Source organism: Nelusetta ayraudi, unplaced genomic scaffold (genome assembly GCF_046127955.1).
Source record: "Nelusetta ayraudi isolate G7.1 ecotype Tasmania unplaced genomic scaffold, CSIRO-AGI_Nayr_v1 ptg000135l, whole genome shotgun sequence".
NCBI lineage: Eukaryota > Metazoa > Chordata > Actinopteri > Tetraodontiformes > Monacanthidae > Nelusetta > Nelusetta ayraudi.
The window spans coordinates 20652052-20940409 of NW_027466185.1; the positions used below are offsets into that span (position 1 = coordinate 20652052).

A 288358-nucleotide genomic window follows, 5' to 3' on the forward strand; every position below is an offset into this window, starting at 1 on the left:
GGTTCGGGAGTTCATCTTGTAGCGACGAGGTGACAGGAAGGTCACACGATCGATCTCTATGGACGTCAATATCCATCAAACGCTAATCTGTTCGCTCACTGTAAGCAGGCCTGGATACTGTGCAGAGTCTGTTACAGTAAAAATGTCCTGTAAAGGTAAAGACGATAACAGCTCTGGAGCTTTACTTGTAATCTTATATGTGTATTGAGTTTTGGGGCTGGAGGGCGAAAAATCGTTACCCATAATTCATTATTTAGCAGTGGTGAAGTACAAGGAATTATATGTTTAAGTGTCTCAAATTACAGGGAATCTGCGATGAGAGCTCTGCATTTTCATTTCTTGGTTTATGTGTGTGGGTGAATGTGGAACATGTCAGTGTAATAAAACTAAACACAAGTCCAGTCTGTGTCTTTCCTTTAGAAATTGCGGGTTGTATAAGCCACAATTATGTTTTATATTGTAATATTAAAAAAGAAGAAACCAGAGAAAGAGGTAAAATGCGCTTGAAGGCCATCTAAAAAGATGTATAGTTTTAAAGTGTATTTTTGCATTTACCTTGTCTGACCTAAACGCGCCTTTGCCACAAAGATTTTTTTTTTTTAATCAGATTTAAATGGAGTAAAAAATGAAATAAACTACAGAAACCATTTACAGAACTCAGGGGAGAAGGTATTTCTTTGCACACAACAGACGTATTTGTTTTGTTTCCCATTACACTGCATCTTTTCAATTTGATTACTTGAAAGCTAATTCAAAAAAAAAAAGTATAGTTTTGAAATGGCAAACACTTCATCAGGTAGTCCTTTCTTTTCCTTTCCACGTCACTGGAAAAAAGAGGTTTTGAAGGTCAAAGCGCTTTCTATAGTTAATTACAGTGCTTTACGTGCAATCATAATCAGAAAAACATCCATCAGTTCCATGAAATAAGCAGTATTTAACCATTTTTAATCTTAAATAAAAGAAAGAGTGGCTGGCACTCTTTTCCTCAAGGGAATTGAAAAAGCGTGCGAGCGACGTGAATGGTTGACGACAGCATTCATTTGGTGTAAACAAGCAATTATATTCGCTCAAGGAGGCTTCCCCTTACATTTTTATTTTTTTGCATGCAGCAGTCTCGTCTGTCCTGTCCAAGCGATTATAATGAGATCTGATGCCTGAGTGTGGGATGTGGGATCAAACATTTTCACAGTCTACGTTAGTGGGGAGAAAGGAGGGACAGTTTATAGAACAACCGTTGGAAACGCAACAGCCCCGAGCACCGTTAACAGGAGGGAATATCACGCGGTGCGCAGAAGGGGTCTCCGCGCTGTCTGTTCCTCAGGAATGAATATGTCCCGTGTCCAGAGGCAATCGCAGATGCAGAGAGAGCGCTTTCATCTGGAAGCTCTGCCCACCACATGAGGTAAGAGGCAGGAGACACAGACTTGAAGAATGTGTGCAGAAATCTTTTCATTCACGTTTTCGGAAGAATCCAGGTCTGTAGCCTGTAAATGAAGATGATAGAAGGTAAAAGCCCATCCTTTGACTCTTTTCCCTCTGTCTTTTTTTTGGGGGAAAAAGCACATGCTAAACACTAAGCTGTGCTAAGCGACCCTCTGTGATGTCACAAAGGGCACATCACCAGCTAAGCGCTTGTCCCAGACCACTGTGGATGCCGCCATGTTTACAGCCGATTTTAAGCGTGTGAATTGCCTGAATGTTCTGAAAGGTTTGGATGGCTATAAACAGAGGGCTAAATATGCTGTTTTCTGGAGGTACGCTGAGTTTGTTTTTGGAGAAATGTTTGCGCAAAGCTGCTCTGCAATTAGAAAACAATACGAAAAAAAAAAAAACATGGGTCTAAAATGGGACCAATGTGGAATGTTGTTTGAATAAATTGAGTTAGCCCAACTAGAGGCCTTGCAATGTTCAGTTCAGTGACCGATTATCCACCTTCATTTCAATCAGGTTTCCCCTCAGCTATTACTATAATATGATAACAATAATGATGAATAACATAATGACTAGATAAATCAAGAGAACAAATCATGACCTGACAGAATGGACCTGAATGTGTATCTGGCGATCATCAGCCTTGGGACAGTTTTGTTCTTTTGTATTTTTTTTGGGGGGGGAAACAGAAGGTTCCAATTAACAGCTTCGTATGGGTTTACCACTGGAGAGCTCAGGAACATGTGCGACACGCCGCGCTCGTCTATCCATTTCCTATATACAGCCAAACCAATTTAACAAACGACGGACGTCCTGGTAAAATCAAATCAGGGAACATTTCCCTCCTGGCCCATACCAGTGTTCCAGCGCTCCTCCAGGCAGCTGCCGGGAGGCCCGTCGAGCTATTAGGACTGGACGAGCGCATTCTGCTCTCCATTACAACTGTCAGCTCCGCTGAATGACTCCCTTTAATCACTGCAAATATCATTTCACACGAGGAATCCCAACCCGCCCTCCGGAGCATCGGAGGAGACAAAGACGCTTCAAGTGAGGCCTTTCAAGAGCACTTGAAGGCAGGCAGCTGGTGGAGACACATGAGACGAACCGTGTGGCTTTTCGCTTTTTCACTTTTCAGAGGGGGGAGTAAGGGGGGCGCGTTTCGCCATCAAATGGCTTAATGGGGACGAGATGAAAGGGCCGGAATTTATTGCCGCGGTGACGGTGATGAATGTGATGCGTCGGTATCTCTCCTTTGATGCGTCTTACGAAAAACGTTTGCCGAACCATGATGGCGATCACCGAATGCTCCCTTGTGAGGCATCGGATCAAAGACTCAATTTTCTGCCTGTCCGACGTCTCAATGTCAAAAGTAATTTGGTGGGACACTTTGTCTGAAACCCCCACCCATCCCCACCCCACCCTGTTGGCCACTCCACCGGAATAGCTTGCGGGATGTGATCACACTTGTATTTATGGTTTGTGCAAATCCGCCTCTCTGACTCGGGTGTTTATCATCCTTCGTGCTGTGCTACTTCCAACCCCTGGCATTGATGAAAAATACTTCTGTACTGTAGCTCTACTGGTGATTGCTGGTTTATTGACCTGCAGCCCTCGCGAGGCCAACAGGATGTCGCTGATGCAGTGGATTTCCCACAATGGGGCCATAAGCTTTAGCATGCACTCCGTGGTTTTGATCTCGCTGAAGAGTCGGAAATCGTTTCTGGTCCATTTAATTTCTGCAAGTCAAAAGAAAGGTTTCAGAATTCAATGTATTTTACTGGCACGCTAAGCTGCAGGTGCCATAATATTTGAGTAGCTCTTAAACCTTTAGCTGCTCTTACATCAAACTAGCTCCCTTTACGTCTTCCATAGTGGTGAGTACATTATCTTTGGCTTTAAGTTGTCCTCACTATTTGCTGTTTCCTGCCTAAGTGTCAGTATGTAAATGAACTATGATAATTAAAAGTGACATGTCTGTAAAGGTTCTCAGTCATCCAGGTCATCTTAGTGTAGAAGGGTTACGTTAGTGCAACTGGCCACAAGAACAAGTCCAGTTGCCCTAACGTAACCCTTCCACCTTCATTAAAAGTGACATTGACCTCATCTTCAGAGCAGCCTAACCCCTGTTATGTATTGCTTCCACTTGTTTGCAGAAGCAGCAAAGTCTGTACACAGTCCAATTATTAGTTTTGATAGTTATCATAGTTAAATCAAAAGTTTGGGTAAAACTACAGGAGAAAGGACTTTCTGTATGGTGCAAACTAATATTGGTCAAAAAAGCCAATTCAGGACACTAAAACCCTATTCAGAGGTGCTAATTATCTCAGCTTGTGATCTCCAAAGCGGCCATAACAGCTAAACAAGCCCCTGCTGTTCCTTACTGTTGCATGATTATCCCCAATATTTGTAAAGCGGCAAAGAAGAATGTATTTTGTTGAAACATCTTTTCAGTTCCCAAGAGTCTCATTTATCATTTCCTGGGCATACGCAGTAAAATCTTTAAGTCTTTTAGAAAAGCCGAGTGAGAGCAGGGGAGGAAATAGAACATGCTGAGATCAATAGCTGAGACGTTATTGCTGGATTTCACATTTCTTTGTGTACAACGGAATAATTATATGTGGCACCAGTTTAGGACAAAAGGAAATTGATGCTTCTTAACTTGCAGTCTACATGATATTTTGCTTTAAAAAAAAAAAATACAAATAAATTAAAAACGTATTCTTCAAGCCATTTGCAAGGAGGAAAAGGGATACGATATGCCTGGTTTCTGTTCCGCTGTGCCAAAAAGTTTTTCATGGTTCAGAACTCACAATTCTCTCGGATACCCTCAACTCAACTAAACCTTAATTACGACTCGCCGCTGTCCATGATTTTATAATTCATGAAGATGGTCATGTTTTATGGATGATTAAATTACGGAGACCCGAGATTTTTCATTTTGAAGATGCCTTTTAGGACAGGCGACAGGTGAAACTTCCTTCGGGAATAACATTGAGTATTTGCGCAAGACCGAACCAACAAACTGGCAAAGAACCTTCAGCGTGACTGAGAAAGAGCGAGCGACCAAACTTCCTGCTGTGATGATGATGATGATGATGATGATGATGATGATGATGATGAGTGTCATTATCGTCTGACTGACAAACCGGCCAGCTGTCGATGGCAGTCCAGGTTTTTCCCGTCACGTGCCGGAGGTCACAATATCTATTACCTCTGTCCTATTCAACCTTTGAGGAATGATGGGTCCGTGTTTCTTGTCTGAGTGGACACGGCTCCGGCATCAGGCGGCGCATCCTTCTTTGTCTCTTGCGGAAGGGCCTGCTGGGACCTCTTAAGTGACAGCGTCACTCGAGCCGAGGGGCGAGGGCTTCCTTCAGCTCTCTGCTTGGCCGCCTGCCCGCCCGCCTGCCCGCCTGCCTGCCTGCCTGCCTGCCTGCACGCCCTGCTTTCCCTCCTCAGCCCCCCAGCTCAATGGCCATTGATCCCTGCCAGCAGCGACACTGTGTCCCAGGGAAGGGTAAGCAGATACACCTTGTTGCCTCCGACAATCATCCTGCCCCTGTAGGGACAGGTCGTGGTAAATTAATAGTGTGCTCGCAGCGACTAGATATTGTTAATGTATTTGCCATCGATGGGGCGAGATAACATGAGTAGCTTCAGCCTTACTTAACACAAAACATAAATCCTCCAAGGCCATCGAGGGAGAGCGTCGCTGGCAGGCGGGAGGTATCTCAGGCGACAGCATGGAGAAACAGTTTATTCAGTTTGTGGAATGAAATTATGGACACAGTGGAAATGACTTTTCCTTGAGCGCAATATGATTATGACCACTCTAAGTCTTTGCTCATTATATGTATTTTCCATCATTGTCCATCCTGCATGTCTGTCGGCTCTATGCATGTATTATAAGAACTGGATACTGGACTGTATGGTGGAAAAGTGATTTTCTTTTTTCCCCCAGTGGCCACTCCAAGCACTGCAGCCAAAAGCCCCATATCATAACCAAAAAAGCATTTTCCCCAAAGACCGCAGTATAAAAATAAACTCCTGTAAAGGACTCCAAAAAAGAGTTCATTCCTAGCATGACATGACCGCACCGTACATGCTGTCTCTTGGCTCGTTCTGATTGGTTGGCTTTCAGTCACCCAGGTCATTGGAGTTTTTTACTTGCTGAGCTGTCACCGACTGGACTTTGTTCTCAGTTTATTAACAGATGTTTTCCCTTCTCTCCCTTCAAGCAAACAAGAAGAAAGTCCAGTCACTTACGACTCAACACTTACAGACACAACCTGGATGCAGCTCTATTTGATTGCTGTGACCAATCCTAACTAACGCTGGATAAATCACCACTTTCATTGAATCCACGCACTTGCATTTTCATGCAGAGGTAAAATAGATGCTCCAAATTTCTTTGGACTACCTCAGGAAGTCAAATCATGTGGAGAAAACCTGACCAGGGACAGGGAACGCATGCTGCATGCAAGTGAACCACGAATGAAACATCAAAACTTCTATATTTTTTAGTTTTTATAACTAACCATGCACATACATATGTTCTATTTCATTTCATGTCTTTAAATAGTGGAGAAGGGCCCATTTTTTGGAATGAAGTTGTAATTTGCAGCTCTGCTAGAATACTGTAAGTGGTTGCCATGGTGTTGACACCGACTGGGTTTCAACACAAGACCAAAGCTGATCTAATCTCAACCTCATTCACCACAGAAAGCCAAGGGACAATCTTCAACCACCCACAAACAGCTGAACAGAACTGAGAGTAACGAGAGGGGCGGAAACAGTCTGCTAGACTTCCTGATCGTCCGCTGGAAACCGGGACACTCCTCCTCACTGCCGAGTGGATAAAGAGTATCTGACGATGGACGCTTCACTTTATGAAGAGGGCACAACCGCTCTTTGTCTGTGTGATGCCGTGAAGGGGTGAGCGCTTGCACGCCTCCCACTTTACGCCCCGATCCCCGTGAAAGGTGCACTTTGCCTAAAGCTCGACAAAGCTTTAAAGCTCGTGAGAGCTGCCACAGCGCTACGTGAACACCATCCATGGCTCACTTTGAACCTTGGAGATTTGACAAGCGTTGGTGAGCCGTAACATGACGTACAGGACTGATCGACTTTGAAGTGAGTTTTAGTCGAGGAAGCGGCCTCCTGCTTGGATGATCACCATTGAATCCATGTTTGGAGGAAGGAGAAACATTAAAAATGTACACGCAAGCCGTCTTGCTGCTGTTTGTGAGTCGAAATTTTTTGAAGATTCATGGTGTGAGGTGTCTGTATGGCTTAGTGAAAAAGTCAATCAGAGAGAGATTTGATTGGTTGATAGTTTATTTTGTAACGTGTAAACATAAATGAAAATAGCAACCAAATAAGATACAATTATACATGCTACTGTTGAAATATATAAAAATGTGTGTGAAGAAGTGAATTTATTGAATCACACCCAACAAAAATAAATCCCTTACTTTCAGTAATTCTGCATCACATGAACATGCAAGGCATAAATAAGAAACTTGGCAAAAAAAAAAGAAAGAAAGGAAAATAAACAAGAAATGAAAATATTTGCAAATTCACTAACAGCAAGATATCGGAAAGAGTCACCATTGTGCTTCAAAAATATAATTCCTTTATATATTTTTTTAACTATTTTATATTCAGACTTTTTTTCCCCCAACTCTTTGTTCAAATTATTCCAGGATTTCATGCCATTCAAAATGAATTGGACCTCGTAAATTATAAATTTCACTTTAAAGTGTGTTGTTAATGTTTGATTTTTAACCTTGAACAGTATCTGCATCATTTAATAATTAATTAATTAACTAATACAGCTTAATGGCCACAGCCAATGGTCTGCCTCCATCTCACCCTATCCTCTTCTGCACCCTCCTCATGTAGCCAATTTCATGTCCTCTTTGGCCACATCCATAAATCTCCCCTTTGCCGCTACACACCCTTCTACCCATATATTCCCCATCCCTCTTCTGTACGTGTTCAAAACACCTCAGTCTGGCCTCTCTGGCTTTATCTCCAAAACATCTGATATTGTTTTGCTGCCCCTCTGATTGACCACCCTGGTCGTCAAAGAGAAGCTCAACATTTTAATCGCTGCTACCTCAGGCTCTGCCTCCGGTCTTTTCCTCACTTCTCTAACCGAGACGACACCGATGGTCTTTATCGTGCTAGATATAATCCCTATAGATCCACTAAACAGCGAGTAGCTATCTAATGATGTGCGAGATGTGCTTCGCCCTTGAACTTTCTTTTTGTATTATTCCAGATCCAAAAGTAGAAAACAGCCACAAAAAGCAGACAGACTCTCACGTTTGCAAAAACATCTTTTTAAATTTAAACTGATGGCAGGCTTTTTTTGCCGGAAAGTAAGGGTTGAAGCAGTTGTTGCCATTTGACTGATTATGCAGCACCATTCTGTGACATTTCACGAATCTGAACTGTTATTGATGCAGTTTTACAAGGGCGTATCTGCTTTTATGTTCACTGATTCGCTGTTGTAAGCATTAACACAGACAGCTTTGTTACAGATTATTTTCATCTCCATCAGAAAAATCATTTATAATTGCAAAAATGCCTTATATTTATAAATTGTTGTCCTATTTCTCTTCTTGGTTTTCTTCAAGGTTTAACAGCAAGGCCCACAGTTGCTGTGTCTTCTTCTTCTGTGATGCAAAAGCTGCATCCTTTTGAAACACTGAAAAGGATCCTTGCGTGTTGCCAATAACAGCAGATAGGATTTTAGATCATAACTTGGCAAAATGGATGTGAGATGTTTTGCACTTGGAACCTCAGTGATCCAGCTTCATGGCAGGGTTACTTGAGAATATTCACTTTCCAGTGGGAGCCAATCAATTTCTGAAGTTCTGTATATGTTTTATCCAAAATTCTGCTTTATCCATAAGCAGAATGACAAGAGATATGAAAGGGTAGGTGGTAAGTGCATTTAAAAATGAAAAAAACAAAACAATCAAACATTAACTTCAAGGCAGTTCTGTTTCACCAAACTTAAAAAAAATGTGATTCTTTTTTCTCTCTGCCAACCCAAAGCGCTTCACTGAACACCCACACTGGGCTCCTCTCCATGCTCTGTTACATCCGCTGGTGTCATAAGGTCTGGAAGCGATTCTCTCCGCTTTCATTGGTGGTGAGCTCGCCGAAGCCGCGTGTCCGACCTGAGCGTCGCCCGAACCGTCCTCCGCCGGCGCGTCCTCTCCAAATAACCCACTTTTTTGAAGGACGGGCGAAGGGGACTCAAAGCTGAGGGAATGAACAATCGCGGCTTTGCCTTTGTATGCGAGCCAATCAAATTTAACGGCTAGAACAACCCGCAGTATAAAAAGCTACCCGCGGTCCTTTGGGTGTGATCACAGAAGTGTAAAGAGTCCCTGAGAACGGCGCATTCGTGTAGCGTGTGGCCTGAAAACTCCAGCGCAGACCCCACAACACGGCCACCACGGCAGGAGACCAAGAGACCGCAGTACCGCGGTGGTGCCCCACTTTCCTCGGAGCGTCCAAAGACGTGCACACATGGCTGAACTGGACATGTTCCAGTGTGCGCTAGTAGGGTCACATGTGTTTGTGTTAACTAGGAGACAGAAACCTGACTTTTACACTGCATGCACTAGAATAGGTGGAATAAAAGACTTGGCGCGCCAAATGGTTTTGCAGACGCAGTTCAAAATACACTGACAAGTACTGTAAAGTACATCAAGAAACACACCATGCATCTTCTATCACCACAAGCTGGAATCTATCCCAGATGTTGTTGTTATCATCATCATCATTAGTATTATTATTATTATTATTATTATTATTATTATTATTATTATCAGTAGTAGTAGTAGCAGTAGAAATAGAACTCTAAAATGGGGCGACATGGTGGCGTAGTGGTTAGCGCTGCCGCCTCACAGCAAGAAGGTCGTGGGTTCGATTCCGGGCCTGGGACCTTTCTGTGTGGAGTTTGCATGTTCTCCCTGTGTCTGCGTGGGTTCTCTCCGGCTTCCTCCCACAGTCCAAAAACATGCATGTGAGGTCAATTGAACACTCTAAATTGTCCGTAGGTGTGCATGTGAGTGTGAATGGTTGTCTGTTTCTATGTGGCCCTGCGATGAACTGGCGACTTGTCCAGGGTGTCCCCCTGCCTTTGCCCTATGACAGCTGGGATAGGCTCCAGCAGACCCCTGTGACCCTGATCTCAGGAAGAAGCGGGTATACAAAATGAATGAATGAATGAATGAACTCTAGAATGAAACTGATACTACTCTAATAATAATATTAATGATCAAATTAGTTAGCTAGTATCTTTTATAATCTTATAATTTGTACCATGTGTGATAAAATGCTGTTTGTACCTGTTACAATTCAGATCAATAAAACAATAAAACAGCAAAAAATGTTAACAGAAAAATACAATAATCCATCAGTATATATATATATATATATATAAATATATACGTAAAATGCATATCTTTTATCGATATGTATGACACACAATGATTGAACAAATGTCTCAGTTGTACTTCAGTGGTGACAAGGGAAAAGAAAAAGCCAAGTCACATGTCACATGACCTGGTGCCTCACAAACTGTCCCAGAGGCCTCTGGCCAGGCAACAGTGCGGTTCTTAACTACGGACACAGAAATCTTCATGAAAAGTGAGCCCCCAAATCAAAAGAGAAGGGACTGCGAGGCGGTCGAAGCAACGGGAGAAAGGTGGAGCTCGTGCATTCAAACCTCTTCCTCTCTCCTGCTTTTTCCTCCTGCTGCTTCACTTCCTCTGCCGTGATTACATCTTTCCAGTCTCCATCAACTTTAAATGCATCCTCCTTTCTGCTGCGTCAGCTGGTAGTTCACCCTGTGCAGCATGCGCGCGCGCACGCACACACAGACACACAGTCACACACTGTGCCACCCTTCTCTACATCATTTAACCAGTTTGCTGCTTGCTCCTCCTTCACAGGTTCACAGGTCTCCTCTATTTTATTTTATTTTTTGCAAACGACTGCTGTCACTCTGAACAACTATATACATGACAAGACTCTCACTGGCCAGGAGTATTTTTCTTAAAAAGGATCATTATCAATTTGATAAATAAAACTACAATGAAAAAAGCAATGGAAATGTATGTTGTAAGTTGCTCTACTTTATTTGACTTATAATTATTTATTTATTTAGGTATGTATTGATGTATGATTAAGAATGCTTTTTTTCCTTCCCCTCCTTCTTGCGCCCCACACCTGCTCTGCATCAGCAATCAAGCACACCTGCTCATTGTCAGCTCGTCACCACAACGCAGCGTCTCAGCTACACTCAGCGCTGCAGCCTATGTAGAACTGCCTCTCTGTATATGATGTTCTCAAAGAAGAAGAAGAAGAAATAGTAGTCCAGTCTTTTAGCCAATCAGCTTGTTTAAGTTTCCCGTTCGATTGAAACGGCCTGTTTTACCAAACCTGAGCGATCCACTGTACAGGAACCGCCCTCTGCGCTCCCCCTGGATTGATTCCATTATACTCATCTATGGTTTGAAATGAACCACCGTGTCCCTGTTAAAGTCGTGCATCTCTACTCCCCTGACATCGCTTCACTGCAGGTCAGTTTTTCCTTCAGAAAGAGAGGGATGAATGAAGGTAAGTCACATTAAGGCTTTTCCAATTCCGGTTGTCCATGTTGGTAAGATGGGGTTGTTCTAAGTGGGAATTTATATGAACCTTTTTTTAATCGCTCTTACAGTTTTGGTCTCTACTGAATGTTGGTTGAAATAAGGCCCACAGTATAAAGCATGACTTCAGGCTTCACAATTGGAATGCCTGTCAGTGGGTTATGCAAATCGAGAAAAATGGGAGCGCAAAAGGCATTCACAAAAGGTAATGGTTATAAATACTTAAACTCAAGTGCCTCTGCATAAGTATATAGCAATATATTTTCACTTAAAAAGGGAAAATGACCCAAAAGCTCCACTGAAAACCTATTATTTTCAAACTATAGGGATAACAAAGTATTGTAGCAGTAATCAAATACAAGAACACGTGTGTCAGGTTGTGAGTCTGATTCTCAAAAGCAACACAAGCTTGAGTAAAAATTCAATAGCCTTGATCTACAAAAACCTGCGCATAAGCGTCACAGTTGTCAGCTTTGTTCAGTCGGTAAATCTTTTGCTGTGATCATATCATCCTAGTGATCATATCATCCTAGGGAACAAAAATGTCACAATTGTGTTTTAATTCTTGTTATTTCAGGACAACACCAAGTCAAATTACATCAAAGGGGACATATCAGAGTTATCTGGCTTTGAGCACATGACAACATACCTCTTTAGTGAGCGCTGTTGGTTATGAATCTGTCTACAGCATGCAGGGAAGGGTGGGAAAAGAGAGGAGGGGAGGGGTTCAGGAGAAAGCGTTCCACTCGACTGCACAGAGAAAATCAGTCTGTCTGATAATAGCTCTGGGCAATTTCAGACCACACAGAATGACAAGGGAATCAATTTCTCCCGGTTAGGTTATAGATGGATTTTTCTTCGGCTGCTCTTTTCATAAGAAATAACTGAGATATGTTATATAAATTATTAAGAGATCCCTGGCAGCGGGACACTCCCAGGGCTACCATCGCATTCCTGGAACTTAATGAGAAAATTGTTAAATTATACATTCGGAGGGAATTTATTTTTTTCTTTCAGTTTTTTGCCCCCCCCCCCCCCCTTTCAAATTCGCTGATCTTGGTATCCATTTCCGACCGGGACAGGAGGCCCTTGAAGTAATCTGGCAACACATTCACTTGCGTCGAATATTAAAAGGGGGAAATGATATGCAATCCATCACCAGAAATTGGCTTGGTGTAGCGTTGAAGTGAAGCCGTCGCCGTAACAGGATCAAGCCTGACCTCTTGTGGAGGACGGTGCGCATAGCACTTTAAAAGGAACACAGGCTGCGTTTTGAGAGCCAAAAATAGCTCAAAACTTTCCCCCTTTCGCATAATGCCTTTTTTTTTTTTTCTTTTGTAATTTTTAAAGACACTTGTAAGGGTGAGGGAGAAACTGTCTGGTCTGATGAGCCAGAGTTGTCTGTTTTTTTTTCGTTTTTTTTTAATTCAGGCTAATGAACACACCATCCATCAAACGCCATAACAAGCAGGACACACCTCGGCTGCAGGACGCTTAAAGCTATAAAGTCTTTTAAAAGGTGGCATGACAGGGTGACACTGAGTGTCGATGATGGCCCGTCAGTCAGGGTCAGAGTGAGGGGTCTTCGTATTGGGCAGAACATGTCCCTCAGGCACCTATTAGTGGTGTGTTTAGTTGACTAAAGCTGACCAAAACACAGACGAGACTGGTGAGCGGTGCAGCGGCCCCAGGAAGGATTCATAAGATCCCCTTGATTCCTGGTGCTCCATAAACATGCATGTCAACATTAATAATAGCATGATAGTGTGCAAGCGCTACAAAAATTACAACAATAACTTGCCTGGCCAACACCTAATTAATCAGGGTAGCTAGAATTTAAATACATGTAGAGTATTCAATTCACAAAATGTATTGCAACATCATCCATATGTGAGATTACTTCCCAAACAGTGCTTTTCATCATCAAGATGTTTAATTAATGCAGATTAATCTGTGCTTTCATGGTCATTTTAAGTATGAAAGAAATTGGAGGTGTAGTGCCATGAAATATAATTGTGTAACAGTTGCACTTTATTCTGATGTTTCTATTTTCTCCCCTGCAAAAGATTGAATCGCTGTAAATTCAAACGTATTACATCTAAAATTGACAGTTTTTTTTTTCCTCCTCTCAGTCAGATGACTTGATCTTTTTTTTTTTTTTTTTAAACTTAAAGGGCCAGTTTTGCAGATGCAAAGCCCCTGCGGAAAACTAGGTGTTGTGTTGCCTCTTTTGCCACTTCCTTGTATATGCAAGATCACCACCACCACACTGGGTCCTGATGCTGCTCGGGCCAAGCACATGTCAGGTGTAAAAAAAATAAATAAAAGAAAATGCAGATGCAATTAATTCGCCGTGTCCGGGCTCTCGGTGGGCGGGCCTCTGTTGCCATGACGATGACGTCAATGTTGGTGTCGAGTAACCAAAGGTCAAAATAAAGACAAGTGAATGAAAACGGAAGGAAACTTAACAAGCTGCACCCAGAATAGGACGAGACGCGGCCGAATCGAGACAAACTTCGGACCGGCTCTGCTCCGCGCTGCTCGTCGACCTCGCAACCGTCCGGGAAATCATCGTTTCTAAGCCCCGCGCCGGTGAGGAAGACGTCAGACGGCATAAGGTTGGGGGTCACACCGACGAGCTAGCCGGAGCTAGCATGTAGCTAGGCTACCATCTAGGTCGTCGGCTAGCTACGGCTAATGCTAACAGTGGCCACTTTCGGGCTTGACACCGCTCGCTTCTTTTACAGGCTGCCCGACGAGATAAAGTTACTCCAAGCGGTTCGCCAGCACCGTCACGTCACTTGGGACCGTTGGCGCTTGATTGTTACGGTTATATCGTTGTTTAAGTTCGCTTTTTTTCTTTTATACATATCCCCCTCCTCCAATGTTGCCGCTTCACCCAGGGAGAGGACACAGCGGATGGCCTTGCAGCATTGACTTGTTCACCACCTGTGTGTAACTTTATTGACATTAACAGCACCGCTTAGTGCAACGCTTGCCCAGGAGCCTTACCGTTAGTTATTCGCTAATGTCATTGATACATAGATAACGTCACGCTGAGCTAGGATGTTAAAGCTTTGCTAAGCAAAACAAACAATAAAAAAAAAAAAAACTAAAGTGTTCCAAAAAGGGGAGAGTTTTAAACGTCTCGGAGAAAACACATAGTCGTTAATCGTTCTTTGTTGGTAGGATGCTTGACCGTTTCACCCCGCTGTCCTGCGTGTTTTTGCGTTGTCATTGAAAGCTGTCCTTGGCATCAGTGTACCCACTCTCAAATGGCACGATAGGAAAAGAGGTCATGCTAACTTCTCCTCTGTTGGTTTCTAGGAAAACACGAGCCGGGATCCAACAATGCCTCGCTCTGGAATCTGGCTTTTCTGCCGCACACATCATCCTTGGTGGCAGCCAGCGAGCTACGTTGGCCAGATGGACACTTTCCATATGGTTTCCTGCCCTCACCCAGATGTCTGTAGTGCACAGTTGTGAATGTGCTTGATTAGAATAGCGACACATAGAAAGAAAAGAAAAAAAAACTGATTAAAGGTAAGGGCCGATGTCCAGCTGTGCAGAAAGCGCTCCCACAGCGGAGGTCACAAAGTACACAAGGTAGTTTGAGGCTGTAAACATCCCCGACTGGAAGCTGCCTTTCCAACCGAGCTTTCAGTCAGATGTTTACTGCCGCCGACCGCCTCCTGTTCCACGGCGACACAAGGCCACCGTGCGCACGTGTCCTTGCATCCTCTTAAAATGTGGTTGCAAATGCATACAAGCGAGGGCTCACGCTTGAATCACAACTGTTGCAGCTTCGGGGAGGAGGATGGTGTGAGTGGGGCATTGGACCTTATCCTGGCCATCAGTTGTTCAGCCTCGGTTCATGTAAACATCCTACACTCAGCTGTGATCGCAGGCAGCAGAGGCTGAGAGAAGGTTGTTTACTTGGACCGGCTGGAAGTGACCCTCCGCCGGCGAGCTCAGCGCATCAAGGTTAAACGGTCCTGGTTCTATCAAGGCCGATCAGAAAAGGCAAACAACTCCCAAGTCGCTGTCAGACGTGTATTTTTTTTGTTTTGTTTTCTTAGTCACGGTTTTAACGGTTCTTTATTTTGTTTTAAATACTGTATTATTGACAGCAATACTGTCATTTGAAGTCATTATCCACAACTTTGAGGACTTAATCTAATTTGGAATTTTCTATCATAATTATATTTAAAGAGGGATGAAAACTTAATCACTGGCTGTAGCCCTAATAGGCACCATATTGATGGTGACAGACAGATGTAAACGTGACAAGAAAAGAACGCTTATTATCTGGTTTCCTTGGCAGCCGAGCATGACGCTGTTATTTTCCATCAAACAGCAGAAAAGGAAGTCCTGTCACACAGTAAATCCTATCAGAGTAAGAGCGTCTGTGTCATACTATGGAACAGTTGGGTCATGTTCATAGTTTGCTTACAAATTGCGTTGTTGCGGCCTGAGTTTCAGTTTACAGATTTGAGTTAAAATAAACGTGTGCTGCATAGGAAGGGGGGAAAAAGTGAGTTTGAAGGTTTTTTTTGTTTGTTTATTTAAGTGGCTGAAGTGCAAGTCATCTCTGCACATTTCCTCTTCCTGCTTCATGTTGACCTGTTAAATAGATGTCTATAAATACACCAGCTCAAGGGCCCAACTAATTTCTGGTTAGGGCCATTAATCAGCAAAAGTAGGTGGGTTGGCAAGGAGGAAAGGTTATTTTTATCATCACTTGTGTTTAATGTAAATTGACCATTCAGTCTGGTTTTACTGAAGCAAAGCCTAAATCTCTCTAATCATCAGTCTTTTTTCCGCTTGTGAAAGATGTGTGATTTGTTTGGGTTTGTTCTGGGGATGTTTTATGTTTGTTTGTTTTTTAAGGCATTTAACGTTTTATTAAGAAAATCTAAATAAAAATGTAATTAAAGTGTTTCAAATAAAAACAAGTATATCAATCAAAGTGAAATGTCTATTTTGCCTTTTATTTAAATCCCAGATTTAAAAGTCATGTCACATGATTAGACTTTTTTTTTCATAAATAGCTATCAATAACTGTTTATTAGCAATATTTTAAAGTTTTAGAAATAAATGTCAAATGCTCTTAATATTTTAATATGTATGTATATACTTGAGTATAAACATTTCAATGGAATATTTCCACCAAAGAAATAAATACGTCAAACCGATTAGACGAGATAAAAATTGAGTGTCCTCTGCTGATCACTGGCTTGTCCTTACGCACACACATGCTGTGTACAAAATCTGTCACTAGATGTCAGTGTTGTTTACAATTACTCTAAACTTACCAGCAAGGGAAGAGCTGCTACTGTAATTCAGAGAATGTCTTGGCAATAAAACCAAGAAAGTGTTGCAGACATGGGAACAGATTGCAATGACTATCTATTGAGTACAATTAATAATTCGGAACTTTGTCAAATGACTTTAAAAACTGCAAGAGTTTTCTATTCTAGACTCTTTTTTTTTTTTTTTTTTTTTTTTTTTTTTTTTTTTTTTTTCTGATATGCGTCACATGACGACTTTTAAATCTCAATTTGAAGGGAAAAATCAACAAATGAGTCAGAGTTCCTGTTTATTCCCAACGGTACTACCAGAAGCAAGCAGATTATTTTCTTTCTTTCAGATGGTCTGATTCCGTGTTCCCCCACAGTGTGCCATAAATCCCCGCAGGAATTTAGAAATCCTTTTTTACTCATCAACAAATCTGATTAGACACACACGAACGGAGATACTAATACAACCTCCTCTGACGCCTTCTTGTCACGCTTTTGCGTTTCAGATTTATTTATTTTTTTATTTTTTGGCATAACTGTTGCCTTTACTTACTTGCCAGTTTTTAATTGTTTCATATCTTGGGGTCTTAAGTGTAGCTTTTAATGAAAGTTGCTTGCTTGCGTGCCAAATTTCGACAACTTCACCCAACTGGCCTTCCATAATTGAAAGTCGACAAACTTATCTGGTTGAACTTCCTCAATTACCTGCCAAGTACCTCCCATTCACTGCTGCAACGGGCAACGGACGGGCTCGGCACCGGGTCACGGTCCACAAACCACCTGACCAAGCGCTAGTGTCCTTCCTCCCGTCTCAAAGTGCCAAAGCCACTGTCGTCCTTACCGTGCACGGGTGACATAGAGGTGCCGAGTGATGGAGATGTCAGCGGGGGCCGGTTGAACGCAGCCATCCGTCAGCCCGTCCGAGCGGAGCCAGGAGCTCACAGACAAACAATGGCGACGTTTGACGGAAGCGTTGGCTCGATGTTTCCCGCAGTGACACCACACAATGACCGAGCTCAGCCTGAAGGATGTAGGGTTGTCTGGATATCAAGCTACCACAAACTATACCGGTACCACCATGAGGGCTCTCTTAGATGGACGTTCTATTGAGATTATTTGGTCTAAGTTAGGGCACTGATATTAGGCCTTGTGGTATAGCTACATTGAATGGGAATAATAATAATCAAAAATATATGCATCAGTCACTTGATTGAATAAAACGTTTAATTGCTCATTAACACAAAGCGCTCATCCGCCAATCAAGTGGAAGCAACTCGATGCAATTTAGGCAGGTAGACGTGGTGAAGACCACCGGCTGAGGTTCAAAGTGAGCACCAGAATGATGAACAAAGGATTGGGTGACTTTGAAGTGCCATGTTTATTTTTTGCATAATTTTTCTCTATTTTCCCATTTTTCTCTCTCTGTAACTTAATTGACTTTCAGGGATATTTCATTTCATGAACTCCTGTTTACCAACAATAATTAGCTGCCACTGCGTAACTTGAAAGACGTGTCAATGTAGGGGAACGGAGAAGAAAGCTCAAGCGGAGCTGCCAGATAAATGCAGCGCAGTGACTCTAATGGTCTGCAAGGGCGCAATGAGGTTTTTCTAAAACATGAGAGTGAGATAAATACTCCAGTCAGCCACCGCCGAGTCTGAAACGTTTGAATTAACAGAGCCACAAGTTCCTAGCACAGTCTCCGCTCAGGGCGCTTTTTAGATCGTTGAGCCAGACCAGTGTAACCTCTGCGGGAGGAGAGAGAGGAGATCAGAGCCGTACGAGCGCAAACCAAAGGTTTTCGCTTCTGGCTGGGGTCCAGCTGCAGAATAGCAGAGTGAGTGAAATGGGGCTCCGGCTTTCAGCGTTGTGTACAGAGCTGATGAGTGGGCAGCGCCTTCTATCCTGATGCTGAAAAGTGTTGACTGGTCCAAACTCATTCCTCATGCCCTTCGCTGTCCTTATCCGTAGCTGCGCCCTTGTTTACAGAATCACCACTCAGTGATAGTGATTGAATACATAGATTACCTTTATTGCCATTATATGTACTATATACTGTATGTGTGTGTATACATACTTGAATATATACCTATGGATATGTGTAGTATGTGTGAATAGATATAACGTAATAGAAAAATTCAACGTGTTGCCATGGCGCTATTTCACATCACATTGTCCGCTGTCTGTTGAGTCCAAGCTCTTACTGTCCTTTTGTTTGCAAAGCCGGACCGGCTGCACGTGCGTGTTGGCGCATGTGAATCTCTGCTCCTCCCGTCGATCAGAACCGCTGCCCTAACTTCGCTGTAAATATTATGAACCAACTGTCCCTATGACGGTAAAGCGCGCCCCATCTTCAGGAAACGCATGCGAATAGCATGAAACATGCTCCATATGGATGATCATGTTGGAAAGAATTCCGCTGGATGTGACACTAAATCAGATTTGCCCTCTGTTGCCACATGTCGTGCTTCCAGTCCAACGGGACCGCTATCGGTGTTGGACCTGCATATTCAGCATAATTGTATAGCGACCTAACGTGAGCGCGTCCTGATCATTCACTTTTGCTTTATGTCCAGTCATAATCACCATTCACTAGTTTGTTTGCTCGCTCAGAAGGTGCCTGTACCCACGTTTGCTTTATCATGCGCTCCCAAAGAGGTGAAAAAAAAATTGCGTACTGCCACTTTACCTAAGACTGCCTCTTCAAACCCACACGAGCACGCAGAACGCTTTATTTAAAAAAAAAAAAAAAAAAAAAAAAGTGAGGAAAATAGCATGAGAAAGTATAAAGCGCAAGTGCATGAAACGGAGCAAAGTGCTTTGTGCTTGTTATTGCGAGGAGCCCGTCGTCTCCTCAGTCGTAGCGGAATTGTGTGCGCCCGCTAAACCGTGCTCTTTAGAAACTGAAGAAGAAGGCCAGGAAGGGGAGTGAGAAAGACAGATAGAAAGAGAGAGAGAAGCCAAGCGGGTGCTCATAAATAACTGGAGCTGCTGAAGAGATTAGCGCGGATGCTGCAGGAGTGGCAGTTTTATCAGAACTGGGTGGCATTTTCACATTAAAGAAAGAACAAATAACAGCCCAGGAGCCTTTTGTTGGTGAGGAAGATGAGATATTCCGCGCTGGCTCAGGTGGGAGTTTAGCTCAGCGAACGGCGCAAAAACAAAAAAAAAAGACCTGCTTGCACTGCAGTACGTCGGCCAGGCTTGTCCAATTATTCTACTCTCTTGTAATATGAAGTATATGGAGAAAACCAGTTAATGCACACATTGTCAGCCATCACTTCTATATGCAAGACCCTGTGCTCCTCCTACCACCATCCCAAGACACTTTATGAAGTGTCCCCCTAGACCCTCGGTCGTTTTCCATATACCTTCTGAGTCACCGTCGTTTTTGCTCTGGTTTGTGTTTGAATGTTCCCTGTTCAGAGCATTGCACAGAGAAAAGGCAGAAAAAACTATTCCTGCTTGTTCTCACGCACAAAGTTTGAACATTAAACTTCCCCCCTGTCATAGCCCTCTTACTTTATGAAAAAAAAAATAATAATAATAATTACCAGATGGGTAAGTCACACGATTTCAACAAAGTTGGTCAAGGTTCCATCTGGCGAGTCAGGTAGGTTATTGATGCACGTGCTTCTCAGCACGTCTCCGGCCTCGTACATGGCCGCTCCCTGCGTCGTTGAGGTCAAATGACCAGCTGCAGCTCTAAAACTAGCCTTCAAACCAAAGAAAATAAAAAATAAAATAGATAATAGATAAATACACACAGTTCTGGCAGAGGCCCCCATGGGCCAAATTACATGGAATAAAGTTGGCCTATTTTTTTTTTTCATTCCTTGCCTTTTGTTTTGTATTTTTCCTAACATTTGTACCTTAATACATCACCTTGAGACCCAGTGTCTCATTCTCCTGAAAGACATGTTTACAACAATTTTCACATGAAGTTTGTTTAAATCCCCTTTGGCTTCCACATCAGTGCCTCAAGCAGTGTTTAAGAGCTGTCTCATCGATATAATGAGACCATTACTGTTGACTGTCTATTGGGGTTCCACCTACAGACAAATTGAGAAGTGAGTCACTTGTTGTTTCCTCATGAAAATTCATTTAATCTTTGGATCTATTCAAAATTCCCCAAAGTATCCCTAAAGTTCGGGATATTGGTCTTGGGGTTGAAATTTCCAAACGCACTGCAACCTTCAAACTTTTGAACGCACATGTCCAGCCGTGTTCGGTGTTCAGTTCACATGCTCAGTTCTCAATACATTGATATCATGAAACCGAGACGACACCAAAGAAAAAGGTCACATGACAGGATGTTGAGACGTTGCCGCGAGCTTCATTTGTTCCAACAAACTCTTGGAGACGAAGAAATGACCATTGCTTGCTCCAACGCTGTGACATCACTGTGGCTTGAACTGTTGAACATTGTCCATAAATTTCACCACTAATTGGAACGCCCTTTGGTGTATTCTGGTGCAGCCCTTTGGTAATCTTGCCCTCCAGCACCACGTCGCATATAGACACGGTTGCACTCAGAATGTTTTACATTGTTAATTTCTTCAGTCCATCAGGCATTTTCAATTTCAGCAATAACCTTTACAACATTTACTTTGTGACTACATTCCTCCGCCAAAAAAAGTGCCAAGCCCTCATGCACGACGTGATCTCAGTACGCAGAGCAGCAAGGACACATCGCCACTGAAGGACGCGCACATTTCTCCTTAGCCGAGAATGTCATTGTGCAAACCTCCAAATGCCCGCGTCGCCTTTAAAAGCACCGATGTCACGTCTAATAAACGGAACATCCACCCAACGCTGCGAGTCAACATTGCCGCAGTACGTATTTTTTTTTTTTTACGACCGGCACAGCACATAACATACGCGGAACCCCTGATCCCGGGGCGGGAAAAAGAAAAGAGAAAGAAAAAAAGAAAACCTCTGGCCTGGAAGAGCTATAAAAAGAAAAGCTCTGCGCGGTGCAGAGCCACAGGCGGGCGGCCCTCTCGCAGGACAGGTGCGGTGGCACTTCAGGCGGCGGGCGTTAAGTACCTTTGCGTAACTGACGTCTTTATTGCATTTTCTGCCCCTCAACCTGCAGGCGGAGGCTTCAGCAGCTCCCCACGTTTAATAAAATCTCTCCACGAACAAACCCATCCATTCCAGCCTCATCCGCTCAGCATTTCCATTCAGAGAAAGCAGATACGGGGAGGAGGTTGACACCTTGACATCTTCGGCCTCAGGCCTGCCAGTTTAATTGTTCCCTGCAACTGCAGAGCCGTTTTGTTCTGTGTTATATTATTTTTTTATGAGATTTTATTTTTTTTTAAAGAAGGTGACCTGGGTCGAGCCTTGTTGCTGCTGGTAAAAAAAAATAATCTGTTTGCTTTGCTTGGGCAGTAGAACTCTTGAGGGTTTTTTTTGTATGTGTGTTTTTTTTAACCTGTCAGTTTGTGTGTTTTCTGGTTCCTCGACAAGCAGAAACACACTGTGGCTGTGAGCATGTGTTGCGCTCCAGGCTCAGCTCTACTCACGCAGTTGCATGTTTGTTTTATATCCACGTTTGCCTGAACAAGCCAAATGGTGGGCAGGAAGTTTGTTTTTCCTAAAACAATTTGTGTGTGTGTGATTGATACAATTTGAATCTCGTTGAACATTTGTGGAATAGTCAGACGCTCGTGCTGCCTTAAACCAACACTTTGTTGCTGACAAACTGTTTCAAAATCATTTTTGCAATTTAAGCAACGGAGGGGACGCAATGCCGGATTTTCTCACACTGCCCCCTGGTGGCCGCATTTTACACTGTGGTCGCTGGTCCAGAAAGTTCACGTCCTTCTCGTTGTGTGCTCAGTTTCTCCTCTTCTGTTTGATGTTGCTGGTCACTAACACTAACACAGTCATTGTGTGAAGTACAGCCGGTAGATTTGCAGTTCTAGACTGGCTGTCTGGCCAGTCTACTCGATAAGGTCGTTATAAATCCAGCTGAGCATGATTTGTCAACAGCGGGAGTTCCTTTCTCCTTCTTCCATCCATTTCCATCGGAACGTATCAGGCATCCGTGGTTCCAGGGGACCACCTGCTCGTCGCAATATCACGCCAACGCAGACAGACTAAGAACCATGCACACGCGTGGCCAATTAGAGACGTGCAATTTAGGGGTCGTAACCAACCCAACAGGCCTCCATGTCAATTGTGTTGTTCGTGAACCGTGTTAATGCACATCGAGAGGTAAATGTACACGAGGAATTTTATGGAAGCGGAATGATTCGAAACTTCCTCTAATTCCCGCTGGGTTGGTTTTATTTTTTAAGCCCAAGCTGGAGTAAAAAATGTTAAATGGATCAGATTTAATTAACTAAAATGTGTGCAAAAAATGTAAAATAGACAGTGTCCTATGAGTCCTAGGCAGGTCCGTCACTGAAATGGGTGTAGTAGTGACAGTGATAGGAAAAAATTGTCTTCTTATCCCCAATTGACACACTTTAAGTCCTAAAATATTAAATTGTTTCACTTAGGAGCCTGTAACGGGTTAATGGATTTACATCTCCTCCAGATCGATACAAGTCATTATAAGTAAAATAATTGTAAAATGACCTTGCAACTATGATTTTAAGGAATGAAATACTTTACCTAATTCTCCCATCGTATGCTTTGTGCGTGCGCGCGTGTCCTTTCGCTCGGATCCGTCCTCAGGAGTGCGATCCAACAGATGCGAGTCATCAGTGTGACGGGAGCAGAAGGGGCCGGGCTCTTCCTGTGAGACGCCTCCATCAGTCACGGAGAGGAAGGCGGAGAAATCGCCCAAGTCCAGCAGGACGGCAGCCTTGCGCAATTAGTCCGGGTTCCAGCTCTGTCCACCTGATCTATGGGATGCAATTAGAAGAGAGCTCAGCCAAAGTCCAGACGTTTTTTGGGGTTTCCTGCATGCTGCCTCGCCAAGTGCATCACTAGCTGCGTTTCCATTGCAGTTTTTCGCAAAATAAAAGCGATATTTCTAAAATTTCAACAAAGCACAATTGCGATTTACAGGTGTTTCCATTGAATGCCGTGAAGAGCATAAGCCGCAATTCTCGGAAAATCTCACGGGACAAGATTTTACGAGAATTGCGTTTATTTATGTTTGTTCATGTGTCCTTGTTTACATTTTGTTTGCTGTCAAGAATGGTTGTTATATTTTTCTGTTTGATCACTTGTAAAAAAAAATATTCCATCTCCTCCTCCGTCCAAACATAACGCGCCATTTTCACTTGGAGTGAACTGGCCACGTGACCCCCGTACATCACGCCCACTGACGTGTAAATGCGGAGTATTTCCAAACTTTTGCGATATACCTTTATATCGATACGTGTGAAAAACCACCTCATGAGAGCATAAAAACTTTTTAGCACTATGTGAGAGCATTTTTGAAGTTTAGGCATTTCAATGAGCAGTTTTTTTTCGATATTGAGGTTACGTGCAATTCTAGGGGTAATGGAAATGCAGCTAGTGAGACCGCTGTGTGATTTTTATGCTCATATAATGGAAAGCTGTTTTTATTTGTGTGTGTGTGTGTGTGTGTGTGTGTGTGTGTGTGTGTGTGTGTGTGTGTGTGTGCACACCCATCATCAATAACCAGTCTAGGATGAGAAGCAGCCAAACAAACAACGCACTTAGTTTAGACATGATGTGCTCAGCTCCTTTTTTCATATCAGGGCTCCTGTTGTGGTTTTGTTTTTTGTTTTTTTACATCCTGCTACCGGCTCCTTTCATGCGCGATTCCCTTTTTTCTAAAAAAAAAAAAAAAAAGAAAGAAAGAAAAAATGATGCTGATCGTCCATGCTGATCCTCAATGGTGTTTGCAGTTTTTTTTGGATTCTTTTTTCCTTCTTTTTTGAGCAGGCTTTTGCAATTATTTTTTACCTGTCTCGTCTTTGTGTCAAACAGAGAGCCGACCCGGTCTTTGAAATTACTTTTTCAAACTCGGGTGGTTTGTTAAATTTTTTTTTTTTTTTCCTCTCAAAACTTTGGATGAATTGCACAAATTGGACAAATGCAGCAAATAGAATCTCTTGTCTTTCTCCGCTCAAGCCATCAAATCAGATTATTTACTGCCAGTTTAGCCCAGTTTTCTGACTTATTTGTCAAATGGTGACAATAGCTGCGCATTACCACCCCGTGACGGGCCCGACCGGCTAAAATTTTGCAGACGCTAGTCAAGAACATGTAAACCCCCTCCCCTGCTTTTTTTTTTTTCTTCCATAGAATAGCACGATGGTGTCGTTCGACGTGCTTCTTTTATTCTGAAAATGCCAGCCGTCGCTGATAAAACTGTTGCCGTTGCAACATCCGTGCTAATCTCTTTAGCAGCAGCAGGGCTTTACGGACACTTCCTCTGTTTCGTCTTTCTTAAGAGGATTTTGAGGGGCGGCTAGCAAGCGGCTACTTTGCAATTTCCCCGACGACAAAAGGGAGCTTGTTCTGAAATCCTACGCAAACGCAGCCGGTTTGGCAAAAATGGATAATACGCGTTGCAGAATTTAAATCTTAGCAATCCACTTGTATGCAGGGATTCGGTTTTGTCAGTGCAACCATGTTCATTTTCACAGGCTACTTTAGTCTTGTCTAGCAACAGAACATTTTCCTTCTTTCTTTTTATTTTGTTCTTTCTTTCTTCGTTTTTCCAAGTCCAGTAAGGGCTAATTTAAAATGATCACGCTAAGATGAGACAGGAAAAAGTTTTACTCTGCCAAGCCTCAGTGGATGACCGAGCCCAAATTTTGGCGGTTGTGCGCTTTAAATATTGAGAAGAGGCACTTCCCTGCTCTTAAAGTCGACTGGGGCAAAACACTCACATCTCGCTCCTCCCAAATTAGCTCACACAAGACGCGATGCGCTAAATGGAGGCCACGAGCAGCGACTCGTCGTCTTGGCAGACATACAGCAACCTTAACGAATTAGTTGTTGCATCTCATATCAGGACACGAGGAAGGATTTTGCTCTCTAAACAGTTAGTTCCAAATCTCAGATGCCTTGTCGGTTTAACTAAACCAAATATGAACAGGAGGATTATGTGATGTGACGTGATGTTCGATGATAGCGTTTAGCCCAAAGAGCCTCTGAGGTCCAAACTCATTTAGACCAGGACTCACCCCCAATTTGCACCGAAAACGTTGACGGCGCAGTTGCGGCTCCACAGCAGCCGCGGTTGTTGGAGTCGGTGTGAAAGTTCACACCCGGCGCAGCGCTTTCAGAAGCATCCCAGAAGCATGAAACTGCGCCGCTCTGGTAAAAAAACGCGGCCAGTTAATTTTTCATGGTTCACAATCGTTCAGGCAGGAAGTCAGTGATTGGAAAACACGGTGGATCCGGTTGATTTTCATTGTAGTCTACAATGTGCTGGATTTTGTTTTTCTATGTGCTGGATTTTACTGTAAAACGTCAATGCGACGTATCATCAACGCTGTTCAGTTCGGCTGTCAAATAATTAAGCAGATTTCACTTTAAATCCGAAACTAGAATGAACAAAATGCATGTATACTTTAAATACCTGCATTTTGTGTGATACCAGCAGTTTGGTTTGTTATCATTTTTGTTTTTCTTGTCGGGCCGTCGTGCGTGAACTGATCAAGCTGCCACGCTGGACGCCGTTGCTCAGAAACGCGTTTGGTGTGAGAGGGTGCGGAGTGGTTTCCACACAGTTCCACGCATGCACCGCAGATGCTTTTGGTGTAAATCGGGGGTTATTTTGGTTAGCGATAACTCAGTGCACCACTGAGTGCTGGTAACTCATTGCTGTACACCTCGCAAAAGCAGCAGTAGTAGCTCCCAGGGAATTAAAATATGCGACAATTTTTCACCTCGGCTCAGCGTGACGCAGCCTCGATTATTATTCCGTAAATAGGTGCAAAAACGAGCCGCAATTAAGAGGTAATTTGTGCTGCTGTTGAGCGGTAACAGGATGCTGATGAAAATCCTACCCCTCCTCTCCCTCGTCGTGTGATTGCTTTTGAAATTGGGCTGCATCGCCGCTCACGCTGATGAAGGAGTCGGGGGTCTGGCGCGGGAAGTCCTCGCTAATTACTCTCAAATCCCAACGAAGTCCATTTGTGGCAATGATTGCCCCACGAGGCCTTTGTGCCCCCCGCCCGTGTTATCTCACCAAGCTGCCGGCTGTTTCTCCACTGAATTGAATATCTCACGGAGCACCAGGCTAATACAGCCTTAGATTAGCATCCTCACACAATTCATACATCCTAGCCATGAGTCAAAGTTCAAGAACCAACGTCAAGCAACGTTTTATAGTTCTATTATTTAGAAATACGGCTGATTTGAACTAATAATTACAAACCAAGTCGCCCGATGCTCTGCAATTCTCACACAACTCAGTGCCGCCTTTGGAAACTGTCATTTACCTGCTGACTCGGCCTTTATCAGCGTCTCTCGCAGGGAAGCCGGCTTCCGCGAAGATCGAGTGATTGATTCAGCTCCTCCGCCCCGGCTGTCATAAAACGATTAATTGTCCTGAGAGTTTTTCCACCGTCAGCTAACGGTCGTTGAACCAGGTGCAGCGAGCCGATACTGAACCGCTGTTCAACGGGCGACGCTCTGTAATAAGAGTCCCTACATTTGTTGAGCAAAGGCGGGTCAAGTTGTATAATAATTGTTACTCGTTACAACTCTAAAAAAAATTTTGACGGCCCATTGCTGTCCTCGTACATGAAAGTACATTATATCTATTTTAGCAACTTATGATTTTTAAGGCAAGGTATAGGGGAAGGAATGTATTTGTTCTTAAAGGTCACCTATTATACTGATTTTCGGGCTTTTGTATTTGATATCTGGCCCCTCCAGAGCAGCAACGCACGATTTTCCGCACTGAAAGCTATTTTGATTTGTGTATCTCGCGGCTCGTTTCCTCGTATTTACTGCGTCCCGCGAAAACGCTCTGTTTCACTTCACTCCACCCTCAGCCTTGCCGGTGTACGCACTCTTCGTCGCTGCTGAGCCTCACTTCCTCAGTTTGCCGGTGCGGGAGTGAAGAGTAAACGGCAGACTTTACGAAACGGGCACAATTTAAACACTTACCGTCGTGAAGGCTTCACCCTTTAGCAGCTGTTTAGCGGCTAATCCAGCTTCGTACGGACCCAGCGCGGGCTGAGTTACTACCGCAAGGCGGACCAAAGGTCCCTGGACGTTTTTTGTGGCTTCCGTGTCCCCGGAAATATATTTTACTTTGGGTACTGACCGTGTCTTTGTTTTGTATTTTTGCGAGACATTTTAATAGGGCTTAGAATAATTTGGTTTCATACTGTTGACTTGTATCAAAACACTGTCCTAGCAGAGAAAATATGTACGCTGAAACGGTCACTTCAGTCATAGAGTCGTTTATTATTAGACAAGAATATCTGCACAACTTAAGTCCACACCAAGCACAAAGCAGGAAGAGCTCTATACAACCCATGTTACTATGCTGGCAGCGTGAACATCGCTATAAGGAGTGAAACTTGCGAGTCAAAATCGCTGCCTCTTCAGTTTCGCTGCTAGCGAACACAACACACATAACAAGCAGAGCACGGAGTTAGCGGTGGCGGCTAACAGTTCATCAACACGATTCAGCGGTTGTACGTTGCAAGTAGTCTTAAAACTAATGTTGCTTGAGGTCACAATACACTAACAGTCCTCATACATGTTTTCAAATATGGCCGTGGCTGACTATTCTCTCGTCGTCCACCAGGGGGCCGAGTCGAGCCCGTCTCACTCCCGTTGCCGACCGGACGAGAGGGGTCTGGCTGCAGACCGGTGTTCCATCGCATCCGCATTAGGCTGAACAAACCTCCAACATTTTCTCTGTTCGTTCCACTCCGACGGTTGTGGTCCTTGGTGCTTCGGTAGTCGCTCGGTATTTTTTATTTTTTATATTTTTTTAGTTTCCCTGACACCGAAAAAATATTTTCTTGGAGCAGCGCATTGCGGAATCACTTCCGGCGCAGAGCGGGGGAGGGCGGAACCAGTCCGAGAGAGTGCCGGAGCTTGGCCATGAAAGGAGATCCGGCACACAATGGCGTCATTCCGTGCCCAGTGTTGAAAAAATCTCCGTGAACAGAGCGTTTAGAACCATGCCCAACAATTTGCAGGGCTCACGTCCAAACGCATGAACGTCATTATTTGACGATATCGAGATCGTTTGACGATAGAGTTCAACATTGTAACAGTTTTTAAAGCTCAGAAAAGTGGAAAAGCATCATAGGTCCCCTTTCAGAATACTTCTGGCGATGACAAATCAGTTGTGGTTTAAGAACAACTCTGCCATACACACACACATTATTTGCCCAAAGGTTCAGCGAATGAGAAAATTCTGCGGGTAACAACGGCACTTGGAGATTTGAATGATGATGGTCAAGAGAGCCCGGGCATTCGCAAGACTGCAAAGCCCACGACACAGACAGGTGGCGCAGAGGGAGTTAAATTTCTAATTAAATCCGCGCTGATAGTGTGAGAATTACAAAGCGCTGGAACTTCACTGTTGCCGCTCAAATTACAAGTCCTGGGTAAAAGCGTGGGTGCCTCTAATTAAATGGCAGTCAGGAGCTTGTCATGTTAATGTTATAGTGTTGCTGTTTTTTCTCCCTGTAGTCAAGGTGATGAAAACAAGATGAAAAATTATCAGACGGTCCAACTCCTTCCTGTTTTATTAAGAGACAATCAAGCGAACAATGAAGTCGTCGTTGACGTCTGTTTGAGCCCGGCCTCCCAGCGGAGAGCGACTCCATTGTTCCTTTGGAACACTTGCCTAATTTAATCTGATCTGAGGCATAATTATATTCAGCGTACGTGTGTGCGGCCTGCCTGAAATCACAATTGTCATTCACTGGGCAGTGTGAAGCGTACCCTCAATATACCAAAAAAAAAAAAAAAATGTATAGGAGGTCATTCTTGTGCTGTGAGAAAAAAGAATCCAAGGTATTTTGTTCCAGAAGCAGCCATGGGAATCATTCTGGCAAAGCAGGTGCTGCCCCCCGAAGGACCCTAAAGAGTCCGGGTCTCGGTAGGCAGCGAGAATGTGGTAATTCCAAAAGTCTTCGGGCTAAAGGTCCCAAACTGTGGATCGGATGCCGGCGTTGCTCCGGGGCTTTTGTTTTGAAATCTGAGGTGTCAAACACAGCTCTGTGGTCAACGGTGTCAATAATTCTGCTAACATGGCCCAAGGGTAGACAGGCACAGCTGGGCGTGTTAAATGAAATGGATTTAATCCGGGACAAGGCAATCACCGTGGAGTTATGTCAATCTGGGGGAAGAGCCCAAAGACACGCGCTTGGCCAGGGGAGAAAATTTCACTAGAAAGCGATGAGAGGAGGTTTCTTTTCAAAGGGTACCAACCAGATTATTTCAGTCATACCCCTTCTGTGCCCTTCTTTTTTTAACATCTTTGAAGTGGGGTGTTTATGATTGGTCTGGCCGCAATTCTTGATGCTTCTGCCAAAGACCGATAAAGCTTTTCAAGACAGGGAAAGCAAATGGTGGCGACCAAGGCTCAGTGATTGAGCTGTTCATAAGGAATAAGGACTACTGTTACTGCTACGCCTAACACCTTGGGTGATAGTTATCTCCCAAAAAAAGAGCAAAAACTGTCTTCGTTGGTGTTTGTGACGTCCCCAGAAAAAACGCAGATGCTTTGTCAAGCTGTGTACATTTTTGGATGTGGGCTCAAGCAAAGCTATCTCGGAAGGCGGAGCCAGTGTGTTGCAGTGGGGCCTGGGGTCACTAATCTCAGAGACGTTCTGTGTCCTTTTGTGACATCACAGAGGGCTGTCTTACAGAACTATATGTTTCCTAGAGACACAAATTATTCATTGGGACCCGAGTTACACAGCAACTCTGTATCCTAGCGGACCAGTCCTGGCACTGTATGTCCTCCCTGCCAACCACGTTAAAAACTGTAGTACAGCTAGTGCTTGCACGGAGAGTTCCAGAAAAACACTGTGCAGGCAAAGAGCAAAATTAATCATCTTGCTTTTCGCAAACAAGATGTTGGGGTGTTGACCTTTTCTGAACAAAAGAAAAACCTCCTTTCGTGTTTGTGTAAGGCAGTAATTTTTCAACAAATCATCCCACACTCCATTTCATTAGTGATGTGTGATATTACTGATTCCCATTGTGGTCCGACGGCAAGTGAAATCAAAGGCCTGTCTGCCTTTTTTTTTTTTTTTTTTTAACAAAGGTTTCACGAGTTAAGAGTCTAAAATTGAAATTGAACAAAATATTTCAAATTAAAGCTTCGCAATTACACAAATCACAGATTTATTTTTGTATTATTCATTACTACTAAGTGCCAACCAAAAATTAAAAAAATACAACCCATCTATTAAAAGATGGATACACATTCGATACTTTATATTATGGGAATTGAACCGATCGGGGACACTTCTGCGGTCGTAAATATCAATATTTGAGTTTCCGGCTGCAAAGCACTAGATTTGACTGAGACTAATTTACTGCCATTTCCTGCTGCCTAAACTCTTTTTCATCCAGTGAGATCCAGCACAACCTTTAGTCTACAAAAACACCCTTTATTTCTTCTTCTTTTTTCTTTTTTTTTTAATTAGTTACCTAAGCTATGTCAGAGTGGGTTGGCATTTATACAGGCCGCTTTGATTGGCCAAGTAGAGCTGAATGGAGCCTGAGCCCGAGGCTGTTCAGTTGAGCGTACCGGGCCTGATCCTTTGGACGAAACAAAAGCTTCTTTCAGTTACTGCGCTTCTCGCACCATAATGGGGAAGCATATCGCCGGTCTCACTGCTGTCACTGTAATGCGTGCTGCGGGTGAGGTGTCCCGGCCTGAGAATTCTGAGGTTGAAGGTGTAGTGCGAGTGTGTGTTTAGCAGCAGGTGCAGCGGTGCTCAATGAAGTCTGCACGACTCGGGCGGGAAGTCGGCCTAACCTTTCTGGATTCCCACGGGCCCGTCTTGAATTCCTGGTGTCACTTTCAGACGGTCAGGATGCGACCCAACAATCGGAGAAAGAGGCAAAAATCTTTAAACGTTGTTTTTCAAAATCGGCCGTGACATTGGCAAATGGACGTCACTTCCTCCATAAAGCACCTTTGAGGGTTTATTTTCGTATCCATCTATTAGGACTCTTTTCCATGTGTATATAAAATATTTCATTATATCTATGAAATATATCTCATTCCTACATGTCAACCATGTCCATACACAGGCTGAAAGAACTTTATACACAGACTCCAAGCATACTCCACCGCCAGATGGGTAATATTCTGCCTTGTTGGATCATATTGGATTCCAGTTCCATAAATGTGTCTCCTACTCTCAAGTCAGAAGAGCCGGTACAAAAGTAACATTTGATACGTAAGCGTAATTTGAAATTATAACCTTATGTAGCGGAACCGTGTTTTATTATGCTTAGCCACTTCCACGTGCGGTTCATGAATACAAGGTCTCACCATGTCACTCAAATGTGGGACGACTTTGGTGTAATTTGACATTGAATGGTAGTTCTGTATTGTTACTTTGAACACCATCCATTGGTAATGACAGGAACACACAGGAGGGACAAAGGTGACCAGACAATTTTAACTGAAATTGCTTGAGGCCATTTTACCGACAATTTTCTCGCCATTAAGCAACAACAAAAGTAAAGCATCAGACGTGTTAAGTCACATAAAGCTTCACGTTCTTTCCAAAAGCACAAGGCAGACGTCATCAAATGTTTTTTGTCCAATGCTTAAATTTAATATTTGCACTTTTAATTTAATATTTGTTTCAAACCTAACAATATACACAATGCACCACAACCGACAACATATGACCAACCAATCAATCAAAATAAAGACAAAGAAGAGAGATAGATAGAAGCAATACACTGTCCATGTTCCCAACCCCCAGATCAATCAATCAAACGTCCTTTTTTTTTTTTTTTTAGCACAGAACTCACATTTATTTTTATTATTTGCAATTCATGATCACAGTTATGGCCCATATAAACTTCTGAGTAGTTCTCACCTTGACTCTTGATGTGCCCTGTGGGTGAAATATAACGCACACAATGTTTTAAGAAGCAGCGACTGCAGTCACTGTGACCAGATTTGCCGTGTGGAATCCCTGTCGGGACACCTGCCTGTGCAAAACAAGCGCTCTTTGTTTCCGCTATCTGCAGATACGGGAAACTGACCTTCAACTCCTCGGAGGCTCCACTCGGAGCCCAGAAAGTCCCAAAAAGCTTTCCCATGGGAAACACACGTCATGTGACCTGTTTTGTTGTACACGCTCCTCTGATCAAACGGCTGCGGGATGCTTCCTGTCAGACTTGCTTCTCCTGCTGCAGAATAAAATAACAACGCAGACAACCCGGCGGTTTGGTCAGTTTATTTCTCTTCTCAGCTGGTTCAAAGGAAACTTCCACACACAGACACACAGCAAAACACCAGCTCTACCCTCGTTCATTATTATCTCCTTAGTGTTTATGAAATTAAAAAAAAGACGAAAAAAAACAACAACCCAGACTGTTTTTCTTCTCTTATTGTATTGACAAATAAAATTGGGAAACCAGTCCTAAACCATATGAACACAGTGTTACTTAAATGCTCTGTCCAGACGTATTACGTGAGATGAATGGGCGAATCAATACAAGCGCTAGCGCTCTCATACACAGAGGCACATCCACACTTAATTGCAGAGATGAGGCAATGGTTCAATAAGGAGCCACGGGATTGAGAAAAGAGCCCGTGATAAATAAAGGAAATTACTCATCGACCATTAAAAAAAAAACAAAAAAAAACAAAACTGCAGCCTGGAATTGAAGCAATGTTTCTCCGCGCCGAAACGCTAAGTGACAGGAAGACCTTTACACTCTCATTCAGCCGAGCAGCTTTGACACATTGTCCCACGGTCCGTCGCTTATGATCATTTTCATTTGCGACGAGGCCGCCGTGAGTCGTGGATCAGTATTTATACGCGAGGCCCCGCGGCTGCGAGGAGCCTGCAGTCGGGAAATGTCTGGTGAATGGCGTTCATCACGGGGTGGGGGACAGGTGGGAGGGGTTATTAAGAGAGCGGGTTTAATTCCGAGCTCGGAGGACGCGGCGTTCTGCCGCATCGTGGGTTATTAATGGCTCGAGTCAAAATTGCGATCTGCTTCTGTAACTGCCAAAAAAATAAAGATGTCCTCAAGCACCCTTGGTTGGACCCGTTGTCTTTCTGAAACATCCAGTTTGGATGTGCGCATGTAGAAGGGAGTATTTGGTTTGTGGGAGACTGAATTAAAAGCAATTGCAGTTGGAGACTTAAGAATGATCCTTGATGCAACACACCTACAGAGGGATTGTCGAATCAATATTTGGCCTGATTTATGATTTTTATATTGGTAATAGCTTGATATACTGCCCATAAATACATTAATAAAAGTATACTCGCAGTGCAGTAAAAGTAATTTGATTTTCCTACCCGTAGAATGGTTTATTTAGCAAAGGTCTTGTTCCCGGTTAGCTGCCATCTTGCACTGCCATATTTCTACAGACCCGGTTGTCTGACTGCGATGTTTGTATTTCGGGTGAACGGTCATATTTAGTGTCCTCGGATAAAACAAAGAGGAAGAAGGTGGGCAAGATATCCAGGTTTTTGTGAAAAAGGCCACCGTAGTTCACTGGCAAGCTTGGGAGAGGGACAGTGAGAGAATGAGCCCTGCAATCTAAAATGTAACCACTGTTAGGTTGTTTCTTCTCATAATCTCCAAATGTTACACACTTAACCTTGAAGTTGCTATCTTAAAGATGTTCCACTCTCATCTATCATCTCTAACCGCATGGGTGTATTTTCTTCTCTGGCCCTATCATCATATGAGGTGTTGAAATGTTATTTCTACGCCAAAAAATGACAAGTGTCTTTTTACGCCAATGAATACTGGAGAAGAATTTTATTTGAAATCTCAACAGAGACTGATTAATTGAACATTTGCCTCATTAGAAGTTAGCACAAAAAAAATCAAACACCCGTCAGGTACGAGTCAAACGAAATAACAGAAATTGAAAAAAAGCTCTAATTTCAAAGTGAAAATGGAAAAGCAATCAACAGAGGCAGCATTCGAGGCGAGATGGCGCAACACATAATTGCACCTTTAGTCCTGATGGGTGGTGTCGTCCGACGGCGGTAAATAAAAGCCATTATGCGACGGCGGCGTGGGGGTCTTAGCACACAAACGGGCCCGCGTTTCAGCTGGAGCACGTACAGGAAGATATGAAAAATAAAAATAAAAAGCTGGGTTGTTGTGTTGATCCTGCCGCCACGTTCGCCGATGCAGTGAGAATCCATTAAAGGAAAGAAAAAAAATGTTGGCTCATATGCCCTGTCTCTCCCTCTCTCTCTCTCTCTCCCTCTCTCTCTCTCACTATCTCCCTCGTTCCCAGCTCGCGGAGCGGACCGACCGGCCGCTAATTCAGAGTGCGCATTTTCCCAGAGAACGGGCGTGAAATGATATGAAATGACCCAGCGCCGTTGACTGACTCCAAAAATTGCTCAGGTAATTGGTTTTGTCCTCGGGTAGGAAAAAATAGAGAAAGAGAGAAAACGTCCACTCATCTCCATACGTGCATTCCCCCGCCGCCGGGCCCTCGACGCCTCGTGCCACTCGGCGGTATTCTCGGGTGACTGGATGAGTCACTTCTTCTAGTAAACATGTCCCATGCACCGCCACCCCTGATGTGGTGGGGGCGCTGTACGATGGCTAACAAGGGAGATTAAAAATAAACAAGCCTTGACAGGGAGAATATAAAATGGGAAGCCTGTGGAGGGTCCGTCTGAATAGCGAAGGATGTTTGTTTCATTTATGGAAATCGTTCAAGGACTTATCTCGGCTCCGTTGGACTGAAGAAATAAATAAAGAAATAAATAAATAACCCAAACTATTCATTTCCTGCCGAAACAAGCAGCGATTATGCAACGGCCCTCCTCGGATATCAGCGACTTTCCAGGCAGGCACAAGTTTTATTTATTTATTTATTTATTTATTTTTCACCGGCGGCCTCTTTGTCACTCAGGAGGATCGGCGGGTTACAGGTGAAGCGTTTGTCACCCGCCCGCCATCGGAGCGAAGGGTGGGGGAGTGGAGGGAGGCAGCCTGCCGTGCCCGACCGCTTTGATCGCAGAGGCCGATGAATTATGCACACCTCGCCGCATCAATTATTCCTCTTGTAGATTCAACCTGTTGTGGCCCCCCGTCCCCTCTCCGAGCTACGTCGGCTGAGAAAGACAAGAAGAAGAAGCAGAAGAAGAAGGGAGGGACGGTCCGGTCGGCGGCCGGGTGTTTGAGATGGAAGGCTTCACCCGCCTCAGCGGGAGGCGGGGTCAGGGAACCTTGCAAGTGTCGGCTGTGACAAGGATCGAAACCCGTCTGCCACCGAGCTGTCGCGGCTCCGGCGCCGCCAACTTCTTTTTCACTTGTCAATTGGAACAATTTTTCACCACTGACATCTGTGTCGGCTCTCCATCTTGTCCGCAAATTGAATCTCAGATCCCTCCCTCGCTTCCTCTCTCGCTCGCTTCCTTGCTCCCCTGCCACCCTGCGCACAGTGAATCCGCAAACAAACAAGGCCGAGGCTCGCGGCATCCCAAGGAAGGCATCCCGCCGTGCAGCAAATTATATTCCTGCCACCTCCCTGCTCCTCCCTCGCCTCCCCTCCGTCATCCATGCTTGGGGGATATGCTGCCGATAATTAATAAACATGAAGCGGAACGATCTCATTCTGAAATCTGGAGACATTTTGAAAATTCACTTATATTTTCATACAAAACAATAGAAATCTGCAGCACTGTGAAATAGAGATAAAAGATGTATTCAACAATTGTTGAAACGTACGTTTAATAAACATATGTTTAATGTGCCTCAAGCAGCCTGTATAGATCTGCTCGCTTGAGGCAGTGTTGCTCTTTCCCAGTTAAAGCTACAGCACAACATGTGCTTTCGAACTTTGACGAATCAACTCTGACGTGGAAAAAATTCGGCTCACGTTCTTCCTGGATGTGTCCAGAAAATGTTAGCAATGACACAGCTGGCCGGATGGATGATCAGACCAAAGTGTTTTGTTGGCTTTGTTCGCCAAAAGTAGCAGATCTTCTGGAGGGTGAAAATACAGGACTTCCTTTTCGGACCTTCAGTGTAAAAAACTTTGTCTCCATCAAACGTAATAGTTAAATAACTTTATTTTATTGTTTAATAGGTCACAAAGGCACAGCACAAGTCAGGCAACCACAACATGGCGAATGGCTAGCTGGTTAGTATTTATTCAAGGCAACGTTACTGGTCTTGGCTGACATGGGTTAGGTTGATCTCTCGCTTTATTAGCTTTATCTTTGTTCCTCATTTCAGCTGCACTTCATTGAGAGAGTTCACGTGAGGCTTGTGGGTTTGGCCGCTGTGTCTTCGCGCTCTGGAAGGATTGGTGTGCAAAGCGCTTTGAGAGGCCTCTGGTACTTTATAAATAAAGTTGTTTGTGTTTTTCGCTTTTGGCACCAGAGCGCGCGATGGAAGCTAAAAGCGTGAGACTCGCTGAGGCGCGAAAGTCGACAACCCCGCCCTCAAACACACACGTAGGCGCTTACTGTGACAACACGTCCCTAACTTGTTATGTACCCCTTTCACTATTGAGAAGTTGATGTTGCTTCCACACTCAGTGTGTACTGAGGAGTATTGCACTGTATTTTCACATATCCCCTGCTGCGAACGCACTTAAGCGCTAAAAATATAAAGTATTCAGCCGAGGCAGGTGATGTTGGGCACACAGCTGCACTGCGAGCCGTACCTCTGAAGAAACCGACTCTGGATTCAATTGGCTAAAGCCGGAACCCCCCCCCCTTCTGTCCGTCTTCATATACATTCAATTCCGGGACGCGAACATCTATCTGGGTATGCCAACAGTCGTCACCCAGCTCACCTGTGCCTCCATTCATGAATTTTTGCGAGTTGGAACTCGGAAAGACACCGGCTGATGCACCTTGGCGCTCTCCCCCAGCGAAACTCATTCCAGGAGCAAATAGAGGAAAAGGCAGCTGAAGCTACGCCACACAGGACCTTGCAGGATTAGTTCTCACATTGTTTCATGGAGCACTTTGATAGCCAAAGAGATTCCAGCAGGTCGGGTTTGGGGCGGTTGGCAGGCGTGTGTCAACTACGGGCGCTTGAATTAGCGCCTTGACAAAGTGGAAGTGGGTTTAGGGACAGCTGCTGCGCCCCGAGGAAGGAGCGGGGACTGATTAGAGGCACCGAGGCAGTTTGTTGCTCCGGCAGATGGGGGGCGGGGGTGATGGAAGAGGAGGAGGGGGACACGGATGCCTCTGCTCTCTTGTGTGCAAAGCAGGGAGATGCAAATGACTCTATTACTCGAGGGAGCGTAATTGGTCCAATCAGTTGACTGGCGAAGCGACGAGGACGCTATTTATAAGAAGCGGAGATGGCGTGACGGCACAGGGTTGCATATATTCCAACCCCTCCCCCGTTCTGTGCGGCACCTTCAGCTGCTTGAATAATCTCATGCCTCTTTTTTCAAAATAAATGCACTTATTTTCGCACTACTTTAAAAAACTTTGTGACCTCCACAACCGAAGAACCGCAAGGGGACGACGCTGTGGAATCAGTCGTCGACATAGAGTGAACCATCACGTGATTGAGATCCTGCTTTCTTGAGGAAGTGGAATGTTGGTCGGGGAGAACGTCCCCGTTGGCTTGTCATGTCAATTGACCGTCCGTATGTCGGTTGCCAAACACGCACTGAACAATGTAAATGACTTTTTGTGTAAACACTGGAAACATGGACAGACCAAAAGATTAAGGCCCTGTTTTCACTTGGTCACTTGTAACTGTTTTGGGGGATTGGATCACGAGAACGGATCTCGCAGCATCTGTTCGCACTTGGCCATTAACATGCGTCTCGAGCGTGCCACTTGTGATCGCATCACCCCCCCCCCCCCCTGCCAAACCTATGCAAATGCAACATGCGTCATTTCCGTTTTTAACGACTGGGGGCAGTAAAGCGCAAAACCACGGCGAGTTTTACATGACAGCGAATAAGAATCAACTTCCTGTTTGCGGACTATATCAAGTCACTCGTTTTAATTCTACTGCAGCTCGTATGGATCCGAACGAGGAGTAACGACTGGTGGGACAGAGTGGTGCCGACTTTATTTTCGGATCAACAGTGGCTGGCAAATTTTCAGATGCAACGTCGCACATTTAAGCACATATGTGGGAAACTGCGGCCGCTGCTCCGCTGACAAAATACGCTAATCCGGAATGAAATTTATTAGCATGCTAATAAACGAGTCTAACAAAAATGATTTGTTTTCGCTTCTTGTTTGTAACTTTATAATGACGACGCCTGGAGGTGGGGCGCCGACCAAGTACGTACACGGGAGAGGTGAGTGGAGTAGGCGGTCCTTAATGTGGACTGAGCTCGCATTCTGTTCGCACGTCCGTGTCGAATGCGTTTTTATGCGATGCGATCACCAAAACCATGATCGGATGTCAAAACGGATTTGGACTGTTTGCACTTGGTCATTTCATGCGTTTTTCGTAATCTGATCAGCAAAAAACGCATGAAATGACCAAGTGCAAACAGGGCCTAAGACGAGGGGACTTCAAGGACTAAAAAGATTTCATAGGATGGTGCTTGGTTGAACAATCCATGTCCTGCGTGTGTGTCTTTGGTTTGTTTGTAGTGAATCAAAAGACTGTTGGGGGAAGGGGGTGGGTACTTCCCGCAGATCTCTTTGAGCCTGGCACCCTGTGCTTGTCTCAGAGAGAAAAAGAGACAAGAAGAAACCCAGCGTTCTTCGCCAGACGACACCTCAAGGTCAGCCATGGTTCTCTGAGCTCAGTCTCGACTGTACGTCTCCCCTTCAATCTCTCTTTCTTCCTTTCATTTGCGCTTAAAAAACAGGACGCGTGGTGGAACAAAAAAAAGAATAATAAAATAAAATAAAAAACTGTTGAATATGTCGCACGTTGCGCACTTCGCTAAAAAGTTCGCCCATTTGCTTTGGGACGACTAGATTTGGATTTTTATTTTCAGAGACAATGGAGTCAAGTTGAGTATGAAGATAGATCCGATTTGCATTTTTTTCCCGTTCATTTTCTTTTTAGCATGCGTCACAGCTGTGTGAGAAAAAGGCCACCGGTTCGCCAGCAGGTTCCTTTTCTACCAGCCCTCAAGCGTTTTTTTCTTTCTTTTTTTTTGCCTCTGAGCGATGCTGCCGCCGCCACCGCTGTCTCCGCATCGCATGAAGTTGATCGATGTGAATGCGAGAACAGACTCCTGAGTCGTAATCACTCTCATGCCTCAAAACAGAAGGAATCACAGAAGGAAAACAGGGGAATGTAGGCCGCATGCCACCATCCCGCAAACGCGGATCATTAATTCAACGCTGGGACGTCGCGCCGCCTTCGCGCTCGTGCGCAAATGCATAATTGAGCAAGCGGGAAGAAGTTGCGACGCGCAAGAGGAAAGCGCTCAAAAGCGCGTCTGGAAGCCACGAAAGAGACGGCGGGACGTCTTCTCTGCCGAGCTCAGAGGAAAGTGTTTGTCAAGGTCTCGAGATGATTTATTTCTCAAACCAAGGTCTCCTTCCAGTTGAGGGGGCGAAAAAAGAAAGAAAAAAAAAAAAACAGCGTGACAGCATTACACGCTTCGAGGGGGTTGTTACTCCTGCCACTCTTGGAACCCGAAGCTGCAATATGCAGGTACACAAAAACCAGAAGCCAGTGAGGGAGGATGAGGAGGAAGAGTGAGTTTGTTTTACCACCGCGAGCGGCGCCCAAACAGGTCTACCGACAACGTTGGGTATTCTAATTGCGACGCGTTAACGCGGAAATCCATTCTGAAGCCTGTCAGATAAACGTAATCTAGAGGAATAAAAGGGAGAGGGGGGTAAAAAATCAATGGCTTTGGACTCGTTTCCCTTCGCGGTGTTCGCTCTATCGATCAGCCGCCTCGCAACGCGAGACGCAGGAATGCAGGAACTCTGGCAGCGCTTGTGTTGCGACGTCGCGGGGGATTTAACGGTCCCGTCAAGGCGTGGAATCTACCACGGATAAGCTCTTGTCTTTCCTCTTACTCCCCTGATTCTCCAGTGCTAGTTCCCAGGCGGAGGGGAGGATGGCGGTGGTGGTGGTGGGTGGGGTACTCCCCTAAAAAACTCCCACAAACCCCTCGACGGGGGAGATCCGGCGCTTCCTCCTCACAACTACAGATGTGGGGGAATTAAGAGATAAACAGAAATAATCCAATTAGCTCTAATGGGCATGCCCGAGATGGAAATATCTGAGGAGGAAGAGCCTTGAATCCTCTCAAAGCCCGCTCTAATTACCGTGGCGATGCGGTGGTGTTTACATAAAGAGGCGCTTGGCAAGGTGAGTCTCAAAAGTGCGACGCGCGATGTTTTTTTTTTTTCCGTAGGTTGAAAAGCCGCTGAGCCCGCAGGTGAGAAATCTGAGGTGGAACAGGAACGGAGCGTTTCCGTTTTGTCAGTCTTCTGTTGGACAGATTACTGGTGTCACCGAGAACACCATCATTATCGTCTGTTATTATTATTTATTATCATTATTATTATTATTATTATTATTGCTTGTGGTTGTGGCGGTTGCATTGTTATACTTTCCGAGCTGAGTTTCAGTTAAATTGCACGTTTCAACTTAATTTTCTTGGCAAAAGAACATTTGCATCTGCGCCACACAACTGCAGAGAGAGCCACGCTGGGTGGCCTGATTTTTCCCCCCTTGTCCTTGAGATGTTATTATACCACTATGGTGGAAAATATTGCAGTAAGGAATGGAGCTCCTGATGCAGAATGGCAGTTCGCTGCTCTTTCCCATCCAGTATGCCATTTGTCTCTGTTCTTTGTATTCATTTTAAAAACAATTGTGTTTTAGGTTTAGTTTTTTTTTTTTTTTTTTTTTTTTTATGTTGTTGCCTCTCGCCGGTGAAGCCGCCGGTAGAAGCTGTAGTTACATTTAGGTCGTGTGGCTTCATTTAAAGTTTTCACTGTTTACTTTGACTGCTTTTATTTTCATTCAACTTTCGTTGATATTCTGGCAACTCCTCAACCTTTTTGCCCGTTCCATCAAGAATTTTGGCCAAATCCCAAGTGGAGATGCACACACAAACACAGACACAAAAGCTTTAATGGAAATCCCGCAATTGGCCATTTGGGCGTGCAAATGGCCCGGTCCGCCGCCTTGTCTGAGCTTAAGGGACCAATGCAAGAGGACAAGAGAGAGGCATTTACCAACTCTGTCACGTTTGACTCTAATTTGTAATGAACTTAGTCTAAGGAGTTTAAATTGAGCCAGTGTATCACTACGTTAAGACCATTGTTAGGCTCACGCTCTGGCAGGGATTGAAGGTAGCGCCTGCAAACATCCCTTTCGAAATGGCTTCCATGTTAATCACAAATGTAACATTAATGTCAGCTACCTTAAACACGAGTTAAAAAGGTACCATTAGCTGAATAGCTTTTCCCATGGATTTTAATGCGAAAGGGACTGTAATCCAATGGAATAACGTTAAACTGAGACAACACAATAGTTTCTTTGGATGGATGCTTTGGTAATGACAAAATAATTGTATTTGGTCCCCATGCACAGGCACGGATTTGGAAGGTATTTTTGGTAAGTGAAAGGGAGGGTCTAAGTCACAGGGACATTGGTTAAAATGATGAACCCGTTGGTTGGTGAATATCCACTCTGAAGATTAGTTTCATGGTCAGCACAATCTCGAGTTTCTAGCCCCGACAACTTCATGGTCACTTCTCCTGAAATTAGAGCAAATTGGAGAAAATGGACAAAATTACAAATAAAATAGCCAGTTTTTAAAGGTATAAATTGTTTGTCCCTTTCCTTATTGACAGTCATTTTTAGTCGTTTTGCAACCATTTTCGGCGGTCCCACCTGGCCAATTGATATTAATCATTTTTTTTGCAAACCAAAATCTATTATCTTGCCATCACTTTCAAAGTTGCGCAGGGAATCAACTCACTGAAGTTTATGTAAAAAGGCAAGCCTAGCAACACTTCATGTTTGAATGTTTGGTTTGTCAACGCACATTAACTGAGTTATTTTTTATTTTATTTTTTTTCATTCTAAGAAATAAAAGTCCCAATAGAGCATGTCATGCAGTTAAGGAAATGAAACACTAGCAGAATATGAGGAGTTGATGGCAGTCTAGTGTTTACGCTCCACTGGGAGAAGTCCAGTCTCCATGCAGAAGCCACTTTGGGACTCGGTTTCATCCCTCCTCCACAGATGCAAATGTACCATTCATTGGGGAGTGAAACGTTTCCGCATAGGAAAAATAACTTTTTTCCCGCAAAATGGACATCAACTGAAGAAAATGACAAACAAACCATTTGCTGCACAGTGAGACGTTTTCAACAAGGTCTATCAACACACTAGTAATAGCCACCCATGGAGCCCACCCCTTAAATGTGTTTTAAAATATGAAAAGCATCGCTTGAGGCGCAAGGTCGCCTCGTCGAACACGTATTGCGCAAATCACAACAAAGTAAGTTCTTCTTGGCAGCCGAAATTGGATATTTTGAAAAGAGGTAGCGAGCAGGACTCAATATTTTTCTTGTTATCTCAGACTTTTTCCTCAAAAGGCCGGGGCAAAATTGATTTAAGCTCTCTTCATATTATTAAATATCTTCATATTTCTCATGGCACTGAAGGCCCTGTACTGCTTTCAAATCTTCCAATAAATTTAAAAATATGTTTCCATCTTTTAAAAACTTTAAACCTTGGATGTTTTTTTGTATCTTGGTTCCTTTGAATTATCTTACATGTTGTATAAAATAGTTTTGCTTCATAGTGGATAGTCCCCATCTGTCTTCCCATGTTATTATTTTTTTTTTCTCTCTTAGTCACCTACTTAGCTGTGACACGGTCATGTTGACCCACTGGTCCAAACACATTAGGACCAGCAGCCTTCAGGTAGCTCAATCCCCTCTGTAATGCTATTAGGAGAGCATGACACCCACGGCGGCGCACACATCATTAGCTTCCAATGCAAATCGGGTCCCGGCAGGAAGGTAAGCACGGATCAGACCAGCCCTCCTCCTCCTACATGACTGCACGCAGCCAACCTGAAAAGCAGTTTTCTGGTGAGGAAGTCGAGAAAACCCAGGAGTCAAAACAGGAAGTTGGCGCTTTTGTGCTTTGAGTTGATACCTGAGCTAATCCCAATATGAAATTGATTGTTCAAAGTCATTAAAACAAAAAATAAATAAATAAAACATTTGAGTTGGTGGGGATTTAAGTGATTTTCCCCGGCGGTGTTTATCCTTTGGTGCTCGACATGGGACATTAGCGGCCGGCGGATTCAGCAAAAAAAAGAAAAAAGAGTCTGTCTTCTGTGTCTTCTGTTCATTTATTTTAACTTCTTTAGCTTCATCTCCCCTGCCCGTATTAAAGGGATTTATTCAAGGGGTCCACACTCAACACAACATTAGTTACATACCTGGCAGACTCTGACCAATCAGGTTCTTTTTCTTTAACCAGCAGTTGAGCAAAATGCCGAGTACATGCTTGGCGTCTGTGCTTGTTTAAGGGGCAACGCCTGACCGACGTTGACCTTTATAGCGTCCTGGACAAACCAAATGTAACTGTTTGAGACTTTCACACTTTTTGTTTTATCATATAATATGTATACAAGGTGGATTTATGGCCAATTAAATAGTGTTTCTTTTGGATCTTCCAAGCAATGTGACCTGATGGCTCCAAACCAATGGGGTCTTGCGTTGCACGTTGTTTGGTGTGATGAGTGCTCCTGCCACTTGCATTTTATGCTGACATTTGCATGCAAAGTTAGTCATTGGCTGTCACAAGTTGGCTATTACGTCTGAAAAATACAGAAGAAGAATACAGGTCAAGGATTGAGAAATACCAGCAATCCAACTATCCTGTGCAATTACAAGCCAACAACAGTTAACAGTCGTATGGTTTCCACTTTCAACAATTCTAGGGTCAAAGCTAAAAATCTTCGTTAGTCGACATGGTTCAGTTTCCGCAGCTAGCGCTGAAGAGTCAAACCTTTACGAAAAACAAACCTTTACAAAAAAAAACGGACCCCTCAATCATGACTTAACGATTCAAACAAGAGCCCAGGTGGACAGGGACATAAAGCAACAACAATTCTCAATTCTCAAACAACAATTTCCTCCTTTTTTTCCTCGTCCCTCTTGTTTTAAACAATTTTTACTTTCCTTATTCAAAACCCCTCAAGAGAATTGGAAGAAATTGATTTCCACCACTGTTCAGTGTTGGATCTGCGAAAATGAACAAAAAAACCAATAAAAAAACGAATTAAGGACAGACAGGTTAGAAAAAGCTGTTGCGATGCTGAGAGGATAAAATGCTTTCTTTTTTTTTTGATGGCGGGGCACCTCCATTTAAAATGGTTGCCGTCTGGAAAATTAAAGCTGGCTCCGTCGGTGCCTTTTCTCGAAAGCGGACAGGCACTTCAAATTAAAAAGGACAGGCGCAAACACGGCTGGCGGGACAAAGGAAGGTGTCTCCGGTTTGTCAGACTCCGAGTGAAATGCCGGAACGAGAACCCTAATTGATATGTAGGCCGTCCAAACCCTTGTCCTCGCGGTCATCGCCGTCGTCATGGCGTGAAAAAGATCCTTCAAACCAAGATGACACTTTTTTTTTTTCCGCATTCAGAGGAGCCGTGCTACAGAGAGCTCCCTTTGAATGTTAATAGTGAAGATACACGTGGCACTTTTAAGGAGCTGTCCTCGGGTCTCTCCGCGCTGGTTCTCCCCAGCGTACGCGACAAAAGCAGGCTTTGAAGTTCCTCGCGGTGCAGCAAAAGAGGCTGTTAGCACCTCCTCAACGCCGCCGCCACCGCAGCGCTCTGGAGTCCAGGAGGGAAAACAGACCGGGACAGAAAGAAGGAAAGAAGGAGGGAAGCGGGGAATGTCGCAGAGGGGATTTGGAGGGGCGGGACGAGGGGGGCATCTGGTTCCTGTACGGCTGTTTTGTTTCTAAACAGGCGAATCCGCAGGTACGCTTGTGGTTTGCACATGTGTTTGCCTAAGTGTTACTTGCATTCTTTTGGGGGGTGAGGGGCAATAAGAAAAAAGAGAGGGATATCCGAAGTTCAAGTGGAAGCATTCAAAGGTCCTTTCCTTCATCCTCCCAGCAGCAGTGGGTAAAACCCAACAAAAACATGTGGCCGTCTCAGCAACTCGCCATGTGACTTTTACATCAGATGTGGTCTCGGCCACACGTTGGCTAAATGTGCACAGTGCGATGAGGAGGCCTGTTTAAATACCAACAGTCACTGGATCAGACACTGGCCTCGTTAGAGAACTGCATGTTATGCAAGAAGCACCAAAACGCTGCACAGTTCAAAGGTTCAGCAAAGGGCAAACTAAGTTCGTCCGCAAACGATGCACGCTGCATTTTTAAGGCGCTTTCTGAAATTTTATACCAAAGACAACCATCCCGAGTTTAATCCCTCTGCGAAAATCCTGCCGAGTCCAAAAATGACTGTAGAATGTCTTTATTTCTTTCAACAAGGTATGATATTTAGCCGCGATCGTACATGACAGTGTTCTTGAGAAATGAGTTCCAATTGCTGTTGTAATAATACGATTCATTCACTCAAAGAGAAACACAGCTTGAAAGACTTCAGAGCGAAGAGGAAGCGCCGGGGTTCAGAGTCAACAAGAAGAAAGAGAAAATGGGGATTTGAATAGTACACAACAGTACTGGTGATGGATAAAATATAATATATATATAAAATGATTGTGAGGGGAAATGCTGAACAAGTGAACTCATTCACATTCAACGACGCTCACTACATAGAATACACGCTAGTCAACACACAGAATTCAGTGAATGGCTGCAATCTTCGATTCAACTCAGACGTGTTACATTTAACAGCAACCGCAGTCGACCTAGGCTCTGTTTGCACTTGGTCACTTGTAACTGTTTTGGGGGATTGGATCACGAGAACGGATCTCGCAGCATCTGTTCGCACTTGGCCATTAACATGCGTCTCGAGCGTACCATTTGTGATCGCATCATCTCAAAATACGCTAATCCGGAATAAAATTTATTAGCATGCTAATAAACGAGTCTAACAAAAATGATTTGTTTTCGCTTCTTGTTTGTAACTTTATAATGACGACGCCGGGAGGTGGGGCGCCGACCAAGTACGTACACGGGAGAGGTGAGTGGAGTAGGCGGTCCTTAATGTGGACTGAAGTCGCATTCTGTTCGCACGTCCGTGACGAATGCGTTTTTATGCGATGCGATATGCGGTATTCGGATGTCAAAACGGATTTGGACTGTTTGCACTTGGCCATTTCATGCGTTTTTGGTATTCCGATCGGCAAAAAACGCATGAAATGACCAAGTGCAAACAGGGCCCTAGAGTGCTGAACTGGCGACACAATACGGTAGTGGAAAAAGGTTTTCTGACACACTTAAAATTTTACTCAAGCTCATTTATTTGTTATTGAATATTCAACAAATCTTTGTATGTTTCAAGAAAACAGATTGGCTTCATCATAGCCATACACAAATGGCAATTCTTTTGTTGTTTATTGTTAATGAAACAAAATTAAGAAACTACTGGACAGAACGAACTGAACTGAAATCAACTTGCTCTTTGAGACTCAACACTGATTCTTAGTGGAATACAGTACATCCCAATTGTATCAGGTGTGTCCATAAACCTTTTACCACCACCGTATAAACATGATCGGCAATTAACTTTTTTTTTCCGCTCTCGACTTTGTCGCCACTCTTTTCTGGAGTGCAGCCGACCCCTGGGGCTCCCCTCATCCCGTCTGTTTCCTTCCTCCATCCTGCTGCCCCTGGCCCACTTATCGATCTGTCTGTCATCTTGAAGGATGCCTCAATCCCACCCGCAGCACTGATACACAGGTGCACCCTGCGAGGAAATATCTTCTGGGCGTCCGTGAGGGAAACAAACAAACAAACCCGGAATATGTAGGAATGAACACATTCTGTTCTCACGCTTGATTTAGTGATTCAAAAGACTCGTGCTGTGGTACTTGAGATTGGTCTTTGCATCAAGACCACCTTGTAAGGGTCTCGGTCTCGTCTCGGACTCGGAGGCATTTTTACTGGGTCTCGGACTGGGCGGACTAGGGATTTTTGAAGACCGGTCAGGACTCAGCCAGCACTACAATGACAGATAATAACGGAAAAGAATCCAGCTGCTGCCGTTTTACGCTCTGTTTGTGACACCCAGAGTGACACACCCCCTTATTAGTTCATTTATGTTTTAATATCAAGTTGTTTTTTGAAAATGGTTCAAAATAGTTGTCAAAGTAGAGAAATGTTAAAGAAAATTATCAAAAGATGCCTTGCTGAAAAGAAATGTTGCTGTTCCATTTACAAGCAAACTTGAATTTAAAAAAAGATCCTGGTCACTTTTGTTTTCTGTTTTGTTGTTACTTTTCTTTGATATATATAAAGTCTTGGTCTTGGTCTCGAACTCCAAATGTCTTGGTCCTGTCGAGATCTTGATACTCTCTAGTCTTGATAATGTCTTGGTCTTGGTTTGTGCTGTCTTGACTACAACACTAGAGAAGACGCTGGGATGTGAGTCACTGCCTCCCCCTTCGCCTTGTAGCAAATTAGCCGAAGAGGGAAGACGCAACTGGACGCTGTCCGTTGCCAAGGTTGGTGATATAGTGTAAAGCAAGAGACAACAGGGAAACAATAGCCAGATGACGCAGCAGTGCTAAGAGGAGTGAGGGTGTCTCGCCTTTTATTTATTGCCTGTCGCACCCCCCGCCCCCTCCTTCACATCTCGTCCCGGTGTCCGCTGCCTAGATCTCAGAGAAGAGGTGAGGAAAGGATGTGAGTGTTTTGTTTTTTGTTTTTTTCAAGGGAACAGAATGACACGTTTAAGTGTCATAAAAGTCTGTCTGTACGTCTGTACGTCTGTACGTCTGTACGTCTGTACGTCGTGCCTTCTTCGGATCGAAACCCATCACTGCTCGCTTCCCGCTGCAACAGCGCGAGGTGCCGTCCGCTCTGCAGCGGCGCCTGAATGTGTAGGCAGAATTATGAGACCACTCGGTGAACTCAAAAATCATACGCAGTGCATTGTGGAGAGCGCAGGAACAGCCGCTGGATAAAATACACCGCTAGGAACAATGCCTGCGAGAGAAAAGGCTGGAGGTTGTTTTGTTTTGATTTGTGTTTTTGTCTTTCTCAGCCAAGAGTTAAGGTGCTGGAACGGCATGAAGCAAAACAAAGCAAAATGCAAAAAAAAAAAAAAAGAAGGTCCTGTATCTGGCCATTGATTGTGGCATATTTAGTTAGATAGTAAAGTCACTCAAATAAATGACTTTTGTTGTCTTTCACTGGTAAAGACTAATTACATTTGCATATAAAGCATGTTCGCCATCAGCATCTACTGTCGTCTGGAATCATGTGAATCTGCTCCATGTTTCTGGACTTGACACCGACATTGCAGCAGCTGCGAGGAAAGATGTGAGAACAGGTGCTCTAAAATAAAGATAAAGTAGTAAATCTTACACAACGGGCCTTTTAAGGGTGCACTTAACTGAAAATGTAAGTGCATGAGAAACACAGTAAGTACAGGGCATGAAATGATAGATGGTGGCGGGGGGGGGGCATACACACACCAAGTGAAATGTTATTCCACTTTTCAGTACCAATGTAAGTGCAAGCAGAAATGTGAATGAAGTGCGAATGAAGCAGAAGCTTGACAAGCATAGCAACAGTAACCATATATTTTAGTCAGATTGATGTTTATGTCCAATATTCACAATGTTTTCAAACTGGCACAATGATGTATCAACCGATTTCTTCTTTTTTCTTCTTTTTTTTAACTGTAAATGGTGAATTATTGGGCTTATATCATATGTTTGGAATTTCTGCGGGTGTAAAACAACGACCTTGTGGACAATCCAGCCCGCCCGACGGAGCGTTTAATATTTAGGGTGACTGCTCGGAGGTGGGAGGAAGGAGGCGGACGAGGTATCCAGGTTTGTGTGCACAGAGCGGCGTAGTTCACTGGCAAGCTCGGCACCGGGATAGGGAGTGAAATAGTGTTGCAATCTGAAATGTAACCACTTGTTGTCGCTGTTTCTTCTCAAAATGTCCAAATATTGCGCCCTTACCCTTTAAAAATGAAGCATTCAACATTAGACTGGCACAACACGGCGATGTTGGATGAAATGAGTGTCTTCCACCGGGCCTAATGGGGTCACCACATTACTATCACGGCTGGTGCTGAGTGATTTTTGAAAACAGAGTTTATTTTCGGTCTTGTCTGCCTTGAGGGCGCCGTCCCTTTTCATACTCGCCGCCGCTGATGGCCGTGCACACCTGTCTGCAATCAACTCCTCGCTCCTCCCGCCCTGCACAGCTCTCGCCAGTCACCCTGCGGCTTATCAAACCTCCGGCTCCTCCAGACACTCCCAAACCAGTAAATCAACCGTTTCTCTGCATGTCCCCCCCCCCTCCCCCTCACCCCCGTTTTATTTCCTTTTTTGCACTGAAAATATCACGGCTGAGGTTTGTTTGGTAGTCGTGTCGGCACAGCAGCCCAAAACTCGCTTGATGTCTGGGGGAAAAGAACAGCCATTAAAGAAACACCTGCAGCTCGCGTGACGCATCGGATATGCGTTGAACCAGCAGTCGGTCGGACTTTCCATTTGAGTCCCGCCACATGTAAAATTGGACAAACGAATTGATCTACAGATCACAGGCAGTCTTCAAACTGGGATCTGTGGTGACAGTGCCGCCCCTGTCGGGCAGAAGTGATGCATTTTGGCAGAGATTGTTTGTTACAGCAGCAACAGAGGACGCCACGGTGTGAACTACGGACTGCAGCGACCAGACGTATTTGGACGCCCGTGGCGTTGTTGCCGTGTTGCCAGTGTTTCTGTGATCATCCTTACTGTCAGATAAGAGAGACAGAAGGTCCACCCTGCAAGAACTACAAAAAAACAAAAACAGAACAATTAAGCCTCTGTTCCACTAAAATTAGCGGGTTGACACCATGTTTTTGGGACGCGGGACGTCACGGAAGCGATCGGCATTGAGTTCCGTGTCCACGCACCAAACCCAGCGGGCGGTCCCCCCCCCCGCCGGGAAGCTGCACCCCCTCCGCTTTCACCGCTGCGTGTCTGCTGACGTCATCGCGCTGAGATCGCATGGTGAAGTTCTACAGAATTCAAGAGTCCGGCGGTGGCCAGTGTTCTTAGTTGTTGGCCACTTTTGGACTGTAGTGGAACGATGACGTCGTTGCCGCCAGACTCGAAGCGACTCGCGCACCTCCGCGGCCGCTTCCCGCCGTGCAGCGATTGTTTCGGCGTCCGGTCCATTTTGTGCCCGAGCAGCGGGCGAAACAGCCAGAGGACAATGAACAATTATCGAGCGCTGACGGAACGTGATGGAAAACCTTTGCATCAGTGCTTGATATACGCCGCGACTGGCGCGATATTATGATTTAGCGCACGTTACGCTCAACGTCACCCCGTGCGGCAGGTAAAAAAAAGGAGGTGTTGACCCGGGTTTCCCGATTCCATCGCAAGCCGATTGGTGCGGAGCCGATCGGAGCCGATATTGACCCGGGTCGCTTGCCGGGTTGTTTGACCTGTTTTGTCGGCTCGGTGAGCAGATTCCACCGCCACCAAATGACGATTATTTTCAAAAAAACACCAATTGGGCAGTGGAATTGGGGCTTTAGAGGACAGTTTGTTGATACTGCCTCGTTTAAAAAAGACCTTTTTGTTTCGTGCTGTCTTCCACTATAAGCGTGTTTTCCCAGCTCAAAACTCGACAAGATGGAATTTTTATAAGAGCACTGTGCGAATTCTGACCTTTAAGCACTTTTGTCATTGGCCATCCAACTAAGCTTGGCAAGACTGGCAGTTCAATGCCTATGAATCAATGAAATGGTCGAGTAGCTATCAGCGCAGGTGGATTCGTGCTTTTGATTATCACAGGCAGCGTGTGTGTACGCAGCTGACTAATGTGCACTGGAGGAAAGTGCAGATAGCGGGGAGCATTGACCCTCGCCACCAAAAAAATAATTCATCCCTTTTTTCGAACAAAACATTAAGATTGATTACGATTCAGATTCTCCACCGTCTTACAGCTATCACACAAATGTTGGCTGTAACTTTAAACACAGCTGTTGCAGAGCTCCTTTCAGCACTTTGCATAGTTGTCACTCGTGTTTATCAGCATCACATAGCGAGGATTCATGGTTTTCTTGCTATCTGATACGGCCTGGGACCGCTGGCTGGGCAAATTGAAAAAATAAACCCACGTCGCTGCTATCCTCAGATTTCACTTTCCCTATAGACTGAGCGACTTTTCTCTTACCGTACCAATGCTAATATGCTTATACTCGTTTGTTTGTTTAGTGACCAAATTTTTTTATTATTATTATTATTTTGCAGCTGGGCATCCCTCCCCATGTCTATTGGATCCCTCAAACACAGAAAAAGCACGAAAGCAAAGGGGCTTTATTGTGGGGAAATCCGTTAGAACGAGGCCCATAGAGGCAACAAAGCCTCCTGGGAAGTCGGTGGTGGCATACAACCTCAAAAGCATCGGTTGCAATCTGCAGTGAAAAAAACACTGTGGGGGGGCATGAGATAATATAAAAGAAAATCAGGCTCAGGCTGGAGGTTTGATGTCGTGACACTTTCACTTCAGAAGGTGCCTCTCTTCTTTAAACAGCCGCCTCACCTTACCAGAGAACGCACGGAGGGAAGTGAGAAATTCAAATCGCGAGAAGGAAATAACTCGGTTCCACAAGCAAATCCGTGCTCTCGAGGGGATAAAACCGTTTGAGCTGAATAAAAGCTCTGGCAGATCTCGCGGCGCCGCCTCACCGAGCCGAGGTTCCTGACGGCCTCTCGGTCACGTCTTTCGCCCGGCGTTTCTGCTGTAAGAGAGAGAGAGAGAGAAAAAAAAAAAAGAAAGAGGTGTCCCAACTCCCCGCAGCGTCGACGCGAACTCTGCTCTCTCCGCCATATTAAACACCGTGTGGCAATCAATCGGCGGTGCTCTGCCGGGCGAGGGGGGGCGCTGCGAGGAAAGTGTCAATACTCCGCCTGATGCGCCGCCGAGGCACTCTCGCAAATCAGCGGCGGCCGACTTAAGGAACACAATCCGCTCCGGGATCAAAAAGCCAGAGCTCTGCTGAATCAATTTTTTATTTTTTTCCGGGGTGACACAAAGACACAGCCGCCGTCGCTGCTGCTGCTGCTGCTGCTGCTGCTGTTGTTGTTGTTGTTGTTGTTGTTGTTTTGGTTTTGGGCCCCTCCAAGCCGTGTTTTCTTTCTTTTTTTTGTCCTCACCCCAGCTGCACTTATTGCTTTTGATTATGATTTTCCATCAGCAAGAGAGATTTCGACAAGCCTCCGCGGAGACCCCCGCCTCTCATCTCTCCTCAGAAGATGCGGGGGCTCCCCGACTATTTTTCACTGACATGCGAGCACTCACTACTTTTGATTATATCCCCCAGAATTCGGTGTCCTCCTCGTCTCCCTCCACCCTTCCAATCAACCTGCTTGTATTTTGTATACACACACACATACACGCGCGTGTACACACACACACACACACACGTCGACAAACACCACGACACCCCTCCAAGCTTAACATAATTGGACAAAGATTTGAAATAACTGCGTCTCCCGGGGGAGATTTCTTTTATATTTTTTTTGTCTCCCCGGCAGCAGAAAATTGATAATTCACTCTGTAAAAATGTTCCCAGGGTCTTTTTGCCTCTCATGTGGATACGCTGCTTGAATTAGTAGAGCCGCGACACCCAATGCCCCATATCTGAAAAATCGTCTGATAGTCCTGATCTCCCACTTACTTCAGGGCTGCCAAAATGGTTGCACGCCAACACAGCAATTAATTATGGGGACAGAAGCTCCTTTATCGTCAAGAGCATCCACAAACCTTGATGGTATATTTTAATCCCGAAGTGACATTGCGCTGTCTCGCCGTTTTCGAATGCAACGAATGCTCTCGTCTCTTTGAGTGTCGCGCGTTGGTATGTGGAAAGTGCATCCAATCTTCTTTCAAAGGGTTTTTCGAAAGATACTCCACTGACCTGGACATTTTCAATTAATATATAAATGAAAGAAACCCATCCATCTGTTCTCTGCCACCACTTACCCTGCACTAGGGAGCCGCTCCCAGGCTCTTGGTGGGGGCGTGGACAAGTCACGAGTTCATTGCAGGGCCAACCAAATGTGACAAGCAACCACCCTCACTCTTAAAGCCACTAAACGCCATATGCGTTTTTTCATGCAATGAATTTATTTATTTGCATTTTGTTTAATTAGTGCTTAACAATCTGTGGAACTTTGCAAGAAAGTAACGCATTCTTTTATCGACTTTGAGTTGTTTATTTTCCCCCCATTTGCGGTGCAGTAAGAGCGTCAGCCAATTAACAAGAGGTCACTATGACAGTTCATAGTGACCTCCCATATGATGAGAGGTTAATATGATAGCTGCTATAGTTTGCACAAACCTTACTTCAAACAAAGTTCCGGGTGCTGTTGGTGGTCAAAAGGGTCGAAGTAAATTGCCCTCTTCCTTCCTCAGATGGGACAAAATCTCCTCAAATTGTACCACTGACATCCAAACCTAACATTCAGAACCTGTCATGTTATAATTTGAGCTCTTATGTATGAGGAGGCGAAACTCCGCAAAATGCAACTGTGCTTTGTTGAACTTTTTGAAATTTCGCTTTTATTTTGCGAAAAACTGCAATGGAAACGCAGCTAGTTATAACCACTGCGCAACTATGTCGCCCGTAACAATTTAAGAACATTTCTTCTGGCCGGTCCATACAGCGACCTTCTTCCATTGGAAATCATTTTGTCGTCCAAACCCCAGGCATTCACATCTGAGTCCAACTCGAGCGGAGGAGATCTTGGACGGCGCGAACTGGGAGCTCGTCCACATCTGCCGGAGACAAATGAGCGACGCCCGGAGAAGTGAAGGAGAAAGGGGCGGAGCCGCGACACCCGTCGCTGGACAAGAGCCAAAAAGCACGGCAGTGCGACTCGCCACAGGTGTAATTAGGCTGGCGTCTGGAATGAGAGTCATAATTCACACGGGGAGAAAAAAAAAAAGCTGAAGGCGTGCACGAGTGGCACGTTCATCACGGAGGGCCTGTTGGAGACAATCAACATTGAAGAAGCCCCCCCCCCCGCCCCCTGGTGCATTAGCTTGGTGAGGAGATGGAGCGGCCAGCCATGTGACCTTGGCTCTTTGTGAGAAGGAGAACGGCAGAGTGCTGTGCGCCTCACACTGGGAGACGGTGGTGTTTGCCGCACACGAACGCGCAGCCAGCTGAAGCCCTGCACGCCTTCCACTTTGTGCGTGTGCACGCACAGGGGTTGGCGTGTGCAGACGCGGCGGCGCTACCTTGTTAAAAGTCTGTCTCTCTCTTCCGCCGTTTTACGACATGTCCGATATAAAAAGAACATGTTTGTTATTTTTACGAGCTGCAGTGTTTTCAGCGGATGAGCTCATTAACCATCTGCCGCGTCGCTTTACTCACACCGGCAAAAATGTTTCATCGCCCTCGTTAATCTTCCAAATTAGCCCAAATTTTAGCCTTGATTACTGAAATAAACATACTCGAGCCGCTCAAAAGCTTGCTGTGAGGGTGTAACTTTGCAAAGCAGCTCTGGACTGTCTGAAGCACGGAAACCTTCCAGGCAAATTGGAACGTGACTGGACCAATCGGTGTCTTTCTGGGGTGACGGAGGTAGAAGAAGCGTCTGCGGACTTTCAGGCTTTTAGTTTTTGGTCCAGTTTTTAAATTTTGTTCATGTAAATTCTTCCATCTGCATTTCAGATTTGGAAATTAATATATGTACATAAATGTAGACCAATTTTTCCCAAACTTTTGGTGAAATACACAAATCCAGTTTTCCTCACGCCCTGGGACATTTTAGTCGCAAAAATGAGAAAACACACACAAAAAAACCCCAACTATTTCTGCCTTAACCCCTGAAGTCCAATGGCAAAAATAAAATGAAGAACCAGCCTAATGCGAGCTGCACTGTTTCTCCGCCTGAAACGCACCGCTCCCTCGTGGATCACAAAAGCAAAACGTAATAATGAAAAAATAAAAACCCTGACAGCGGTTCGAGGCAGCAAATCTCTGACAAAGTTAAAATCTATCCTCCATTCGCTGTTAATTGAAAATCTCCAGGCAGGCATTCGGAGAGCATTGTTAATGTTCGCAGTATTGATTCGGCTGTGCGCAGGCTTCAGAGTCACACTGGCACGGCTGCAGAAAGCGCACAAAACCAATCTCGGGCCCCCGCCCCCCAGCCCCCCTCTTTTTCCTCTTCTTTTTTTCGTAATTACGCGCTGACATTATCCCCTACATTAAAATTTCATGACCTGGGGACAGCCAGACCACTGCAAAATAAATCAGCCGGCGTTGTCAATCGAAGAATGAACCAATTAATCTCGAGTGTTAAAAAGAGGAAGCCCTCAGAGACACTTGGCCACACACAGCGAGTCTCCAGCCTTGACCACACATACGTGAGCTTGTTTTGTGCGTAACATATGCATTTTGGCTCTTTTTCTTTACTCAAACGGATTGAACAGGCAAAACTGACCTTTTTTGTTCCCCCGAAGGTACTGTTTCTCGTAAAGTTCCTCCTCATCACGGGATGACAGGCTCGGATCAATTTATGTCTCCTCTCCTTCTGCACCAAAGATGAGGGATGTCCGATGGCATTTTTATTTTCACCTTCTTCGCTTCAATCCAACTTTACAGTCATCCCACACCTATGACTTCCCCTTTTCGGGCATCACTGTTCTTCAGTCAGTCGAAGCCTTTTCCTGCACCGTGGCATTTCCACCTATCATTGGCCAACACGTCCGATGGCGCCACAAATCTGTTCTCATTCATTCATCTTCTGTGCCTTCTTTCTCTTGCACTCAGGGTCACAAAGGGTGCTGGAGCCTATCCCAGCTGTCTGCGGGCAGAGGCACAGTTACACCCTGGGTAAGTTGGCAGTTTATCGCAGGGCTGCCTAGAAAGACAAACAACCATTCGCACTCGCATTCTCGGAGCCAATTTAGAGTCTCCAATTCGGCTCACGTGCGTGGTTGGACTGCGGGAGGGAACCGGAGCACACTCACCAGGAGCCACACCCGTTATCTTTTTAAACAGGAAATGCATAATCTAAAAATACCCGTCTCGATGCCGCCAAGGCCCTAGCTAACAATTTGTTTCACCCCTCATAAAACATAGCTTACCGTAAAACTTGAGATCTGCTCATTAGTGCTGTGTACAGCTGTGGAAACAGCAGTTTCTTTTTTTTTTTTTTTTTTCAAAGTCGAGTCTTTGAAGGGTTTTCAAAGCGTACGTTGGAACAAATATTGTAACTTTACTTAAAATAGCATCCAAGTGCTTCCAACACAGTCTGGCAAATTGTTACCCACCATTAGCTTCCTGCTTAACTCTGACATGTGGCCTCCACAGCTGCGATGTAGTCATGTGAGTGGAAGGCAGAGCGCATGTAATTGATAACATTTAAGGATGATTGCTTTCCATTCAGACGCACCAGGTCCGTCTTGTGGATTCAGAAAAGGACCATTTGCCGAAATTGCTTGGCTGACATTTTTACCGTCGCAGCTCGAAATCGCCCTTCCTGGAAGTCGGCATCGGTTTGACTTCATTCAGGCACTTGAGCGTTCATCACTTCAAGGCGGCCTGTTTAAAGATGCAGGTTCAGCAGAGGACACATTAGCCTTTTGTTTCCTGGACAATAGAAGGCGCAAGGACAATCATTTTGAGAAGTGACTTCTAATAGAGAGAAAAAGCAACTTCATTGTCCATTAGTATGTGCCTCCCAGCTAACCCTATGTACTCAGTGCAACAAATATTAATGTTTTACAGTATATATCAAAGTCCACAGAATGCTGGCTCTCATTTTGAGAGCAGTTGAATCTAAAATATTTATAACACTTGAACCTGTTATGTATTTAAATAAAGAAAGTGCCAAATTTTCCACAAGGTCTTCAGAGATCCCGAGGCAGAGGTGGTTGCATGTTGGGTTGCGTGGCCAGCCTTTGTTCTTTGTTTCACCCCCCATGTTTATTTTGCCAGAGTCACCTGCGGTTCACCTGTTGGAGGAGAGCTGGAGGTATCTCAGAGCCTTCTCTTCTAAAATCTCAGTTATCTTTACTCAACCTGCCCTACCTTTGAATTTAAACTGAATCGTGACTGCAAACTTTTGCTACGTTTCGCTTTTTAACACACACAAATTTGCTCTTGATTGGAGGCTCTTGTTGTGAAGGGGCAAAACATAAACAACTGTGACAACCAAAAAAACAAAAACGAAACAGGGACAGTTGAAACGAGGGCACTGTCTGGCAAACAGAGAAGCCTGAGTAGCTTCTGAATTCAATTGAAGATTCGATGTGATGCTTTAAAAGCACTGAGAGCCGAACCAGACAGTTTCTGCAACGTCTGGCCCTCTCGTCTGCTGCCCAGATTTAATTCATCGTCAAAGTTCTTGGTGCACCTCTTGCATGCAGAGTATTTTGCTTTATGTCCTTGTTTATTTCAATTTGTAAATCTAGTTATACACTTTGAGATATTTTCAGACAACCCTTCATTCCTCTCGCATTGACGGGTGTCTTGTCAGTCTGGCTTTAGTCGTCGAGACATCATAATGACCAGAGCCAGGCTTGTTCATGCGTGACACTGAGCAATTGGAAAAGTAATTGATTGTCACATTTAGCTGATAAAGACCCAAAGCTTCTACTAGAGTTAGATTTCATTCTATGATGTGATGTTTTCAGGGTGTTATCTCATGGTTTTAGTGTTGGACATACCGCAGTCATCTGCATATTTGACGACTTTCTCATACATGATTTTATTTCATCATCTTCATGCCACTTTAGAATCAATGTGGAGTTCATTGAGCCATAAACCGATACCACTGAGGGCCAGTCTTTTACTCTCCTACCAGCCAAAACATACACTTACAAGACATTAGACTTTATATTTCGATGAATGATCCAAGTTGCAAAGTGAATTTTCTAAAAGTAAAATCGAATGTTTCATTACTTCTCATCTTATCTATTAAAAATTCAGAAAAACTCCACACTGCTATGTTGTGGCCAAACAACTACAAATAGTCAGTAGTTCCTCTTTTACAAAAAGAAAATACACAGACAGACTTTAATAAGAGAATTCAATATTTTCAACACAGTGGCCTCACATCTTGCATCTCTCCCCCACCATTCCAACACACGCACACACACACACACACACACACACACACACACACACACACCCACTGCCAGCAGCCATCTCTCCTCCCTGTATGTTCAGCTGGCCTGTCAAGTGCTCGCCCATCTGTTGAACCTAAGACAGCATGCAAATCTCAGCCAATGGAAGAAATGTTCCATCAAATTCTGAACTTATCTGCATGCATACACAGGTTTTTCGTGAGCCCTCTGGGCTCCTTGGGGCCTGAGGCCACGCTGCTTAAGTGCACGTGCACTGATGAAAGACGCCCTTTCACTTGGCTTTAACCTTGCCCTTGTCATCGCCACTTCTTGTCTGACTTCACATTTCGCTTTCTTATTTCTTACGTGGAAAATGAATCAAAGGTCCCGTATTTTTCAAAAAAAAAAGATGCAAAAGATGCGAGAACAGGAAACTGCACCTGGGTCGTGCAACAGTGCAGCGGAGATAATAGGAAGCAGCGCCTAGATGGGGAACAGAGCTGAGAACTGAGCTGTGAAAATGTACACAGCTGGAAAAAGTCAAGCAGCGGTAAGGTCTCAGAGGTGTGAAACCCAACACCCAAATAAGGATAATATCACCAGCAAAGAGCCAACCAAACATCCTGTTTACTACTATGTATAAAAATACTTACTACTCAGTGAGAGAACAGTAGTCAGACTTTGGCCCTGCTAGGGCTAAAACTTTACTCAGAGCTTTGTATGCTTGTACCCCGAAATTGCTTACTGAAGATATTTTGAAATTGGCATTCTTCTCTTAAGACTCTTCATTCAACGAACGCGCGGATCGTCAGCACGACACTAGAAAATATGAGACGGCGAGCGGCACTCATGTTGCTTGCTAGCTTGTGGGTTTAATCTCGCGGTAACGTATCAGGTGACCGAGACAAGCGCCTTGACATGCGTCAAGAGTTGAGCGTTAGATGGACGTAACGGAGAGAATCCGGTAATTTTTCAAAATAAAATTGTTCAGCCTCAGATAATGAATGAAACGGGATTAATTTAACAGAAGTTAATTATTCTTTCTGTCCGGCCCGGTACCAATTGACCCACGGTACCGGTATCGGTCCGCGGCTGGTGGTTGGGGACCTCTGCTTTACAACATAAGATCTGAAAATAAATATGATATGGGAGTTGACACGACCTGGCTCAACAGCCGTGCCAAAGAGGTGAAAGGACACGGTCTAAAAGTTTACAACAGAAATTTATTAAAGGGGACCTATGATGCTTTTCCACTTTTCTGAGCTTTAAAAACTGTTACAATGTTGAACTCTATCGTCAAACGATCTCAATATCGTCAAATAATGACGTTCATGCGTTTGGACGTGAGCCCTGCAAATTGTTGGGCATGGTTCTAAACGCTCTGTTCACGGAGATTTTTTCAACACTGGGCACGGAATGACGCCATTGTGTGCCGGATCTCCTTTCATGGCCAAGCTCCGGCACTCTCTCGGACTGGTTCCGCCCTCCCCCGCTCTGCCCCGGAAGTGATTCCGCAATGCGCTGCTCCAAGAAAATATTTTTTCGGTGTCAGGGAAACTAAAAAAATATAAAATAAAAAATACTGAGCGACTACCGAAGCACCAAGGACAACAACCGTCGGAGTGGAACAAACAGAGAAAATGTTGGAGGTTTGTTCAGCCTAAAGCGGATGCGATGGAACACCGGTCTGCAGCCAGACCCCTCTCGTCCGGTCGGCAACGGGAGTGAGACGGGCTCGACTCGGCCCCCTGGTGGACGACGAGAGAATAGTCAGCCACGGCAATATTTGAAAACATGTATGAGGACTGTTAGTGTATTGTGACCTCAAGCAACATTAGTTTTAAGACTACTTGCAATGTACAACCGCTGAATCGTGTTGATGAACTGTTAGCCGCCACCGCTAACTCCGTGCTCTGCTTGTTATGTGTGTTGTGTTCGCTAGCAGCGAAACTGAAGAGGCAGCGATTTTGACTCGCAAGTTTCACTCCTTATAGCGATGTTCACGCTGCCAGCATGGTAACATCGTTTGTATAGAGCTCTTCCTGCTTTGTGCTTGGTGTGGACTTAAGTTGTGCAGATATTCTTGTCTAATAATAAACGACTCTATGACTGAAGTGACCGTTTAGGCGTACATATTTTCTCTGCTAGGACAGTGTTTTGATACAAGTCAACAGTATGAAACCAAATCATTCTAAGCCCTATTAAAATGTCTCGCAAAAATACAAAACAAAGACACGGTCAGTACACAAAGTAAAATATATTTCCGGGGACACGGAAGCCACAAAAAACGTCCAGGGACCTTTGGTCCGCCTTGCGGCCGTAACTCAGCCCGCGCTGGGTCCCTATGAAGCTGGATTAGCCGCTAAACAGCTGCTAAAGGGTGAAGCCTTCACGACGGTAAGTGTTTAAATTGTGCCCGTTTCGTAAAGTCTGCCGTTTCCTCTTCACTCCTGCACCGGCAAACTGAGGAAGTGAGGCTCAGCAGCGACGAAGAGTGCGTACACCGGCAAGGCTGAGGGTGGAGTGAAGTGAAACAGAGCGTTTTCGCGGGACGCAGTAAATACGAGGAAACGAGCTGCGAGATACACAAATCTAAAAAGCTTTCAGTGCGGAAAATTGTGCGTTGCTGCTCTGGAGGGGCCAGATATCAAATACAAAAGCCCGAAAATTAGTATAATAGGTCCCCTTTAACAGAGTCCAAACTGAACTGAATGTGCAACAAAACAACAACTGTCCCATCTCCAAGATGCACTGCTGTCCCCAGGATGCAAGAGAGCGAAATGGCGAGAGGAGGCAGGGCTTTTTAACACCACACACAACACTGGCCAGGTGTTCTGCGTTGCGCCACTCAGAGCCCTATGCTCCAATCAGCTCAGGATCTGAGGGGAAAGAGAGGTAGAGAGACACACAGGCAGGCCCAGCACATGCCCTAACACTAAAGAGGCTGTGGCAGAGTTTTAATTTGTTTTTGTTTTGTCTCTGACTTCCTTCTGCTGCAAGCTGTAAGCTTGTTTGTTTTTCGAAGACCCAGTATGCCAAAACCTCCCGAAAAAGAAATGGCTTCCGTCTTTTACATTCGAGCTGTATAAGGACACAATTATTTCTCCAAAAACTGCATTTGCATCGCAACTGTATTTTTTTTTTAATTTTTTTTGAGTTTTAGCTGATTAATTCTGCAGGCATAAAAAAAAAAAAAAAATATATATATATATATATATATATATATATATATATATATATATATATATATATATATATATATATATCCTCCTCTCACTGTCCTCTAAATGCTGCCGGTTTTTCCTTCCAGCAACAGCCTCGGGGGCTTGAAGGTAAGCGGCCTGCACGCCGACAGCATAGATCCGACCAACAGGTCTGCGCATGGCCTCGGGCTAATAAGGGCTGTGTGAAGTTCAGCTTAGCCTTGGCGCATTTGAGCTCACCTCCATGATCCCATTAGCGCGGTGCACACATATGGAAACAAATGTGCGGTGATCCTGGATGTGAGTTTGGAAGACTTTAAACCCTTTAAGGGCAAAAAAGAAATAAAAAGGACTCAGGTCTATCTTACTCTGGTAAGATTGGTAATAATCTTGGGGGAGGAGAGTCGTGTCTGGTACAGTTGGATCTCGCAATTTGCACTTACGCGCAACTGACCGTCGCGCTCGCCGGATAACGATCGTTTGAGATAGTAACACGGCCCATCAATTGGAGATAATTGCGCGTAAAAAAAAATTAAAAAAAAAAATTAAAAAAAAATGCGTCCGATCTCTCAGCAGCGGCATCGAGGCTGAAGAGAGAAAACAAACGGCCAGGAGCTGGACACGAATGTCAGAGACAGTGGAGGGAGGAGGAGGAACCTGAGGTGGGAGTGTGTGCGTGTGTCTGTGTGTGTGAGTGAGGATGGTGAGAGACGTAGCGGCGCCGAGCTCCTCGTGCTTCACAGAGACGAGTCCTCCTGCGCCGGGACGAGACGCGCGGACGCGGCGCTTCCAGGACGAGGGCGTCGTTTCTTACGCGTGGAACCCAAACGGGATCTGGGTTTGAGAGAGAGAGAGAGAGAGAGAGAGAGAGAGGCAGAGGGAGAGAGAGCGGAGGCTCTCCAGTTCCGAAGCTTCTTTTTCTCCGCTTATCATCTCAACACTGGAAGCCTCCCAGTGAAGCTGAGAGGCTGCGGCTGCGACGCTGTTTTGTTTTTTTTTTTCCCTCCGCCGCGGAAATAACGGGACTCCTGGATCGACTTCAAAGTGAGTACCGCGCAGCGCAGCGCCGCGCCGCATCAGATTCGCCGTTAAAACCACATAACCACTAGAAACGCTCCCGCAATCTGTGCGTTTAAAACGGCCGGTCGCAACTTTGTTGTGGCGGAGGGGAGACTCGGAGCGCGTCGCCGCCTTCAACACCTGCACGGTTGCCGCCGGAATAGTTTTTTTTGTTTTGTTTTGTTTTGTTTTGTTTTCTCCACACTCTTTTTCAATAGGAGCGCTGCTATTTTTTTTTTTCTTTCTTCCATACCAGGTCTCGGTGCGCGTGCGTTTCTTTCTTTATTTTCCTCCACTCCTCGCGGCCGCACTGCGAGGGGGGGGGGACGCTGACAGCGAGAGAGAGAGAGAAAAAAAAAATATTCAACTTCTCCCTCAGACCTGCTTTTGATCTCCAGCTCTCGCTCTCTTTGGCTTCAGATGCTGAAGCTCGGGACCAGCGCCGCTCTCTGAAAACAGCAGACTTCCAGCTCAGGCAAACTGTTGAACATACTGCAAAGAGACTCGCAGGCGGAGGAGGAGATCTCATCACAGGAGCTGTCACCTCTTGTCGACTAAAAAAACAAAAAACAAACAAAACAAAAAGCAGAATCATCTGGAATCTGGCCGTACCGTATATATAGAGACGCTGCTCGGCCAGGAGTCGACTGTGGGTTCAAAAGGGCTTCCGGTTTGGAAAACTCGCGTCTGCCCGGGGAGACATCACCTCGCTTGCTCACGCAGGCGCCCGTGGGCTGATAAAATAATAAGCAAGTGGAATACATTAGCTCCACCAGCTACTCACCACAATCTCCAATCAGGCTACATGGCGTGACCTTGGTGGTGAAGGTGGGGGGGTGGGGGGCGGGGGGGGGGTAGTCTATGAGTACGCCAGGCGACATGGAGATCCCATCCATTATCCAGGAGCCCAATCACGTCTGGAAATTGTGGCTGCCACGAGCAGTCGCGGTGAGAGAGGGAAGGAAGGATGGGACGGCTGTGTCGAGTGGCGCCTCCGCGACAGCGCGCACCCGGCGCCCCTGCGCAGCTCAATTGCGTCAATTTGCGCTTCCTGTGCGGAGGTCCTGCCTCGCGCAAAGTTCAATTGAAAGTCACTCCCTGAAAGTTGAGGACGTCTTAATCATCGGCGAACTCCCCCCAGAATTGCGAAAAGTCTGGCCTTTACGTCTCCTGCCTGCACCCCTGTTCAGAAAACGTGAACTCTGCCACAGCTCTGCGTGTTATCAGTGTGTGTACGTATGTAGGGCAATGGCAATTTCGAAACCTTCGTTTTCATACCGGTTGCGGAAGGATACTTTTTTGATGCCAGAACGACAACAAAACTACTTTGCCATTACAGCACAAAACTTGTATTTTTCATATTAGTGGTGTTTTAAATTAGGATTTCCTCCAAATCAAGTTTGCTGTATTCCAGTCTTTGGCCGCTACATCCTTGGCACAAATTTTGCATTTTTCTTCATTTTCATCCACGTTAATGAGGCAGAGCTGCACTTTAGACTCCTTTGGCAGGACACTAATTTTAAATCTACCGTAAACAAATGTCTTTAGTTCACGCTTCTATAATGTGAAAGCCAATACCATGCAACTTTAGACTTTGAATGATAGGATTTACTTTCTTGGATATTGTAATTTAGTATCCAAATATGATACATTTTTCAAAATTCATCTGGGTGGGAAAGTTTCAGTCGGTGCTACAAACGTATCGAAGTTCGGCCCAACCCGGGCTTAGCCCTGCATGACACCACGACAGGTAATGGACCTGACAACAACCCCCTCTTGCCGAGTGTTTGGTTGACCCTCTAATCAATCAAATCATCTAGTGGGCTATTAAAGCGTCAGTCTTGGCAGCAAGCTAAAGGTGGCTTTGAACAGAGGGCTAAATCATTCAGTTTTCAAAGGATAATTCATCGTGTGAAGGGTGAAAGAAAAGCCGGCCGCAACAGTGGGACCTCGGCGCTCCTCTTCCTCTGAGAGGAGGTGATCTCTCGACAATAGGCCGGCGGCAGAAAGCACAGAGTCACCCAGTGAATCAGAGCGACTTTTCTTTATTTCATTCACGCTTCTATAATGTGAAAGCCAACCCCCCATAACTACAGATGTGGACATATGTATCGCCAAATGGCAGGATTTAAGTTCTTGGACATTGTAATTTGGCATCCAAAGATGATACATTTTTCAAAATTCCAGAAGGTTTATCTTCCAACAATGGGACTGGCGGCGGCAGAAAGCACTGAGTCACCCAGTGAATCGGGGCGACTTTCGCCAGCTGTCGGCTGCACGAAGGGGCGGTGGGGGATGGAGGAGTAGGGAGGGGGGGGCCGGGGGGGGTCTGACGAGAACGCAGTGGCAGCAGTCGCACCGCTGTTTTCGTTTCCACTTCAGAGCTGCGAACCTGCCCTGAGCCGAGCGTACAGCGCCCTCCGAAGGGCTGATCTGGTTCAGCGAAGGCACTGCTGTACTAGACCACCTTTACTGTGTCCCAATAATCAACAACCCCATGCATGTCAAAAATCCTTCTCAATGTACGCATGCTCATATTAATGTCATCGGAGGTACTCAATAAGTTCAGCATCTCGCTGTGTCTCAAACCAAGCTTGAAGCACAGTGCTTTCGGGCCTCGTTACGTGTAGTTTAATTTATCGTGAAATAACACGAGAAATATCCAGTAAAAACGTCATCATTTTCACGTGAAAATATAAAACGTTTACAAAATAATGTGGTAGTTTCATGTAATAACGTGAAACTTAATAATCATGGATTACATTTATATAGCTCTATTCGAGGTACTCAGAGCACTTTACATTGAACCCATTTTTCATTCACACCACATTCACGCTTCTGGTGGTGGTAAGCTACATGTGTAGCCACAGCTGCCACCACCACCCAACAGTCAATCACATTCATACGAGGCAATGCGCTTTAAGTGTCTTGCCCAAGGACACGACAGACTGGGATGGAGTGGGATTTGAACCGCCAACCTTTCGGTCATTGGACAACCAGCTCTACCTCCTGAGCAACAGTCGCCCATGTACACATGAAACTTTGTGAAAATAATGCGATAGTTTCATATAAAAACGGAAAAACGTGAAACTTTCTTCTGCCAGCTCCGACTGAGTGAAGCCGGCAAAGCCCCCCTCCCCCCTTGCCCCTCCCGCCCTTGCGCTTCGCTGCAATCAGTTACTGGAGCTGTGGCATGCCGGAATCCCCCCCGGCGGCTCGCCGCAGACCCAGTCCGACTCCTTTAAGTACACGTTTTTTCCCGACAAGGTCGGGCACCGAAGCAGCAGAGACGCCTCCACTTTCCCCGGGAGCCGTGGCCCCTGCGTGTTGCCTTCAGCGCTGACGAGCACATTTCACTTACACCCCCTTTTTTTCTATTTGTTCCGAAAACTCTCTTGGCTTGACCCTCACAGACGGTCTACCTTCCACCTCCCCTTGGATTCCTCCCTGGCTCTTTGATTTTTTTTTTTTTTTTTTGATTTGCCCTCTGTTTCTACTTAGCAGCCCTGGCTGTTTTCCAAGAAACTCCGACGCAACGTCTTTTTTTTTTTCTTTTTTTTTTTCCCCTCCCCAACCTCTTGCTTGTAACCTCACTGACGTCCGTGTGGCGAGTGCGGCTGTTCACGCGTGCACCGCGTCGATGCAAAATTGCGGGGGAAAAAAGGGGGTGGAGGGAGCAGAAGGCGGGTGAGTGCCGTCCCATCAACGGCGTCTTCATTTCTCCCCGGGAGCAATCAGCCGCCAGCGTACCTCCTGGAAATTAGCCCTGTCAATTTTTTTTTTGGGGGGGGGGTTTAATTATATTTTTTTTTTTGTATCTGTGAGTCGCCCCGCCTGATGATACTTATTGGCAGGTGCTTTGGTATGGGGGTGAAGGGGAAGGGAGAGGGAGGGTGAAGGGGTGGGACATTGCAGCTGGTGCATTCCAATAGGGAGGGATGCATAATGTAAAACCGTAACGCGCTCTGCAGCAGATGTTCGTACCCACCCGGACCCCCCACCCCCCACCCCCCAACCTCCCTTTCAGGCTAGGCTGCGTAACCGCGCAATCCAGTCCATCCACCCGCCGTCCCCACCATTTTTGGCACTCATTTCTTGTTGCCCTCCGCCGTTGTCCTCAAAGTGTCTTCGCCCCCTTTCTTAATCATTATCGATATCTGCTCCGTCGCTGTGGCATTTTAGTTTCAGCAGCGTTGAGTTCCGTGTCGGACGGATGTTGGCCTGTCGCCGGAAAGCCGTCCCCTTGGAAATAGGACATTGTGACAGATGCATATTTCGGAATGTATCCAGAGTGATTTTCTTAGCTAACGTTAGCATTCATTCGGAGCACGGTTGATGCTGTTTGCATACCTTTTAAAACTCCCACTGAGTGTAACTTCATGAAGGATGTGACATTCGTCCTCCACATTTAACCCTTTCTTCTGAGGGAGCGGTGAGGGAATCATTAGCGAGCCTGTGATATTTTACAAGAATTACAGCTTATGCCCTTCACACCATTCAATGGAAACCCCTGCAAATCACAATTGTGCTTTGTCGAAATTTTAGAAATATCGCTTTTATTTTGCGAAAAACTGGAATGGAAACACAGCTATTGAGTGATATAACTTAACCCAACCTAAGTGAAAGTGCCGAGCATTGAGGCAATTGGAACCATTTGTATACTGTAGTCTTTGGTCTGACCCGGCGGGGGATTGAACCCACAACCTCCCAGTCTGAGGGCACACAGTATAACACTAGAGCTGGTCGAAGCTGGTTTTCTGAAGTTTCGACACTTTATCCCACCCACCATAACAGGCAGTAGCAACCTAGTTCCAATGGGCAGGAGGAGGTGAAAATTTACATGCACTAATATGCACAGGTGGCTTTGTGAATAAAAGCATAGAAAGAGCTCGAAATCAAAAGATAGGGGCCGCTTGATATGTCGCGCCACGCTACATGAAATAACCCCACTAGAGCCTCACACAGCCATTTTATGACTTTACACCCGACATTGCTGAAAATCCCGTATTGCCCCTTCAAGCCACCAAGGCCTCTGTCCTCATCAGGACTGCCGCCATCCTTCCCCCAAGTGGGCACCCCCTTGTCCGGGATTAGCGCCTGTTAGTTTTTTCCCCTCGCACGCGCTCAGTCGGCCGTTTTTCAGCAGCGACTAAGATGAGAGAAGAGAGGTGGCGGGGCAAAGAGGGTTTTTTTTTTTTTAGCCTGTCTGTGTGTTTATCTGACAGAAAGGCTAATTGTCATGCCTCAAAGGTCCGACGTTAATTAGGAGTTATCTTGGGTTCGCTCTCATTCGGTCGCCGCTCTAATTGGCAGTCGGGGCTCGCGTGCCACCTGGCCCGAGCCTTTAGCTCGCCAGGTGCTCCCAGCTGAAAACCGTCGGCCTTGGCATTACGTGGGCACAGGGTTTTTAAGAAAAAAAAAAAAAAAAAAGAAGGCAGACAGCTGGAGAGGCAGAGGCAGAAAAAGAGGGGAGGGAAAGGCAAATTCGACCGGGTCTGCCAGCTTTTTTTCATGCAGTGAACAGCAAAAGGTTATTTCATGCTTTACGGCGTCACAAGACGACCTCGGCGGGATTTGTGCTTTAAGAAAAAAAAAAAAAAAAAAACACAGAAGGAAGGAACATTTCATAGAAACTGGAAGCGTCTTGTATTGCTCATCGCGCCTTTTTGTTCCCAATTTTCTCGTCACCACAGAGGGCGGAATGTGCCAGCTCCACACGCAGGTTTGTTTACCCGCGTTGCGGGGCGGGGACGTGGGGATACGTTTGGCATTGAAATATATGAACAAAGGCTGGCGGAGAGGATTTCTGCGCGGCGTCTATCCGTGTGAGGCAAATTTAGAATGATTGGACGGATCAGGCGAGCTGTCTTCGCGTTTTACCCTCAGAGGGTGAAAAGAATCAAGCTAAAGATTTTTCCCTCTGAATCAAATTCCTTTCCACTTTTCCACCGTTTGAGTACGGAAGCGTATTGCTGCCAGTATCATGTAATTATATGAAAGTATCGAGTTTTTACGTGATCATTTTGAGGTCGTGGTAACGATCTGAAAGTCAACAACACAAGGCAAGTGAAGGCAGAGTACTAGACTCGTCTTTTCATGTGTCTCAATAGGGTCGGATTCATTCTCCCTACGGTGCGACCTCATGCAATTCAAAATCATCTTCAAGGTACGCATGCTAATATTAACTTCATCGATAGTGCTCAGTAAGTTCGGGATCTTAACGTCTCAAACCTAGTTCAAAGTAAAGTTTAATGAAATCGTGCAAATGAGCCACGACTCCTTGCTTGTGTCTCAATTAGTTAATTTCTATCAACTAAATGAGGCACAATTCAAAACTACCTCGTAAAAGCGCAAAAATGATCACGTAAAAATGTGAAACTTTGACGAAAAAAACGTGACAGTTTTATGTAATAACGTTGAAACTTGTCACGTAAAAATGTGAACGTGTCTTGAAACAGTGTGATATCTTCATGTCATAACGTGAAACTTATCACATACAATGTGAAACTTTCAAAAAATAATGTGACAGTTTCTTATAAAAACGTGAAACTTTCACAAAATATTGTGACAGTTTTACGTGAAAATTCACGTTAAAAATTTGAAAATGATCTCGAAAAAAACATGACATTTTCACGAAATGATGTGATTTTGATCCCCCCTTTTTTTTAGTATGCCAGCAATACACTTCCATACTTAGGCTCAAGACGATGTCATCACCGTTCGCAATCGAGCGGAGAAAAATGCACAATGTAGCGTGGAAGAGGGAGTCACGTAGCTCCAGTGGGAGGAAAACTCACCCGTGGACACCCCTCCTCCCCCCAATCCTCGACCCGCAGTCAATCTCGGCCTAAGTGGCGGAAGAGCTCATCGGTCACGACGCTCCTGTGCCGTCCCGAGCAGTCGGCCAGGTGCGGCCGGCGCGTGACGGCCGCAGAGCGATAGCCGCGTGCCCTGCGCCGCTTCGCCCCGGAGGATAAAAGACCCCCATTGTCTCTTCAAGCCAACGGGGATGCATTGTCTCATCGCTCCCGCGCTCAAAGTTCAACTCCCGTTTCACAATGGGGGAATTGAAAGTGTTAAGCAGATTTCCTCAATCTACTGCAATCTCGACGGATAGCGAGAAGCGAGAAACGCTTCGGAAAAACGCTTTTGTGTCTGCGTCGTGTTGGCGGCCCCCGAGGCTGAATTTGTTTACGGTGGAGACTGATCTGTACGATTTACTGCTGCTCTTGTTGTTGTTGTTGTTGATGTTGCAGCAGCAGCAGCGTTTTTTTTTCCTCCCTTTTTTTTTTTCCAAGGAACTGTTTAGGCCTTAAGCTTCTTGAGCTTCGCCAGCATGCGTTGTCTTGTGTCTTAAGCTACATGTACACAGTGTACATACACAATGCATGACCCGGGAGGGAAGTGAGTCATTCCCTGGGTGAGCAGCTCACATTCAATCAGCACTCGGGCAACGAGAAGCGACGTGTAAAATAAGAGATGAAGAATAATAGACGCAGCAGCAGCAATGGGGGGGGGAGGTGGAAATCACCGCCGCTAAATGCTTTAAAACGTACTAATCATCATAAACAGGCCGATGGCTGCCTTAATTACTGCAAACTGCGAAACGCTGCTGCTGCCATCGTTAATAACGTTTCGATAATTAAACATACAATGGAAAATGGTGGCTCCATTCGGTTTCACCAACAAAAATATAAAAATGGAAAGGAACTTCTTCTTGACTGGGCTCGGAGCGGCGTAGCCTAATTTTGCATTCCAGGAATAATGAGCTGCAGAAATTTAAAATATTCCTCTTTGCTCAACTTGCCAGGGCTCTTAGAGTACCAGAGACAAGCCAAATGTGAGATGTGACCACATAATGAGCGGCTTATTTTAAATACACTCGGGTGCAGACGAGGAGGGTTTCGTTCTTTTGAGTTTGGAAGAAATGAAGGCTTTGCTTTTCTGCCTGTTGAGAAAGAAAAAAAAATATGCAAACAAAAGTATTTCCCCTGTGAAATGTGTGTGTGTATGTGGGTGGTGGTGGGGGGGTTTGTTTTCGTCTGTCTTGCGTATGATGGGGTATCATGGTGGAGTCAGGATGCCAAACTAGCTCAGGCTTACTGTCAGGTTTCAACCTTTCGGAATGAAAAATAAAAAAAATATTTAACTTTTTTTCTTTTTAAACCCCAAACACTTTTGCTGCTGTTGTTGTGATCCTGTAACTAGGCCAACTACCAGTAGTTGTTAACGCTGGCCAACAGATATGATTTAAAATGGTTAATAGGGAAAATACACTTTTCCCTCAATGCGACAAACTGTATTTTTCACTCTTGCAATCACAGTCTCTCGAGGCAAGATCCTATTTTAAACATAGCCGCATCTTATCCATGACAACAATATGGAAACACTCAGTGGACTTTAACTGATCTGTATCTGTTTTGTTTGTTTGTTAGATGGTAGGTAGGTGGAAAAAGTGGAGAAAAACAACCCCACACAAACACACAAACTTTGCTTGATGGTCGGTTCTGCTGCTTCAGGTGCAGAGATTAGAAGTTCCGCAGAGGATTTTTTTCAACTTTTGTAGACATATAAATGCTATATGAACATTTTTATCTTACACTCACGAGCTTGATTTCTTTATTTTTTTTGTTACAATCACCATTTAAATGCACCACAAATAGCAATGGAATTCACATTCGCGTAGACAAATGAAAAAAAAAATCATTGTTGTGCTAATGTGTGGCGTCATATAGAATTCAGTCATATAGCATATCGGAAATAGGTGTTGGAAACAATGACAGAAAAAAACCCAAAGTCATTCATTGGCTTTTTTTTGTTTCCACTCTTTTCCTTAGCTTTACCTCTGTTTTGCACATTTACCCTGTTCCCAGGGAGGGAAAATGTGGAGTACTTCAAATTTTTGATTAGCTTTTTGCCCTTGCTTTTTCATCAAGCATATTAATTGCCAAATTCCGAAAAAAGCACATCAATGCAAATGATGTGGTTATGAAAGCAGCCGTACTGTTGAATGTGCCATCGACTGAGCACTTTAATTTCGATCCGCTCTGCTTTTTTTTTTTTTTTTGAAAATCCCAGTACGAGTCACTACAGGTTGGGAGCGAGGTCGTCATCGGAACGCCACACATGGCCCGGTTTGTGAAATGGTTATGAATAATTACAGTCCTCAGTAATTCTCGCAGTCAGTACTGGAAGTACACATGCGGCCCGACTGTCTGTGCGGATACATCCTGGATATCGCCGGGCTGCAGGCTCCCTCTAATTTTCTAGTTTTTTATTGCCTTGAAGGCTCGAATGAAATCCTATTAAATAAAACTTGGATTTTGTGTGTGTGTGTGTGTGTGTGTGTGTGTGTGTGTGTGTGTGTGTATGTGTGTTGTTTTTTTTTTTAAGGTGAAATAAATGGAGTGCAGTTAATTTCTGACAATGTATTAAAACTGGAGCTTAGGAACGCTCTGCTTTGATAATAAACCGTGAACTTCTCAGACGAGTTTTAAACCGTCTGGATCTCGGATTCCTCTGTTTAAAAAAAAAAAAAAAAAAAAAGATCAGAAAAAAGACAAAGTTTGTACAGACCCAAACGTCGAGGATAAATCCCCCTGTTTTTGTCTCAGCCCAGCGTTTGATGTGGGCCCTGGCGCTTTTGTGCTCTGTCACGATGAGCGATCGGCCTCTTCGGTGACTCAGGCGTTATGTTTTGGTTTTTTTTTTAGGAGACCAGCGGGATTTTTTCCCTCACAAGATGTATTAGCCGAGGGACATTTATCTTCCCCCTCCGTAACTGACCACAGTCCAACTTTACAGCATGACGCAGCACTCGCGCACCCAGAGCGGAACGCCGAGCCTTGCAGTTGCAGACTCGTTGACGTTTGCTCATTAAACTTTCCGTTTCTTTTCTGCCGCGTTCCCTTTTAACACTTTGCAAAGTTTTCTGCAACCGCATCTCTGGAAACAATCAGAGACAGAGCGCTGGGTCTGGGTCTGGATTCATTTTGTGACGGGCCGATTATTGTGGGTTTTTTCCGATTGAAGTGGTTTTTACCCAAAGTTTTAGGATTTATGGATTTCAGCATGATGGTGTTTTCGCTTTAGCTCTTGGAGCTACAGAGCAGAGTGAAGAATCATGCACAGCACATTACGCTCAACCAGACGTGCGGTGCGATATTCCTGATACCAGATTTCTAAAATTGATTCTCAAATCAAAATATCTATACTTTTGATACTTCAGTCAGTTGTAATAACGTATAACATTAAAAGGAACAAGGTGAAAAAGTAACAAAACTATCGAGATCGTGCTGAAATGATGCACGGTTAATGGGAACTACTTTTTCTTCTGTGGATCTGTGTGGAGTTTTTGCATGTTCTCCTTGTGTCTGCGAGGGATCTCTCTGGGTTCTCCACCTTCCTTCCAACAGTGCGCGTGAAGAGGTTTGAAAACTCTAAATTTGGTCGTCGGAGTAAATCACTGTCATATGTCTTTTTACATGGCCCTGTGATCCAGGGTGTAACCCCGCCTTCGCCCCACAAGACAGCCGGGATTGGCTCCAGCAGACCCCTGCAGCCCCCCGTATTCAGGGGGAATCATCTGTAGAAAAGTGGAATGGTGTAGGATTTATAGCACCAGCAGAAAACATTTTGAAAAGAAGGAACCCTTCCGGGGGGGGGTGAAGGAAAAGCAGGCAAATGAGATATTTTTCGCTGAATGCCGAGCGAGTTGTCGCGTCGGCGTTAAAGGGCAAACACGGGGCAGAGCTGCTTGGTGTGTCACTTCCCTTCGGGTGAGCCGCCATGTGCCGCAGCGAGGAGTAAAACTCTCGTGAAAAGCCAGTGAGAAGTAAGATGACAACATTTTTCGCCCTCCCCCCCCCACTGAGAAAAGCCCGCGGTGTCATTGCTCATTCTTCTTTTGATGCAAAAAAAAGAAAAAGGCTAATCTCTCCCGCCGCTTGGATGCATCCTCAGTGCTATGACTGAGTAGAGGCTGGATGTTTTTTTCAACAAAAAGATCTACAGCCTTGAAATGTCAGCGATCCATCAGCATGCTAGACTTACTTTTGTGCTGCATCTTTGCGTTATGTGTGGCACTTTAACCACTTATTTTTCCCTCTTGTAGGCCTGGTTTGCTCTGCTAATGCTTTAAAGGTTGGGTGTGTAATATTTGGAGATTTTGAAGAACAAACGGCGTCATCAAGTGGTTACATACACGTTTTAGATTGCAGCGTCTGTCACTCTCCCTTCCCCTCTTTGGCTTGCCAGTGAGCTACGGTGGATACCTGGATACCTCGTCCACCTTCTTGTTCATTGGTTTATTTTAGGACGCGAGCAGTCATCCTAAATAAGAAAGGCAGGCTGAATACATATATATACAGACACATACACATATACATATATAAATACAAGAATCGTTCAAAGGGTAGGAAAACCAAATTATTTTTTATTGTACTGCAATCATACAGTTTTATTAATATGTTTATGGGCATTATATTAAGCTTTTACCAATATATGCATATACATATATGTATATATTATATACATATGTATATATATAAAAAACAACATATATATATATATATATATATATATATATATATATGTCATAAGGATCAAAAATCAAGCCACATAATTTACACTGGACCTTTCAGTTTGTTATCGCTCTGCGTATTGTAACTTCGTCCTCTAACTGTTGCCTATGTACTTCTGAGACAAGATCAAATGCCTCTCCTGCCAAGCTTTTGAATGGGGTTGCCTCACTTGGGCATCGCAGAACATTTGCGAAAACTTCCCTCAAACAAAATGAGGTGAGCCCTTTTCATTTTTAACCAAAGTTTTTCAAAACCTCTCTCCAGTTTTGTGCCTGACCCTTAAGCACCTCTCCGCAACCTCAGACTCCTTGCATAATTAACTCTGACTGGAGGTTATTTTTAGGGGGAAACTGCATAAACCGCTTTCTCACACACACACACACACACACACACACACACCCTCCACACTACCACTACTGCTGCTGGCATCTTTGTTTCCCTGATGAGTTTCTTTCTGCGCCGCCTCCCCTCCTTGCAGGACTCATCCGATTGGGGCGACATCCTGCTGATGACTTACCTCCAGTCTGTAATTAAGCTTTAGTTCCGTAGCGGCAGATAAGTCACTTTAAGGCCCCTTGTGTTACAGCAAATTTGAAAAGTGTAAAACTCTTACCCTTAATTTCAGGATGTGAATAATCTGCTGTGTTGGCATTTACTTAAAAAAAAAAAAAAAAAAAAATCTTCAAGTCCCTTTCTGCTGGCCCAAACATATTGTGATAAGTGTGATTCTGTATGTATTATCATGTCTTGCTGTCATATAGACGGTATTTTGAGACATATTAAATTAGCTAGGGCTATGAATTGATGTCACTGACGGCCTGGGCGGGAAATGCACGGCCCGCCACTGCCAACTAGTATTATGATGCTTCGCTGTTGCAGTTCATGCTTCGACTAAGGACAGCAGCCTCAAGCAAGGCCTAATATGTAAAGCTAAAGCGTTATAGTTCTCCAGCTTAGAATTCTTACTTTGGTTGCATCAAGGAGAAGGCCCATCCAGTCCGTTGCTTGGCTACTCTCCTGCCGTGTCTCTCGCACCTCCTGCAGCAATGTCTGTGCTGTCCATTGTCACACCTCGGCACACAAAGACGAAGCAGCTAGCAGGCAAGAGGTGTTGATATGTTACGTCTGTGAAGGTCCTCAGTCATCCAGGTCATCTTAAAGTAGAAGGGTTAAGTTAGGGAAACTGGACTTGTTCTTGTGATCTTGAAGAGGTTTCGCCTCTCTTCAGAACGGAAGAAGCCTTTCAGATGAGAGGCGAGATGTCTTCAAGAGCAATAGAACAAGTCAAGTTGCCCTAAGTTAATCTACTTGATATATTCGAGTTATAGTACCCGTGATGCTGTGACAATGTCAGAATAGTGGCCATTCTCCCTGTTACGTGTCATTTTATTTTTTATTGGGTCTCTTGATTTTAAAGGTTGTGTGTGTAATATTTGGAGATTTTGAAAAAGATACAGTAACATCAAGTTGTTACTACGTTGGTTATTTTAGATGGCAGCGTCTTTCATCCCCCCCCCCCCTCTCCTGAGCTTGCCAGTGAGCTATGGTGGCCTGCACACCCAATCCTGGATACCTTGTCCACCTTCCTCTTCGTAGGTTTATTTGAAAATGTAAGCGGTCACCCTGATTACAAAGCACGTTGTCAGGCAGCTGGATTGTCCACACCAGGCTACACATAGGGCAGTATATTAAGTTATTACCAAAAGGAAAATCATAAATCAAGCCAAATATTATACTTTTCTTTACCTTAAAGAAAAGAAAAAGAAAAATACTTACACAAAAGCATATACAGTGTAGCTTAAACTAGGCAAGGGGAAACGTTTACTTTACATGGCTCCTGTACTGAGGCTTCCATCAAGTGGTCGTGGCAGCGGCGGTGCAGCAGCACATGAAAGTGCCGTCTTACGAGATGGGGAAACTCTCCGCTCATCCTGTTTTACATGAAAACCCCGGCGCCTGCTCACATCCTGTCAGCAACAGCTTTTGCCCAGAGCGAACAGCGCGGCGGAGGGGCTGCCAGAGAGAGAGAGAGAGAGCGAGAGAGACACAACGTTTAAAAACCGACACGGCGAAGCACTTTTTCCCTTTCCTCCCTACTTCGTTATTCACATCGAGGAAAAGCTCCTGGATACTTTGAAAGTCATACATGCATTAATCGCGCTTCGGGCGTCACGTCCTGTTGCTGTTACTTTGCAGGGAGGTGGAGGAGTGCGCTGGTGGGGAAGATTCATCCAACATGGATATTAACACCATCATCATCATAAATGTCAATATCCAAAACATCGCTCAAGCTTTAATTTAAAATATTTAGCAAATGATCATGGCCCCCATTGAAAAGTAGCTACCATCTGGTTCAAGCAGCTGTTTCCCTGAAGTTTCTATTTCCATTGATTAGAACAAATCTGCACGTTCCTCAGTCAGCGTTTAATTCTTACTAGTACTTTCAATCAATCAAATAATTTGTTTGGGCGGAGGGATTATCGAAACTCCCCTTCATCAAAACACTGACGTTGTTTGTTGAGAAGAAGTCAACGTCTGATCATGGCGTTGACTATGTGGTGCATAGTGATGATGATTACATTGCTTACCAAGATCCAGAACCTTATTCATTTGAGCCAAACCCAAGTAACAACGGCGCTGTCCGAGGTGCTACCGTGTCACTCCGCCCAGCGATTTACCCAAGAAAGTATTACGCAGTATTTGTTTCATGTGTCATAATCTCACGTAATTCAGCATTATTGTTTGTCACAACTCCTTCACAAGGGTGTTTTAGAGTTGTTGGATTGTGTATTTGATTCATTACTAAAGGGGAATTTGCCAAAAATGTTGGTTGTTCGTCTCATGTTGTGTCTTGCCATTGCTGGATGTGTTGCATTGTGTCACAGAATTTTGTGATTTCATTAATTAACAAATGCCTCTGTCTTTTTGTTCCATTTAGTCCGAATTTGCTTTTGTCATTAACGCAGCGCCAAAACCTTCTGGTGTTTGCTTATTGTCTTTTTTTTGTGTTTTTTTTGTTCGAGGTTATTTGGGCAAATGTGAATTCCGTTATAAAAACTAATAATAATTAAAAAAAACAAAAAAAAAAAACAAGAAAGACTTTGCTTCAGGGCATTGCTGACCGACACCAAACTACTTGCAGTGTGTCTTCTTTTTTCCCCCATTAATTAATCCCCTACTCTGCCATAGGGCATGCGGTGTGTCGCATTGGTTTAATTACCCCGGAATACCTAATTAATTTGACCGTGGCTTTAAAATAAACTGAATTACAATAACAAACCCTGCAAACTTTTTGCTCGCTCAAATATGGAAGATATTGACTGTACTGACTCAAAAAAGGGTGTTTTATTATGAGTGAGAGTATGTATTCCAGATGAAAGGAAACAGGTCTTTCTGGAACGGAAATAACTAACAGGCCACGTCTGCACTTTAATAGCTATTCTAACAATGCTAATGTTGGCACTTTTTGTGCATGTCCTAATAAAGCCACAGAAGACTAAAGTTTTTCTTTTAAAGGTGGTCTGTCTGCGCGTCTGCAGTCTTTCTGTAGACTTGAAAACTGATTCCTCTTTGATTCGCAGTGATGTCATGGCTCAATATGCGTCACTAAAGTCACCAATTAGCTCAGTCCGAACGCTCATCTGAGGTATGTGCAGTTCTGTTTATTCGCCCCCTAGTGGTACAGTACAGTTGTGCCAGTTGTCTTAAAAATAACACATTTTCCAAGTTAGGCTTGAGTTAGACTGATCTAAGTGAAGACAGTAATCACGTAAATGAGTTCTCAATTATTATCAACAGTGACTTCACTAGCTTGAATAAAAATGAATTTTTGACGTTGTGATATTTCTAGAACAGCAAGAACAGGGCGACTCATGTGGTCCTTGGGGGGCTACCTGGCGCCTGTGGGCACCATATTGGTCAGCCCTACTCATCTAAGCAGTGGCATTATAATGGTGGACTCACAGAACCCATCATCCCAACATCCCCATAACTACAGACGCCAGGCCTTTGTGTGCTTCTCCTTATTTGTCAGTTCTTGTTGCTTTCAGTGCTTTTTAACACCTGACTGAAATTACTAACCTGCTCGCTGGCCATCATTAGAGCGCTGCTACACCAAACTGCAGCAGGGACGGAAGACCTCCAGCTGGCTGCGCCTCTCCACCTTTGATTTCCCCGACGCGCCGGACTCACCGTCTGAGCCTCGCAGCATGACAGACTCGATCTCATTTGCCGCAGAACGGGAGCGCAAACCAGAGGTGTGGGGGGGCAGGGGGGGTTTGCCGCTCGCCCTTTCAAGCTGTGTACCTTTCGCCCGCGCTGATCAAACGGCTAAATTTGCCCCGCGTCGCCGAATGCCTCCATCAAAAAGCTCAGCCGAGGGGAAAAAGGGAAGCTGGGAGCAAAAAAAAAAAGGATGTTCGGAAGGCACTGATCCACACCTCCAGACGATCGGCAGAGGAGCAAAAGTTTCCCTCGGCCGTGATGTGAATCGTTCCCCCGCGCCTTCCTCATTATCCGAGTAAACACACGCAAGCTCTTTGTCAGATTAGGCCCGCAAAAAAGATCTCACAGGGGCTAGTAATCAGCTTAAGGGATAATTCCGCTATTATTGAGTTTCTGCCCCCCCTATCTCCAGTGGCTAGTGATACCCCACCCTGACGTTTTTTTGTTTTTTTTCTCTTTGCACTCCGAAATTGGAATTAGCGCGTTTTTTGTTCCTCCCCGCTGTGTCGAATGCATCTTCGAGTGGAGTTTTAATAGGTTCTTGTTTTGTTTTTTTTCCAAAGCAGCTGTGATTTCATGCGGAATATCTTCTGAAAATCTGCCCTTTTTTTTCTCTCAAGTCCTCTCAAGCAAATGCGACTGCGACGTGATAAACATTTGATTGGATCAGTCCCGCGTCGATAGAAGGCTCCTTGTTTGTGATTTTTGAATGCATAAAAAGCCTCTTATACCCATATGCTTAACCACGGCGCTCCACTTGAGATCACCTAATCCCCCCATATTGATTAACGGCTTTTCTGCGATTTGCCGGTACAGTGCAAACACACAGGAGTCCAACAGTGAACGGAAAATCGACCAGATAAGGCACCTGTCACTTCCATTAGCATCAAATCACGATGATAATGGCCGCCACCTCCACGAGTAAGGATTATGTGAATATTAAAGCTCTCCGTCTGTAACCTTTAATTGGAAGTATGGCGGGAATGCAACGCAGTATACGACATATGTGTTTATGTGACAAAAATCCCCATTGGATGAATACGACAATAACAGTTTTTTTTTTTTTTTGTCATTCATTACAACCTTTTGATCTGCACATAACATGGCTCCAGTAGCTTTGATGATACAGTAGCCCTGATCCACCAGGCACAGTCTTCATAAAGGGTATTTTTGCACTTAACACAGCTTGTTTATGGAGGACGGAGATGAAGCGTAAGGAGCAAGAGCTCCCCGGAGGACTTCACTGTGTTGTCTTGAATTTTCAAAACCAACATTTTTGGCTAATTAGGGATCATATGTGTTTTGAAAAAAAAGAAGAAGGAGGAGAAGAAGCAGTGGAGTGTAAACTCACATCATCAAAGACAAAAACAAAGCTGTTGAAAACAAAACTTAAAGGCCCCGATGTGTGACTTTTTAAAAACGTGTCCACTGACACAACATTGATTTATTAGTTCATGTTAGGTAAAGTCACAAATTCTTTTTTTTTTGTCTTGCCTTTATTTGCTTATAATTAGTTACATAAAGAACCAGTTCACTAGTCAGGAAGTGGCCAACAACTGCAGAACAATAATAGAAGATGGATCTGCTCAGGGTTTTTCCTGCTGTAAGAACGGCGTGAGATTAAGTGGGATTGTTCCCCTCTGCATCGTCTTTCGAAAAGTGTGATGATATTCGCCCGAAAAAAGCGCCACGTGCATGGTATGTCAACGGAGCAATCCCAAGTTTACGCATCGCTGAAGTGGATGGAAGCACACATGGCTTTTATCCTGCCAAATTTCTGAAAACACATTAAGATCTACAATCTACAATAAACATCCTTTCCTCCGAACTCATTCACACTGAATACAGATCACCACGGTGCCGTCAAATCCTATTAAAGGAAGAGACTCGCGAGACAGGCACGCAATCAAACAAGATGAGAGCGCAAGATTGTCTGCAGCTGAGTTCTGATTCCTCAAGAACTTTGGGAGGGGGCAGCATGTGTATTTCATTAAACTGGACAACTTTTAAGCAAGTCCAAATGCCCATAAGGTCTCTCTTCTAATCCCAGGTGTCTGGCCTTGACCCAAACATGTCAGGACGTGATGGAAAGCAAATGCATAAATCTAAAGATCACATAAGGTTCAGCTGTGAAAGTTATGCACTCAACTTGTGCGTGGGAGACTCGAGAAGTTCATTCTGTACTTCTGCAAAACGTTAGAAAATGTGAGACAGCACAAGATCAGTTATGAACACAAACTGAAATGTGGTATTGCAACCTTCTGTCTTGCAACGTTATGGATGTACCGTACGTATGTTCTAATGAGCTACATTCTTGCATCCTGTTAATATTAACTGAATATTTTCTGGCTAAGTGACGTTTGTTGTCGCAATTAGCTGGGGAAACATAAAAAGGTTTATATGGGACCTTTAGATAATTCAAAAGGAAATCTATTGAAAGAGTCCTAAACATTTGACTGAAGAGCTGAAATTGGCCTGAACTACCTCTACTGTAGCATCCATGCTAATTTCATTAGCAGCTTCTAGGCTAACAGTCGCTTCCGCTGTTTCTCTTTCAGAGGCTTTTCAATGAGCACTAAGACTGACCGAAAGCGGGTGGAGAACTGGAGGGGCGCACGATGGAGGCGCAGGACTGAAAATCTCACTGATCGGTTTGCCAGGTCATTGGGAATTTTATTGCATTTTTAGATCTAACTTATTGTTCGCCGTGGCAGAGCAGAGTTTTCATTGTGCCAAGGTGCATTACATAGCGTGTAGCCTGTCTTTTACTTATGATGGAGAGGTTGACAGAGAGCCAACGGCACTCGTTTTCAACAACCCTATCGACACGGCGTTGTGAAAGAACTGCGTGTGCTTGCGTCTGTGTGTGGGAATGTGCAAGTCTGTACATGTGTATGGACGAATGCACTGTGGGTTCTGTCAACATTTCCTTGGATAGCAATTGAATGTTTGTCGTTTCTCGGCTTTGAATTGTGCATCTTGGCGGTGGAAGATCACTGGGTGGGCCTGCATATGAAGAGGTGGCCCCACCCAAGCGCATTCATTGAAATGATATTTAAGAATAAACAAATAAATGGGAAAATATTTATTTATTAAAAAGTTCCATTGTGTAATATTTGGCTTGATTTATGATTTTTGTTTTGGTAAAAGCTTAACATACTGCCCATGAATACATTAATAAAAGTGTATACTGACAGTACAATAAAAGTAATTTGGTTTTCCTACCCGTAGAATGTTTCTTATTTATGTATAAGAATATACAGTACATAGAGCAAGGGTCTTGCCCCGGGTTAGCTGCTATCTTGCATCGCTATATCAAGCCAGTGGACAATCCAACTCGCCTTACACTGTGTTTCGTATTTAAGGTGAACGATCACCTCCTCAAACAAACCCAACGAAGACAAAGGTGAACGAGGTATCCAAGTTTGGGTGCACAGGCCACCGTAGTTCACTGGCAAACTTGAGAGAGGGAAGGTGAGAGCTGCAATCTAAAATGTAACCACTTGATGTCGCTGTTTCATTTGAACATTTCCAAATATTACACACTTAACCTTTAAGGCATGCTCAGTTTAACTGCGCTAGAGTTATGATGGTCAGCATAATATGATGTGTCTGTGTATGCGTTAAAGATAAGGTGACCCATGAGAGATTTTCATAGTGGAGCACCGTGATTACTTTAAAGGGTCTTGTGCATCCTGTCCTTCCTTTTTTTCCTCACCTATTTTGTTTGACCTGATGAAAGTTAAAGAAAAGTGGGATTTAACCGCCCGGCGTCACTTCAAAGTATATTTCCCGAGCAACTTTCTCTTTTTTTTTTTTCAACCCTTAGCAATTAAAAAGCGCTGCAAAGCGAGTGCCGCTAATCAGTCCAATCAACAGGAAGAGGTCGCACTTGGGGGCTGACGGAGTGGAGGGTTGGGGGGGAAACATCCATCAAGACTTAAACCGCCTCGCCTTTGATTGAAGAGGAAACTCGTTGGAGAGGAACTAAATCACGCTGCTGCTAATTGATAAATTTACATGGCGACGGGGAGGTGGGGGGGAGGGGGGGGAATCGCTTCCACTATACTTCTTAAAAGAGACCGTATAACTAATGAGCTGCTCCTACCTCTGTCTGAATCTCAATAAAACACTCCCATCCCTGCAAGTGCAGCTGTTATTGTTGCGCAGAGATAAAAATCCTGTGTTGAAGCTCCCACCCCTTTTCCCCCTTCTCTTGCACACAAACTCACAAGGTGTGCTCGCAAATACTGCGGCCGCAATCAAAGCCAGTCAGAGGTCCCCCCACCGCCACCCCCCTGCCCGCACGCCCACCAGTATTTTATGTCAGGGGCGAGCCATAAAATACCCAAATTAACCCTGTGGTTTGTTTGTTTTTTATTGTGCAGAATCCAGTTTATTCAATCTTTTTGGCTGATTCACTGTCCGTGCACATACATCAAAGCGTTTAATATTTTACAAGGACGTGTTTTCCGACAAGGGCCTGACGCAGCATGCGACGCTGCTGCTGAGCAGCGAGATGCATCGCTGCAAGACGGCCCCGCTTTGGGACTGGAAAATAAATAAATGAATGACTTAAAGTATGAGAAAAAAGTGTTTTATCCGCCTCCCGGAGCCAAATTAAAAGTTAATGCGAGTGGAAAAGGTGAGCAGAGGGGCGAAAACCGTTCTCTGCAAACGCCAGAGCGTCAGCCTCAAAGGGTTCCCAGCGGGAATCTTCACAGCCACCACCAAGAGTAACTTTGAAAGCAGGGCGCTAACTGAGGCTGCACTGAGGGGAATACGTTCGTTCTGGATATATGAGCTACAAGAAGGGACGGCGCGCCAGACAGAGGGCGCCGACAGAAAATTGTGGGAGGTACATTTCCTGCTGGATATTAAAAAACTGTCTGCTCCAGAGGATCAGGGGCCGAACTTCGAGTGGGTTTGTTGTTGCTGAATTTTTGAGAAATCCCATGAAATTTCCCCCACTTCGTCTCTCTCTTAGCTGGGAGGTAGATTATGTAAGGCTTACGTAAAATAGCAGAGGGTGACGAATCTAAATCAAAACAACGATGGCCACCCAACCTGCAGCGGATGACATTACATCCAAATAGACCCCAGACGCGCAGCCAAGGCAGGAACTGTGTGTCTTTTAGGGTAAATAAAGGCAGTTCTACATCTGGTGCAAGGTTAAGTCTGATGGTTGATATCTTCTTTTGAATTACATTTTTGCTTGATTAGCACTTAATGCCTGCTTTTATGACAAAATACTACGACTAATAACAATAATAATTGTCCACAATTTACCGCAGACCAACCTGCAAGCTCTGTTCAGGGTCAGTGGGCTCCTGGTATTTTGTCTTCCTGTCCCTCAGTCGAGGCAAAGTCCCCTCCTATCGTCCCACTTACATCCGAAACAACATTCAAAACCAATCACGATGTAATTTGAGTTCCTGTGTAAGGAGGCAGCACTGCCTCTCTTTGATGATGAGATCTTCCCTGGTAGAGATCAACCACTCCGTCACTGTGTTTGCTGACAGCCTGCAGTTACTTTCACCGATTATTTTCTCAGCACCATAACCTCTCTGTAAAGTGTCAATGCGAAATACATATAACACCAATTACCAATTGCGTGTCTTCTGGAGTAAAATGTTAACTGATGAAGTGGACTGAAATGTCCTGATACGTCTGATGTCTGAGGACATTCGAACACGGTGCCGCTGTGTCGCACTTTGCTCTCCAGGGAGAAGTGGCGTGTTTATTTTTAGCTGCATCACCTCAGTCTGGCGAGGTCTTCGCTTGGGCGCTTCATCCTCCTCAGCCCAGACTAATAGCGCCCAATTATGAACCAGGAGTACATGACATCTGCTCCCGCAGGGACAACAACATGAAATGTGAGTCCATGACTTTTTGTGAAGTGCCACCAGAAGGTCAACATTTTTTTATTTATTTTTTTCCCCTGAGAATACCTCAAACCACACCAGATATGGAAGAGCCCAAAATATTCAGTATAGCCTCCAGAGATTTTGATAACCTTATGCCCTTTGCTTTTTTTTTTTTCAAGTTTTTGGTCAAGTGTCCCGGGCACCTGCTGGACACTTTCACTTTTCTTTGGGAACCACTTTTGGCAATACTTATTGCTTGACTTTCTGCAGAGTTTCTTTAGACTTTCCAGCAGACTGGACTTTCGCACTTCACTTTTTCAAACAAACCTTCTGATTAGCCTGCTCTCCTCCTCACCTGCAATGGTGCTGTATCAAGAATGAGTACATTTCTGAATTTATAAACGAACGCGGAACCTCAATTATCATTCATTGTGCTTACCCACAACGCCCTGCGTTATGGTCCACCTCCTGTGTTCGGTTCACTTGAGGCGGAAGAATTTCTACATTTTTAGGTGGACCAGAGTTCACACCTTCTCAAATAAACCAGGCACGTCCTGGTCAGCCAATAAATAATAACAACAGCAGGTGATATTAGGAGCAAATATCAATATAGAGCAGGAACTGAAAAGGCTTATTAAAAAAATCCAATAAACAAGTGAGAGGCATTGACTGATGGCTGGTAGATAGCTGGGTGATGTGGTGTTGGCGTTGTGACACAAGGCCAGCAGCAGAATGGGGTAGCATTAGACTGATGCCGAAGAATAAAAGAAAATGCACTAATATCAGCCGATACCAATGTGGTTGCAGGTATATTGTGTACCCCTACACACATCCACCTCTTTAGTAAATCAGCTTATTTACTTCTGTTTCCTATTTCAACCTAGTGGACACTTCTGGTATTGTAGGGTGCTGTTTGTAAACTTTATTTGAGATTTATGCGCTGTAAACAATTATTGGTATGTTAATTATTTTTTTCTCCATCAAATTACATTTGTTTTCCGTGCCACTACCTTGGAACAACTTTGCATTAGTTTATAAAACTCTAATACAACTCTGACTAATGCGGGACAACTGAGCACTTTGGGTTCTAAAACAAAACACAAGCAGAAGCAAATCCCATTTAATGCACCAGCCAGTGATTGAACAAATTCCCCTTCCCCTGCATACCGAGCCATTTTTTAAATCCAGAGAGTATTCCATAAATTTGGGCTTCAAATTGATTTAGTTGAGACCAAGTTCCAGCCAGGTAACGTTGGCAGATGCACAGTCGGATTTTTGGAGTAAGAGACAGGTCTGTGGGCCACATGCTAGTTTCTCACCACCACCGCCAACAACTGACCCGAGGTGCATGTGAAGAGGACAACGTGTCCACAGAGGTGCTCATCCAAATGGATTAGAGGGGGAAGGAGAGAGAATTAGAGTCATTATTAACAGCGCACTTGGCAAATTGTGCGTTTAATTCCAAGTCTGGTGGGTTTTTGGTTTGTTGGATTTCAGTTGCGGCATTTTGAAACATGGCTGCCTCCACACTCGTAAATGGGATGGATTATGATTGGCACACAAAGCTGCTGCTACGTTGAGAGATAATCACTGTCACTCCCCAACAATGTATTTTTCACTTCTCATTGAAAGAGCGCAACTATTCATGCAGTTCATTATTCCCCACAATACAATGCCGTGAGAGGACTAAAAAGGAGTTTGACGTTTTGAGGGAGGACTTGAGTGCAGAAAAATAAAGTTGGCAGGGTAATTAAATTATTGGGGAGTTGTGGGCAGTGTCTTCATTAAGCTTCCCCTGTGCATGCAGAGCACTTTGAAATTCTAAAGGACGAGATGAGGGAATCAAGGACATCTTTTTTTTCTTTTCTCTTTCTTTTTTTCAGAAAAAAATAGGACTTTTAAGTATCACCGAGTGGAGTCAGGCTCAAAGACTTTCTGTTTGCATTAATAATAAGAGTCAGAGGAGACACTCGCTTCATGAGAAAGGCGTGGCTGCCCACAGCTCCTCGGTAGACGACGGGTCAAATGCGGACAGCAAAATTTTTCTGTGCACTGTGGCCCAGTCCCGATTCTCATTTTTATCCCTACCCTCCAAAGCCCTCAGCCCTTGGAACCAAGTCACAAAGGGTTGGTGTGAGATTTCACCCTTTTGAATTGGGACATCCCTTTGACGACGACGATGTCATCAGAATTTGCCAGGAGCTTATTTAGCGTATATTTGCTGGTGATCAGTGTTGCAATACAACCTGGGGCCTATGAGCCCCAGGTTGTAGATATGAGGTAGATATGACGTACCTGACACATTGCAGTCATCTTGGGATTTTTTGTGCCGTTTACGAAAAGGGTAAAGACTATACATCCTTCCATCCGTCCATCCGTCCTCTGTACAACTTCTCCCTGTACTCTGGGTCGCGGGGTTCTGCTGGAGCCTATCACTAGCTGTAATTGGCCGAAGGCGGAAGTCAAAGATGCAGACCATCAATGGTTGAAATAGAATTGAATTAAGACAACACAATGTTTTTCATAATTTTCATGGATTCATTAACGGTCTAAATACCCAACATTTGTGAGTTTCTTTGGGCACTTGAGCGGAATCCTCTCCCGTGGGAAATCTCTGACACCTCTCTCTTTGAAGTGTGGTCCAGAAATATCTGAGTTTGGAGGGCGAGTTAGCTCTCACACTTCACCCTCCCCCTCTTCCACACCACTGAGGATTGGGGCACCACAGCCCTTCACGGGAGGGTTAGGGCCAAGGGATTAATATGATTGGGCCATCTATGAGTCGTAATAGTCAAAACAAGTCACACTTAAAAGCTTTGGCTTTTCGTGAAAATCAGCTGTGTCCAGACATCCCTGTTTATGACTGATGGGAATAGAGGGAGATGGCTGGGGAAAAAAACAAACAAAAAAAAAACATCCCTGGAGAAATGAAATGGCTGAAAAAGCACCTTGTCACCCTTGCTTTGCAGCCCCACAGCTCAGCAGTAGAAAAAAAAGACCTCTTCTGTTTGCAAATTCTTACATTCATTTGACTTTTTGCTCTGACATTTACAGAAGTGCCCTGTAAGCAGACAGGCAGGTTTCCAGAAATGTGGCGAGAGAAGAAGAACTTAGCCGGCGGCTTGGCTGTGCTATGAGGCGCTGGCGTTCTCTGGGAGATCACTTTGGATCAATGTTCATTCCAAAACTTGTCCCCGGCATTATAATGTGTGAGGGCCACGCACAGCGTACTCCAGGGCTATAAATTGGTCTGTCATTTGAAGTACTTTTTTGCTTCCCTGAAAGCCCTCGGTCCCTAAAGGTCCCATAGTTCTGTCAGACGTGGAAAATAAGACTGTAGCCAAAACCTTGGATATAAAGAGCTGAACTCTTGTGCTGTGCACATCATGATAATGATAATAGCACCTTGAGCTCTTGGATAAGTACCAGAAATAGTCAAGGTGGCATTGCAAAAATGTAAGAGGTATGCAAAGGGGGAAAGTTTTAGGTTCAAAACACATCATGCCGGCATGACCATTAATGCTCAACAAAGCCATTCTGAATTCAATTTGTTGGCTGCAGATCCAGGATGCCAACGTCCCATTTTCGCCAAATCCCAAAGGTGCTCTTGTGGAATGAGATCTGGCAATTACGGAGGCCAGCTCAGAACTTATTGACATGTCGAAAGAAAAAAAAAAACAGTTTGAGAGGATTTGAGCTTTGAGACAATTAGTGCATTTCCATAAATCCTTTAACTGCCATGATGAAAAAAATATCACATCAACGTAATTTGAAACAGCTTCCTCTGTTTCCCAGCAAAGTTGGTACATTCATTTGACATGGTTTTAGTCTCTCTTTTTTCAAATCAGAGCTAATGCGCAAAATGTTTTATGGAAACTGGTTTGATGTAGCAAATATGTCTTTAAAGTCTCTAAGAGCAGCAGTCCAATCTTGGCTGCAAAAATGATTACAAAATATCCCAATGCGTCTTTGTGAAACCTTAACAAAATGCAGCATCCATATGTTTATGCTGTTATTGACACATTTTGTCTGAATCTCACTGCAGAAATTGTGAGTCATCAGACAAGGCAACAACTTTTTCAAGTCTGTCGTCCGATTTTGTTGATTGTGTGTGAATTACAGCTTCAGTGATATATAGCTATAGTCTCCTGCTCTGAGCTGAGACCCCCTGTGTGGTCCCCTGCTGCCGTGGCCAGACAGTTTCGAGGTTTGCATGTGGTGCATTCAAATTCATAACGAGTGGTGATTTCAGTTATTGTTCCCTCTCTGCTCATTCTCCTGTGGCATCAACGTGGTGTTTTCGCTCAAAGAGATGCTGCTCACTGTATATTTTCCGTTTGGCAGATCATTCTCTGTAAACTCTGGGATGGTGGTATGCAGGGAAATCCCGGTAGATCAGCAGTTTGTGAAACACTCGGCATGGCCCCTGCCTGTACTAACAGCCGTGCTGCGTTCAGAGTCACTTAAATCACCTTTCTCCCCTATTCTCCTGCTGGCTTTGAACTTTAAGAGGTCGTCGTGACCTTCTCCACATGCTTAATGCACTGAGTTTCCGCATTACTCCTCCCACACTGAGTGACTGAGGTCTTTTACGTGGACCTGCACCGCGCCCTTTAACACACACTTGCCGGCCCATTAAGCGGCCCTACGGCGCACTGGCTTGTCAGATCTCAAGAACTGCATCAGCGTTTCTATGGTAGAAATGTTGTTAGTTAAGCAAGCTAATAGACTGTATAGCCCATGTAACAGTGGTTACCATGTGGTTTGTCCAGTTGGTGTAGTTGGAGCTTGATGCATATATCATACACATGCTTCAGCTTGGTCTAACCCTGCACTGGTCCTTTCTGCTCTGGTCCAGTCAGTTATTTTTAAGTGACATCAACCTAATTGCGGAGTCTATCACAGAACAAGTCTCTCTCTGGCCATAGTGAGACTCCTGGCTAAAAACATCACAGGTACATGGAACATAATCTGACTTCCTCATCTTATCATATCAATGGGCCTGTGCACTTGGACTTTGTTTACTTTATTTTATACTGTCTTTTATTCTTTTTCATTTGACTCGACTCTTGAACAGACCCAAAAGTAGTTCCTTTGCGTGCATTGAATCTTTTGCATCTCAGCGGGTCTTATTCTGACGACAAACTACCTCCAGGGGTCGATAAACCACCGCCATCTGAAAACTGATTTGCCAAGCGTGTGCTAAATCAGAAGCAAATGGTGCATGGCACCAGACAACCACCCACCTCCCACTAAATTTTGCTACGATGGCATCACCCAGCCGCCGCACCGTTCTTCCTCCCATTTAGATGGTGCGCGATAGTGCAGTGAGGATCTTTTCTCCGTCCCACTGCCCGAAGCAGCTCACTGGCGGCGCGTAGGCAGATAAGCCGTGGGTGGTGGAGGCGGATGCCCCCTCACTGTCCTGGATTACAGGCTGGCTCTCTCAGGCTGCGGTTGGTACCATTTTTAGAGGCCACCTGAAGGCACCGTCCTCTTATCTGGTATGTCTTTATAGCGGATGTCCTCCCACCTTAGACACACACACACACACATGCACACTGTCCCAAATCTCAGCCAGTGGATTTAACATAAATGAGACTAAGAATGTCCTCAGGAAAGGTCTGGGGAGATTCACATTAGTCATCCAGGTGGCAGGGCATCGAACGCACTTTAAAAAATAATCCGGTTGTCTGATAATTAAACGCTCAAAGAGCTTCTTAAAGTCCGCTGTCAGGCAGCTGGGGCGTTCATGCGTTTGTCTCTGCTGAGGCGCCACGCCGCCGGATGAACGAGGACACGTTTGAGGAAAGATTAGTTTTATAGCCATCAAGTGACTCCTGTGGCTGATATATGAGTTGTCGTCCCGGGAAAATTCAATGGGGATGATACAGTAGCATTGTAAGCGGCAGACAGCTTAAGTCACAGCACCACCTTATCTGGACCTTCACTTTGATTTATGGGCCCCTTTATTTCAGAGGCACATTGTGTTTTTTGGGGCTTTTGTTTTGACGGGCCACACGCATTTCAAACCGCACGGACGCATCACAACCAGTCTCGGTGCTGAACTGTCTATTGCTGCACCTGATCGGCTTAGGAGGATAAGCCTAAATGAAAAACTTTTTTGAAGTTAGAGAAGGCTAAAAAAAAATAATAATAATGATCAAAATTAGTTTAGCTCAATAAATTAACATAATTTAAAAACAATCTTAGATGGAGATTTGGAGGGGGTTTTTTTTCACCTTCAATTAGTTTTCTCATTTATCTGATTTCTCTTTTAATTGGCAATTTTATTCGTTAAATTATTTATAAATGCAGGGTCTTCATTTTTGGGTTACGATACAGTCACTCTCTTCATTTATTCAAATCACAATCTGTGTTTGAAAACAAAACCACTCACAATGTTTTCCAACATGTTTTATTATTTTGGGCCACACTTCACTGATTCATCCACTTTCTCTTCGTTAAAAGGTGGCATTCATTGTGTCTGCGTTAATCTTTGTGCATTCAAACTGAAAGCAGTTTCAGTCAGCCATGGAGAATAAACTCCAACTCTTGAAGTTAACAGTCCATGAAGTAAACATGCCTAGGAAGCAAGACAATAACACATTTATAAAATGAAGAGAGCGGTTTAAGCACAGCAGAGCTGCCGGATAAACAACACAGCGCCAATCGATAATGAAAAGGCAGGATAGCTTCAATCTATTTGTATCTTCATTTTATTTATCCTCAGGGAGTCTGGTAGAAATGGTAGTGGTGAGAAGGTATCCAGCCGGAGCACCTCGTGTGTATCACCGCAGGCAGAAAACCTTGCATCCGAAACGTTGCGAGCGAGAAAAGCGCAGCTGTCAGATATGTTACACTGTTTGACTGCACGGAGGAAAGTAATGGGCTGAAATAGCAGCGAAGGAAATAACAGCGGTATGAAAGGACATCGGGTACGGCGCTGTTTTCACTCTGACTTGTTTCTCATTTTATCGCTGTCTCTGCTCCCCAATTACCTTTTAATATTAGGTAATTTTCCACTTTATGATTTGCCGCGTGTTGATAATCCCAAGAGGGGCCGATCTTCCGGCTGACGAAATACTAACGACGAGCTCTCTCGCGAGTGACAGAACCTGCATCAGACAACATCCCCAAAACACCTGTCTGCATTTTAAGAGCGCTTGTTTTGCATAAATAACTGCAGACAACTCAGATGTGTGGATTTCTATTATACTAACATTTTAAATTAAGAGCCTCTCCTTTGTGGGGTTTTTTTTTTTTCACAATATGATCAAGAGCCCATAGAAAACATTTTTGAAAGGGGAGACCATTTTAAGCAATTTGATTGGACAATGCCCATCAGAGTCAAAACTTGTTAATCAAAACTTGTTACAGGTGCAACCAATCTGTAACCATGGAAGCATATTACTGCCATACAAAAAAAATAAGGAGTGGCTCAGTTTAATGTAATTACATGAAAGTTTCACGTTTTTACGTGATCATTTTCACGTTTTTCCAAGATCTTATTTATTATCAAATTTTTTTTCGTGATAGTGAAAAGCTCAGTGTCAGCCATCAGTATTGTCTTGGTAAAATGTGAAACTTTCACATAATTACATAATACTGAGCTTTCTTTTTTTTTCAGTATGACTGGTATGTAACAGCACAAGGTCTCCCATTGGTATAAAGGTCAACATCTGTTGTCGGCGACCTCCCCCTGCTGAATGGCAATGGGCCGCCATCAATGCAAGCTAAAAGCAGTTTCTTCTTGCCAAAGCTCCCGCCTCTTACTCCTCAAAGGATGACGATTGGTCTCCTCACACCTTGGTGGGCGAGCAACAGGTGTCCTGCATGACTTTGGTCCAATGGACCCCAGTGGTCCAGCTGGCTTCCAAGTATTGATTGAGGGATTCGTCAGCTTGAGAAGGACCTACAAAAAGATCAATTTCATGTGCTTGTTTTGGCTTGCGGATTAACTCTGTGGTTTTTCGCAGTGGGAGTATTTGGCATCTTTAATGATGCTTTGTGCAAGTTTCACTGGACCACCTTCTAGCAGAGAGTGAGATTTGCCTGGAACAAGGGCAGCAGACCGTGGCTGCGCTCCATGCAAATAGGATTAACTGCAACTGGGATAATTGACGTCTTTAGTCCGTAGCCTGCTGAATTGCATTGCTGAATGTTGCTGCCGAAGCTCAGACCCGACAAACCAAAACACAAACTGAGTCTACTTTGAGTTTCTGTCCTGTTTTCTCAGCATCCTGGAGTTCAATTTTGTTGTCTTAGCGCAAACATCCATTTTAATTTGTGCAAGTAATGCACTTTTATTTCTCCTCAAACTGCATCCTGCAATTGAAGGTTTGCTCTCTAGATGGAAAAATAACAACCTATTACAATCACATCCATTATTTACATGACCATGTTGTCCGTGCAGTGCAGCTGCATAATAATTAAAGGTCTTATCCCCTGTATTTTTTTTACTCCAACCACTCTTGCTCTGACAGTCACGGCCTTTAAATCAAATTAGATTATTTATGGGGTTTTAAGAGGGGCTGGAGCAGAATAGCTCTCCAGTTAAGGGCATCTTTTTCATGTGTCAGTAAATTGAATTTAATTCAATCCCACCTGGACCTGGAGAGGCTCTATAAATTTCACACGTGTAAGCACAAATTGGTTTGAGGTTCCTGTGATGGGGTGTTGGGCACGTGCAGGCAGGAGAGACGTCTTGTATTTTTTAACAGCAGAGGTTACTTCAGAACATCTTGCTGAAGCATTTAAACTACGCTGTTAGCCATTCTTGTTGAATAAAATTGCTAACCCTTAAGTGCGTTATATAGGAAACAGTGTAAGTCTGGTTGTTTTCTTTTGTTGTTGTTTTAATTCATATAACATAGGTTTTGTGTATTAGCTTAAGTAAAAATTCATTTCAAAATCGTTTAAATAATTTTGAGAAGAAACCAAGGTTTGATCTGATGGCTGGGGTATATATTGCTTCAAGGTGACACCACTGCTCAACACAGGTCAGTGACTTTTAGAATAATCCAACCCCCCCAAAAAAAAAACAAGAACAATAGCATTCGCTGTATTCCTCTTTCCTTGAAAAAGCCATATATTTTTGGCAGGCAGCAGATCAGCATGAGACTGGCAGGGAGCCACATAGCCTATTTGATGCATTAGAAAATACTGGTAGTTCTGTGGAGGAAGAGAAGAGCTTTGTTTTTCATATACGGCCAACTTTTGAAATGCCATTATTTTGTTTCCCTGCAATTCACTAAACAACTTAATGGAGCCCATCTACAACAAAGTGCCCTTACAGGCCAGTTTATTAGGTATCCCTTGCTCCAGTTGTGGGTACCTGATGTAGTGGAATGAATGTCGGCTGTTTCCAGGTGGGAGCTGTTGTGCGTTCAGAGACGTCATTCTGCAGACCCCGGTTGTTCGAGATCCTGTTGCCTTTATATGGTCTCCAACCAGTCTGCCCATTCTTGACCTCTGACCCCTGCCATCAACAAGACATACTCCTCTGCACAAGTGGCTCTCACTGGATAGTTTCCCTTTTTGGGTAGAAAAAGGGAAACCCTGGATTCACAGCACTCAGATCTGCAGCCCGTCTGGCACGGACGACAACTTTAGCAAGTCGTGTTGACGCCTAAATGCACTGAGATACTGCCATGCGACTAGTTAGCCATGTGTCGTGATGTATGTGATAAGCAATTGAATTTTGCAACTTGTAAAGTGGTAGGTGAGTGTGTGACCAGCTTCATGTCTGCACTCACTACTGTTTGTCCTTCAGGGGGCACATGAGACCAACAAGCCTGCGTGGCCAATTCAAAATATTAAAAAGAACCTCATAAAAAACACCAGAATTTTCTTTTAATAGAGCCGTTTTACGATGGACATCAATTTCATGTTCCGCCCTCCCGACAAAGTGGTTGTGATGACGACACGCAATGACTGATCAGGGCGATTGTGACATGATGAAAGAGTGTGTTGTGCGACCCCGACATTAGCTTTTTTGTTGAAGGGCATTATACAAAAAAAAAAAAAACATCCCAATTTCGACTTTATTCTGGAATTGCAATCTTTCTAATATTCTGGCGATGTCCATTCAAAATGAATCATATTACCAGAATCAGACACCAACTGGCCTGACTTCTGACACAAGACCGGCTGTCAGTAGGTTTTCGGACGTTGCCGCGAGGCGTGGAGTCCATCCCACAAAGGGGTTTCCACTATTAGCCACCTGCAATGGGCTGATAACACTGTGGCAACAGATTAGACAGGGCAGTGCTGGCTCTTCCTCCTGGGGAGCTTCAGGTTATTTAATGCAGTCCGTCTTAACCCCACACACTATAAGTGAGACGGCGCCAAGGAAAAGAGAAAAAAGTCCATCTGTTCCCTCTCACGTAAGCTTTTTCAGATGTGTAAAGTTTGCAAACTCTTGAAGGAATGAAATAAAAAGCAGGCGAAGACATTTGATGTCGTCGAGTGTTCGAACGTGAAGAGAAAGCCAAGAGCCCTTTGAGTCGTATTCTGTGTTTTCTAGAGACGCTGCTGCCATTCTTAGTGATATAAGTCCACCAGGCTGCTTCTCTCTTTTTTTTTCTTTTTTTTTTTTAAAGTATCCACTGCGCCAGTGCAATTTGGATCAACGCTGATAGAAAATATCTCCTCCCACACATCCTTCCACTCTGCCATGCTTGTGCCATCCCTAATCTGTTGCTGGCACACACTCGTTTATAGAGAGCACCAGAAAGAAAGTTAACAGCAGAGATCTGACCGAAGGTTCCGGTGAACAGCATGCAACTTTTTTTGGGGGGTGGGGAGGCATTTGTAGTGTTCCGCAGTTGGGGGTTTGCTGCAGAGCTTTCTTTGCACGTTCCTGTTTGAGTGACAGAAAGTCAGTGGCGGCCATAAATTCTTAAATGGAGAAACTGACCTTTTGCTTGAGGCGGAATGGACTCCACGTTGTTGAATTAAATTGTAGCTGCCACTGTTGTCATTCACACAAACTGAACTCCTGGTTCCTCTCATTGGTTTCATGTCAAAAGCTGCTCCGCTGGCTGAAAGGGGGGTGCGGGGGGGGGGGGGGGGTTGAGAACGAAAGACGGAAAAAGAAATCTTTTCACAATTCGTCTGCAGACAGGTTTGACGCTAACCTTTAAATGCCGTGTTGTGGAGCTTGACACCCCCAACGGGTTTTTCAATAGCAGCACAACAAAAGTGGTCTCCAGGCCCTGGATCATAGGGATGGTACAGCTGAACAAACCATATCATCGGCCTTATGTTCTCAGGGGGTGTTTGGTGCTGGAATTTCAGTTTCTGAAGAAGATTTTTTTTTTTTTTTTTCTTTTTGGTAATTCGGGATCGTACTGTTTGCAGAGTCACTTGACAATCGGCAGTGAAATCCTCGGAGGTCTTTTGGCTTATTAGCTGGATGCTGCTAAAAAGCGTGGTTTATTGGGACCATATTCCCAGCTGGTAAACTGCCCTCCATTCTTCTCCGCGTCAGACTTCGATCTCGGTTCTTCCGTGTTTCCCCGAGGAGCAGATGGCCCGTTCCTCACCCCAACTCCCAGCTCTGCTTCCAAAAGCCATTCCAGTTGCATAGATCATCTGCTCCAAAGAGGTTCAAGAGTGATTTAACATTGCTACCAGGGTTTTTTTGTTTTGTTTTGTTTTCAGAGCTAAAGAAGCCTTCACTCCCTTGGCCGACTAGCAACAGCAGCTCTGGCATCATTACTGAAGAATAACCTCTTTCTTGGAGAGTAAGTGGTGCAGATGGCAAATCAGAGCGTTCCAATGTAATTAATGTATGTGATGAATGGTTGATGGCATTAAACAAAAACAAAAGACAAACTAGCAAGGCACACTCCTAATAATAGTTGCAGTAAAATATTGTATATATGTATATATATATGTATATATATATGTATATATATATATATATATATATATATATATATATACATATATATATATACATACATATATGCATACATATATATATATATACATATATATAAATTGAATGTTACGTGACAATAACATACAGAGCATAATTTTTTTAAGAAATCTAAAATAAATATAACATGTTATAATAAATCTAATATAAACTATACATACATACATGCGTACATATATATACATATATATGTGTATATATATATATATATTAGATTTATTATAACATGTTATATTTATTTTAGATTTCTTAAAAAAATTATGTTCTGTATCTGTATGTTATTGTCACGTAACATTCAATTTGGGTGTTTGCTGTGTAAACATGCAATAATGAATATACACACACACACGTATGCCAGGTTTTTTCTGTTCGGAACGAAAGTGCATGATGTGAATGTGTGCAAGAACAAGCAGGTAAAGCAGACTTGCACTGAGACTGAATGCAACGCTGCAAACTAAACAGTCTCAGCTTTGACTTCAACCCGCCCTGTGCTGCGCCGTTGATGCTCCCTGTCGTTTCTGCAGCGGCCAACAGTGAACATGTTGGTTGACACTGCGCAGACAAATGTGTTGCGAGCATTGTTTTAAATTGGTGGAACCTCTGACGTGATCTGTTTTAAAAGGGAAGCATGTAGGGGTTTTATTGCTTTTTCTTGTACGGTCAAAGGGTTTGGGGGGCAGGGGGGGGTTAGTCGAAGGTCTGGGGTGCTTGAGAACAACAGGAGGGGTGACGGTTATCCTGCCTCTCAGTGGCGATGATTTGAGTCTCCGAAACAGTACCTGCACAATGTTCACTCTCTGCAGGGACCCCTCGGCACTGCCTTCCCCTTGCAGAGACTCTTAAGTCCTGGATTGAGGTCGCCGCAGGGCGCGGATTTCTCTCTTTCATAACCGAACGTGGAGATTGAAAAAAAAAAAAAAAAGGCAAAGTGACAGCCAAAAGTGTCAAGTCAAACACATGTGTATTGGTTTTGAGCGGCGATGATCGCCAACTCCCCCCGGAGACACGCATCCTTGCGGTCGGCGGGCTGCATGGCTGAATGCGCTGCTGTCAGATTTCTTGCATCATGAGGACAAATGAAGCTTGGTTCTTTATTCCTCGAGCTTCTTTCTTCAAGAGGCTTCTGCCGGAGTAAATTTTAAGACCTCTGTTTTCAGGCCAGTGGAGTGTGGCGCAAGGTCGCTGTCAAAATGTGTATTCACAACTTTAACCGTTTACATTTGTAGTTTGAAGCATTTGTGTGCAAATTAACTGGTACTGTCAACGATAAATTTGCTGAGTACGAATGTAAAGCTAAAGAAAATGATCAACGAGCCTGATTTTGACTGCGACAAGTTCTCAGCTTGAGACACAGGTTCACGTTTGTGGTACAGAGTCAAAATACATTAAATTACCTCACTGGGGTCACCAACAGGGAAAACCAGTCAAACCTCGATTCTTGAAAAAGTGTCCCAGGCAAAGTAAAAACTGACTATTCAACTTGTTTTATACTATTTTATAACATAACATTTCATAATATATATTTGGGCAACTCTGTCGGCCGCGTTTGTATATATAATATATAAGTAAATTTTAAGCATTTGTGGTCATCCAATTGGAAATTGCACACGTTAAAACGCATCAACAATTTGACTGATTTGACGAACGCCTCAGTAGTCGGCACAAACTTGGAAGAGGTATCAGCGCTCCTTGAGACATCACTCAGGGCTGATTTTCTTTTACGTTGCAAAGTCTCAAAAGTGGAGCAGGCAAAATGGAATCTTCAAAGCAGAGAGCAGAGAATTGATTTTCCCACAATAACAGGACATTTCAGGTTAAATACAAAATGGGGTTATTGTTGTGAAGAGCTATTTAAATGAATAACTGAATAAAAGTTGTCCTGAATGTGTCATTCCATTTTGTAACCCTCCACCCCTGTCCTCTACTGGCTTAATTAAATTTCACGACAACGTCGCGCTTCCCTCCGTGCCACGGGTTTCCGAACGTAAACATCGGCCTTTTATGTGGGAACAAACCAGCAGCGCCGTCGTCCGGAGGGGACAGCGCGCTTTTCATATTTGTTCCAACAGAAATGGATTTCCTTTTTTTTCTCCCCTTTTTTTGTTTGTTTTTTTCAAATGCACAAGTAGATCTGGAACAAGATCAGAAACAGACTGAGCTCAGACTGTGACGGCGTGTCGGACTGACACCGAGCCGAGGGGGAGGAAAAATCTTCCGCTGCAGGAAAAGAAAAAAATCATCTTGTCGGGCCAAAGTGTAAAGCTCCGATATTGTGAATGATGTACGGTTCTGGATTTGCCAGGAATTAAACGAAGTCAGGTCCCCGTGGGCTTTTGCAGATGTGGACGACGGCCTGGAAGCGGTTCAGAGCCGTGCGCCGTATCGCCGCGGTCCTCCAACGACTCTCCCCTTCGCTGTAAATCTGTTGCACAGCATGTGTAGGCAGCCCGCGCTGCTTCCCGGCCCCGCAATCTCCTTTGTGGCTCTTTTTTTTTTTTTTTTCACATCCATACGAGATGTGGGGAAAAAAGCAAGTATCTCAGTGCAAAAGCTGCAGTCTCTGCAATCGAATGCAGGACAAAAAAATCAGAACAATGGGGCGGACACGGTCGGAATACGTACCGCGTGTTTTCTCCAGGGGGGTTTCCCACGACCTACTTGTGCAGATAATTAACCCTTTATGGGGGAGAGGAGACACATCTGGTAAACAAAGAGACACACCAAAAAATCTGAAAGGAGTCCTTTTCAGCTCTTTATCGTGTTGTTTTTTGTTTACTGGCATGCCAACTAGTGCTTGTAAATCCAACTGTCCTTCAGATGTAAATATCTTGTTTTTTTCCTTTGTTTAATTGCCTTATTTATTTTAATTGAAATGATTTTCCTTTTCCTTTTTTTACACTATACAGTTACTGCAACTATGCAAATGTCCCCACTGTGGGATTAATAAAGGCGTTCTTTTCTATTCTACTGCACCTTTCAACGTAGGCTGACTTTTTCCGCGTTTGGATATTGCCCGACTTTCTGTCACAAGTCAAGCTGCATATCATAGTGATGCCTCTCCAAATTTCTCTTTTTTTATGTGGGCGAAGGTTCACTGCGTGAGAGCTCGTAGCCATCTTCCCCGCTAATTAGCGCTAGCAGAGAGCAGCTAGCCATTCACAAGAGAGTGGGCTGTACCAAGGCAGAGCCATGGAACCAATCAACGGAAGAATATATTTACGAACAAAAGATTGACATTTATTTTAGATATAAAGATTAAAAAAAAAAGGCAGAAAGGGATTAACAAAACATAGTGTGTCCTGTTTGAAAACTTAGTGGAAAGAAGTATATACTCTTTTATCCATACTCATTTTTTAACTATTCATCACAACTGATATCATTGAATTCTATCTGATTCAATGTGTGTATCTGGAAATTGCCATAATAGGGGCCCTTCAAATGGAGCGGAACTGAGTATGGAAACTTCTTTGACTTTTTGCCTGAAAACTGAACCATTTTTAAAAGTCACTCAGGATTTTTTTTTTATTTTATTTTTTTCAATATCTCCTACTGACCCTCAACAAGTTACATTTTCAACATCTAATCATCCCACTGGGTGCCCTACCGTGGGTTAACGAGAAAGAGGGCACATATTTTCCGCATGGAGCGCTACCTGGACAGAGCACGTGCATCAACGTTTGGCATTCGCGCTCTCGCTGTCAGCGGCAGCGCAGGACAGACGCCATTTGTCTGAGCGCGAAAAATGTCCTCGTCACGCGCTGACGGCCAAAGAAAAAACGACAGGAAAATCAACACGAAATAAAATGTGAGGCGGGCAAACGCGCACTCGCTCACTTTTGCGCACTTGCCCATCCCCTCCCCCTCGGAGGCGTCCTGCCGCCGGCCGCTCCGTTAATGATTAATGGGGACGGACGTCTCGTTTCGGGCCGAGAACGCGCTGGGAAGCCGCGCATCGATAATCCCACCTGCTTTACATTCCGTCCGCCTTGCTGAGTGCGCCGTGTCTGGTGAGGGGAGTGGGTAAAGCATTTGACTGAATGCAGAATGTGGGATTTTTCTGCCCCCCCCACCCCACCCCTATCACTCGACCCCTCCCATCGGAGAGTAAACACCAAAAGCAATTTACTGTGGTGGCGGCGGCCGGAGCAGCAGCAGCAGCAGCAGCAGCTACCTTTACCTGCTTTTATTGTGCTGGGGGAAGCTTCATCCTATCTGGGAAAAAAATCAGAGCTTGTGTTGGAACAATTGGTTCGCAATTGCAACTGCACCACTCGGCCTCTTATCGCGCACGGGGTTGTCGGACACGTCGCCCGCTTTCATTATTTTTATGTATATGCGCGTGTTTCCTCGGCCGCTGGGTTGTCGGCGGGAGGATGTCGAGCACAAAGGGCGGAGCTGAGGGCTGATGCAAAAAAAACGAGGAAGCGCAGATCCTCTGACAGATACTATAAATTGAATTTACCATCAAACCTCCTCAACGGGGTGTTTCGACATCTCCGACAAGTTCACGGATGTGCTGCTTCTGGACGCCGTGGGCTCCCCGGATTAAAATGTTCTCTCCCAAGCACCTTTCCGTCTCTAATTCAAGCGTTCGTCCGAACCCCCCCGCCCCCCCACCACCACCACCAAAAAAAAAAAAAAAAATCACTTCCTGAATGAGTCGGAGAGCCAGAGGCATTCACAGAATTAATTTGGAAGAACTCCGGGAGCTTAGTGCTTGAATTTTTTTCTGAATATAATATACGCTGAGCCTGTATCTTAGTGGACCGTATGCATTACTGGACTTTCCCTGCTTGACATCACTTCCCTGCAGGCGGGAAATGATTTTCTCCAGCAGGAAGCAGACTGACAGGCTCATCACGGCAATGTTGTGTGCAACTTATGGTTGTTTTTATTTGATCCAGCCAAGAAACCTAAGGGTGTTTTATCAAGTGCCCAGGACTGTTGTTCCTCTCCCTGCCCTTATCCTCCACAACACACACACACACACACACACTTTATTCCCCCGCTGGCCCGCACTCACACTATCAATCAGTCAATCAACTTTCATTTCCAGATCGCTGAATCACGTTGGCCCGTGGTCCAAAAGCGCTTTCACAATTAAAGTGAAGCAAACACGCTGCTGCACGAGTTTGTACACGGATGAAAGAGGAAAAGCAGAGAATGACACAGAAAACAAGCACTTTATATGATTTTGTTGGGTTTTTATTTTAGAATTACTTGCCATAATCAGTCAGCCCTGGCACATTTACACATTGATTGACTGCATTTTGGCTAGATGGCTAACGGAGCTAGCGCTCACGCTAGCCAAATGTGCTGCACTTTCAGGCTCAAACGTGCTTTATGTGAGTGCGCCCTCAGAGTGTTGCGTCAACAGAATGGGCTCCCACAGTTAAGACCGAAACATATGGTGTGATTTTATGTTAATGTCTTGCACCAGCAACTACTGTAAGTTAGCGCAGTGCAGACTTCTCTCTGCTACCTCAGCCACAGCTGTCCTCCACGTGAATTTCACGCCCCATCAGAATCACATGGCTGCAAACAGGCTATTAAAAGAAAACAGCAGTATTTATATGTAAATCATAGTTGCACTAGTATTATTGACTCCTATGAAATAGTATATAAAGCACTTAATTGTCATTTTTATTAGTAGTTTTAATAGTCGTAGTCCTAGTGATTGTGCTTAAAAAATAATATGCAGAGACATTGTTAAGCTTTACACGCTAAACCTGGTTTCTTCTGCCAGGGTACTTGCGTTTCTTGCAGAAGATTTACACTCTCTAGGCCTACGAATGAAAATTATTAAAGCCTCTTAATGCGAGGCTCAATCCCATTTCAGCCCTTGTCCCAGTCACTTAGCCCTTGTTACCCTAAGAGCTGTTGAGACAGAGGTGAGGGGTGAAGTGTAAAGGCTAACTGGCCCCTTCAAAAGAAGATTTTTCCTCCGGCACACTCTTAAATGAAGATTTATTTTCTGTTAATCAAGAATTAACGGCAATGGAAACCGTTGCATTTTCTCAGCCAATTAATGTTTCAGTGACGGAAGCTCCTTTTCTCCTATGACGGGGGGGGTCGCTGTTGTTTTGCCTTGCCAGCTATCTGGCTATCGTAATGCTAAAGTTAGTGTTCTTACAAATACAAATAAAACTAATTGCAACTCAGCAACACTAGCTACCCAGCTAAGGTGAACTCATTCTGTTATCCTCTGTATTATTAACAAGCTATACTTAGTTATTAGTAGAACAGTATACAATAGATAGTATTCTGTTATTGTCCATATAATGACAGTGATTGGGGGTGTTATCAGTCAGTAGTGAGAGAGTGGTGAGGTGACAGGCTGTGTCAGCTGCCTGTCGGACCCGTGGATGATGGTTGGCTGTTGTTTTTTTCTCCCAGCAGTTGTTTTTGCTCACCATCAACCCTTAAAGAGTTCACCCTTTAAGGGTGATTGAGCATTCAGTAGCGGTTAAATGTCACGCTCTGCATGCTACCATTGGCACGAGAGGCACGTTGAAACATGCATATATGTATATATATATATGTGTGTGTGTGTGTGTGTGTGTGTAGTGGATTTTTCCTGGGTTACACAGACTTTTCGTCCCTAAAAAACTGTTTTGTTGTATCTCTCTCTGTCTCACTCAGCTATCCTGTGACATCCACAGTTTTGTCAATTAACAGGCAAGATTTCTAATTCACTAGTTTTGTTTACTAATAAGGAATGATTAACCAAGCATTCCGTTTGCTTGCGGCATTTGTCATTATAGCTGGAGTGTGTTGACGGAGCTGCAAAATGCAATTTGCAAAATGTCAACTTCTGACTTGAATATGAGGTTGGTTAGTCACTTGGAGATGGCATAATATTTTTGACATTTAAAAGAACTAAATGATGGTTTTAAACACATCTGTTTGAGTTATCACATTGCTCGAGCTTAATTAAAGTCTGCAGATCAGCACATTTAATGTCCAGCATGGGTAAGCATTTTTTCCAAGTTCAAAATTCTCGGACTAGGCAGAATATATACACATTGTCAAAAAAGAATTTAATTTGAATTCCAGCAGAGATGCCAGAGTGGGCTCAGATATCAACATGCCAGGGTGAATTTAAATTTATTTCCAGAATATATTTACTTAAAAAGGGAGCCTTTGGTGCGAACTGGCTCTGTAGACAAAAAAAAAAAAAAAAAAAAGGTAGCACAAAGTAACATAGCGAGAGATCAAATAATTCATGAGCCCGCCTTCACCCCAAAATTAAAGCAGCTTTAAGGAAAACAGGGTGGAGGTAATTGGTTTAAAATGTCGGTTGGGGGAATAATCAAATCACGGCTCACCTGAGGCGGCGGCGCCACTGTAGTGGCGTCCGCTGACAACGGTCCAAAGTGAATGCGGCAGCCTCACGGGGAGTTAACACGGCGGGGAAAGTTTATCGCTCCTGGCAATGACAGGTACATGGCTGACCGTGAAGGATGTGACGAATGAGAGTCTGCAGTAATCAAATGAAATAAAGGTGGGTGGGAGTGGGGGGTGGGGTAGGGTAGGGTGGGATTGTCAATGTGGATGGATAATAAAATTCTGCGGTAATGAAATTAGATGTATAATAATAAGTTGCTGGGCAGAGCAAGGAGAATGGTCCTGCTGGGGGGATAATGTTGATCACAGAAAAGCCGACATCAAGGAGGACATAAAAGAAGCCGGGTATGATGTAAACGAAATGGGAAATGACGAGCACTTGCCATTACATGTTGCAATAGCCAACCCCTGGAACAGCCCATTAGGAAACATGTCCCCATCTATTACGGCCCCGCTATCTTCCTGTTATTATATTCCACCGCTGACCTGCAGGAGCAGAACTAGCATTGTGTGCACTGAGCAGGAAGCAGCTGCCAACCGTCAAATTCCACAGTTTTAAAAAATGTTGTTTTGTTTACAGAATGACACTATTCACCATGACATCTAGGGTTACGAGTGAGTTTTACTAATGCTGCAAACAGCAAAAGAAAGTGCACAAGAGGACTGCTGGCCACAGTTCTGCTTTTGTGGCAATGCGTCGATATAAGCCGCGGTTTCATCAGGTCGTTCAGATTCGTGACGGCCGTGCTTGATCGGCATCCCACTGGGTTTGCAAAGTGCCAGACTTATTAATAAAATCCAAACCCTCCCGTGGCTTCGCCGCCTCGCACCGCCGCGCCTCCACTTTGACTTTGTGTTTACTTCATGGACGGCGGCCACAGTGATGAGTCACTGTTACGACCAAAGGGAGCGCGGCGATAGTCGCGAGATTGCCACTGAAGAGTGCGTCCGAGGAGGAGACGACAACATGGCGGCCTCAGTGCACTGGCAGACTTATTAAGTGTGCTCATGTCTTTAACGTTATCACCACCTACCCAACATGTGACTTTATGTCAGTCCATACTTGCATGTCCTATTCCATAGGGCCTTTAGCCGTCTCCTTGGTTTTTGTCTTCACATGATTTATTTTTTAGATTCATATATATGTATTTGTATATATGTATATGTGTATATATATATATATATATATATATATATATATATATATATATATATATATATATATATATATATGTATATATATATATATATACATATATATATATATATGTATATATATAAATATGTATATATATATCATTCATTCATTCATTCATTTTCCATACCCGCTTAGTCCCGAGCTCAGGGTCACGGGGGTCTGCTGGAGCCTATCCCAGCTGTATATATATATATGTGTGTATATATATATATATATATATATATATATATATATATATATATATATGTATATATATATATATATATATATATATATATATACATATATATATAAAAACCCTACATATAGGGTTTATATATATATATATATATACATATATACTGTATATACATACATATATATAAAAACCTTAGAATATACGTATAAAGTGCTTCCAGTGATAAACACAAACAAAGACAAGCTTACAGAAAACTTCTATAGACGCAAAAAAAAATACTATTTCCATCCCCACTGGACAAGGTCATAAAGGAGGAGGGAGAGAGAGTGACTGGCCAGTTCCAGAAGTACTCTAGGACGTCAGTGGGACTCTCAGAGGTAATTTTACAAATGGCAGCGCTGCATCTGAGAAGTGTGTAAAGGCCTTTCATCTCCTTCCTGTCAACAAACCTCGATCTCCGCCGGCGACCGCAATTCCGCCTTCTCCACAACCTTCGGCACTCTTCTTGTTATTTTTTTTTTTCCCACCTTTCAGGGGATTTTCTACGGCGGTTGAAGGGGGGGTAGACATGCGTTCAATCACATGCATCACTTACCCTAAATATGGCAGCCAGCCATCGTGCCGCTGTGCGCGTAATGAGGAAGTGTAGTTTTATCCCTCGGTCGACCCTCGCGAGGGCGCCTATCACGCCCGCAGATCTGTGTAAACATCAGTGTTGGAATGGAAAAAAGAATGCGTAAATATCAACAAAAAAAAAATACATACTCTGTACATGTTTGTACACTGTTTAAAATGTCAGATGCATTTTAAATTCAACCACTCACAACCACTAGACTCGCGTTAAAATCCTTGGAAACAAGAGCGAAGAAGACTGAGTTACAATGTCACTGGAGGAGCGGAAACAGTAATCATGGCCCCGCTTTTTTTTTTTCTTTTCTTTTTAAATCTCTAAATGCACTCCAGTTTCACTTTAATTGACTACATTTGAAGCTTGAATCAGCCTGTCCGTTTCTGCGACGGGCCTCGCCGAGTCGTGTCTTTGAGTGATATCAGTCTTGAGGGCGGGCGGGCGAGCGGGCGGCGCACACCTCTCAATCTCCCGACGCCTGGAGAATCCTCTTTATTTCAGAGCCAGAATTTTAACCTTGCCTCCCCTTTTCCTTTTGTCAAAACAAAGCGCCCTCCCGACTTAATATCTGCGCTGATGAAATCCTTCTATCCGGAGCTGCAGAGTGGAGAGCCGCCGAGGCGCTGACATGGGGTATGAAAGTATAAAGGGTATCAAAAATTTGAAGCTTAGGCGAGTTAGTTTTTTTTAGTTTTTTTTTGAAGAGGATCTTTATGGGTTTTGTTGCCTTGAACTTTCGCGCTTCGAGTGCAAATATTGACTGTTGACGAGAACATTGGATTTTCGACTTACGCCCTGAATTGCAAAGTGATGTCCTCCTTGTTATGAAATACAACATCTCCCGGCCCCTTACGCAAAGAGCTTCGAAAACTCACACCGGGACGCCGAACGTGTAACATCGCTCTGGATTTTTGTCGTTCACACGCACAAATAAATGCCTGTTATGTAAAGTACTTCACGCAGCCTTCATTGGTATGCCGCTATTCAGACCGACATTAGCCCCCCTACGATGAAAGGCACAAAAGGCATTCATTTCAATGAAGCCACTTTGCTGGACAGCCGCATGCAAAAGCACAGGCCTGCAGCCAACAAATGCGGGGCCAAGGCGGAGTTACATCAACATCAGACCAACGAACAACAGCTGCAAAATCGTAATAGAGCAAAGCTGGTCCTCCCTATGAGTGAGTTAAGTGACTGGTTAGGTCACTGAATACATGTATGTGTAGGGGAAAGTCTGTGCAGACTTGGCAACCCCGTTAATTAAAATGAATTGCGGCCTAGCACTTGTTCATCAGGCAGCTTGTGAGGATCTTTACAATTGGTTCAGTGTCATTGGTCAAAACATGTAACGTGACCTGTACTATGGTGGGCCTCTACTTTTCCAGGTGGGGGGCCAGCAGGTGTCTTTCACTGACCATGGATGAATCTAGATCTGGCATGAAAAAAAAAAGGCAGTGTTACTTTTCACCTCAGTAACACTCACTATTGTCATTGTTTTTCTCTTCATTTTACATTTTACTAATTTTTTTTTTATCTTAATTATTCTCTTACTCTATTTGCACTGATTTGCTGATCAATGATTGTGCAACTGAAAGACTGAATTTCCTTTGGGATAAATAAATCACTTATTTATCTATCTATCTACCTATCTATCTATCTATCTATCCATCTATCCATCTATCTATCTCTCTATCTATGTTTCAGTGAGAAGTGTTGGAGGGCAAAAGAACCTCATTCCCTATTTTCTCATATATACAAAAGCCTACCTCTGGTTTCTTAGACAATTCCAGACTGGACAAAGCTCCCTCTGAGGTCTTTGCAGATCTTCCACGAGGGAGGCGCTGTAGAGTTCTGCAAGATCACGTTATAACGTGAAAATTATCACAAAGAAACGTGATAGTTTTAACGTTTGTATCGCTTAAATCCGGAGGAGTTTGAGCTGGAAAATTACAATGAAAACTAAACGGAAGCCATGGTCAATGTTACTGTGCTCAAATGCAGTGGCGTCCCCCAATGAACCTGTGTGTGAGCTGACGAAAGCATCCAATGTGGACTTTAAAGTTAAGAATGCAAACAAACACACACACACACACACACAAACTCTCCCTCCCCTCAGAGGTGCGAAGAGACGCTTTGCTGCCTCAGCTGAGCCGACTTTGATCGGCACCGGGGGTCATCAGCCTTCAGTCAGACAAGGTCGGGGGGGTTTTCATTGTCAAAAGTCGGGTAGCGGCCACTTGTTTGGGAATATATTCAGCTCTCTCCCTCCCTCCCACATCTGCCCGCACCCTCGGGGGAAACTGGAAGTGACTGGAGTCAACAGCGTGGTCAGCGTTTTGTCCAGTAGCGCCTAATAAAGTGGCCATTACAAGCGTCCCTGGTCAAACCTGGTCAAATGATTAACCACAGCCCGCGTACACAAATCCGCTACCGTGAGGAACGACTCGGCCTTCCCGCGGACGGCTTTGTATCAGCGGTGCAGATAAATGGCCGTACAGTTTGTCTCGGTCTTTTTTGTTTGTTTGTTTGTTTTTTTCTCTGGCCCTGACTAGTGAGAGGAAAATCAACAGGCAAGCTGTGCTGCCGCGTCGTCTCTTTTTCCCCAGGCAGCCTTGAACCCAATCCTCTATCCCTCCCTCCGGAGCAGAATTTGAATGACCTGATCGATGTCTAATCAGCGGAGCCTTTCTCTCGCCGCGATGGAGTTTCCCACAAATCTTCCCCCAACGTCGAGGGCTCCCAATACTGTTAAAAGGCAGGGAAGAAAAAAAGGCCAGGTCACGTATTTTCTCATGGTGATGGTTTTTTTTTTTCTTTTTTTCCACATGTAAATCTTGCCCTGCGCCCAAGTCGGTAGCTCTTAATCTCGTGGGCGGATCTCGGTGCTGGCTATATATAGTAGCATTTGTGAAAACCTTTTGTGGGTTGGGGGGGCGGTGGGGGTCACACGCAGGAAAGAAACCAGTGTTTGAAAGCAGAGGTGGCCTTTTCATGTTGAAAATGAAACCCAAGGATACCTGCCTGCCTGCCTGCCTGCCTGCCTTGCCTGCCTTGTCAGTCATAAAAAGCCAGGGTCTGGGGGAAAATAAAATCCCCCGCTGAACTTCTGTCTGGGAATGTTATAAATGGCAAGTATTTCTGGCAGTTTGAGCATTGTTTTTGCTTCCCACTGTGGAGTCTGAAGTCTTTCGTTTCAGGCAATGAAAGGCTCTGCAGTTCACTTACCAGCCGTATCCCAGCTGTGCTTTCTTTAATGACAGGCGGGAAATGGAAAGTAAATATTCTGCAGATTGGCCACGTCATCAAAAGTATGCACATGCATTGTGGCAAGTTATACTATATATACAGGGGTTGACAATAAGGGATCATTGCCATTGGCCCGACCATTGTAACCACTGGCGCGACTGAAGACGACGTAGTACCTATGCCCGGCCTGGTATGGCGCCGTAAGTTTACTCCCAGAAGGCAGAGGAAGAAGAACACCTGAAGCACGCCGTGTTTAAAGAAGCATCAGCTCGCCAACGACATGAGCACCACTGAGAATAGAAAGGAAGGTCGCTTGTGAAAAGACGGTGTTGAACTGCTGCTTCGAGTTACTTTAGAACACAAAGCCTTAAAAGGTCCACGTCAAGGTTGCCAGCAAAAGTTCGCTAACTTTTACTAACTAACAAGTTCTTAGATGGCCAGTTCCAGGCAAGGAGGGGAAGTGGAAACAACGTGGAACTTACTCATTAGTCACCTGCTGGGGAAGTGTGTGTAGGTGAACACAGGCAATTTATTACGTGCCTCTTTTTTTTTTCCTAAAGCGTGTAACAGGGACTTAAAAGACCAAATGCGTCACGTGTGAAATGCAGCAGCTGGCTCTTAAGTGCGCTCATTGTGAACCGGCAGATATTCTGGCCCTCTGGATCAATGAGTCATCTCGGTGTAATCCCGCTTTTCCGATGCCTCGCTCGGTTGCGCTTCAATCTGATCTCCATTAGCGGAACGCCGTGACCAGATATTGACGTGTTCTTTAAAATCAGAACGGGAGGCTGAAAGAGGCTGAAGCTTGTTTGCTCCCTGAGAACTGTAATCGTGTGTCACAATCTTGGTATTTGATTGGGTTTTTTTGTTTAAAGGGTCTGTCGTTTTAGTGGCGAGCGAAAAAAATAGAGCCATTAGGAAAACTGACTCCTAAAGGGCAATGTTACTCTTTGTGCTCACGCAATGTGTGTGACTGAGATTGTCCCTTTGTGTTTGCTCTCCAGGTGGATCGTTACAGAATGGATGACAGGCTGGTCGCTGACCTCCCAGAATCAACAGCTTCATCAGGCTGAATCTCATCGACCGGGACCCCTAACTATTGTTATTGTTTTCACTCTCTTTGGTTTTTAAGAAACCAAATCCATGGCTTTTGTCACAGAACTTCGAGATCCCCATTCCGTTCTAATAAATTTAGGCCACTCATACCACTTTTAATTTTATTCTTTTGGACTGCGGGCAACATGCCTCTACCCAAGCGCAGAAAGGTGCGGACTTTCGCCCTGCTCTTTTGCGTCCTCACCTTCAGCTACACATTCTGGGACCCCTCGCTCTACTTCATCAAGTACGCCCTCCATCAGTCGAACTACTTTTTCTCTAAGGGGCCGTGCGCCTGTCGGCGGTGCGTGGCCGAGCTGGAGGACGGCGAGCCCTGGTTCTCGGAGCGCTTCAATCAGACCGTCCACCCGCTGATGACCAGGGAGAACAGCGCCCTATCTGACGAGACCTTCAAATGGTGGCAGGTAAGGCAACGTAATCGCTCTGCTCCGGCGCTCCGTGTTTGTTTTTTCGCAAAGCTGTTTGAAATCCGAGGTATTGTCGGCGGGTTCAAGTCACGGAGGCGGACTCCCACGCGCAATCCGCTAGCTCGACAGGCGTAAAAGCATTTTTTTTTTTCACCTTTCCATTGTATTTAAATGTATAGGCGACGGCGCGAGAAGCCCTTTCTCCCGCTCAGCGCGACACCCATTACCAGTCCTTAACATTTCCCGCAATGCATGTAGCGCGCGTCTGCAGGTGTTGAGTGACAGGGGTTGCACTTTTGAATTAAACACGATCAACACTTTTCGCTTGTTTACACCAGATGCGTTGTCAGATCAGGCAGGAAATCAGCTTAGCTCTGCTTTGAACGTCTTACTCGCTTCGTTCTCAGGCGTGCGGTACAAAGCCCTTTAAACAAAGTCGGGCTTCCCATTTGCGCCGGCTGAGAAGCACAGATAAAGACAGTTGCAAATTAAAAGGCAAATAAATACAGCTAAAGACCGAGAACGCACACGGGCGCTCTCGTCCAATTTGGCTAATTGAAGTGTTAATTTAACAAAAGCAGAATTGGCAACTTTTTTGTTTCGTTATCTTAGGGTCTCAGCTTCAGACTTAGTTTTAGTTTCACATTAAAAGTTGTTTGAGTGAACCATTTGACTATTGTGCCTCATAAAATGAGCCCATCACACGGTTTCTGCTTCATTCTGGGGGATAATGCTGCGTGATACGCTGAAAAAGATTGGGGAAAAAATGCAACGATAAGGCTGAAATCATCACCCTTCAGCAAAAACATAAACCCCTCATCTACACTTTTATTCCTTATTTGAAACCTTTTATGCACATTGGAGGAATACATTCCTGCTCCATAACAGAAGGAGAATTAGAATGGCCGTACACAATGGCAGGAATTCTTTATGACGCAGCGAGAACGTCCCGCTTAATCCCTGGATCTTTGAATTGCAGAGTCAGACTCGTCGGTGAAGAAAAAGAAACAGAGTGTTGCTTGGTTATAAATATATTAACAGCCACATGTGTCTTGTGATGAGTTAACTTTTCATTAATTGAGAAAAAAATTACAAACCAAAAAGTGTATTTTCGTATCGAATTTGAAAAATATGTTATCGCAACTTGGAAGACAACTTGGGTATGATCAAGGTTTATGCCCCTTGAACTGGGACACTCAATAACATAATTTCAAAAAGTAAGGCCAAAAACACGGCCTTGCAGGCATTAGTGGCGGCAAGGCGGTGAAATGTGGCGTGAATCCTGATGCCGTGTGGACTCAGAGCCGTTTGGGAGGCAAAGGTACGCGCACGCGCTAAACACCAGCGTCGCGCGGTGACGGGTGACGTGGCAGGAGAACCACAGGTGTTTCTAATGATGGCAATTAGGGTTTGGTTTCAATCAGCACACATGGAGGAAACTTAATGAATGGCACCTGCGTTGGGCTGCTGCATCCAAACTCGGCGTACGTGCAGAGAGTTTTCTCTGTCGCGGAGTCCGTAATGAACTCGTTAATGGAATGAAAAACACTTCCAGACACTACGAGGCTCATTTACGCAGCGCCGTTAATTGAATTTATTGCCTTTTGTACGTGCCGTTTGATGTGGCTGCTGATGACAGTCTGGGTTTTTGTTGACATGTCATTTTATGATTTCCTCATCCTTGGCTTCGTTTAGAGACTCTTCACTCACATGAACCTAATTGGAAACATCTCAGTTGTTTTTCTTTTTTTGAAAACGCTAATTATTTTTCCTCTAATGTCCAGTACTTTTCAGCTCACGGTGAAAAAAAATGCATATTGCACCGGCATCACGGGTTCCTGGCTTGCGCCTATTACCGCAAAGGAATGTAAACTTCCAGCGTTACACCGGAATTGTTCTATTCAGCTGTATTTTTTCTTCAAAGGCTTTTATGTTATTTTAACGGTACACTTTGCAATTCTTTCAGCCCACGATTGTCTCCTAATTCTTTGCACTCACCGGGATGCTCTTGCAAAATAAAGGAATCTCTATAGGGAGTAGGCAGCGATCTCTAATAGCCAAAGCGAATAAATGCGCCAGCACATTCAAAACGAGCCGTAAATCTCTCTCATAGCATTTCTACCCAATTATTTTTGCACATTTCGCTTTGTGAAACGGTTCAAAACACAGAACAGAACGCCGCTGCTTCCTCGTGACCGTCTCGCCGCTCCGCTTGTGAGATTTCTCCACTGTTGCTGTGGCGCAGCTTTGATAAATCTGAGAAAAATAACCCCTCTGCCAGTGTCAGTAGCGCTCAGACTTGCGGCTCATGTTACGAAAAAGAGGGCCGCTTGGAAAGAAGATGATATCCTGACGCGCTTATCACTGACTCGGCGCGTTTGGAACTCGGGGGGAAGTAAAATTCATGAATTTCTTTCGCTCACATCCCTGTATTCGGTCCCCTGCAAGGAGATTGGGGTTTTGTCTTTAAATAAAAAATTAGACACATCCCGTACTCCGATTAAACTTTGTCTTCAGTTAGGGCAGACATTTCTCGGTTTTCAGACAGTTGCGGTTTGCAGGTGTTTCCATTGAATGGTGTGAAGCTCATAAGCTGTACTTCTCATCGAATCTCGTCCAGCGAGACCCCACTTTAAGGATGTAAATACAAAATGTCTCGTATAAATCTGGTTATAAATTGTTGTTCTATTTTTCTCTTTGATTACTTGGAAAAAAATAATAAATTAATAATATTCCGTCTCCTCCTCCGTCGAGACATAACGCACCATTTTCACTTGACGTGAACTGGTCACGTGACCCCGTACATCAATCCGGTGACATGTAAATGCAAAAGTGTTTCCATGACACATTGCAATATATACCTCTATATCGATCTGAAAAACCACCTCATGAGAGCGCAAAAAGGTTTTCGAAGTTTAGGCGTTTCCATTACTAGTTTTTTATTGCGATATTTAGGTTTTGTGCAATTCGAGGGGTAATGGAAACGCAGCCAGTGGGAGATGGATTTTGTCACCTGTGTGAGTCGTTTAGTGTCACAGTTAAAGTTATGCTACCCGTAGATTAAGAGTTGCTGGTGAGAAAACCTTGTATTTCATACTGTTACTGCTCCTGTAGCCGAACTGTGTGAGCTCCCCTCTAAAGCACCTTAATAAATGTAAAGCCTGAGGGCATCATCTAGCTGAGCAATACCATAACCTAATGAGATCCCTCTGATTTATCTCAAATCTGGCCTATAATTCCTCCCTTCATCTGAATATGAATTTTATATATGCACATATATATATCCTTTCTTTTTCTTCGCAAACCATTCTAAACCGTAAAAGCTACATTCACCGCGTTTATGGCACAAAATCATCCCGGGCCTTTGCCCGGAAGGCATCCTGTCCCTCAGGCACGCTCAAATTCACCTCACACCGCGGCCAATTAGAGGCGAGAATAGGGAAAAATTACTGCAAGGTTGCCTCCTGTCACCTCTTGTTTCTTGAGAAAGCTTCTCAAGGGAAAGCTTGATGAGGCAAGTGTCACACATCGCCCGTGGCCCCCGACAAACGTTTCTGGCTGCACCGCTGCAAGGCAACGGTTGGTTTGGCCTTTTTAGGTGGTCACACACAGATAAATGTGTCACACGTAGAGAGAGTCTCGTCTTCTGCAGCCAACTTTAAAGGCTCCTGCCCGGAGAAGGACGTAAGTAGTGGGCGCGAGTGATGGGCGATACCATATTTATCAAATTCAAGACGATAATCGGTATTTTTGTGGTCAATATTGCGATATCGACATCAATACACTTTTTGGTTTGTAATTCATTCATACATTATTTGTACTTCATCAGGTCCCACCTCTATGTGTTTATTTTCCGCAAGTGGATGGATTCGTTAAATAACGCAAGTCGTACAGCAAAATCACCATCATTTTGAGTACAGAACAGAAATTGATGGCATCACTTCCTACTTCACTTCTGTTTTCACATTTCAAGTGCCTGTAAATCATCTGGATTTAAGTGAAAACAATGTCATTTTAGCCGGTGCTCCAAATATCTGAAATGCAGGGTGCTAGCTTTTAGGCGTAGGAGCTGCATTTGGATGAATAATTTCCCGAATGCAGCATCCGCTTAAAGGTCAAGCTTCCATTAGAGCGCACAGATCACAATGGACTTACCACCCTGCATTTCAACACATTTCAGCACTCTGACTTTATTGTCTGCCCAGCTGCAGCAGCATAATAACTAGAATACACCGTGCACACATCCCTCCATTTATTTCCTCCATCCCGATGTTCAAAGCCACGGCCGAGGAAGATCGAGGCCAAAAGAGGCGCCGCGCTCGAAAGCTAAATCCGCCCCTCGGGTCGCGGCAGAAATGTGTTTTGTCTCAAGTAGCGTGGCCCCCGTTTGTCGCAGGCCCTTCCCGGCTGCTGCTGCTGCTGCTGCTTCTGCTGCTGCTGCTGCTGCTGCTGCTGCTGCTGCTGCTTTCTCTCTGATGCCTGTTTCCTCCGTGTCACCAGTGGCTGCAGTCGGAGCGGCAGCCGGCCAACTACACGGCAGTGGTGGAGGAGCTCTTCCAAATCATTCCCGATGAGGTGCTTTACATGGACGCCAGCCCGGATCGCTGCCGGACCTGCGCAGTGGTGGGGAATTCTGGGAACCTGAAAGGCTCCCGGTACGGCAGCCTCATCGACTCCAATGATTTCATATTCAGGTCAGTCGCTGCTTTAACATACAAGCACCTGTTTTGTGTGCATCTGTGTGTGTGTGTGAGTCTGTATTTCAATTTGGAAGATCATTAAAAAATTATTTGCCGCTGATTTTACTTTACTCATCTTGGTCTCAAGAATGCATTTTCAGATTTTCTTTCCTTTGGTTTGATGTTTAATTTAATAGATGACATAAAAGAAAATACAAATTCTAGTAAGCAATCAGTCAATCAATCAATCAATCAGTTTTTGTTCATAAAGCGCTAAATCACATCCAAAGACAATGAAGACAGTCAAACTTTTTAAACAATCTTAAAACTTTGTTTTGAATGTCATTTTTTCTTTGTTTTTTTTTATCAATTTAAGTATTTTCTTTTTAGTCTTTATTCAAGGCCACTTTATTCAATCATAAAACATATTCAATACTTAAATATGTTTGACACTTCAAATTATTGCTTTGTTTTCTGACAGTTTTTTAAATACTAATGTGCCATAAACCTAAAAAACCTTTGCCACTGCTTCAGTGGGATGCTAATCAAGATGCGCACATGCTAATCTTTAATTCACCAGAGCTGCAGGTGAAAATTGCTGAAAGGCTTTGGAACGCTTTGACTTTATCAGCGACTCTCTGGAAAAACACAGAACGTTTCTTTTGTTTTCAAACAATTGACTTCAAAAACTAAAGAACGCTTTCATTTCCACTAATTCATGCTGCCGTTTCAACCTGTTTCCGGCACTCAGATATGGTCAGTGGTTTTTACATCCTGGTTCTGTTTTCAATAGACATTTTGATGAAAATAATGCAACCAAGCCGCAGAGGAACTCAGTCGGGTTTGAGTATTTACGGCTTTGTGGGGGAGAAGAGTTAGTTGCCCTGGAGCTGCAGGAAACAAGAGAGGAGGCTTGTTGCTCCCTTTAATCTGTCACACCAATTGCAGCTCGGCGCAGAATGAATTGGGAAAGATAGAGAACGCGACAAGAGAGATTTTCTCAGAGGGGTTTTGGGTGGCTGCACCGCGGAACCGTCAGCTTTACGATGGAGGAAAGCTAATTTGGAATGTCAAAAAGGGGTAAACAAGTGATCCTCGCCCGTGCTAAGTCTCTGGGTTACTGCGGCAGTCATGGCCCGGAGAACCTGGCAGGTTGTGTTAATAGCTACCAGGGGGTGAGCAAATATGCAAATCCCCCCCCCCCCCCCCCCGACCCCCGGAAGGGGGCGCTGCCACTCCCCCTGAATTGTTCTTGAAAATTATATTACAATTTTGAGCAACGCAGGGATCTGCAATTTCATCATCTTAACACACCCGCATTAAAGATGCAGTGTGTAAAATTTGGCTTGATTTAGGATTTTTCTATTAGTAAATAATAAAATGTATACTCACTGACAATAAATGTAATCTTGGTTTTCCAAGATTCCAAATTGACATTTAGATGATAAGTAGAGCAAAAATTCATATAGTTTTCCTTTGAATTTGAATTGTAGTTCGCTGGTAAGCTTGGAAGAGGGAGGGTACTGAAGATGAAAGTGAAAAGAGCGCTGCAATCTAAAATGTAACCACTTGATGTCGCTGTTTCTTCCTAAAAATCTCCAAATATTACACACCTAACCTTTAAGGAATCTGCCCAGCGTCGATAGGCTACTTCTGCGAAAAGGTGGATGTCGTGTTGGCTACCAAACAGATGACAGCCATTTTTAAACTGAACGTCTCCAGCTGGTGACATTGACTGGATATCAGCTCGGAAAGGACGTGGACACACAGGCCCCCGAGAGCCAATATATTTCATACGTCCACAATTCAATCTGCTCGGCTCCACTAAAGCCTCCTTTATGGACTGTTATGAATACCGAACGAGCGTGGCCGACCGTCTACCGGAGCCTTCTGTTTGCTCAGCAGATTGAAGGAGAGAAGATTGGGAGACTCCGACTGAACACGCAAATCTTTTGACGTGCCGCAAGGGGCCGACGTTTAGAGAGCTCATGCGTTTTATTGTATTTAATGCGATTTGATTGTTTCCTTTGCCCATCCAAGATGTTGCTGTTGTCAGCGCTGGCTTAAATCACCTCTTTGGGACGCTTTATCAGGCTAAAACGGAAAAGTACACCTTTGCCTTGGTTCCCGTCTGCGTCGCTTATCTCGATTTAGTGCTTTGTTTGCAAATGAAAGGCCCTTTTGTAAAACAAAGTCGAACGTTTTATCAAGTAAATGTATTTATTTATTTATTTTTTTTAAATATGGCTACGCTGGGTTAGAGCAGGAATCTCTGGAGTGCAAACTGGTATTTTAAATTACCAAAGTAACCTCTACTTTAAAAGGAATTTCAGACAAATTTTAGTAACATCCAGTGTCTATTCCAATTCTAGAAAAAAAAAATGCCAGTTCACCATCGTCAGAAAAAGCTGCACACCCTGATTAATGACCTCTGCTGCAGCCCAGCACTGAAGCTCTCATGTCCATCCGTCTTTATAACCGTCTGTGTTTCAAACAAACAGCCCACCAAAAAACTGAGGAAACACACACGGCTCATTAGTCCAAGTACAAGAATATTCAGGAAAACATCTTCTTTGGTTCGAAAACAAATACAAACAAAGACGACACTCAAAAGTTTTTTTTTTTCATTCTAATTTTTTTTTAATGCCACTACATCAGTTGATGCGAGCAACAGACCTTGAGAATCACATGACATCAGACACCTTCGCTGCATTCAGACAATCCTCGTCCTGAGGTTTGAATAACCAGGGCGAACCTCTTTCACGCGTGGAGTCCTGGCGGCGCCGGGATAATCTGTTCAGGATCATGTTCAGAATGAGCTCGTTCTCGTTTTCACGAGAGGAGGGGATTACTTTCAGCAGCACTCCGGGCTGGACGACTTTACGCATGTCGGCTATTGTCAAGTTTTACATCCCAAAATCAATTATCTCCAGCAGTCTACCTCAGAAATGACTGCCAACCCTGAAAATATCCCAAATTATCCCCACCTCTTTCCTTATTTTCAGACATATTTGAGGTGTTTTGGTGTCCGGCCAGTTTCTTAGGGTTCTCCTCGCTAGTACCAGGTACTTGATCACGTTGCCAGCGCTGTATGTATAAATATAAATGGATACAAATTGCTTCAAGATTTGATGTATCTGTACTTTGCTTCTTTTTCTGACGACTTTTAATCTCTACATTTTTTACACAAATATCTGTACTTTGTATTTGGATTGGAAAACATGCTTGTTACTTTTGTGTTTAAAAGATCCAAATTCTGTTTGGTTTTTGCAAGTTTTTTTTGCAAAATTATTGACCAATGTATTGTTTATATTAGAGTCAAAGTCAGAACACTGCCCGCTTCCTTTGCTTCTCAACCATGAGCTCTCTGGCGCCCCCTCCCTCTTTGGAGGCTGACTGACTCCACCGCCTGGGGACTCTGTTTAGATTGATGTCGAATTGCCTTCACGGCGACGTCAGCGATGCAGAGAAATCAAGCCGGTCTCCTCTGAGGCCGCCTAAATATCCAGGAGTGAATTTCTCGCGCCGCAAATTTATCTCAGCGTGGCTTCTGTCGGCCCGCTGTGACGAGTTGAGTCCGCGTTAAGTCACATTACTGCACTTACCTTCTTTGTCAGACGTCCCCCACCCCCATGCTGTGACAGCAGCGTGGCATTGTCTACAGATTTAATTATCAGATGGCAGAGACATCATCGAGACAAGAGTCATTACCGAGGGTGAAATATCCTCCTGCAGGAGTCCGCTATGCTAATCCGTTGTATTCCACTCTGATTTATTCCAACCTGGGCAGCTTTGCTTTGTTGGAAGCCGCGGTGCGAGCCAAAGGTTTACTAATAAAAGCAGCTATAAGCAGCAGGCTGTGGAATACAAATTTTTAGGGTTTGGACTACGTGCCCAAGAGCAAATCTCGGCACAATATTTTTATGACTCCCTTTAATTCCAGACAAATAAGGTTTCTTTCTTCTTCTTTTTTTCAAGAATCAAGTACATCACATTCTTTTCTATTTGGAGCACGGGGTGTCTGATGATATGCGATCATATCCCCAGTGCACTCAGATATTTCATTTCAGAAGGAAAAAAGAAAAGACCTTGGCCTTGGCTGCCTCGGGTACGTGATTGTCTCATCCTTCATATTTACTCTGCTGAATTGAGGATCAGTCAAGCTTATATTCGACACGATGATGTAAGCCCTTGCAAATAACTTCATTAAGATGGATCTTTGGGGCCCCCGCGGATGTAATAGGTGACTCGGAAATCCCCGCTTGAAATTGCCTTCAAAAACCGGGATTTTCACGCGCCTAATGCTGCCGGCTTTTCCGGCTTTAGCCACGGTCCAACTTCTCGCCAAACGCAACTCGCGCCGATTTCCTTTAAACCTGCGGACCAGATTCTGAAAATGAGATATTTTTTGGCGGGGTTTAAAGATAGATATTGTCCCCCGAGAGAACTGGCAATGACCAGAATACCCCTGCAAGTGCCTGTTATCGTTGGCATCCTCAGACAGAGGACAGATGTCATCGGTCGTAATCCTCTGTTCCGCTGGGAACGACGCTGTCGTAGGTCCGCAGTCTGAAGTCTGTTACTGGGCACTGGTTTCGCCCAATCTGTGGCTTGGATTTGACCAAATCATGCGCATCATTTGTCCAAACCACTTCTCTTTGTGTGGTGCCAATACAATGGCACTGCTCTCGTCTCTCCCACACCCCAACAGTTGGCTGCTGCCAAAAGGAAGTCCTGTCACACTCGCCAATCAGGAGCCATCAGTAACTGGATGTTCTCCACTTCCTTGGCGCCAAAGGCAGCTTACCAAACCTCCAGCCAGGATTCCGCTCGTGTTCTTTATCTCCTCGGACGACCGACATGTGAGCGCGCTTGCGCTTAAAAATAAATAAATAAATAAATAAATCATTACGCAGCAATGTGATGATTGGACAGTGTTCCCACATCTTCTGACATTAATAAGTTTCACATTCTCCCCATATGGATCATTGTTTTTCCTGTCTTTGGATTCGAACCAGCGGTAACTTGGCAACGAACACCTGTGAGGAAACGATAAATCGATGCCTATCTCTTATATAATTTTGTATTGTACTGTATTGAATGATTATTGAAAATTGTTTCTCAATAATAATGATGATGACGATGATGATTAAAAACACTGTCACAATAATTACTAGATAAGGATATCAGCAAGTCAAGCCAATAATCAGAGATTAAAACTAATTGGAACTTTTTAGGTGACTCAAAGTTTGGTTTTCAAGGTCAAGATAAAAAAAAAAGAAATAGGTGGGAGCTGAGTTTTGTGTTTAAATTAATATTTTGGAACAACTATCTTTACATGTCGTCTAAAAAAAAAAAAAAGTATTTCAGTCTATTTGTCGAGTGTGCACATTCAAAGGACTTCCTGTCCAAAAAATCTTGAAATATTATGCTAAAGTCCTCAGTTTCGCCCACCGTTGGCAAGACCTGACGACCGTCTGGTGTGCGGCCAGCATTGATGATATAAAAAAAAAAAAAAGCTAATACAGCCTCGGAAGCGCTCCCTTCTGTTCAGCCGTGGAGCCGAGACCTCCAGCTGCCCACGCTAACTTAAGAGCTCCCATAAAACGTCTGTCCTGCCTGCTGAATTCAAATGACCAGCCCGCTTTAACTGCACATCGTTTTCAAGTGCGACGCCGCTCACCACTTTTTTATTTGTTTCTCATAAAGCCCATGTCACCGTGGCTGATACGGGAAGAAAATAATAATAATACTGACTGCATTTATGTGGGCCTGCATGGGGCACTGGGTGCAGAGTGAAGAGCAGTTTGTGCATTAAATGTGTTGTTTTGTTTGTTCGTTTGTTTGTTTGTTTTTTACGTCCCACACAAAGCAGAAAAAAAAGCAGAAATCTTGCATGTTAATCGTAATAAATGAACCATCGTCATCGTTGTAGTATTTAGATTGGACACATCCTCAAAACTGATTTGTTTTCTCCAACCTATGTTTTTTTACGTGTGGTTGACTATCTGGTTCAGTCTGTCGTTCAATCTCCGGGGTGTTTTATTGTTTCATGTTGGTCGACCCCCGTTGTGGGTTTTTCATTTCTGACATCACACAGCATGTCCTTGTGCCCCCACCACTCAACCCCCCCACTCTCCCTTTTTTTTTATTAGTTTAACAAGTGACATCTGGTATTCATTTGCCTCCCTGCCTGTCACTCTTTGTCCTTGTCACATTGTCCTTCATGCAACTAAACCACTCTGTGTTTTTGTCTCGTGCTTTTTCTGTTTTTTGGGGGTTTTTTTTAAAGATCATTTTTCTTTTGTTTGTGTCAAGGTCGTGACGCCTTTAGAGGGTAAATTGTGTTTCCCGCTTTGCAAATTATTTCTCAGAACCTCATCTGCCTCAAATCATCAAATGGAAAACAAGGTGAATTTTCCATTATTCATTTTCTTTTTTATAAATAGTAAAGTGACTCAGCGGAAATGCTGGTCATTTGAAGAGATTGTGAAGTACCGCCAGAGACATTCTATAAAAAAAAATCTGAAAAACATCAACTACATCTGGACGGATGAGGATAAAATTTGAAAAAATACTACTTCCTTTTGCTTTTTTTTTTTTTTTTTGCTTTTTTTTTTTAATCATGTGAATATTTACAATCCCTTTTTTGGGTAAAACTCTCACCAAAAACTCCCATCATTGTCCTCATCTAGTTAGTATGAAGGCAGCTGGAAACAGGGCTTTCAGAGGGGGAGCAGAAAAGCCGCACTCGCTCCAGCAAACCTGACTTTGAGTAAATTTAGCCAATCCTGAAGGGAACGCGGTATAAAGCGCGAGAGCTCATCATGCGCTCCGGAACGCCTCGTGCTGAGGGGAGCGCTCCGTTAACGAGCTGCGCGGCGGAACAGTGGCGAAAAAGTGTGTTTAATTAAGTGGAATCAATCAGTGCAGGCGTCTCGTCTTCAGCTGTCTGGGACATTAAACTTTTACTACATGCGGCGGGGTTTATTCTTTCCCAGGCCTTCGCCGGGAAACTTTTAAAAAGAAGTATCGATAGGAACGCGTAGCTATGTACCTGATGTATTCGAGACAGGTCCTTACCTGGGCCCAGTCTAAATAATTGAGGAGCAAGGTGGCTGGTTGTCAACTGTGGTTCTTTGCAACTAAAAATCTCAGACAATACACCTAGTGTGAAATTGAAGATTAAAATAAATAAATAAATAAAGTGCACGCGCGACACGTCTCGTCTGTGTCGGTCGGAAACAACAACATTTTTGTTTGTGTTCTTGCCAGCATGCGCTCTAAAGTGCACAAATTAGATAAAAATAAATAAATAGATAAATAAATAAGGTGAAGGCAGCAGACTGGTGGGACCTTGAGTTAAAAAAAAAGAGAAAAACGAGGCAACCGTGAAATGCGACTGACCTTCAAAATGTTTGCTGGCGACGTCAGGCTGGATGCGTGTTGGGATATACATTGGTGCTTCACGGCTTTTTAATAATCACACCAAAAGGTGTCCGGGCTGCTAATGGCCACTTTGACATGAAGGGCAGAATGCCAGAGACGTTCAGGGTGGCTTGGGGTCAGGGGTTGGTAGGTTCCGCTTGGCCAGAAACTCACTGTATCAATATGAATGATTACTCTCTCGTTATTTCTACATATAGATTTAAAAGAAGGGCAAGGAAGTGTCCATTTTTTTAGCCTGAAATTGAAACATTTTCAAATGTCACCTTTAAGTTTTAAGTATTTAACGAGTCGTCCCCATTAAGGGTTAAAGATATACATTTTCTACTTGCCCAGTTTGTCCGGTCAAAGGGTGGCGTACAGAGCTGCGGCCTTGGGAAATAATTGGTTTTAAAAAAGGACAGGTTCTGACTCATGACTCATGAAGCCATAAACACTAATAAAAGAGTGCTCATTAATTCTACTTTTCAGCACACGTACGCACAAAATCCAGACTCAGTTATCCAATAATCAGACTTTGTTGCCGGCGTTGGTTGACATTAATTAGCGTGACATTTTGTGCTCTCGATACAGCTCATTCTTTCTCCTGCACTGCACACAGTCTCGTAGCTTGGAGACAAACGGTCGTGAAATGTGACTTTTGTGTTGACGGGAGAGCTCTGGGGCAGAGAGAGGCTAAAAAAACAAAAAGAAAACAATGGTTGGATAAAACAAAAACACCTGAAATTCATGCTAAGAAAATAACACTTTTTTTTTCTATTTTGTATGTAATTGATTATATTATATTATATTGAATTATATATATATTTTTAATCTTTATTTAACCATGTGAGTGCCAATGAGGCTGGATCTTGTTCAAGGGGAGTCAAGGTGACATGAGAAGATGAACATACTTGATAAAACTTTAAAAAAAAAAAAAATCCCATAAAACAAGTTACAATTAACACATACATACAGTTTTCATGCTTTGCCTGTTTTTTTTAGGCTATTTCAACAGATGAAATACAACAAACTCAACAAAGTGTGGTCCTCTGCAAGTCAACTGTTGATGTATCGAATCTACATCAAGAGACATAATTGTGATTTTCTTTTTTATTTATTTCAACTTGCGCCGATCAGCTCTTTTACACAAATGTCGAAACAGGAAAACAGTCTGTGAAATCCAGTATTGTCAGATCGCATTCATGCCTCCTTCATATGTGCAAACCGAGCGGATTTAAATTGTGTATCTGCCAATGCATCTGTCGTCTGAGGGGCCCGATTGGCTATATTTGTTGGCAACGAGAGCTGTATGTCATCCAAAATGCAAAGATGGATCATTTTATCAATACACCCCGGGGCACTAGAGACGCACTGTTTCTCCTCGCCTTGAAATGTAAACAACATCTTGGCTGCACTGTTGCTCGCTTCCAGTGTGTGGTGCCGTTCCCACGCTTGTAGACGAATTGCATTTTAATGTAGATTGATTCGAGTTTAAAAGTGCATGGATGTAGATAGCGTTGACATCGAGCACCTTTGAGAATAAATGTCAGCCTTGTGAAGTCACTTAATTCACTTTTGTTTTATTTACAAAGTGCACCAGCCCACTCATGGCTCCTTCCGCCACTGGCTTGATCTCATCCTTTCATCCCTTCAAAACATTTTAGAACAATCATTTTCCAGCGAATAGGTTTCTTTTTCTGTGCGTGGGTTTGCATGTTCTCCACGTGTCTTTGGGCGTTCCCCGGTTACCTGGGCTTCCTCCTACAGTTTGAAGACATTCACGCTAAACTAATTGGCAAATTGGTCGTAGGAGTCAGTGTCAGTGCGACAGGCTGTTTGTCTCTCGAAGTGGCCCTGCGATAAACCAGAAACTCATCCAGGGTGTAACTCCACCTTCACACTGCGACAGCTGGAATCAGCTCCAGCGCCCCCTGCAGCCTCTAATAGGTGGACGGCGTCAACATGTTGTGGGATCCTCGGTGACACCGATTTGCTGTCCGTGTTTGAAAATGCAACAGCTAGCAGACAGAACAGTATTTCTGATGGCCCATAAAAGTCAGAGCAACTGGCTGCAATAACTTACTTCTTACACCTGAGGCTGTTTAAATCCCGCTATAAATTTTTAAGTCAGGAGACATGCCATTGGTAAATCATGACGGTGCTCTCTGTGACGGTGGAGATCCCTTAAGGGCTGCTATTCTTCAAGCCATCCAAAAAGCTGTTAAGCAACATTTTAAAGTAGTATTTCTTTTCTTTTTCTTTTTCTTTTTCTTTTTCTTTTTCTTTTTCTTTTTCTTTTCTTGCAATGCAACATTGATTTCATTCCCAACACTGGTGCCTGTTTTTAATGTTTTTGGAAAATTGTTTCCCCACGCAAACCATTTCTTCAGTGAGGTGAGACCGTCACAGGCTCCAGCTTGTTTCACGCCTATGTGGTCATTCCCAGTTGCCGGGCGAGGGCTGGGGCGGAGCTGGAGCACTGGTTGAATATTGATTCGTCCAATCTAAAATATTTGCCTCCTTAAGGCAGTTGACGCTTCGCAAGATTAAGTCAGGGAGCTGCCCACTGAATCCATTTAACTTGTTGACTTCTTGAGTGCCCTTACAGATGAGGGCTCACCGAGGCGCTGGCCTCGGCCATCCCCGGCCGGTCTTCTACAGAGCAGGATGTCTCAGCTTTGGCACCTGCTGCAAAACGTGAAGAAAGCTCATGTGAATCTTCCACAATTAACTTTCACAATTAATTATAATTTACATTGCGATATGCATTGTACAATAAAATCCTAAAAAAAAATCATTTTTGGTTAATAAAGAGCGACTCTATGTAGCCATCTTGCTTTCAGGCCAGTCTTTTAGCCATCCACCGCCCTGTGACTGTGTGTGACAAAGAAAGCAACCGCGACCTCAGAGGCTCTTCCAGCGCAGCGCGGCCGAGTGACGCATCACAAACGCGGCTGTGATGGTAATTGTGAAGCGCCTCTCAAAGGCTGTCTTGGGTTCAGTGCATTCACAAGCTTTGCAGTTGGATGAATGAAAGAAGTTTTCCTTGAGGCAGCGCCAGTACACAAAGTCTGAAAACATAATTTTATTGTATAGCACAAAGCAAAGGTCCGCCTTGTGGCGGCAGATGGGAAATAGCAACCCTGGGCGGCAGGGAGAAAGGTGTTTACAAATAGAACAGCTTGCACTCCATATCCCATGCTTGAGAACTGTGCAGTGGGGTGTTCATGTCTCGGGTTTTCAAGTTTTTTTGTGTCATCTTCGTCTATGGAGTTGTTTTTCTGACAGTGACATCACTGCTGGAGCCTCCCCAGGTCCCAGCTCCATTGAAATGCCAGTAGACTGGCACAAATACGGGGTGGTGGTATGTTTCACCCTAACTGTTGTGTTTTCCAAAGTATTTTTGCCCAGTACATTGTCAGTTTGTGTTGTTGTGAATGTCATTGATTTCGTATTGAGATCCAACTTAACTTAAAGATCTTCTTTGTTCCCTTTGGCTTTTTCCTTCTCTCTTGAGAAAACACAAATAGTTGCATCTGTCGATGCACTGCAGATGTGACGCCTTCATTATGTATGAACTGCAAAAATTGAAACAAGTCCTGCTGCCAGACCTCTCTCGTCGCCCAGGAAAACCAGTCAATCACCGATTCGTCACGTGTTGCTGCTCTCTTGCCCACGGGGCCAGAAAGGAAGAACAAAATGTCAATTTCCTCCGCTGTCATTATGTGAGGGATGGGTACACCTCGGACAAGTCGGCTGTTTATCACGGTGCTGATGCACGGAGACAAACAAGGACAGTCACGTTGACACGTACAGACAATTCAGAATCAATTAACCTAACCTGGCTGTCCTGGGAGTGTTGGAGTCAGCCGACCAGACACAGTGAGACAAGCAGAAAGTCTTGGAAGTGAACACTGGAGCTTCTGAACATTTACGTGGCCATAAATTTTTATTTTTTTGAGCAGAACCTAGTTTTTAAAAGAAAAATAAGAGTTTCTGCAATGCGCAACCAGGGTTTCGATGAAACCAGGAAACAACTATAAGTTTGTAAATGGTGGCTACACCAACACAGGCAGGTTTATCAGAGCTCTTTCACATTGAGCGAAGGACATTACATTTGGCTTTCCACCACCTCTGACTGTCTTTGGCAAGAGATTAGTTGAACCGCACCATGAGGAAGCAACTCTGCCTCCAAAAGGAAGCCTTATCCTATAGTTAATCCAGCCGTGTCTTGGTGTCCTTCATTTCCTGTTTTATCACCCAAACTCCCCTTGCATCAGATCACTTCCTGTCGCTTTTCCCTCCTGTGCGTTTACCTGCCCCGTCACCAACGCAGACCAGCTCAGTGGGCTGGTGGCAGAGTGCCCACCCTGCGGATGGGAGGTTGTGGGTTTAAACTTGTCTTGGTCATACCAAAGGCTGTAAAAAAGACTGGTGCCCATAGCTGCCTTGCATGGCGCTCAGTATTTGGGGTTGGATTTTTTTGGGGTGAGGTCACCCAATAATTCCCAAGCACGGCACCGCTGCTGCCTACCATTCCCTCAGGGGTCAAATGCAGACAATCAGTGGGACTTTCACCTTAAATGGGTTGCAAATGTGACTTGTTGTCTTCCCTCTATTCAGTCTGTTGCTCCCTGCTCTCTGAGCCAGTGCGTCTTCGTCCCTGTACAACGGCATGAAGAGAAGTTTGTACCGTGTTTTATGTAACATGTTTTTGTTTTGTTTTTTTTCTTTCAGAAAAAAAACCCCCAGATGCTTTTTATTGGTTTGAAGAAGGGGTATGATAATAACGGTGCTTCAGACCAGTTTGTCTGATTCTCGCACTGAACACAATACCGTTATGTCCGAAACCAAGACCAAAGAGTGTCAAGACAAGACCAAAATAGCAGTATGGTGAACAGAACTAAGTTTTTAAACTTTACAGACTTTTCAACTGGAACATCCAATCCCTTTGCCCCTTCTTTTTCAGCGCTCCCACCTTTTTCTGCATATTTCCATCTTGTCAACAAATCTGAGAGTTGCACAGTCTCATCTCCTCCGTTGCATCGAATTCGATCGCATCGATCACGACTGCCGGCCGCCGCGTGATAATAGTCACATCTGTTGCGGCATCTTTATCACTGGCCGGGCGGCACACCTCCTCGCGGGGACCCAGCGGCTCTCCTTCCACTTCACAGCTGCCACGTCGCCAGCAAGCGTTTCATTAGAGGCTGCCGTACCTCTCTCCCGCCGCCTCCCATCGATCCCATAAGACGATAATCTCAATAAACATTGCAGGTTGGACTTGTTGTGTGCTAGGGTTTGGTGTGGAGAGGTGAGGTTCGTGCGTGTTTATTCTCACGCACAGCTCTCATCCGCACGCTGACGTTTACATTGATTTACGATGATGAATTTGTGAACGGCTGCCTGGCCAGCATCCGTCTTGAGTAGCTGCTGGACACACCGGAGCATTAAGCAGCTAAAGAGCTGAAAAAACCACCTCCCTCAGCAGTTTCTGGCACTGGGAGGGGAAAAAACAACAAAAAAGACGGGCCTGAAGCAGAGGGAACAATGGATTTGTATTTGCCAGATGGTGGAAAACAAAACTCTAAATGCCGAATGGCTTTATTGCCGTTGTTGCTTCATATCTGGCAGATGTGTCAGCGATAAACTTAAAGGGCTGCGCCGTTAAAAAAGGAGTGTTCTGTTTACTCATTTATTTCTCCATTTGCCCCAAAGACTAACAACCAAAAGAAGTGCTTGTTTGTGGTTTAAAAAATGTTTTAAGGATTCATTATTATTATTGTCATCATCACTTACACGGCCCATAAAAAAAAGTTGTCTAGTTCTTGCTTGCTTGCCACCGTTATTTAAAGCTGGATAAATAATAATAAAAAAAAACAAAAACGAGAGAGACTCAACTGTCGGATGGCGTAGATGCCAAAAAAAAAAAAAGCCAATTGTTAGAAGCTGTTTTGACTCCTGACAGGTTCAGGCTGCAAATGTCAAATTCTAACACAGCTGTCATCTCAGACTCAGTAATGAGGAGCACGCTTCAGCTTGGGCCGTAGCGCCCAACCAGGTGATGCCGGTCGCACGTGGGTCAGCTGCGTGATTACTCCTCTCCTCCCGCTGACCCGGACCAACTGCCACTGTCAAACTATTTTCCTGCCAATTACAGCTCCAGTCTGAGTGAGTATTGTCGGGCATAATAAAAAGCCCTCTCCTCGCTTGGCAGCCAGTGATTGCCGAGCTGTAATTGGACGCTAGATTGTCTTCTGTTTTTTCTTTTTGGATGCCTAAAATATGCACAAAGTATGTACAACAGCTTTTGTTTTTTTGGGGTCTCCATCCCCCCCGAGCCTCCCCTTCGTCTTTCCTTGAGATACGCGTGTGATCATGACTTGCTTTCCAACATTGCTTGGCATTGTGTTCCTTGGCAGGCTATTTTTCTAGCAGGCACAAAGTGGCTGCCATAAAAGTCTATAAAAAGGGCCCGTCGCATTGGAAAATGGAAGGGGAAGATGCATGAAAATTGCACTGTAATAACATAATTCTCTTTTATCACGTCTGCCTCTGTGTGTGTGTGTGTGTGTGTGCAGAATGAACCAGGCACTGACCGACGGTTTCGAGGAGGACGTGGGAACCAGGACGACGCACCACGTGCTGTATCCAGAAAGCGCCAAGAACCTGGACAACGGCACCAGCCTGGTGCTGATCCCCTTCAAGACTCTGGACCTGCAGTGGGTAATTAGCGCCCTGACCACGGGCACCATTAAACAGTAAGTGCTATCAAATATTAAAGCCGAGCTCATCAATATGTATGCGGGCCTATCCCGGGCGGATCGAATCATTATGTTTAATGTTTAAGCTGTGGTGCGGCGGAACAACGGAGAGATGCTTCATTTCGACGGAGGAGGAGTCGGGGCGGCGTCTGCGGCAGCCGTCGTTTTTGTCATTCAGCGTGTGCCCGTGTGCGACTCTCAGCGAGGCGCATCATCATCACTCGCGGCTCCTTTTGTTCGAGAGTTCAAAGACAGGGGAAGGGGAGGGTTTCCAGAGTTCACCGAGTGTCTAAAGAGAGAAATTTTCCTCTTTGCAATACAAACGTTTCTTTTCAGGGACAATGCATTCGTGCGTGCTTTCATACGGGGAGTTATTTATGCGCGATATCATCGGAATTTGTTTTTTTCCCTAATGCAGTAAGTTGATTTACCGTCCCATGTATTCAAAATATGTTTATGGGTGTTCACCACTGAGACACTGTGCATTTGGTATCAATGCCTTTACAATTAAGGCGAATGCTGATACTCAGTAAATACCAACAAATAAAGATATGATGGCCATAAAGTATTTTAAAAGTGACTGTTAATCGAACAACTACAGAGGAAAGCCTTTATGATAAGAAATATCATAGACCTTTGCTCGTACATTTTCATGCAACTCTTTTCTTGCTTTACAGTCTCGCTTGTTCTGATTATATCCAAGATTCTTGGCTAAAAAAAAAGACAACTAAAAAAAAAACCATCCCATCCTACGGCCCAGCGAGACACTGTAAACTCAGTTATTGATCCAATACCGAGTCAGTAAAGGGCCGCCGCTGTCCGTGGTGCTGGTACTTTGTTCTCGTTAAGGGAAAGAAGTTTTTCCTGTGTTTGTGTGCAAGCCATATTGCAGCGTCGACACCCCTCTGCCTCCCCTCTGCTGCGCTCCCGCTCGTCCTCGCCAAGACTGTATGTGTCAGCTCGGTGTCACTGAGTCGCCTGATAACGCGGCAACCTCGGCAAACGGCAGCAGAGGATTAGCCGCAGCAGCTTGTGTGTGCAAGGTGCAGAGGGTGAAAGGCAACGGATGTGAAAGGGAGGGACCGAACGACGAACAGACGCCAATGTTGGTATCAGAATTATCGGACCCCTCCTGCCAATTGCGGATGCAGTTTATGTCTTTGTGGTACCAGTGTGGTGTTTTTTTTTCCCCCCTCTTTCCTCTCTCTGTTCACAACGAGACAGTTTGTCTACAGAAACTGGGTCACGTTATCAAGTAAGACCCCTTGCGCTTTGAGTGCCACAAGACGTAGTGGCGCGTCTCATTTTCAGAGACAAGGCATTAAGATACCGACGAACCCACACCATTGATAACTCCTTCTGCAGTACATAGTAAGGCTGCCTCTCTGGGGGCAAGTTGTCCTTTTAAAGGCTGAGCATTTAAAGATTTACGAGTATATAGTGACAAGTGCAACACATTTAAGCAAGCCATTTTAATAGCAGTTCTCTAATATCTCACTCAGTTTCACATCTTTTATTTATTTATTTATTTTTTTGTTTTTTTTGTTTTGTTTTTTTTGCACCAGCTATGATGTTGGACTAAAACTCATGAAGGTTGTGCCCACGTTCCTGGAGATAGGTGCGCGCACAGAACTAAGTTTTTGCGAATTTAGCGAAATACAAATTATTGAATTTAGCAAATTTTGTAAAACTATTTTTTTTTTACAATATGTATTTTTTATTCCATTTAATATCAGTGGATCCCTTCATGTGTTACATATTGTGTTTTATGTCTAATTGTAACCCAAGTTATTAATAGAAATATGGGGGCAAGTTAAAAAAAAAAAAAAAAGTAAGAAGGGCAGTCTTGCTTGAACTGACCACTGTACTTCAGTTTATACAGAAGGTTGTTTTTTTATGACATAGATTGTTACTGGAAATAGTGATTGATGATGTCACTAATAACTAAGATGTATTCAGCTCAGCAACAATAGCAGAAAGTGCCAGCCTACCATATGTGAGCGATGTTTACCTTTTCTCGTTTCTGTTCTTTAGTTTGTTTGCTTTGTATTTTCTCTGTTTACTCCTGCTTGTTTTCAACCATCCTGAAACAAAAGTGTGCGCCGTTCCCTTTTAGTCGCCATGCCACCATTAAACCCGCTGTCACATTGCCAGAGCGGAGACAGTTATTCACCTAATTTTCACCTTGAGCCGCATCGCTCCGAGTGACCCATGATCATTAACATAATGACGCTGCGTCAAAGAAAATTAGGAATCCGCTTGCCAGCGCTGAAAACACGCCAGCCGGTTTTGCGGCGGTAGGTGGACCAAGCAAAAAACAAATATAAACCAACTGTTGTCCTACAGCTCTGCCAAACCAATCATTTTGCACCATTAGATATCTATTTCGCTGGCAGCAATGTCATCATTAGCCCAGCCATCGCATCTCTGGTGAGTGTCGTGAAATGGGGCTTAAGTGGGCGATTGGTGGGATTTATGTTGAACCAAGCTTTCGTTCCCGCCATTCGGCCACAATAAAACGAGGCATTGGTTTTAAAACATACAACTACTGCAGCCTGAAGAATCTTTCCCTCGTCATTTGCGTCTCATCCCTTCCTGTTGTCACTTGCTTCAAACACATGCACAGGCCAGGTGGCAAATTTACAAGTTGGATCTGTGTTGTTTTCATTCTCCCGAGCATTTTTCACGACTCGGGTCCCGAAAATGATTTGCATGTCTGCGCGGGAAAAAAACACATGAAAATCACAACATTTTACTACACAAAGAAAATGCGAAAAGCCCACAGTGCAAATGTTCATTCAAAGTCGGTCTCCAAAGAGAAGAAGGAGTAGGAACACTACTTCAAGTAATTTCCAGCCATATTTAACTTGTCTGTTATTTTCTTATTCTCGTTTAGGACGTATATGCCTGTTGTGTCTCGAATCAAGGCGAACAAAGACAAGGTAATTTCACTTGACAATGTTTCGAAAGTCTGTCATCCAACAGATGTGCACTTGAACGGCCATGGAACAAACTTTAGGAATTGACGTTGTGTTTTTCATGTCTAACAAAAACGTCCTGCGACCCTTTTCAGGTGATGATTTACAATCCCGCTTTTTTCAAGTATGTCCACGAGGCTTGGCTCGACGGACACGGACGTTATCCCTCCACCGGCTTCCTCAGCTTGCTACTGGCCGTCCACATTTGTGATGAGGTGAGGCCAACAAAACCGTGGGGAAGGTGGCGAGCCGACGCCAGGCAGAAACTCTCAAATCAAGAGTATTTTTTTGAAGTGGGTACCTGTGACATGGTCGTCTCCATGTTCTCCATCTGCTCCAGGTCAGCGTGTTTGGCTTCGGCGCAGACCAGTACGGGAACTGGCACCACTACTGGGAGGAGAACCATTTGGCCGGAGCGTTCCGACACACGGGGATCCACAATGGGGATTACGAATACAATGTCACTCTGCTGCTGGCGGACAAGCAAAAGATCAGAATGTTTAAAGGGAGATGATACGTGGACGATCCGCCCGTGAACGCTGCGTTTGGTTTTTTCCGCCGAGGCCTCATGTTTCTGCTGATAAACCGGCGGAGCTTTTGTCCGAGAGCGATCGATGAGGCAAAGGCAACACTGCCAGTCATTTCTTTATCCAAAACCCCAATTTTGCGTCTGTAGGGAATGAACGCAGGGAACACGAGAGACTTGTGTCACCTTGCCAAAAAAAAGCTTTATTACGACTATTTTAGAGGTGGTACTTTGTGTTCTCTCAGTACTGCCAATGGGCATTAACACAAATCAAACCCTGTCAAAACGCTTCTGAAAAAAATCACAAAAACACTGAAACAAAGGTGCCATAATATACCCGTTAAAATGGGCAAGGGAATTTGAACTGTGGAACTTTTTGGAAGCGACCACATTCACACGCAGCTAGGGAAATAGTCCTGTTTACATGTTCATCAGCATATTCCCACAAAAGCCAGACGACGGGTAGGAGAAGTGTCTTATGTGACCAGCCGTGTTGTTTTGCTTCCTCCACCGGACAAAGAACAACTTCCTATCCCCATCTATGGACAAAGCCAACGTTCTTTCTGTAGCATTTGCATTTGCTTTCAATGCTTGCTGTCACTGAAATGTCAAGCTGAAAATGCCCTAAAGCTACCACTTGATTAACCTCATTAATCTAACCTTAATCATTTGTTGATGGCAAACTTGGTTGTTTTGATGTTCAGCCGGTATTTGGACTAAATTATTTTTGTGGACAAACTGCATCCAAGAACTACTTGGTCTTTGACTTGAGCAGTAAAAGAAAATGATATTTCACCAGTCCGAGGACATGTCCAATGTCAGGCCAGACCTTTTTTTCATTCATAATTGTATTTCTCTACAAGGTCATAATCAGCAGTAGATTTTCAGAAATCCTTGGGTCACAAAAGGTTTCTCAACTGGATACCGTTTTTTCAAATATAGTGAATTGTATTTCTTTTCCTCTTTTTCTTCATTAATGCCATGTTTTAAACTTTTAACACGTAAACCTCTAAAATGGACTTTAGTTAACGTACAAATCTGGGTGGAGAGCTCGGTTAAGCGATATTTCAGATATTAATAATTCTAAACAGAGCAAATATTGGAGAGGATTCTGATTCTTTTGGGGTCTGCTGGAGCCTGTCCCAGCTGTCATAGGGTGACACCCTGGATAAGTTGCCAGTTCATTGCAGGGCCACATAGAAAGACAAACAACCATTCGCACTCACACACGGACAATTTAGAGTGCACAGTTCTTTCCATACTTGGAAATTTGTGATTCTCTCATTTTTTAAAATCTTTTTTACATTATTTCTTCACAAATGGGTTACAGGTGTACTGATGAAAAAACAGCTTTGTCCCTTTATCCCTGCATGTGCTCAAAATGGACATTATTTGAGAGCCTTTAATTAAAGCCTGGAGCATTTTATACTAGGGACTATTTCTTCACTCTCTCCGAGATTACCTTAAAATGCAAGTACCATGTCACTTTCTTATGTGCTGCCTGTTTCTGAGAATAGCTCGATGGGTTGAGAATCGGGGATGGCAGCAGCACATCCTGTGCCTCACATCTACCTTTGGTACGACGGGTGTTAATAGAACTCTACTTCAAGAGACCTGTGTGACACACGGGGGTTCATGGTGTCGATTGTTTCACAGCGCCATCCAAAGAGTACAAATTGCTAAATGTGAATATCCAGGCTTCCAAAGCTCTGTGGAACCCACGGGAACGTTTGAAATGTTCATTAACAGGACCAAAAAAGGGCCTGCGAGCAGACAAAATTCACACTTGTGACATTACCAACGTGTTATTGCAATAGACAGCTGAACAACAACGACGAAAAACACATGAATGTAGACGAAATAAGGTGGAAAAAAAAAATTGGCTTTTCTTGTGCAGGCCTTGAAAACAGGTAGAAGAGCAGACAACACAAAGGATGACGACGAGAGAGTTTGTGCCGCACCGGCTGACCGTGGATACTTGAACCCCATTTCACTACGCAAAAAGGGTCGTTTGCAGGCATTTAAAATTTCCCTCTTGTGTTAAAATTGTCACAAATGTCAAAAGGTGAGAAAATGCCTAAAAAAAAAAAAAAGTCTTTTTGTCAGGTAGCATTTTCTCTCCCACACGTGAAAACGCTGAAGGGGTGTTGATATACGCTGGAGATGTATATCTAATCTGCAACATTAACAGAATTACCATGTCACTCAATGAACTAAACCATATCAACGAAATCGCATATCATTTCAACAAATATCATTTTCTGTTTCCTGTCAAGTTTTAGGGCAGTACAGTAGCACTTTAGTACTGCCCTAAAAAAATTAACCCTAAGTGAAAACGCTGCATTACAGTTTTCCTGCAGGGAAGGAGAGCGTGCGTAAATGGCTGCCCCTCTGAAAAATCCAGCATTTATTATTTGGCAGTTCGTAGTGACAGTTAGCTCAATTCAAAAGTTTGCTCACCCCCTGGGAAGTCCAATTCGATTGTTATCTCCCCAGTGCAATGCTTAGTGCGCCACCCTGCTGGACAAAGGCTGAAATGAACGCTTACACAAATAACAAGGTCCTCTGGGTGCCTTTGGCATGCAGGTCCATTCTACTTCTGTAAAATATGGGTGCCACCATTCCATTAGTCTAAAAAAAATGTTTTTATTTACAGGTGTGTGTGTGTGTGTGTGTGGTAGCTAACTTACTATATTAATAGATACTAAGATTTGTCTGCTATACATTTCTGTTTTTAAATTTACTGGAGGTTAGTTTGCATATTCACACAAAAAGGTGCCATAGTGTTTTAAACTCATTTGTACTTCTTTGGACTTGGTTTGTGATGTCACAAAGGGCCGTCATACCTCACACAGCTAAGCGACAACACTTGCAGCCAGCCAGGCCTCCTGCCTAAGATCACCTCCCGGTTATTTTTCTCAAAGCGTCAGTCCCAAGACAGTTTTTTTTCCACAGTATGATGGCTCACTATGCTGTAATTAATTATGAGGGATGCAGAGTTGAAAATTGGCAAGAATATAGAACCGCGTCAAAACATGAGAGGACTTTAAACTGCTCAAGGTGTTTCTGAAACATGTAATTCTTTGACAAGCTGAGGACTCACCTTTCATCTTGGCTAACTGATATACAGGGGTGCCTTACCATTAAAATCAGTGCTGTGTGCATTCATGATGGACGCTATGACATTCATTAAAAAAAAAAGTTGACGTTAAGTGCCTTTAGTGAGAGGTTTTAAGATGACGTTGCCATCGAAATGCGCTTTATCATAATTGATATCATTAACATTGATAAATTAGTCTTAGCCTTTACGTGTTTGTGCAGCGATATGCCCATGTTAAACGTCGGATTCTGTTAGATTCTGTATTTATTATACTTACGCTGTTGGTATGTATGTACACCTGTAATGAAGGGAGACCGTCATGTGCACTTTGGATGAAATGAGTGGCTGCCTCTTGCTGAGCATGTCGCCGCCGTGTGACTCCTAAATGGCATCTTTACTCTGCACCCGTGTTCTCACTGCCCACCAATGAATGACATCTCAGATTGGTGAGGGGCGGAGCCCGGCAACAACAGGCAGTGATTTGCTCCACGTGCCTTCACACAGTTCCACGCACAATTGTGCTCATTTTTGTGTGTTTGTTTTGTTGTGTTTTTTTGAATTTCATCTCCACATAAAATCACATTTGTGAGAAAATAGGGTGCAATAATTGATGAAATTGATGATCACACCAGGGTTAAAGATTCCAGAAGGGGCACTGTCAACTAATGAACAAGAATGTGGACCGTCAACATCAACTTCATTGAATTTCACCTGTTTTTGTGTTGTTGTTTTTTGTTTTTTTGTTTTGTTTTTTTGTTTTTTTGTACAACTCAAATGTTCTCAATTCAAAGTCAGACCTTTTTTTTCATTATCTATTTCTCTTTAATTAGACATCCTCATTGTGTGTGAGTTCTGCATAAATCAAATAAAGCAGCCTGTTTGAAGGATTAGAGTATGACCCTTTGTGTGTCTGCATGTATTTTCATGGTTTTAAATTCTCAGGTCACTGACTTGTGTGGGAAGAATATTACAATAAACAATAAAAAAAAACTTTCATTTGACTTTTTGCTAATACAGAGAAATGTCAGTTTTTTCAAAGCAAACAGGTAGATAAGAATAAAAATGACAACTGATTTAATTTGTCATATCACAAATTTGATTTTGTGTCTATGTAGATTATGAGTGGGCAGCGTTTTAATTTAGATGCCTGTGTTTCATATTCAAATAGGCCACATTATAATACAGCAGCCCAGAGTTGTTACATATGCGCTCTATTTTTTTTTTTTTTTTTTCAAACCCAGGTCAAGAGTACTGTATAGAAAAAAATATGAAATGAATCCTACTTCATTCCTCATACTTCTGTGTTCTGGTAGACAGATTTGTTTTTATTTAATTTGTTCTGAGTGATGGAAATGTCATATAAATGTGGCGATGTGCAAGTTAATCTTCAAAAAAAACAAATAATCCAAAAGAATGACTTTAAAGTGATTCTTAGCACCTTCATTTGAGAAAATGTTTCCATTCGAAACACTGCACGTCATCATTCTTTTTGTATGGACTTTTCAAAATATTCTGAAATAATGCATGACTATTAGCCTACACATTATTGTATAGGACTGCAAATTTTTCATCTTCATCCACAAGACAAGTAGGTCAGACATTATGTACAGTACATGTTTATTTAATAATTTAATATAAATAAATTTAATACAACTTACCATGGAATCAGGACCATAAAGATTCATAATAGTGATGTGAAAAAAAAAAAAAACTATATGAAGCACCGAACTGCAAGGACTCAGCCATTATTCATGTCTTTCACTTCACATGAGTCAGATGCATTATGACTCGCATTATTTCTATTCATTAGTTTATTTTGAGACTGGGAGCAGATGACGCAAGTAGTCTCAGGCACAGGCTTGGACAAATATATATATTTGATGAGATGTAAAATAGATCACAGGCTAAAATGCAATTTCACCACTTGTGTTGCGTATCGTTATTTTGCCTTTGAAGAGAAGAAAACCTGGAAGTTAAATAAATTCTAAGCCCTGCGATGTGTAACTCATACATAACAAATTAGACGGTTATGCAAAATTTACTTTGCTTTCTCAGAATAAAATGTCTTTATCCCTTCAGCCAACTGGAATTGTGCAAGGTCCACCCTTCACTTAGGCAGCACAGTAGTACAATGGTAGCGCTCCGGCCTCACAGCAAGACGGTCCCGAGTTTGAATCCCCACCAGGCTGCCCACGATCTTTCTGTGGAGTTTACATGTTCGTTCCCATTTCCTACGACCATCAATAAAACATTAAGACAGTTGGGTCAAGTTGGCCCTAAGTGGTGATGCACTCAGTCGCAGCGACCAGGACTAGCAATCACTTCCGATCTTGTAATGTATTATGACAATAAAGCTGCTCTACCATTTTACCTCGACCACACTCCTATTGCTTGCCTTACTTTTGATCAATTGTGCGCTAAAAACACAGGTTGGAGGTGTGAATACGCTTGGGTGCAGCAAAAATTGAGTCCACGAAGGCTTCTATTCATTGCATTGCGTATGTGCAACTTAAAGCGTAGAAAGGGAAAGATCTGTGCGCTCACACGCAAGGACCTATTTCAAACTTTAAACAGAATACTGATATTTTAATCAGCATTGTACAGGGGACTTTATTCTTACGTTACTCACTATTAACCTGCTAATATGATCTTACCTTATTATTACCTCGCACATGCAGAATATCTATTTCAGTTATTTCGCAAGCATTTTTTACTCCGGTCTACCAGTTACCTGCCACCGCTGATTATATTGTAAACGTGTTGCTGGTACAGTGCCCCAGTAAAGCTGGACTATACCCCCCCAGAAGAGCTGTAATACTAGGAACGCCCCTGCTCCTCGGCATTTTTGTACATTGTGATCTTTCGGAGCACATTTGCACTGCCACCTTGTTTCTGTCCCAACCCATGAGACATGAGGAAGTTACGACAAGGCTTCCATTTCAGGGGGGGGGGGGGGTTATGTCAGACTGTAAAGAAATGCCTGGTATGTCGTTATCCTGATAATAATACAGCACAGTCTGGAGGTTTGTCAGTTGTGTGACACTGCTCCCGCGGGAGTCGGGTTTCAAAAATATAAATGTCAGTAGACGTCAAAGTTCTTTTCACTGCGTTCCTTCCCGTGCATTCCATGCCTTCTTTTTTATTTTATTTTTTTATTATGGCGGTCTGTTCCGCTTTAACGTCGACGCGACTGACGACGACGACGACACCCGCTGGTTGACGAGCGTCACAACAAGGAAGTCTCCGAAGAGTTCAGAGTTCAGCTGTGTTGCTTGAAGAACCCGGAACGTGTTTTCGGACCAATGTGTTCCTTGTAGTACAGGTACGTTTGTGCTCGAAAATCCATCCAAATCTTCGATCAAGACTTTTGTCTTTTTTCCACGTCGAACCATGTTAACAGAAGCGAGCTACTCCTGCTGGCGGAGTTTTGCTTGACGCGACTTAGTTTCGTTTTGTATTGGCGTGAAATGGGACGTGCGTAACATTAGCTAAATATGCCGTCTCTAATATGAAACGTCGTTTTAGCTCTCGCATGCTTTGCTAATGCCTCACTTCTGCTAAACACAGGACAGAGTCATGAACAAACTCTGTGTAGACGAAACGTTTCCAACCCCGTGTGTTGGACAAATAAAAAAAAGGGGAGAGGCGGGCGAGTTATATATATCGTCCAAACAAATGTGTTTGGAACACACACACACACACACACACACACACACACACATACACATGCAAACATCAAAATGTCGTAAAAATGTGATTCTGTCTACTTTGAACGCGCATATGTTGTGCCATGCTAGACACCAACAAACTGAAATAGAATTGCATTTTTTTTTTCAAGACTGCAGCCTATCAAAGTAGTCATGACCACGTCCAGCCATTTATTTTTTTATTTATTTTTTTATACAGTGTGACGCTTTGTGATGGATACTTGCAGATGAAAAACATGAAATAAATTAAGGCTGGTCTTGATCTTGATTCTCCCCCCCCCCCCCCCCCCCCCCCCCCCCACACACACACACACACACACACACACACACTCACCTGATCGTTGTCCAATCAATTGAGTACATTTGGGATGCGGTGGTCCAGGAGCCGCAGATCATTGACAGCAGTTGCATGCAGCTGTTGCATCAATATGGGCTAATATCTCTGTGGGAGTTTTCCAGCACTTTAATCAATGCCACGGACCAGTTAAGGCAGTTCAAAATGCTAATCAGCATCCCACCATGCACAAACAAAGTCCATCTAATAAAGTGATTGATGAAGTATCGGCTGAGCCAATAGAAAATTAGCATTAACCTTCCGCTATTCTGAAAGCAGAATTTAATCTAAACTCACACGAACCGAAGGATTGCTTGATCTATAACACTGTTATCCAGTAAATTAAGCCAAGTCTCGCAGTAAAACAGCTCCCATTATTGATTATTTGGTTTTCTGTCAAGGCGGAGGAGCAAACAGCGACAGGATTGGCTTCAGGCAACATCATTCATCAGTGTTAATCCTACGAGTGTAATGAAGCAGGTGGAAATAATAAAAAATAGAAAGTAGATATCCTCAGCAACCTGGACTAGACCCGACTGTCCCGTTTGTGCTCCTCTTCACCAGAATGTCTGTGGACGATCCGGAGGAGAGGACGGTGGAGGTGCTGGCACTGCCTCCAGGCGTGGACGAGGAGCTGCTCTCGCTCTACTTTGAGAACAAGCGGCGTTCTGGGGGAGGTCTTCTCGCCTCCTTGGAGAGGCGGGACGACTGTGTGGTACTCGTGTTTGAAGAGGCATCAGGCAAGTGGCGCCGTGGAACGTTCTTGTTTTGGATCTTTCGCCAAAACACTTGCACGCTTTCTGTCTTTCTTTTTTCAGATTAGCTGTTCCGATGAGTTATGTTTTTGATCCGTTTTAGATTTCAAATATCCATAAGACGTAGCTCATCTTAGAACACAAAGTACATCTGGAAATTAGAGGGACTCTCGCAGAAAGTTCTGTAAAGTAAAATGACAACCGTCTAGTTAGTGGAATTTAAAATGGGCCTGCCAGGGGTTTTTTTTTCGCCTGCAAGTGGAGCCAGTTGGTAACAGCGTGTTGGTATGCCGGGGGAAAGGTTGATGCGGAACTCCTTCCCACCAAGAGCCAAGAAACTGGGCTGTTTCCATCAATGATTTTTTTCTTTTGTTTCGCCAAAGTCTTTCAGGAGAAGACGAAAGCCTTCAGCGCTGTAAGAAATAATGTCAGTGTCTAATTAAACTGCTGCTAATGAAGCATCCACACTGTGACTGCCATGGGTAACAAGAAGGCTGCTGCCTCCTGTTTTTAATCACAACTAAACTTTCTTCTATTTCCAACCAACTAAAATCAAACGAGTCGAGAGGTCTTTAGATGCACATGCAGGTTTTCAGGCATGAAAACTCTGCTCTGTGCTTCAGAATATTCAACTGCAGCAGAGGCAACGTGTCGTTGGCGTACTTCTTCTCATTTTCTGCTTGGTTGTTGTGACAGCTGCGGCGCGGGTTCTTTCAAAGGACCGCCACGTCCTCTCAAATGGCGAGCTCGTGGTGAGAAAACCTGCGCCGAGAGAGCAGCGCAGCCCGCCGCTGCTGCTGCTGCTGCGCGGGATCAGCCCCAACACCTGCCTTGAGATGATAGAGCTCTACGTGGAGAACATGATAGGGCTGGATGCAACAGACTACGCTCTGAGCCCTGCGCCGGGGAGGGATTTCATCTTCGTTCGCCTCACCCAACCCCTTTCCAAAGGTGAGCACCGAGCTGCGTTTTGCCTTTAAAGCTTCCCGTATTATACCCGAGACTTTTATTCCTCCTCCAGCGAAGCGGATTTATACGTTTAATTACTGAAAGTTCCATTAGAACTCCAGAAAACATATTATTCGAGCCTCTTTCTTTTTACAATCTGCAGTAATGTCGTTATAACCTCCTGGTTTGTCGTACCGTGCACATTTTTGTAAGAGATACGAGAAAAGTAGCCGAAAGGCATTTTCAGCGTAGGGTGACAGGGTTATCACTAGCCAGGGAGAAGAATCAATGGTATCAGTGAGTAATATTCCAGCTCGTCAGACACTTCGTAAAGAAGCAGAGAAAGCAAGTAGTGGACTTTTTCTCATTTCGAGGGAGCGCAAGGGCCGCTTAGAAAAAGATGTGAATGTCAGAAAACATAAAAAATGTGAATTTCACGCGATATTATTGACGAGTTTTTGCAATAACAGATTTCCGTGACTGTTTCTGTCTCCGTTTCGTTTTGTAGATTTCAAAGACCTCAGTGCTCGGATCTCCAAGAGGTGCCTGGATGGGGCCAAGGTGTCACTGGAGCAGATGGACCAAACCGACTCCATCTACGCGGAGAACCTGCCTCCCGGCGTCACCGCCGACTTCCTGAACCTCTACTTTGAAAAACAAGCGGGAGGCAACACAGTGAAGGACGTGACCATGCTCTTAGAGGGCGCCGCCAAGGTTTCCTTCGCCAGCTGCGATTGTAAGTGTCGCGACGTACATCCTACGTAAATCACATTTTCCGCTTTCTTCAAAGTGCCTCTCTCTCTGTCTTCGGTCAGCCGTGGGCCTCGTCCTGAGCCAGCCGCACAGGATGCAGCAGTGTGACCTCGTGGTGATGCCGTACTTTGACTTTCTGCAACCCGCCCCAAGTTCAGCGCCTCGGGACTCTGGAGTCGGAAGCCAGGTTGCGACCGAGAGGAACTTAAAAGATCCAGGTGGCGCACGAGCCGTCCCAGCAACCGCGTCCGCGGAGCTCATGGTGGATGATGAGGAGGAGGAGGAGGACCTCTATAAAGCCGAGGGCGTGGACAAAGATGAGGTCATGGATGTGAACGAGCACGAGGACGCACTTCCGGGACACCTTTCTATCGACGACCCGGTAAAACGCACGCTGTTGAAGCTGAGCAGCTTTCAGGAGGACACGGAAAAGAACAACCCGAATGTCAAAGTCCAAATTGGACAGAGCGGCGTGCACATCGTGGGCGCGGACAGACAAACGCTGGAACGGATCAAGCGTTCCGTCTTGGATTGTTTAAGCGAAATGGCCGAGGCCCGTTTCACCCTCGCGCCGGAGGAGGCCGAGTTTCTCTCGCGAGACGACGTGAAGGAGCGACTGCAGCGAGCCGTGACAGAGAGCGGGTGGCCCGCCACGTACGCCGTCTCGGACGGCCAGGTCGCCGTAAGGTCCCTCTCCCAGGACTCGGCCAAGCGGGCGTGCGGCTTCCTCAAAACCCAGCCTCGCCACTTCAGCATGCAGGTGGACCCGCAGCACGCGGGCCTGTCGTGCTGCAGGGAGTGGACAGACTTCCTGCAGGCGCTGGGCCTGGCCGCCGTCACGTCCTGGCGGCCCGACGGCACCCTGGAGGTGCTCACCCTGAAAGGGCTGGAGGGCGAAAAGAAGAGCGCCATCCAGGGGTTCCTGGCCGCGCCCATCGAACGGGAGACCTTCCTCCCCATGGAGCTGGGCAAACTCAAGTACCTGCAGATACACCGTCACCAGCTGCTGGCCGATATGGACCAGGTGTCCATATATCCGCTGGAGTCGGACAAAGTCTGCGGGTTGAAGGTTGGTGGCCTCGTCATTTTTCGCGGTCGGGACGGATCGCAGCTCAGTTTTTGTTTGTTCTCAGCCAGGACACCAGAGAATACCTGATTCACCTGAGGGCTACTTCCTGGGTACTGAGTCATATGAAGGGCTACCACTTTGCTACGCTTTCCTGAAATAACCAATTTTCACAGTTAGCCTTGAGTTATATGTGATGATTAATGAGACTGATCTATGTGAAGACGATAATCACGTTAGTGAGTTCTCAATAATTATCAACAATTAGAACATATATTCACATCAACAATGTTGAATTAGATTTCCCTGCGAAGGTCCTCAGTCGTCCAGGTCGTCTTAGTGTCAACTGAACTGAAGATGCCTTTCGGATGAGAGGCGAACGTCTTCGAGATTCCAAGAACAAGTCCAGTTGCAGCTCAGCGAGTTGTGCTATTTTTAGAACAGGCCTGCTGCCTACTGGCGTGGTCCATCGGGGGGGTACCTGGTGCCCTCCCACTGCACCATGTTGGTGGGGACCTTATGACATCACGCTTGTGGAAACTGGAGTCTTCATGGTTTTTTTTTAATGCACTGGTTCTCAACTGGTGGAGTCTCAGGACACACACTTTTTTTTTCCCTTAATATGTTAATAAGTTGCGACCCAATTTTTTCTGCAGCACTCAAATGTGTTCTGCATGGATACAGAATGCCTTCATCCAGTCGTAATCACCACATGAATGAATTGAATTGCGTGTCCTGCAAAATAAATGCCCAAAGTTTTCTCTATAAACATATGTGTATTTAAAAAAAAAAAAAAAAAAAAGAATACTGCCCATGAAGTCGCCACCCAGTCAAAACAGCTTCGCCACCCACTGTTGGGTCGCAACCCACCAGTTGAGAAGCGTCTCTTTAATGCATGCGTTTGAGTGAAATGTATAAAGTACAGAGACAAAGAAAGCTGTAGCTGTCTTTTCCGCTCTCTCTATAAATACGGGACTGCCCTGCGTTGCGGCGCTGAACTCACTCTGATAATTGCCTTACGGACTCAAAAGGACGACTTTTACGCGTAAAATAATGACTACCCTGCAGAAGACAGTCTCATCATTCGCCTGTGCACACGCCATTACACACGCAGCGGAGTGAGAAGACGTTAGCAAAAATAATTAGCCTGCGACTAGATTAAGAGTAAATTGCGCCGTGGAACTTTGTGTGTGTGTGTGTGTGTGTGTGTTCAAGCCATTGATTTTGATATGAGGGCAGAACACGACATTATGAGTCTTCTGCGCAACTGTACTTGATCTGATTGAGAGGAGCGAAGTAAATGTCGGCGTCAAGTTTGGTCACTTGCAATGAGGAAAACACTTTGTCGTTTCTTCATATTCTCTCTAAACACTCGGGTCTTTCGGGTACAATCTTTTTGTTTTAATATGTGTGTTTTTATAAGATAATAGATGCAATATTTATTATGGATTAAATATCAAAGTGGGAGATTTTCACCGTGTTCCACTCCTAACGCGGGACGCTTCCGTTTCCACAGATCCACGGCCTGGCTGTCGCTTGTCAAGCGGCCGAGGAGGTGCTGCGCGACCTGGTCTCCACCATCTGCACCAAGACCATCACCATCCAGGCGCCGGGCGTGACCCGCTTCTTGCTCGAGGAGGAGAGCAAAAGCATGATGAAAAAGATGGAGACGAGGTTCGAGGTGTACATCATCGTGAAGCAGCAGCCGTGGGAGCCCCTCCCTCAACAGGTAGCCGTACTGATATGACTTGATACATCGGTTCATAATCCATCCGGCTGAGCTGACTACAAGCCTGTGCACCGTACGGCCCCAAAGCTCAGTTTACCACATGCTCGCCAAGAAAGGAAGGAGACCAATGACGGTGTTTCAGAGCGTGTTTGCCCGCCGGAGGTTTTCACTCTACTGTACGTGCTTCTCCGAGTGCTGATTCTGTTGCCAGTTTAAGCGTTACTGACGGCCGCCTTTACAAACCATTAAAGCAATCGATGTCCCTTTGCCCTGCTCATCAGCTCAGACTGCTACAGTGCCTCTTTATTGACCAATGCAAGGCTTCTTTTTCTTTGCCTGCTCCCTTGAGGGGTGGCCACAGTGAGTCACCAGCCTGCACCAATCACCATCCTCCTCCAGTCCTCTGCATCCTCTTCTCTCTTGTCACACTCAAATACACAGTGGGGGCAACATGTAAAAGGTTCGCAGAGTTGCGGGAATTTGTCTCAGTCTTCTTGGAGAAGACACTCTGCTGTCTGTCGTAGTGTGTGTGCAGTGTAGTGTGTGGTGGAGAGGGCGGTCCTGGTTGTCCATGATGGGTAACTGTCTGTTCAAAGTCCTCCTCTCCATCCTCTCCACCTCCTTCTCAAGGCTCTCCTGTCTGCAGCCAGTGACAGTGGCAGCCGTCTTTATCAGTTTAAACCCCCAGCCTTCATTTAAACCCCAAAAACTTTAGGCTTATATCGTGAAGCTGTCTAGAAGAGCCCACAGAACGTTCCTCCAATCAAAGCTTGGAAGGTGGACGATCAGATTTTTCTCCACTGCCAGTTTGTCCTGGACACTGTGTCACGATGCCTCGTCATGCATTCGCGATGTTCTTTATTGCGCGTGTGGACCATTTCCACCGAAATTAAAACACAAGTAAACTGGTCTTTTTACCGTTTCTCACGTCACAACTCGACTACAATCAAACGCTGCACACACTGAATATACGTACACGGTGAATGATTGAAAATGTTTACAATAAATGAAGGTATTCTAACTCCGAATCTAATAATTTGATGTTTTGGGTTTCTTTTTTTAGGACATTTTTCAAACTGCATGGACAATGATGTCCCACATAAACTTCCCAAAGGTGTCTCCTGGCAGTTCTGTTGGTCAGTTGAATTCAATGGACCTTGATAATGGACCAAGAGGTACACTGTTGATTTCAGTTTGCAATTTTAGCAATGAGTCCAGACACGCACCCGTGCGTTCTCAAGCAATCTGGTCCGACCTGTCTTGCAGAACTTCTGAACGAGGCCATCGCAGTCGTCGCTGCCTGCAATGGAGGACTTGGCGAGGGTGCGTCGGGTTCAGAGCAGCTCTACGACATGGAAGACTTGGACCTGTACACGGATGAAGTACCGGGCCCGAGTTCTGAACTGCTTAACGCAAACGCTCCCGATGTCAGTGGCGGCGGGGGGTCGCTCTTCCTGAACGGAGGAGCTCACGGCGGCGTTCCAAGCAACCTGGACGAAGAGGCCCAGCTGTCCCTGGCCATCCAGTACTCGATGGAGGTGCATCATCTGAAGGAGAACGAGGAGAAGCAGCTGCAGGAAGTCTTGGAGCTGTCCAAAACGGCGCTCCAACACGAATCCTTCGGTGCTCCCGATCGTCCCGTCAATAAGACTGGCGACGCTTTGGCGGACGCGATCGAGGCGGCCAACTCCATCCAGTTCGTCGTGTTTGCCGTCTACCTCAGCGACCTGACCCGGGTGGACATAGCGTTCAGCAAAAGGGTCGACCAGAAACAGGCCGAGGAGAAGCTGGAGCACAGGACTTTGGCAAAGATGTCCGTGTACCACCGCAGGTGTCTGGAGATCATCAAGAGGAAGCACGGAGTCAAGATTCAAGTTCAGGGCAGCGGGCTCACCGTGTCCGGCTTCCGCGAGTACGTGAGCGAAGCGCTCGACGACGTGAAGGTGCTGCTGGATAGGATGTCGGTGTCCCCGTCGGACAATGAGATCCTGAAGGTCGCCCGGTGGGTTTTCCACGATCCGGCCTCCTCGAGCGCGACCCCCTATTCGCCCGAAGTCACGGTGTTCATGGAGAACGTTTGGAGGGCAAAGCTGAAAAAAGTCGACGTCCTGCTGGACAAGCAGCTCTGCCAGCTGAACTTTGAGACGATGCAGGAGCACAACACGGCGTCGCGGAAATCTGTGAAAGTCTCCAGGAAGCTGGTCGATTTAGGGGAGATCAACGAGGACGTGCCAGGTAACCGAGGTTTTGTGAACTTCTGCTTTGTGGTTTGCCTGAAACAAGCGGTTTCTCAACTGGTAGGTCGCGACCCAAAAGTGGGTCCAGAGCTGTTTTGATTGGGTCGCGGCTTCATGGGCCCCCTTTTTTTTTCTTTTTTTTTTTTTAAAGAGGGGAAATGTTGGACATTTATTATGCAGGAGACACAATTCAATTGAATAGTTTCAATCATTTATTTCTAGACGTGATAGAAAGTGGGCTAGCGCTTTTTTATTTTTGCAGATATAGCAATAAATGTGGGTCTCGACTTCATAAGGAAAAAAATGCGAGTCCTGAGACTTCACCAGTTGAGAACCGCTGGTCGAAATCCATACTTATTCATGTGTATGAAGCCAAAGAATAACGAAACATAACGAAAAATAAATTGAATTGGCCTTCATCGGTGCATTCGATCTGTGATCAAAAAAAACCCAAATCCTTTGTTCACAGAGGAGGAGTACTCTCTGCTGTCCAACCTGCCTGAAGCGGCCAAAGTTGACGAGGACTCGGACGAGTTCCAGAACGTGGTGAAAAGCTTCTACGAGACCATACAGGATTACCACAACAAAGTCAGGATCATAAAGGTGATCAAAGAGAGAAAGAAAGGCTCCTTGCTCTGCGTATTGATTTCTAAGGGCGAAAATCTTCCAGGTGGAGAAGCTCATGAACCGACTGCTGTACAACCAGTACAAGCTGAAGAAAGCCAGCATACTGCAGAACGCCACTTACCCACAAGTGGAACGGACCCTCTATCACGGCACGAGCGAGGGCAGCGTGAAAGAGATCTGCGTCCACGGTTTTAACCGAAGCTTCTGTGGAAAAAACGGTATGTTTTTTTTGTTGTTTTTTTTTTTCGTTTTGCTTTATTTCTCGCCAACGCCGAGTACGTTTCTGACGGCCGAGCTTCTCTTCACAGCCACCGTCTACGGTCAAGGCGTGTACTTTGCCGTCGACTCGGTCCTGTCGATCAAGGACCAGTATTCCCCGCCAAACCCGGCCGGGTACAAGTACATTTTCGTGTCCAAGGTCCTGACGGGAGACTTCACCAAAGGGTGCCACTCCATGAAGACGGCCCCGCTCAAGGAGACCGGCGACATCCCGCTCCGATTCGACAGCGTCACGGACAGCATCACCCAACCAACAATGTTTGTCATTTTCAACGACACTCAGGCGTTTCCAGAGTATCTCATCACCTGTCAGAAAATCGGCCAAAACACTTTGTTTTAATTATTATCTGTTTGGTGGGAAGGGGGGAGGGGGGTGGGGGGGCAGTGAAGGGAAGACCCTAATGCATGTAGTGTCCAGCTCTGCCTTGTTTTTTTTTTGTTTTTTTTGAAAAATCTACTCTCGATTTAACACTTTATAATAGAATTTTGAGCTAGTTGCTTCACCCCAAGAAAGATATAAAGTTGAGGGTTGCTTCGAAACGAACGGATATTTCCAAGTTGTTGTGACATGCACTCTGTAATCTGCTTCTGGTTTTACCAATATGAAATTGGTAATTGCATTAAAAATGCAGCCAAAGTGTTTTTGGACTTTCTTCTAGCTATGTTTTAATAGTTGACAGTAAAAAAGAAAGAAAGAAAAAAAGTTGGCTTTAAATCGTATTGTAAAAGTGCCTCATAAGTCCAATACAAATCACATACTTCTTCACTAGTTGATTGTTATTGTTTGCAAAATAACAAAATAATTCAGCCCAGAACAACAATGGCAAATGTATGCGTTGTTGTTTTAAATAAAGATGAAACTGGTTTACATTTTAAATTGATTTATTAGTAAGTTGAAAGAAAGAAGAACCAGAGGAAGAAATGAGGTCTGACTGTGTTGATTGTTTTTGTTTTGAGGAATAAAGGTTAGCCAGTGGTGTGTTGAAGATGACGACATTTGTGTTCAGGTTGTCCAGTCATTTACCTGGAAAAGGGTCAAATGCATTATTGTGTCATATCTTGTAGAGTTTCATCTAAATATGAATTACAATTCAAAATGGGGTTTAGATAAGTGGATTAGGGCATTGTAAGCATCTCTTCTGTTAGAATAAAGAGCTTCTTCAGCCAGGTTGGGTTATATTTTAGAAAAATGTCTTAGATATTTAAAATATTTTCTCCAGGAATTTTTGAGAGATATATGGGACAATAATAACTCCCAGAAAAATAGAAGACAACGTTTTTTCAAACCATAGTTGTTGTTGTTTTCAAGGTACAAGAATATTTGAGGAAATTTGGTTTAATTATTACACACAGTTATTGCGACAAAAACTTGTAACTTTTTCAGACTGGTGTGGTTCCCTTATTTAATGTAGGTTTTGTATATTTTATTTTTTATTTGAACTGTGGGGGGCAGCATCACACTCCGGAACAGCAAGCCTGCACAATAAAGACAAGGCGAAGAAGAGAGCTGCGGCGCTACGTCAAAGCTGCTAGCGCAACGGTGTTTTGGATGTGAACATGACCTCATTTACGCGGAAAATATGACATTTCTGTGCACACGGAAGAAACAAAAATAAATCTGCAAATTCTGATAGCGTGTTTGATATAGGTACGTGGACAACTTTTATTCACGGAAGGCAAATAAACTAGACTTGGACCTGTCGTCTTGCCATGCCAGCTTAGCATGTTAGCTACAAACACTATTGCTAACGCCGCTGCTCATGCTCTTGCCATTCATTTGTTTGGAGACGATACATTATTAGGAAGGACACTGGTTATAACCCTAGGACGTAGAAGTTAGGGACACTTTACTTTATAAATGGGAATTGGTCGTGTATTCTAACTCGCCTCGAAACAACATCACGCGTTTTCCGTAAAAGCATCATTTAACCTGGGCTCCCGAGAAACATTTCTATAAACTAACTTAGGGTGTGTATTTGTGAATCCGAATCCAAGGAAGCCATATGGATAGTCATAATTTAGGCACATGCTTGAATGATAGAGTTCACCTAAACCCAACTAAAAAAATAATAACGTATACTTGAGAAATATGATTGAATGACGTTTGGGTTCGTCTGAAAATCGCTTCTCGGTGTATTAGACGTAGAAGTTCACGAATCCTCTTGTTTTAAATCATTTATTCAACCAGAAGCCAAATTAACTGTCATGTTACCTGTCTTTGTCAGAGGCTGAGGTGTCCCCTCCACGATGTACGCGGTGTACAGACAAGCTCACACTCCCACCGCGGTGGAGTTTTCCGTCTACTGCAACTTCATCTCCAGCAAGGAGAAGAACCTGGTGGTGGCCGGGACGTCTCAGCTCTTCGTGTACAGGATCATCCACGATGTCGAGGTAACCTCGCCTGCACTCGGGATCGTTTCATCATCGCCTCTCACTGTTAAAAACTATCTTTTGTGACGAGCCCTATTTTGTGTTTCCCTTTCAGAGTACCACAAAATCCGACAAGCCCACAGGTATGGCTGTGCCTCATACACCTGGTTTACATGCAAACTTACACAATGCACTCATGTCTGTCTAGCTCCTGGTTTTCTTTCTTCTGCAGATTCCAAAGCACGGAAGGAGAAGCTGGAGCAGGTGGCGTCCTTCTCCCTCTTTGGCAATGTCATGTCCATGGCCAGCGTGCAGCTGGTCGGAGCCAATCGAGACGCCCTGCTGCTCAGTTTCAAAGATGCCAAGGTACGATCGATTATCCTGCGGGATTAAAGCCCCAACCACCCAAAATAGTTTTCAACCGAGCTCTGATTGCATTTATCCTCCCACCAGCTTTCTGTCGTGGAGTACGATCCAGGGACGCACGACCTGAAGACGCTGTCTCTTCATTATTTCGAGGAGCCCGAGCTCAGAGTATGCAGTATAAGAAAAATAAATATGTATTTTAACTCCTGTGAATGTGTTTGTGCTTTCTGTCCCTGTCCAAAAGCACAAATGTAACATAATTGTTTCATTCTCTGTTTTTGCAGGACGGTTTCGTGCAGAACGTGCATATCCCCATTGTCCGCGTGGACCCAGAGAATCGCTGTGCCGTGATGCTCGTTTACGGCACCAAGCTCGTGGTGCTGCCGTTCAGGAAGGACACGCTCACTGATGAGCAGGAGGCGGGAGTTGGAGAAGGGTATGCTCACACGTTTTCTCTTTCCTTCACTATGTTCTGTACAGTAAAATATTTTTCTTCCCTTCACTGGTGGAGTGTTTGGGGAGGATGGTACTATTTAATTCTTACCTAAAAGGATTTAGTAGAAAGTTGACAAGTAAAAACAGCGTTACATTTCTGAAGGTTTGCTCAGTACGGCTGCGTTAACACAATCAACATCCACATTTATTTTTTGTTGTTTTTCTTTTGTCTCACGCAGACCAAAGTCCAGCTTCCTACCCAGCTACCTCATCGACGTCCGCGAGCTGGACGAGAAGCTGCTGAACATCATCGACATGAAGTTCCTCCACGGCTACTACGAGCCGACGCTGCTCATCCTGTTTGAGCCCAACCAGACGTGGCCAGGGTCAGTCAACAACCCCTTTTTTGTGAATAAATGCCCCAAGCTTTGCAGCTTCTCCGCTGCGGTGAAGACCACATTTTGATGTGAACGTCTCTTGACTGTGCGGGCAGGCGTGTGGCCGTGCGACAGGACACGTGCAGCATCGTGGCCATCTCCCTCAACATCATGCAGAAGGTTCATCCGGTCATCTGGTCGCTCAGCAACCTGCCCTTTGACTGCACGCAGGTCATGGCCGTCCCCAAGCCCATTGGTGAGTTTGGAGGGTTCTCGCTGCAAAGCTGTGAAACCAAAAAGCCCATGTGAGTCCTTCTCGTGATCCCGGTCTTGCGCATTGATTTCTTTCAGGTGGTGTCGTGGTGTTTGCCGTGAATTCGTTGTTGTATCTAAACCAAAGCGTCCCTCCGTACGGAGTCTCCCTCAATTCCCAGACAAACGGAACCACCGCGTTTCCTCTGCGTAAGCACTCTCACCCACAAACCTTCACCAATATCTGTGAACCTGACGCGCAGTGGAAACGTGACTCTCGTCATCCGTGGATTTGTTCTTTCGTTCCTCAGGGATGCAGGACGAAGTGAGGATCACCCTCGACTGCTCCCAGTCCGACTTCATCGCTTACGACAAAATGGTCATCTCGCTGAAAGGAGGGGAAATGTAAGTCGCTCAGACGATGGTCGTGCGGGTGAGAGTGAACGGTTTGGGACTCACGCTCACTCGCTGTCTTGCAGTTACGTGCTGACCCTCATCACCGACGGCATGAGAAGCGTGCGAGCGTTCCACTTTGACAAAGCCGCCGCCAGCGTCCTCACCACCTGCGTAAGTTCCGCTCGTCGCAAACATCGGGAAGGGAAATGCTTTATTTTGTTGAAAACAGCTATTTTTAGCAAACTTCACAAGTGACAAGTAGTGAAAAGCTTTAGAAAACGGTAAATATGGTTCAAATTCAGAATGTTTTCTTTCACTTTTTGTTTTTGCTGCATTGTGCGTCTGATAATGAATGCAATGCTCTTGCTTTTTTGGGCTCGTATTTTAAAATGGGATGCAATTAAACCATTTTTGTTACACTTTAAACAAAAGCAAATAAGTACAGGGAATCAGACAGGGAATCAGATGCCCTCCTCACCCAATCTGATGCCTCTGGTCTTCACCCCCCCATCCCCCCTCCAGATGGTCACCATGGAGCCAGGCTACGTTTTCCTCGGCTCCCGCCTGGGAAACTCTCTGCTCCTCAAGTACACCGAGAAGGTCCAGGAGGCGCCAGTGGAGGAGGGCCGAGATAAGCATGACAAAGAAAAAGAGGACAGACAAGTATGGCTTTTTCAATTCAGTCTTTTTCATTGTTGAGCAGTGGGAGACACATTTTTGATGACGCTTCTGTAGTCTCTGCAGTAAGTTTAAATTTAGGCAGTTTTTTTTTGCGATACACTCAGTAACTCAGGAATCTTCTTTTCCAGGAGGAGCCACCAAGCAAAAAGAAGCGGGTAGATTCCTCCACTAACTGGACAGGTGCTCTTGGATTTTCTTTTTCTTTGTGGCACAATATGACAAATGACAATGTGATTTAAGTAGGGATAGTAGGAAATCGGGTATCTGTACCATTACTAAGGCTGAGTACTCTACGCATACTCGTAAAATACATGCTAATACTTGTATATGTACACTACCAGTCAAAGTTTGGACGCACCCTAAGAATTGAATGTCTTTTCTTTCATTCGCATGACTATTGACATTACAGTTTCTCACTGAAGGCATCAAAACTACGCATGAACACAAATGGAATTATGTAGGAAACAATAAAAGTGTAAAATAACTCAAAAATGTTTTATATTTTAATTCTGTAAAATAGCCACCTTTCATACAAAGCATAATTAGAGTTCTTTAAGTTGTTTTAACTTGTTTTTCTTTGCTGCATAATTACATATATCTTGCTCATATATTTGATGTCTTCAGTATTTACTGTATCTACAGTGTAGAAAGTTACTAAAGATAAAGAAAAAACATTGCATTAGATAGTGTGTCCAAACTTTTGACTGGTAGTGTATGTGTGTGACAATTTTGTTAAATATGTGTTTGTACTGCAGTGAAACTTGTGACAGTCGCATCATGTTCTCGGAAAACATGCTGAGGAATGTTGTTCAAATAACAGAACATCTATGGGAAAAAAAATCAAAGTAATTATATAATGTGTAATGGCCTTCTTCAGTACTTAGTATCTTTAGTATCGGTGAGTACTGAAATGCAAGTACTTGTACTCGTTTGGGGAAAAAAAAAAAAATGGCATCAGTGCATCCAAACTATGGGTGTCTTTGTCTCGTCAGATGAGGTGGACGAGATCGAAGTGTACGGAAGCGAAGCCCAGTCAGGCACCCTGCTGACCACCTACTCCTTCGAGGTGAAGAAGAACGGTGCACGCCATTGTCTTTGTGTCACATGGTTTTCGCAGAAGGTGACGAGTAAGAAATTCTCTTCTGTCGCAGGTCTGCGACAGCATACTCAACATCGGACCCTGTGCAAACGCCTCAATGGGGGAGCCTGCCTTCTTGTCTGAAGAGGTAAACTGTTTGATTTTTACTCTTTTGACTTTTATACGGTGACCTTGAGTGTTAAGCAGGGCTCCCACCAATAAAATGAATTATTCATTTTAGGGCTGCAACGGATTAGTCGTCGTGATCGATTACGTGTTCAATCGTTTGTTGCAGCCCTAATTCATTTTAACCTTTGCGACCCGCTTCTCGCGCGCAGTTCCAGAACAATCCCGAGCCGGACTTGGAAGTGGTGGTGTGCTCCGGTTACGGCAAGAACGGCGCGCTGTCCGTCCTCCAGGTAAACCCTCCCACCCCGTCAGGGGCGGAGGGATTCCAGTTTTTTTTCTCGTGTGCGACTTAACATTTGAACGCACCATCCATAACACCTGTGGTCGCAAGGGCCGTCTGCCACAGGTTCAGGCTTGGTGCTACAATAAAGATCTGGGTCTACCAGGGCTGCCTCAGAGGTCGACGGAGTGGCCTGTAAACACCCCAGAGACACACTTCATTTTGTTTCCTTGTTGCAAACTTTTCAAAGTTCCTCTGGCTCCGCTTTTGACCCGTGCTGATTCTGTCCTCAGCGAAGCATTCGGCCGCAAGTGGTGACCACGTTTGAGTTGCCTGGCTGCCACGACATGTGGACGGTCATTTCCAGCGAGGTCAAGGAGGAAAAGAAGGTACCGAACTTGCGCTGCATCTCCTCCCCCCTTTTTTTAGCAGCACCTTTTCCAAACCTGAGACGTTGTCGCTTCCATCACCAGGCGGAAAAGAGCAGCGAGTCGGAGGAAGGGGCAGATACGGGCGAGGAAGGAGAGGAGGGAGAGAAGGAGAAGGAGGAGAAGCAAAAAGACGTAGAGGAGAAGGCAGAGTCGTCCCCTGAGGAGGATCCAAAGAGGCACGGCTTCCTCATTCTGAGCCGGGAGGAATCAACCATGGTAAAAAAAAAAAAAATAGACAGACATCCAGTGTTTAATGTTTAGTCTTTTAAAAAGATCGAGAATTTAAAAAATGCACTGATAGCAATACCAGTATCGGTACCGATACCAGAGTTGAGTATTCTACTTACAAGACACTTGCCGATACCACAACACTGATACCAGTTGTGCATGCATGCAGTGAAACTTGTGATAGTCGCCTCATGTTCTAGAAAAACATGCTGAGGAATGTCAAAGTAATCCTATTCTGTGTAATGGCCGGCAGGACTGACCTGTGGTAGTACGAGTACAGTACTCTTACTCGTACAGTACTCGTTCAGTAAAAAATGGTATCGGTGCAGCCCCGGAAAAACGTCCTACTGTTTATGTGTTTGCAATGTGAATAAAAAGAGTGTGTGCTCCGGGTGCAGATTCTTCAGACTGGCCAGGAGATCATGGAGTTGGACACGAGTGGTTTCGCCACGCAGGGACCCACAGTGTTCGCCGGCAACATCGGCGAGAACAAATACATCATCCAGGTCTCCCCCATGGGGATTCGGCTGCTGGAAGGAGGTAGAAGCTGATTAGAAATTATGAACAAAGTAGCTGCTTTCATTCTATGTCACTACACATGATTTATGCTTTGTTGGTCTTTTCTCCAAACAATTTCCTTCCTCAGTCACACAGCTTCACTTCATCCCCGTCGACCTGGGCTCACCCATAGTGCACTGCTCCGTGGCCGACCCCTACGTGGTCATCATGACGGCGGAGGGCGTGGTCACCATGTTTGTGCTGAAAACCGACTCCTACATGGGGAAGACGCACCGGCTGGCCCTGCAGAAACCGACCATCCCCGCTGTGAGTACACTGGTGATCGTTTCGTCTCGTGATCGTTTCTGACATTAGCTGCATTTCCACGACCCCTAGAATTGCACAAAACCTAAATATCGCAATAACAAACTGGTAGTGGAAATACCTAAACTTCGAAAAAACCTCTCAAATATCGCTCAGCAGCGATTGTCTTACGCTAGTGTGCTGCGGCGCAGTGGTTTGAGAAACACTAAGTCGAGTAACTTGTCTCCCATCCGGCAGCAATCGCGCATCATCGCGCTGTGCGCGTACAGGGACATGAGCGGGATGTTCACCATCGAGAACAAAGCGAGCTGCTCGGCCAAGGAGGACGCGATCGTCAGTCACTCCGAGGCCGAGACCATCATCCAGGACCTCAGGTGGGACGTCGAAAAACGGGTTCCCCTCGGATGCCGTGTCTCTTACTATAACTGACCATCTTGCTCTCTTAGTGTGTAAAAACTGCCATTGCACAACTGTATGTCACAGAATGTCATTATGCATAACTTCAGTGTATATTATTTATATACAGATATCTTCAGGAAGCATCAGATTCTATATTTTGTTTTATTTTTATGTTATTTGTATTTTTATTTTTTTTATACCGTACTTTTTTATCTCTTTATACAATAGTTTGGGTCTTTGCATGCCTTTGATTACACTAGTTCCCCTGTCAAGCTACTAGAAATGTGAATTTCAATCTATCTATCTATTTAAGTAATAGAATATTCATTAAAAATGTTTTTTTTCTGTCTTAGTCTACAAATGTTTAATTTTTTTTTATTTCTTTATTTTCTTTTCAGTTAATCATTTCCCCAATGTAGGATTAATAAAGACATTCTTTTCTATCTGCTTATCTATCTATGCAGCAACGTGGTCGACGACGAGGAGGAGATGCTGTACGGGGACTCCAACGCCGGCGCCACGCCCTCCAAGGACGACTTGAGCCGCAGCTTTGGGCACCCGATGTTCAGCGACGGGAGCTCCGGCAAGGCGGAGCCCAGCCACTGGTGCATGATCATCAGGGAAAACGGCGTCATGGAGGTGCGAGACGGGAGAGAACGGCGCCTCAACAATCATCCAGCTGCACCTTCTGGACGTCCTTTTATTTTCCTTCTTTTCTGAGCAGATCTACCAGCTGCCGGAGTGGCGCCTGGTGTTCCTGGTGAAGAACTTCCCGGTCGGGCAGAGAGTGCTGGTCGACAGCTCGTCCGGCCAGTCTGCGACCCAGGGGGACGGGAAGAAGGAGGAGGTGACTCGGCAGGGAGAGATCCCCCTGGTCAAGGAGGTGGCGCTGGTGTCGCTCGGCTACAACCGCAGCAGGCCGTACCTGCTGGTGAGTTCTTCCACTGACACGTTTCCCACATGGATGAGTTGTAAGGACTGAATGCCGGGCTTCCAATATGGTGGCGCTTCCCGTGCTTTTTCTCGATTTAGATTTTCCAGTGGCCACTCGAGGTACTGCAGCCACAAAATCTAATGCTACCAAAATGCATTTTTTTCCTATAAGACCGCAGTACAGAACAGTATCACGTAAAAACGCGAATCTTTTCACGTAAAAATAAAAATAAAATTAAGTAGTTTCACGTTTTAACGTAAAAAGTATCATAAAAAAGCATGAAACTTTGACGAAATAACGTGATAGTTCCTCGTTGTAACATGGAAAATCGTCACGTAAAAACATGAAACTACCACGTTATTTCGTGAAAAGTATCACGTAAAAATATGAAACTTTGACGAAATAACGTGAAAATTGTCATGGATAAACGTCATAGTGTTTTACGTTGTAACGTGATACTGAGCACTGTTTTTTTTTCTAGTGTGGCAGCAATATGCTTCAGTAATGTAGATTTAAATATGCATATGAATAAATAATCAAAATATAGACTTTATCGGCGTGTACGCCAGCGAACAACTCTTATCAAAATGCACGGGCCGCCATGTTGGATCCTGTGGGGGCCTGGTTTCATATTCGTGTTTCACTTCGAGAGAGAGAAGCATGACCTACATTTCTTTTTCCCCCCCATCTTTTCCTCCCCAGGTCCACGTGGAGCAGGAGCTCCTGATCTACGAAGCCTTTCCCTACGATCAGCAGCAGCCTCAGAACAACCTGAAAGTGCGCTTTAAGAAAGTGAGTCTCTCTCTGAAACTGAAAAAAAAATGAAGTCGAGTGCGTTGCGTTCAGGTGAAGCGAATATTAACTCGCTCCGCTCCGTTCCGCCCAGGTACCCCACAACATCAACTTCAGAGAGAAGAAATCAAAGCTTAAAAAGGATAAGAAGGCGGAGAGCGGAGCCTCAGAGGACAGCTCGGGCGCCAAAAGTCGGATCGCCAGATTCAGATACTTTGAGGATATCTCGGGATACTCCGGGGTGAGGAGAGAAGGCATGGCCTTCTGACTCTTTCTTTTATTTATTTTTTTGTGCTTTATTATTACAAGACCAGAATTTTAACTTTTTTCTCACGCTTCATTTGTTTTTTGGTTTTTTTGCGCTCTGGCCTCCCGTCACTGCAGGTGTTCATCTGCGGCCCGTCGCCGCACTGGATGCTGGTCACGTCCAGAGGAGCCATGAGGCTTCACCCCATGAGCATCGACGGCGCCATCGAGTCTTTCTCGCCCTTCCATAACATCAACTGCCCCAAAGGGTTCCTCTACTTCAACAAGCAGGTAACCTAACCGCCTGATACTCGGTCCTTTTTTTATTTGAAAGTTGTAAACTGGGTTTATTATTGCAAAAGATTAAATAAATTGGTAAATAATTAATAAATAAATATAAATTTGGGTGGTGACTTCAGGGAAAAAAGTAGAAAAAAATTCCACTTGATTGAGTTTGAAAATAGTTTTCATTGGGTAGTACTTATCCTACTATGGTGACTCCAAAATTCTTCTTTGCTTTTTTTCGACCAGCCTCCCTCAGTCCCTGATTGACAAACTGCGCACTGCAATAACCTGCACTCTAACTTTAACCCAAACGAGCCAGCGGGAGGCGGAGTGTTTAATCATTCAGGGTCAATGAGTTTTGACATCACAATATTTGTAGTCAGTAGGATTTGTTGTCAAGTTGTGTAATTGGATACAAAGCAAACCTGTGTGTACTGTGTCATGGTGGTCTGTGGCTCAGAAAAAAAAAACTATGTATGTGTGTGTATATATATATATATATATATACATATATATATATATATATATATATATATATATATATATATATACATATATATATATATATATACATGTATACATAATGTGTATTTATATTTATATATTTCACTATCAATCATCATTATGTTGCTTTAACAGAGTTAAGCAACAGGAGGTATTTGGTAAAATTGGATGACTTGCTATTTTGCGTCCCGTTAACTACATTTGGGTACATTGTGTCTCTATTAAATCATTTATCTCAATAGTTGGTGTTGTTACTATGTCAAGTTTGTAAGACGTGCAAAATATGTGCTTAGGTGAATAAAAAAAACAACAACTTCAAATTCTTGCGAAGTTTAGATGAACATGACCCCCATTTGTATTTAGCGGCGTGTAAATATGTTCTGCATGTTCCCACCAGGGGGAGCTGAGGATCAGTGTCCTGCCCACCTACCTCTCCTACGACGCCCCCTGGCCCGTCCGTAAAATCCCCCTCCGATGCACCGTGCACTACGTCTCGTACCACGTGGAATCCAAGGTGAGGCCCCCTCTCAACCTCCTTTCACAGCCGCGGCACATTTCGCAAACCCCCCGAAACGCGTACGGCCTCGCGTAACACCATGCAAAATAGGAGCGTATCGATCGCGGCGCTTTGAAAAAAGTTTTCCGCTGGAAAAAAAAGCCTCCCGGCCTTAAAAGTTTTCTTCCCCGGCTGAAGAAAGAGAGGAAAAAAAAAGTTGACGGAGCGACTTTGAAGCCATTAGCCTTTGATGTGCTCCGTGTGATTGTGGGGTTTTTCGGGGGTTTGGGCTCTTAGGTGTACGCCGTGTGCACTAGCGTGAAGGAGCCCTGCACGCGCATCCCCAGGATGACTGGCGAGGAGAAGGAGTACGAGATCATCGACCGAGGTCAGCCCACCGACGCGCGCTTTATATTCATATGTAATATACACTACCAGTCAAAAGTTTGGACACACTATCTAATGCAATGTTTTTCTTTATCTTTATTAACTTTCTGCATTGCAGATAGACACTGAAGACATCAAATATATGAGCAAGATATGTGTAATTCTGAAGCAAAGAGAAACACCTTAATAAATAACTCTAAATATGCTTTTTATGAAAGGTGGCTATTTTGAAGAATTGAAATATAAAACTTGTTTGAGTTATTTGACGCTTTTAATTGTTTCCTACATAATTCCATGTGTGTTCATATGTAGTTTTGATGCCTTCAGTGAGAAACTTCAATGTCAATAGTCATTAGAATGAAAGAAAATACATTCATTTCATAGGGTGTGTCCAAACTTTTGACTGCTAGTGTATTTACTATATATACCGTGTGGTACTTATTTATAATGTAAAAAAAAAAAAAATGTGCCGCTGCAGACGAGCGTTACATCAATCCCCAACAAGAGAAGTTCTCCATCCAGCTCATCTCCCCGGTCAGCTGGGAGGCCATTCCCAACACACGGTAAGGAGATCCGTTTCCTCAGCGTCAAATTCTTTATTTTGTTTGTTTTTTTGTTTTCTGAAATATGTTGTTCAGGTTGTTGATGTCCTGTCGTGGCTGGATACTGAACTTCAATATTGTTCTCGCACCAAACCCGAAATGCTCCATTCTTTATTCTTTATTCTGTATAGACATCATGTTGCAGCACTAAAAACAAAACAAAACAAAAAGAAAACATCCAGTAATTACAAGAAACGTTCAAGTCAATCCATATAAAACAAACAAACAAGAGCAGATGTGCAAAAGACCGATTAACCCCTTAACTTCCCCAGCTGTGGTCGCTAATCTTCCTAGGGTCCACAGCAAAATAAGAACACAAACGTATAAAATGCATACATAGTAAACGGTACAAAAAGTTCACAGAACCGAGAGTCACCGTATTTACTGCACTACAGTACAAGCATCATTGACCTCACAGCGACGAATAAAAGACCAAGTAAAATGCAGGAGAAAATTTAGTTAAAAACTGACAATATGTAATCCATAATAATTCTACAGTCCTCCAATCCTGTCAAATATTGGAAAAATGAATAATCTTTCAGTGCCAAAATTTCAATATCCAAGAAAGTAAATCGTCCCCGAGCTGGTAATCATTTGGCATGAAGATCTAATCTCGCTGGCGATTGACTTTCACGCCATAAAGGCACCCGAAAACCTTTGATTGCGTTGCAGTGAATTAGCGTCATGCCAAAGAAGTCAAACGTGTGGCTCCTCTTCAGTAAGGGGGATCAACATTGAGCACAATGCAACATTTGTGCCTAATGTGTGCAAAGGACGGGATTACAGCAAACTTGATTTGGAGGAAATCCTGTTCTGAATCAGCAGTGAATGCAAAATAAAGGTTTTGTGCTGTGATTTTTTTGTTTCAATTGGTTTTTAAAACATCTGGCGTATAAAAAAAAAAAAAAAATGTCCTGGAGCCGGTATTGAAATTGACATCATAAAAAAATAACAATACCCAGCCATAGAGTTAAAACTGTCAAGCACTTTGCACCCCTTCTGAAAGGTAGTGAAGCTCTTAAGTTGGTTATCTGAGCAGCTTCGTGCAGAGATCGATGGATTATGACGCATGCATAAATCAAAGGGCCAAATTTTCATAGGGTTGCACAGATTAGATTACTGCGCTGGGAGTAGCAGCTCACACTGAAGTAGCCATTATATTTGGGATGTTTCTGACACTGACAAGCAACTTTTCCACAGTTAATCGTGCATTGTAATTCACATGCATATGAGTTGTAGTTTTTTTTTTTTTAAGTCAGTTTTGATGACTTTCCTGCCCGCTTCCTCGCCGTAGGATCGACCTGGAGGAGTGGGAGCACGTGACCTGCATGAAGACGGTGGCGCTGAGGAGTCAGGAGACTGTCTCGGGCCTGAAGGGTTACATCGCGGCGGGGACGTGCCTGATGCAGGGAGAGGAGGTCACCTGCAGGGGCAGAGTGAGCAGCACTGATTGGAATCTATACGTAATCTACACTACCAGTCAATAGTTTGGACTATGACTTTAATGTCTTTTCTTTCAGTATCGTGACTGTTGACATTGCAGTTTCTCACTGGAGGCACCAAAACTGCGTATGAACACGCATGGAATTATGTAGGAAACAATAAAAGTGTAAAATAACGAACACATTTTATATTTCAATTCTTCAAAAGAGCCACCTTTCATAAAAAACATTATTATATTACTTATTTTCTTGCTGCGTAATTACACATATCTTGCTCATATATTTGATGTCTTCAGTGTCTATCTGCAGTGCAGAAAGTTGTAAAGATAAAAAAAAAAAAAAAAAAAATGCATGAGAAGGTTTGTCCAAACTTTTGACTGGTAGTGTATAAATAAAAAAAATCAAACGACAGCAATGCACGTAAGAGGGTTTCCCTTTCTCTTGGCCAGATCCTGATCCTGGACGTGATCGAGGTGGTGCCCGAGCCGGGCCAGCCGCTCACCAAGAACAAGTTCAAAGTGCTGTACGAGAAGGAGCAGAAGGGGCCGGTGACGGCGCTGTGCCACTGCAACGGGTACCTGGTGTCAGCCATCGGGCAGAAGGTTTGCAACTCTTTCATATCACGGCCGCGCAAACCTTTAAACCTTCGTCTGAAGTGAAAATAGATGGAGTTCCTCCTCTTGTGCAGGGGCTGCCTTTGCCTTTGCCTTAGAGATATGTTTGACCACTAGGGGGAGTATAATCTGTTTTGCGTTGAAATTTCACTAGAGCGGTGTTTCTCTACCGGGGGTCTGAGGGCCCCTAATGGTCAGCTGTAGTAATTGCAAGGGGCCCGTGGAAATAAAATATCTTCAAAAAAAAAGATCCAATGACGTTTATAGAAATAAGATTATTTTATTCAAATGACTGAGATCTTTATCCATCTAAATCACAGAGGGTATGTGACGACTTATCTTTCTCTAATTCCATTTGTTTTACAATGTAATTCATTGTATCTTAAAAAAAGGTTTTACGTTTTTGACCGTGATTTCTCACCGTGGAAGGAAGGCACACACTGAGACATCTCAGTCTTGGAACTATCCAAAACTGCTCTTGTACCAGATTAAAAGTCAGAAATAAAACAGAAATACTGTTTGCCGACAAAATGGAAGTGCGCACAAGTGAAACCTGATGACTCCCATGGCGCTGCCGCAGATTTTCCTCTGGGTGCTGAAGGACAACGACCTGACGGGCATGGCCTTCATCGACACCCAGCTCCACATCCACCAGATGTTCAGCATCAAGAATTTCATCCTGGCCGCCGACCTGATGAAGAGCATCTCGCTGCTCCGCTACCAGGAGTCGAGCAAGACCCTGTCGCTCGTCAGCAGGGTGAGGGAGTCACGACAACCGCCGCAAATGCCCACTTTTTTGGGTTTTTTTTCAGGAGATCTGTCGATAGTCAACTTTTATTTTTGACGTCCCCACAGGATGCAAAGCCCCTGGAGGTCTACAGCATCGAATTCATGGTGGACAACAACCAGCTAGGATTCTTGGGTAAGTTGTGCGGCGTCCTCAGAACCCCCGTTTGGAATCATTTGAAAGAAAACGTTCCTGCCAACCTTCTTTTTCTCTTCCATTCAGTGTCTGATCGAGACAAGAACCTCTACGTTTACATGTATTTGCCCGAAGGTACGTGGACGTCGCTGCAGCAACGACACGACGCGGCACACTTGCTCGACTTGCTCGACTTGCTCAGCGTGTGGTCGCTGGAACCGTTCTAACTTGTATCTTTCTTCTTTTTTTTTTAGCCAAGGAGAGCTTCGGGGGGATGCGGCTGCTGAGGCGGGCGGACTTCAACGCCGGGGCGAACATCAACACCTTCTGGAGGATGCCGTGCAGAGGAGCCCTGGACGGCAGCAGCAAAAAAGCTCTGACGTGGGACAACAAGCACATCACCTGGTTTGGTAAGTCGAGGCTGCAGCGCCTTAACTTAACCGGTCGTGACATTTAGCAACGGACAACTATTGCAATTTAAGAAATATCTATTATTTTGCTAAGGCTTTCTAACTGCTTTTCAACATTTCCTTAACAGAAAATTTAAGGAAGTAAAATTGATACCTTTATTTATATATATATATATATATATATATATATATATATGTATATATTATATGTACATATACATATATTGGATTGCAGTGCTTTTTCGCTGACCTTCCCTCCCCTGATCCTGCCAGTGAAATACAGTCGCCTGCACACACAAAATTACGAAACGCACTGTCAGGCGAGCTGGATTCTCCACACCAGAAAGAACCTCAGAAATATGGTGGTGCAAGATGGCAGCTAACTGGGAGCCAGGCCCTTGCTTTATGTTTATTCTTACATATAAATAAAAAACATTCTGTGGGTAGGAAAACTATTGTACTGCAAGTGTACATTTTAATTAAAGTGTTTATGGGCAGTGTATCATAAATCGAGCCAAATTTCACGCACTTGACCTTTATGGCGAATCAAAATAAAGCGAAAATGCAACATTCGTGCCGAGGATGCGGCGGCGTTAAGGACGGTTCAGGTTCCCGTTTAATCTCGACGGCTTGGTTTCCGCAGCGACCCTTGACGGAGGGATCGGCCTGCTGCTCCCCATGCAGGAGAAGACCTACCGTCGTCTGCTCATGTTGCAAAACGCCCTGAACACCATGCTGCCTCACCACGCTGGCCTCAACCCCAAGGCCTTCAGGTTTGTGCGGAGGATAGCCTCTTTTTTTTTTTTCTACGCATGTGAAGACAGAAAACTTCATTTCCTTTGCGTTTCTCGTCTTTGTCAAGTTGGTCCGAGTCTTTTTCCAATTAGAACTTGTGTGCAAAACTCAAGTTCTGCTTGACGCTTTCCAGGATGATGCACGCCGACAGGCGGAGTTTGCAGAACGTCGTGAGGAACATCCTGGATGGGGAGCTGCTCAGCAAGTACCTGCACCTCAGCACCATGGAGCGCAGCGACCTGGCCAAGAAGATCGGCACCACTCAGGACATAGTAAGCGCGCCACCCACAGATGTGTTTTTAGAGCCGTCAGCATTCTATTATTTAAACATATCATAGGGACTTTATTAGATCTCCTGCAAAAATCGTTTCTTTTCCTTGCTCCCGTCACCAGATCCTGGAAGATCTTCTCGAGATCGACAGAGTCACAGCTCATTTCTGAGAGCCACATTCCCGCAAAACCCCGGCACTGAATGCTGTTTTTACGTTGAGCCCAGAAAGTGTTTTGATTTGTGCAAACCTCATTTTGTTCATTTGGCAGACATGAACGACTGCAATCATGTTTTCTAGGAATATTTTGTACAAAAAAAAGAAATCAGTAAAAAATAATTTACACCAGATTTGTGTGCAGCTGCTTGTTTTGATGGTTTTTTTTAGATACAAAAAATAAAAACATGCAACAATTTGAGGTTTAAACAAAAAGCAATTTATACATAGTTTATTTTATTAGTAAAAAATACACAATATCCTTATTTTGATTTTAAAAAGAAAGCTTGTATATGAACTTAACCGAAGAAAACGGTTTCCTTTAAAAAACAAAACAAAAAAAACAAAACAAGAGGTAGAGCCTTTCATTAATGATAAATATTATTTTTAAAAACACATTTGTTGAAATGGAGGACTGACTTTTTATGTTTCTCACAAGTATAATCATCACAGTAATTGCTGAAATAAAAAGGATGACCCCCCCCTCCCCTCCCTCCCCCAACACAGTACACCAAACCAAGAATACTGAACAATTTTAGGCTACTTAGCGGACGAGTCAAGACCAACATCAAAAACTTCCTTGGCAATAAAAATCAAGATTGAATTCTAAAACATTCTGTCATCGCGTGGATTAAAAAGAATAAAAGGCAGGAAGACGTGGGTGAAATGTTTTGCAGTGGAATCCTTTGATAGGTCCTCTAGAGTCCTTCGAGGACCTGCTGTGAACTCCGCTGCCCTATGTGTGCTACCCGTCTTCTAAACAAACTGCAGTTTAAATCACTTTTGAACGTCAAATCAATCCGATATGAGGATTTCAGTTAAATAGTCATTATTTTAAGTTTAAAACCGCTTGATTTCCATGCGGTTGAGATCGTTCTTCCTGCTGGGGAAAGAAACTATCACCACCCCCTCCTGGTGTCCAGCGGAACTGAGCGTCTTCGTAGAAACAGTCCGCTATCTGAGGTACTCGTACACCTCGGCGTCCAGGGCGACGAGCCCCAGGTAGGACAGCAGCCTCAGGACAGAGCGCGTCAGGCTCATCGTGGTCATCTCCCACCTGCCGAAGAGGCGTCGTTAAAACCCCGCTTCCGTATTTTGTTTTGCCACCGAGCGGTTAACGGTCGTTACCTCAGGGCCACCTCGAACTTGACGCCCTCCCACGTGCTCCTCGCCCAGCGGAAGAGCCAGAGCCGCGGCAGCATCCCCGTCCTCTCGGCCTGGATCTTGCCCCATCCTCGCACCGCGCTACACGAAAAAGTGAGATAGAAGTTTTTGGAAAACCTTCAACCCTGCCAAGAAGATCAAGAAAGAAGTTCACCTTCCAATTGTAGTACTCGCGCTCACTCACCTCTTGGCCATGACAAAGTAGCGGTCAACCGGCGCCCCCAGCGTGATGTTGATGCTGCGCACCGTGTTGATGTTGCGGAAGACGAGCAGCATGGGCCGCGGCATGGACTTGAGCACCTGCATGATGCTGGCGAAGCGCTCGGTGGCCATCTCGCGCATGTAGGCCGTCTCCTCGCCGCTCAGGACGTTGGACAGGCCCAGCTGGCCCATGTTGATGGGCCGCTGCAGCAGCATCTCGCAGAACAGGAAGTACTCTGCCGATGTGGAGAGCACGGGTAGGTGGATTTCTATTGTATTATTTTTTTCTGTTTTATATTCTACATGTACAGTATGTACGTAGGGGTGGGGATCGCAAGGTACCCGACGATTCAATTCGATTCTGAGTCAGAGGGCTACGATTCAATTCATCGCGATTATCACAATATTTAGATTTAAATTTTTCCCCCCCTTACTGTGTGATTAATAAACCAAGTGCTTTCTAATGATCCATATTGAATAGACCAATTTACTTTCTATTATCTTTTATTGATTCAGCTCACACTCATTGTTGATGAAGCGAGCAGTTAGGGTGACATAGGAATCTGTGGAAATCGATGTCCACGGTAGAGCCGCCCTACCTGCCTTTTTCAGTGACTCAACAACTTCCGTTTTGGCCTCGTTGTAAAGTGCAGGAATGACTTTATCTCTAAAAGTACCTTGAGTTGGGACGACGTATCGTGGCTCCAAAGCATGCAACATACCGCGGATGAGTTCTGGCCTTATTGAAAAAAACATTTTTTTTTAAATTTGTAAATCATTTCATAACTGGCAATGTCATAATCGCGATTAATCTAAGAAATTATTTTTTTCCCCTCCCCTATATGTGTTTTGTGTAACAAGTTGCGCTGAAATTGTAGAGTCACCTTTGACCCCGAGCGTGTTGGAATACTTTTCCATGGCCGCCTCGTCCCTCAGAACGATGGACCTCCACAGCTTGCAAAGGGCCGCTCGATCGCTACGGTGAAAGAGTTGGCAGTCAGAGAAGCTAGCTTAGCATTCCCACAAGGTCATATTTCCCTATTAATAATCTTACCGCTGACTGAGGTATTCATACAGGCCGTGATCTAGGAGCACCAACTCGGCCTTGTTGTCGCGACCCCGTCTCACCAACACTGCAAAAAAAAAAAAAAAAACATCCATAATAGTCTGATCTGCTTTAAAGACTGGACCGTTAATTCATGGTTGGCTAAGCACACCAAAGCACACTATTGAATGGTGCACTTCACACCATTGTTTGCTGTCAAGAATGCAGGTTCTATTTTTCTCTTTGATTACTTGTTTAAAAAAAAAAAATCTGTTTCCTCCTCCGTCCAAACACAACGCGCCATTTTCACTTGAAGTGAACTGGTCATGTGACGTGTAAATGCGGAAAAAAAAAAGTGTTTCACTGACACTTCACCTCATGAGAGCGTGAAAACCTTTCAGTGACATTTGAGATGTTTTTCGTTTCAGTGTTTCGATGACCAGTTTTTTTTTTATTGCGATATTTAGGTCTTTGCGCAACTGTAGGGGCAATGGAAACGCAGCTAGTGTTGTCCGATACACTGGCGTACCGTGAGCTAAAGCCAGGCGTGCCATGAAAAATTCTCCGATTTCACTCAATTGAAACCCACCGTTTCCAGGATGAGGGTCGGCGTGGATGAAGCCGGTGTAGAATATCTGCTCAGCAAACGTCCGGATTAGCTTGTCTGCAGTCTGGAAGACGGTGGAGGAGGCGGTGAGCAACATATCGAACAGTGAGCGACTCCGTTGCCGTATTGCCGTTTTGTCGTTGTTGTTGTTTTTCGACTCACGTCTTTCAAGCTCAGCCCCTGCCTCTTGATTTCCTCCACGTTGTTGATTTTGCAGCCGTCGCAGAACTCGGCGGTCAAAACCCTCTGCGTTTTTCCGAGAGGGAGGCAGACAGAACAGGGGCTTCAGCGCCGCTGAAACAGCTGCGTGCTCGGGATTTTTTTATTTATTTATTTATTTATTTATTTATTTTGTTTTATTATTTTTCGGAGGCTCACCTTGCTCGTGTGCTCCCAGAAGACTTTGGGGACGGAGACGAAGGCAAAGTGCTTCAGCTCCTCGGCGCAGCGCTCGGAATTCCTGCCCTCGTTCTCGAAGTCCAGCTCTTGCGCCAACGTTTCCTTCAGGTCCTGACGGGGGCGGGGCACTTTATTACGATTACGATACCGCAACTGCTCGCTGTCTTTGCCGAAGTTCAAATCGAGCATCGGAATGAGGATTAAAAACGGGAATTCGAAGTTCTGGTGTGTGAAATCTTTCAGCAGAACCCGTTATTGAAGGAAGCCAATCTGACAGCGCGTTTCGTGTTTTGGGCTTTCTTGAAATTATAGTGGCACAAGATGGCAGCTAACTAGGAGCAAGAGCCTTATTGCTCTATGTGTATCGTTAAATATACGAGAAGCGTTCTAAGGGTAGGACAACTAAATGACGTTTATTGTACTGTGAGTATATACTTTCATTAATGTATTTATGGAGATTTTACCAATGTAAAAATCTTAAATCAGGCCAAATATTACACTGGACCTTTAAACGAGACGTCCCGATCTGAGTCTTTCTCAGACTGGACTTCTGCTGATCGACTGGGATTTTCACCACATCAAAACCATCGCTAGGCTTTACAGAGAAGGGTCCCAACAAAAAGAGAAATCATTGAGTCAGGAAGCACAACCCTTGTATGTAAAACAATACACCGACCACTTTGGGAAGCCTAACAAAGTGGCCGCCAGCGGTCCGCATTCGGCCGCGTGCAGCCGGCAGGGAAAGGAAGAAGTGAAATAAGAACGTCTCGGCACCTTGAGCACCCATCGGAACCCGAAGCTGGGGTGCATGAACTTAACGATGTCCAGCAGGATCTCGATGGTTCGGATGTCTCCGTCGAAGCGGTCCCTGAGATCAATGTACTGCACCTGTGGGATCAGAATCACAGACAATAACGAGTCTGAACCTAATCCGGCGAAAAAGAGATTACCACACCACGGCGGTGGTGGCCTGTTTGTTTGTTTGTTTGTTTGTTTGTTTGTTTGTTTGTTCGGATCAATGAACCCAAGAGGGAATTGAAGTCGGAGCCCTTGATTGCGTTAGCCGTCAGCGGCGCTGTGCTATTTACTTAACGTGGCCTTTTATCCCCTTTGGAGTTTGGGACTGATCAACGGTTACCACCAACCTGAAGAATTCTCACCCCTGGATTTTCTAGTGCAGGGCTGCTTATGACTTCTACTTGAAGAAATGACTCGAATAGTGAGTAAGCCATAAAATAGCTGTATTTCATCCATTCTTTCAGTGATTTAAGAGTCGTTTCAATAAAGAGCAAAATACCATGGGGCATCCAAGACACTGATTTGGTTCATTTTCTGTTGAAAATGAACAAAATCAGTGGGTCGGGACGACTGCGGCTCAGGAGGTAGAGCGGGTTGTCCAATGACCGAAAGGTTGGCGGTTGAAATCCTGTCGTTGTGTCTTTGGGCAAGACACTTCACCCTAAATTGCTCCCAATGGGGTTTGGCAGCGCATTGCATGGCTGCAGCCACCCATTGGAGTGTGAATGGGTGAATGAGAGGCCATTGTAAGTGCAGTCTATTTTACCATTAAAAAAAGCACACGGTTTCTACACATCCCATGACATATTTTTCCATCCTATGAGGTGGGTGACTGAATCCCTCCATCCATCTGCTGCTGCTCCGGCCCCCTCTGTCAAATCTTAAGAGCCCATTTTGGCCCCACCAGTCAAAAGGTTTCCCCACCCCTGATCTACACCAACCCAAATCCATCACTTATAAGATAGGAATGCAAAATAAAGGCAGTAGCTACTTCACTTGCTTGTGTGTATTAATGCAGAAAACTGCTTTATAATTCGGTAAGATAATAAAACAGTCACACTTTGCCGACTACTACAAGTGTCTAGTTTCACCCCGTCTCCTGAAACTGACCTGACTTTGCTCATCTCAGTCTTCTCTAACCATAAACTAACAGGCGGTCTCGGGGTCTCGGCGGCCCACCTTCACCGCCACGGGGGTCCCGTCGTGCAGCTCCGCCCTGTGGACCTGCGCCAGGCTGGCGGCGGCGATGGGCTCGTAGTCGAACGTTTTGAAGAGCTCCGGCGGGCTCTTGTCGAAGTCTTCCTGGAAGAGCGCGTCCACCTGGCGGGAGAGATCCCAGAATAAGCCGTGAGAAAGTTTCACGCCGTGCTGAGAGTCCGACCGTCCGTCCCCCGGCTCTGCGTGGTCTCACCTCCCTGTACCTCCTGTTCAAGGCCTTGTCCTCCAGGATCTGCAGGGTGCGGATGTACTCCAGGGGCAGCAGGTGGTTGAAGGAGCACAGGCCCTGGCCCAGCTTAATGTATATGCCGCCGTTCCGCAGCGCGCCCTCCACAATGTGGTCCGCCGCCCTCTGGTGGCAGGCCGACATCTTGCTGGCGTAGGATGGGCTGCTCTGGCACCGGGGAGGGCAGCAGTGAGCGCAGGGGTCAAAAGTATTCACATTCTGGACTTAAGTAACTATGTAACGAAGGATACTTGCGTGAAAAAGTGTTAAAAGTGCAGATTCAACTCCTTGACTTAAGTAAAAGTAAGAAAGTACAGTTTCTGAAATGTACTTCAGTAAAAAGTAAAAATTACTTCTTTTTTTTTTTACATTAATGAAACAATACATTTGTAGATAATTTCCCAAAAATTAAAAACGTTGTGAGAAAATAATAAGGCCTTGGTGAGCATCTGGATTTTTTTTTTTTTATTGAACAGCTTTGCTACTCAATACTACAGTTTCTCTTCATTTTCCAACTGCAGCACAAAAAAATTTGTAATCAGCAGTAGTAATGACCAGTGAGTTATTATTGGATGTTTATACTTTTAATGACAATAACCAGTGTTGTTGCTAGGCAATGACCCGTGAGACGTGACTGTCGTCAGTATGGTACAAATAAAACAACAAAAAAAACTTGTGTGGTGCCAACTGAGTGACGCGATGCTCATTTTATCCCACAATTTTAAAGCTTTCTGTTTCGAACCTGTGTAAAAATTTCAGAATTGAAATCCCAGTGATGCGGCTCGTTTTCAGGGTTTTCGGGTTATCAGCGGTGTTCCCTGATAACGAAAGGACGTCCTTTCAAATGGTACTTAACCGTCAAGGTCAAACACCAACACACATGGTAATCATTAAAGGTCCATCTTATCTAATGCCAATTCATCACTTCTGTCGCCCTGAGCTTTATTTTTATTTTATTTTATTTTTATAGAAATGCTGGATGACAAAAGGAGGTCTGGAGTTCCAGCTTCCTGGCCTCCTCTCGTCTCTCTTTGCAGGACGAGCTTTCTTTAAAAAAAAAAAAAAAGCCCAAAACTTGCCATCGGCCCTGAAAGTCTGTGGAGCAGTGGTTCAGCCTTACCTCATGGAGTCCACGCACAGCCACATTGGTGGTCCACCAGTAATCCACAGAGATGAAGATGCCCACAGAAAGCGACCTGGGGAGAAGAGGAAATCACGTTTTTGTAATTTATTGTTTATTTGGAGAAGCAAGTGTACAGACATTTTCTCTTGAGTACAATACAAAGTCCACAGCAAGTGAGGATATGAAAATATAATTGCTAATCCAAGTTTTTTCATGACAACAATCACAATAACAGAACAAATGTAACAAGTGGGCGAGTGAGATCCATACATTTTTTTAAATAATTTAGACAATCAGGCAGAAGACAAAGAGAACCCGAGGCGCGGCTTGAAATGTGAGTTCCAGTGTTGCAACGTGATGGACAGTCAACAGTGTGTGGGTTACAGAGTAGCTCCAAAGACAAAAATTCAATTGCCTGCCTGTTGAGCCACTTCAATCATCATCTTCAGTGGGCGGGGCATGTGGAGGTCTACTGGATCTGCTGAATTGAAACTGACTTGGCAAAATACAAATATGTGTCTTTAATTACACAAATTCACTAGGAAAAAAAAAAACCCCAACATTTTTGGTAATCCAAATTAAACACAGAGAGGCTCCACCAGCAAGGAGGAGGCCAGATGGCACCACCACCACCAGTGGTTCTCAACTGGTGGAGTCTCAGGACCCACATTTACCCACCACAACTTAACTAACTAGTCAACTACCGGTATTCAGTTATTGAACAATCGAACGTGTTGGCGCCACGTTCTTTACGTTATATATTGCAGATGACAACAACAAACCAATGAAGTCATAATAATATCTTGTTAGTGCTACATGTGCTGTATAATAGCAACAGGCCAGCCCTAGCAGTGATTCTGTATCGCTCGGCTCTGCCAAAATTTGGTCCATCGTGTGATTATATTTGGCCCCGCGGGCCAGAGATTGACGCCTAAGGGCTAAATGAATCAATCCGGACGTCCGAACCAACCTGAACAAGCGGCCGAAGCCTTCCACCACGATCCTCATCTTCCTCCTCTCCCTCGGCGGAGACACGGCGTACTTCACCCCCACCGCCACTGGGACGGCGACACAGATGCCGGCGAGAGCTTTCCGCAGCAGCCCTCTGCGCTGCCCCCTACTGGAGGCACAAGCGGGGGGAGTCCATTCAGGAAGGGATGGGAGAATTGATTTGAAAGTTGCAAATGGGTACAATAAGAGCGGTTTTATTTAGTGTTGGCATGTTCTTGTTTTTCATTGTTTAGACTTTGCGTTGATTATGATTTTTGACACAAGGTGGCAGCAGTTGATAAAAGCACATATACCGGGGGCAGAGGTGAGAGGAAGAGGAGGAGCACATGAAGTGGGAGAGCACAAAGTTTTCCACCAGACATGAGATGGCAGACGCAGAATTTTTGGACAGAGTTGGCTTTATTTTGAAAAAGAAAGACAAGCAAATGTCCAGAATGGACCGGACCTTCCGTCTCTGGCTGCAAACAGAAAACTTGGATCGGTTCAAGCTGCAATCGTTGAGGTAATATAGACAATTGCCATGACATTTGAGTGAAACACTTTGTGCTCTCCCACGTCCCCTCCTCTTCCTCGTACCTACAGTGGACCCCAATAAATGTGCTTTTACCAACTGCTGCCACCTTGTGTCAAAGATATTCATCAACGATAAACCAAAACAAAACAAACCAATAGCATGCCAATGCTAAAAAGAAGGTTCTCTCTCGCTGTAAGCATACCTGGACGAGCTGAAGGACCTGGTCGTCTGCAGCGAGGAGAAGGGGTGAGAGTGGTTCCTCCTCTGGAGCAGCCAGGTGTGGTGCAAACACAGCCGCAGCTGGAGAGGCAGAAACGGGTGAGATCTGTCAGTCCGCCAGCGTTTCCCTGGAAGTCAACCGGGTTCGGGCCGTTCCCATTTTTTTTTATAAAGTAGACGAAGCTGAAACCGGCTTTTCTTATCCATCGGCTCACCGTCGCTACTCACTGATACCGGTACCAAGTACTCACTGAGGCCATTACACATTATAGCATTACTTTTATTTCTATTGAGTTTTCCCAAAGAGGTTCTGTTCCTCGAACATTATTCCTCAGCATGTTTTTCTAGAACAGGGTTGGGCAAACTTTTTGACTCGTAGGCCACAGTGGGTTCTAAAATTTGACAGAGGCGCCGGAGCAGCAAGCAGATGGATGGAGTGTTTTGGTGGCCCAACTCAAAGGAGGCCGGGAGGAGGCCTCGGGGAAGACCCAGGACACGCTGGAGGGACTATGTCTCCCGGCTGGCCTGGGAACGCCTTGGGGTCCCACCGGATGAGCTGGAGGAGGTGACTGGGGCCACGGAGGCCTGGGCATCTCTGCTGAGGCTGCTGCCCCCGCGACCCGACCCCGGATAATGCGGCAGAAGAAGTAAAAGTAATATGCCATGGGAAATGTAGAAAACGTGCTTCAATGTCTACTGAAAATGAACAAAAGCTTTACAACAAAATGTGTGTCTTTGAAGCCCCACAGTGTTGAGCTCTTTATTGAAATGACTCTTAAAACACTGAACAAAAATGGATGAAATGCAGCTATTTTATGACTTACTATCAATGTAACTTCTTCAAGTTTGGCGGGCCGGCTTGAAAAGCTTAACAGGCCACATATGGGCCCCGGGCCGTAGTTTGCCCATGCCTGTTCTAGAACACGGGGTGACTTTCACAAGTTTCACTGTAGCACAAACACACAAATTTAACAAAAATTGTCACATGTGTACACGTACAACTGGTATCGGTGTCATGGTATCGGCATGTACTTTACAAGCACAAGTGGAGTACTCATCCCCGGTATCGGCACCAATATCCGATATCGGTGCATAGAGATGACTATAACTGTCAGTTGTGGGCTTTTCTGACAGACAAGATAACGCACTTTGGGGTTGGTTGTCACATTTGAATGTGTCGCAATATACCAGTTTGATGTATTATAGCATTGCTGATCTGAGGAAAGTTGCTGTTCAAAACCGGCAGATACGACCAGGCCACACCCTTTGAGCTTAATCAATTTAATGACAGGTTGCAGTGCGATAGAATGTCTGAGATGTTTTTGTTTAAACCACGAAGACGACTACGACGACGACAACAACTGACTGATTCACTCCCTTCCTGTCTGGTTAAAAAAAACAACACAACTCTAAGTTACTTTTAAACAGCAGTAACTGTTAGTACTCGAAAAAAAAAAAAAAAGAAGAAGGTGTTTTTCATTTCTTTCATTTTCAGTGTATCAAGAGTCACTTCAACAAAGAGGACGTCAGACATATTTGGTTGTGACACTTTTCTTCGTTTTCAACTGACGTTAAAAGAACATGTTTATCCCATCCCATCATCTCTGGTGCGTGCGTGTGTGCGTGCGTGTGTGTGTGTGTGTGTGTGTGTGTGTGTGTGTGTGTGTGTGTGTGTGCGCGCCCCCCCGCGCGCGCACCAAGGCCAGCAGCGGTGCACTCACGGCACACTCGTGTTTTTGTTGGCCGTCTGCATGTGAGGGACACAGCGTCTCCCATGTTGACACAGGACCTGAGCACCGAGGTGTCAAAACAAAACTGTGTGTCACAAACTAAAATTAGCCCGAAACGTGTTTCCCGTCACCGCCACCGAGAGATTCAGTTGAGCATCTAACCGCCGCAGTGCTTTAACACTCGCACACGTTACACGGAGCAAGTAGTAAATTCGGGTCGTTTGTGCTTGAGGCGCACTCCCGGCTGTCAACAACTGCAGCCGATTTGTATGCGCGTACGGCAAATATCTCCGTGATGAACCGCATACGACAGTTACATTTGATGACATGTTTTTTAAAAAAAATGCAGTTTTATTATCAGCGCATCGCATTGTCAGTTGACCTTTTCTGCTGCTAATTTGTCCAGCTAACCAATGACCAGCAAGCTAACGCTAAGGCATTTACTAAGGATAGAGGTCGGTTTTTATTTACCACTCTGCTCGTCTCCCCCGTCATGATTTTTTTGTTTGTTTGTTTGTTTCGTTTTCTCCTGGACGATAAAATGATAACTCCACACAAGGGTGACAAGAACGATCCAAAGTGTCCTGTTGAGGTGTTGCCGAACAGCCCCTGGTCTGGAGCCTCCGCAGCCTCACCACACGGCGTACTCACTCACTCACTTTGCTCCCGGCTCACCAAAGAGTACCAGAAGCAAGAACAGGGAACGCTGACTGACACTTACTTCCGCTTTCGCTTAATCTACTTCCGCTTTTGTTTCTGCTAAAGCTAGCGTTAACAGATTTAAATCGAAAATAGTATTTAACGACGTTTGTTATTCATAAAACTTTATACATTTATGTTTTTTTAATGACATTGTTTTAGTTGCTGAATAGTTTTCTTCAAAGCCTTTCAATTAAACAAAACTAAAAGCCCAACATATATTAATGTAAAATATACACTATATTGTGGTTTCATGAAAGGGCAACACACATTAAATGAAAAACAGCTGCACCATGTTTTTGATCCAGCCACACACACACACACACACACACACACACACACACACACACACACACACACACTTCTTCTGGATGATAGTGTGTGTGTGTGTGTGTGTGTGTGTGTGTGTGTGTGTGTGTGTGTGTGTGTTATCAATATGGTATTGATAATAACCACATTATCAAATGGTTATAAAATATTCAATTTCTGACAAGTTGGTATTTACTAGAAACATTTCAATTCTATTCTCATTGTAAATCTTTTTTCTTTGTCCCATGTTCCACTTTATTCTTGACATTTGGACTTTTGTCTTTTGGGCGCAAGATGATGTTCTTTATTTAATTGTATTTCCATCTATGGTGTTCATCCTACTTTGAAGTTTTTACTGGCATTGAGAGAAGAGAAGCTTTCAGGGGACAAATAGTGGGTAGGCTACATACTGCAGTTTCTTGAGCGGTTAGACTACTTTATGAGGGTTGCTATGAGGGTTGACTAAAATAAATCAGCAGAGCAACAATCATTTGTGATTAAACAACATAATAATCCTTATAAATGAAAATGAAAACATAAAGTGAATATCCTTACAATAACACCGTTTAAGGACAATGTGCACTTCTGATATTAGATTGATTTTAGATTCCAGTAACGACATAGGCAATTGAAACATATTGTTTCATAATTGGGAAAATATACATCACAAGACCCAGAATTTGCTAGTAACTATGCAATCTCGAAATGTGACGCCAAATGAGAGTATCTAGAGGGCAAATGCTCCGCCCCCCGAGGTACAGCAGGTTAGGGACAGACTAACTCCGCCCTCAAATATAAGAACGGTCTTAATCAAAATAAATGCATTATCATCTTGTTGCAATCTCTGGGAGGAGGAACACAAACGGTCGTTTTTTCTTCATTACCATACACCTTACACCGCTTAATACACGCGTTATTCGCTTATGTTGGTTGACTTTTAAAGCTATTCCTCAGCCTTCATTAATTATCCAGAGCCTCTCGTCACTGGCTGCAGTGCAACAGGCTGTGGAGTTGCGCCACAGTAAATAATGTTCGTCGTGGAAAACAGCTGTCACTGGTGGCACATGAAACATCACCGTAGTATCATTTATATCTTACATCATCTTGCATCAGCATTGTCGTCTCATTGTCGTTGAGCACGTAGCACTGCTTTGTGTATGCATTACTTATACTTTTAGATATGATTGTTGTTGTTGTTATCAGTATTTAATAACGATTGTTTTGAACAATGATTGACAAGTTTGTGTTTAGAAACATTGAAAATTTAGTATAATACAATTTTAAAAAGTGATCTGTTTTTCAAGTTCATTGACGTCACTGCGCACAATATCAAACAAGTTGGATTTTGCTAATGCCGGAAGCACAGGTTGACTTTCACAGTAAAGCTTTTGTTGTTTTCACGGAAACGGGCGCAAAAACATGGGTTGGTGTCTCACACAAGCAGCCCAACACATCACTGAGCGAACGGGTGACTTTTACCTTATTTTTCCCCTTCAGGACTGGATTTGTGGATCGAATAACACGCCTCGTCAAGGCTTTTATTTTGAAGCCTCGGCCGTGAACGTTTCCCCACCTTACACGCAAAGCGTGCCGTACCACCGGAAGTTGTACGACCTGCGTCGCTGCAGTGTTGCGCTTTCCTGTTTACGGGCGGGAAGAGCGAACGTAGAGGACTGTGGAGGTTTCGTGGGTTTAAATCGGCAGGACGCTTTCTTTAATGCTCTCGGCTATCCATGTTCTCAACACTTTGAATGCTTTGAACGGAGCATTGCGAGATCTTGCGCTTGCTTTTTTGTTGTTAAAGGTGTGCCGTCGCAAAACGGATTTCTGAGCGCCAGAGACAGATGGAGGATCCTCCTGCTGCAGCAGATTCTGGCGGCGGAGCGGCGGTGGTGGCGGGGGAGGGCCCCGCGGTGCAGGTGGCGGATATCTGCAGGCCGTCCGGAGCTCTCCCCATTCGGCTACTGGAGTGGAAAGTCAAGCCGGGCTCGCTCATCAACGTGGACTCTGTGCTGGCCATGTGCGCCCCGATATCTCAGGAGGAGAAGGGGGGCGATGTTGCCCGTCTACCAGAGAAGAAGTTGAAATCGGACCGTGCTGGAGTCGTGAAGGAGCTGTGCTGTCAACTTGGACAAGTAATACCCCCGGGGTAAGTCACTCTGCTTTCCTACGACTAATATGTAACAGCCGGTTGCGAACAAACTCTGCTCCCAGAGAGACTGCGGGCACAATGTCAACTGTTGTTTTCGTTCCGCTTTGCTTAAGCCAGCGCTGAGTGCCCTGGCAGAGTAGCGTTAGCCTTAGCTGAGCTAGCGAGCTAACGTGGCTACGGTGACATGCTACCGCGAGATTTATTTCCCTAGGAGCAAATAGGGATAACCACGCCACGAACTATTTTGATTGGTCCCTGCAACGTCTCTTCTTCTTCTGTTATGGTATCGTGCGGATTTCCCATCGAGTATGCTACGTGCACCACCATCGGGCACCGAGGGAAAATGAATCACCTAGTAGGTCATTTAAGGTACATCATTTAGAATGACGATTGAATATCACCTGCTGACACAAGCAACCAACTTGTGTTGTCAATACTGAAAGCGGTCAGGAAGCGGAGACTTTGAAAGTCCACTTTTGTATGTTTGGATTACGCATATAATAGATGTGGTATGTGATATATAGCCTAAGAAATCTAGGGATATATAATTCAACTATTTGCATATCACCTTTCACTGCATGGAATGCAGCTCCAAGTGCTTTACAGACTGTAACAGGAAAAAGTACAAATTATTTACAAAGCAGAACAGCACATTAAGAGCGGCGCTGAAATTTAAGAACCAGAGTGAAGAAATGGCTCTGGAGCTGTGTTTCATGTTATCCACAGACATGACATATTCAAAGTAAACTGTTGCCTATAGCGCGTATAGCGCGGATAATCAATATAATAATATATCCTTCAGTCACCAACGCTGGCGCGCTCGAGATAGAGGCGAGAGACTGGGCAACGACCAATCAAATGAGTACGGGGCGTGGTTATCCCTGTTTTCTCCTAGGGAAAGAAATCTCGCTGACATGCTACCTCTCGTTAGCTCGTCTGCTAACGGGCAACGAGCACCAAGAAATAACGCGTCTCACGTCAAGTCACCCCAAATAAACAAGTTTGCCTTTGAGGCGCACGCTTTCAAAATAAAAGATCACACCTCCTTCGCGTGGTCCCTGGAGTTAAAAGAGCGTTCATTTCAAACGGAACCCTGTCGTCAATTAGCGTTTAAAGCTCCATAAACTAGAAATCGTTTGCCGCCACCTCTCGAACTGTTGCCTTCAGGTGCTCCTTGTAAATATTGTGAGATTTACACTACCAGTCAAAAGAAAACACGTTAAATAACTCAAAATATGCTTGTTATGAAAGTTGGCTATTTTGAATAATTTAAATATAAAACGCGTTTGAGTTATTTTACACTTGTTTAAATGATACCGTAACTTGTCATTTCCATGCACAATCACGATATTTGTCAGTTGTCGTCTGCACCTAAATGGTTCGCAGAATGAGACTCAGACAGAGCTATTAAGTCCACTGGCAGTCAAGGGTCTCTATCGTGATATTTAGATTTGGTTTATCAGCAATATTTAAACGTTGCTTTGTCACTCACTTACTTACTTACTTACTGACTTACTTCATTTATTTATTCAAATTCTGCTACAATGATGGTTTCCTTTTGCCTTTCTCCAGGGGTGTCATCATCAGAATTGAAGAATGCAGCCATCCAATAGTAATGAAGGGTCTGTGCGCAGAATGTGGCCAGGACCTGACCCAGTAAGGAAACGCTACCTCAATCACCTTCCATCCATTCTCCCTTCATAGTTGATATGTTTACGTATCTCCACTCATTACGGAGCATTTGAGACAGTTTTGCGCATTGGCACGGACCAGTGGGCAAAGGAATGAAATAAAACTTTCATTAAACACAAGACAGCAGCTTATTATCTGGTGGTTATAAAGAAATGATGCTCTCTCTTGTACTTTAATTTGTTTATTTGTTGCTAGTATCCACCAGAGGGCACCAACCATCAAATAAAGAGAGTTGGCTCCAGCTCAAGTCATATGTTGGGTCTTATGTTTTAAAAATATTCCTGAGAACATCTTTTAAACAATTTGGGCCTGCATATTATCATTATTACTGCATTGTTATAGCATAGTACACTGAAATCATTTTTGCATTCCGTTTGATACATGGTGCCAATGCTGACTGTCAGTTCGTAAATAATTTCCCCCGTCAGCCACAAGTGCTCCTGAAATCAGACCGGTAAAGGTTGCGCCGCCTGTTGCCTGTTTGTGTTTTGCGAAAGCTGCCGCTCTCTCGCCTCTCACAACAAGTTCAAGGACCGGAGAGATGATGCACACATGGCACCCAAAACTCCCACTCTTCCTCTTTCTCCTCCTCCCCTTCTCCACCCCTCACCTCTCAGGCTGCAGAGCGCCAACGGGAACCAGCAGACTCCCATCTCCACAGCAACAGTCTCTATGGTGCACAGCGTTCCAGAGCTGATGGTCAGCTCCGAGGTGAGTCTCGAAAAATGAGAGACCAGGAAGACGTGGCTAAGAGAGTATTACACACTTGAAGGTCATCTTGCACGTTGCACGTTTTTGTGCTTTTATAAATTATTGCATTTGCAGAAAAACACACAGAGATTTATCAAGATGCCTGTTTTTCTTTTACTCTCTCAGTGAAGCACTTCATATTCTGCTGTTGTTCAATGCCATATGTGAACTCTTGCATTTTGGATTGACATAACACATGGGTTGATCTTTTTCTTTTTCTTTTTTAAATTCAATTCCCCCATGTGTTCACTTGGACAGCAAGCGGAGCAGCTGGGCAGAGAAGACCAGCAGAGGCTCCACCGCAACAAAAAGCTTGTCCTCATGGTGGACCTGGATCAGACGCTGATCCACACCACTGAGCAGCACTGCCAGCGCATGTCCAATAAGGTAGTCCTTTTCTACCAGACTGGCAGCGACCTCCCAATCTATTATTTATTACCTGCATTTCAAGTCCTTTAACAAAAAAAAAAAACACATCCGTGTGTGTCCTTTGAAGTACCTCTCATGTTTTACTGCCTCTCTTGATAGTGACTTTTATAGCTGACTTTTTATTGTTTAACCACAGACAACATAGATGTCCTGATGTGGCTTCTTCCTGCACAGTCATTGGCTATGCACTGTGACTTTAATTTACCCTGTAGGCTGCCTTTCCAAGCAAGGAATACTAGTACATTTGTGTTGGCTATAGCTGCATTTCCATGATAGTTTTTTGCAAAAATAAAAACGTGTAAATGTGAAATGTTTTTCCATGGCAAGGCTAAAGGCAGAACTTGTGTAATATTCTTGGTAGGACTGATTCTGATCCTGAGATGGGAAAACTAGAATCATGAAGTTCAGAGTTTCTGGACTCTTTATTCTGGAGTCAGGGTGGCGTTCGGATAACGAAGCTTACTAAAAACTTGGGAAAAAAAGTTGACCTCCAAGCTCTACCAACACCATAGGTAGGTACTGTATTTGGAACAACGTCGTCTTTGACCAGTAACAAAAACAAAAGAAGACCAAGAATTTGGTTTAGTTTTTATGAGTTTGACGGCACTGCTGGGTAGGTTTGAGACTTCCACCAACGGTTGACACTCTCCTCCCACGCCTTCCCCCGCAGGGCATTTTCCACTTCCAGCTGGGCCGAGGGGAGCCCATGCTGCACACGCGACTGCGCCCGCACTGCAAGGAGTTCCTGGAGAAGATCGCCAAACTCTACGAACTGCACGTCTTCACCTTCGGGAGCCGCCTTTATGCACACACCATCGCCGGTAAGCCAATCATTATTCTAATAGATTAAAGAAATGAATTCAAAACTTTCTCTGTATGATTGCTATTTTTTTTTTTTTAGATGTCTAGATCGTTTTTTGGGGGGATAAATTAGATCTGATTGTTTGCTCAATGTTCCGACAATGAGTGCACTGCCCCACTGTGTCCACAAGGGGGAAGTGTTTGCTCACGTTGTGGGTTTGCCAGCGTCATCAGCGGCACTAAATTATAATTATGCCTTTCTTTTTTCCTTTTTTTTTTTACACCAGCGAACGTTTCGCAGACATCCAAGACAATAACTCTCCCTCCATTCTAATCGCTGGCAGCATTCAGATGCCGTTCGATCCCCCTCATATGAACGATATCTCAGCTGATGACTGGAGGCTGACTTATGGTATAGTTTATACGGCGCAGGTCGTGTTTTTATTGGCCGCGTTTCAGTATGCGAGCTGCGGGGTCTTTCGTCATACAGTATATAATGTCAGCAGCCCCGGTCCTGGACTGTCAGACCTCCGTATGATGAATGTTTAATGCCTTCTCAATTGGATTTTACTCCCTTGCCCCCCTGATGCAAGAGGGGTTGGCACAGGCTGCGCAGCCGTTCTCGGCCTGTTGGCGCCTCCTCCTTTGTTGTTGCGGGAGACTCTGGCACTGCTGTCGACTCTGCCCCCGGTCCAAGATTTCAGCAAACTGTTCTCATCACTTCGGGCGGAACAAAATGTCACCATTTCCAGGATTTGACAGGAGAGCGCTGATTAAGTTTGCAAGCGCGTTTACATCCGGAGGCGTTTACACACGCGTTGGTCGGTTGGGTGGTCGGGAGACGGCATGTTCTGATTAAGTCCATGACCGAACCTTCCATCCCATCTTAAGAAAGGAACTCATTTTCACTGATGCATTGTCTTTCCACTTGGGCATTGAAATGACACGACTTTCATCCTCAGCACTGACCAGTAGACAACGCTGCTACACTGCAATACCACGCTAATATAACCGGAAACTAGGACGTGTGTTGCAAAGTGTGGAAAAAATACGGTTAAAGTAAAATAAGCAGCAAAAAGTTGGATGGGAATATTGCACGTCTGCACTGCAAGATGACACCATATCACTGTGAAATGGACTCTTCCGTAAATGTCATCCCAAAGCGGAGCGTCACAAATTTGTTGTGAGCAGTTTTATGTGCGTTTTCTTGACATTTTCTCATCTTTTCCGGAAGGCTTCCTGGATCCTGAAAAGAAGCTCTTCTCTCATCGGATCCTCTCCCGAGACGAGTGCATCGACCCCTTCTCGAAAACAGGAAACCTTAGGTGAGAAACGTGTTATACTGCCGTCATCGCACCTTCGATTAGAATAGAATAGAATAGAATGCCTTTGTATTTCCCACGTTGGGGAAGTTGGCATAATTACAGCAACAGTATAGTGCAAAGAGAAGGAAAAAAATGACATTAATTAAAAAAAATGAATGAAATAAAATATTTATCGAGTAAGAAAGGAAAACATGATATTTGCATTCTATGGACATTTGGATTATTTACATTTGGAAATAAATATTATTGGAAAACATGCGCTTTTACAGTCTCCAGGAGCCACGATACAGATGAGAAACCGAACTGACGTGATTGTAACAGCCGGGAACTCCCGCCCGCCACAGCAGCTCAGCAGCTCAGCAGCTCAGCTCGTGTTTTGTGACCCCCACACCCTCCACCCCTCCACCCCGCAGGAACCTTTTCCCCTGCGGCGACTCGATGGTCTGCATCATAGACGACCGCGAGGACGTGTGGAAGTTTGCGCCCAACCTCATCACTGTGAAGAAATACATCTACTTCCAGGGCACCGGGGACATCAACGCCCCCCCTGGGTCGCGCGAAGCTCAGACGGAAAGGAAAGGTACGGAAAGGAAAGAACGCTCGACCGTCGGCCAGTTTATGCAACGCTGAGGGGTGGACTGAAGAACACACTGGGGGGGGTTGTGTATCTCTCTCCTCCGCCCTGTTTTATTTCCCTGACAGGACTTTTAGGGTAAATTTAACACTTCGGCTCAGCGGAGTTCAGTCTGTCGTCGGCACTCGCAGCGTCGCTGGATGTTGCTGTGCTTGCTGGAATCTTATCAGTAACACACGGTGCATTAAGAGTGAGGAAATGTGCGCGTTTATATATATATATATATATATATATATAAAACCCGTCACGTGAAGCCGTTTAATAGAATGTAAGGTAATTGCTCTTCTGCATCGCGGCTGCGAACGCCCACTCCGTGTCTCCACAGCGGTGGAATAAAGTTTTTGGACACCTCGCGCGCCTGTGACGTGCCGCATTGCGCTAAGAATCAAGCCTTAAGTCTCCCAAGTGCAGTTTATTTTAGCGCAGTCACCAACAATTACCCACACGCTGTGCATTGCGCTGTTCCGCGCAGCACACAACGGGATGTTTCAGCAAGATGACACATTGCAACACATCCAGAGCACAGGAACAACAAGAGTTTTCTTATTTTGTCTCATTAGCGAGAAGCAATAAAGTTATCTCCTTGCAGCCAAATGTTCTAAAATACACAAAAATATCTGAAAAATATTCAATGACAATAATTGGGACCAAGTAAAACTTTAAGGGAGACTTTCTTTCTCCACTACTCTATATCTCATGTCTGTGCCATTTAAAAGTGTGGCGTCCAATTTTGACTTCTGCTGAACCAAGCGTTTCTGACTTTCATATATCATCACTATAGATTATCCTTAAATTAAAATGCTGTCAGGTATCTGCAGAGTCCCATTTTCTAATAAATCTATTTTACATGTAAACTGCCCACAAGGAATTTTGGCTGGAGTTTTATGCTACTTTGCCCAATGAATTTTGCCAATCTTTGTATCCTAAGGAGCCATCGGATACTAATGAAATGACAGAAACCTCAATCGGACCCCCCATAATAATCCAGCTTTAGCCAGTGACCCTCTAAATCAGTGGTTCTCAACTGGTGGAGTCTCTGGACTTACATTTTTTTCCTTATAATGAAGTCACAACCCAAATTTATTCCACTCTCTATCATGTCTAGTTAATAAATTATTGAAATAATTGAATTGGATTGAATTGAATTGAATTGAATTGTGCGTCCTGCAAACTAAATGCTCGACATTTTCTCTATCGATATATGTATTTTTTTTAAAAACAAAAAACAAAAGACCCAATCAAAACAGCTCCGTGACTCACTTTTGGGTCGCGACCCACCAGTTGAGTAACGATGCCCCGAGTGTGTTCGTTGAAATAAAAATAGAGGGTCATTCTTTGATTGAACTTCATTTGAATCAACGGCATCTGTCAGCATGGCGGCTTGATCATCAACAGGGTCCCGGCGCTCCGACCTCACCGTGCCCCCCCCCCCAGAGGAGTCCTCGCGACGCCTTCCTTACAATCACATCCGTCTCATTATCAGAGCAGGAAATAAGCTGCTCGCAGGCTGCTGGCATGCGTCCTGGGGGACCGCCACGGGGCCCCTCACCCCATTTACACCTACTCACAGCCTGTCACATCAATTAATGATGGCTCTCGGGTGTACGCGTCCCATGTCACAACAGCTGCCGGGCCCCAACAGCAGCCCCTCCTGTTGGCTTTGCTCTAATTGCCAACATAAAAACAAGTGTTATTTATTTTGAATGTTCTCTTCAATTTGGCCATTGCGCAGTGGAGCCTGTGATGTGAATGAGTTTTCAAAAGCGACTTAAGATTAGAAACTTTTTTTTTTGTAGAATTGCAAAAACTAAATGAAATTCTATTTTAAATCTGATGCACATTCAGATTCACTCTCCTTTGTTTCTGAACGAATTCCAGTGAGTTATTTATTTTGAATGTTCTCTTCAATTTGGCCATTGCGCAGTGGAGCCTGTGATGTGAATGAGTTTTCAAAAGCGACTTAAGATTAGAAACTTTTTTTTTTGTAGAATTGCAAAAACTAAATGAAATTCTATTTTAAATCTGATGCACATTCAGATTCACTCTCCTTTGTTTCTGAACGAATTCCAGTGAGTTATTTTAAAGGGGGTCCTTGCAATAGTAATATTTTTAAAAGTCCAGAAAGACTAATTTCGCTGCGTCTGAAACTTCATGATGGCATCTAAATTAGAGAGTGACACCACACCTTCTTTGTGTGTATGTGTGTTCCTGGTTTTATTGGAGGTGGAGGGCAGGCAGTCACACAGTCATACTAATGAATATATACTACTACTAGTACTACTACTACTGTTCCTACCTGGCTTTGAGTAGCGTAATAATCTGTGTATCATTTGTTTTTCCCGATAAAACCAAAGCCTATAAAATGAAATGAAATGGTTTTTCTCATTGTTAATTTCGCGCTCAATTGGAAATGGACAGAACAGGTAATGAGCAGCAGGTGTTTACGTCTTCAGCATCACCTTGTCTGATGAGCACAAACGTGTTCATTTTTGCGATCCCGGATGCTGTCTCGCGCATGCGTAACGGAACAAACAAACACTCGCCTCAAATCGAAGGACCCAAATGGGATAATCGCCCGTTATCCAATCCAAGCAAAATTAGGAATCCGACAAATTAGTTATCCATTTTTTTCATTTTAGTTGTTGGTTGAGACATTGAAAACAAAAAAAAAAGAGTAGATTTTTTTATTTATTTTTTTGGTTTGGTTTTACTTTCCAACATGAATGAACGAATGATTCACGGATTCGTAACCCCCAATTACGTAGCATCTAGCTGCGAATCAGCGTCACAAACATCGGAAACAACATTTTGATCATTCTAATCAGCATTCGATCAGCTGTGTAATTTTGCCGTACAAACTCTTGAATTCGCATCTGACGGCTTTGTCTCGCCCCGGCAGGAGGCCCGTCGAGTGGGTCGGCGGAGAGCACAGACGCGGCCGCGGCGCCTTGCGGCAGCGGCGGCAGTGACGAGCAGAACAACGGGCCCAGGAAAAAGCCAAAAGACTCCAACGGTTCCAAAAACGAGGAGTGCGCAACTCCCCAGTCTTCTCAGGGAGCGACGACCAACGAAGTGACGCCAGCCGCCGCGCTGGCGGCAGTCGAGGGCGATTCGGGGCAAAAGGAAGAGTCGAGTCGGGCGGAATCGGGCGCGGAGTCGAGGGAAACCCGGGCGGACGACGTCGAGGGAGAGGACAGCTGCAGGACGCGGGAGGGCGAGAATTCGTCGGCGCCGGGCCGCGAGTCCAACAACTTTGACTTTGACCTGTCCAGCGACAGCGACAACGACTCGGCCGCAGACAAGCCCCCCTCGTCGGAGAGCGAAAGCGAAGGCAGGCGGGACGAAGCCGCGACGGCGGCAAATCAGAACGACGCGAAAGACCCTCTGGGGGTCCTGCTGCCGGACCCCGAGCTGGGAAACGGCTGCCCGGACAGGAGGGAGCCGGAGACAGAGTCCCAGAACAGCGAGCAGTCGGGGGTGACGACGGGCGAGGAGCTGCTGGACCAGAGCATGGAGGACGACGAGGAGGAGGAAGAGGAGGACGTGGACCACGACGACCACCTCATCTACCTGGAGGAGGTGCTGGAGAGGATCCACGGCGAGTACTACAGCCGCTACCAGGCCTACCTGAGCGATGAGGCGCGAGGCTCGCCCGACATCCGCAGGATCGTCCCCGAGCTGAAGGGCAAGACGCTGGAGGGCACCCGCGTCGTGTTCAGCGGCCTCTACCCCACCAACTACCCCATGGAGAGGACGCGCGAGTTCTACCACGCCAAGGCGCTCGGCGCCAAGGTCGGGAGGGGCCTCCTCCTCAGCCCCAAGGACCCCGGCAGGACCACACACCTCATCGCCGCCAGAGCCGGTAGGTTTAAAACAACAACAACAAAAAAAAACACACCCAAAGTGTGTTTCGGCCGTGCATGCTGGTTTAGAACGGCGGTTCTCAAGTGGTGGAGTCTCAGGACCCCCCCCCCCCTGTGATGAAGTCGCGAGCCAAATTTATTCCACAGAAATCCAAACGCTGGCCCACTTTCTTTTTGAATTTAATTGTGTGTCTTGCAAAATAAATGCCAAATATTTTCTCTCTTTCTCCGTATGTACACTACCAGTCAAAAGTTTGCACACACTATCTAATGCAATGTTTCTTTAGTACTTTCCACATTTTACAGTATATACATACTGAAGACATCAAAAATATGAGAAAGATATCTGTAAGTATGCAGCAAAGACAGACACGTTATTTAACTCTAAATATGCTTTTTATTAAAGGTGGCTATTTTGAAGAATTTAAATATAAAGCGTGATCTCTCTGATATCCACACACATTTATACGCTGTATTACGTAAGGGTATTGCTGCCATACTACAAAAAAAAGGGGCTCAGTATGAAAGAAAAGTTTCACGTTTTTACGTGACATTTCACATTCAGAGTACAAGGTCTAGAAGAATTTACAACTTTCAAGTTATGAACAGTGAACGAGCAAATCATTTGCATTTGTTTGTGTGTGCCTTTGATAAACACACAAAAAAATCACTGGCAAATATTTAAGGCATTAATTCGGATAGAATCTGGCCAAAAAACTTATTTTTTTTTTACACACATTGTGTGTGTGTGTGTGTGTGTGTGTGTGTGTGTGTGTGACCAGATGTACGTCAGCATATCGATGTTCAGAAAACGTATATATTCAACGCTTGGTTTGAGTTCCTCATGCACGCCCCCCCCCCCCCCCCCCCCCCCCACCCCCGACCACACACCCTGTGTATTCTCTGCGGGATTCAGGTCAGGCGGGTTTTCCGGCCAATCGAGCTCTGTAATACCGGGCTCAGGTTCAGCAATCGTCCCCCTGCAGCTTTGGACCTCGCTGCTGCAGAAAGGAACCCTCAGCGTACAGCGCTCTGAAAAATCACCCTGTGGTGACCCCGAGTCCGAGAGAGAAACTCATAGAGAAGCAACGGATGACACGCTGCCCCAAATCACTGCTGATTGCGGAAAAGTCACATTGGACTTGGATCAACTTTTTGTTCACTCTTCCTCAAGGTTCAGGGATCTTCATTGAACTTCTGTAGCTTGACGTCCTTGTGGACAAAACCGGTGGGTGTCTTCTGGACCACTGTCAAGTCAGCGATCATTCCCATCGTGGTGTTTTCAACTGTCCTCAGGGCTGCTTGAATCAAATATCTAGAGTCAGTGTCAACCTTTCCTACCTTTCTAATGTTTCGGGTTTTTGGATTTCCATCAGCCGTAACTATAGAGACATGTAATGTCATGTATAGATATATTTTTTAAAAAGATCAAGCTAGACCTTTTCAGTGTAATCAGTGAAAATCATTGACGAGCAATGCATTTTCTTTAGTTGCAGCAGTTTGTTCAAAGTTTCAGACCCTCGTTGAAACTCGAAAACTAAAGAACTGCTGTAAAGTCCTGTTGCTTTTTCTCTCGCTGCTCCCTCATCCCATAGACGAGTGCATTTAGATTAGTGCAGCACAGCTGATTGAACAGCCGTGATGCGGTCTTGTGCAAGTGCAACACACGCAAAGATGTGATTTGCGATTGAATGCGTGCACAGCTCGTCTTTATAAAAGTTGCAACGCAGCATTGGGTTTGCTACTGTGCACAGGCGTTGCCCACTATTACAGATCAAGAACATCGTGTTGAAACTACATGATTCAGTTTTCAATTTTAATTTGTTTTGACCTCGCCAAAGAATATAATTTTCACTAAACTTCTGATTCATGCCATACCGCACGTAAATCCAACTGTCGCAGTAAAACTGCAAGGTAGTAATTCTATTTTTTTTCCCCCCCGATCAGCACTTTTGTTTCCCCTTACCGCTGCAATTTTTATTCCCACGTTAGTGCAACTGCTCCATCAATCCCGCCGTTGTGCTTTGGTCGAACGTTTTGATTCACGTAAAGATATCAACAATGAAGTGATATGGATCACCATTATATTTTTCTTTGCTCTTGTTCACTGGCTCTCTGCCCTTTGGGCCGGCTGTATCACCGTGAGCACGCACCAACGGTGATTTTCTTTCAAGCATTAAAGTTGATCGGTTTTTGCCCATTAACTTTGTGGTTGGAATTCAATTAAGAAAATTAAAAACGCTGTAGTCGGCTTGCAGGTCAGTGAACGAAAGTACGGCGGGAGGCTCAAAGCTGGTCAATACATGAACACAGTGCGATTGTTAGCCGTGCATGACCAAAATAACCCCGGGGTTAATGAGTTTCTGCGCTTGCATTTTTTTGAACATCGATGCGTTTTATTCACGCGGAACCCAGACTCTGCAGATTTCCTCAAACAACCCCGTCCCCGTCGTCTTCTGCAGCAGGAAATTGGATGAACGTTGCAGGACTGTTGTGGTTTTTGTTCTTTTCTTTAAAGGTTAAGTGTGTAATATTTGGAGATTATTGAAGAAGAAACGGCGACATCAAGTGGTTACATTTTAGATTGCAGCGTCTTTCACTCTCCCTCCCTCTTCTGAGCTTGCCAGTGGGCTACGGTGGCCTGCGCACACAAACCTGGATACCTCGTGCACGTTCTTCTTTGTTGGTTTATTTGAGGGCGCAAGCGTCCACCCTAATCAGGAAACGGCGGGCTGGATTGTCCACACCAGGCTTCCTTAGAAATATGGCAGAGAAAGATGGCAGCACACTGGGAGCAAGACTCTTGCAATGTGTATATTCTGATATACACTACCAGTCAAAAATTTGCTTCTTATGCAATTTCTTTTTTTGTCCTTAGAACTTTCTACACTGCAGATACAGTAGATACTGAAGAGATCAAATATATGAGCAAGATATGTGTAATTATGCAGCAAAGTAAACACGTTAAATAACTCAAAATATGCTTTTTATGAAAGGTGACTATTTTGAAGAATTTAAATATAAAACGTGTTTGAGTTATTTTACACTTTTGTTTCCTACATAATTCCATGTGTGTTCATACATAGTTGTAATACCTTCAGTGAGAAACTGCAATGTCAATAGTCATGAGAATGAAAGAAAAGACTTTTAGCTGGCAGTGCATACATCAGAACTTATCTAAGGGTAGGAAAACCAAATTGCTTTTATTATACTGCGAGTATAAACTTTTATATATATATATATATTGATGGTCAGTATATCAAGTTTTTACCAATGTAAGAATCGTAAATCAAGCCAAATATTACACACTGGACCTTTAATCTTCAACATAATATTGACCTAGCAGTTATTTCCTAGTGTTTTATCTTTCCTTCTTTGATGCAGTAGCTTTTGTCAGCAGCTTTGTACAACAAGCCTTTTGACCTTTTCTCCTCCGACTGCCCCGTCAAAACCAGGCACCGAGAAGGTTCGCCAGGCGCAGGACTGCAAGCACCTTCACGTGGTCAACCCTGATTGGCTGTGGAGCTGCTTGGAGCGCTGGGAGAGGGTGGAGGAGCAGCTCTACCCGCTGAAGGAGGACTACTCCAAGACGCCAAGGTTGGAGAAACCAAAAAATCGCTCTCGCCTGACAAGTCAACGCGGTTGACTTTGCCAGTTTCCGAGAACTGATTCCAACCTTTTTATCGTGTGTCCAAGGAGCAACAGTCCGGCGGCACTACTTGAAAACATCACCTCGCAGCACAAACGCATCTTCCAGCCGATCGTCGTCCAGCCCAAACCCCTCCCCCGAGCGCCGGAGAGCCGAACCTACGACCCGGTGACGGGGAAGCTCATCCGGAGGGGTCCTCAGGTGTCACGTCCGTTCGCCCAGGTGTCGGGCTCTTTATTACTCCCGGATCAAGGGGAGCAATCTTGTCTCAGGTAATGCTGCAAAGTCATCAAGAAGGTTTTTGCTGTACAACTGCACCTGCAAAACTATTTCCAGAAATATTTCAAATTTCCCAAGAAACTGTTACCGTCATCAGCTAGGCTACATTTATGAGTGTTGAAAATATCCACGGACAAATAGAGTCTACCATGTTGTTAAAATAATGAAAGAATGAATTAAAATGTTTATTGGGTCATTCCATATGAATTAAAGACTAACGCTTCCACAAACACTCATTCCTAATAAACCAATTCTCAAAATGCGTTTTGCTTAAAGGTTAAGTGTTTAATAGTTCAAGATGATGTAAGAAGAAACAGTGACATCAAGTGGTTACATTTCTAATTGCAGCGTGTTTCACTTAAGTCCCCTAAGGGACTGTGTACCCTCCCTCTCCCGAGCTTGCCAGTGAACTGCAGTGGCCTGCGAGCACAGACCTGGATATGTCATCCACCTTCTTCTTCGTTGTTTTATTTGAGGAACTGTTTAACAAACCAAAATTCTTTAGCGAGATTCCTTTTGTGTGAAGTGGGACTTCAGTTGCTACTATAAACACAATGTTAACACCAGATTAATAACTTTATGATGATTAACTAAAAATCATTATGTCCTCTTTTGGGCTGATATGTAGAGCTATTGAGGTGACAGACCAGGGCCGGAGCATCAGCCGACCCAGCCCCCCCTTTAGCTCAGATGATTTGGAAATGAGCAGATAAATGCAAGACAATAAGTACTGCTTGTCCCCCATAGAGCCACCAGAAGGCAAGACACTAAATAAGCTTTCTTGTGACGTTCAGACAAATCATTTAAAAAAAATTTTTAACAGCGCATTCTCTTTTTAAAAAAACAAACAAACAAAAAAAAGGCATCTGTCCTTTCCTCACTTTTCCCCCGTCGGTTCGATACTTCACCGCACATTTCTGCTTTGTTGACAGAAACGGCGTTCATCACCGCTCGCCGCCTCCAGCGAAAGCCCCCCGGGGGAGCGCGCAGAAGCCTATGACATGTAAAGCAGTCAAAGAGTTGCGCTATTGACATTTCTCTATTGACTTGCCACGGTCGCACATAAGAGATCTTAAATGTATGGATTTTTTTCCCCCCGCTCGGGGCCTCACATCCATCCCTCCGCACTCTGCAACTAAAGCAGCTGTTGCTGTGGCGCAGCTCTGCTTTGAATTGACAGGAATTAGCCTCCTTGGAGACGGGCAGCATGTTCTGCCGTGCGCTGAGGGACAATAACCCACCATCACCCTCCACCGTTTCACTTTTATTGTGAGAGTGTTGCTCTCGGGATTGCGAGTAATGTGAGTTTTTTTGAAAACCCAGCGCACTTCACACACACCTGGAAGAAAAGGCCCAAAACACAAACAATATTTTTCTACCCACCAATATTTTATTTTTTTCTCTCTCCCTCTTCCCCAAACAGTTTTAATCGGATGACGCGGCAAGTCACACTTTATAACTCGATGGTTATAAAAGCTTCACCCGACAGTCACGCCGACTTAATGTGTTTTCAAAGTGACGCTGACGAAACCCACCAGTCGCTCATCAGACGCATAAAATCAGGCCACGTATTTGGTGCTTTACATCCAAAGCGCTGAGTTTTCCCGTTGTTGCGTGAACTTGGAATTGTATTTATTTGTTTTTTTGTTCCTCTAATCATCAAAAGAGAACCTATTTAATTAAGCGCCGCCGAGCCAAAGTGGGGAGGCTTCCCTGTGTACTTGCATAATATTTACATCTGAAGAGCGCTCGCTATGGGGGTGGGTGGTGGTGGTGGTGGTGGGGGAAACCTTGGCGCCTCTCCTCCCTTAACCCCTTCACCTCCGCGCACCCACATCCACAAATAGGCTGCGCTGTGCAGAAAGGAGCTGATTACATTATTTATTGTTTTTTTTTTGCCATTATTGCAATTGCTTTGAATATTGCCGTAACGAGCGGACATGAAAGAGTTTCATTAGAACAAGCAAATGAGCTGGGGGATAAAAAACAAAACAAAAGCAGAACGCCAAGTGGCACGCAAAGGACCATGCAAGTAAATGAAATCTGAAATCTGAAAATGTCTTGGGATGTCAACTTAGAATGCACAATATACGTTTCTTATCTCTTCACGCATCATTTCTTAAGAGTTCACCAAGCAAGCATTTGAAAAGCGGAAGCTTAACTAGAAAGCTGATTGAACTTTCTATCAGATTCAGGAGGTCCTATCAGATTTCTTATATTGCCATATGAATCAATCATATCATGTAGGCAGAGGGGAAAAAGCCCTCTTTGTCATTTTTTTTGTTGTGAAAATCACATCCGATTCTGATAAAACTGCACCATTGAAAGTATCCACATTGATCTTTTCAGCAGCAATACTTGACATTTTGCTTTTGTTATGCAACCTTTCATATTCCACCCACATCTCTAAGCAGTAAGGAACCGTATTGGTTGTCGAGCCGTTGGAATTTAAATGGAAAAAATGCTTTATTGTTGGAGCTTACACTGTCATATTTTTAAGGAAGCCGAGTTTGGACAATCCAGTGTGTTTCGTAATTAGGGTGACCGCTTGCATCTTCAAATAAACCAACGAAGAAGAAGGTGGACGAGGTATCCATGTTTGGGTGCACGGGCCACCGTAGTTCACTGGCAAGCTCGGTAGCGGGAGGGAGAGTGAAACAATCTGAAATGTAACCGCTTGATGTCGCTGTTTCTTTGTCAAAATCTCCAAATATGACGCGCGTAACCTTTAAAATGCGTGCCGCTAAGTTACGCTAACGGCGTAATGGAGGCACCCGTAAAGAAAATGGCACTCGCACAGCCTGATGGCTTTCTTTCTCACCACAGGGGAAATTCAAATAGCCAGCAGGAAGACTCGGCCGGTTTGAGCCAAGACGACGAGCAGCCGGGGCCCTCTCGCCGAGAGCGACAGCCGAGCATGTCGGAGACTATGCCGCTCTACACACTTTGCAAGGAGGACCTAGAGAGCATGGACAAAGAGGTGAGCTGTGAGTGCGGGAGTTGGTTTGTCCTTGTAAAGAGACAAGGATGAAATAAAATAAGGAAAAGTTCAAAATATTGATTGTAAGTCTGAAAAATGGAGTGAAAATGAGCTCTAAAATAGGTCCCCCACTGCCCTTTGATTGTTTGGGGTGACGAGTCCAGCCATATGAGTTTCCTCTTGCAACACTTTTGCTCGTTAGACGCTACAAACACACAACTTTCTCCGCGGTGGCTTGGTTCACACTTCACAAAAGTCTATTAAGGTTGTCGAAAAAGATCAATTGAAATGGAGAGTTAAATACATTCCGCCCTGTAGCCGTTTTCTCTGGATTTAGGCACACGCCACCAACGGCGATGAGGCACTTTGAGGCCAATTTAACAGCAGCGGCTCCATTGTCGACGTTTTCCGTTAATGCTCAGTCTTCAGTCCGTGTCCTCTGCCTCCCGCCACCTTTATGTCCTTTTTATATTTCTTGCAAGACAGCCGACTTGATTGCTGATGTCTGGGAGGGATGCCCCTCCCGCTCAGTTAATAGCCTTAAACGGAGTCGGAATCCAACTAATGTCTCTCCTGGGAGAAAGTGTGCAAATTGTGTCCTTGGAATCTGTCAAGAGTTTTTTATTTATTTTTTTTGTCCTGGTTGTCCCAGAGGGGCTGTGGCTTGTTTACGCGACGCATTCAAAGGCCACATTGACTTCATGGTTGAAGCGTTTTACTTTTTTCAATGTGCTATACATACTGTACGAGCCGTGACTGCCTAATGGCTACATTTCTTTGACACCTGGGCATGGGCGTATGTGAGTGTGTGCGCGTCACTGCGGGGTGTAGCCAGGACTCTATTTAATGTAATTCACCTGTGCGTCTCGAGGGTTGATGTGGTGGGGTGAGCGTCGGAGGCGACATTTTCTGTTGACCGCTTTTTCTTGGATTATGATCACTTTGTTTTTCCGGTGTTTGTTTGTTTATTGGAGCTCGTATTAATAGCAATACATTAGATACAAATAACATCGAAGCAAGACTGGATTCATTTTCTGCACGCGCGTCAGCTATCTACTCCTTTCGGTTAGCCCACTGCGGCTATTTTGTTTTTGATCGCCAGTTAGCCGCAATACATACGTTATCCTTGAAGAAATGATCACGGCATCACAGCTCCATTATTGTAACTGCTCTCAAGCGGAATACCTATTACTCAAGGTTATTTGAAATGCAATTATACACGTCAACCCCAAGAGGAAACATGTCAAACATGGAGTGGCTGAAAAAAAAAAAAAAAAATTCAAATTTCTTAATTACCAAATAGCCACTTTATTTCTGTGATTGGTTTAGATGGAACACCGGTGGCAGGTTCTCCAACAGAATTTGACGTGATTAATATAAATCTAATCGAATGAGGTGCACGTCAGTGCAATTGGTCAGGCTCTGAGTGACGCGCCGACTCTCGTTACCAGGATCCAAAACTGACTCACCCGGATATTAAGTTCTTTTAATTCAGAGGTTAATTAGCTCTGCTGCGGCTGCGGGCCAAAGCTCTGGCGTTGCGTTGCCTCGGCCTTTTGAGGTTAACCTCCCTTTTACCTCTTGTGCATTTTCAGTATTTGCTGTGTAGAGAAATGCAGGGATGCATCTCATTTCTTTAGAGATACTCAAATCTGTTCAAGTTAGTACATAAGGTTGTGGCGAAAAGATGACATATATGAAGATTTATCATGTGCACACAAAGATGGCATTTTTGAAACTGACTATTTACTAAAGCCCTTTAAAAAAAAAACAACAACTTTGTGTAGACGGAGTCGCATCCAGAACGGAACCGGAAAATGACTGGCACCGGCCCGCAGTACTTATGCCAGGCCTGATTTGGTGCTGTAACAGTTCTCCGTTAAAACCGGAGAACCTCGCTTTTTATCTCCAACGGTTTAAAAGTTTGTGCAGGCATAATTTCATCTTAACCGAATCAAATCAAATAGAGATAAATAGACGCTCGAGTTAGATTCCTTTCCAATTACACAAAACCAAAATGAAAACATAAATCCTCCTCTGGGCTGAGTAGCGAATCAAATACAATTAAGATGCGATACCTCTACCTTGCCATGTTTCATAAGAGACAGAGATACAGTGTACGCAGATGAAGACTATGCACATAAACTTGCATGGCAGGTCTATGAAATGATGCTTTCCAAAAACTAGTGAAAAACGACCGTGACATCATTGAGCTGACGATTTCTCAATTCTCAATTATTTTGCGCCTTTCTCTTGTGTGAGTCACTGGGAAAGCTTTCTCGTGCTGTTCTGAACACACACACACACACACACACACACACACACACACACTGAGTGAAATACGCCTTGTAAAATGACTTACAGATTTATAGAAGACCTAAAACAGAAGTAGCCCGGCCAATCTCAAGGGAAGATTTGAACGTTCGCTCTGCAGGCTCCGCAGGCTGCGAGCACAAAGCAGCGCATATTTCTAAAGATCACGTCTGTGTTTGTGACTAATGGACATCGTGATGACATCTGCAGGAAGCGACCTGGAACTTTTGTTCTTGTTGTATTATTAATCTGCGAGCGTGACATCATGTCGGCGGTCGGGTCAGCCCGGACGCTGGTTCGTCTGAACGGATTCCGTTCCTTTTTGTCGATATAGCAAAACATCGCAAGGTAGAAGCCTTGCATCTTAATTGTGTTTTATTATCTGCTGAGCCTTGAGGTGAATTTATTCTTTGATTTTGTTTTTTTATGTAATTGGAAAGGATTCTAACTAGAGCGTCTATTTATCTCAATTTGACTTGATTCACTTAGGATGAAATTGTGCCCCCGTCCAAACTTTTTTCACCACTGGGGAAGCAAAAGGCAGAGCCGTTCGTCTTCCGCGAGCTGTACAAACTTTTCAGGAATTGCTGCGTTTTTTTTATTTTCGACTCGATGGTGCCGGAGCGCTCTTCCGTTGTGGCTGCGTTAATCAGCGCCGCCTCGCAATAAGATCCCGTCATCGTAGCGTGGCTCTCGCATCAATTTTCAATTTCATTAAAGGCCAGGCTGCAACACCGCCTGTCCCGGAAGAAGTTGTAGTTGGTTAATGAGGTGTTCAGCGCTCACCACAGGCGTCCCCCTCACAAACATCGGCGCTTAATGTGTCAAAGCGTTTGTTTGGAATGTCTCCTTTTTTGTAAATCTGATGGATTTTTGTTTTGAGGCACAAACATAAACTAACAATTTTTTTTTTTTCTTTTATCGTTTGCTGCGTAGGAAGATAAACGACATGACAAATGAACTTGAAGCCAAGACGTCGTCCCTTGATTGCGGGGATTGCTGATTAATTGTACACTTTAATGTTGCGCGACAGGACTAAAGATTCAAGATACCCACAAATTATTTCTTTCGATGACTGATTATCCCAATAGATGTAAAAGTTTTGTTATATTAAATCTCGGATTAGTCAGATAGTTAGATTTGTTCTGGTAAAAATGGCGTTCCAAACGCCGTCTTCCTCGGCTGCTGTGGTTAAAGGGCAGAGTGTGACTTTCTGAAACGCTCCAGCCCTTCAGGGCCAAAGGGAAGGAACGGGTCTTAATTGGCGGTAGCAGGGTTGCGTACCCGAGCCGCTCCGACAGCCTTGCATTTAAATGTCAACATCGACTACACAGCCGTGCACTCTGCTTACCTGGAGCGACATGCATGCACGCGCGCGCCCGCCCGCCCGCCCGCCCGGCAGTTTACCAGCTGGGTGACCTTTCTTTCGGGTTGCCTTTTCCTCGTCGGCTGCGAGGTGATCGGATCGGGCCGGACTCTCTTCTGTCTGCTCATGCAACTCGAGCGCCGCATGGGGCGTCGGTGCCGCGGCAGATAGTTGAATTCTGGAAAATTAGCAGTGACTGGCGGTTGTCCAATGACCTCGGCCTAAAGATTCTTCCTCTTGGTCACTGTTGGTGTGTCGTGAAGTAGGATTGTAGCCGCTGACAGCTTTGGTGGATGTTTAACTCCCTGTTTTATCGAATTCCCACACAGGCGTTTTACATGTAAAAAAAAAATTAAAAGAAAACATCATGGAAAATTCTTCATCATATTATTTAGGGATGCACAGATACCGAGGTTCAGTACTGAACGCTTACTCGTAAAAATATCTGCCGATGCATGACACCGGTACCAGTTGTGCATGTAGTTATACGAGAATTCTGTGACATTTTTTGTTTGTACTGCAGTGAAACTTCACCCATGTTCTAGATAGACATGCTGAGTAATGTTCAACATCTGTGGAAAAGAAAATCTACGTAATTAAATGATGTGTAATGTCCTTCAGTACTGAAATGCAAATATTCGTACTCAACTTGTTCTGTAAATTAAGCGGTATCAGTGCATCCTTAGTATTATTTGTCCCATTGCTACCACTACTGATCTACTACTGATCTCAAGCTCATAATTAGTCATTATCTCCAACTGACTTCAGCTCCTGTGTTCCCTGCAGTTGATTGAAGCTTAAGCCTGGTAAACAATGAATAACAGTATTTTAGTATCTGGTCAGTACCTTTGTAATGCATAAAAAGGATAAAAGTAATAGAAATAAGTTTAGGCAGGGTGATCTCTCAAGAATGATCTTTTTACGGAGTATTTGTTTGCCACGCATGTCTCAGAAAAGGTTGTATGGAAATATTTATTTTAGTTTAAATTGTTTTTTGCTCCTGTAATCATATCCTGCCTTTACAATACTAAGTGCGCATATTTATTTTAATCTAAACTCATTTCAAATGTGCACAAAACATAATGTATAAAGTATAAAGCATGGCAGGGCAGTTTTGAGAGTTGGTCGACGCGGGTCTGTGCTGCTGGACACTGCGACGCCATTGGAGGTCTTCAGAGACACAGTTCATTAAGCTCGGGATCACAGGTGACCTCACAGGATCATCAGTCATGGTGGTTTCCACTCTCCCTCCAACTGCTCCTATCGATCCTCTTTCATGTTGAGATGCGGGAGGGGGGCTTCGATTGTGAGCGTGCACAATTTCAGAGACGTACTAGAGAATGGCTGTTATGATATTAACGCTTCAGTATTGATGTTTACTGCTCTGCGACAGTGTTTTGGACTATGTCCAGCTCCGTATGATGCCAAGCACTTTTCAGACAGGTTTATTTCATGCCTGGCTGCTCCTTTTTGCTTAAGTGGAACCTACAATTACCTGATTCCAATCATAAAATTGCATGTTGAGGTTGTTCCTAGCAGCCACTCTTCTTAATCCTTCAAGTCTTCCTTGAAAACATTGGTTGCTTTCTCGCCTGGACGAGGTTTACTTTAGCCCAAAAATGACATTTGCACATCTCCATTGTGTAATTTGGCTCAACGGTTGAATCGCACATTAAAGGTTAAGTGTGTAATATTTGAATATTTTTAAGAAGTGAGAGCGACATCAAGTGGTTACAATTTAGATTGCAGGGACTCTGTACCTTCCCTCCCCCAAATTTGCCAGTGGACTACAGTGGTGAATACTTTGTACACTTTATTTGTTGGTTTATGTGAAGACGCAAGCTTTCACCCGAAATACGAAACGCGCTGTCAGTCGGGCTGTATTGTCCACACCAGGCTTCCTTAGAAATATGGCAGTGCAAGATGGCAGCTAACTGGGATCAAGACCCTTGTATGTATATTCTTATATACTTATATGAACCTGAAGGGTATATAAGAACTGTTCTCAGGGTAGGAAAACCAAATTAATTTTATGATACTGTGAGTATAAATTCTTATTTATGTATTTATGGGCTGTATGTTACAATTTTACCCATATAAAACTCATAATTTAAGCTACATTTTATACATTCGCACTAAACACACACCAAAAGACCAAAGTTCAGAATATCTTGAGAAAGCCAATGAAAGAGAGCCCACAGTGCCCTGGTTAATGGCCCTGTGCCGAGACAGCAGTACAGACCTGAGACCATACGATCCATATTGACAAGGGATCATTTTGGAACCGTTGCCAGGCAGCACAAATAAAAGCTGTTTGTTGCGGCTGCTGCTTCGGTTGCGTTCTCGCTGCAAACAAACATCTGCAAGGTTTGTATAGAGTTGAGCCACGTGTTGTCACGGTGGAATTTGTTGTGTTCATACATGATTAAAAAAATAAGAAGCCAAAATCTCCATCTGATAAAAATAAATGTAAAGGCAGCCTTGGATTCTCTGACAGATTCAAGTGGAATGCCCAATAATGTGCCACATTCTCCCAGACTACTTGGAGCCTAGCGTGCCACTTCATCTGAATAACGTCAACTTACTATTTCTCCTGCCGTGCTTTTCATTTCAAACAGAGTGACAGCCGGATCTGAGGCAAATCTGTCACCGCACTGTTGCAAGTTGTCTGGTTTCTTCGGCCTTTTGTCATCCTGCCTACTCGGTCGGTATTTTGACATAATAACTCTTCAAAAGTCATTCACATAAAAAAAAAAAAGAATGTCTGGAGCCTTTGAATGAACTCTGAAATATTTCGCGCCTGAGCCCGTTCCATTTAAGCAATGTTTTCACATTGGCGTTACGCAACTACCCCTGAATAACCTCGGCGAAGCCAGTAACGTCTTGTTTGGGGGGGATAAAAAAAAACAAAACGGATGCTTTCAAAGTCCCTTTCAGCAAGAAAGAGCGGCTCTGTTCTCTGCGTTTGAGCGCTTCCTTCGCCTCAGCGTGGGCAGAGGTGAGGAAATGTGTGAATTCTTGTTGTGGGTTGTTCCCATGAGAGTCAGACTTGCCCTTGTTCCAAGAGCTTTATTGTGAACAGCCCGAGTGGTGACCCAAAGCTAATGAACCGCTCGGGTATAAGCAGAGGGTTGGGGAGGTCTTTCTTTCTCCTGTTTCCGCAGTCTTAGCAGTTATTGTTTTGTTTTTTTCTAGCCTGAACACAACGTTTAGAAACTTGGCCCGATCACAGCTTTCTTTACATCCAGTCAAGCAATTCGGCAACGGCTAAAACCAGCAGTTGTAGCGAAGGTGTTTTCGTCTCCAACAAAACAGATGAACCAACCAAATCCAAGGTTTTCTGGGTTCGTTCTGCAAGTCTCGACACTCGGAAATGTAAGCGGTCCGGCTATTTTGCAAGGTCATCATTCCCCGGCGGCGCTCAACACATTGGCATCCGCTTCTTCCTCATGGTCTCACCTCGAGAGACCTCCACTGCGTGATGCTCTCTATGTTTTTAGAAGGGTTGGGTTGAGGCATCAGGACTTGTTTTACTATTTTGAAGACGTTTTGCCTCTAAAGCGAAAGCTTCTCCAGTTTTTGAGTCGCAGGTATTTAACCAACAGCAGAAGTTTAGAGGTGGGCTGGTAAAGGCTGTTGGTCCCTCCTATTGGCAAGGTTGTTGATTATGCTAATGGCGTGAAGCTCTCTGTGTTGTCAAATTGACATTTAAGTTAAATGGAGAGCAAAAATTTAGCACAGTTTTGCTTTGAATTATCAGGATGTGGTGCGTGAGAAAAGAAATTCATCCGGTAATGACCGGTAAGTCCTAGTTGGTTGTGAATAACTGTGTGACTGAAGTTATGCCTTAAAGGTCCAGTGTGTAAAATTTGGCTTGATTTAGAATTTTTACGTTGGTAAAAATCCCTACACATGAATAAAAATGTATTGCTCGCAGTACAAAAAATTAATTCTCTTTTAAAATTAATTTTTTTTACAAAAGCCGTTCCTACTAATTACACTCTCCTCTAACCTTAAGCGTGCCTCTTTGGGGAGGCGCATCCAGGGCGAGTCAATTTAGAAGCCTAAAAAATGCCACATTCTGACCATGAAGAATTCAAATTAGTTGAAGCCTGACAACAACGAAGGTGTGAAGGGAAAGCGGACCTCATTAGGAGCCACATCACCGTCTCGGGGCAATTAGCAGGCTTGGAAGGAAATGCTTTGAGCTGTGATTGGTCAATTCTCTGCCCATTGGATGACCTGATGAGGACCTGTGTGTGTAGGTCATCGTAGTTCACTGGCAAACCCGCGAGCAGGATGGTGAATGAAAGAGCGCTGCAGTCTAAAATATGGCCACTTGATGTCGCTGTTTCCTTTCGAAATCTCTTAATATTACACACTTGACCTTTAAGTCTTGCTGTGTTTGCTTGACAGAAAACTCATAATATTTCTTTTCATCTGTTTTCATCTGAACCGGTCCCGGACCCATTTCCTTCCTCCATAATAGTCAATTGGTTTGAAAAGACGAAGAAAAAGTACTACATTTACTTAGACACGTACTGAAGCAGGTAATTCATCCACTTGAGTACAGCTTTGACTGTCAGCTGTTACCTCATAACAGCGTCCATGCCCTGTTTTGGAGTCTGGCTTTTACGGAACTCCATTTTCAGCTCGGTGGGCCGCGGCGGCAAAGTGGCCCCGAGGGGAGCCGCCACACCGCGCTTTAAAAAGTTTCACGCTTTGCACTTTGACTTGCCTTCTGATTACAGTGAGAGGGGAAAAAACGGATGCATTGGCAAGTTTTTAAAGCGGTGTTTGCGAAGGCTCGCTAATGCTTCCACCTCCGCTAAGGTTACGAGTCCCGCTCCTGACTAAGTGAACTGTCGGTCGTTTCTTCTAAAGGCCATCGTCAGAAGTGGGACTCGGCTGCACTTTCAGCATAACATACAGAAGCTTTGGAAGCAAAATGGTCTGTCGACTATATACGGCATACACGAAATTCACTCACTTTTTCTACCTTTTTGTACTTTTTAAAGCAAGGTACTTTATTTTCTTACTTGAAAAATACTTGGATTCACAGTATGATGATTGCTCACCCATCTATGAATAGATTTTTTTTGGTGAAGGAAGATTGGGTAGCATGGATTTTTACTAAAACTGAGCTTAAATATTGTGGCATTCTTGGATCACATTTACTGTCATGTGAATCATGTTTGCAAATTGCCGCTTGAATGTTTTGCCTAGCTTTACTAGCAACAGCTCCAAATATTTAAAATAACTTGCGTGCCAACATTCCCCACACTGTCCCCAGTCCATATTAAAATACTCAAGAATAGTCACAGTTTGTATAAATAAACCTGGTCTGATACCAATTTATGATTGGCAATTTGTCCATTGGTCATTCTCATCAGTTTTATTTAGTAACAGTTTATATTTCATTTTACCTTTATGTGTTTGGGGAAACAACAAATTGACCGTGTTAGTCACTTTATTGCAAGCCAATGGTTTCTTGCACGTTTATGACAACCCATATGTCTGCATACACACTTATACAGACATAAACAGACAATGTGCACCATAATTTGACCCATTTCAAAATGAAATGCTATTTTAAGATGTAAATAACGCGATTTAAATTACTTTACAAATGCGAGTTGCTTCAAAAAAAAATCCTATATTAAGGAAACAAAAAAATTAGAAGCTAAAATTAGTTGTCTACCCTGAGGGTCATTCTCATTTAAACTGGCGGAGCAAATAGAGCTGAAGGAAAACCAACACCACATGTTGTTTCTTGTGTTTTCCTTTCTTTCTTTCTTACTTTTTGAGAAAAAACAAACCCAAATCAAGTCTCGGCCCAGGCAGCCGTTCTACCTTTGGCGAGCCTCTTTGGCTGAAACAACCCACCACCTGTAATGAGTCTGGCTTTGAGCCTGTAATGGTCGCAGCACCAGCAACTCCCCCTACTATTTACGAATAAAAGAGTCGGCGCACTAAATGCTGCAAATTTGCAGCATCAATATCCCCGCCTAAATTGCATTGACACAATACCTGCCAATAGGTTAACGCTCTCAACGATCAGGAGCCCTTCGGCGTTGTGAACGTAAGATTGATGAGCCGCCAGGAGCCGCGCGTTCCGTCTTCTCCTACCTGCAGCTCATCTCGCTAAACGGATTTGCACTTTGCACGTGGCCCGCCAACTGGCTGCCAGATGCTACGAGGTGATTGCTCCACGTGCACGACGGGCTCCCTGAATCGACCGACGTCCGTTCGAGCCGTCGTGTTATTTGCTAACGCGGCCCTGGCCCGTGCGGCGGAATTTCTTGAGGTCCAACGATTCCCACTCAGAGGACGTCGAGCATTCTTAGAGATCTGGGTCATTTAGCGTATGGAAAATGAATGTAGTGAAACTCAATATTTTTTTTTTTTTTTAACTGTAGTATTTATTTTGACTAGATTACAGACCGCACGCATTTATTTTGAAGCCTTGGAGCCAATGCTGGGATATCCGAGCTGCAACTAACCGTCTCATCTGGCGGTAGCGAGATTTGAGCCTGCTGAGGAAACATTTTTAACAGTAATGATGGTTTTTGACAAGGAGGTCATTCTTTTTATTTTTTGCTTTTGTAGCATACAGCTTCACTTTAAAGGCGTAGTCTTGATGTGCGCAATTTCCTTGAAGTTTTTTTTTTTTTTTACCCCTCATTTGTAATGGAGCACTAGAAATGAAATGTCACATATGGCTGTGGTGTTTTTTGTAAAAAAAAAAAAACACAAAAAGACACAAAGACAAAGCAGAATGACTGAGTGTGTGTGTGTTTTTTTTTTCTCTCATACTCGGTGAACTACTTTTGACCGTGGCCTCCTTAGTGATATAACTCATAAACTAGGCTGGTTTGTCATCGAAGTAGAAGTGGATCACAAGAGTGTGGCGCTCATTGCGACTTCACAAGTTGATCTCCCTTCAACTCTCGGCTCCCGCTCACACACACACACACACACACACACACACACACACACACACACACACACAGGGCTTTGTCTGTCTGTGACTTGCAACCTATTAATTAAAGTAAACATGAACTAAAAGAACAGATTGGCCGGGTTTGAAAGGAATAAATGTGGATAAAATTATAACAGCGCCACGCACCACTGATGCAGTATCATTAAATACCATAGTGTGCAATGAAAAAGCCAAAGGTCTTCCAGACTGATTGAATATCTGACAATAATGTAAGCTTATTTCCCAGAGTGGTTAGAAATAAAACATGGAATTGAAAATAAAAATCTTAGCTTTCAAGACACCTCTCGCAATAGCTCCTTTGTTCTAAAAAATGAAACAGGTGGATGACATCTTGGGCGAGGAGAGCGACAACGAGAGCGATGGCCGGGGGAAGGATAAGGTCATAGCCGAGGAGGAGGAGCCGCAGGAGCAGAACCAGCACCAGCACCAGCACCAGCACCAGCACCAGCAACAGCAACAGCAACAGCAACAGCAGCAGCAGCAGCAGCAGGAGCAGGAACAGGAGCAGCATCCAGGAGCTGGACACATATCAAGAGTGGGGCTCAGTCCTCAGGCACCGGTCCCAGAGGAGAAGATCCAGACTCCATCCACTGAGGACGCTTCCTCAAGTTGTCTGCCAAGGTAAGGAGAAACGAAAAAAGTTCATTGCAAAATACAGAAGCACATTGCTGCCACCCTAGAAAAACACAAGGCTCTGTATCACGGTATATGTGAAACTGTCACATTTTTACATGATAGTTATCGCGAAATGACAAATACAAAAAAACGCTTACCCCGTGACACGATAGTGTCAAGTTTTTACGTGAAAATTATCACGAAATAATGTGATGGTTTCACCTTTTTATGTGATAATGTTCACATTGTAACGTGAAACTTTCACAAACTGACTTGAAAATTATCATAAAATAATGTGATCATTTTCACATTATAACGTGAAATTTATCACGTAAAATATAATATAGATATTTTCAACGTAATACTGACCCTGTTTTTTTTGTTGTTTTTTTCTATGGCACATTGCTGCCACAGCAATGCGCTATCATAGCAAAACAAACAACATCCTATTTTCTCTCCCCGCGTATCCCTTTTGGCTCTTAATCGCATCGTCAGTGTCAACTTTTTGACAACTGATCCATTTAAATCTTTCAAAAGAAAGTAATCATTTAAACCCCCCCTCCCCTCCTCCACTCCCACCTCTTCTCGCCACAGGCTGTAATCACAGCGCACCTCTTAATCAGCGGCGTCACGCTGAAAGCCAGACAGTCTGCCCTTCGTTGCCATGGGGAGGGAAGTCAAACACGCGGGCACACAGCTCGAGGAGAATCGGCTCCTATAGAGCCTCGCCTCGCCTCGCCGCGCCGCTCAAGCGCATTTCTCCAGGCCGATTTTGTCGCCTTTTGCCGACGTTTGTAGAAGTGCAAATTTGCCGGGGTTTTAATTCGCGTCGAAAACTTTGAATTTCTCCCACGGTCCCTCGTGCCGATCCGCACAAAAGAAACCGTTTACTCTGTACATGTTGGGTCTTGCCAAGCATGACTTGTTCAAGTCGGGGGGTTGGGAGGGCGGGGGGGGGCCTGCACTACACTGCATTCCATTCTCGCCGACCTTGTGCTTTTGAACTGTGCGAGTGCTCGCGCGAGGCTGCAAGGAACACTCAGGCTGAGTACACGGCGGTAATTTCATGAGAGGTGTGCAGGCGTTTTCCATTTATTTTATTTTTTTAAGCTGTCGAATACAGTTTTGTGTATTACAACAAATAGTGGTGAAAATGGTCGAAAGGTTGTTTTTTTTTAGGTGACAAATTAAGCAACAACAAAAAAAAAATTGAAATTGAAAACAATACAAACAGCAAAACTTGCTTGTTTTGGTGCCCCTGTTTTGAGCACTGTACATATGGATTTCCAAACGCACTGATTCTGGACTGACTCGGTGACTCAGGTGGCTCGTAACTCGGTTTATTTCGGGGCATGACACATATTGACACGTGTTGTGATTATTTAAAGAAGTTGGTTCTCTTTTTCTTTTCGTCCCGATCGCCATTCTTACTAGTTCTTCAAGTCTGGCACATAACAGACGTACACCTGTTGCTAAGATACCGCAGTGATGTGGAAAATCAAGCTCCAAGCGTCCTTTTGTTGTTCCATCGACATCGAAGAACAATTTTGCCTTCGCCTCCGTTCACTGCTCTGTAATTTTGAATTGTAACGGCAGCGTATGAAATACACAAACACCGTTCACATGACCATAGATTTGATCCGATGGCCGTAAACGTGCCTTTAAGTACATTCAGAAAACCCAGATTGCGGTTGCTTATTTGTCATTATTTTTGTTTTTCTGCTAGTTAAGTTCTGGCCCACTGAGCGTGTAGGAGTTCCACCCACGCTGCCAAACTCATGTTTTTTGTAAAAATCAAGCAGTTTTAAGAATTAGTGCTTGTAGTCTCCGTTAATGACAAAAAACTTCTTCTTTTTTTTTTGAAACTCCTATAATGTGCATTTATTTATCTTACTCCTAGTCATTGATCATCATTCAATGGCACAGTTCTTATTGATAGATTTCCTTCATAAATGAGCTTTCTTGTGTATCTTCCTCAATCGACTAAAGCACTTGATTTTTGAGACAGAAATTAGTTTGAACCAACTTTCTGTTTCTTAAATTCAATACGTGCAAGATTGTTTGTTTGTCCGCATGGCAGTTTGCCTACTGATGTTTTTTTTTTTTTTTTTTTAAGCATCTACTCTGGATGTGACGGTTGAGATTTGGAAACTTGCTGTTAAAGTTGTAGAAAGAACCCCCTTGCCGTGACAATAGAGGGAATATTTTGTCATGATGTATTTTTACTCTCCGAATGTTGCTGTGAATATGGCAATCTTGGCTGCGCAAGTGAAGAAAATTGATCGTAATTGCGGTGTGTGTGTGTGTGTGTGTGTGTGTGTGTGTGTGTGTGTGTGTGTGTGTGTGTGTGTGTGTGTGTGTGTGTGTGTGTGTGTGTGTGTGTGTGCTCTCCACTGAGAGAGTCCTCCAGTTGCGCTTCCCCTCCTGCTAAGTCGTTATTCTGAAATGCACCTGTGTCCGTCCTGCCGGGACAAACTGAGATGTTTGCCAGAAGCGCCGTTGTTATTATTTCCCCCTCACAGTTTTTGTCAGTTTAGATATATATATATATTTTTTTTTTTGTTTTGTTTGATTGTTTTTTTGTTTTTTTGAAATTGCTCAAAGGCTTCTGGACGCCATCTGATTTTGCAAGCGTTGGAAGCAAGCACCAAGCAAGCCTCGGTGCTGCTTTCGTGTTTCGTGAAGTCGGTCATCGAAATTCAACCCAGACGTCGAGTGCTTCTACTGCCAGTACTGCGCTACAACATTGATGAAACCTTCCATAGGGGGTTTCCAAAAGAAAAGCTCCCAGTTTTTACACGTTCTTCCATTAAAGTAAATTGTTGTTTTTCCTTCCTTCCTTACTCTATAATAGTTTGTTTTATTTCTTTATCATTTAGAATTTTTTTCAACTCGATTGCACTACATGTCCCTTTAATTATGTCAATTTTCCCAATGTGGGATAAATAAAGAATTGCCATTGTGTTCTATTCTCTTAATCAGCACAGATGTTTTTACCGTAAAGCAACTTCATGAACTGTCGGAAAGTTCCCCTCCATCCATCTTCAGGGAGCGGGTGGCTTACTTCCTGTGAGCTAATTTTCACCCTTCTGGTTATCCAACGTGTGAACAGCCAGCCAGGTTGTGAAAGGTGTGACGAGCAAATTAGCGACTGGACGAAAAAAAATTAACATATATACAATAACGGTCCTCGAGATGTCATGTTGAGTTTCAGAGTTTTAGCAGAGCCGACCGCTCCCTCTTATCGAACTGCGACTCCTCTGCCAGCGGCCGCTCTTCAGCTCAGTCGGCTCCGCTCTGTCACTGAGGATATATGGGCGACGATAACACTTGTGGCTCTGTGTCGGTTTGCAAGCGTCTGCATTATTTGACTTGGGGAGAGAGCGCGGGCAAAAAGGCAGGCTGACATCGAGGATAAGATCCCACTTTAGATTTTCAAATGTCAGCCTGACACGGCGGATTATTGAAAAATTTCCCAACGAGTTCTCAATGGACTGTTGCAAGGCCGCCGCTCCGCAAGCTTCAAACTATGTCCTCAAAGGTCCAGTGTGTAATATTTGGCTTGATTTATGATTTTTCTATTGGTAAAATCTCATAAATAGATTAATAAAACTTAGAACTGTTCATATACTGTATTTTCCGGACTATAGAGTGCACCTCAATATCAGCCAATATAAGATTCTTTTTTTTTTCTTCTTTAAATTGGAACTGTACATATTTAAGCCGCACCGGGCTCTAAGCCGCCCATATCTAGGTTGTGAAATGACATATATATTGGATAGATAGATGGATAAAGATTAGATAGATTTATCGGTACACAGAAAGATTTCTTACTTGTCTATTTACATAACTGAAGTGATCAGTTTCCGAACGGTGCCGGTAACACAGCAGCTAATCAACCAAAACGGAAAAGTTGCACACTGAACCCCCTGAACACACGTGGAACCGCTGTCCCTTTTTCTTCATGCGCACTGGAAGCATTAAAGTCGCTTCATGAACACTGAACCCAGAAACCACCTGTCACTGTTCCTCTTCCTCCTGCGCACTGAAACCGCTGAAGTCACTTTCTTCAGTGTCGGAGTTGAACAGCCTCAGATCAGCTCCGTCACATACAGCACCTTTTCTGTGTCTATGTCTCGTCTTTGCACTTCCTGCCTAAGCGCCCCCTGGCGGGTGTAGTAAAATCCACAGAAAAGCCGCACCTTTGCACGAGCCGCATGGTTCAAAGCGTGGGAAAAAAGTAGCGGCTTATAGTCCGGAAAATACGGTATATATTTCTATGGAAACCCACTGTGGACAATCCAGCCCACTTGACAGCGCGTTTAGTAATTAGGGATACTGCGTGCGTCTTCAAATAAGCCAATGGAGAAGAAGGTGGACAAGGTATCCAGGTTTGTGTGCACAGGCCACCGTAGCTCACCGGCAAGCTCCGGAGGGGGAGTAAAAGACGCTGCAGTCTCAAATGTAACCACTTGATGTCGCCGTTTCTTCTTCAAAATCTCCAAATATTACACACTTTACCTTTTACCAGTTTTATGTAAAACCCACTCTTCGCCGCCTCGTCGCCGACTTTCAAACAGCACGGTAATTGTTTTTCATGAAAGGTTTTGTTTTTCAACAACAGTCGACGTTTCTCGTGTGAACGTGTCAACTTTGCTCTCCCTCAAAAGCATTTTTCTCCCTGCATAATTTATCGGAAACGCAGAGCTCGATGCATCGGCTAATGCGTTTGGAACGCTTCCGCTACTGTCTCCCGGAGGGAGAAAAAAAAAAAGTGAAACAAAACAAAAGAGTTTGCTGAAGTTATGTGAATCTCGCCTCGGACGAGCTTACCTGAACCGTTGCAATTGTCTTATGAAAGTTTCAGGCGCTGCCAGACGGGTTAATCGCCGCAGCCCGTTAATCGCGTCGTTAGCCTTTAGCCTGAATTGATGTGGATGCAGCCGTGGCAACGTGAGGCTCAATTACGCCTATTTTAACAAGCAGGAACCGGTTCAAAGTAAAACCTAGAAAAAATAAGATGGAACTTGAAGCTTTGGGGACGCCAGGGGTTTAATAGGGGACTCAACCCTGCTGGAGTGAAAGAAATTTTCGCCACGTCTCAACTCGGGCAGCTGTGAGACTCTTTCGGACCGTGATTACTGTAAGTTGAAGTGCTATGATTTTCAGAAATTGCCTTTTTTACGTCCAATTGTGGGTTGTGTACAGAAGGCATTAGTCACCAGAGCATTACCGGGGCTGTAAAATTTCAGCCTTGCAACAACAATGTGCTAAAAGTTTTTTTTCTTTCTTTTTTTAAAGCAATGCGAACAGTATGAATAATTGATGTTCCTTCGCGCTGCCAACCCTGAATGGCACTTCTAACGGGCCACATGTTGGCTTTTATTAAAACCTGCAACACCTTCAGCTGAAGCATTTTCATTCTGAGACTTATTTTTCTATTCTGGGTGGGAATTATTTAAACATGAATTTGACACACTACATTTGACTCTTTGACTATTGTGTTGGGAAACTCAAAATCTGTTTTTGGATAAACAGATTCTTGTACGTCCTCCTCTGTGGGGAAATATCCTGCCTTTATCTCTATGAAGCAAAATGATTTGCCCTGATTTCATTATTTTATCTTAATTAGATTTGGAGTAAATCAAAACGCCAGTTACCGGCGATTAGTTCATTAGTTCTTGTCAAACACTAATGAGGACCGCGGATGCCCGGGATAAATACAGTTTAAACAAATTCACTTTTAAACAAAAAATTTACAACAAAATAATTGTAATAAACAGCCATGAAACCAAAGTATGAATCAATGCTGTAAGTTTGTATTGTTTTCAAAAAAAAGATAATTTCTATGCAGTTAATGATTAAGTTGTGATGTTAAATGTTATTCTCACAGTACAACTTTGCAATTACTGTTTGAGTAAGTTCTCCCTGTCTTTCTCGGCATCCTATTTGTACTTTCTAAATATACAACATCAGCCTCTCACCACCAGGACCTTTATAGCAGTGACGTCCATTCTCTGCTACCACACGTCAGCAGTTATCAGTGTGCTGCCTTTTTTAATTTCCTGTTGTTTGTTTAGCTCTTTTTTTTTTTTTTACCCAGCAAGATCAATTCACTCACCTCTTCCATTCCTCTCCTCCCCCTCCTCCCTCCTTCTTCCCCTCCGCCGCGGTGCGAGAAGGAGGACGCGAAGCCGGTGGGCTTGAGCGAGCGTGTTATTACAAGGCTGGCAGCGATGGAGAAGGCTGCGAAGTCTTTCATTTTGGTTGTCAGACGGCGAGGTGTAAGAAGAAAAATGTAAGAAAAATCAAAAAGTGTTTCATCGACTCTGACCCTCTTCTCTTGGAGGCCGTCGAAACTGAAGCTGCTGTCTCCCCACCACCCGAGCGTTCTAATCAGAATGCTTGTGGCGCCGGACTCCGCCGGTGCGCAGAGTGGCACTCTTCTGGAGTTGGTGCTCACTGGTTCGCCATCAAAAATCAAGAGACTTGGCCGTTTAAAGTTTCCCGTGATTAAATAGTTCCCCATCAGCAGTCAAAGGATCCTCAAGTCCCGTCTTGTGCACGCTTGGTTGCCTGTGTGGTTACAAAAAGCTGCTTCAATCTAAAAAGACATGCAAGGTGCTGAAAAAAACCCAACTGTTTGAGCATTGAGTTACAGCTTTAGCCATGATACTACTTTTTTTTGTGCCTAAAAATGGTTAATTAATGCTTAAAAAAAACATTCCTATTTTCCCTACATCTCTTATCTGCCTTCTCCCATTCAGAACGCTAATAATTTCATTCTTATATGAAAAGAAATCTTAAAGTTATTATGGAATAAATGAACTACCAATAAACTATTCAAAGCCTCAGTCAGCTCCAACCCTCTTGGTTTTAAACAAATATAAAGTTAGGGGGGCTGTGTGGTGGTAACCTATCCATGGACCAAAGCTCTTATGGCTTTTAGAGCTGACTGATTTATCTTTGGCCATTAGTTTCACGGCAGCGCCACTTTGTGAGGCCAGTGAGGAACAGTTGGTCTCTCTTAGCATAGTGAACCCACAAACACCTACATTATGATATTTCTTATTCTCGTCGTCCGCTGCATTTATTCCCTGTTGATCCTCTAATAGCTTCCAAGTGTATATTCCTAATTGAAGGTATTTTGTCTCCTTTATTCCAATAACATGAAGTTATTTTTCCAAACGGCCATTTGGGAACCATAACAATTTAAGTCTTTTGTGGTTTGCGTTCATTTATATTCCGATAATGCGCCACTATCGACGGTCTTGTGAAAAGACATTACTCTCCACTGTAGCGTTGCAAGCGAGGCCTTGCCTCCCCAACATGTTTAACAGTCATTCACGCTCTGTTTTTCTTATCATTTTACTGCCTGAGTTCTCACCTCAGCAAGTTGCAGTTGAACGGTAATGGTGCAACACTCATCAATATTTAATTCCCATGAATCAGTCCAAGGTTTTTGCTTTTATTAAAACAAAGGAAAGGAAAAGAAAAGCGCAGTTCAACGTGACATTATACAATGCATCAGCCACTTTTTAAATCTCCGTTTACTGCGGGTGCTTTGTCAGCTCCTGCTTCTGCGGGGTTTTTTTTTTTTTTTTTAGCAGTACGTTGTTTGAAAGGGACAGAGAACCCTGGGAAATGTTTCATGTAATGAAACGCGTGTCCACTTTTTTTCTCCTTTGTGTGTGTTATGAGTGCCTCTGCCATGAACCTGAGGCACAATTGGGGAAAAAAAATGGGTTCAAACAAATGAGCCACAGCGTTTTTTAACTAAGGAGAACACAGAGCCTCATGGGATTTTATTTCTGCCTGAGGCACTCTGAAGGATCACGTGTTGCGCAAGTATGTGTTCTGTTTCTGCTGACTCTGCAGCTTTCAGTAAAGTCTGTTCACCTTGACGTCCTCGTGGGGTTCGTCGTATACGTTTCTTTCTTTCTTTATTTTTTTCTGTGGCCCTGATTTTTCTTACAGCCTGTCATGCTCTTTGGGGGGGGGGTGCCATGTTTCCTTGCCCTTTGTGATACTAAAGCCATTCTTGCGTGGCTGAAAATCAGAGCAAAGCCCCCCCTGTGTTTGCTTCATAGCAAAATTTTTGTTTTTAAAACTCTGGCTGTCTTACGCTTTTTTTTGTGGATTTACTCCAGCTGCTTTTTGACTTGTGGGCCGCGGTGGGCTCTAAAATTTGACAGAGGAGCCTGGAGCAGGAGCAGATGGAGTGTTTTGGTGACCCACCTCATAGGAGGAAAAAAGAATATATCATGGGATGTGTAGAAATCATGTGCTTTCACAAAAGCGTTACAACAAAATATTTAACTTTGAAGCACCACTCGGCTCTTTCCTGAAATGACTCTTTAAACGCTGAAAAAAATGGATGAAATAAAGCTATTTTATTACTTATTAAATATTCATATAATTTCTTCAAATTTGGCGGGCCGGATTAAAAAGCTTAACATGTGTCCCCTGGCCGTAGTTTGCCCACCCCTGTTCTAGAGGTTTTCTACGACTTCTTTGGGGGAAAAAAATGAATTGCCTGTTATGTAGTTCATGGGCAGCTTCTCAGTGCACTTCAGCACATGGACGTTGTGAAGACGACTTGCTAAAGTACGAAAGGAGCGTCAGGATGGAGAAGGAAGTGGATTAAAGTGACTTTGAACAGGTTGTACATTGTTGTTGACTGGGCAGGTCAAACTGTTGCTGACCTACTGGGACGTTCGCCAAATCACAACCTCTGCTAGGGTTTACAGAGAATATAGTCCCAAAAAAGAGATGCCTTATTGGTGTCAGATGAGTCAAAGGTCAGACTAAACAGGCTGGTTGGAGGCTGTCCAAAGGCGACAGTGAGTCAAATAACCAACTTGGTTACGACCAAGGTCTTCTGAACAGTGTCTGTGACCGCATGACGCCGGCAACCTCGATTAATAGCCTGGTATCCTTGCACGAACAAGGTGTACCTAATAAAGTGGCCAGCTAAGAGTATCTATAATGTGCTGCCGCTGCTGTGTCAGTTGATTTTGACAAAGATAAAGGCGGCACGTTCACGTGCAGACTGAGAACTTCCATCTTCCAGTTCCCTGAATGCTGACTTGGCTTCAGCTGCCATTCTCCCTTTTTTTCCAAAGCATTTTATTTTCTTTTTTAATTATTGAAAACATACATTTTCCCAACCCAGCACAACACAACACTAAACTAAAATCAAACACAGACCCACAATATTTATGGCAAACAACAAAATGAAACCCAACAACGCACGTCAGACAAACGAGCTCAACCTTTATATCTTTTCACATTTGGTCATATAATGTAAAATACAATCACTATAAGTGCATAAACGCCTGGATCATTATAAAAATGAATAGCTAAATGAACAAAGGAAACAAAGGCCAAGGAGAAGCTCTTCATGTTTGTATTATTTTTCCCCATATAATTTCAAATTGAGTTAACTTGTTCTTTTTGGTGGCTATCGTCTTTTCCACGTTCAAATGCTTTTGCTGCATCTCATCTGCCGTTCTACTATTGGGTTCCTTGAAGAGTCCAAACCAAGTCATGCGCCCAAACTTGAAATACCAGAAACACTTAAATGCACCTGATTGAGATTTTCTATTTCTATATTTATTTATTCATTTTTAAAATTAGACCCTGTACATGAAAGTTATTTGTAAACTCCCATGCCTCTCGCCCTCCCGCTAGTCTCATTTGCTGTCTGGCGTTATTATTGATTTTCTCTGAGGAAGGTCTATTTGTAGTAGCGAGCGCAGCCGGGCGCTCGCTACTACAAATTGGCGTGCGCGAGTCATTAGAGCAAATTATCTTGTTGCGCTCGGCGGTTCGTGGCGCGGCGATGACGAAGGCCAATAACTGCAGAAATCGTACTTCCTCTCCGTTTTGCGGACGCCGAGAGAGAAGAACGTGCCATTGGATGGAAGGAATCTGTTCAATTTTGTAGTCCTCCCAGGAGGGACGAACACCTGATGTCAGGGGCTCTGCTCCAAGACTCAAAGACAGAGTCGACTCATTCTCTCCAAATCGGCACAATTAAAGTCATTTCCTCCCCAGCCACCTGCCAGTGTAATATTAGTGTATTTTCCTCAGACAGCTGCGCTCATTTCACAATGTTTTATGCTTTAGTACAGAACTCCCCCCCCCCCCCCCCCCCCCCCCCCAAAAAAAAAAATAGTTTGCAGAGAGTTTTAAACAGTAACTTGAAGCGGAACTAAAAGTACTCGTCCAAAAACCAAACACTTTTAACTAATGTGACGTCAGTAAGCCGATTACTGCATGCATGCGTGTGTGTAGTTGCCAGCCAGCCAGACTTTGATGCTTCATGCAAAGAGGAACCTGAGGGGGAGGCAGGAACACGATCTGAGAGTCTCGTTGGACAGAGTTCTCGTCTGCTGTTTTTTGGGGACACTTTTTGTTTCCCTCTAGGTATCATTATTCAGTGCGTACGTGGGTGATTGTGCAGGATTTCAAATGAATTACAGCGTTCCAATATAGACAATTATTGTCAGTAGATCTTAACCAAATCTTGTCTTAAAGCAGCTCTGTACAGAAATAGTTTTCAGACACCTCCTTTTGGCCACTGCTTTAGACGCCCTTTTTTGACTTTTGCCACAATGGGTTCTAAAAGTTGACAGAGGGGCTGGACCAGGAGCAGATGGATGGAGTGTTTTGGTGACCCACCTCAATGAAGGAAAAAATATATCATGGGATGAATAGAAAACATGTGCTTTAATTTCAATTGAAAATGAACAAAAGCGTTACACAAAACAAACAGAGAACAAAAATATTTGTCTTTGTAGACCCATTGTATTTAGCTCTTTATTGAAATGACTCATAGCTCTTTATTGAAATGACTCATAAAACACTGAAACAAATTATAAAATACAGCTATTTCATTACTTACTTGTAGAGTTTCTTCAAGTTTTGCGTAACAATTTGACACACAGATGGTAATGCACACTGAGCGCTGCTTTCATGACATACTTAACAGAATAAAAAAAAAAAAATCAAAGTCTGATTGATAGCCCTCTCATGCGAGAATACTTAAAAGAAAAGAAAAACCGCAGATCCAGTCAGAACCTGTGCGTCGAAAACATCCTTCCTTTAGAAAGGAAAAGGGCGGGGGGGGGGGGAACCATCACAGTCGAATCTCCCATCGGCAACTGCTGCTTTTTGTTCGCCGTCTTTGACTGAGATGAAAGGGGGAAATGAAAGTGTAGCCCATCTAGGACTGGGCCGGCTGGCTTTCTTCCTGTCTTGCCTTCATTTTCCCCCAAGTACTTTTTGTGTTTGCGCCGACGGTTTCGCTTTTTTCTGCCGCCGCCGTTTCAGCCTTGAACTTGCCCAGCTAGCAATTGAGAAAAAAATAACACCACACCGTCTGCTAGCTGGCTGCTACTTCATTGCGTTGTCACTTTCGACCATTTCACTTCCTGCTGTTTCAGTAAACACATCTTGAATCATTTGTTCAACACAATGCTGATGAAGGGCCTTCATTAATTTATTTCTTACATGCATTCATCCATCCTTTATTTCCTCTTATTTCCTCAGATAAGAGGAAACGTGCTTCCGATATGCTTCTTGTGTGTGTCTGTAGTACTGCAAGTGCATTGAGTCACACTATAGTTGGCTTTTACCAGTTAGCTTTAGAAATACTCTCCCTTCACCTTCTGAAGAACAAGCAGAGATGGAAAAAGTAGTTGACTCTATGCAGATATGTGTGTAAAAAACACTCTGGTAAAAGTATTGATTCAACTCCTTTACTCCTTTAATCAAGTAAAGGGCAGAAAGTACAGGTTCTGAAATGTACTCAAATAAAAAGTAAAAATATTTTTTTTTGCCACTAATGAAACAATACATTAATTGATAATTTAGCAAAAATGAAAAAAAGTTGTAGTGGAATAATCTGGACTGAAGTGGCCAAAGTGACCCCAAAGCTGAGTTACTCAAAAATAATCTCCCTCTAAAATATGCTCCACTTGTATATTGTAATACAGCAACAGCAGAGTTCACATTGTCCATGTTTCGTTGGTAATGTTTTCCAAGGAACAACTCCTGAGTCTGCAGCGACGGCAAAGTGGGGCCGTCGCTGCATCACTCCATTTACATTAATGGAAATGGGTGTTTCAACTGTTCGACAAGCATCCGCGTGTTTGTTGTTCGCGGAGCTGCTTTGGGTCTCAGAGGAAGCCGCATCCATTCTTTCATATCTGCCTCCCTCCGCTGCTCTGGGCAGCTCGGCGTTCGCCGACACATTAATTCAATCTCACGCTTTGAATTTATGCACGCGTCTGACGCTTTGACACGTGAAGCTACCAGCCTAATTAAATTTAGGTCATCACCTGGACCAGTTTTTCCTCCCCTCAGTACCTAATAACATCTAAAGGCAGCTGCGAAAAAAAATTACCCCCCCCCCCCCCCCCCATATGCTTCCCTTTTGTGCTTTTCCAGCCGGCGCAGCTTCCCTTTGCACTCGCGTGTGTTTGTTCTGTTCCTATCACCGGTCTGGCAGCTGCAAGCCCGCGCGGTTCTTTCACTGAGCAGAGCCTCTGTTTCCCTGCGCCTGTTGTCCTCACTTTCTGTTCCTGGCAAACCGCCGTTTGAAAGGTGAGTCGGAGTTTGCTGGAGTCGCCGTAAGGTCAGCTGTCAGATTTAGTTGAGCTGACTCTTGCCGTGTATGGTTGCGCGCACACATGCGTGCACTCGCATGTTCCACGGTTGTCCCGCACAGATTTGTCACTAAACGTTCACTGAATAATATCATTAAATGGTTATTGCCTTTATCTGAGCGCTGCAGCTACGTTTGCATGCATTTTTTTTTTTTTGTTGCTAAAAATGTAAATCTCAGCTGAACCGGGCGCTGCCCACATAAGCTCATCCAGCCTTATAACTTGTCACATTTGCATTTCTAAATACATCAGGAACTAAATTCTAACGGCACAGTCCAAAGTATCGGCCAATCCAACACACGGATCGTCTTTAATATACTTTAAAAACACCATGTACGTGTACAATCCAACCCATGAACCGTATTTACTTAACTTTCTGTTAAGGGTGGGATTTTTAGAAATGTAAGACTTTTTATTTTAAAGGCTGTCATTCTGACGCAGCCTTTTCTTTCTTTATATTCATACAGCCGTATTTTTCAATTCCCGCTGCAGTAGGAAGTGCTGAATTGTCTGAATCGCCTGCACACTGCGTCATTGTCAGGTGTTTCAACTCTCTCGAGTTTGAATGCGTAACCCACACCAGAAAACGGCTAGAATTGGGTTGGAAGTCATATTTTGAAATCAAATTTGGGTTCCTGTTAAGTTTGGACAGTTTCGGACCATAGGCTGACCTATTCTCTACCTGCTTTTTGGTGAAGCCTTCATGAAGAAATACATTTTGATGAGTATTAAATGTTTGAAATAACAAAGGTGGATAGTAATCTGACATTATATGGATTTTTTTCTGTCTCTGTCCTTTAGACCGGTCCACAAAATAAATGGCATAACCATGTAATGATTTTGGCTTTGATGAAATGATAATTATTGTAGCATTATCATCAACAGTACAAAACCATTCTTGGCAGCATTTTTTTTTTTCTAAACAGCAAGCGGACACATTGCATAACAGATGGCAGCTGGGCATTCGCTGGCATTTCCAGTTTTTGGACTGCCTTATGCATTGCATCAATTGTACAAAAACAGAAACATAAATACCATATACAAAGTTATCTGGGTGGACTTCCCTAATAGCAGCATCTGGCCTGCATCTTCATTCATGTGTGATCGGCAGCGTATTTTAGCCCAACCACTCTAGAGCCATTGAGCCCATTTGAGTTGAAAAGTACAGATTATGAAAATAATGAAAGGCTGCTAGGGTCCAACAATAGGACTTTTCCATTAGGAAACAGAACTCTTTGGTTGTAACTTCATTATTTAACCCAAGCTGTTCAAATTACAGCATAACACTGTCATTTGCATACATTTTACTTTAAGAGACTGTCGACCAGCAATCTCTGAAGGAGACAGTTATTCTGTTAGTTTTAATATATGCAATTAAAACGTAGCATCTTAACAGCCATAGTTTGACCTTAAGTACCACAGGCTTGTACTTTTCCGTCACCCAGTTTTAGCACTACCCGACTCGACTCACTTCAGCTTGGGTCAGTTTCCATTACAATTGAGTTGGCAAACTTCTGCCGGCCTGAACATTTTTGGCTTACTTGAAACCCAGGCACTAGGTACTATAACAGGTACTATCATAGTACCAGGTACTACTACCTAATGGACAAGCTTAAAAACCCATAGACCAGTCTCACATTCAGATCATGTGATCTGGAAACACTTCAGAAGGGGGTAAAGACATTTGGAAGGCTTAGTACATTTGAGACAATGACGTCTCAGTGACACGATTACGCTACAAGCAGCCAACTCTATAGCCAACACATTGGGACAGATGAAAAGTACTCTTTTGCATTGTGAAGTTGGCTCAGGGGTCATCCCTGTTCTGGTGGCAGCCAGCGTCTTTTCTTTGTTAGTCTGCCGGTAAGACCTGATGCATGACTTCTGAATTTGCCTGTCATCTGAAGAAGGATTATAAATCTAACAGTTTTAGGACCCTGACAAGAGTCGTCACCCCCCCGGTGAACATGCCCAATCCAGCAATGCATCTTATCCGGCGAAGCAGAGCGGACTAACTGCAAAATCCATCCTGTTCCCCATAAACAAAGCCTGCATAGCGACGGAGAGGCCACAGAATGAGGAATGCTAGTGCTTACTCAGGCTTTTCATATATGCAAGGAGGAAGGCGGAGGAATGCATAATTCGGTAAACTAAAACTGCAAGTAATCTGACCCAGTTTCCCCCACCCCACCAACCCCCCCCCTTGCCTCGCGGCTCCCAGCTCACGATTCAAGCGCTTCTTCTGTTTATGCTCGGTGGTTTTCAGATTGATCTTGCGATGACGCAAAGCGAAGCTTCTCGGGGGAGACCCATTGTTTATCCCGCTCATGAATTAGATGAGCGTGCGCAGCATATTTTCAAGGCAGAAATTAATGATTGCGGTGCTTTTGGTAGTGTTTCCCTAAAATAGGCTTTTGATCGCAATGTTTTTTTTTCCTGTTCTCCCTGATAGTAACAAACTGTGCATATGGGAGCTTGTTTTGTATGTTGTCAGCCACAGTGAGCGTACAGTGCAGGTTCTCTTGTGAACGGTGAAGAGCAAGGTGGACGAGGTATTCAGGTTTCTGCTCACAGGCCACTGTAGTTCACTGGCAAGCTCGACAGAGGGAAGGTACCGAGTCACTTAGAGGACTGCGATCTAAAATGGAACCACTCGATGATGCCGTTTCTTCTTAAAAATGTCCAAATATTACGCACAATTTTATACAGTACTTTACAAGTACATTTAAGCGTAGCTAAGCCTCTAAGTCAACACTATTCATAGTTGTAAGTACATTAAGTATAATTGCTTTTGATCTTAAACGCACGCAGGCAAACGCTTTGCGTGCGTTGAATGATGATGCTCGCATGGCAATCTCTCGTAATGACATTTTTTCAAAAGCCGTTCCTACTAATTACACTCTCCTCTAACCTTAAGCGTGCCTCTTTGGGGAGGCGCAGCCAGTGCAAGCCAATTTAGCCTACAAAAAATGCCACATTCTGAACATGAAGAATTCAAATTAGTTGAAGCTTGGCAACAACGAAGGTGTGAAGGGAAAGCGGACCTCATTAGGAGCCATCTCACCGTCTCGGGGCAATTAGCAGGCTTGGAAGGAAATGCTTTGAGCTGTGATTGGTCAATTCTCTGCCCATTGGATGACCTGATGAGGACATGAGTTGACGTTTTTCAGCTATTTTAAAGCCAAAAATTAAATTAAATGACTTTTGACTTCTTCATGCCAAGTGTCTCTTGCATTTACCTCTGAAATAATAATTTAAAATTGTTAATTCTGTTTCATATTCATTCATCTGAAATGTTTATCTGAAGGTGTCCGGCCTCGGACGTGGTTGAATAATTCGTAGGATGAAAGCTTTAACCATCGCCGTAACTGGCCAAAACTGTTATTGCAGTAGCTCCAGAAGAATTCAATGGAATGAAAACATAATTAGACCATGACTTGTTGAAGTTTGATTAAAATTTAATGAACTTAAAAAAGATTATCTGTAACTAGGGACAACTGGAGATGTATGAAGCTCTCTCTTTGCTAGACTTAAGTTTTTCAAGTATGAGTCGAGTTTTGGTGGTTCTTTCTTTTACAGCACAGCAGAGATGGAGGTGGGAACTCTCCACTGTCCTGTGAAAGTACCAACCAAGAATTCTAGCTTGCCATGCTCCTACTGCTGACTGTTTTGAGACATGATTTCATCAGCAGAGTGGAGGCTTTCTTTTTTTTTCTTTCTTCCTATTTTTTAAGCCATCAAGAGCGCACATGCAAAAAGAAATTAAATAAATAAAAAATATCACAGCCGTCTCAACTTTGGAGTGTGTCACATCTAATTTGAATTTTACTCCTCTACCTAACTGCAGCTATGACCTGTCAATGTTAACTTCCCTGATTGGGCTTCAGCAGACGGTAGATAAAAGGGGAAAAGTCGGGGAGTAGGCGGCCACTGGGTTGTATCCGTAGCAGTGCTGGAGCGCGGAGGCAGAAAAGCCCAAGGCAAAAAAAAGAAAAAAAATCTGTCACAAATATTTCATGAGCTGGGACACTCCGAGCTTATGAATGAATTAAGCGTCTTTGGAAGGGATCCAAAAAGATAGCTTCAAAAACAACGTATACTTAAGGTCCAGCCAGTTTACTCATTTATATCTACTGTCAACAAAACACTCGCCTCTGTCTTTTTGCAGGCACACAGTTTATGGAGGCTCTCTTTCGGGATGGAGTATTTTGCAGGCTGCTAACCTTTAAAAAGAACGAAGGCATATCCTTCTTTTTTTGCCCCCCTCCGTGGTCTTTGAACCAGAGTCCAGAGCTACGAGTCCAAATCTGTCTCAAGTGCCTCAGAACAGATCTGTCTTGTCAAAAGTGGCGCAGCCAGTGAGCAGACAGGAGAGGGGAAAAAAGACGGGATGCCTGGGGGGGTTATCTGATTCTGCCGCCTGTGGCTGAGTCAGAGATGGGGTTGGAAGCTGACAGTGAATCACACTGTACAGTTGTATGACAGTCATAGATTTTTGTTTTTTCTTTTTTAAATTTCAAACACATTTGTCAAACCCCTCCCCAGAAAAATCATCCAAGGTTGCCTCGGATAGTCTCGCCTAATACACCGCTCACATAAAGTTAAGAATATTACACTTTTGGATGAAATTTCAGAATGCTCTAAAATAACGGTAGCATTTGAATGCACATGTCTAGTTGTTGAGCCTGTAGTACTTTTTATTGACTTTTTACACTTTAAATACATTTCAAATAAAAGTCCAAAATCTCTAACTTAGAGTAGTCTATTAAAATGATGTCATGGACAGCTTAACTTTAAACTAAGGTGTTAACTTTGGCTTTGTCACCATCTGGCATCTCTGTGTTGATTAAGATATTCCGCAAATTAACCCAGACAAAACTGAACTACACGTCTCTTCTGGGTTTTTTCCAAGTACTGTTTTTTCTTTACGCCCGATCTACTAATATCTACAGAGGCGTTAGTGCTAAAATCGCTATCGTCACGGTTCGTCACGGCATATTTTCTCATTAAGACCTGCTTCAATAACACATTTGTTTCTAATCGTCATGTTTTCGTGGTAAGATAATGAAATGAGAAGCGGGCAGAGATAACGCCTGCTTTAAAAAAGAAAAAAAATGCAAACTAAGTGAATGCGCTGCTTATCACCTCCCTTCATATTGAGCAGCAGAATGCACCAGTGATAAAAGGTGAATTGATGATGCTGACTAAAAAATAACAAGTGATATCATCCATTCATTCAGCTGGGGTGACCAAAGCTGTGTCCTTCCAGCGCTTGCTAGTTTGCTTTTTCATTGTAATGATGCTGAGGCAGCCGAGGCAGTAGCTGTAGCTGTGAGTCGAGGGCTGAGAGCAGCGGGAGGATAGATTCAACTTAGTCACGGTCAGTCGGTCCTGGCGTGAGACCTGTTAACGTTGACCCTCTCGAACCAAGTCTGGAAACTCAAAAGTTTTGTTCATTATTCAGCTCATTACCTCCCTCTCCTCCCTTTCACACTCAATTGCCCCCATTTTTTGTTCTCTTTTCACTCTCTGCCCCTCAACCCTTCCTTCCCTTTTTTGCTGAAGTCAACTTGTCAGAGGCACTCAAACGCTGTCCTTCTCCATTTTACCCTGCCTTCCCTCTTGACAGTCCTACTTACCGCTGTGTTAGCTTGAGTTGTCGGTCTTTGCCTTTTTGTAGAGGTTTATTCTCTATAAGTTGTGGAATATACAACCTGTTTTTATTTTCATGTATTCTGACCTAACCTTTCTGTCCTGGCTGCATTTTTTCTGCATGCGGGACTAATGAAGGTTTCTTCTTCTTCTTCTTCTTCTTAAACGCACCATTTCATTGTGCTGTATCTGCGCTATTGGCCGTTTAATGCTGTTGTTGAAGCAGTTTTGTTTAGCCAGTGATTGGGATGTGTTTGTCAAAGCGAGAGTAGCCGCAGGCTATCTACCTGCTTTTAATAAGTAACTTCAATTTCGGGGCAGCCACTCTGTGTCTTGTTTGCAGGGAGCAAAACATGGAATAAATACATGAAATGGCACCAAAATTACCATTTTAACCCCATTGGAGGAAATGACCTGCAGGTAAGAATGATTGAAAAGTGTGAACTTACCATGTTTCCTCATGCCCACCAATAAGGGGCGGAGAGGGTGGGGCTTCATGTCTCGACAGCAGTGGTGGATTTTTAGGAGACATGAAGTGGTGGACAACAGAAAGCTTCCCATGAGGGTCGGAGCACAGTGGGGAGGACCTGAGGAGGAAGAGGCAGCGGAGAGAGCAGAAATGGGCTGCTCGTGTGAATTGCTTGAATTCTTTGACTTTACAAAACTGAAATTGAGTCTCTCTGCTGAATTTCAACATTGCCACATTCTTTGGAAAGACATGGCTGAATGTGTTGAGGAAAGGGGGCAATATGTGTTGCATAACATCCAAGCTTTGGTCGCCATGTGGACGGTCAGGTGCTGGAGACGGGACTTTGAAAGTCAACTGGTCGTTTATACCTAAAACTTTTCAATTTGTTATGTTCCAGTTTGTTTAAAAAATCGTGAGTGCTGTTAAACAGTGGAATGTATTAAATGAGCTTCTGCTCTGTTGGGAAGGTTTTGGTGTGTCCTTGACATCCTGACGCTGTAATATTATACTACATATACAAGTGCACTCAAACAAAGGGACTGCTTTGTCCTGTTTAATATGGAACTCGTACTATGTTAAATCTATCAAATAAATCAACACTCAGACATAAAAACAAACACATTTATCTGTCACCTTGAAAACCTGCTGTTTATTTATTCTGCACTCAGAACTTCAGTCCCACAAATCTCGCCGCCCTTTGATAAGGTGACCTAGCTATGACAGTGTTGGGAAGTAATATGTGAGTCGTGCTGACAGGACTCAGCATTTATTCAGATATTAATCTAACGTGTAAGTTGTTTCAGCAGTGTGCCTCCAAGTACGGTGACGTTTTTTTTGTTTTGGTTTTTTTTTAGCTCCTCAGTGTGCTACTTTGTATTTCCATTAAGTGACCCAATCACTTTCCTAACCTTTTCTTCAAGGGACAAGTCAAAAGAAAGTGCACTGTGCTGCCGTGTATGGACACTATTTCAGCAGAATATTTATGATTGTCGAGGCAGGCAGCCCCTGTGCCTGGAACATGAACACCACCAACCCCAATTCCTTGGAATGGCCCAACGTTGCTGACACTACCCAAAGATATCCCAGTTGGAACCGGCTTATCTAAAATAAAGCTTCCATGGTCTTTGGTCTTGGTCCCTTTTGCGTTCCTCTATTTGCTTCGGCTCCAACCTCCAGCCATACCCTGTAACATGCACAGCCAATAGGCACAGGTCCCTTGTGTCTTTCCAAGTAACTATTGATTTTAATTACGGTGGAGGATGGAAGGTTGGGTTTCAGCAGCAGAAATGCCGCCTGTGTGCACACAAAACTGTGTAAACTTCATATGACTTCATATGCCTTTTGTTGATTGATTGACCTCTTCGGTTGAAGCAAAGGTGAAGAAATCCCTCGAGCAGAAGTGTGCATCGAATAAGACTCGTAGGAATTCAATAAACGTGGATTAAGACTTGAGCCTGATTTGGAGCAGACACTGATAAATGTGACGTGGGGTGTTTGCAGTGCCGGCGCTCGGATTAACGGCCGACTGGAAGCCTCCCTATCACCACCACCACCACCCGCTGTCTCAACCGTTAATATCCGTAGATGGTGGAGAGGAGTTGCCCCAGTGTCTCGTCGCACTCGACCAAGTTCGAACTCATCCTCCCTCGACTGGGCTGTGGTGACTCATCACGTGGCCCAGGTAGCTGGGATTGTTATCACTAATGGTGCTATACTGACTCATTTTCTTGCATCTTTGCCAAATAAATAATCGTTTGCCGCCCTCGTCTAGCCTCTACGACTCAGCCGCACATTATCCTCTGATCCCCCCCCCCCCCCGGGAAAACATTAAGCTTGTCAATTTGGATGATCGGAGCCGTGCTGCTGCAACACGTGCCACCAGTCGGCCGGCGTTCGATGTAACCCGCCAATGTTACCGGGGCCCCTCCGCTGATATTAGCCGACATCTGACCTTTAATGAATGCGCAACGGGGGCCGCGCTGTTATGGGAGGTCGGGCCGGCGCTGTCTTGACAGCAGCGTGGCTCTAATGAGAGGGGTCTCTCCTGTCACTCGTCTACGATAGCTGTGCAAAAAATAAAAAATAAAAAAAAAAACTCTGAACAGCTCATTAGCATCCTGCCTAATAAGCCACTCTGTAACCGGTGTCACCCAAAAGACACAGTGGGAGGGGACGGAGGCATGGCGAGCGCACCTAGCAGAGTGGTTCTACGTCCCTGCGAGCTGCCATCACCGTTGCTCTTGTTTGCAGTTCTTTTTGGCTTCATCCTATGTCCAGTTGTCAGTGTTGTTTGCTGCAAAGTTTATCGGACTGTCTCCGTGCAATTGAATAAAAGGTGTTTCTTAATGCACCTAGGTGCTGCATTCTTGGCAAAACTGTACACCGCAGCTAAAGTAAATCCTGTCGGCTGCAGTTGTGTATTCTTAACACTGTTTCATTCAAAACATTCAAGTAAAATTCAGTAGGTGGTTTTCACGTGACGTCACATGGCCGTAGATGGAGGGAAGGAAGTGAAAAGTAGGTTCGTTGCTCTCTCGAAAAATGCCTATGTTTTGCACAGGTCGCTCCAATCGCTCTAACTGATCCAAGTCCATTCCCACTTCCTTCCTCCATCTGCATTCTTGCCAACTTTGCACGTCATCATCACCACGTAACTGAAGCACAACTATTGTTCAATCACTATGAAATTCATCCAAATATGCTGGTCTGACTAATGCTAATTATTGCTATATAATTCGTCATTATTTTCTAATTTTACGGCTTTCTGTTTTGAATTGCACCTCTGGACAGTATGGTGGCGCAATGCCTTTCATGTCACAGAAGAAGGAATGGGCTCTATTCTTTTTTCCTATTCTTTTTTTATAGGAGATATATATTTATTTTTGCTTACTGGGTAATCTTCCTCTCCCTTTGTTTTCCTTCCCTAGTAGCAAGAAAACACCCACTGAAGATTTAATTAGCTATCTACGCAGCCTAACGAATCGGCCCAGTCTTTGCAGCATTCTGAAACGCCTTTGATTCCCCTCGGATGGGACATGGTTAAAAAAAAAAAACAGTGGCTTGCAAAATAGCATTATGGGTGTTATATTTGTCATGGCAACGTTTTTTATACAACCTATCTGTTTCTCGGGGACAAAAAAAACCATTTTATCCTCTTATTTTAAACTGAACCAGATGCTGTAAACATAAACCGGGCTATTTAGTTTGCCAGCCACTTAAATGTTAAGAAAATTAGAAAACACGTCCGCGGTGCCTGCACGGAACCGCGTGGAAACCGTTCCGTACCTTCTCGCCCAGAGGGTCCGAGCGGCGGCGTCGTGCCACGGCTCGAACGGTTCACGCGAGGATCGCAAGATCGAGCGACAATCCAGGTAGTTTCTCCCAACTGTGTCTTAAGTATGTGTAAAAAGGAAAAATAATAATACTAAAGTGAACTGCTGGTATCATACAAAATGCAGGTATTTAAAGTATAACCTGCAGTTTGTTCATCATAGTTTCACATTTTATGTGAAATCTGCTTTATTATTTGACAGCCGAACTGAACAGCTCAAGTTGTTGGAGCTGATGCGTCACGTTGACGTTTCACAGTGAAATACCACACATAAAAACAAAATCCAGCACAGTGTATATTATAATGAAAATCAACCGGATCCACCGTGTTTTCCAATCATTAACTTCCTGGCTGAACAATTCTACCTGCTGCAGTTGACGCAGGCGCTACGTGTGAAGCCTGCGGCTGACTATTTTTCCCCAAGCCCCCAGAGTCCAAGATGGCGTCCCATTCATTTCAATGAAGTTGCTCACCCAGCGCATGGCTCCAAAAAAGTTTTTTACGTCTCGCTCACGAACCGTACAAACGTGGAAATGAATGTATTTTTTACGGAACATCTGACGATGTTGTTTCGAAATTTTCGCACACGCTTTGAACGTGCGCGTACAAAGCCGTGACGTCATTCTCAGAAAGAGAGACAAAAAGTCTATGAATAGAAATATACAATAAAAAAGGTTATATTATAAAGCATGAGTTTGGTAGGAGGTGTCCAGCCAGCCATTTTACAAACGTTTATTTTTGTATTGCGGTCAATGGGGAAAATGCGATGCCATGGAATTCTTTTGTTGCAGTACCTTGAGTGGCCACTGGGAGAAATCGGGCACGAACTTGCACACTGACTTTAATGGCCGCCACAGACACTTTTGGTGCAAATTGTGTGTAATAATGCCTGTGAGCTTTAATGGCACCACACAAAGTGGACGGTTAGCCTAGCTTCGGCTAACCGTTCCTCCCATTAAAAAGCTTGGGCGGCTATCGCAAAGATAACTGCGTTCCTTTCACAACTCAGTCTTCTTTTGCTGTCTTCGCAGGGGTCATAAACGCAAACACGATGAAGCCAAGGAGGGGGAGGACGACGCCGAGGAGGAGGAGGAGGGTGACAGCAAGGGGAAGAAGGAGGAGAGCGACGAATCTGCCGACGAGTCTTCGAAAGACTCCAACGAGGAGGAAGGCGGCAGCAGCTCGGAAGCGGACGAGATGGCTGCCGCCTTGGAGGCGGAGCTCAATGACTTTATTTGACGTGCAAAATGAAAGGACAGGAAACAAGAGACGATGATGAAAAAAAGAACTGTTAGTAAAATACCAGTCCTCCAGCAAGTAGTGAAGACAAACAACAAAAATCTATTTTTCTGCTTTGAGAATCAGTGTGTACTTGAGATGGTGTATGAGACGAGTGTGTGCGCGCGCGTGTGTGTGTGTGTGTGCTGTAAGAGTAGAATGAATGTCTTGTACATAAAATAATTGTTGCTGTGTACATAAAGGCTTAGATTTTTCCCCTAGCGTTGATATACAGCCTTTTTTGGCTTTAAGAAAAAAACTTTGATGTTAACATTTTATTGTAAGATAACAAACCATATGACACAAGAGATTTGATACGATTCTCTTTTCTTTTTCTTTTTTTTTTTGGCTTGCTTGTTTTTTCAATTGCGATTTTTTATATTCATGAGGAAGAAAGATCAATAAAGTTGTCAACTGTAACATTTTGCTGGTCGTTCAAAGCCAAAGAGTTTGGGACTATAATTTTTTTTTGTTTGTTTTGTTTGTTTTTTTTGTTTGTTTGTTTTTTCAGAGGTGAGCAGCTAAATATTTTATCCTGGACTTCCAGTTTGACTTTTCTGTTGGGGCCCAACCCCCCACAACCCCTACCAGGTGCACACACAAACCCCTGAACCACAGCACCACAACTGCAACCAGCGACGTTTGAATGTGTTTCCAGTCATTTCTCCTCGTGGTGTTTGTACTTTTGATAAAAATAATAACAATAATAATAATAACAATGTGGAAAGCCGGCTCTTTAGGTCTTTGTGACAACCCCGCAGCCTCTGTTGTGCACTGTGAGCTGGTTATTTCCCTGTGTTTTCATACAAGTGTCCTCATATTTTTCTTCGGCGTTCCCTGTTCTTACATTTCAGAAGGTGTTGTTTGTTTTTTTCCTTTTAAGCTGTACACTGGAGCGTCAACGTTGAGAAACCTGTCCCTCATAATGTAGACATGAAAAAAAAAAAAATCATCAATGTGTCAACTCTTAATTTGAATCAGTCCCTGCAGTTTGTTTCTATACTTCCTCTCCTAGTTGTGTGGTATACAGGACATCCTTCCCTTTGCACATATGCTAAGTTGTAGATTTTTATTTTATTTTTATTTTTTTTAATTTTGTACTTTTGCAGCATGGGCAGCTAAAGTTTTCCAACCTTGACCTCACAGACTCGCTTCCTGCCGCTGGTGACCGAGATTACACGGGCAGCATTTAGAATTTGTGCAACTGATGGAACTAAAAAGTTCTCTGCATTTCCTGACTTTGAGTTAAGTAGTAACTAAATCGAATCAGTCCTCATCTTTATGTGCGTCTCAATGCGTGTTGCTGTTTCATGCCAAATTATAACTTGTGATTATTGACTGGCCGAAGAGTTGATGAGTCCATGCAAGTGTTGGGAAACTCTGGACTGGTGACATGATGTTTGTTCTATCTATCTAATACAGGTGCTCACATTTCCAGCGATTGCTACTGGATTTATCTTTGTGACATAACTTGTGCTCATCTAATCTCGTAGCGGCAGCTGGATTTATAGCATATCTGGCAGATCCATGTTCCATCTTTGAAAGCTCCAATCCAGAAAATTCCAGTCGACGGTCTCGCTGTGGCTGTTTACTTCTGGGGGACACGTTGGCGAGACAAAGTGTTGCACCGTTGCCATAGAAGATTAGTATTGGCAGAACTGTCATCTCCCAAGTGTCGGTTGGATGTTCCCCAGATGGATGTGGGAAATGTATCTTGAGAATATGTGAAGCATTCTATCCAGCATGTCGAGCCACTCTGTCGGTTACCAAACGTTTCCTTTTCAAAAATGAACAGCTTGTGTAGCTAAAACATGAAAATTAAAATAGAAAGTAGTTGCAAATGGAGATTGTCCATCATAACAAGGAAATAGTTGGTAATTCTTAAAACAATACATTCACTTCAGTTGTATTAGTCTTGTACAAAGATCTTACACGGCCCAACTGTTGAGGCCTAACATGTGATACTGTTGACATTCAGAATTTATCGTGTTTTTGGATGTTTCACCCATCCTGGTTCGCATGATCTCAAACATCACACAGCATAGAACTTCGGCCTATTTGAAAATAGTACAATACCACCTTAGAATCATTATTAGATTAAAGGAAAAACTTGGTCTTACTGATTATTTTAATGCACAGTTAGTCAGTTACCTTAGGAGCAATTTCCTCTTCCTCCCAATGCTGTCAGGACAGAACAAACAGCATTGCTCTATAAATAAAAATAAATAGCCTCAATTATTAATTGACAGGTAAACGATATGGAAGAAAGGAATTCTCGCTGGCAACATGATGTATTTACGAGGAATGCACCAACACCGGAGTTGAGGACTCTACTCGTACTCGTAAAACGTGCCGGTACCAAGACACTGATTCATATTCATGTATTATGACAATTTTGTTAAATTTGTGTTTGAACTGCATTGAAACTTTTGTTCTAGAAAAACATGTTGTACTCGTAAAAAAGTGGTATTGGTGCATCCCTAGTATTTACTATACTAATATGTCACATGGCATCATGAAACCATGGTCAGTTCAAATCTGATTACATCATTGCTTTCTACAAACTGGTTTACAGCTGGTAAAGTGGTTTTGCATACAGCCACTTTAAGTATTTGTGATCTAAAAAAAAAAAATAATAATAATAATAATGAATAATACATCATTACTTGATGTTTGGAAATGTTTCAGCGTGAAGGCAGGCAGTATAGTAGATTCAGTGACTTAATATTCAGATTCAGCGAGTTAATTTTAACCGTCTGTCTTATTCATATCCCGAGTCTGCTCACGTCTCGCTCAAGAGGTCTGAAAAGTGCAGAGTGAAGCAAGTGTCGAAGTTTAATTGCGGTTGTCCGAATTACTGCCCAGTCGATGATTCGCCCTCACTGCTCCAGCCGTCAAACGCATCAGCGTCATCCTAGCAGACGCTCAGCACATTCTCTTTTTTTTTTCTTCGGTGGACATTTTTAACCTGCGTTTCACTCAAACAAAAGACTTGTTTTGTGTTTGTACAGTCTTGTTTCCTACTGGACTTTAAAAAAAAAAAAAAAAAAGACAATAAGAAGGAAGGATTCATTAAAAAAAAAAATATGATTCTTCTAAGTAATGCGACTGCGTTTGGTGTTTTTCTTGTCTTTCTTCGAGGCGGGAGCTCCCAAAGAGAATCGCGTGCATCCAATTTCAGAACCGACGTTCTTGGCTAAATCATATTTCCAGATGAAGCTATTAGCGCCTTCTGTTGCATCTCTGGTTTTACACATCAGAGCTATAGCGTGTATGACACTATAAGGCTCCCGCTAGGAAGCAACAGCCACTTAATGGGCTTTGTGTCACGAGAAGCGAACCAGCACCATTAGGCCTCATCCTATCTTCCCGCTCGGGTTGATGCATCTTAAAGCAAATGTCTTGCATATGAGGAGGAAGCTCTTTATTTTTTGTCATCCCCCCCCGTCGTTGATTCACATAGACAAAGGGGCGTCATTACCGGTGAGAACAGGAAGCGCCACTCGTCAGTTTGCGATCTCAAAATGCAGGAAGAAAGGGATGCAGCGTAGTGTATTTTTGTGCCAAAAAATAGAATACATGCAAATGGATTTAGCATTTTGTTTTCCCACATTGGACTCCACTGTTGCCACACTACCATATTCAGCCCTCTGTTGACAGCCATCTGAAAAATATCTGTTTTTAGCTCACAGCTGAAATGCATGGCCTGTCCTTCCTGTTTTGTTTTGTTTTTATCACATTTCTGTGGAAATAAAGGTGTAAAAGTGGAAATTACACAAAAAAAAAAGTTGCTAAAACATTCTAAAAATGTGAGAAAAAAAATGTATACCACTGGAACCTCAAAATCAGTTGCAACTTCAACAAAATCAAAAGATACATTTCGCATTGTTCTTATTCCATGTAAATAATTCACCATCAAGTGCAGAACAGAGAAGGGGATGGATAAAAGGGATGGAAGGGGCCATAAATGTCAGACAAGCTCAAGTACAGCGGCGCTGATGCGGTTGTTCCCTCCCGAAACCTGCCGTCTTAAAAGCAAAGCAAACAGCCATAAATGCGAGGCCGTCTGTGCCGTGATGGAGACGGAGGCGGATTTTCCCTCTGTGGGGGATTTTCTATTCCCTTCCCCCGCTGCCTTGCCTGGCCCATTGTGATTTGGAACCACATGTCTAAATGTAAATAAGTGTCGATTTCCCAGCTGCTTTAGATCAGAACCAGCTGGTTTGATCTAATCCGAGAGTGACATTTGTCCAGTCCCAGAAAGTCAACAGGGTTTTGGTCCGCCTGCTGATGAGGCCGAGGAGACGAGTCTTTTGCAGAGCGGGCTGAGAGCGAATGCTTTGACATCAGGGTCGACAAGAAACAGTAATTAGCACTTAGTCGAGGAAATTAAAAAAATAAAAAAAAAAGCAGAGAAGCACTTCCGTAAAGTGTCTTTAGCACAATAATGCATAAAGTTTAACCCTGATTTGTATTGTGGTGGCCGGAAAACTGGACTCAAAATGAGATTGAGTTAATAAACAGAAACTAAGCAAATTGTACGTGAGAGGAATCTGCCATTTATTACCGATGACACGACGCAATTATATTTTCATCTTTTCATGTGATTATGGAGAGTTAAATGGCGCTGAGTTTGATTGGTTTGGGGTGTTTTAGTGAGGACATGTCACTCAGGTCAAACTCACCAAGTGAGCTGACTTGACCTGTCAAAAATTATTTTTTGAAATCATTCAACTTCTTCGAGTATTCTGTCCAAAGTGCTGGTCCAACCCTGATCACTGTTGTTGACCAAAATCAAAGTGTACTTCTATAGTCGAGGTTCGCAAATACAATGTGCCTCAATAGAACACCCTTCTACCCTCGGACCCTTGTTATATTTCTACTTGTTTTGGCCTTTATTGTATAGTATTTTCTCACATTTTTCACACATTCTGTTTTTGCATTTTGTCACCTGGCATTCGCTGTGGATATAGCAAAGTGAGAATTTCATTGCGCGGAAATGCGTTTTTGATGTGGTTGAGGAAAAGCTTAACAGGGTCTGCGGTTATTGACAGGAATAACCATGGATCCATCGTCCACACCCACTGCATTCCAATCAGTTGCCGTCGCTGTCACAAAGACGGCCGGGTTGTTGCTTTCCTCAGAAACGTCGCCGTTGAGCCATCTTCCCGAGACATTTTGCGCTTTTTGGAGACAACAACGCGTGGTCTAAGCAAGGCATTCGCTCCAGGGCCAGATGGTGCCATATTCTACCATCATTACATTATGGAGGCTACATTTACTACATAATGATGTGTTGTGCAAACAAAACGTTTGGTTGCCACGGTCACGCCCATTTATTGGATTCCGCTCCAAGAGAGGAACTCTTTTCATGTTTTCTCCCGGCGTCCTCGTCCACGGTTAAAATCTACCACCTGTTCTAGTGACCGCAGCGAGTGGACCACCGGGTGACCCTCCAGGTGAAATGTGTTACACAGAAGTATCTATCACTTATGAACTGATATAACTACATTTGGATGAAGTCAATGCAGTCTCTCGCAGATCCATCTTAACAAACTCCAGTCTGAAGGGTTTTGGCCTTTTTAGTCTCAACAGAAGTTCCACTTCTTTGTGTTTTGTTTGTCTTCATTGTCTTCCAATTTTTCAAGGACTCGCCTTGGACTCTTGACCAGATCCAAAAGATTTGTTTTTAATAAAAACAAATACAACCGCTCTACAGATAGTGAATGAAATAACCTGAGGTTTGAGGTTTCAGAACGCTACAACATACGACTTCATGATAATAATAATAATAATGACAAAACATCATTTACCCAGTGAGGCGCAGAAAACGCAGGTGTTGCTCATCTTCTTGGCTGGTTTCATCACTCGGTCCTCTAGGAATGACACATATAAAGTCCTCATCAGTGAGTGACAGCGGCTCCCCCTGGTCCCGGCCCGCATGCTCATATCTCCCCCCCATACCTCTTCTTATTTCACCTCCCAGGTGTTGATGGTGGTGCGTCATGGGTGCGATTGATAAGCCACAAAGCCACATCTCAATAACTGATGCTGATCTCAACTCGGAGGCGAGATCAGCATTCCGCCTGCATTTCTCTGTGAACGTCTCATTAAGCTGATAGCTGATGAGATAGAACCATGGGCTGCATGAAAAGATACCAAAAAAGAGGGCAATGCGGTAGTGCCAAAAAGATTGCATTCTGTTGTTTGGCCAGCAGGGACCGCCAAAGTTGGTTGCAAAAAAAACAAAAAATGACTGGCTGTTAATAGGGGATGGAGCGCTACATTCATACCGTTATAAACTGGTTAAAAAAACAAAACAAAAAAAAAACGTAAATTTTAAGAATAACAAAGCAACACACCGTCGTAGCATTTAGTGCACCTGCAGACAGCTGGGATTGGCTCCAGCACCCTGCAGCAGTTAGCTTGAGTTCTCTTTCCACTTTGCTGGATTGGGTATGAATAACATTTTTAAGAAAAGCACCAAATTGCATTGGTAACCATGAGGCAGTGGTGTACAGCTCACCAATGTTGTCTTCAAAAGTGCTCAGCTCTGAAGTGGCAAAGGTTTGTCCAAGCAACCCCCTCAAATGCTCCAAGGCTGATGAGTTGTGCTACTTGTTATTCACTGATGAATGGACAGCTCTCTAAGGGCTTCTCACTATTGCTGGAAACATCTTCTGAAGGCTTCTTTTCCCATTACTGACTACTCTGGTATTTCGTATTAGTTGGTATTCTTCTCTATTCTGAGAATCCTTGAGGCTGAGTTCCGTGAATCTTTGCATTTCTTTTCAAACCTGAGTACCCTCACTTACCATGTCAGTTATTGGAAAAGCATTAGTGCGTTGGTTCAGCTTTCCCCCTGCTGCTTTCTCTGCCTCTGCTCTGTGAACTGGCCGTGTTCTCCTCACATATATAAGGCCATATAAAAGGTTTTCTTACATTGTGGTGTTGCGAAATGCAACTTGAAGGTGAAAAAACAAATAATAAAATAAAACAGTAACAATGATTCATAGCACACATCAATCACAGACAGAAATCTTAGAAAGCAATACATTATTCGATTAGAAGCCAGTGGTTGTCTGGATTGGTTCATTGTGTTTTCTGTATTCTTTCCCTCCGACAGGAATGTTTTTATTTTAAATTTTTTCATTGAATTTATCTTTGCTTTTTTTCACTGGTTGGATGGCTATTTGGACTGATGTTTTAGCGTTTATCTATCTCAAAACATGCAAGTATGAGGGCAGTGTATAGCTGGACTAATTTAGCGTCTAAAATGCAGCAACACACTTTATCCATAATAAAAGGCTCTCATCTGGTGCTTTTCTAGCCAGTGTAGGTACTGGGTAACCAATAGTGCACACTGAGAAACAGCAAGAGGAGAGAAGTGTTGCAGCAAATAACAAAAATAAAAATAAAATAAAAAAAACCACACCGAAGAAGACAAAGAGGAACAAGAAGTTAGTGGGAGCATTCAAATAGTGCTAAAAGATTACTGTGGATGTTGCAACAGCAGCTGTTTAATCTCTGCATGAAGAGATCAAAAAGTGGTGCTGACGGCTTTTCTCAGTGGAAAAGTTGCCGTTGGCTTTGTCTCACCCCACCAGAGTGCATCGCAGCTCGCTGTGGGGCTCTGACATGTGTCAAGTGTTGCCCCTCGCACCAACAGAGCCGTAACTAACTGTCTGAACTGGCTGTCAAGATCCGATTCAACAACTTAAGTGTCACTGTGTGACTCCACCCACTGGCTCACTCGAGAAACTATTTGGCAACATAATTAGAGGTTATTATTTCATAGCCTGGTGACCTGCACCGTTCACATCCACTGTGTTCACTGAGCAGCTCTCACAATTTCACCCCTTGGATCTTAAAACAACACAAGGCACTGATAATTAAAGGGAATGTGCCCACTCATACAGACTACAGGGGTTCTGGCAATTTGTGAACAATTGACAACATAGTTCAACAAAAAATGTTGAACTATGATGATGATGATAGGATCACATTTCTGTCAAGCAAACAACAGCAAGCATGCACATTTGTGAGAAAATCAAACTATCAGGAAAGAAAAAAATAAAGCTCTAAATTTATTATCACACAATCCAATTCTCACACGAAATGTACAATACTACTGTACTATGACTGATAAAAGGCTGAGGCCATGGCTTACTTTTGTATGCCCTCTACAAAATAGCTTCTGAATTATATGTAACGATTGTATAAATTCACACTCTTTAATTATTTTACATTTAAAGGCTTTCCATAAAGTCACCACACAATTTCAGCGGGTTGTCAAACACAACAATAAACTTGCAATACAAAAACCAGGTGAGGAACTAAACACGCTGTTTGGTACTACAACACACAATCCGGTACTACAAGAAACACTTCAGTTCCATCCGCACTGAGTGCTGCTTCACACATCTGCTGTGACCTCCTTTTACCACCTGTCCCATCTAATTCTGAAGATTGGATGCAGGTGGAGTAGGAGGGCACAGCAAAGGGGGGAGGAGTGACAGGCAAAAACACAAACCCACGGCAGCTGAGGCTGCAACACAACTCTTTCCTGCATTTTGATTATTTGGATTTGTTTCAAACACATTTCCCCAGACCACAGCACAGTGTGACATGTGTGGCATTATGACGATCCATTTCGAAAAAGAGTTGAATTGAATCTGCGGTTAGTATGCCTGGCTATCCATTTTCTATGGCTTTTTGTTCGTCAAGGTCTTCGATGCAAGAGAGGTTTTTTTTTTTCACTTAGTGCATTCATTTGTGAAATGCTGGCGCCGCCTTTGCTTTCCATGGAGATTAAATTGGACGTTCTGCTTCCCGTCCAGTCGCAAGTAAGTGAAACTTTAAAGTGAGTCACACATTGAGACATGGATTCCTGTAAAAGAATAATTGAGGACCGATAACAAAGTGCAGTCCAGACCTACTGTGCTCTGTTTGCTGGGTGTCACGATACAACTTCATTGTAAAAAATGAATGATGACTATTTGAACAACTTTTGCAAGCACTGCACTATTTTTTTGTCCTCTGCCAAACTTTTCCACGTTTCTGATAAATAACGCACGTAAAACAAAACGGGTGGAAATGGCTGGACTGTTGCTCAGTTTTAACAATGTGTTGTCAACGCTGTGGTCGAGTGTTGTGCTTTTTAATGGTGCATTTCTGTGTCTTGAATCATGCTGCTGTGTCTCGGGGGGAGACGTAAGGTGAAGAATAAAAACAAGGCTCAGATCAAAAGGCTGTCCAGACCCTTCACGCGTTTCATCAGCTCAGCTCAGACACCTAGCAGCTGTTCAGAGGACGGCACGTAGGGCAGCGGAAGGCACAGGGAACGGAGATTGAGGAGGAAGGAAACATTTGTGAGGATATAAAATCACAGATTGATTGCCTGATTTGATTGAATGACTTTGAGTCTCAATTTTCTCACTTGAAATGTGAACCGATATGTGTTTGGATGGGGCGAACAAGACGGGACCAATCGGGGTTCCTCAGGAGACAGTAGCTTTGATCAATGTGTAATTGTGGCAAAACCAGGAGGCTACTGCAAGCTGGAAAACAATGGCACGTGCTGCAGTAATGCTTCAAATACATCTATTCAATGGCACAACTTCCTCAGTGAAAGAGCAAACAACAATTTTAAATGTTTTTTTTTCCTCCCTCTCTTGACTGGCTCGGGCAAGAGTTCAGTTTGAGTTATGCACAGCTGAGCTTGCCACAGGGGCTTGACGTGCAGCAGATGTCAACCGTTGCAGATTTGCAGCTTTGCACTTCTATCAAAGTCCTTCGAGGCAAGTCTTGCCACTTGGGAACCAAGCCGTCTAGGGGACTTGAAGTGCCCAAGGAGGCCCTGAGCCCTATCTGAACGAACGGGGGCACGACTGTACTGACAATAGTATATATGAAACTAGGACTAACTACTGTAGCTTGTTGCTAGATGTTTTTGGCAAATTTGCATCAAAGATGGCCAGTGTTGTAAAGGACGTCAGCTACTTGTACATAGTTTGAGTAAGTTCAACCTCTTTCATGAGTATCATAGGACAGTCAACTCGCTAAGTTTTCTTGAGCAAATTTAAGGAATGAAGAACTCCATCTCTTTTAGAGATGGTCTTTTCTCTGTGTGGCAAGGCGCTGAGGGCCCGGGCGGGCTTCGAACCCCAGACTCCCGGGTAATAGCCATGCGCGCTTAACCATTCGGCCAAAGGTATATCCCTTTGGCCAAGTAGCCAGGGTGCATGATCTATTGGAGGCATAGTGACAGGACCGCCATGTCACATCTGCATCTACCTTGTTTCCCATCTGGTATTGGTATCTGGCATCGTCCAGTCATCATCATTATCCTCCTCATCATCATCATCATCATCATCATCATCATTATCATCATTCAAGATTCAATTGGCCATTTTTTTTCACCCATTACCCATGGGCTCTTGGGCCTGATGAACAGAAACCTCAAGAATCCTGAAAACTTTCCATCTTGCTTATCTTGTTTGCAAAAAACACATGTGACTTATTTCCAGTAGCGGGTCGTCAGGGGCAGCTGGGCCTTCTCTGCTGACCGAAACGTTCTTAGAAAAGTTTGTTTTCCCGTAAATATGATAATAAAGTTATTCTCCATAGTCTGTTCTTTTCACATCATATGATAGCCACTTGGTTGCGTTGCTTCCATTGTTGTATATTACGGTAGAGTTTTTATCCAATCATATTTCAGCTCGCTTGGAGCTGAAATATGATTCAGGTTCTATGAAATCTGCCTAACTCACATGTGACGTCATGTGATGACTTGAAATGCACGGCCCGCCACTGCTTATTTCTTATATTCTTGAATCAATGCATATGCCAAGGCCAATTTGTGCTTGACGTATACATTAAAATCACTTAATGTTATTCCTAGTTACAGGGAGCAGACGGGGAGTCTTGTTGGATTGAACAGCACGAGGTGATTTGCTGTGGCATCAGGACCGACTCGTTCCATTACTGCGCATATCCACGGTGATACATATGTTTCCAGCCCGTGTAATCCTTCAAACCCTTTAAAATGGCTTTCCTGCAACGTTCATACGCAAGGTTCGGGGGCGTGATAATCAATCATCACTGGTGTTAAGGCACCAAGATAGATAGCAGCGTTAGCTCAGCGCTGCATAACGACACGTGATAAATCAAGTCGGACTTGTGATCTCGCCGCCTCAGGACATGTTGGGAATTACGGTTTCTCGCTCTCTCCCCCCCCCCATGCTGAGCTTAAGCGAGGAAAGACAAACTGGAGCCCAATTAAAAAGGGTCAGTAAGATCACAAATGAAACTAGTTTTTTTATTAGGTTCCAGATAATTAATGACACACTTTTAATAAAACATGCATTTAGAAATGTAGAGCTGATATCTGGGCCAGGAAAGTCCTTTCTGAAAACTGTATGCTGCTGTCCTCTTTGATTTTTGTTGGACTGGTGGAGGAATATCGGTCCATCAACTTCAAATGAACGCCATAGCACGGAGGCTGTCAGCAATTCACAGAGGGTCATTTCACAGTGTGGGGTGGGTTCAAAGACTACCTAGTCTACCTACTACAAACTGGTGGGGGGTGGAGGGTAATTAATCAAGTTGATTGTTTTCTATTTGTAAAAAGTTACCAGTTAAGTCTGAACAGAACAGAATAGAATAGAGCAAATCTTTTTTGTCTACCAGGGTGGATTTTTTTTTTTTTTTTTTTTGGCTCACATCACAGGAGACGACAAGAAAGAAAAGGACTGCACTAAAAATACAAACACATTCAGAGACTTAAAAAAAACCCAGAAGAAGTTAAGTTTACACTTAAAAACAGAAGGTTCAGCCGTTCATGCCCGCAGGTCGGTCACTTTGTTGAAAGATGAAGGTTTCACATCCTGAATCGATGAAACTCCCTTGAACATTTGATCCTCAAACCGAGTGAAGAAAAACTAAAACCTTAAGCAGAGAGAACAACAGAAGAGACCAAAGATTCTCTCTAGGACGATTAGACCTGCAATAGGTAACGCATAAACTCACGGCAAATAAACTACCATCAGCATAGCATAAATAAATTGAATGCAATTGCTGTCATCCACACAGTTCAAGTTCACAGTTAGTCCATGAGTTTGGAAGCATGAGCTCAATGAATCCTGGATGGGGACGAAGAATTGGAGTCTCACTTGTCAAGGACAGCAGTGGAGAACCAGATGATGGTGACTCGGCTTCATCTCCGCATCTTGATTCGGTGGAGAGGGGGTGGAGGAGTCTTGAGCAGTAGTGCAGATGAGACGCTTTCTTCTGGTTGACGCTAGATGACAGAAAGAGAGAGAGACAGCACTTTTAAATTTGACAGCTAGTAGATGGTTGGATCACATGAAAGTGTCAGAAGAAATTGATGATATTTATGAAGGCATTCTGAAGGAAATTAAATAAATAACGTTGTAATATAATGATGACCTGTAAAATAAATAAAAACAACACACCATTAAGCCACACATGACTGTGACTTCAATGGGTTTTTGTGTCACCAAAAAAGAAAAACGTCATAAATGAAAGAACTGTGACAGCCACAGTTTTCGTTCCACGTATACAATATCTCAGTTTTTATAAAGTAGAGTTTTGCCATGATTTGTAGCATTTGAATCACACAGACATATTGTATGCTGTGGTTGATTTGAGCTGAGAAATTACTCGTAGGCGAAGAAACTACAGTCGAGTAAACTAGAGTCTAGGTGGAATCCATGTAGTAATTACACTTGTGTTAATTAAAATGGATGAACAAATCACATATTCTGATTTTGATTATAGCAACACACCTTATAATGTCAGTTGTCATGTGTGATGGTGAGTGATGGTTGTGAGGTATAAGGTAAACTTTGGCAAGGCAAGTTCCATTTTTCAAGTTATTACACTTTTTTTTTTTAAGCGATTCCATTTACAATGGACACGCTAAACTAAAAAAGTGAAGGGCTGAATGGTCCCTCATACAGCCACATCGTGTGCATCTTGCAGAGGCGATCTGACTTCAATCCGCCAATAGCTCTCTGCTCGTGAGTCATTAGTGACTGTGAATATTAATCAAAATCCAACACCTCGGCTAATTTCCGTTGGTCCAGAAATACAGCGCTCACTAATACCCGGGGTATTTTTGTCCATTTCTATGTCCTGTTGATTTTTCTGGGAATCTTCCCCTTAAAAAGGGAAGTGTAGCCTTTTACAGATGACATGCACACTGCACAGGGAGAATTCAGCGTGGCTCTGCGCCCTTTATGTAACATCACTGGAGCTGCGAGGCGAAACAAAGCTCGGCTGAGCCTCCCATGGAGCCTCCTCCCCCTGCCAAATGTAACGAAGGATGAGAGGTTGTAATTCTACAACTTTTTCACGTGCAGATAATCTGCGCAAGCGATACATGACATGGCTGGTTAGCCGTGTTTTTCTGTCGGGGGGCCATGCACTGCCTATAATCAGGGACAGACATTTGTCACACTTTAACATGAAACAAAGACCACCACTACCGGTACTTATGAATTAATCAATCAATCAGCTTTTATTTATAAAGTGGTCAATTGTCATCCAGAGGCATGTTGATGTGATTTAAACTGGAACTTTAAGGTGGAACTGGACTGAAAAACAGTCCAGCAACACAAGCTACTCTATTAAAGGAAAAACTGTCACAACTCTGCAGCTTACAGGAAGTCAACATCATATATTTGTTATACAGGGTGACTGAAAGCCAGTATAGAATAGAAGTTTACAAAAACAATTTTAAAAAGTATCAAATCTAAAAGAAAACCAGTCACAAGTTTCCACTATATAATTTGGTGTTAAGTGCCAATTTTATTATTATTATTATTATTATTATTATTATTATTATTAGTAGTAGTAGTAGTAGTAGTGATAGTAGTAGTAGTATTATTTCATTGTTTAGCAAGTAGGTGATTATCTGAAGAAGATGGGTTTAATGGACAGAATTTTATAATTAATATTTTACTCTACATCTGGTGATCCACACTCCAGTCCAGAAGGGGGCAGTAAATGAGTCGCAGCATGGACTTATTTTAACTATCATTATTGATAATGTTTTATAGTATTTCTATACTTTGTAATATAACAATTTTCTTCTCATCAACATACTTTTATGAGTGACCATTTATCCTGTGCAAGTGTGTCCAACGCATGCACGAAATGTAGCAACATTTTGCTCCATAATTGTGTCCTCACAACCTTCCAGAGGTTAACTTTCCAGGTTGCACATATAAACACCTGAGATGATTTGATCAGCTGGCTGAATCCTAACCAAGCAATACATATCATTTCACATAGCATCAGGTGACGTCGACCTTGAGCAGAACTCTGCACGCCAGGTGGAAAAGTTCATGCTGAATTTACTGCTACTACACAGAACACTGTGTAACCGGGGTTAATCATCCAGGCCATTCCCCAATAAGAACAAAACTTTCTGACTTGGTTAGAAAAGAAAAAAATCTAGCCGATCTGTGCCACTTTGATTTACGGTCTTCATAAAGCCAGCAGCTCCAGGCTTCAGTGGAACCCTCGTTGGCTGGCTCATATCTCGGACGGAGATGCGCGCAGGCCGAGGCTAATTAATCTGGGGGTGGCTCTACGGTGCCGTGAAAACGGACTTTACCGGGCTATTATTACCCTGGCAATGCGAGTCGTGCTTACATTGCCAAGTCCTGATGGCCCTGATGTCTGCAGGGATTATTGGTTTTCTCCAAACGGCCCTTTGTGACTCCTGAACGCACCGGCAGCAAGTTGTTTTTGGTGAAATGAAGGTTGATTTAGTCATCCTTGGTCTATTAGCCTGGTGAGAACGAAGCTGCTTTAATGCCCCTTTTCTATTAGCAGACAGCGCAGATTGTTCTGCTGATGTAGGAAGAGCAGTAACATCAAATGTAATGGCAGGACAGGGGTGGAAATCCTTTCTTATGGCAGGCTTTTTTTTGACAATGGACAACTTCTGAGTTTTAACAACTAATTGAAGGTCCAATATTGCCCCAATTTTCAGAATTTCTTTTGTCACCCAGACTCTAGTGGAGCCCCAAGATGCACTTTATTTTCATAAGACAGCGACTGACCATGCAGTACCATGGCTGCCTGACTTTGTAATAGAGCTGATTATTGTAATCTGTATAGTAATTGTAAAAAAAAAAAAAGAAGAAAATCTCCAGATATGCTGATGACGTAAAGTACATGCTGATCTGAAAGAAATAAAATCGTAAAATTAATATTAATAAATAAATAAATAAATAAATAAAGGACCACTATTTTTCTTTCCTGTGATGTTTACTGCTAGATGAGAGGTGTTACAGAAAAAGCAATTTGCATGTTGCCATTAAAAATCTACTGATGATGATGTAGCGAACACTCTGCTGTTCTGCTCATGATAGACCAACATGTGACGAAGAAGAAAAAGAGGAGGGTTTTAAAACCTTCCCACGTTAAATAAAACACACACGCACACAAAAACTAAAACACTGTTGCTCATCAACACTGACTGAAGAAGAGGCATGTCTGGGATTCCAGACGCTTAGATTATGATGGATGGATGGATGTTTTATTTTATTTACAGACTGATCTTCACTGTGTTACTTCTGCCTCTTTGCTGTCTTACGGGTAGGTGGTGACGGCAGCGGTGGTCGTAGGCTGAGGGAGGGTGACAGCATTTAGCTGAGCCCGACCTCGCCATAGGACAAGACTGACCTCCTCCGACATCGCCAGCCCACGTTGCATTTACTAGACGTGGCCTGCGGCTGGAGGAAGGAGCCGCAGCTGCAGCAGCCGGCGAACTCTTCGACTCCAGATCTAGACTCTAAACTGTCTGACAGAGAAATATTTGAGATATTTAGAACTTTGACTTACTCCATAAATCTGCAGATCAGTGGCAAGACTGCACATACAAAAACATAACTGAATGGCTGGACTGCGTGCTGGAAAATAAGATACTTCAGAAAAAAGGGGTTAGGAGTTCCTCTGGAAGTGATTAGAGCGTGTCTGTCTCTTTCTGCATGGCGTGCATCTTTTGAGCATGCATGTGCATATGTGCATCTTTACGGGCTGCTTCACATTACTGATGGCTATTAATATTTCAGACTGCTATTACATGTGTGACAGGTCATGTGTCAGCCTTTGAGCAACTACTGAGATAAAAACACAAGTGTGTGTCAGTGGTTATTTAACACGATAGAAGCCGATGTTCATGTCCACTAGGGCTCAAAGCGACTGGAGTGTTAAAATGACTCAAATAAGAAGGGGATTGAGGTGCCACTAGCGACCGGAACAAGTCGGTGTACTCAGTCTGAACCGAATCTTAATTAGTGCTACAAATCGGTTACAAATATTTTCCCCCGACAGACCTGCAGTTTGGCATTATTTTTCAACGATTCGATATCCTCCAGTTTGTTCAATGATGGCGGTGAACTATTCGCAGAAACGCGGTTGGTTCACCGAAAGCAGTACGTCCAGTGAACGATTCACTCAGCGGTTCCTTGCGCTGGCGGTACCTGTTCAGCCTTCACCACATTTTGCAAAAGACAAAAATCGCAGAGATTTGAAGCAACGTTGGGGAATTTCAGGGCTTGGCTGCCCTGAGAAATTAATCAATCGGCGACTCGGTTAAGATGCGTTCCGCACCATTCTTTCAAGACCAGCGGCCGCCTTGTTCAGTGGCCTTCAACGTTGTTTGCACACAAACATGCCAAAGGTTCTACAAAAAGTGGCCGTCTACTGCGGCAGAAGAAGAAAGTACACCTACCGGGTTATGAATGTTGCACACCGACCCATGATCCGAGGTAACTTGCCCGTGGGCGGCCAGGTACAGCAGCTGGCGAATCGGCCTCCAACTGTGAAATATAAATGAGCAACCGGTAGTGCTTATTGCTTTCTGCAGGCATTCAGCATGTCAAATCTAAGCTCTTGCAAAATGTTGATTTTTAGATATTGGTCCTTTTTCTTATTTGATTGCTGCGGTTGCGCTGGTGGCAAATGACAATCAATCAAAATTATTAGCTGTAAAAGCTGATAGAATTGTTTTTGTGTCAATCCCCCCTGTAGTTCCTGCCTTGTTGTCTCTGTTTACCGAGCTGATGTAACCTGCTGTTGTTTTTTTTTTGTTTTTTTTTGGTTGATCCAGAGGCCGGCATCTTCCGGCTGGAAGCTGACCCCCCAGCCACCGACTCCCCCCCCCCCTCCCCAAATCAAATCAAAATGACCTCAAATCTAATTTGTAATTCATCCTCCTTTCTCTTCCCCTGCAAAATCAGATTGCTCACATGTTAATTCGCGTGCGGACAAAACGTAAACAACCATGGCAGCGTTGTCACAGCCGACCCGGTTGGTGATGATGGTGATGGTGATGGTGGGGGATGGGTGGGAAGGGGGTACGGATTCGTTATCAGCAGCGGCTGGAGATGGTTTATTTCATCCTCCAGGCTTGGCAAAGATTAGAATCTTTTATTTTATTTTATTTTTTTACGTCCGAGTGAGAAGTGATAGTGACACGCAGGGAATAAAATGTCACCGTACTCCAGCTCGGTGGTTGGCGCAGATGTTGCTCCCCCTCTGTTCTTCCTTCTCCCTCCTCAATATCATGCAGCAGCGGCGGTAACAGCGAGGGGCGTGTCAACCTGATGGCGGCCAATAAAGAGGGTGGGGAAGGGGCCGCCTGTCTGATGGGATGCACGAAGAGAACTCTCCGGGAGGGCCCTACGCATTATTTATTTTTATTTAACACCCCCACCTCACCCCGACTCTCTATGCACGCATTGAGATTTCGAGCTCCTCGAAAAATCTCATCAAATAAACAGCTCGCTGCTCAAGTCCGCATCCCCGTCACCGGCCCACCGTCGTCGTCTTTGCGAGGCGCCAGCTCAGGGGTGGGCAAACGTTTCGGTTCGTGGGCTCGAATGGACTCTAAAATTTGACAGAGGGGGCCGGAGCAGGAGCAGATGGATGGAGTGGTTTGGTGACCCACCTCATCGGAGAAAACAATATATCATGGGATATGTAGAAAACACGTGCTTCAATGTCAATTGAAAATGGACAAGTATTACGACAAAATATGTCTTTGATTTTTTTTCATTCTTTATTGAAATGACTCTTAAAACACTGAAAAATGGATGAAATGCAGCTATTTTAATACTTACTTACTATTAATACAATTTCTTCAAATTCAGCAGGCCAGTTTAAAAAATCTTACTGGGGCCGCATGTGGCACCCGGCCCGTAGTTTGCCCATGTCTGCGCTGGCTCTACTGAGCTGATAAATATTCAGCGATGAATTAAAATAGTCAGCGACTGTATGGAGGGAGAGCTTTCCTAATGGGGTGGATGGAGCTTGTATTTTTTTTTTTTTTTTAGGATATGAAGTCCCATCGGCTCGCCGTGCGCATGTGTTTAAAACTTTTAAAAAGGACGATGAATCTGCTTTAGTCGTTGTCAAAACGTCAGCCGACGGCTCTGTTTGCATTTTTTAAAGCTCCTGGGAGAGCAGCAGCAGTGGCAGCAGCAGCTAGCGCAGCTTCGGTCCGCAGCTATAGACCTACAAAGTGAAATAGGGGGCAGTCCTAAAAAAAGAAAACAAACACCATTCTTTATGCGGTTGACTTGTGGCCGGCCGCGAACCCTTCAAGCTGTCCAAAAACTAGGACAACACTCATTTGGTTGTTTTGAAGGTAAGGCCGGCTGCTGCCAACGGTGCATTTTAACCGTGAAATCGTGCTCACCCATCTCTCCCGACCCCCCCATGCAAAGCGGGATTTCCGTCACCACTCGACCTCCTCCAAAGTCGGGGAGCAACTGCTTCCAGCTGTGCGAAAGGTCCCCTGGCAAAGGTGACGAAGAAAACGGGAAGTGACAACAGGCTGAAAAGAGATTTCTTTCTGCAGTAACCGATTTGTTTTGCCCTAAAAACTTCACTGTGCTGTGACTTGCGAGACTTTGGTTAAATGCCATGACACATAGCAGCTGGCCATCATGTGATGAGGTGATCGTAACACACAGCTAACATCGACCTCTCGCGCCCAAACTTGGTCCGATTCAGTGTGACGCACAGAAGTTTCACCCAATCACCTTCAGGTTTAGCCTCAATGGGCTGTTTACAATGGATCAAGGAGTGAGATAAATCTAAGAAACAAGAAAACGATCCCCGAGACACTCCAAGATAACTATTTATCCACTTTTGTCTGGTTGAAAAGGAATGCTTCTGTTTTTTTTTTAATCTGCCACTTCAACAAGCAGCAACACTGAAGCAACATCACAGGACTCTGGATGCTTCTTGGCTTTCCGCTCTACCCTGTAATAAGCAGCGTGAGTGGTGCATCAGCCGATGCATAAAACCAAAACAATTAGCCGAAGATGCTATAAAGGAAAAAAAGAAAAAAAACAGAGCTAAGTGAATGTGGTCGGATGACGTCTTGTCCATTACGCCCGATTATTATGATAGCGATATCGATCGATGCAGGTTTAATGTAGAATATGGATGGATAAAGGAATATTGACCAGGCGCAACCTTGGTCGGAGAGCGGCTCCACTCTCCGCAGTCCTGGTTGAAACTTACTGAGCACATTTTTATGTTCAAAGCTGAATGACATTTAAGAGGAAGTCAATGAACGGGGCCAAAGGAGCGCTCGCCATGTAGCGCATTTACCTAATTTATTCAGTCCCGTAATGATTACTGGTTGCCGGTGCGCTTGGCCTCCTGACGCAGGAATATCATTTATGGGAAAAATGCAGTGCGGGAGGTGAATGACTGCAGCTAATGTGGGAATGAATACAATTGAGGGGTGACCTTTAACTTTCTTTTTCTCTCGCACTCTGCATAAGCATTTATTTTATGGCCTCATTTATTTCCAAATCCGCATTAGCGGCAGCCGGTGGGAGCGTCTGCTCCGCCGTAACCTCAAGGATGAAACCTGATACAACAGTTCTGCTTCACTGTGATGCTTCCTTATAATTGCATCTATACGTACTGGTGTTACTGGCAGGCACACACGTAGAAAGCTAACTCACTTCAGGGTTAGAAACAACAGAATTTTAAACTCAAACAAACAATTGAGTTTCTCTAGAATTTTGGACAACCACATCCATAGATGCAGCAGTGATTTTGTGTCTGTGTGAGTTTGGGTCGCCCAGACGAAACCTGCATTTCCTGTTATCACCTCTTTTGCTTTGCGAAAAGAGGGTTAGCGAGCTCTGGAGAGCCGCTAACTTGCTCTCGTCTTTGCGGCTCCACGAGAGCATCAAATGAAGTTGATTCAATTGGACACAAACATACGCATTCAGGGGCACTACTTTAAATGAATCACGCTTGTCTTTAGGGCACGCTTGAACTGAGTTTACTTTGTCCGCGACAGCCATAGTTTTATTAATGTACAAGGGGGCATGTATGTCTTAAAAAGTCATTCGATAGATAGGCAATCACGACTGTCAATCGTTGTCGTAAATACTGAAATACCCTTTCCTGGGATCTAAGGTGAACGTTGATCTACTGAGGAAGGTAATGATCAAGCGGCCAAACCTTTTAGCTGATTCATAAATTACTTCTCAATGTAGCTGCACGTGTTGACGGCGCAGGGCTTCAGGGGACTTCTCAAAAAAAAAAATACTGTGGCGAACAATACATTCCCTCCTTGCTACTCGTAACTGGGAACTTCCCTGGGTTCAATAGAGGGAACACTTTTATCCCAGCTGGCAACAGAGGAAAATATCCAACCATCCATCGGTTTTCTCTCTTTACTTAACCTGCAGTTGGAGCTGCGAGTTGAAAAGGAAAACAATGATGAATAAAGGCCAATTCAAAGACTTGGAGATACTTTCGATATTTTGAGAAGTGAATGCTAAGTGGCTAATGTCTATCAAAGCCGCACAAAATGCAACAAGGAGTCAACTGTCCTGATTGTTACACATTCAGTTATGTTAAGGTATAGAACATGTCACTGCATTCTGCTCATTAGTCCCCCCCCGCCCCCCCAAAAAAAGTTTTTTTTTTCATATAGCAAACACCAGTTCTGCTTTGTCTGGATAAAAACAAGGACGTCTTCTTCTTTTGCCTTCCATACATTCTCAACATTCAAAGTCAAAAATGTTTTTGCCCTCAGTGCAGGTCTGGTGCTACTTTATTCACGACCCAGTCACTTTACCCCCCCCCCCCCCCCCCCCATTCTGCCCCATACCGAGAAAGGAAGGCAGCCGGATGTGGAAGTCAAGGTTTATTATGTACCCTCATGGCCTGAGCAGCCTACTCAGCATATTCCCAGCGAGGCGATTCATCAACGTCAGGGGTTTGTTGAGGGTGAGTGCGAGACGTTAAAGCGTGTATCTGTGAGTAAGCTTTTCGCGTGATGGATGAAAAGGGGAGAAAATAGCTGCCTGACTCAGGATCGGTTGAATTAAATATGACTTTACACGACAAAGCTCCATTTGAATTTCTTGCTGGGTGGCGGGAGCCGAAAATACCAGCCGACAACAGGTCTGCGTGCGCCGAGAGAGGAACGCCAGCGAGAGGGCGACAAATTAATAATGCCTGCTAGGTTCGACGTGAAGAGCCCATGAAGGAAGTTAGAAATGAGTGGAGAAGGAAAACAGCCAAGAGTTTAAAAAAAAAAAAAAAAAAATCTTCAGCATCCAATATTTTACATTTTACATTTAATATATCCAAAATTAAAGGATGTCTCACGATGAGTTATTCGTAGTCATTTATCCCCAGTGACTGGTGGTTAGATTATTCTTTGACCTACAAGGGCTTTCTGTCTATTCCCCTGCACGAATTTCCAACAGATACGGTCGTCGCAGTTTAATCAGTGATCTCGCCGTCGAGCTCGGACGCTACCGGAAATTTTGCGACAAGAACTCATTAAAGTGGAACACGAGCCGAGTCAATTCTATTGCGCAGTGTCAGAGCAGAGAACCGGGAGATGACAAGAACCAAGGTACAATAAACAGGGGAAAGTGCAGCTTCATATGAAGTGTTTGTCTCCTGGATTCCAATAACGTCCGTACCTTCGATTCCACAAAGCATGACGTCTGGCCATTGGATTTTCATATCAGAATGGACCTTGTAAGAGTTGTGTGTGTGTGTGTGTGTATAAATGTTATCATTAGTTGGATTTGGCTAGAATGAGTTGCTATCCACAGGCAAGAAATGCTGAGACCTGAGAAGCAGCTGACTACAATGAAGAGCCATACCCAAAGTCAATGAACGCAGCCTGTATGTTGATGACGCTCACGACCGTATCGCAAGTTAATGCATGATCACTCTGCAGAGGCAGAGTTCTTGAAAGTGTATAAAGAGGCACCATGGGAGCGACGACTCCCTCAGTGAGAGGAAGTTGCATCATGGGGTAGTAAACTGCTCACTCCTGGCAAAGTAAAAGAACAAAGGCGAATAGTGAGCGGCTTCCCCAGTTTTCCTGACAGGCCTCGGCTCAGGATTCAACTCACAACCACTGAGACCAAGTGCCACATTTCACCTCCCTGAGCTAATTAGTAAGTGACAAGTCCTGTGTGGCTTCACACACTGACGGACATCGACCATCCGGGCACGGAGAGGCTGATTACAAACAGCTGCACAAAATTCAGTTATCAAGGCAAAAATCTGAGTATATGTGCATTCTATCGAAGCAGCACGGGGACGATGGCTAGTGGTTTTTAAGAAAGACTGACCTGTAACTTGTCATACAAAACTGATGTTTGTATGACTTAAATTGACACAATAGCACATTTTAAAATTCCATCCAAACTTCAGATTTTGGGATAAAAATGTCATAGTTATAATATGTCATCTTTCCCACGACCCCAAAATGTTGTAAAATGTTTCATGAACATTCAACATTTATTTAACGATGATTTTCAAGTATGTCCACAGTCAAACATCCTGATGGACTGTCGGCTCAATTATTTGATCTCAAATCTCAAATCTATGTGGACAGTTTGTGTAGTCTGGTAACTCAAGGTCTAAAAGCCCTCTCATGCGGGAAAGTACAAATATGTTCATGACGAATTCAAATTAATGAAAAAAAACAACAAATAGGTACTGGTAATGAGAATTTTGCACAGCATCCCACGGGTATAATTTACTGGATTTATTACTTTACTGTCTCAGACTTTAGTTCCTCAGAGCACATGTGACTGCTGTCCCTGAACTCAACAGGATTTTTTTTTTTAAGATTACAGATTTACTTGTGTATTGGTTTTATTTGGTCTGTCCCGGACAAAACTAAAGGAGGTGTAAGAGGTGACTTGATTGGCCCAAGCACACTATGTAACTATGACTTGACCCCAGTTAAGCATATTGGGGTCAAGTCATAGTTACAATAGACCGATCAAAGACAAAGCCCTGTAAAACTGGCATTTTGTTGCTAGTTCCTCCCTCTGAACATCAGGACATCTTGGCTCAAGGCAGCCGGATTCATTTCAAGACACTAACATTATAAATATATGTGTCTTTTTTTTTTTTTTTGGCTAATTTTACTCCTTTGAAGCCGCCCACATATATGGAAGATTATGAGGAATGTGTAAGATTTGGATGGGTGTACAAAGGATAGTGGTTGGCCATACCTGGCCTAGTTTCAAAAGCCTGGCCTCAAATCTGACAGTAAATGATTCTACAAACGCTGCTATTGATCAGGTGCTTCTGGGTGGTTGTTAATCCTGAATTTGAATAAAGAGTTTCCAGTGTGCTTGGATGACAAGTCAAAGGTATGACGTGTTCAGATCAGTTGTGGAGCCAGTAATGGAAATAGGATAAATACAAAGAGAATATTAAAACCAAATAAAAAGGCATTGAAAGGGAACAATCGCCAGATTTATGGATGTGACCGATTCTCCTGGCCTCATTTCCTCTGCCGGGAATGTTTGATGTGTTGAACGGATTTACAGTACTTCACGCAATCCGTCTGCACAAGAGCCCACAGAAAAAGATTTGAAAGGGTCTGTTTAAAGAAAAACGTGGAAGGCGAGCGGACGAGCCATCTCCGTGCCGCGTTCAAAACTCGTAAAATGAGAGCAGTGAATAAAGGCTTGGTTTACTGTTTCATTATTGGGAGTGTGGGAACACGTCTAATAGCGCTGCCAAAACAAGCAGAAGGAAGTTGGACTGGACTTTTCACCTGGCGAGGGGTCTCCGCTGCCACGAGTGAAAGCATCATATTTCTCCTTTATGTTGATTTTCTGTATTCTGCTTTAGTTTCCAGTTACTTTTCCTAGAATAAATGACCAGTTTTGCACTGATCCGCTGGAAATAGACACTTTTTGCCGTACCCCACTGCCACTGCTTCACATTGTTCACGCAGGTTTGACTTCTCACAGTCAGGGGTCAAACTCACAGTCATTTTCCAAACTACACTGCACTCAAGGACACCTCGCCATCACTATCGCTGCTCCTTTCTGCAGGATAAAAAAATCTCGCGCAAAAGCAATGCTCATCCGTCCTGCGTTCTATTTGAATGTGTGACAAAAAAAAAACACAGCCCCTATTTAAAATCTGGCAGTTGTCAGTTTTTTTTTCCTCTTTTTCTGTCAACCGCACCTCGCAGCTTTCACCCGGTGCTGTTAACGGGCATTTAGCGAAGCAGATACCCTGCAAACGAGCGCCTCGGCTGCCATCAACCAGTGCGGCGTCGTCAATCAGACTCCTGCAATTATTGTCTCTCTGCCGACTCACATTTTGAACGCAGACAGTCGAGCTGACACAGTGTTGACAGATCCGGCTGTAACGAAAGAGGAGCCGGAGGCAGCGAGACTGCCGAAGACACACCTACTGTGATGGGAGTGTCTGATTATTCTATTTCTATGGGCTTTACTCTATCTATCTATCTATGCATCTATCTTTGGAATAAACTGAGAGTAAACGAGTCAGAATGGCCAAGACATTGCAGTGCGTTACTGGAGATTTTCTTCCCTGCTGAGGAAAATGAACAAAAATAAATTCAATGCAATTCTTCATTTGCATTGATTGATTGCTCTTAATATTGTAGTTGGTAAAGGAAACAGTATTTCAACCATACCTGCAACCTGCAGTAGCCTGCAGTGTTTTAAAAAGATGAACAAAAGCATCAAAACAAAACATGTCTTGGAAGCCCCACGGTATTTAGCTCTTTATTGAAATGACTCTTAAACACTGAAAAAAATAGTTGTCATATTTTTATGACTTATTTACTATTCATATAATTTCTTCAAGTTTGGGCGGGCCGGATTAAAAAGCTTAACGGGCCGCATATGGCCCCCGGACTGTAGTTTGCCCATACCTGATTTAGCACCTCTTCCCATGGAAGAAACAGTTTTGACACTTGCTGGGCCAAAACTCGCACAAACAGACTCGCACTGTGGCCATTGTTCAAGTCCGAGTGCACAGAGGAGGACATGGAGATTTCAAAAGAGACATAGAAAACATGAGGAACAACGTGAGCAATGATATTCCACTACATTTTACATTTGCATCCAGCGAGGGAGGATTTTATTTTATTTTTTATTTTTATTTATTTTATTTTTAAAGCAATCCCTTCAATTTAGTCCCTTATTTGCAAAGAGGTGTAAGTGACATTCAAGAACATAAATGAAAAACCGGAATAAAAACGGCACGACTGTCATTCCGAGCGGTGGATCACGAGGCAAAACACCACGCAGTCCGCGCGCGTCCCATAAAAGTGAGAAAGCGCGCATGACAAACTACACCCCCTCCCCCCCCATCCGCCCTCCCACCGCCGCGAGGCTGACACCCCTCTGAACCGGCGGAGCGCGCGCAGCAGCTCCAATACGCACCTGCAAAGAAGACGCACACGCGAGAGGCGGCGCGAGACTTCCACCTGCTGTGTCGCGCACACACGCGCGCGCGCTCCGCAACAGCCGCCACGTCCGCCTCCGATGGAGAGAAGAAGAGTCTCGCGGAGCCCTGGAGGAGTCACGCGCCTTTCTCGACCGCTGCCGCCGCGGAGCAGAGGACCGTTTTCCGGAACGTTTCCACGCGATTTAATATTTATTTATTTATTTATTTATTTAGAGTTTTGCTTCTTTTTCCCCTTCTAAGAAACACAGAAACTGCACGCGAGCGCCTCTCAACGTGACCAATAAAATAAAATAAAAATAATTTTTAAAATAAAATAAAAATAGCGTGCGTGAACGACTGAAACGCGCCCAAACATGTCCCGGGGCGTCCGCGTGCCAAAGTTGGAGAGACGCTGCGTGCCGAGGAGCGCCGAGCAGCCCGCGAGCCGCAGTGGAGGGACGCGAGCTGCGCACCGGACTGGGTGAGTCTCTGCGCGCGGGACCAGAACTGAGTCGCCTGCTTCGTCTCGTTTGCTGTTGCAAACTGACAGGGAAAAATATACACAAGCCAGCCAAGACACCCGCTTCCAGTTTCTACCTGCTTTATCTGTTTTACGCAACCAGACAAACTAACTTCCCCGCACGTCTTGTTGTTCTTGTTCTTAAAGGACCCTCAAAGGCTCTTTTGTTTTGGGAAGAATCGCCCCGCTCGGCACGTTCACACTCTTTGTGATTGGAGCGCCCCAAATGGCCCCTCGCGCTGATAGGAAACGTCCTGACGGTGCTTCATTCACACTTTGACGCTTCCTGTAGTGCACCGGAGATATCTCCCACCGGTGGTATCAGAGTGGCTCTCAGTCCGAGCTCGTAGGGGAAATGAAATGAGTTTCCCGTCATGCCCGCCCCCCAACACACACACACACACACACACACACACACACCCTCCTTCACATTTGATCCGATTTTCATTGCATCTGACGGACAACATTTTGAGTAAAGGTCCAAGATTTGCGGGCGACGCTGAAAATAAGCAAGAAGGCTGAGGGTTCAATCCTCAGCAGCCTTCTTGCTGTGTGGAGTTTGCATGTTCTCACTGTGTCTGTGTGCTTTCTCTCCTGCTGGTTCTCCGGATTCCTCCCACAGCATGCATGTGAGGTGAATTTGAAACCCTAAATTGTCTGTACGTGTGAATGTGAGTGCGAATGCTTGTTTGTCTCTATGTGGCCCTGCGGTGAACTGGCGACTTGTCCAGGGTGTCACCCTGACTTCGCCCAATGACAGCTGGAAGAGGCTCCAGCACTCCACCCCCCCCGTGACCCTGAGTTAAGGATTGAGTGGGTATTGAAAATGGATGGATGGACGGGCGACACTTTGCGTGTACAAGAAGCTTTGAGGGTGTCGCTCCCCGTAGCATTACCAGCCACGTTAACCTGTTTATGCGTTTCATGTCATGTGACCAGAGAGGACAAGAAGCACCTGCCGGGCGCTTGAGGCCAAAATAGGAGAGACTGATGACGACAGGTAGCTGATCTCAGCACGTTCACAGCCCTTAGGTTCCCCCCCTCACCCAAGCCTCTGCTCTCACTTTGTTGCTATATTTAGTGAGTATTCAGACACCTTTTCTGTCGGAAAAGCGACTGGCGACAAATCTAGCGACTTTTCGCGGTGCTCTCGGAGACTTTCGCCGACTGAGATGTGAAACCGCCTATCGTTTTTCTTGCTTGCTCGCAAATTTAAGATAAAATAAGAACTCCAGCCAGCGTCTCTTCTCTCAGTTTGAAGTTAGTTTGTAGTTCTAAACATCCATCCATCCATCTTCTATACCCACTTCCTTCTTCACTCGAGGTTGCAGGGGTCTGTTGGAGCCTACCCTCACTGTCAGGGGGGCAGAGGCAGGGTTAGTTCATTGCATGGCCACATAGAAAGACAACCCTCCACCCTCACACACACACACACACACACACACACACACCTTCGGTCAATGTAGAGTTTGCAATTTGCCTCACATGCATGATTTTGGACTGCGGGAGGAAGCCGGAGAACCTGGAGAGAACCCACGCAGACAAAGGGAAAACATGCAAAACAAAGTTCTAAACACGATAGACATATTTGTTTGCCTCTCTCACAACGTTATTCCTCTCTCACACAGCCCCACAACGTCCATTGCAATTACACACGCATGTCCAATTGTGCAGATGATGCGATTATGTCATTGAGCGACTTTTGGGACAGCCAGTCACTACTTTTCTGTGTGAGTGGGGATTTGGAAACACTGGCCCATCCGCTGTAAGGAAAGTGCTTGACAGGCAGGCACTCGATGTTTTGACCTCGCAAAGACAAAAAGCAATGAGTAGTAGAGAAAAAGTAGACAAAAGGAGATGCTACGCGCGCTAATTACATCCCTCCTTCCTGCTGTGAACTCTGATCTCCAACATTACACACTCCGCTTTCCCCCTGGTTTTCCGTCAAGTGTGCCACTTAACAGCAATTTGTTCAGCCCGTGTTCACCCCCGACTCCCCCCATTCCCCCTACACACATTGTTAAATCTGGCCCTTTGATTCCGCTGATTGGCACCGACGCTTCAGCCTCCCCAGAGGGAGGGAGGGAGAGCGAGACTTTGTTTTTCTAATCAAGGGACTCTACCAGCAACCTTTTTCTTGATATTCATCCGGTGCGCCAAGATCTGACGCGGCAGATATTCTGTGACCGGCGGGTGAGCTCGTGCTAAAGGTGAACGGGGGGCAAAGGGGCAGTTTCGCTCCCTGAAGCTGACTAATGCAAACTGCTCAGGCGCTCCGTTGACTCCCCTGTTAGTAAGATATGAGGATTTACGGTACCCGTCAATATTGGGGGTGGGGGGTGGGTCACTGATTGTTTCACACAGGACTGGTTGGCTCCGGTTGGCAAAGAAATTGTGAAAAATATTTTTGGGAAAATTAATAATTGACAGGATATATATTTTAGCTTTTTTGTAAAAAAAAAATATAAGAAAAAAAAGAGACCCTCCTTAAAGCTTTGCTTTCAGGCTTTCATGGAGTCTTGTGGGTTTATCTCATTCAGGGGGAAGGATCCTGAAGCCAGCCGACTCACTCGGCAGCTCCAATTTGTCTGGAAAAACGATAGTCAACAGCATGCTTTCGACCAAAATGTCACTTTGGTCTCGAGCCGCATCCTTGTCAGATCTCGCGACGAGCATGGCGGGTTTGTTTACTCGCAAAAGAGAAACTTGTTGTGCTTGCGAGAGCTGGCGTGAATAATTATCCCGTCTAGGAGGACACAGAGGATGTTTTGTATAAAAAAAAGAAGACGAAAGTGTCGCCGTTTTGAGGCTATTTGGACTGCAGAGCTACCCAAGTACTACAATGACACCAAGTAAGCAGCCTGGACATGTTGTATGTTTTTTTTTTATCTCATGTTTTATTTTTGTTTTTTAAGTAAATGGACAAAATAAGCTTCCGCTGTTTCAGCTCCGTAGAGTTACATAAAATGCTACCAGGGCCTCCAATGCGTGAGTAGAGAATAGGTGAAATCCCAATTTTGGTGAACTCCCTATTTAATGCATATACGTTACAATTACTGAGCCTGTGCTGAAGATTAGCATTAAAAGGATGCTAACCACTTCAAACGTTAAAAATGTCTCAAGAAAGAAGGAATATTTAAAAAAAATAAAATAAAATAAAGTATTCTGCCCAAATGCACTTCTACCAATCGTACAAGTGTGTAATTGAGTACGAACATAGCACTTTTCATAATGTACATCAAAAGCACCGCCACATTTCCTAAATGTATGCATGGCCGTTTAGCAAAACATGCCAACCTATTTTGTCATTTCATCCAGCACATTTCCATGAAATCAATACAAAAGCACCAGACAAACTCGGGTTGGTCAACAAACTCATTAAACTCCGGCACTCCGAATCTAAAATGTGCCATCCAGCTCTTGTTCCTCGGCCGCTGCATGCGTGATTAAGTTGTCAGAAGTGCTCTCTGTGTGATTATTGCAGTTCAAGAGAGCCATTTTTTTGTGTCATTAAAGATTATCCAATCATTTTATTCCTCTTGCTGATTGCCGCAACTGCTCTTGCGAGCAAGAGTCATAATCATTCTCGCGCATTTTCTGACTGCCATGCCCTAGAAAAGAAAAAAAAAGAAGCACGAGGATGCACCAATCAGTCGTGAGTAACAGCTGATCAAATGATTGTTGGGTGTCATTTAAGACACCCGCATCCCAAAATAGAAGGCCGCTTCAATCCGTTTAGGATGACGAGGACGGAGTGGATGTGGGAAGGCAGATGTATCGAAGATGAATGGGCTGTGGGTTTATGCAAAGAGGCGTGCAAATTGTATTTGCATGAGCAACAGGTGGCAAAAGGAACAACGCTGGGGTCCGTCATCTCTGGGAATTATTTGCTAAAAGGAAGGGGAAAGGGCCGCGAGCCATTCGTCTCAGAGATATCTCGCAAAGGAATCTCTAACCCTCCGCCACTCGCAAGGCAAACAAAGATTAAGAAATATTCAAATATATATATATATATCTATATATATATATATCTATATATACATATATATATATATATATATATATATATATATATATATATATATATATATATTTTTTTACACGTTTGGTGTAAGCTTCTCAAACTTAAGGTTGAAACCGACCTCTGCTAGGACAGGAACGAGAGAGGAAAACGCCTTTTGGCTCTTTTGGAGGAAAGCGGATTAGACAGTGCAATTGTCAGACCTTTACTGCTGGAATGTCATGAATTCCCATCTTAAGGATGTATAAATGCATTTTCTTCTTATTCATGTACAGATATAGTTGTGACACTGACACACTCCTTCAATGAACAGAATCAGCATAACAGGAAGACAACGTAATACATAACGTACGTGAGCGCCGTACTTACTACCAGACATTTAGAGGAGTTACGAGAATAACCCAAAACCTGCATTAATTATTCACATTGAATAGAGTGTTTACTTTGAGCTCTTTAGGGTGACGGGTTGAAAAAAATACCTTTTTTATTTAAAGTGCGCCATTGTGGCCATTTTCAGATCAAAAAAAAAAGAAATAATGTTGGGGGTCCAGCAATAAACAAGGTTCGTTTGGTCCGAAAAAACTCCTTGTTTGAGCTGTTCATGCCTCACAAAACAGGTGTTTCTCTTAACTTGAAGAGGCTGTTCTGGCTCTCTTCCCCCGCCTCCCCCACCTGCTCCGCCATGGAACAGCCCTTGTGATTGGCTAGCCGCTCACTGGGGAAGACGGCTAGTAGCTCTCAAAGGGTGAATCTTCACCCACATTAAAAACAAAAGTCTGTGGAGTTACTCAGCTCGACTTGTGATGTAAGAAGTTGAGCAAAATCTGAACGGCTCATTTCAGTGCAGTAACACGGAAAAAGCCAACCCATCTAGAAATGTGCAAGTTGTCATTTTTCGTAACTTGGTATGCCAATCACAAAAAAGACACATTGAAGAGCTGAAAAAGTCATTTTTTCATAGCAGGACCCCTTTAAGTCTTTCATCGTATCTGTTGACCTGCTGCTGACGCATTTGTTTGTACTGTTGTTGTATCAGCCAATCAGAGTCCCTCAATGGTACAGAGGTGAAAACTACAGGCTGGGATTTGCTATAAATACAAATAGGAATCATCTCGCTTGTTTGCAACTGTCTCCAGAAATCTGGTTGGCCCACTCAAAAAGATAAATAAACAAACAAGAGCTTGGCTATCAGAGCGAATGCCACGCTCAAGTTTGCTGTTTGACCTACTTGTACGCGAAACCGCCAGTCACTCCACAGCATCATCGCCGAGCGCTTGTTGCCATGTGGGCTTTGTTGTGTTGCGCCGACTTCACGGATATATCTCTGCCACGTCACTGATGCGGAGGCGTTCGGCACATTAAAGCGCCGCCGCTGCTATGTCTGAGCGAGGCAGGGTTGGCTGCGGACAAACTGCAGGAAGGAAGCAGACAGTGTGAGAAATAACTGTTAATAATATATATATATATATATATTAAAAAAAAAATCCAGGATTTTATGAGAGGAGGCAGAGTTACAGGTTAAGAGGTGAGAATGAGGGAAGTCATCCGTCACTCAGTCACGCTGTCTGCTCGTAAAGAGGCATCTGAACTCGCAGACGGAGCTGCAGTGAATCACAGCCGTCGGTGACAAAGGGAAGCGGTTCGCATTGTTTCCATTTTCAGTCACTCATGTGAACCTGAAGTAACGTTCACTCAGGGACCGTCACGTCTGGGTAACGTGAGGGCAAACAAATATACAAGACATGCAACCAGTCTTTCACACCTTTCAATTTGATCATTTTTTTGAGCTTAGTTCAATACAAAGTGTGCACAACGACACTCAAGAGTGTGAGTCATGACTGATGAGTTGTGGGCTTTTGGACAAAGGGAACCAGCAGAGCTACCGTAGAAAAAAGTCTACCGGGACCATTTAGCACACGCTGAGTATTCAAAGGAACAATACGCATGTTTGGCAACACTTTGTTCCCTTGCTTGTCGTGAACTAATCAACTCTGCTCTGAAAGAAAAATGAAGTCTGGTGAAGCCTTTTCCACCAGGCTCTACAACAACTCATGAAATTGAGTTCAATCAAGGGAGACGGGTGAACACGGGGATTGTGCCGGAGCAGGAAGTAAATGTGACTTGGCAGAAGAAGGTTGGACTCCATGATTTTTGGAGGTCGAAGCCCCTGTTTGGCTAAGCAGTAGTGGACAAAATGCCCCCTGGGGTTCTAGACTTGAAGTGGTGAATGATGCCAAGACCACCCAGGAAGACAGCTGATCACCCAAAGTCGACAAAGTCGTAGTTAAGCCGAAAGCTGACGGAAATTTGAGAAGCAACCTTTCGTGGTGGTGTTTCGGTCCTCTTTAAATGTGAAAAACCCATCCAGTTCGGATAAACTTGCAAAATCTACCACATCCTCGATAGTGTCTTAAGCAGTAAAATATTTACAAGCTCATAGTTGCCTCTTTTTGGTAAGAGAGGAGCAGTGAAAGGGCACGTATTGGCTTGTCAGCCTCACATCTCTTCTAAAAACCTTTCAAGGCGGCTACACAAGAATTCAGAAGTTAGAGGACACCTGTAGTGACAAGAAGTCCTTTTACCGTCACATCAACGTGACTCACCCACCAAACAGAATTGGGTCATTTGAGCAAGTCAGTCACCCACAATGTGTGTAAAACCACACAAACTCCTCCCACTCCGCAAACACAGTTGATTTGACACGGTGAAATTATTAATTTTATTGTGTGTAAAGATTGAGAGATCACAAATGATCAAAGGAGAAGTGTTTATTTTTTCCTCCAGCGAGTGATTCATTCGCTTTGTGAGTGGGGCAAGGCTACTGCGAGCAAAGAGTGGCTTGTTCGTTCACAGCTCAGCCCCCCCCCATAGCAGAAGGGAAAGTAAAGCAAAAAAAAACAAAACGGCGCTGTTACTTTGCTAACAGGCTGAATACAGTTATTGAGTGGATAGTTCCTCCAAATTTACTGAAGTTATAATAGCCTTCGCCCAATAGTGACAAGGTGTCTGGGTTCTTCTTTGCAGTTAGCTAGGTAGCGGTAACAGGGACGAGGCAGCAAATTGAGGTGAGGAATCATGAATCGTGCTACTGCTTGCCTGTCACTATCACAATGTTATTGGAAGCACATGGCAATTTCACGGCCATTGCAATATGAAGCTTCTGTGCAAAGCATCTCCTCAGTATCACTGTTGAACCTGTGCTTTGTATTTATGAGTTGGGAGATCTGAATTACTGCCTCTTCAATGAAGCCATATTCATCTGAGCTCACAGCAGAATGAACAAGTCAAATATGGCGGCAAATATGCACAGCGTCGTAATTATCCTGAAAAACGCCACTAAGCCTTTCCTCTGCGTGATCCCGCAGCCACCTCTGGGTGCGGCGTCTCGAAATGACTGACCTCGCAATTGAGGAGCGAACTCCGAGCGGAGCCGGAGGAATCCCGTTCCTAATCCGTCATTTATGATCTGTAGCGATGTGGTCGGCCTCCGCTGCCTCAGGTCCAGAACATTCTCTCTGTCTGCAAGGCCCTGTTGCTATATTTGTAGCTCGTTTTCTCCGGATTGTGTATCCAGATGTACACAATGAATAAAACATGAAACAAACTCAGCTTGGAAAGCTGTGATCACTTTTTTTTTTTCTTTTCTTTTTTATCAGCCATTGAGTTCAGTTTATATTAAAGTTAATTTCCTTTTAGGAACACATCCTAGATTTCAAAAAAGTATTATTTTATTTATGACATATGCAATCAGTTATATTCTCAGTAGTTATTTTTATCAGGATTGTAAGAATAAATATACATATTTTGAGTTGCACAAGCCAGAGACTTCTTCTCACGGTGGCCGTATTGAAAAGATATTGCCTGGAGATGCATTCATAAAATTTAATAAAGAGGAATAAAAATTGTTGCGGTGAGCTGGCAGGCACGTGAGCAGCACCTGGACACAGTTCTGCTGAAACATTAATAAAAATCAGCCTTATTTAACTAACTTACTCAAACGAATTAAAATAAAATTAACATAACTGATGTCTTTTGTGCAATTGCACCCAGAGTGTGGTCTGTGTAGTTTGCTATATTATCGCCAGACTTATGTGATGTGTTCGGCAGCTCCAGTGTGATCGTGGTGACCGAATGGTTGAGTTGGGCTCAAATTCTCTGCGATCAAAATCTCTGATTTCAGGCACTTTACAAGTACCTTTACAGAAACAGCAAACGTGTAAACCAACAAACACAACGCACGTTGGCTGGAGTCGTGATTGATTCATAAATCTTTGATATACCTGAAGTGCCCCTCAAAAACATCGTGGATGTTATTGTAATGCATCCTGATGATTAAAAAGGGCCGCTCAACCTGGTGGTGTAGCTTAAAAAGTCAATGGCCTCTTTATCCCGGACTTTGTGATTGCAAATTCGCGCTGATCGACGCAAGCACCCAAAGCTGCTCTACCGTTAGCCAACTAATGTTCAGCCTGACTCATGAAACGTTGTTGGGACATTCTTCCTTGTCTGTCGGGTTCCTCCTCCTGATTTGTGAAAAACATGAAACACTTCAGTATCATCAGTTGTTGTCCACGAGTGACAAAGGCAATAATTACATGCACGCAGTAAAATCAGTTGCTTTACCCTGCTTCTTATTTCTCAGACGCTATTCTTTGATGCTGCCGTCTAAGTACATCCACATTTTCCTTTGAAGTCTCTCCCTTCTCCTCTTTCAGCTGTCTGCCAGTATCATTGAGAGTTCTTTGTTTTATTTGATGTTGTTGTTGGACTGTCAGCGGTTTCGCCAATAGCCAAACCACTCAAATTGCACAGAAAATGTCACTCGCTTTCTTTTCCGTAATGTAAATGCCGGACAATTTGCTTAGTAGTTTCAGATTCTGATCTTTTAGAGGAAATCTATCCTTCTTTACCCCGGAATATGGAGTGTTTACCTCGCTAGGGAGAATTTGTAGTGAGTTTTTATAGCATTAAGATATATATATGTATATATATATATATATATATATATATATATATATATATATATATATATATATATAAAAATAAAGGCCCATTTCACCTGTTAAACATTAATATGGCAAGTTTATTCCTCTACACGATTTCATATCTCACTTGTGCTGCGTTTAGCTCGACATTACAGAATTGATTTCTCACAGTTTGTTACCCACTGCTCTCCACGGCCTCATTTCAGAGGCCAGTGATGCAGGAAACACGACAACATTATTAATTTCTGCAGCTTGACATCTTGCTGCCTTCCTCGGAGCCTCCGTCGCAATTAGACATCGGGAAAGTTTCAGACACGGTGACTGCCTTGGGCTGCGGGTCTCGTCGTGCCAATTTGACTTCTATGTTGTTTTCACAAGGCACTTAGAGACCTTGACGTTAGGCGCGTGGATCACTTTAACACGTTTCCCGGCATGGAAGAGTTTTATACTTTTAATCAGAAGGACGTAGAGGTATGAGATAGTGCAGCGTCGCAACAACCAACAACACAGTTTGCAGAGGAAAAACAACCTTTTTCCCTTTCACTGACAAACTCTGTATTTGAGACATCTCTCTTGACATGAACGAAGAAAACCTTAAGCGCACAGCAGGCTGGCAGAGCTTTGATTAAAAGTCACAAAAGTTTTCACCAACAGTGGGAAGGAATGTCACCCTGCCTTATGTCTGAAGACGATAGGAATGGCTGACCACAGTTCCCGAACGATAAAGATAGAGACAATTACTCTTGGACCCTTCAAGGTGCAACTTGTGGCACCACAACCCTGACTGCATAGCCATTGTATGCCTGCACGCCTTTGGAGTAATTATGAACTTTGTCTTTCTTCGACAGACACCCACTGTTCTGCTAGATGGGTGACAAACTCCCAGCCACCTCACGTCACCCGTGAAGTCCCCTCCCCCCCCTCTCACATCGCAACTGTGCCGGGCTGATTGGCAGCGATGTACCAGGAGGTGGCCTTTCTGGCCGGCAGCACCGAGCACCAGTTTACCACCTTCCGCTTCAACCGCGTGGAGAACCCGCAGGAGGTCTCCTCCAAGAAGGGCGTGTTCTACAAGCGAGCCCAGCTTCTGCGGCAGCCCCCGGCCCGCCAGCAAGATGGGGACGAAGTGGGGCTGGCCGACGGCGCTGCCATCATCAACGTGGGGGGCATCAAGTACCGCATCCCCTGGTCCACGCTGGACGAGTTCCCGATGACGCGGCTGGGCAAGCTGCGCGGCTGCAGCAACGAGGCCGAGATCATGGACGTGTGCGACGACTACGACGGCAGCCGCAACGAGTACTTCTTCGACCGGAGCCCGCTGGCCTTCCGCACCATCGTCACCTTCCTGGCGGCGGGCAAGCTGCGGCTGCTGCGCGAGATGTGCGCGCTCTCCTTCCAGGAGGAGCTGCTCTACTGGGGGGTGGAGGAGAACCACCTGGAATGGTGCTGCCTCCGCAAGCTGCGGTTGAGGCAGGAGGAGTACAAGGAGCAGCAGAGGCTGGACGAGGAGGACGGCGGGACGGCCTCGCCGCCGCCGTCGTGCGAGGAGAGCCTGCAGCCGTCGGAGGGCGCGCTGGAGGACGCGGCCACCGCCGGCGGCTGCATGAAGAGGCTGAGGGACATGGTGGAGAACCCGCACTCGGGACTGCCGGGGAAGATCTTCGCCTGCTTGTCGGTGCTGTTTGTGGCCATCACCGCCGTGACGCTGTGCGTGAGCACGATGCCGGACCTCCGAGAGGAGGAGGAGAGGGTGAGTTTGACTGATTCTCTCGGCCGTATAGAGCTTCGAGGCGAAATACAAATGGCGTAAATGGTTCCATGTTCGGTTCTTTCTTGAGTAAAGCTTAGAGTCGTTCTATTTACGCAATAACAGGCAATTGATAGGAAATTAGAGGCCTGTTTACCTTTTATTTCAATTAGTAAAATCACATTTAGACTGAAGGCTCTTTCTTAAATACGACCTGTTCACGTCCATACAGTCGCACTCATCCACGTTACACAGAACATAAAATAAGACAGAACACGGCACAGGGAACTGATGCAGGGTGGCGATGATAATGCACTGTAACCTCGAGTTTAGTAGCAAGATAGAGAGAGTAGGTTGATACTCTGGCGACCTCATAAAAACAAACCTTGTACAACACAAAATCTAGCCCATAAGAGCTTAACGCTAAGGCATAGGTCATTTAAGCGCAGGTACAAGAACAAGATGCTCTTTCTGAGTCTCTTTTTAAAAGCTTAGGATTTTTAAAAAATGAAACACACAAATAGAAAGTTAGAACACGGACCTTTTTGCGTATCGCGCAGTGTGATACCATTCAAATTTTGAACTCCCATTCGTACAGCTTATGACAGCTCACGGCCCTAGGTCGGGGCAAATGAACGCAATTAGCTTTATGGTGAGCCGCACCGCACCATGGGTTCAGAACTCTTAAGAAGCTCGCGGGGGAAAAACACTTTTTTTAACACAGAAATTCCATTTGAGACGAAAACAGCCGCGGCTGTAGCACCGACGCTAATCCGAGGTTTGAGTTCCTTTTTCCTCATTGTCCCAACGTTTTTTTCATGGAATTTCTTTTGCTTCCAGCTTTTGTCACTCCGAAAATAATGCAATCAAGTCGTTCAACGACAGCATGAAAAAACGGGTCGAAAGTGCTACAGACTGCAGCTTTTCAAGATGGATTAGTGATGTTTCGGGCAGCTGGACAGATTTCCAGCCGGGGTCGTAAGCCCCACGGGTGCCCTTATCAACCCCGACAAAGAGGTTTTAAAAGGGGATTTCTTTTTGTGAAACTGTAGCAAATTCTGCACTGTGTAATCAAATATTTTGGAAGAGCGCGCTGGTCTCTCACGGCAGGACAAATCATCACACTACGAGCTGTTTTTCACGACGAACACTAGTTACCGCATTATATAACGCTCGTCAGTGCTAACAGAAGGGACTCGGAATTTATTCTGTTGTGTACATCTATTTTTTTTTTTTTCTTCTCTTCAGCAGCCTAGGGGATGCGAATGTGCTCCAGCGACTACAGTAGAATTCAGAGTGTGTTGATGCTGCAGCCCACATGCGGACTCTTCCAGGGCTTTATTGTAAATCATCGTGACAGAAACAGAGAAGGCGGCTCGGGGACACCGAGGCCTCCTCCTCGTTCACTTCGACGCCAGATTACTGCGTTGCCCCTCGCTGTTTCAGCGGCATACGTCCCAATTATGGAAACGCGACGGTTTGCTCAACAGAATGCGTGCGATGACTGACGGTTGCAATCACAAAAAAAAAAAACGGGGGCGGGGGCAACGCATTCATATTCAAACACATTTGAACGTCTGGGTTGGTGTTCGGGCTTCAGTTCGGTACACAAAAACCTCCCGGTTTTTCTCCCCCATGCAGCCGGTTGCCTCCAAAAGGATGCATTTAAATTGAGAACAAATGAATTTGAAGTAAGCTCATTAGTTTTTTTTTTTTTTTTTTTTCATGCAGCGAGATAAATATGCAAATTTTACCCATGAAGTTCTAATCCGCACATTTTTTGTTTACCCCATCCACATGTAGGGCAGATGACCGGTAAACAAAAACAGGGAGCCCTGACTGCATGCCTTGCATTATTCACAATGTTAATTTTTTTCTGGAGATTTAGAAAAAATTACCCAATACAACAGCTTATTTTTTACCAACTTTAGAACTGTTGTGAGATGGACCTTTGATGTTATAATTGGAAGACAAAAGTCTTTGCAGATGTAGCCTCGAATTTAATACAGTAAATATAAATACCATCAAGGCCTAGCTAAAAAAAAAATGCATTGAGTTTTCAGCCTTCTTAGTACAACGTGATATATACATTTGTCCCTTATTATCTCAGTTAAAGTTGATTAATGAGACATTCATCGAAAAATATTCTAACTCTAAATGCAAATATTCTAACTCTAAACCCACTTCAAATCTTTCTTTTATTTTGACTTCCTTTCTGTCATGTGACCAAACTCACAAAAACGTACAGTAGGTTTAATCATGTCAAAGACGCGCCAGTCCAGGGGAAGTATGCTTGTTAAATGCTCTGCTGCCTTTCAAGTAAGAATAATTTTGTTCTTGGTCACGATCCTCTCCTATCGACAATCTTTTTGGACCACATGCAATCATTATGTGTCCTACTTTCTGAGGCAAAATGAATGCATAACATGTCTTTGGCACTATAAAAGACAAGGTCCAACATTTAATTCCAACTTTATGGGCAACATTGTGTTATTAAGCAGCTCCGTTGGCCAAATAACAGCTTTTCCCAATTACCCATGAAACCAAAAAAATTGGTTCCGGTATACTCATTTTATGCCTTTTAATGGAAGCAGGTGCACTTTTCATCACGTTTAGCAATTCCTTTAGCTGTGATACACAATTTAATTGGAATATGATTAAAGAAGGCAGTGGCAAGCTTCAAGAAAACACCTAACATCCCGGAGCTCAAACCTGTCAGGTAGAATGGAGGAGGAAGAAAGTGGCTGCTATGTGTACCCTCAAGTCTTTCGTCTTTAATTAGGCCTGAAAGTGAGAGCAGAGCTCACCCACTTGTTGTTACGTTCGCCTTTCGTCCTTCAGAAAGAGAAACGTTCCACCTCGGGCTTTTTGTTCCCGCTCACTACGCATTTTACCACAGTCCGAGAGCAGTCGAGCGCAGACGGAGAGAAAAACACATATTAAAGCTCACAATATCTTCCTCACGAGCCTTTTCATGTCAGCCTTTGGACCCTGAGGTTTGAGGGAGCCCCTGGAGATCGGGCTCGAGTGCCTCTTTGTATCGCGCTAATTCACCCTTTGAGTGACACCGACGGACCGTAGAAAGTAGCAACGGGAGCCCCGCGGCGCCTCACTCTGTCAGAGACGTGTCTTCCTCTGGAAGGCTCGCTAGTTGTGGGGCCAGCCTGAAGTGTGTGCACGCCGACCTCAAATGGAAAATCAATCAGTGGGGCACAAAGCGGCAGTAATCTGAGAGCGTACGTACTTCTGTTTGGTCTCTAATTACATGTCATCCGCTGCCACACGCCGGTGTGAATCCATGTCGGCAATTATCTCAGTCTGAAGGGCTACAGGTGTGGTTTGGGACTTGCAATGTTTTTTGCACCCTTGTCTGCTGAAAGTAGGACCACTGTGGCATCAATTAACCACCTGGTGGATACAAAAAAAGGAGAGAAAAGTGTCTCCGTTGTCCTCTGTGTCTGAGCCAGTTATTAGGGGCAATGACCTTACTGGAATCCAACCATCTGACTGTAGTTGCGTTTCCATTATCCCGAGAATTGCGCAAAATCTACATATCACAATAAAAAAAAAAACGGCAATATAAACACCTGAACTTCAAAAAACCTCTCAAATATCTGACAGCAAACAAAGGTAAACAAACTAAAGCGAAAGGTAATAAAATTCTCGTAAAATCTTGTCCCGCGACGGCATACGTGTTGCACGCCATTCAATGGAAATACCTGCAAATCGCAATTGTACTTTGTTGAAATTTTAGAAATATCGCTTTTATTTTGCGAAAAGCTGCAATGGAAACGCAGCTAGTGACTTTCAGGTACAAGAAGGAATTAAGCCCAAACAGATTTAATGATTCGAAATTGTATACAACACGGTAGACGGTGAATTTGAAATGAATGTGCGCTATTAGTTGAAAAAATTAAACACTTCAGGAAATGACCGGTGCATGCTAGCACGTCAAAACTAGTTATAACCAGCCAGCTAGAGTGCCTGCTTGCTAGATCAAAAAACTGGCTAGCTTAGCTATATTTAGTACCACCGTAAACACACAATGTAAGAGGTTGGGATTTGTGCTTTTTCACATAAGTTGGCAGTTTTTGCCAGTTAGCTGATGCTAAGGCACTTGGACCAGGTCACGAGCTTGGATCATATGTTAGTCTGCATTGCTAATTCATTGCTCCCTCCCTCAGTTTTGACATGCAACCAGTGTTGTGCTAATTTAACTAATACGAACACGAAACAACTTTTCGGGAAATTGGTTTGTCAGATTTGTTAAGCCATCCAAAATCTCTGTATGTGAGTGACACGACCTGACATACCTAACAATGTCTGAGCAGATGGGTGTGAAATGCATATAGCTGCGTTATATTCCTTCTATTTGTATTATTATTATTTTTTTTACAGTGTAAATCTTAAATGTGAAGTTACAATTGCTCAGTGGTAATGTAGCTGGGGGCTAAAATAAGAAATTTCATGATTTACACATTGAGACGAGGAGTCCGTGGAATTTGAGGGATTTTTTTTTTTTTTTTAATTCAAAACTGTTGCCTGGTGTTCACACTTATAAACAGGACAGTTTGCGGTGTCCAAGTACAGAACATGGTTGGACGGAGCAGAGCTGGGTCAGCCGGCCAACTTCTTGCAGCCAGTTCACAAGGATCACCGTCATTATCTGTTGCCAACTTCTCCAAATAGCAGACCCTGACATCCTGGCGGAGCTTTACCCAGTCTGGTATTTTTTCCCTCACTTAGCAGCCTTTCCTTCAGTTTGACAATGAAATGAGTTTACCGCACAACGATGTCTCCTCTCCCTACCCATGTGTTGTTCGCACACGTGTTAGACAACCAGTCCCAACTCTATCACAGGGAGACGCGCCAATAGAATATCATGTGAATGACTGAGACTGATGGACCAGCTGAGAAAACACACAATAATTTTAGGAAACTTATCTTAAATGACACTCAATACAATAATTGGAGGATGTATTGGATTTCATGTTGAAAAAAAAAAATAATCATAAGTAAGCAGATTATATGAGAAGCCAAGTATTAATAAGTATAAAAAAAAATATCACGGGTTCCATTTAATTGAATTGCCTGCGCTCATTGTATCTTCTTCTAATCCATTAGCTCATTTGCCGAGACCCTGCCTTTGCTGAAACTAATTAAAGGATGATGTCCTCAGATACACTTTTATGATAAAGTAATATATCAGCTATGCATATCATATTTTTTCAAGGCTTCGGTAATTGCTCCAGACGTGGCAGCAGTGCCCCATCTCGCAGTATTAAAACCACTGGAATATTACAGCAACCCTAATGTGCGCAGCCTTTATAATTTGGGTAATGTTTGTTTCTTTTCTGGCTAACTTTAGTTTTCCAACATCGAGAAAATATATTTATCTTGTTTGCCGCGAATTGTTCTGTGCTTTGCAGTGGGTAATTAAATCTATAAAATTCATTGTCAACGTGTCAAAAGGGTTTACTTGAAAAGTGGGAGCTCAGCAACATTGCGGTGAACTTTTGTTAAATACTTCAACATGTAAGCCAAGCTACAGTAAGGACCTAGTCAGTTTGTTTCTGTTGGGCTGACAGCAAACAGCTTTGCAACACGGCTGGATTGAATTTGAAGTCTGAATCTTTCACATCCATCTTGAAAAAAATTCCGACATGCAGTTTTCCATCCAAATTCTCCTTCGGTGAACAGATTTCAATTTAGAATAGAATAGAATAGTTTTATGGTCATTATGTCAGGTAAACACAACGAAATTAGTGAGGCTTCTCCATGTATCATTTTTTTTATTATTTATTATTATTATTATCATTATTATTATTATTATTATTTTTTTTTTTTAGAATACTCTGAATTATTCACAATGGTTTTGTGTAATGTGTCAAATATTGTTGTCATTTTTATTTACCGCTAAAGGAAGTCCTGTGCCGCTGTGCACTGACTAAATTCGCTGTGAATTTTCTGTGAAAACAGATTACACATTTTAAAATGGACTGAAAGTTAAGGTCAACCTTTCTGTTGTCTTTGAAAAGAGGGCCCAGTCGTCTCGACGTTTTCTGTGGGCCATTTCCCAGTCGGCTTACAACAGACATTGAATAACAAACATGCAAATAACTAAGCTAAGACGACTCCGTCACTTTTAGTGGGCCCGTTATGGGTAAAAAGTCCATTTTCGAGGCTCATCACATTTGTATTTCACACTAATTATTCCAGTAAGTACTCCATTCCCTGGTCACTCGAGCCGGAGCGACTTCGGCCAGAAAGGAGAAGTTTTTAAGGAGCCGCCTGTGATGGAAAGCACTTAGCCCGGCTGCCTAATCTAATGAGGCTCTTCGAAAAGGCATTCACTGGCCGCGATACTTTTCTCCGCCCACTTCCCCCGCCACAGTCAAACACACACACAAAAAGGAGCTAAATTTCATTTCACATTTCAGGATCCCTTTTCCACACTCTGTGGATGAACGGTAGATTAACCATCTCGAGTGTTTTGTCGATTTCCTTTTTTTTTTTTCTTCCGCTTTTGCCCTCCGAACTGCTCACTCTGTTCACTCCGAAAAAACTGCTCACGTCCCATTTATCCGCGTGCCGGTGGATCTAACCTCTCCCTGCGCCGTTCGTGCCTCCCGGCTCTGCACGCTCCATTCTGATGCAAATCCCAGCCACTTTAAAGCGCACCTCTCGCTCAGCCGCAAATCATCGCAGCAGATTGAGAAACCGCGGTTGCTCTTGGTTGCTGCATGGCAGGAGGAGAAACATTCGCAAAATCCCTGTGGCAAATAGATAGAATTTTGACCAGGGAGTACACGTCGCTCATTTCTGCTGAATGGGTTGATGATTTGTGTTTCTTGCCCAGTCTTGGTGAAAACGGCACAAACTGAGGCCTCGTGGGGAAATCACTGGATTTAGGGCTCAAAATCGAACACCCGTACCAACTGCTGTGTCCTTCTTTTTTTGAAATGGTATTCACAGGGATAGGATATAAGGAAATGTGATTTACAACTGATTATAAAACTTGAATTAATATAAAGGAAAGAACATGTGAAATGAGTCTGAATTGAATTTAGGTGTTTAGTTGTGCCACTTGTTAATTCTAATGATACGGTTGTGTTTTCTTTGTGTTTTGTTTATTCCTGGAGGTTCGGTACTACATTTCACAGGTTTTGGCTACTTTTGCATTTCGTAGTTTTTGAGAACTGTGTATTTGTGTGTCTTCTACCTTAATAGACATTATTTGCTGGAAAAGTAAGAAAAAAAATTGTTGGACGGAGAAAGCAGCACAGATCGGATTGTAATTGGGAAATGTTATTTGAAGGTCCGACTAAATGTAGGAGGACTATAACCTGACAAGCAAGACGGACTGTTTTACATTTTCATGTCTTTCACATCCGTCTTCAATAAAGCCCATAGACAACACTTAGAAAGGGGAGGGACAATTAAAAATGAAGACTGGTTGCGTCAGTTGGCTCAGTTGGATTTCTTTGCCGCTTGTGGAGCCAGTTGGTAAAATTGCTTTATAACTAGCAAAACCTGAAACACCTAATGGCCAAACACAGCATCATATTATAAAAATTGACACAGTTGCGGTGGTATTTTTTCCGTGCCATAATTGCACTTTGCATGCTGTGACTGCTATTTTTTTTTTTTTTTGGCAATATTTTCTCATTGTGGGCACAACATGGAGCCACTTCTTTGTGAAGTGTAAAGGCCACCGACTAGTCTGGTCATTTTCTTCTTTTTTTTTTTGTTAAGGGGTCTTGTGAAATTACATTCATTAAATGTCCACCAATATCTCTGCAATCTAAGATCTTCTTTACATAGAAGTCAATGACCTCGGTCTGGCTTTAATTAGCGCCTCGTGTATTTTCAGTCTTCTTTATTCGGCATTGCCAGCTGGCGCTTTGCCGTTCGAATTCGGAATTAATTGTGCAGCCACCAAAACGAGAGTACAAGAGGTTAAATAAAGCTAACAAGTCTTTGCCTCAGTCGCGCCTCCTCTAATTGCTCCTCCCTGCAGAGCTGCGGGCGCAGCCGGCTGAACAGCCTCTCAGCTACATGAAGAGGGCACGCCATTGACTTCGAAACCCCCCCCCTGTCTCTCCCGTTACCATAGAAGCATTCGCATTAGTCAACATTCGCCAGCGACCCCACGAGCCATACGTCTTCCATTAACTGAAACGGTGTCCAATAATAACCAGTACTTTAAAAAAATATGATTTTCTTTTTCTCGACACCGCAGCCACAAAGGAAGCACTTTGCCGTGCCAATACGATAAAAGACATCGACTGATGATTCTCGGGAGAAGTGAGGCGACAGTTTGGCAGAATCCAATCAGTACACAGAGAGCATTTAAACTCCCCGGAGAGTGACAAGTTCTCCTTAAGAGGAAAATGATGAAAAATGTATTTTCAAGGCAATCATTTGGAGCTTATAATCGAACTTGAGGGAGGGCAAATTTTCATAAACATTCATGTTAAAAAAGAGTGTCTGCTGTGCTATTTAAATGAAACCTTTTAATGAAATCACTTTTTGTTTATCCTCCCCTGCTAATCTTCTGTCCAGTAACGTGGCAGAGTGCGTACCGCAAGCGCAGCGGGCTCGTCAGGTGACAGACGTCAATACCAGAGGCATTTCCAGATGAAGATGGATCAGATGAAAGTGTAATGACCCCCCCCCCCCCCCCTCCCCCCCCCGGGGGAATTTTGGCAGCGGCTAAACAACAGCGTTTTCTGCTGTTGGATAAATTGGACAACATCCAATCGGATATCAGCCGCTGTTTTCAAAGCCAAACCCAAGCAAGTGCAAAAGCATCCAACGTTGCGGCAATCTTTTTGTGTTTTTAAGTGGGGCTTTTTTGGAAGAAAAGCAAAGCTTAAAAAAAAACAAACCTGGAAGCATCTTCCCCAGTCACAGCAAGAGATAGCCGCCTTGAGAGATATTGACGAACAACAGAGCTGTGTTCTAGGCAAACACCTGAGTGTGTGTGTGTGTGTGTGTGTGTGTGTGTGTGTGTGTGTGTGTGTGTGTGTGTGTGTGTGTGTGTGTGTGTGTGTGTGTGTGTGTGTGTGTGTGTGAGGGTTATTACAATCTTTTCTGACAAGAAGAAAAAAGTCCTCATCAGAAACACAAAAATCTATTAATCTCTGCAATAAAGGTTGTTAAAAAAAAAAAAAAACACTCAGGTGGGCAAATCTTTAGAAATAAGTTCTGCGAAAAGTAGCCATGATTATGTTGATATTGATTTGAGAGCCATTGTGCCTGCAAAGAAAAACAATTCTGCATCCTAGGCTCACACAAACGCAGAGGGGATAAAAAAAAAAAAAAAAAGTCCACGAGCCACGACAACCGTGTTGGCGTATCGGAGGAGCCGAGGAGGCAATCACAAGTTCCTCCAATTATCTTTACAGCTCTCCGGCTCGAGACGCTATTAACTTAGCGGGCGCACTGTTTTCCAGTCAGGTTCGCAGTTTCACTTTCCCACCGCCAGCAGCGAATCGTTGACTCGTCGCTGCAAACCCGTTTGGAGATGAGCCCCAGTCTTTTTAAGGCATTGAACTGAGGAAAGGGACGTACAACTGACAGTTTTAAAATGTAGCAGGTTAAAGTGGCCATTGAATGGACCGCCAAGCGTGGGTGGAAAGGCGAATATCCCAGAATGCACCGGGTGAGTGGCAGGGACTGCTAATGGGTCGAGGTTTGCTTGTATTTTTTTTAATTTTATTTTGCAGGCTCCCGATTCACTTACAGCAAACTGCAAGCAGTCAACAGCTGACTGGGGATGAACTGGGGGTAATGAAACGTTGACATCACATTGTCTGGTTGGATGCTTAATTCTGATTGACTTTTTTTTTTTTTTTTCATGTCAACTGACACCTTGTCAAATGCAATTTGCATTTAAATGTACTTACACTGACACATTCTGGATGATTTTATAAAACAAAAGCAGAGATATGAAATTATTTCTTTTCTTTGTTGACATTTGTTGTCTTTTCCTCCGATTTCTTTTCCAATCTAAAATAACTTTAAAGTTAAATAGGCAAAAAAGGGCAAAGTTTGGTGTCTGTCATTTTGCAGGAACACAGTTTCAAAATGCCGACAAAACTACACCAAGACAGCCTTCGAAGAAACCATTCGGAATATATTAATATTGGCAGGCAGACTTCCACTGCAGTCAGTGCCCCTGTCTGCGTGCGCTAGTTGCTATGTGACACGGTAGCCTGATGCTCAACTCTGCAGAGCTCCAGGCTCCCTGAGGGAGGACTTTGCTGCCTGGCTTCACCCTCTATCACCTTGGAAAAGCCCGTCTCAAGGCTCCAATCTCAAATAATGTAGACCGTATTTACTCAGCAGTGTCGTAAAGTCTTTGCACTTCAAGAATGGCTTTATCAAGTGCCGTCCGGTGACCAATAAAAGAGAAAAGTATAACTGTCCCAAACCTAATATACCTCGACTGAGTATGACGAAACAGATGGAAATTCACTTTTTAATCTTGGTCTTTCCACTGGGGATGTTTTTTTTTTTTCAATTAGAAGATGTTTGCAAAACTGCCTTATGAAAAACTCCACAGGTTTTACCCTGTAAGTGGCAGAATTGAGGCCCTCAATGAAGCAAGCGCATTTTATTTTTTTCAAGTGGCGGCTGCTTTCAGTGAGAGTTTGGCGGGATGGTCCCATTCCAAGTGAATAAATGCTAAGATAAAGTACCTTGACTGGGCCACTAGAGAGGTTCAACAGTATGCATGGGTGGATAAAGTGTCTTTGTGTGGAACGCGTAAACAAGCAATAATATAATAAGGCAGGGCCAGAAGGGGCCTTTTAGGCTGCTTGAACTCCATTTTTCTCATGCACTAAGTGTCCATAATAGAGACCCTTTTTCTCTTTTATGCAACCGTCCTCAGCCCATTCAAAGATTCATGAGTGAACGCAACTCACCTCGCTGATTATTTCAAGAGCGAGATCGTACAAACACGGCGCCGGCGGCAGGACAATGAGTCACTCCTTTTTGCTTTGCGTGTTGCGTTCCAAACGGGGAAGAGGACACGAGAGGTCGAAGCCGGCCAACTTGGACTATAATCACACTTAGATGAATTTTTCACTCCTGCTGAAAATGTCATGAAGCTGGTTTGCCGCAGTTACGCAACTGAAATCCCACCCGGCCACCTAGAACTGGCACATCGGAGGAAACCTTGAATCAATCATTTGCGTTTATCTCATATGAGTTGTGTGTGAATCTTTAAGGAGCGGTTTAAAAGTCATTTCACTTAGTCGACACTCTCTGACCCGATTCAACGTTGCCACGTTTATTGGCTGTAAAGAAGAGACAAGGTAGCGTGTTACTATTGTGCGACGGTGGCTACTCTCAACTTACTTACTTGGGCAATCGTATCAAGTAAATAGCTGCAACTGCCCTGTAGGAAAAGTGCCAAACCCTGGTTTCTTGTTTCAACTCAGCTCTTCCTTTCCCAGCTGCGAACGAATGAATCGCTCACGGTAGCACAGCAACTGCAACGGAATTAACTAATCACTCTGTTGCTCAGAGTAGCCTGAATGAATCGCTGACTTGTGGAAAAAAATAAATTTGTTCCTGATCTTTCACTCTCTTTTTTTTTTTTTTCAAACTTAAATGGATCTTTTTCCCCACTTGGAAAATGCAAATCGGGAGACGCATACACTCCAGATTCCCACACACTCGGTGACTTGGTGACTCTGATGACGGAAAAAATAAAATTATAATATTTGATGAGTGACTCGTGTAAACTCAAGTCAATAAAAATAATGTTAATAAAGTTTTTCATGACTTAAAAGGAGATATCTTACATACCCATTGAATAAAGAGCCCACACCACTGAACTGCTATTCACTGAAATTGTAAGGGGGTGAAGGGAAAAGCCTTCGCGCACCATTTTTGTCATTCGTTTTAAGCGAAAATGCCACCTGACTCTGATAAAAACTGACTATTTAAGTAGATGATCAGTTCCAGAATCCTCGAGAAAAAAACACTGGTTGAAAACCTTTAATGCAAGGTTTTCAAACTCTTCAACTAGCATGCGACGTCTTGTGACTCTCAAATCTAACATTGAACAATGAATAGCCAATCAGTATTGAGTGCGAGGTCGCCTTGGAGCCGCCTCTGGCGCAGTAGGCAGTGAAAACTCAAGTCAGTTCACTTAAAGCTGATTGATCCATCCGGTCAGCTTCCAGTTTGTTCTTTTCAAGGGTCCTCCCTTCTGGAAATCCTGTCAATGCCTCACCGATCAGATGAATATAGTTGAAACAAACTTGTAAACCAGGTTAGAAAGAAGGTTCTGAGGATTTGAACGAGTCCTCGAGAGGAAAACGGCTGCTGTTAGGAGAAATTCAAGTGCACAAACAAATCTGAGCTCGAAATAAATAAACAAAACAATCAAGAGCACCGGAAGCCCACCTGTCCCCCAAACCCTGTCGTGTTTGCCTTCTCACTTTGTTTGCCGTTGCGTATCCTGCATTGAGCCGTGACAGGTTCACAGCACACCCAGTCGCTGAATGGAGATAATTGTTTACTTTTCATTTGATCCTCTGCGTGCGCACACACACACACACACGCACACACGCACACACACACACACACACACACACACACACACACACACACACACACACACACACACACACGAGTCCTTTCAGCGGTGAGAATGGACGGGAGGGATGGGAGAATGCACTCAGCCAGAAAGCTTCGACAGCGAATGCTCCATAGGCCCTGGACAAACTGGAGGGAAGGGACGTATCGGTTGTACACATGTCACAAGCAGGCAGACAAACTTCTCTCCACGGAAGGAGTGGAAATGTGAGCGTCTAAATGCCTAAAATGTGACTGAGGCGCTGGAGCAGGAGTAGATGGATGGAGTGTTTTGGTGACCCACCTCGTAGGGCCATAGTTTGCCCATGCTGGTCTAAAAGATTTCGGACAGCGGGACATTTTATGCATCTCGGAGCTCGTTTTTTTTGCTTTGGATGGACGGGAAAAACAGGATGTGGTGGAATTTCCAAAAGAACTGCTAAAGGAGGCCGGAAGCAAAAAGGTGTACTGACAAACTAAGCGATTTGTTATTTGGGCCGTTGGAGATGGGAAAGGAAATGCAAGTGACTAATCGACAGAGGCTGTTTTTTTACAGTCTACAAAACTGTCTGTATCCCATTCAACACATTCTGGCACTGGGAATATAAAAGATAGGAACCCCAAAAAAAAGGATTGTTTTTAAACTCAGGTTCCAATTTGGCTGAAAATCATCCCAAACGGGTGCAGGCAATCTGCTTGCCCTCCTAACTTCATACTTATTTTATCAGTTTCTAAAATAAAGGTAGAAAGCAGCTGGCCGGGGACCTGTGGAGCTGAGGCGAGGCGGATAACTGTCTCCCTGCTGCAATTTTAATGTCATTTAACAGTGGACGTCAGCCAATGCAGGAGCACTGATGCAGCTCTGGTGCACTCGGATATAAAGTCTAGCCGTCCTCAAACGCTCGTTTTAACTTGGGGTTATAAAACGCAACCCGATGCTGAACAGAGTCTGTTTTCTAATTAACGCGCCAGGCTTTAATTGACGTCAAGTCATAAGACAGCATGTGGTGTTTAATAGGGCCACCAAAATGCAATTATGTGACACAATAGGCTTAAAATCCTATTAAACTGTGTCTGTGTAGCTACCACACACACATGCGCACACACGCACATGTACAAAAATCTAAAAGCGCGGCTGTCAGGTGAGATATGCAGGAGCAATGCCAATATTTTTCTCAACCGATGTAAAATGTACAGACCCCAAATTAAGTTCTGGCTCAAAATTAGCACCTGAATTGATTCTGGTTGTGAATACAAATTGAAAATGAAAAGGAATGCGTGGGGCAAAGTGTTCAGCTAGTCTACACGCCACATTCAATTTGAAAGTGACATTTTCTGTGGAGTCTTTCCCACAATAGCTGTGTTTCCATTACCCCTAGAATTGCGCAAAAGCTAAATATCGCAATAAAAAACTGGTAATGGAAACACTTAAACTTTGAAAAACCTCTCAAATATCGCGAAAAGGTTTTTACGCTGTCATGAGGTGGTTTTTCTGATGTATCGATAAAGAAGTATATCGCAAAAGAGTCATGGAAAGACTTTTTTTGCATTCACACGTCACCGGACGTGACTTACAGGGTCACGTGACCAGTTCAATTTAAGTAAAAATGTTGCGTTGTGTTTGGACGGAGGAGGAAACGTATAATTTTTTACAAGTAATCAAAGAGAAAAATATGACAACCGTTCTTGACAGCAGACGAACGTAAACAAACAAATGCAAACGTAATTCTTGCAGGACGAGACTTTACGAGAATTACGGTTTATGTGCTTCACGCCATTCAATGGAAACACCTGCAAATCGCAATTGTACTTTGTCAAAGAAATGTAAGGGAAAGGCAGCTATTGACACGTGAAATAAATCCAGAGGCTTTGAGAAAAAGAATCTTGCTATTTATGGTTAAAAACATCTTTAAATGAACAAATATTTTACTCAACTCAGCGACCAAGTCAACCATTAACATCTTACTCTACAAATAGCTTGCATGATTCTTGTTACATTGGCTTCAGCCTCCAACTGTTTGGAAGTTAAGACTGGATCCACTTTCATTTTTTCCTCAGGCCAGTAAATGGAATAAATCATACATTGACCACAGTATGGCTCATTATGAAAGGCTTTGCACTCGAGAAAACGATCTGAAATCGAAATGCATTTCCACTCTCACTTTATAATCTGGAGCCAGTACAGCTCTGCACAAACCACTTCCACCCTGCACTGTCCACTCATCCATTTTCCATCACCGCTTATCTCGCACTTATCCCCAGGTGCAGAGCCCCGAGTTGCAGAGGTGCTGGAGACGGTCATCGCAGCGCTCTGAGGGTGAAGGCAGGGGTTAAACCCCAGGCAGGTTGCCAGTTAGGGTTAGCTTACCCAGCTTTTACCCAATTAACCCTAAAGTGGACCTTCATGTGAAAGAAAGTGGTTTGCGAAACTCAACTCATACCTTCAAATAGCAACCCCCAATCCCAATCTATGTTGTTATCGTGTGTAGGAAAACTTGGCCTAAGTGCCAGTAAATCTCTATACATTTCTCTTTTTTTTTTAATTCTGCTTTATCAAAATGTAATTAACTGACAAAATAAAGTAAACTGTTTTTTTCTGCTCATTGAAAACTCAGGGAAACGCAGAAAAATTAAAATACTTTTTCTCCCCTCCAGGGTTGACTTTGACTTAATAACCAAGTAATCTTTTTTAATTATATTCTGAAATATTAATGGATGCTGGGAAACTTTAGGCTGCGGTGGCCGGAACAAAACGCACTAAAGCTTATCTACATCTAACTCTGATAAAGACAGCTCATTATGTATGCACATCGCTGTGTTTTAAATCTTTCACCCCCCGATGGCCCCGGTTTGATGTTGAAGTCCTTGAGGTTTTGCAGAATGAGGCACTCACTGCTTTTGTTTTATAGCTCGTGAATCTTTTAGCATCTCCTTTGTTTTTGGTTGCAATGAAAGGACAAAGTCACCCTTTTGTTGTCAGACAAAAGCAACATCACATCAAAAAGCCAGGCCTTGATTGAATCTTAATCAGTGTCTGGTCCACATGTATCTACAACAACTGGGGAGTTGACATTGAAGTGGCTAGTTGACTGGGTCATTACCTGACTTCATTGTTCTTAGTTCGACTCTAAAGGAAAAACATAGACAAATTTATTTATTTATACATTTAGTGCTTTTCCACTAAAGCGCTTAATGAGCGTTAAGCAGAATATCGCAATTCAAACTTCCTTTCAATCGCAATGAAGTTCGTACCATTGACTGTATAAAAAAGATAGACGGAGTTCCTAATGCCAACATGGAAGTGCCAAGAACCTGCATCCTATTGTGTGGCCAGCAGGGACCGCCAAAAATGGTTGCAAAAAGACAACAAATTGTTGGCTGTCAATACAGAAGGGAGCACGCAATTCATACCTTTGCAAATGAGGTTTTTCTTTCGTAATTGGCTCCATTGTCCAATAGTCCGATTTGATACAATTTCAAGTCAAAATGGCTATAACTTGGTGGCATGGCAACAGTTTAGTAGCCACGTATAGTCTGTTTACCAGCGGGTGTGCAGGTGTTGGGGTACACGCTTTGTGCTCCAATGATTGCTCACCGTTGATACTGCCCACACATTCAAATATGGACACTTCCGGTTTCAAAACTAACCAGAAACTCAAGATTGCACTGACCACGAAACCAGTCTCTCGGCTTGAGGACGGGTATGACCAAACACTAGTCTTTACATAGCCTTGTTAACCCTTTAAGCGCCAGAATTTTCTCAAGAACATATTCAATTTTGATATCAAGATTTCAAATGGCTGTGACTTGAAATTGGTTAGAGATAAAGCCATACTGTAATTGAGAAAAATCTTCAGTATGACCCAAAATTTCTGACGGGAGTAGATTTTTGTTTGTTTGTTTTTGTATTATGTCAGATGTCAGGGATCTGTATGTCAGATCCCTGTCTCCACAATACCCCACAGGCTCAACAAAATGTTTTATCCACTTTTGATAATTTTCCACATATCTCAAGCAAACCCAGCCATCATCACTGTAATATACAGGGTGACCGCGAACATCCCTGCTGCCTCCACCGGCACTCGCTGGGCGTTTCCTCCCACAGATTCTACCACGTTGACCACTATCTCCCCCTATTTTTTTCATTCCCGCGCCCTCCGTCACCATTGGCGGTGTTTTGAGCACTCCTGCTTCCCCCACCACGTCCCCTCATCCTCATTACTCCCACCCCGGCCACGCTGAGGCGAAGTGTGTGCTGCTTGGTGACTGTCGTGGCGCATGGACTCGCTGCCGCTGCGTAAAGACGCACCGGCAGACTCGCTCTCACGGGATGACTGAACATCATCGTCAGAGTGTGAATATTCCTCTTCGGAATCTGAGTCAGCCAGTACTTGACGAAGTACTTCGTCAACGAACAAACCTCTCAGCAATGTATTCTTGGTCAAATTCGCTGTCTCTCACTCTCTCTCTCTCTCTCTCTCTCACACTCTCTCTCTCTCTCTGCTCCCACTGCAACCACTTCCTCGTCTCCTCGACTGAGGCGGGCTTTCTCTGTATTTATACTCCAAAGTCTGAATATAAACACCCCCACAAATGCTTCTCTGATTGAAGCCACAGGTGTCTGTCATCTCCTGGTGTAAAATGGTAACTACTTTCAGCACCATATTTACAGCTACGGCCTGTTTAATTCAGCAATGACGCTTGTCGCAATTTTGTGACCATGGCGGGTTAAGTCACATGATGTGACTCTATGAAAGCAAGGCACTTGCGTTTTTATTGAACAGACAGCGTCCATGAGAGGTTTCGGGCACTGTTACACAAACGCTGGTCCAATAATTCCAGCTCTGGACTGTTTTCTGGGTTTCCGTGATGGAGCTCTGCGTGGAAGTGATCTGTCAAAGAGTGCCTGACCATAGCCTGTGGCTTTGAAAACAATTTCCAAATGTTCCTGGTCTTCCAGCTGAAGAATCAGCAAAGTCATCATGCGCGGCCGAGCTCCTCGGTCATAACCGAGGATACATTCGTTGCGTTTGGGTCAATTGTGCAACCTTTACGTGTCTCCTCAACCCCCTTTTTCCTCCCTCGTTCCGCAGGGTGAGTGCTCCCAGCGGTGCTTCAACATCTTCGTGCTGGAGACGGTGTGCGTGGCCTGGTTCTCCCTGGAGTTCCTGCTGCGCTTCATCCAGACGCAGAGCAAGTGCGTGTTCCTGCGCACGCCCCTCAACATCATCGACGTGGTGGCCATCCTGCCCTACTATGTCACCCTCATCGTGGACTCCCTGTCAGTGGGGGGCAAGTCGGCCGGCTCGGGGAACAACTACCTGGAGAAGGTGGGCCTGGTGCTGCGGGTCCTGCGAGCCCTGCGGATCTTCTACGTGATGAGGCTGGCCCGCCACTCCCTCGGCCTGCAGACGCTGGGCTTGACGGTCAAGAGGTGCACGCGGGAGTTCGGCCTCCTGCTGCTCTTCCTCTGCGTCGCCATGGCCCTCTTCTCGCCGCTGGTGTTCCTCGCCGAGAGCGAGATGGGCGCCAAGCAGGAGTTCACTAGCATCCCGGGCAGCTACTGGTGGGCCGTGATCTCCATGACCACCGTGGGCTACGGCGACATGGTGCCCCGGAGCATCCCTGGCCAGGTGGTGGCGCTCAGCAGCATCCTGAGCGGCATCCTGCTCATGGCTTTCCCCGTCACGTCCATCTTTCACACCTTCTCCCGCTCGTACCTGGAGCTGAAGGAGGAGCAGAACCGGGCGCTGAGGCAGAAGCCCGACTCGCAGGACAGCACCAAGTCGCAGAACAGCGAGGACTCCCAGGAGACGGACAGCTACCAGGGTATCGCTGAGGCCGCCGCCTCCTCCTCCGCGCAGAGGAGCAAGTCCATGGCCGCTCAGAGGGCGGCGGCGGTCAGAGCTCACATGAATACTTAGTGGAGTCTGACTTTCCCCCTGGGAGGGCGGGGACGTAACAACCGGGACTTGAGAGGTTGTCAAGCAGCTGGGACCAGGTGGAGATTTTTCCTTTCTGGCGCTCGGGGTGTCTGCTTTGATCGTGTAAAGCCTCCTTTTGTGCACCGGCGCATGTCGACTTTTTCCAAGTTTTACAGAAGAGCTTTAGGGTTGTTGTTTTTTTTCTCTCTCTCTCTCTCACTCTCTCCCTGTGAATTTTACTTTAAAGTACAGTAATGATTAAAATGAAAAAAAAAACAACCTGAAAAACTGAGGAGAGAATTAATAATAAACTGACTGCCTTTCAGACCTAAGATCGATCTCTGCGCCAGACAAACACGCCGCCGCCGTGACTCAGGCCTCCGACCGTGAATTAGAGTCCCTCATGTAGCTGCCTTTGAAGGGTTTTCGTTTGAAATAAAGCTAATAAAGCTGTTGCTGAGATGTCAGACCGCAGCGTCTTTCTTTTCGTTTTTTTTTTTTTTTTTTTTCCCTCCACGTCTGTGTTGTTCAAACTCAGCGGAGTCAAACAACGAATCCTCCCCCCTCCCTTCCTCCCCCGCGGACTTCTTTGTTACGTAAGGTTCACAAGCATCGCTGACATCAGCCCGTTTAATTGAAGCGAGGCAAAACCAATTAATCACCATCATGACAACACAAAACATCGCTCATCTTTTTCCGATGGGGTTCGCAAAAAAAAAATGCCGTAAGCACGCGTGTGCAACAGCGCGCCAGACTGGTTGGCGGCTGCAAAAGCAATAACCGCTTTATCAGAAGGAGGAAGAGGGAAGAGACAGTGAGGGAAGAAATGTGGCGGCAAGGCGCTTCCAGTGATTGAACTGCTTATCTAATAAATAGGAAACAATTCCAGCGCACTCATTAATAACGTATTTTCTTATCGGCTGGCCTCGCCGTGACGCTCCAGAGACCCTCACGCCTGCTACAAGAGCAAACTTTGGCACATGTTTAATTTCCTGCGGGTGCTGCAGGTGCAGCGGCTGCGTGATCTCAGTAACTTTCACGGTGCTGTTGGCTCTGGCCAGGGTTTGGTTTTTAGGTGAAAAAATAAACCCAGATGGCTTGGAAATTGAAAATTCAAGTAACTAATACTGGAGTCATATTTTCCCACTTAATTGGAGAAAATTGCTTTTATTTAGCCATAATGTAAAATTATCCAGGACGGTCATTAAGCAGAGCGGTTAGGGAGGTGACTAATCGTCTTTTAATCTCATCCTAATCTTTAATCGTGCCAAGTTTTTAAACATTGCACTTAACTGAACTAATCTGAACACGTCTTGGCCGTGTGACAGGACCAAAGCAGGTCTTTTAATGTCATTCTTCGCAGTTGGATACAGTTCATGAAATGGTGAACCACTCACAGAGCATGTTCAGCAAGCACGGCCACCGCTGACATTTTAATCTGAAGTGGCGAAATAGAAATCAGAAGAGTCGACACCTATTGTGACTATGTGGGAAAGTCTTTTCACCGACTCAATGTCATATGAGACGCTTGAAGGGGATGATGTTTTTGAGACATTTGAGTCACTGAGTCAGTCACCCAGTGTGCACAAACGGCTCCCAACAAAAGCGAGTCATTTTGTTCATTTGAGCAGCGCCGGTTCACGGTGAACAACTGAGTGATCCGTTCATTTGAGCCTCAGCCTCAGATTATTTTTGGAAAACCACATTAAAAACGTACAAAATGCGGTTCTGAATAATAATATCTGGTAATGAATGTCAGCTCAACATATACGGTTGCTATACAACTGTCATTAACTAGATAGCTGCAGAGATAAACGCACAGTTAGCATTTTTGTGTGTTTTGTTTTTTTAATGAAATAAAGGTCTTTCCCTTTGCAGCAATTGGGTCACCCTACACCTAAATGCAAACACGCAAAACCGAGTTGAAGGGAAGTTATGTAAGCAGTGAACCTAATAATAGTAATAATCCCCACGATGTTGAAGAAAATGGCCAGGGACAAACATTCACGGAGAGGTGTAATTATGGCTGGCCTCTCTTCAAACAGGCGGATGCTGTATATTTAACCTGCGGGCGACGTCAGCAGCAGACCGCCAACACCAAAGCCATTTCAGATTTTGAAAATCATTTCCACGGGCTTGCGGGAATTGCACGTATTATAGCAATTCCGTCACTTCATTTCTTTGGCGAGAATGCGTTGCACAAACAAGTTGTCAAGGCGGAATTCATTGTATAGCACCAGGGTTACAAAGTGCAAGAGAGATGTTTTCAAACATTGGTTTGGAGATGTATTTTTTTTTTTTTTATCCAAGACTGCTTCTGAGAAAATTGAGGAAATGTGAACGTCAAGCATGTTTAGCCCTCAGTTCACAGCCTCCAGTCAAAATAGTCTTCGAGTTCGCGAAGGTAGTTTGGAAGAAGGCAAAAACAAGGCAATCTTGGAGTGTGATGTCACCAAACTGGGAGACGTTCGAGTGCCCCTTGTGACATCACAAAT

The 288358-nt window shown here is 44.1% G+C and overlaps 7 protein-coding genes and 2 long non-coding RNA genes across 16 annotated transcripts in view; 5 read left to right on the forward strand and 4 right to left on the reverse strand.

Annotated features, from left to right (window-relative positions):
• Positions 1-62605: 62605 nt before the first annotated feature.
• On the forward strand, positions 62606-137072 carry LOC142877350 (CMP-N-acetylneuraminate-beta-galactosamide-alpha-2,3-sialyltransferase 1-like). The gene is made up of 7 exons (XM_076011865.1): positions 62606-62952; positions 110189-110704; positions 115208-115401; positions 129396-129575; positions 132475-132520; positions 132652-132771; positions 132897-137072. Exons 2-7 carry the CDS (start codon positions 110426-110428, stop codon positions 133068-133070), a joined length of 993 nt encoding a protein of 330 aa, XP_075867980.1. The 5' UTR covers positions 62606-62952; positions 110189-110425; the 3' UTR covers positions 133071-137072.
• On the reverse strand, positions 94506-107797 carry LOC142877310 (uncharacterized). 2 transcript variants are annotated; one of them, XR_012923817.1, is made up of 3 exons: positions 107705-107797; positions 105906-106008; positions 94506-95685 (listed from the first exon to the last, which is right to left on the reverse strand). It is a non-coding gene; the product is annotated as an uncharacterized LOC142877310 (long non-coding RNA). The 2 variants fall into 2 exon arrangements; XR_012923818.1 differs by lacking the exon at positions 94506-95685 and adding an exon at positions 103724-104067.
• A 2275-nt stretch (positions 137073-139347) lies between the features above and the next one.
• Positions 139348-149608, forward strand: parp10 (poly(ADP-ribose) polymerase family member 10). The gene is made up of 11 exons (XM_076051810.1): positions 139348-139504; positions 140788-140963; positions 141675-141929; positions 142435-142662; positions 142742-143748; positions 145262-145474; positions 146538-146649; positions 146741-147709; positions 148181-148314; positions 148382-148556; positions 148647-149608. Exons 2-11 carry the CDS (start codon positions 140789-140791, stop codon positions 148955-148957), a joined length of 3579 nt encoding a protein of 1192 aa, XP_075907925.1. The 5' UTR covers positions 139348-139504; position 140788; the 3' UTR covers positions 148958-149608.
• Positions 149609-150118: 510 nt separating this feature from the next.
• On the forward strand, positions 150119-165882 carry cpsf1 (cleavage and polyadenylation specific factor 1). The gene is made up of 38 exons (XM_076011848.1): positions 150119-150265; positions 150843-151008; positions 151103-151130; positions 151220-151353; positions 151441-151521; positions 151638-151789; positions 152028-152174; positions 152282-152421; positions 152517-152627; positions 152729-152822; positions 152897-152984; positions 153336-153476; positions 153623-153674; positions 154487-154560; positions 154646-154720; positions 154911-154991; positions 155275-155370; positions 155455-155628; positions 156039-156180; positions 156287-156465; positions 156700-156836; positions 157326-157500; positions 157586-157792; positions 158498-158587; positions 158682-158828; positions 158972-159124; positions 160020-160136; positions 160416-160506; positions 160984-161068; positions 162402-162543; positions 162999-163151; positions 163744-163920; positions 164019-164085; positions 164173-164220; positions 164340-164495; positions 165139-165268; positions 165424-165562; positions 165684-165882. Exons 2-38 carry the CDS (start codon positions 150865-150867, stop codon positions 165729-165731), a joined length of 4395 nt encoding a protein of 1464 aa, XP_075867963.1. The 5' UTR covers positions 150119-150265; positions 150843-150864; the 3' UTR covers positions 165732-165882.
• Positions 165883-165992: 110 nt separating this feature from the next.
• Positions 165993-176675, reverse strand: adck5 (aarF domain containing kinase 5). 4 transcript variants are annotated; one of them, XM_076011856.1, is made up of 15 exons: positions 176502-176675; positions 174284-174381; positions 173527-173673; positions 172554-172629; positions 171401-171601; positions 171169-171309; positions 169966-170079; positions 169171-169302; positions 168955-169038; positions 168775-168856; positions 168195-168273; positions 168025-168116; positions 167124-167376; positions 166904-167020; positions 165993-166832 (listed from the first exon to the last, which is right to left on the reverse strand). In XM_076011856.1, the coding sequence occupies exons 1-15, from the start codon at positions 176523-176525 to the stop codon at positions 166730-166732; spliced, it is 1743 nt and encodes a 580-aa protein (XP_075867971.1). In that variant the 5' UTR covers positions 176526-176675; the 3' UTR covers positions 165993-166729. The 4 variants fall into 4 exon arrangements, with proteins under 4 accessions (XP_075867971.1, XP_075867970.1, XP_075867972.1 ...); XM_076011855.1 differs by having other exon boundaries at positions 173527-173676; positions 176502-176674; XM_076011857.1 differs by lacking the exons at positions 168025-168116; positions 168195-168273 and having other exon boundaries at positions 173527-173676.
• Positions 176676-178360: 1685 nt separating this feature from the next.
• ctdp1 (CTD (carboxy-terminal domain, RNA polymerase II, polypeptide A) phosphatase, subunit 1) lies at positions 178361-231516 on the forward strand. Of its 4 annotated transcripts, none has more exons than XM_076011850.1 (13): positions 178361-179187; positions 180763-180846; positions 181500-181593; positions 181891-182019; positions 182732-182882; positions 184097-184187; positions 184601-184767; positions 187721-188683; positions 192140-192281; positions 192381-192605; positions 195439-195592; positions 206594-206895; positions 223143-223249. In XM_076011850.1, the coding sequence occupies exons 1-13, from the start codon at positions 178883-178885 to the stop codon at positions 223225-223227; spliced, it is 2892 nt and encodes a 963-aa protein (XP_075867965.1). In that variant the 5' UTR covers positions 178361-178882; the 3' UTR covers positions 223228-223249. The 4 variants fall into 4 exon arrangements, with proteins under 4 accessions (XP_075867965.1, XP_075867966.1, XP_075867964.1 ...); XM_076011851.1 differs by lacking the exon at positions 223143-223249 and adding an exon at positions 213072-213270 and having other exon boundaries at positions 178364-179187; XM_076011849.1 differs by lacking the exon at positions 223143-223249 and adding an exon at positions 230047-231516 and having other exon boundaries at positions 178366-179187.
• A 10439-nt stretch (positions 231517-241955) lies between these two features.
• LOC142877019 (uncharacterized) lies at positions 241956-247195 on the reverse strand. The gene is made up of 2 exons (XR_012923770.1): positions 247065-247195; positions 241956-242594 (listed from the first exon to the last, which is right to left on the reverse strand). It is a non-coding gene; the product is annotated as an uncharacterized LOC142877019 (long non-coding RNA).
• An 8817-nt stretch (positions 247196-256012) lies between these two features.
• Positions 256013-286066, forward strand: kcng2 (potassium voltage-gated channel, subfamily G, member 2). The gene is made up of 3 exons (XM_076051449.1): positions 256013-256550; positions 266444-267345; positions 285033-286066. The coding sequence occupies exons 2-3, from the start codon at positions 266554-266556 to the stop codon at positions 285861-285863; spliced, it is 1623 nt and encodes a 540-aa protein (XP_075907564.1). The 5' UTR covers positions 256013-256550; positions 266444-266553; the 3' UTR covers positions 285864-286066.
• Positions 261839-288358, reverse strand: part of slc66a2 (solute carrier family 66 member 2) — a 56710-nt gene continuing 30190 nt past the window's right edge. The window contains exon 5 of the mRNA XM_076051454.1: positions 261839-262021. Coding sequence (XP_075907569.1) covers positions 261943-262021 — 79 coding nt within the window. The 3' untranslated portion in view covers positions 261839-261942. The remainder of the gene's footprint in view (positions 262022-288358) is intronic.

What these genes read in the sequence shown, in the direction of transcription:
- LOC142877350 (XM_076011865.1), top strand. Translation starts at nt 110,426, where the DNA reads ATGCCTCTACCCAAGCGCAGAAAGGTGCGGACTTTCGCCCTGCTCTTT. An exon ending in AGACCTTCAAATGGTGGCAG is followed by an intron (nt 110,705 to 115,207) that starts GTAAGGCAACGT and finishes CCGTGTCACCAG; the next exon opens with TGGCTGCAGTCGGAGCGGCA. An exon ending in CCGTCCACATTTGTGATGAG is followed by an intron (nt 132,772 to 132,896) that starts GTGAGGCCAACA and finishes CATCTGCTCCAG; the next exon opens with GTCAGCGTGTTTGGCTTCGG.
- parp10 (XM_076051810.1), top strand. Translation starts at nt 140,789, where the DNA reads ATGTCTGTGGACGATCCGGAGGAGAGGACGGTGGAGGTGCTGGCACTG. An exon ending in ACAAAGTCTGCGGGTTGAAG is followed by an intron (nt 143,749 to 145,261) that starts GTTGGTGGCCTC and finishes CCGTTTCCACAG; the next exon opens with ATCCACGGCCTGGCTGTCGC. An exon ending in AAGCTTCTGTGGAAAAAACG is followed by an intron (nt 148,557 to 148,646) that starts GTATGTTTTTTT and finishes TTCTCTTCACAG; the next exon opens with CCACCGTCTACGGTCAAGGC.
- cpsf1 (XM_076011848.1), top strand. Translation starts at nt 150,865, where the DNA reads ATGTACGCGGTGTACAGACAAGCTCACACTCCCACCGCGGTGGAGTTT. An exon ending in GCCGGGAGGAATCAACCATG is followed by an intron (nt 155,629 to 156,038) that starts GTAAAAAAAAAA and finishes CTCCGGGTGCAG; the next exon opens with ATTCTTCAGACTGGCCAGGA. An exon ending in AGGTCACCTGCAGGGGCAGA is followed by an intron (nt 162,544 to 162,998) that starts GTGAGCAGCACT and finishes TCTCTTGGCCAG; the next exon opens with ATCCTGATCCTGGACGTGAT.
- adck5 (XM_076011855.1), bottom strand. Translation starts at nt 176,525, where the DNA reads ATGACGGGGGAGACGAGCAGAGTG. An exon ending in TATGAATACCTCAGTCAGCG is followed by an intron (nt 168,117 to 168,194) that starts GTAAGATTATTA and finishes CTTTCACCGTAG; the next exon opens with CGATCGAGCGGCCCTTTGCA. An exon ending in TACTTTGTCATGGCCAAGAG is followed by an intron (nt 167,021 to 167,123) that starts GTGAGTGAGCGC and finishes TTTTTCGTGTAG; the next exon opens with CGCGGTGCGAGGATGGGGCA.
- ctdp1 (XM_076011849.1), top strand. Translation starts at nt 178,883, where the DNA reads ATGGAGGATCCTCCTGCTGCAGCAGATTCTGGCGGCGGAGCGGCGGTG. An exon ending in TTATGCACACACCATCGCCG is followed by an intron (nt 182,883 to 184,096) that starts GTAAGCCAATCA and finishes CTTTTCCGGAAG; the next exon opens with GCTTCCTGGATCCTGAAAAG. An exon ending in TCCTCAAGTTGTCTGCCAAG is followed by an intron (nt 206,896 to 230,046) that starts GTAAGGAGAAAC and finishes CTGTCTTCGCAG; the next exon opens with GGGTCATAAACGCAAACACG.
- kcng2 (XM_076051449.1), top strand. Translation starts at nt 266,554, where the DNA reads ATGTACCAGGAGGTGGCCTTTCTGGCCGGCAGCACCGAGCACCAGTTT. An exon ending in TCCGAGAGGAGGAGGAGAGG is followed by an intron (nt 267,346 to 285,032) that starts GTGAGTTTGACT and finishes CTCGTTCCGCAG; the next exon opens with GGTGAGTGCTCCCAGCGGTG.